The 281,003-nt window shown below is 38.7% G+C and overlaps 27 protein-coding genes, 5 long non-coding RNA genes, 2 other non-coding genes and 2 pseudogenes across 59 annotated transcripts; 18 read left to right on the forward strand and 18 right to left on the reverse strand.

Annotated features, from left to right (window-relative positions):
- Positions 1-5,286: 5,286 nt before the first annotated feature.
- Positions 5,287-6,310, forward strand: LOC112196127. The gene is made up of 2 exons (XR_002934997.2): positions 5,287-5,367; positions 5,505-6,310. It is a non-coding gene; the product is annotated as an uncharacterized LOC112196127 (long non-coding RNA).
- Positions 6,311-26,663: 20,353 nt separating this feature from the next.
- LOC112199774 (WAT1-related protein At3g28050) lies at positions 26,664-28,843 on the forward strand. Its single transcript, XM_040518835.1, has 8 exons — positions 26,664-26,731; positions 26,885-26,956; positions 27,056-27,169; positions 27,537-27,765; positions 27,867-27,898; positions 27,997-28,027; positions 28,145-28,299; positions 28,407-28,843. Exons 1-8 carry the CDS (start codon positions 26,664-26,666, stop codon positions 28,609-28,611), a joined length of 906 nt encoding a protein of 301 aa, XP_040374769.1. The 3' UTR covers positions 28,612-28,843.
- An 8,893-nt stretch (positions 28,844-37,736) lies between these two features.
- Positions 37,737-38,111, forward strand: LOC112199775. Its single transcript, XM_024340744.1, has one exon. It carries the CDS (start codon positions 37,737-37,739, stop codon positions 38,109-38,111), a length of 375 nt encoding a protein of 124 aa, XP_024196512.1.
- Positions 38,112-38,217: 106 nt separating this feature from the next.
- Positions 38,218-41,419, forward strand: LOC112195887 (WAT1-related protein At3g28050). Of its 6 annotated transcripts, none has more exons than XM_024336116.2 (8): positions 38,218-38,603; positions 38,713-38,778; positions 38,888-39,001; positions 39,416-39,650; positions 39,736-39,894; positions 39,973-40,124; positions 40,264-40,466; positions 41,043-41,419. In XM_024336116.2, exons 1-7 carry the CDS (start codon positions 38,425-38,427, stop codon positions 40,415-40,417), a joined length of 1,059 nt encoding a protein of 352 aa, XP_024191884.1. In that variant the 5' UTR covers positions 38,218-38,424; the 3' UTR covers positions 40,418-40,466; positions 41,043-41,419. The 6 variants fall into 6 exon arrangements, with proteins under 6 accessions (XP_024191884.1, XP_024191886.1, XP_024191885.1 ...); XM_024336118.2 differs by having other exon boundaries at positions 40,264-40,444; XM_024336117.2 differs by having other exon boundaries at positions 40,264-40,439.
- Positions 41,420-41,599: 180 nt separating this feature from the next.
- LOC112198486 (WAT1-related protein At1g70260) lies at positions 41,600-44,206 on the forward strand. Of its 3 annotated transcripts, none has more exons than XM_040519216.1 (7): positions 41,601-42,273; positions 42,352-42,426; positions 42,688-42,804; positions 42,892-43,174; positions 43,284-43,448; positions 43,538-43,689; positions 43,863-44,206. In XM_040519216.1, exons 1-7 carry the CDS (start codon positions 42,062-42,064, stop codon positions 44,026-44,028), a joined length of 1,170 nt encoding a protein of 389 aa, XP_040375150.1. In that variant the 5' UTR covers positions 41,601-42,061; the 3' UTR covers positions 44,029-44,206. The 3 variants fall into 3 exon arrangements, with proteins under 3 accessions (XP_040375151.1, XP_040375150.1, XP_024195380.1); XM_024339612.2 differs by having other exon boundaries at positions 41,604-42,273; positions 42,907-43,174; XM_040519217.1 differs by lacking the exon at positions 43,284-43,448 and having other exon boundaries at positions 41,600-42,273.
- A 1,507-nt stretch (positions 44,207-45,713) lies between these two features.
- On the reverse strand, positions 45,714-46,533 carry LOC112196506 (MLP-like protein 423). The gene is made up of 2 exons (XM_024336864.1): positions 46,251-46,533; positions 45,714-46,139 (listed from the first exon to the last, which is right to left on the reverse strand). Exons 1-2 carry the CDS (start codon positions 46,438-46,440, stop codon positions 45,859-45,861), a joined length of 471 nt encoding a protein of 156 aa, XP_024192632.1. The 5' UTR covers positions 46,441-46,533; the 3' UTR covers positions 45,714-45,858.
- Positions 46,534-50,991: 4,458 nt separating this feature from the next.
- Positions 50,992-53,593, forward strand: LOC112197810 (probable serine/threonine-protein kinase PBL28). The gene is made up of 7 exons (XM_024338676.2): positions 50,992-51,455; positions 51,552-51,742; positions 51,824-52,022; positions 52,099-52,256; positions 52,351-52,455; positions 52,818-52,940; positions 53,019-53,593. The coding sequence occupies exons 1-7, from the start codon at positions 51,386-51,388 to the stop codon at positions 53,223-53,225; spliced, it is 1,053 nt and encodes a 350-aa protein (XP_024194444.1). The 5' UTR covers positions 50,992-51,385; the 3' UTR covers positions 53,226-53,593.
- On the reverse strand, positions 52,678-56,078 carry LOC112197811. 4 transcript variants are annotated; one of them, XR_005810024.1, is made up of 4 exons: positions 55,248-56,078; positions 54,384-54,688; positions 54,059-54,195; positions 52,678-53,186 (listed from the first exon to the last, which is right to left on the reverse strand). XR_005810024.1 is itself a non-coding variant. In XM_040518377.1 (3 exons), the coding sequence occupies exons 1-2, from the start codon at positions 55,997-55,999 to the stop codon at positions 54,415-54,417; spliced, it is 1,026 nt and encodes a 341-aa protein (XP_040374311.1). In that variant the 5' UTR covers positions 56,000-56,078; the 3' UTR covers positions 53,871-54,195; positions 54,384-54,414. The 4 variants fall into 4 exon arrangements, 1 of the variants encoding a protein (XP_040374311.1); XR_005810023.1 differs by having other exon boundaries at positions 52,678-53,267; XR_005810022.1 differs by having other exon boundaries at positions 52,678-53,346.
- A 960-nt stretch (positions 56,079-57,038) lies between these two features.
- On the reverse strand, positions 57,039-59,296 carry LOC112199834 (protein ALTERED XYLOGLUCAN 4). Its single transcript, XM_024340798.2, has 2 exons — positions 58,731-59,296; positions 57,039-58,595 (listed from the first exon to the last, which is right to left on the reverse strand). The coding sequence occupies exons 1-2, from the start codon at positions 58,981-58,983 to the stop codon at positions 57,496-57,498; spliced, it is 1,353 nt and encodes a 450-aa protein (XP_024196566.1). The 5' UTR covers positions 58,984-59,296; the 3' UTR covers positions 57,039-57,495.
- Positions 59,297-70,709: 11,413 nt separating this feature from the next.
- On the forward strand, positions 70,710-72,456 carry LOC112199829 (protein LSM12 homolog). The gene is made up of 5 exons (XM_024340790.2): positions 70,710-70,937; positions 71,049-71,208; positions 71,342-71,422; positions 71,839-71,962; positions 72,086-72,456. The coding sequence occupies exons 1-5, from the start codon at positions 70,799-70,801 to the stop codon at positions 72,131-72,133; spliced, it is 552 nt and encodes a 183-aa protein (XP_024196558.1). The 5' UTR covers positions 70,710-70,798; the 3' UTR covers positions 72,134-72,456.
- Positions 72,457-74,761: 2,305 nt separating this feature from the next.
- On the forward strand, positions 74,762-79,347 carry LOC112199828 (nucleobase-ascorbate transporter 6). Its single transcript, XM_024340788.2, has 15 exons — positions 74,762-75,173; positions 75,379-75,522; positions 75,806-75,903; positions 75,998-76,174; positions 76,267-76,367; positions 76,661-76,736; positions 76,854-76,913; positions 77,050-77,234; positions 77,504-77,600; positions 77,727-77,813; positions 78,120-78,178; positions 78,284-78,375; positions 78,457-78,534; positions 78,626-78,786; positions 78,873-79,347. Exons 2-15 carry the CDS (start codon positions 75,411-75,413, stop codon positions 79,089-79,091), a joined length of 1,602 nt encoding a protein of 533 aa, XP_024196556.1. The 5' UTR covers positions 74,762-75,173; positions 75,379-75,410; the 3' UTR covers positions 79,092-79,347.
- A 54-nt stretch (positions 79,348-79,401) lies between these two features.
- On the reverse strand, positions 79,402-93,024 carry LOC112199777 (annotated as a pseudogene).
- A 305-nt stretch (positions 93,025-93,329) lies between these two features.
- LOC112196258 lies at positions 93,330-94,414 on the forward strand. The gene is made up of 3 exons (XM_024336575.2): positions 93,330-93,696; positions 93,780-93,925; positions 94,049-94,414. Exons 1-3 carry the CDS (start codon positions 93,387-93,389, stop codon positions 94,163-94,165), a joined length of 573 nt encoding a protein of 190 aa, XP_024192343.1. The 5' UTR covers positions 93,330-93,386; the 3' UTR covers positions 94,166-94,414.
- An 8-nt stretch (positions 94,415-94,422) lies between these two features.
- Positions 94,423-96,551, reverse strand: LOC112199778 (protein PLASTID REDOX INSENSITIVE 2, chloroplastic). Of its 2 annotated transcripts, XM_024340745.2 has the most exons (3): positions 96,261-96,551; positions 96,067-96,165; positions 94,423-94,718 (listed from the first exon to the last, which is right to left on the reverse strand). In XM_024340745.2, the coding sequence occupies exons 1-3, from the start codon at positions 96,471-96,473 to the stop codon at positions 94,524-94,526; spliced, it is 507 nt and encodes a 168-aa protein (XP_024196513.1). In that variant the 5' UTR covers positions 96,474-96,551; the 3' UTR covers positions 94,423-94,523. The 2 variants fall into 2 exon arrangements, 1 of the variants encoding a protein (XP_024196513.1); XR_005809080.1 differs by lacking the exons at positions 96,067-96,165; positions 96,261-96,551 and adding an exon at positions 94,873-95,856.
- Positions 96,552-96,947: 396 nt separating this feature from the next.
- Positions 96,948-97,426, forward strand: LOC112199779 (annotated as a pseudogene).
- Positions 97,427-105,241: 7,815 nt separating this feature from the next.
- On the forward strand, positions 105,242-117,486 carry LOC112199780. The gene is made up of 7 exons (XM_040518836.1): positions 105,242-105,430; positions 106,221-106,300; positions 115,584-115,753; positions 116,125-116,192; positions 116,589-116,683; positions 117,317-117,339; positions 117,464-117,486. The coding sequence occupies exons 1-7, from the start codon at positions 105,242-105,244 to the stop codon at positions 117,484-117,486; spliced, it is 648 nt and encodes a 215-aa protein (XP_040374770.1).
- A 3,278-nt stretch (positions 117,487-120,764) lies between these two features.
- LOC112201206 lies at positions 120,765-120,871 on the reverse strand. The gene has a single exon (XR_002936662.1). It is a non-coding gene; the product is annotated as a small nucleolar RNA R71 (small nucleolar RNA).
- Positions 120,872-132,588: 11,717 nt separating this feature from the next.
- LOC112200497 lies at positions 132,589-134,947 on the forward strand. Its single transcript, XR_002936337.2, has 4 exons — positions 132,589-132,919; positions 133,317-133,382; positions 134,138-134,287; positions 134,458-134,947. It is a non-coding gene; the product is annotated as an uncharacterized LOC112200497 (long non-coding RNA).
- A 7,455-nt stretch (positions 134,948-142,402) lies between these two features.
- On the reverse strand, positions 142,403-145,601 carry LOC112200392 (cyclin-D1-1). Its single transcript, XM_024341423.2, has 6 exons — positions 145,143-145,601; positions 144,865-144,951; positions 144,286-144,384; positions 143,973-144,174; positions 143,724-143,854; positions 142,403-143,641 (listed from the first exon to the last, which is right to left on the reverse strand). Exons 1-6 carry the CDS (start codon positions 145,386-145,388, stop codon positions 143,369-143,371), a joined length of 1,038 nt encoding a protein of 345 aa, XP_024197191.1. The 5' UTR covers positions 145,389-145,601; the 3' UTR covers positions 142,403-143,368.
- A 5,919-nt stretch (positions 145,602-151,520) lies between these two features.
- TRNAV-AAC lies at positions 151,521-151,594 on the reverse strand. Its single transcript has one exon. It is a non-coding gene; the product is annotated as a tRNA-Val (tRNA).
- Positions 151,595-151,646: 52 nt separating this feature from the next.
- LOC112197686 lies at positions 151,647-154,140 on the forward strand. Its single transcript, XM_024338452.2, has 4 exons — positions 151,647-152,246; positions 152,320-152,530; positions 152,930-153,745; positions 153,839-154,140. The coding sequence occupies exons 1-4, from the start codon at positions 151,712-151,714 to the stop codon at positions 153,924-153,926; spliced, it is 1,650 nt and encodes a 549-aa protein (XP_024194220.1). The 5' UTR covers positions 151,647-151,711; the 3' UTR covers positions 153,927-154,140.
- Positions 154,141-154,247: 107 nt separating this feature from the next.
- Positions 154,248-159,086, forward strand: LOC112197687. Its single transcript, XM_024338453.2, has 10 exons — positions 154,248-154,709; positions 154,815-154,973; positions 155,315-155,398; positions 155,569-155,661; positions 155,738-155,881; positions 156,208-156,315; positions 156,409-156,457; positions 157,285-157,491; positions 157,597-157,764; positions 158,637-159,086. The coding sequence occupies exons 1-10, from the start codon at positions 154,395-154,397 to the stop codon at positions 158,858-158,860; spliced, it is 1,551 nt and encodes a 516-aa protein (XP_024194221.1). The 5' UTR covers positions 154,248-154,394; the 3' UTR covers positions 158,861-159,086.
- Positions 159,087-159,625: 539 nt separating this feature from the next.
- On the reverse strand, positions 159,626-161,079 carry LOC112200208 (protein PLASTID REDOX INSENSITIVE 2, chloroplastic). The gene is made up of 3 exons (XM_024341229.2): positions 160,828-161,079; positions 160,651-160,746; positions 159,626-160,059 (listed from the first exon to the last, which is right to left on the reverse strand). Exons 1-3 carry the CDS (start codon positions 161,053-161,055, stop codon positions 159,868-159,870), a joined length of 516 nt encoding a protein of 171 aa, XP_024196997.1. The 5' UTR covers positions 161,056-161,079; the 3' UTR covers positions 159,626-159,867.
- Positions 161,080-161,289: 210 nt separating this feature from the next.
- Positions 161,290-166,775, reverse strand: LOC112199835 (DNA polymerase lambda). The gene is made up of 13 exons (XM_024340799.2): positions 165,295-166,775; positions 165,071-165,208; positions 164,651-164,960; positions 164,423-164,553; positions 163,934-163,996; positions 163,482-163,661; positions 163,308-163,361; positions 162,921-163,009; positions 162,586-162,676; positions 162,188-162,268; positions 161,837-161,904; positions 161,679-161,763; positions 161,290-161,589 (listed from the first exon to the last, which is right to left on the reverse strand). Exons 1-13 carry the CDS (start codon positions 165,403-165,405, stop codon positions 161,491-161,493), a joined length of 1,500 nt encoding a protein of 499 aa, XP_024196567.1. The 5' UTR covers positions 165,406-166,775; the 3' UTR covers positions 161,290-161,490.
- Positions 166,776-173,119: 6,344 nt separating this feature from the next.
- LOC112200406 (DNA polymerase lambda) lies at positions 173,120-177,668 on the reverse strand. Of its 3 annotated transcripts, none has more exons than XM_024341440.2 (13): positions 177,167-177,663; positions 176,946-177,083; positions 176,413-176,725; positions 176,188-176,318; positions 175,819-175,881; positions 175,355-175,534; positions 175,186-175,239; positions 174,790-174,878; positions 174,396-174,486; positions 173,966-174,046; positions 173,685-173,752; positions 173,524-173,608; positions 173,120-173,437 (listed from the first exon to the last, which is right to left on the reverse strand). In XM_024341440.2, exons 1-13 carry the CDS (start codon positions 177,389-177,391, stop codon positions 173,339-173,341), a joined length of 1,617 nt encoding a protein of 538 aa, XP_024197208.1. In that variant the 5' UTR covers positions 177,392-177,663; the 3' UTR covers positions 173,120-173,338. The 3 variants fall into 3 exon arrangements, 2 of the variants coding, with proteins under 2 accessions (XP_024197208.1, XP_040375049.1); XR_005810335.1 differs by having other exon boundaries at positions 173,384-173,437; positions 173,685-173,781; positions 177,167-177,668; XM_040519115.1 differs by lacking the exon at positions 173,120-173,437 and having other exon boundaries at positions 173,583-173,781; positions 177,167-177,667.
- Positions 177,665-178,417, forward strand: LOC112199156 (17.8 kDa class I heat shock protein). Its single transcript, XM_024340214.2, has one exon. The coding sequence runs from the start codon at positions 177,739-177,741 to the stop codon at positions 178,213-178,215; it is 477 nt and encodes a 158-aa protein (XP_024195982.1). The 5' UTR covers positions 177,665-177,738; the 3' UTR covers positions 178,216-178,417.
- A 4,929-nt stretch (positions 178,418-183,346) lies between these two features.
- Positions 183,347-186,898, forward strand: LOC112197421 (DEAD-box ATP-dependent RNA helicase 22). Of its 2 annotated transcripts, none has more exons than XM_024338078.2 (9): positions 183,347-183,698; positions 184,049-184,339; positions 184,436-184,555; positions 184,676-185,115; positions 185,319-185,646; positions 185,924-186,076; positions 186,264-186,315; positions 186,536-186,615; positions 186,707-186,898. In XM_024338078.2, exons 1-8 carry the CDS (start codon positions 183,414-183,416, stop codon positions 186,589-186,591), a joined length of 1,725 nt encoding a protein of 574 aa, XP_024193846.1. In that variant the 5' UTR covers positions 183,347-183,413; the 3' UTR covers positions 186,592-186,615; positions 186,707-186,898. The 2 variants fall into 2 exon arrangements, with proteins under 2 accessions (XP_024193846.1, XP_024193845.1); XM_024338077.2 differs by having other exon boundaries at positions 186,536-186,600.
- A 155-nt stretch (positions 186,899-187,053) lies between these two features.
- LOC112197423 (UDP-glycosyltransferase 74B1) lies at positions 187,054-188,952 on the reverse strand. The gene is made up of 2 exons (XM_024338079.2): positions 188,216-188,952; positions 187,054-188,059 (listed from the first exon to the last, which is right to left on the reverse strand). Exons 1-2 carry the CDS (start codon positions 188,858-188,860, stop codon positions 187,307-187,309), a joined length of 1,398 nt encoding a protein of 465 aa, XP_024193847.1. The 5' UTR covers positions 188,861-188,952; the 3' UTR covers positions 187,054-187,306.
- Positions 188,953-189,951: 999 nt separating this feature from the next.
- On the forward strand, positions 189,952-193,820 carry LOC112198061. 9 transcript variants are annotated; one of them, XR_002935842.2, is made up of 7 exons: positions 189,952-189,966; positions 190,077-190,460; positions 190,679-190,835; positions 191,040-191,076; positions 191,980-192,304; positions 192,428-192,662; positions 193,001-193,820. It is a non-coding gene; the product is annotated as an uncharacterized LOC112198061 (long non-coding RNA). The 9 variants fall into 9 exon arrangements; XR_005809878.1 differs by lacking the exon at positions 189,952-189,966 and having other exon boundaries at positions 190,086-190,624; positions 190,712-190,835; XR_005809876.1 differs by lacking the exon at positions 189,952-189,966 and having other exon boundaries at positions 190,086-190,501.
- A 1,023-nt stretch (positions 193,821-194,843) lies between these two features.
- On the reverse strand, positions 194,844-195,218 carry LOC112199781. The gene has a single exon (XM_024340747.1). The coding sequence runs from the start codon at positions 195,216-195,218 to the stop codon at positions 194,844-194,846; it is 375 nt and encodes a 124-aa protein (XP_024196515.1).
- Positions 195,219-198,404: 3,186 nt separating this feature from the next.
- On the forward strand, positions 198,405-200,874 carry LOC112198759. Its single transcript, XR_002936025.2, has 4 exons — positions 198,405-198,722; positions 198,814-198,904; positions 199,850-199,917; positions 200,241-200,874. It is a non-coding gene; the product is annotated as an uncharacterized LOC112198759 (long non-coding RNA).
- Positions 200,875-202,818: 1,944 nt separating this feature from the next.
- LOC112195743 lies at positions 202,819-205,948 on the reverse strand. 3 transcript variants are annotated; one of them, XR_002934754.2, is made up of 5 exons: positions 205,783-205,946; positions 204,719-205,021; positions 204,277-204,512; positions 203,304-203,575; positions 202,819-203,059 (listed from the first exon to the last, which is right to left on the reverse strand). It is a non-coding gene; the product is annotated as an uncharacterized LOC112195743 (long non-coding RNA). The 3 variants fall into 3 exon arrangements; XR_002934753.2 differs by having other exon boundaries at positions 203,304-204,512; positions 205,783-205,948; XR_005810551.1 differs by lacking the exon at positions 202,819-203,059 and having other exon boundaries at positions 203,134-204,512; positions 205,783-205,939.
- Positions 205,949-207,455: 1,507 nt separating this feature from the next.
- LOC112199520 (UDP-glycosyltransferase 74B1) lies at positions 207,456-209,504 on the reverse strand. Its single transcript, XM_024340527.2, has 2 exons — positions 208,695-209,504; positions 207,456-208,309 (listed from the first exon to the last, which is right to left on the reverse strand). The coding sequence occupies exons 1-2, from the start codon at positions 209,337-209,339 to the stop codon at positions 207,545-207,547; spliced, it is 1,410 nt and encodes a 469-aa protein (XP_024196295.1). The 5' UTR covers positions 209,340-209,504; the 3' UTR covers positions 207,456-207,544.
- A 44,899-nt stretch (positions 209,505-254,403) lies between these two features.
- Positions 254,404-256,567, reverse strand: LOC112198353 (snakin-2). The gene is made up of 3 exons (XM_024339459.2): positions 255,124-256,567; positions 254,994-255,036; positions 254,404-254,883 (listed from the first exon to the last, which is right to left on the reverse strand). The coding sequence occupies exons 1-3, from the start codon at positions 255,214-255,216 to the stop codon at positions 254,699-254,701; spliced, it is 321 nt and encodes a 106-aa protein (XP_024195227.1). The 5' UTR covers positions 255,217-256,567; the 3' UTR covers positions 254,404-254,698.
- A 154-nt stretch (positions 256,568-256,721) lies between these two features.
- LOC112198352 (NLR family CARD domain-containing protein 3) lies at positions 256,722-261,641 on the reverse strand. 2 transcript variants are annotated; one of them, XM_024339457.2, is made up of 18 exons: positions 261,459-261,641; positions 261,117-261,378; positions 260,705-260,920; positions 260,272-260,330; positions 259,957-260,094; positions 259,792-259,866; positions 259,588-259,671; positions 259,428-259,489; positions 259,183-259,252; positions 258,910-258,985; positions 258,700-258,830; positions 258,227-258,286; positions 258,043-258,117; positions 257,848-257,952; positions 257,642-257,737; positions 257,468-257,548; positions 257,285-257,386; positions 256,722-257,193 (listed from the first exon to the last, which is right to left on the reverse strand). In XM_024339457.2, exons 1-18 carry the CDS (start codon positions 261,498-261,500, stop codon positions 257,125-257,127), a joined length of 1,803 nt encoding a protein of 600 aa, XP_024195225.1. In that variant the 5' UTR covers positions 261,501-261,641; the 3' UTR covers positions 256,722-257,124. The 2 variants fall into 2 exon arrangements, with proteins under 2 accessions (XP_024195225.1, XP_024195226.1); XM_024339458.1 differs by lacking the exon at positions 261,459-261,641 and having other exon boundaries at positions 260,705-260,927; positions 261,117-261,258.
- A 13,364-nt stretch (positions 261,642-275,005) lies between these two features.
- On the reverse strand, positions 275,006-277,369 carry LOC112197644 (IAA-amino acid hydrolase ILR1-like 1). The gene is made up of 4 exons (XM_024338396.2): positions 276,965-277,369; positions 276,102-276,542; positions 275,883-276,011; positions 275,006-275,791 (listed from the first exon to the last, which is right to left on the reverse strand). Exons 1-4 carry the CDS (start codon positions 277,331-277,333, stop codon positions 275,405-275,407), a joined length of 1,326 nt encoding a protein of 441 aa, XP_024194164.1. The 5' UTR covers positions 277,334-277,369; the 3' UTR covers positions 275,006-275,404.
- Positions 277,370-281,003: the final 3,634 nt, after the last annotated feature.

Raw genomic sequence — 281,003 nt, forward strand, 5'->3', positions numbered from 1 at the left:
ATAATTAGAACAAAACTTTTTGTTTTTTCGTCAATTGTTGGAATTTGTGGTAAATTACGGCGATTAAAAATAATTACTAATTCGACGTTGGACATTACACAATATATTACTTTCATTACGCAAGGGAGAACTTTATTACACAAATGAGGACGGGTAAAGCTATGGACATTAACATTTCTCATACATGTTCTATTTTATATAATATTTACCACTCTGAGGACTCATGTAACCACTTTGAGGACACATGTGGTAATTAGAAAAAAAAATCCTCATTAAAGTAAATAAGGTCTTCGTTAGAGTAAAATAGGTTCTCATTTGAGTAATTAAGTCCTAAAAGTGGTAATTGGAATAGGTTCTCATTAGAGTAAAGTAGATTCTCATTTGAGTAAATAAGTCCTAAAGTAGGTTCTCATTTGACTACATTTAAAACAAATATTATTTATTTTTACACTAATTGTTGTGGTTGTCATAAAATGCATGTAAAAAGAATTATATTTGGTTAAGGAAACTACTAATGATATAATTAATTGGTAAGAAAGACTACTTAACTAATACTAATTTTACAAACTTAGGTTAGAAGGTTTTGTTTTTAATAAGGAAAAAACATAATTTTCAATTGTATAATTGTCCATTAATAACAAGCATTAATCAAACATTAATTCACTAATAATAAAATTAATTAGTAATATAGACTATTTAACTAATAGTAATTCGGTGAACTTAGGATAGAATTAAGGTTCTTTTAAATTTTTTTGAAAAAGGAAAAATCATAATTGTCAATTGTCAATTGATAATCAAATATTAATTGGCTTTATTGTTTTCACTATCTTTATTGTTTTCAATTCAATTAGTAGTTTGTGTTAACATTTTTGCTTATTGGAAATGAGTAGCATAATTAGAAAGGCTAAGGGCTAAATAAGTTACTAATTTGTTAAATATTTTGAACCATTTGATATATTACTAATCCAATGGTCCAAAATATTTAACAAAATGAGGGTATGACAAACACTAAGGTACCCAAGAATTCTCCCTTGGACATGTACCGTTATTAAATACTACATTTTTCTGATACTTTGTTTTAGGGTCATTTTACGTTGTTTTACTCCAAAGTTTAGTGTAGTTTACATTTCATGATCTAGTGAACGTATCCATCTATCTCTAGGTATTTTCCTTTCTGGATTTTGGACCAAGCTATAGCCAACTCCAAGATATATGTCTTTATGTATATGTGAGAGAAAGAGCGTGGGGTTATAAATGGGTTCTATCTGTTATTGTAGTTTTTGGGATCTTTGTAATGCATGAATTCATGATCGGTTTGAGTAAAATATTCGGTTTTTGGAGACTGTGTCTGGTGATGGTGAGGTAAGCAAAAGGACTGTGTTTTGGGGCAACAATTCAATGAGCTTTGGATTTTATTGGTGCCAGTGATCATGGTTCTTCTGCAGATCTATATGTTCTGTATATGGTTCTTTCTTGTTTTTAAATAACAAAACAATAGAATTTATTATATTGGTATGGAAGAAAAGCGATAGATAGAGTAGTATTGGTCAAGATTGTTCAAGATGTTGAACAAAGTCCCTTGAACAAATTAAATGCCCCATCCTTTTCTCTTTAACAAGTGGAATCTCTGCCTCTTCCCATCCTTCCCAATTCAATATATATGGTGGCATGGAGAACAAATAAAGATAATATAAGAATTGATTCAGAAATATACAATGTGGGGGAAAGTTTTAGTGTACTTGTGGGTATCTCATACCACATTTACAAAAGTGACAACAAATTTGTTGTCAGAGTGGTAATGTTGAGTCCTATTTTGTGTAATCTTATTTCTAATAATGGTAATTACACCTCTTACGACATTGTTACAAGTTTTTGAACAAATTCGTTATCAATGTTGTAATTTTTGTTGTAATATTACTTTTAATAATAGTAATTACACCTCTTACGACATTGTTACAAGCTTTTGAACAAATTCGTTGTCAATGTTATAATTTTTGTTTAACTATATGTAAATAGTGTAAATGAATATGGTAACTTTTGTTCTCAATATTGTAATTTTGGTTCAAATAATTGTAATTTTTTGTTCAAATAGACAAATAGTTGTAAATAAGTGTATGAGATACCCATAAGTACTATAGCTTGTCTCACAATGTGGGTATTTATGAATATATACAAGTAATGTGCCTTTGTTGATATGTATAGTAATGATCAGACAATAAGAGACAGTATCTAGTAATGCATACTCTAAAGCAGGCATATAATCATCTCTCTCCCTGATTCCCATCTCCACCACTCATTTCCTCCCCCATTATTTGATGAGAGAAAGCTAGGTTCAATGTAATTTGATATAATTGGTTGGAATGTTTAAAATGGTATTATATAGAGATAGAGATTACCACATATGAGCATTGGTTATTGGGGTGGATTGCCATTTTGGTCCTAAGGAAACAGGAACAATAACTAGGTGGTGCTCAGTTATTTGGTTGTTCGAAAGGGTGTGTTATTAGGCACAATGTGATGTCCAAAAATCTAAATTTCAGTGTTTCTTGGAGTGATGAAATGTTTTATCCACTAACAAAATGATTTGTTTTCGAAGCTGATAAATATGAAAAATGAAATCCACCGTTTCCCAACATGCATCTTTCTTTTTTATAATGCTTTTGGTTAATGATCATGTGAGAGTTTCTTTTTGTTTTCTCCACAACCAATATATGAAAGATCAACCCTAGCTAGTTTTCTCATCTAAAGCTAATGAAATTTAGGAAGGGATGGTTAGAGAATAAACATTCAAGCCTTTATTAACTAGGGGAGGACCATAGAAACAGATTGGAAAAAGTCCAAAGAGGGGAGAACTGGAGTTGGTCAAATGCAATCAAGTTCATACACTGTGAAATTTTTTCCCTGAGATGAGAAAACTCCAAGGCATCACGTGAAGGCTCACAAATTTGGCCAAGAAAAGCTCGTGTGTACTCATCCATAACAAAAAGGAAAAAAGCAAAGAGATTAAAGAAAGATATCCCTTTTTCTGGGTACCTTTGGTAACCTTTTCATTGCTGTAAAAATGAGTCCCATTGCCTTTCCAAAGACTCAAATATATTCTTGATTTCTTCTTTCCTACCCAACTTTTACATATCATCAATGTCGCAGAAAAGCCACCCACGTATATAGTAAAGTAGTCGCAATTCAAACCTGCTACGAAAAAATGGAAGATACCCTTTCGTTCTTAGCCGTCCATCACATGAGCAAAAATTTCACAAAATTGAAAAAGAGTATATATCAAAATTCATGAAAGTTCTTCATTATATATACACACACCATACACTTCGGAGCATGTGATATATATTATGAAAATTTTAACTTTTAAACTTTTTAAACTCAATGAAAAATTTAATTCTATGATTTACAAAATCTAAAACAGCACATGTTATGAATTGATGTACCGGACAACCCTTGTGAGAATCATCCACAATACTTGCAACTTTGATAAGTAAAAAGTCAGAGAAAGACACCTATCGTTTTGGTTCATAGTACTTCGAAAGGAAGAAATTTTTTTTTTCCATTCTCAGGCTCTAGATCTGAAGCTTCGTAGTCAATGTAGTGGATGACCCATATAAGGATCATCCAATTCACCAGCACCAAACCCTTATTTGTGACTACAGATGTTCAACACATCTTAAATCTTTTGAGAGCTTGTAAAGATTTTTGCTTCACCATCATCAGCAACAGTACCCCTTTCACTATCATCACCCATCAACATCGTAAATAAAGTGAAATTGGACAACCAAGACCCAACTAGTATATACTGGTCCACTTGTAAAGCTGTACTCAATCATTTCCTTGAAAGGATTTGAGTGTTTGTTAGGTTTAATTAATCAATTGATTGGGTTTGGAACCACAAACCAAAACTTAGATTTGGCGTACGCTTTCTGTTGGGGAGTTAATGAAAGCTCAAACCCTAGTTTGATTTGTTCAATCGGTCATTCTTGCTACAGCTAGCAGTTATATTGAAGCATTTCGTCGAACACATACTTTACTACAATGAATCTTTTTTGCACTCGTTTTACTTCCTTGATAGATCTTGTATGCGTTTGTTGAAACTTCTTTAAATATTTAACAAACATCTTTCTCACATACATAAATATTCTAACAAACTTTGGTGAGAGATGATCGAGTTGCCTTATATAGGGGAAGCATACATGAGAATGTTCTATATAGATATGTACACTTTAGCATAGAATTAGGTTGACAATTAGATTGTGTTAATGATTAGGTGTAGTCTATTAATTAGGGGGGACTGGTTAAGTTTTATATATAAACCAATTAAGGGAAGTGAGATATCTATTTGCATGGGTGGCCATGATTGCATCCATTTGAGTGGGGTTAAAGGGATGATGTTTGCTTCTTTGGCTAACAGAGAACCGAAAAGGACTAACAATCATAGAGAGATGGAAGGCATCTTTAAATTTGAAGCTCTCTAGTTGAAGACAACGTGACTGAGATTTTTGTGGGGTTGGTGGGTAAGGTATATACAAGCAGCAGCTGATCAGTGAGATAGGGACGTCGTGATCAGATCGCACAGAAAGTGCTCCTCCTCATCCCTTTTCTTATTCGCACATCAAGATTTTACCAATTGAGATTACATACATGTAAAAAGAAACAACAGAAACTAAAGCTGCTCTAGATCGAGTATGGAATCTTTTTATTAACAGTTGGTATTATTGAAGTGAATTTAAGGCTCCGTCTCTCTTTACAGTTGGCATTACATACATGAAGGCATGGCCATACTGTAACTGAGATGCTCCTTGTTCTCTACTTTCTAAGCATGAACAAGAATATGAGGATATGACCTTGCGGTGTTTATTGGTTCGACATACTGACCCTAAAACAACACTAGCAATCCAATCCAACCCAATTCCATGCCATGCCATGACTAGTTCAAAGTTCGGAATTTGGATTGGACTCGGTGAACGGTTATAAGTCTCAATCAAACAGGTTCAATGTTCGAATTTCCTTCCCCCCGAAGTCGTGAGATGGAGAAAATTGAAAGGTGAAAAAACTGTGTATCGTCAAAAAGGGAAATGAATCTAACTAATTAAACTTAAAAAACGTGATACATGTTTAAAAAAATTGTGGTAGGTGCAGTGCCTGGGAAGGATATGCTTATCCTATAAGGCCGATAGGCTTGTGGGCCAAGAACCAAAGGAAAGAAGAAAATATATATATATATATATATATATATATATATATATATATATATATATATATATACACACACACATATATATCTGATGATCTGATCCCTCATCCTTTCAAGTCCCAACAGTCCTCATTCTAGATTGTCTAGGTTTATGGCCCTCTTGTGGTTAGGTAAACAGTCAATTTGCAATTTTGAAATCGAGCACTTACAGTAGGCACTGTCCAATTAATATTTCAAAAATATTACAGGGTCAATGATCATTTTATTTAACTGCTGGAGAAGTCTCATAAGTTCCTTTGAATTGCAGAAGTACCATGATCAGAGATTCAGAGACAATAGCATCGTTGAAGTTGTGAAATTAATGGAAATCCAGTGAAATGCCACTATCAAAGTCTCAAAGGCAGAGAGAGAGAGAGAGAAGCTAGGACCCTCATATTGTACAGTACCGCAGCAGCTGCGATATGTGATTTTCCTTTGGAAGCTTTTGTTTCTTTATCTGCATCATTAGTAATCAGTCAGTGAAGGAAAGAGAGGAGGGAAACGTACTTGGTACTCGCTGCCAATGGGTTGCACTGACTTGTCCTTCTCCGTCCCCTCTGCTAGTTACTATTGCTTGCGGGTGCTAAATCAACGAGTCCTTTATTAGCCAGCGCGTAGCCGGTATTCGTTCACGAGAAGGAATGTCGACCAAGAACAACCGTATAGAATTAGTGTTGACTTGATATACATTTTTTTGACTCATTTCAATCTTGAGTATTGTTGTCTAACATGATATAAAAGTCTTAATTACGCGTCACAAGTTGCGTGATGTATTTGAATTTGCTCACAAAGAATTTTGTTAAATAAGACAATAGCCTAATGCATTGGTATCGTTTTCATGCATGTTTGTCATGCATGTTTGTCTACAAATGAATACCTACTGTAATGTTCTTGTCTGGCTGTTTTCTTTTTCCATTTTCCGGGTAGACAATTACATTGTCAAGGATTGCGGATTTTTGGTATCAAGCTAATGTCAATAAAAGCTGCATCAAGCACCAGAACCTAGCTAATTGCTGCAAAGGGTTTTATTACCAAACCTACCGTAGTAATTAAAGGTTGTCAACTTTCTACTTAGTACTTACTGATAAGAACTTTAGAATTGTAATAACCTCCAGCTCTTTAAATTGCAATCAGAATCTGAGAGGAGGACTAAGCAGAAGTACTCTGAATGATGTCCCAAGCTCAAAGTTCTAGCTAGCTGGTTAATGATCATTCAGTTTCGATCAAGTATATACGTACAGGACCACCTTCAAACAGAATTAATATTTTATAACTAGTGTTTTATGACTGTAGTTAGTACGTTCCTGAATTCTTGTGAGTGACTTGCTTGAAATTAGCTAGCTCGATCAACAAAGACAGGACTCCAATGCATATTCACATTTATACTATGGTAACTTAGCCACATGCTGATCTCGGTTCAAACTTCAATGCATTCACAAAAGGACCGCATGAGTGCATATAACTAGTTGCATTCAAAGAGTACTATTCATATATATGGATGCTAGCTAGTTGTCTTTCACTGCAGCTGCAGACATGCATATATAGCCAGAACAGTAATGCTCTCAATCTTTTACTGCGTCCAGACTGCAGAGACATTGCTAGAACAGTAATGCTCCTATTTTGGGTTTGCCAATGCAAAATGGATTTATTTCTGAACAGTAATTAGCGTGGATTTATTAGTTATTAGTTATTACTACTATTCCTTTAAAAATTAAAAATTGGAATTTAAAGAGTGAGCATTTTCGTTAAATGTGTTGATGATAGGCAGTTTTCATTTTGGGTTTAGGGTTTAGGGAAAAGCCCAATAAATAAATGAAATATGATCATGCTGTTATTGTTATAGTAGTGGATCTCTTGGGTTGCATTGGACCAGAACTCAGACAATGAGATGTAATACTACTTCGTTGTACGGTTCCATGTAAGCCCAATGCATGCATTATATTCTTCAAAAAAGCAAAAACCAGATGCATTCAATTCTACCACACCAGCACGTACCCACTAGCTAGCTGGCTTGGCTCTTCAATAATTAGTTTGCTCCATATAAAGTTCGATCTTACAAATATCTAAATGCCTATCATATAGAGTTGGGATGTCTCTAACAATGAAAAAAAACTTTGAGAAAGAGCCAAATGTTGATAAAATAAGGAAAACGTGAGGATACATATGTTTAGAGTAGTAGGAATTTAGTTTAATACTTTAATTGGGACGCCGAGGGAGATCAAGGGAGATGTGATATCTTGAATGAAATTCTAAGAGTAGTAGAAACTGCTTTCATGGATTTTCTGCTTGTATGAGAGAGAGAGAGATGAGGATGGAGAGATTACTGCCATTTGTTGGAATGGTGATGGCGATCATGGTGTATGCATTTTCCGCCATGTCGAAAGGCTCAACAAATACACCATGATCGTCTACGCCAACGCTCCCTCCACCCTCCTAGCTTCTTCTTCCTTCTGCCTTTGTCGTCCACAGGTTCTTCTTTCTGTTCGATATCTAGACCCTCCCCCATGCATATCCTTTACTTAATTAGCATTTGTTCCTCTTGTAGTCTTGTTCATTAATCAGTACTTATACTTAATTTTTTCTGGCGATAATCAAATTGCAGACCATCAGATCGAGCGACCTCCACTGACATTCTCTATACTCTGCAGATTGTTCTTGCTTGGCCTCTTTGGGTTGTTAGCCTAGCTCATAAGTACAGCTTAATTAATTGCAAAGTATTCTTAATTATTTCATGTTAATTTAAAGGTGTATATATAGATATATACTGTTAATTTGATCGATTTCATTATTTAATTTCTTCCAAGAACAATGCAGATGTTCGGCCCAGATTTTGGCTTATATTGGTGTAGACTATAGCTCTGCTGTTAGCGTGAGTCATGGCATAACATTTGGGATGTAATATATTGTAATTGTATCGTAGTTAGTACTTAACTTTTCTATGTATGGTAGAGAATAGAGACGTAAGTCAATTATATTCTTGTAGATCTCTTTATATACATCCATTGTGAGATGAATCAAATATCAGATAATTCATTCTCTCAATTTTGTTATCTTTGACTTGGTATCAGAGCAAAGATCTGAAAAGGACTTTATCTCTTTGTTCTTTCTTAATTTTTCTCTTAATTAGAGGAAAATAGTTTTCAAACCCCATTTGTTAGGGTATTATCTCCAACCGACGTCAGCCTTCATCTTTCTAAGATCGGCTTTGTCGTCTGTCCCTTTCAAGGTTGACTTCATCTTTCCAGATCAGCTTCACTTTTCAAGATCGGCTTCATCTTCCCAGGTAGCCTTCATCTTTCTAGATCGGATTCTTCAATGCCCGATGTCGTTGCAAAGCACCCAGACCGGAAGGAAAAAAAAAATTGTTGTATGTTTCTATTATTATTATTGGAGTTTTCTGTCTCTTTTCTGCTGCATACTCTGTGATTTTGCTATATATTGGTGTGATGGGTGGTGATGCAAGTGAAGAACAGAGTTCCAGGATCAATGAGGTCCAAAAGGTTAAGGTTTCTGTTCAAAGTTCAGATGGTGGTTCTTTTGGGGGTACGAAACTCAATGAGACCAATTTTCGAACGTGGAAGAAGATAATGTCTGTCCACCTTCGTGGCATACACAAGATGGGGCATGTGACTGGAACAACCAAAACACCTAGTGAGAAGGATGTGGATGCCTATACTAAGTGGGAGGATGATGATGGATCTGTGATAGCAATCTTATTCAAAGCCATGACTGAAGATGTGCTACAATTGGTGGAATAGTGTGAGACTGATGAAGCAATATGGAAGACATTGGGGGATCTATATACAAATGAGTCTGATTTTATACAGGTTCATGAATTGATGTGCAAAGCTGCCAGTATGCAACAAAATGGGCAACCAGTAGCTGTGTATTTCTCCAAGCTAAAGAATATATGGGCTGAAATTGATCAGAAGCGTCCTTGCAAGATCAAGAATCAGGAAGATCTTGTGTTGTAGCAGAAGGAAAAGGAACTTGAAAGGGTTCATGTGTTCTTGAGAGGGCTTGGTGAGAAGCATAGCAGTGCCAAGAGAGAATTGCTCAAAATGACAGACCCTCCTAGTCTAAACACAGCTTTTACATACATCCGCAAGGATGAGTCTCAGCAGGAAAGTATCAAACATGCACAGGTTGAAGTGTCTAGTCTAGCCATTCATGCTAAGTCACCGGCACCTTTCCTTCAGCAACAGAGTTCAATCCCACTTCATCAACAAGGTTTCACCAACCGTCCTCGTCCTCAATGCTCTTATTGTAACGACCTTGCATAATATTAGGGATGTAATATATTGTAATTGTATCGTAATTAGTACTTATTTTTTCTATGTATGGTAGAGAATAGAGACGTAAGTCAATTGTATTCATGTAAATCTCTTTATATACCTCCACTATGAGATGAATCAAATATCAGATAATTCATTCTCTCAATCTTGTTATTTTGACTTCTGCCACACTTGGCACTGCCATGCTTAACCTCATCCCTGCATTCACTTTCTTACTTGCCATTATTTTCAGGTTAGTTTAGACAGATTTTAATTATAATTAAGGATGCATGGCTGATCCATTTGAATAATTTTTGGATTAATTGACGGTAAAAATATCCTGACTATTGATAGCTATGGCCAGTATTGATATATACCACACGTATATTTCTAATAATTCGATCCATTGTTAACCACATAAAATAACTAGTTTTGGCGAATATATTTCCTTTATATTATCCCTTATACCACAAACATTGATAGTACGAATGTGGGACAAAGAGCTAAGCTAGCTTTCATCTTCAAATTCAAGCTCTGGGAAAAGGACAAGTGAAACACGTTTTAGCATTATGCATGCCCCGATGCCCCATTGTCGACCACTCTGAAAATGGGTCATCTTTTATCATTTCAGGGGAAAAAAAAAGGGGGAATTTGATTCTACACCTAAATTCACATACCCCTTTTAGAATAAACCCATCCATAAGAGTGTTTTAATATACACCCAAATCAATTAATTAGGTTTATTCAAAATAAAAAAACCTATTAAATAGGGTAAATATTAAAACCCAATGTTGTTAAGAATTACTGAATATGCCATTATCAAATTCCCCATTCACCTATTAAATAGGATTAATAGTCAAAATCATCTAGCAAATATTATGGAGTTTGATTGACATTATTGTTGGTATTACCTTCACTTTAGGTTTTTATCAGTACTTAATTTTAGGTGTTTACATTAATGTCATTATTATCATATAATAATGAATTTTTGGTATGTTTCTTCCTATATATAGAAGCTAGTGAATTCATTCGTCATTTTTTTTTGGGTGGAGACCTTTCACAAAGTTGCATATGATTTCAAAGGATGATTTCAAACGACCTATTCATGAGGTTTATTTCATCATTTTCTTATGGGTTAGAGACTTTCTTTCAAATAGGTACATATATCATATTCGTAATTCAAATTACATATTCATCAGATTTATTTAGTATAGTATCTTTGTTAATCTTTTGATTTTGTGTAAAGCTTGAATTGGATGAATTTTTAGTAATTAGAAATTTCAATTTATGAATTTGGTACAGAACTTAGTTTTATTCCTTCAAAATAGAATCGTTGTTCCTAATTATCTGATACTTAGATTGCTTTAATATGTAATACATATAATTTAGATGTTTGTTTTTGTTGTTTTAAATTATTTGTGTGACTCTATATCATAGGTTGTTTATTCCATAACCTATAGTATTGACAATTAATATACCTATAACTTAGATAATATATTTTGGATATATGTATTTAAATCCTAATAGAGTTTTACCTTTGAAATAGATCTATGAAGGTAATTTGCAATTGTATAAGGAATCACAACATGCAGGGCACTAGTAGTTGGGAGATTTATGAAGACTACATTGCAAAGTGCTAGTCGAGATGACAGATGAAGTGTTATAATGTTCTTTATATTAGGTTCGAAAATGTAAAGTTTATATTTCAATGTAAATTTAAAATTGTTTATTTCAATACTGGATGAACATCATTTACGGTTGAACTCCTTGTCCCTATTTCAATAAATTTTTAGGTTTATTCCTTCAAAAAGAGTGTGTATTTAAATTACCTTGATATTAGAAATAAACTTCTTAATATTGTAAAGTTCATTTTCAATTGTAAAACAATGAATGATAATAATGAGTTTGCTAAATTATAGTGCAAAAACTCTTGCACATTCAAAATTATTCAATGTGCCAAAATTAAGGGATAATTATATATTAAGCAAACTCTACAGTTACACATAACTATTATGTGATCCTTGACCACCCCATAGAATCAGGCACCTATGTGGAGAAAAATGTAGGGGCGGGAAAAAAAAATCTTGAAGCAATCAATCTACATCAAGTACATTTTACATGGGCTAATTACATTAACTCGACCATTTTAGAAAATTAATGAATATGGAATGATTGTATAACTACACCTATTAGAACGGATAAGCAAAATAACATACCTTAATGAGAGGATGTTTAATCATGTCGAGAAAGAGAAATATTTATGTAATAGGATTATAACAGAATCTGATAATACACAACAGAAAATATATAGATCACATCGGAAAGGTAGAAATATAGGATAATTAAGGCAATTAATCGTTTTAAATAAGAGAAAAATCAAGGATTAAATTGATTGTATTAAATTCTAAATATTTAAATTTAAAAAATAGTCAACAGCTATATTTGAGGAATATTTTATTTAGGGTTTTTGTCCATTTACCCCATTTATAGGGATTTTTTTCCCACTAACCCCATTAAGTTTTTTTAATTCCCTCTTACCCAATACACTCTAAGGGAGTCTTCCCTAATACCCTATTAAGATTTTTTTTTTTTGTTTTTAAATTTTTTTAATACCATTTTACCCCTCACCCCTTTGTTACTTATAGAGAGAGAGAAAATGGATGAGAGAGAAACCATAGGAGACTTCGCCGGAGCCCGTTACCGGTCGCCGGAATCCGGTCACCGGAATTTGTTGGAAATCTCACCGGAAAGGTTTTTTTTGCCCCCAATAGACATCTATTGCCCCCCAATAGACCTCTATTGCCTCCTATTGCCCCCCAATAGACGTTTATTGCCCCCTAATAGATGTCTATTGCTCCCCAATAGACGTTTATTGCCCCCCAATAGAACTTTTGGTAGCCGGAATAGGAACTAATCTTTCTAAAATTAGACAGATAAAACTTTGATTAAAGAAAAAAACGAAGAAATTATATCAATTTTAAAACGTCTATTGCTTCCCGATAGACGTCTATTGCCCCCAATACAACTTTTTTTTTTCTTTTTTTCTTTTTTTCCTTTTCGGATTTTTACCCACAGATTACAAAAAAGAAAAAGAAAAAAGAAATTGATGTAATCTATCGGACCTTTAATAAACATTTCTTTTTTTTTTCTCGGATTTCCTTCTCGGTTAATGTAAAAGCCATTGACCACACCCAAGAGAAGCTACAAACACCACTTTAATTTGTCTTTGATTCTCATTAGTGGTGATTTCAGTTGGGTTTGGTTTAAGTAGAGGATACCAGAATAGCTTTTGTTAGGTTGATCTCTCTGTTCAAATTCTTTCTATAGAAAGATCAATCCCAACCTCAGTGTTAACAAAGCCATGACTCAAAAGCTATCGACCACACCCAAAAGCTATGGGTTTAAAGTTTCTTACCAGACCAGGCCCAACCCGATTTCAGTTCACCTCGACGATCAGCAGCTCATCTGCACGCCAACGTCGTTCGACCAGAAACCTGGTGCAGCACCGACCTCAGCGACTTCGGCTACGGCGCGGAAGCTCGTCTCCGAAGCCTCGACTACGGCGCGGCGAAGTGAGACAGCGCGAAGGAATCAGAATCTGGTTTGGAAAAGCTATCCGGCGCGGAAGCTCGTCTCCGGCGCCACCAACAACGACGCCGGCCCCAACTCCATGGTCCTCACCTTCGCCAACCCTTTCTGGATCAAAATCGCCGTCCTCGCAAAACGGTCCATGAAAAATGCGAGACGAGTGCAGGAGCTCTTCGGAATTCGGCTCGGCGCCATCAAGGTCACCGAGTTCATCCTCACCACCATGTTCTGGAACTCCTAAGGTTGTCCAAGAACGCCTCGGGTTGGAGTAGAGCGTGAAGAAGAGAGCGCATAGGCCTGAATTCTACTCCGGCGAGGTGGAGATCGGAGGGGAAGAGAGAGAGAGAGAGAGAAAGAAACAGAGAGAGTCGTGCTGTTGGGGGAGAGAGAGATGAGTGGCATAAAATGTAGTTTGTTAATTAGGTTAAGGCTAAAATTGACATTTTATTTTAAATTGGGTTAGTGAGAATAAAATTTTGTTGCTGGGGTAAGTGGGATAATTTTATCGTATTGTAGGGCATTTGGTCAAGGACCCTTTTATTTATTCAATCAGAAGGGCAAAAAAGTCAAACTAAAAAAAGTGAAAAATGTTAATTATAGATTTAAAACCTATAAGGAATGTTCAATTATGTGAATTGGGTGTAGATTAAAAGAAAATATAGGGATGAGTTTTTCTTAATAGGAGCTTTGTTTTTTGGGTTTTTATCTAATTTTCTCAAAAAAAAAAAAAGGGTTAACTAGGAGGAAAGATTTTTCATATATGTCCCATTTTCAATCATAGTTTTAGAAATTAATCGGTGTTTTGATTAATTACATAGGATGGAAAATGTGTACTGGAAGAGGTCAAGTAGCCAATTAAGCCAAAGTTCTGGGAACCATTGTATCAAGCACAGGAGCTTTTGTTGTTACACTCTACAAAGGTCCATCAATCTTACTAGTTCCTAGTTCAGCCACTCAATTCCTCTTCTCACTTCAACATTCAAACTGGCTTGTGGGAGGACTTTTTCTTGTAGCTGACGCTTTTTTCACTTCTCTATGGTACATTCTCTAGGTTATTAGACCTCTTATTCAATTGATTTCCAGAGCTCAATCCAAAAGGAATGAAACAAGTGATATGTCTAAAAAATGCACAACTTAAACCTTGCACTTAAATATCATCGTTGGTAATATAGTGATCAAGTAAGGGTCATTCCCCGCTGAAGATTGTTCCTAAACTGCTAATCAAATGTCACAAACTACTCTAACCTATGCTACTGAACAGTTAACGAAAATATATTAATTAACTAACCTAGACTTGATGGAATTTTCTGAAAATTTTACAGGACACTAAATATACATTGAATAACACGTACACAAAATTTCAGAACAATCGGAGTTGATTTGTTATACGAAATAATTCACAAAACACTGAACACAGAAAGTTAACAAAAGCTGAAACAGGTTTTAGAACTTTAAAACTAGGAAAATTCTATAGTACATACCAGTATCTCATACACACATTTACAAATGTGACAACAAATTTGTTGTCAGAGTGGTAATGTCAAGTCCTGTTTTGTGTAATCTTAGTTCTAATAATGGTAATTACACCTCCTACGACATTGTTATAAGCTTTTGAACAAATTCGTTGTCAATGTTGTAATTTTTGTTTAACTATATGTAAATAGTGTAAATGAATATGGTAACTTTTATTCTCAATGTTGTAATTTTGATTCAAATACTTGTAATTTTTTGTTCAAATAGATATAAAATGAGTGTATGAGATACTGATATGTACCATAGCTTGTCTCTTAAAACTATTGATAGAAACAAAGCTATAAGGACTCATTCTCCACCACCAAACACACTCAATCATATCAAAGCTCAGTTATGGAATCCTACTTCTCAATTAATTTTACCCAAAGTTAACTCACAAGCTCGAATTAACCCATTACCCTTTCTTAGTTCCTCATTAAGTGAATACAAGCTCACCTAGCCACTTAATCTTTTTCAGATTATGCAACCTAGACACAAACTTGCTAAGTTTAATATATCAAAATCATTAAGCAAGAAAAGGGTTAGGATAAATCTAAGGTCACAAGTACATTGGTAGTCTTGCTAAACCTAGGGTTCGAGTCACATGTAGTTCAAGAAAACATTTTGCTACTCAATTGGAAATTCAATACAAATCTAGTGTTACTCCTAGCATTAGAACCCTAACCTATGCATTAATTTAGTTGTGCACCTAAACAAACAAGCAAAGATTCATCTTGTAGACACGGTGAAACAAACACTTAATTGATAATATAGAAAGCTAAAAACTGAAATTGTCATCAATATGAATTGAACATGTTTGGGGCTTTGAAATTGCCTCTAGCTACAAAAGTATTTAGCTAGTTATAGTCATGAATTCGCTGAAAGCATACATCAAGGAATTGAAAAGAAAAATAGAGATGAAAGGAGGTGAGATCACGACTAGATGATGGCAGAAGATGTCATTCTTTTCTTTTTCTTGTGCGGCAGAGCCTGCGTCTAAAGTAGATGTCCCTTCTTTATTGCTTCGTTTAGGAGATTTCGCACTTCTTTTCCTTTTAGGATTCAAATAGATTCTCCTCTAAGATTCCTAATAATTTTCATCCATTAAAAAGATGTCATATATCTCTAATAAACAGAGATATGCAGTTAATACTCGTTGTTGGGCTTCTAAAAGAGGCCCCAAATCATGGATTTCTATTAAAGTATCAGATTCTTGGATTGCCTGACCTTACTGTACAAAATCGGCCATAAATTCTTGTAGAAAAATGATATGAACGAACCGTTAAAAGTTCTGGAAACTAGACATCCAACGGTTTCCAACCATATAAAGCTCACTGCTGGTTCATTCTGAGATGCTCTCAGTTTCATGTTGAAGTTGACTGATCTACACAGGCAGATTTACTAATTTAGCTTCCTTTCTTCTACTTTGCTCCACAACACCTATAAAACATAAAAATAAATTAAATGACTCAAATAGATGGAAAACTAGCTAAGAAAACATGAAGAAATCAATACAAAATCATGTACATTTATAAGCTTATCAACAAGCATGCATGAGCAACCTATTAATTACGTCACAAGTAATTTTTCTCATTCCTAATTAATTTAGGAAACGTACGGTTGCAGGTGTTAGGTCCATAATTACCTACTAATTATTCCCCTAATCTTGCACTTTTGCTTAGCCTTTGTGTTTATTTATATCTATTTATTATGTTTTCCTTATCATGCTAGGAAATGATGTAGAAGCTTGGAAATGCACTAAAAAGTCAGTCTTAGGACATTTTCCTACTCCGGCTAGGAGAAACCGAGCTAGGCAAAGAAGGAGGAGCGGAAGATTGGCCAAATGAACTCCGAATGAGTTGAAACTTTTCAGATCCATTCTAGACATCCTAAAGATCATTTGTTATGAATAGTGTAAGAGCTAGTTCAGAGTGGAAGGCCTTCAAAAGATCGGTGCAAATTTCTGACTAAAAGACGAAAACCACAAACCGGAGCTGTAATGATTCCGGCATCATTTACGGCCACACCACTGTGAATTAAGCTCTAAAATTTTACCAGGATGATCTACACTCATGGAAGAACATTTTTTATGAAGAAACCGAAGGCCAGTTCCGAAGTCTCCATGGAGATTCAATTGAAGGAAGAAAGGAGAAGAAAGTGCGCAAAAGGACAAAAAAATGGGTCAATGGAGGTCAATGCCGAATTTCCAACCATTTCTAGCCAAGGACATGTGTGGAGGGCATGGAATAGCTGTTGACTAGGGTTAGAGAGTTTAGGCAGGAAGACTTTAGGTGTAGGTTATTTTGAAATCCAAAATTTGAAGGATGACAAGTGGTCCTCATCTTACATCTTACACCTTTGTCTCCCAATGACCCTTCTATCCTTACTTTATCTCCTCCACCAAAATATCTATGGGTGCTTACAAATTACGTCTCTATTCATGTAGAGTTAAGGATTAGATCCACATTTTCTGCTTACAAATTTGTTCTTTACATCTAGCCCTTCATTTCCTTTGATCTCCACCCTCCATTCATCACTCTTGGCCTATAAAAACACCTTCCCCTCATGGTGGACGTTTTTGATGTTCTTCTCTCACTTTCTCACACATCTCTTCACACATTTCTCTTAGTTTCATAGCTTTAGTTCATAGTTTCTTAGTTTTGTGTAGAGATAGGTGTATAGCTTCTTGGGTTCTTGGTTTTTCCTTACCAAAACCGAAGTATCTATACACTTTTGATCAATCACAACTCTAGTTTCACATATTCGAGTCTTGCTCATCATACTTCTAAGAGACTTTGTGGAGTTGCATGGTGTTTTTGGATCCTTTCTCTTATTAGAAACCAAAAATATCATGCTAGGAAACATTTCTCACCTTATTTTGCATCTTGGAGGGTAGAAAGTGTTCTTAGAGGTACGGTTTGGTTCTTTTTGGAACCAAACCCGTGGATATTCCTTCCTTTATCTACTATTTCTCTCTTAACTTGATGCTTTACAAGTTTATGGCTTTAATTTATGAAACTATGAGTCATGAGTAGAATAATTTGGGGCTAGGGTTTAGCCCTAGCCGAATTTGTGTACAAACTATGTAGTTAAATTTAATATGGATCATGCCATGAATTTTTACTTTGCTAGTTTAATTGTTCATCATTTATGCTTCTTAGATTCGTCACCTAAGGTTGGTAAATGTTGATAATTTCATGGAAGTAGGCTAGGCTTGACAAACTTAGTAAACTAAAGCATGTTGCAAATGTAGAAATGGTAATCTTGTGATAATCAAATAAGGTTGCTTGGGTCCTTACAATTGAGCTTATCATGTGGATGTGGCTTAGGTGTCCGATAATCAAGGGATCTTAGCTTGCATCTACATAGGTCTACTTGTGTCTGATAATCAAGGAATGGGTAGAAACTAAAAGGATTAATGTAGGAGAGTTATGTCTGATAATCAAGGGGTACCTTCGATACATTCTCTAGTATAATTGTTTCTTGGTTACTCGATAATCAAGAGAACCGAGGGGGATTCCATCTTGGCTTGAGCATTTAGATTTCGTTACTTAGAATTTGCACAAAGGAGGTTAGGTGTGATGCCTTACAACCCCTTTTATCTCATTTGATCAAATCTCTTACACTTTGTTAGGTTATTTTGCTTTATTTGCACTTTAATTTTAATATAGTTAAAATTAACTCAAAAGCCGATTCACTACTATCCATTGTTAATATCACTTTTGGTAGTTAGGCTTCCAAAAGGCCAAAACTATTGAACTTGTAAAAAGGTAGACTTTGCATGTGTTTTCTAGGTTTATTTTCACGGTGATCTAGCTAGGGTGGAGTTTCCCCCAATCCCTTGAGTACGATACTCTACACTTTTCCTTACTAAAACTTGACCTTCTACACTTGGAAGTAAGGAACGTCATACACAAATTTGCACACACTTTCACACTCAATGATGTCTCCAACAGTAGGCATCAATCCTTGAGAAGTACCCAGTAGTTTTGTTTATTGTGTTTTTCCAATGCTTATTCACCACCATTCAGTCTGCGGTGTTTACTTTAATTGCTATCAAAGATGCAAATGCTTGGGCGCTAAGACAGGACATGGGGCTCATTGCTATTTTATACACCGTAATGCTTTTAATGAAGTTCTAGTTAAGATTAGTGTTTTCATATATAGTTCATGATCAAATATATATGTAGTGTACTAATTATTAGTTGTGTATATATCAAACTATTTAAATTAGACTTTGTATAGGGAATTGTAGCAACAGTTCTTCGTTACAGTTTAGTGACATGGTGGGTGTGGAAGGCTGGAGCTGTTTATTGCTCTATGTTCAAACCGCTTGCGATAATTTTTGGTGTCATCATGTGTTTCATCTTTTGGGAGATTCAGTCTACCTCGGGAGGTACATATTTCTTTGGACTAAATACTCGTTACTCCTCATACTTTTATATGAAAAACAGTTTAGTCTAAAATTTTAAAATTAAACAGTTTAGTCCTTATTCTTTCTAATTCTCACACAACAGGTCCTAATATGACTATTATACCCCTCACTTTTTATTTTTTTATTTTTCTCTCTTTTTATTTTATTTTTTCTGCCCTTCTATCTCTCTCTCTCTCTCTCTCATATATATATATATATATATATCTCTCTCTCTCTCTCTCTATATATATATATATATATATATGAGAGAGAGAGAGAGAGATAAAAAGTGAGGGGTATAATAGTCATTTTAGGACCTGTTGTGTGAGAATTAGAAAGAATAAGGACTAAACTGTTTAATTTAAAAAATTTGGACTCAACTGTTTTTCATGCAAAAGTATGAGGAGTAACGAGTATTTAATCCTATTTCTTTAAAATTAATTTGTAACTTGTTTACATACTCAAATCTTAGCCTCTCGACGCTTATTTATTCATACTATATATCACTATATCAGAGTCATTCGTCGATGTATATGCATGTAGTTTCAACTATAGACACATGTGAATGCTCACACTCGATCATATTTTATGAATGATAATTTTAGAACTCGATGGTTTTCATGCAGTTTGGTTGGTGCAGTTATAATTGTTACTGGGTTTTACGCTATGATGTGGGGAAAGGCCAGAGAATTAGAGAAGCTAGATGATGAAGATCCCTCTAGTGTTGATCATAACAAGCTCCCTCTACTACAAAACAAGTAGCTAGATCAATCATCCACAGATGGATAGAAATAGTTGTTGGATCATAATTCATATATATATTTGTGCCCTAAAATATGGAAATTACTTACTCTAAAGTCCAATTTAATATTGACTAATCTAATTCCATGTTTTGTAGAAAATCTTGACAAGAGAAGAAAAACGTGAAATTCCTGCAAATTTTCTGTGCACCACCACTCACTGTGGTGCCATATATTTTCCGGCCATATTCATGGAGGAGCAAGGAGGATAAGTACCATAACATCTATTTCATTATATCCATTCACACCATCATTTCATTTTAACCAAATTTCAAACCTTTTGATTTCAATTCAACCAAACACTCCCTATTACCCAAAAGTCCACCATCATCATCACTTCAATATCTATCATGTTTTAGACTTAATCACCATCCATCACTCATCATTTCCTACTCTAACCTACACCATCACTCACATACTCTTTTCCCTTGTTTTTGGGATCTATTACCACTCTCATACTCCACCTCTTTGCTTAATTCAAAAACCTAGCTACTATCTTTACTTCTCAACATCATTTTCACATCCCTCTCCATCTATTTAAGCACCCATTCTTCACAAGAAAGAGGCATCACCCACACCACCCCATTAAATCTTCTTTCTCTCTCAATCTCCTCCACATGCATAACCTCCATCTCCACCTCCCAAAATCCAAACCCATAATATCTATACTCGTCAACCTCCATCAACACCACCATTACTCCATCACTACCACTCAAAGTTGGCCAAAGGAGCATCATATCTTCATCACCATTCCATTCATCATCACCATCAATAAGTTTATCATCCATCCATTCACCATCAAGGAGGATTCAAGGAGCATTGAAGGAGGAAAACGAAGGAGAAGCTACCCATTGATTTGTCAAGCTTCAACTAGTTAATTTTTTCCAACTCTTTAATTTACCTTGATGAACTTTATAGATTTGATGCTAATTTGTATGATTACAAGTGAGTAGTTACTTTGTTGGGGCTAGGATTAAAAGCCCTAGCCAAACTTGTATGAATTGATGTTTTAATTGACATTTGATGTTATTTGTGATTTTCATCTTCATATGCTAATTCAAGAAGTGAATGCATTCATTCAAACTTAACTACTTTGAATGTGTTGTGTTTGTCATCTCATGAAAAAATGTTTAGGGAGTAGTTAACCTTGAGCATTGATAGCATGATAGCATCTTCTATGTGCATGTGAAGGTTGTGAGTTAAAATCACCTAGATCTAGGATTGGTTTGCTTGCATGATTATCTAAACTCAAAGCTTTATGCATCTAGGAACAATGAATTAATTGAGATTTAACCGGTAATAAGATTTGTTCTTAGGTAATTAATTCTAGACTTATCTGGTTGGAATTGATGACATTAAAGGAGTTTAAGCCTTTGTAGTCTTATCCGGATGCAAAGAGGGTAATTGGGAAATTAGAATAGTATAACTTGTATTTGAACTTCAATACTCGCAAGGGAGGTTAGTGGTAGACAATCCAACCCCTAACTTCATCCATTATATTACTTGTTTAATTTAGAGTAGTTTAGGTTACATTTGAGAATTTATTTTAATTTGATTCACCACTCTATCCAACAAACAATCTTACTACCACCACAATGTACATACTCACCATGAGCCTAGATTTCCTTGTGAATTTAGCTTTGTGATTGTACATTTGCACATTCTAGCTCTCCTTAGGTTAACACTCTAGCTAGTGAAAGGAATCAAATCCTCGTGGATTCGACAACTTTTCTTAAATCCCTATACTATTACTTGTACCCCTTATACTTAAGGGTGGCTATTTGGCTAACAGTAGCTTCTTGATCGATATACTTAATGTATGTATAAATGTACATATTCATGGGTTGATTTTTGTGACCAATTGACCATATAAATATGGAATGGAGGTTCAAATTCAGTGAGCGTATCAACTTCCCCATCCTTTTCTTCCGTCATCCAGTCACAAACGGACCGGTGATTTCAAGAGTTTCTGAGAACCTTAATTTTGACTATTAACTCTTATATATAGTTTGATAGGTAAAACCACGCGTGATTGATAAATCAATGACAAGAGACAGTTGAGTACTATTCCAGAAAGGAAAGACATTTAACGAATCTGGCCGTTTGAAGCTTGCCTCGTATTTCAAATGTACAGTTGAATATGGACCCAGTCTAACATGTAAACTTAGCCCTATGCCCGTTATTTAAATTTAAATTTAAAAGATGCATAGAGAGGGACATCAAGCCAGAACCCTAAGTTACATTGAAACATGGCAGAAATATCATCTTTAGTCATCAAACTATCTTTTGTTCGACACTGTGGTCATTCAACTTCTAAAAATTTCATTTTGGTCATTCAACTATGTCACCATATATCACTTTGGTCATTCGACTATGTCACCATATATCACTTTGGTCTTTCCGTCTTTTTTCTCTGTGGCAATTAATTGAACCTCACGCGCCTAATGAGTAGGGATGTATTCGTCAATCCATTTCAAAAAGAGAGTCTGAGAGTTCGAGCTCTCTCTATATTAGAGTTCAAGACAAACTCTATTTTGCACAATTAATTTGTTTCATTGTGGAAACACTTTCAAAACTTGAATCAAATATAAGAGATACATGTTCCTAATCCTCTACTACATGTGATTCTATCATTGAACATTAATGTCCAGAACCTTGGAGCTGCTCATAGCTTTAGGATTAGTGATATACAATCCCCATTTTTAACCTCAACCTTAATCTTCTCAAACTGAACTTTCTCCGGCTAAGCAATTCTACTGCTATAGCTTCCATAACTCTTAGCCGACCACTCTTCACCTTCTTCTTCCTCGACTCCTGTACCATCGTTCTTCGTAGCGATCTTCTCACCTTGACAACTAGCATTTTCTCCTCCACCCAAACCTTGACATCCTCTTTAGTCATTCGGGGCATGTCAAACCTCTCCTAAAGTGTCCTTCCCCTATTGTACCTGCTATTGTTGTTGGTGGTGCTAGACAGCTGGGTGGCTCTCTGCAAGTGGTTGAGATTGTCTCTTGCTTCGTTTGCCATGGTCTTCAAGTTGAAACTCCCAACATTAATTGGAGTTAACGGAGAAATCACATTTAAACGGAAAAAATAGATGGAGAGACCAAAGTGATTTACGGGGACATAATTTAATGACCAAAGTGAAGTTTTTAGAAATTGAGTGATCAGAGTGTCGAACGAAAGATAGTTTGATGACTAAAGTGATATATCTGCCTTGAAACATTACAAAGATTCTCATAAATCGATAAAACATATTCTGAATAATAACATGTGTCTCATCTAACCAAACATCGTCAACATAACAAAACGGACCACTCTTGGTCCTATATATATCATATCATTGTACGACCGTGTCTACAATTGATAATTCAATAGGTCAATAATTTCGCCGGAATGAAAAAGCGTGAAAGGATTGAAAGCAATAGGTCAGACATATATGTAGCTTGAAGGAAAAATCATAATGAGATGAAATCTTGAAAATAGCAGGTGTGGTTGGTTAGCGGTTCCTGTTTAACTCTCTCTCTCTCTCTCTCTCTGTGAGATAGAGATCGAGCTTAAGAGGATCGAGCATGGAGAAATTACTGGCATTTGGTGGAATGGTTATGGCCATTCTGGCTCAAGCTGGGAATATGATAGTAAACAAGGCAGCCATGTCTAAAGTGATAGCTTTATAGATAAACTTGAAGAAAATTGAAAAAGAAGGAAAAGAGAGAATGGGAAGGGAGAAGAAAACAAAGCTATATTACCAAAAGTGAATATGTCGAATACAAAAAAATGTGTCTATAGCTACAGTATTCTTTGTATTTATACCTATTTGGCTAATTACACTTTTAACCCTTAACACCCCCCCCCCCCCCCCCCCAATTCTTCAAGCTGATGGGAGGGAAGCTAACATCAGGTTGCTGCAGAATTAAATGACTTCAAGGCTATACAGGAACCTTGAGTTAGACTCTTGGCATTGAACTCAGCTAGAGGACAAAGTATTAGCTGGCCAAAATTCTTGTTGAGATTGATAGGATGATGCTGGCATAGTTTGAGTTGAGAAGGAAGTAACCACAGCTTGAGGTGTTGGTTGATAGGCATATTTATGCTTACAAAGACATTCAGCTGCACTATGACCTGTCTTGGAACAAAAACGACAATGCATATAAGATCTAGAAGCAAAAACTTGCCTAGGGGCAGATCTTTGAGGACAAGTTTTAGCAAAATGACCAAACTGTGAGCATATTTGACAGATATCACCAGGAAAGTAAACATTCTGAGAGTTGCTATTATATCCAGCTTTAGTAACTTTATCATTGAGATAGGATGGCTGCTGCATATAGTTATTGGTTCCAAATGCATTTAATAAACGCTTTCCATTGATTACTTCGTTTATCAATTCTTTGGCTGCCTCAATTTGCTCTTTACCTCCATTTATATATACTGATCTCTCAGTTGACTTATCACCAGGAGGAAGGTGCAATGGTACAATCCGAATACGAGATCCTGACTTGGTTCGCATATTCTTAATAGTCTCAAACCCCTTTCCAATTATCAAAGCAACCATATTGTTTGAAATTTTCATTACAAACTGTTCATCTCCAGGTTGCATTGAGTTAAATCCCTGAGACAAACTGCTTCCATTGTTGGCACCAAAGTTACCATGTAGACCTCCATTTTGAGTCACAAATCCAGATGGGGGAACAAATGATCCATTAAAATTATGAGCAGGATATTGAGGGTACTCAAGATTGTGGACCGCAAGACTGGTTGGAAATGTTGACTGATATGCATTTGTAGCAGGTACGATAGGAGGTTTCACAAATCCAAAGTACGTTGGTTGACATAGTGGTTGGTGGTGAAGCATATCCAACTTGACTTGTGCTAACAGGAGACATATTATATGCACTGTAGTGTGTAGGCATATTATATGTGTTTGTGCTAGCAGGAGTAGAGCAATTAAAATGCATAGCTACACTAGCAGGATTAAAGTCACCAAGATGTTGAGAAAAACCAGTAGGCAAATATGGTGAGGTGTGAACAAAATTTCCATCAGGAGGATGAACCATGAAATCAGATGCATTGGGAGGGGATGTCATCATGTAGCCATTACTTGACATATGGGGTAACCCAAATTTTCCATTTTTCATCATGGCATTAGTGGCATATGCAGTATTCAAACTATTCATAGTAGAAACAGATGTAGTGACATAGTTGGTATTGTTAGGCATAATAATATGTTGAGGCACACAAGCAATTTGAGTATTAAGAAGTGTACCAGGAGATTTGTTCACATGATTAACAACAGATGTAGTCACGGGAGCAGAAGCAAGGGAGCTTGATTCTCGAACAATGTCAGACTCAAAATCCAATAATAGTGTGTGAAGCTGGCTTAGAGTGATCGGTGTCTTACTAGCTCTTATGACAATCTTTATGGTTAAGAAATCAATAGGCAATCCATTCAAGATTAGAGTAACTGTATCTTCATCAGAAATATAAACTCCAGCTAATGAAAGTTTGTCTCGAATAGTTTTAAACCGCTCCATATACTTGTCAATGCTATCATTACCTTTCTGAATTTTCTGCATAGAGTTCTGAAGGTCGAAAGCTTTGAACTTTGAAAGTTTAGCATATCTCTCCTCAGGCAAAACCCAAACTTCTTTTGAGGTTTTACTCCCAATAATGAATGAAAGAGCATATGATGACAAAGTAGCAGCTAGTAAAGTAATCAAGGCAGAGTCAGTCTTCCTCCAATCCTTATACTCTTATGTAAACTCAGGGGTAGTACCAGCCTCTGTGCTTTTGTATTTTGGAGGACAAGGAACAGACCCATCAATATATCCCATTAGATCACACCCTACCAACATTGACTCTAGCATGAATCTCCAAGTGACATAGTTAGTATCATCTAACTGCATAGTGATGAGATTGCAGAAGTTGGAAAGGAGACAATCATCCAATCGACTAGTATTCATGATATGAGAGCAAGAAAACCAAACAGAGAAATCTGGATATACCCAATTTCCAAGCCTTCAACTTCTTCACAAGAAAACCAATAAAACTGAGTTGCTTCAATTATCCCCAAAATCTCAAGAGTTCAGACGCTCTTTTAAATTTTCACACTACTAATCAAACTCCTCAAATTTCTGAAGATCAGAGTACACAAGAGTAAGTAGAGATTGAAAGTGAACCAAAAGACTGTATGCTAAGATGAGTAGCTTCAAGTAAACACAAAATCGAACACAGGTAATAAAATGATGGCTTGAATAGTATCTGAATGTATGTAATATCAATTATCTTTCACACAGAGAAGAGAGCAACAAATCTGAGTCTTGAATTTCCTCAATCGAAAAAGCTAGGGTTTCAATTCTTCACTTTCAACTTTCCGGATCAAATAACTGGAAATAACTTGCTTCAATCACTAAAAGTATGCTTTTGTACTAGAATTCTTCAACAAATCATTGATATATTTCACCAAATCTTGACAAAATCAAATTGCAGAACTATGAAATTGAGCTTATCTCAAGAACGATCACACAAAATCTACGGACACCGAAAAAGTAAGCTTTGCTTGAGTGGCTAGAGCTCCGACGAAGATTCCGGTTCTCCGATGATGAAACCCAGTCCCGATCAGAACCTGGCTCTTGATACCATGATAGCTTTAATAGATAAACTTGAAGAAAATTGAAAAAGAATGAAAAGAGAGAATAGGAAGGGAGAAGAAAACAGAGCTATATTACCAAAAGTGAATATGTCGAATACAAAAAAATGTGTCTATAGCTACAGTATTCTTTGTATTTATACCTATTTGGCTAATTACACTTTTAACCCATAAAGGGGTCAACAAATACACCATGGTCGTGTACGCCAACGCTCTCTGTACCCTCCTCCTTCTCCCTGATGCCTTGTTCATCTTCCACAGGTTCCTTTCTTTCTTATCATTTCGGTTATTCGATCATATATTCATATTAATGATCTTGTTAATTATTTAAGTACAAATTAACTACTGTCAGGTATTTTAATTTGCTGTTGATTACTTACTTTGTTTTTGGGGGGCGCGAATGATAATTTGCAGATCATTACCAGACCACCCTCCTCCACTTACATTCTCCATACTCTGCAGATTCTTCTTGCTTGCCTTTCTTGCGTATGTAACTCATTATACAGTCAGTACTATTTTGAAGGGTCTGGAATTAATTTTTATTTAGTTGATTAATTACTACTAAGTTTCCTTGTTTATATGCAGATGTTCAGGGCAGATATTTGGATATATTGGTATAGACTACAGCTCTCCCACGCTTGGTACCGCCATGCTTAACCTCATTCCTGCATTCACTTTCATACTTGCTCTTATTTTCAGGTCAGTATACTATATATTTGATCAAAGACTCTGATGTATATGGTGATGCATATATGGTATACATAATACAAATTTTAATTGACTATGTACATCTATACTACTATTATTAGTACTATAATTATAAACAATTAAGGAACTCAACTTTGTTTAAGTTGATATTTCGTTTCTACCGAATCACGTATTAGTTGGTGAGGACTATTGGGACAAAGAGCTTTCATGTGCCATTATTGTTGAAATTTCATATATTGGTCAGCTGTCAATTAGTGCGGTTAATTAATTTAAAACAACTAATATTAAGAACTGCATGACGACGTTAATTGTTGGAAATTAACGTGGTCTAAACCTCTAAATATTTATTATTGATTAGGATGGAAAATGTGTACTGGAGAAGGTTAAATAGTCGAGCCAAAGTTTTGGGGACCATCGTTTCAATTACAGGAGCATTTGTGGTCACATTCTACAAAGGTCCACCGATCATATTGCTAAGTGCACCTGATGAATTTCATTTCTCACCACCACAACATTCAAATTGGATTCTTGGAGGCCTTTTTTTGGCAGCTGATTCTTTCACCAGTTCCCTATGGTACATTCTGCAGGTTAACTATGATTGTGTATATATATATGCCATGTTAATCAATTACCGCTTCCAATTAAGTACTAGTTAATTAGTCCCTTAATAATTTCAAAACATTTGCAGGCATCGATCCTTCAGAAGTACCCGGCAGTTGTGTTCGTAGTCTTTTTCCAATGATTCTTCGCAACCACTCAGTCTGCGGTGTTTACTTTGGTCGCAGTTAAAGATGCAAATGCTTGGGAGTTGAGACCAGATATGGGCCTGATTGCTATCTTATATATACAGTGTAATAGTGCTTCGTCCTTCTTAAAGTTTCTATACAATTCATCGAGTGTGTGTGTGTGTACACTTGTATGTCAAAATTAATAAATTCGCTTTTTTTTTCTTTCTTTTTTCTATAGGGAATTGTTTCAACTGTTATCCGATACATTTTGATGATCAGCTGGTGCGTGTGGAAGGCTGGAGCTTTTTATTGCTCTATGTTCAAGCCTCTTGGGATCATTTTTGGCGTGATCATGGGTGTCATCTTTTTGGGAGATCCATTCTATTTTGGAAGGTAATGCTGCAGTGTATATTTGTATAATCGTATAGTTTTTTAAATGGTAAAAACTACTTATTAGGCAAGATTTCAATACATGTTAATTAGAACAACTTCGCATGCAGTTTGGTTGGTGCAGTTATAATTGTCACTGGATTTTATGGAGTGATGTGGGGAAAAGCCGAAGAAGAGAAGCTGGTGGAAAATGGTGGCCGGAAAAGTGAATCATTAGGCCAAAATAAGGTTCCTCTGCTACTATTGAGGAAAGGAATACCATATGATTTGGAGTCTTCGTTATTGGGATCTTCTGTATCATCACAAGTTAATTAAGAGATTTGTATTACTATAGTTAGTCCTATAATTATGGATAGAATTAGCATTCTTGTATAAAACGTTGTAAACCATTTTGAATGAAATGTAGATATCACATATTATTCACACTATCAAATCTCTTTATGGTATCAGAGCAATCGCTCTTGAGAACCTAGAAATCTACACAAACAAAATACCTCATGGCTGGTGACGAAGAATAGCAGGTCATTAAACACAAGAAAGACCAGAGTTCTTCCAAGACCTCAGAACCATGGAAGAATTCCAATCATCCACTTTTCCTCCATCACTCTGATCAACCAGGCGCCGTCCTAGTTTCACAACCACTGATCGAAGACAACTACACAACGTGGGTGCAATCAATGAGCATGGCACTCACCATCAAGAACAAAAAGGGCTTTATAGATGGAACTCTTATAAGGCCAACTCACAATCCTTCTGAGCCTTCAGCCAATCTTGTTGGTAACATTCCTAACTATGAGGAGCTCTCAGGAAAAGCATTTGCCCTCTCAAAAGATAATAAAAATGTAACATGGATCCTAGATAATGGGGCAAGTGACCACATAGTTTGTAATTTGGCTTTCCTCACATCTTTTCAACCTGTGCACAATCGTACAGTGAAGTTGCCTGATGGTACCACATTACATGTTTCTCACATTGGGACAGTGTCATTTTCTTCACACTTTGTCCTTTACAATGTTCTATGTGTCCCATTGTTTTACCTAAATCTCATCTCCATCAGCAAACTTGCATTTGATTCCTTTTATATCACCATATTTCTTAAACAAGTTTGTTTCATACAGGACCTTCAATCGGGGAGGATGATTGGGACAGGAACTAAAAGTGAGGGACTCTACTGTCTCAATCTGCCAAGGAACGTGCAATGTGGTTGGCACCAAAACACATGACCTATGGCATCAAAGGCTCGGACATCCATCTAGCAAAGTGTCTTTATTGTTTCCCTTTTTGCAAAATAAATCTTGCAATGCAAGTCATTGTTCCATTTGCTCTTTAGCTAAACAAACTAGAAGACCTTTTCCATTGAGTGTTTCTTCTAGTAATTCTTGTTTTGATTTGATTCATGTGGACATATGGGGTGCTACCACGTCCCATCTCTTTATGGGGCACAATATTTCTTAACCATAGTTGATGATCACTCTAGAAGCACTTGGGTTTATCTCATGCATCACAAGTTAGAAACACGAGCCCTACTCATTCACTTTGTCAACTTAGTTGAGAATCAATTTGGCAAAAGAGTAAAAATTGTTAGGAGTGACAATGGTCCAGAATTTAAATGCACACAATTTTACTCTTCCAAGGGTATTTTACATCAGACCAGTTGCATCAACACGCCCCAACAGAATGGCGTCGCTGAGCGCAAACATAGGCACTGTTGAACGTTACTCGTGCACTTCTCTTTCAATCAAACGTGCCTAAACCATATTGGAGGGATGCCATACTCACTGCTGCCTATCTAATAAATAGGACACCGACACCACTTTTGCAAGGTAAAACACCTTTTGAAACATTATTTCACAAATCACCAAACTACTCTCATTTGCGTGTTTTTGGTTGCCGTTGCTTTGTGTCTACTCATCCACTCCGGCCTAGCAAATTTGATCCACACTCTACTGAGTGTATCTTCCTTGGTTACCCTCATGGTCAAAAGGGATATAAAGTCCATAGCCTGAAAGATAAAAAAATGTTAGTCTCACGAGATGTCATCTTCTTTGAAACCGAGTTTCCTTATCAATCCAAACTCTCCACATCTTCACCTCCTGTCAGTTCTCCAACACCTCCTTAACTCTTCCCTTCTTTATCTATCTCACCTCACATTGATGACGATCAAATCTTCTCAAATCCCTCAGAATCAAATCTTGATTCTAATTCCACAACTTCCGCATATATCAATCCCACAAATCACTCGAAATCAAATCTTGATTCTAATCCCACAACTTCCGCTGATATCAATCCCACAAATCACTCAGAATCAAATCTTGATTCTAATCCCACAACTTCCACTTATATCAATCCCGCAAATCACTTGGATTTAAATATTCCACCATCTCCTTCTCCAAATACGTCACCACCAGACTTATATATCCATATCCCAAGATGCAATACCTCATGCTTCATTGCTACAACCACGAAGATCATCAAGGCCAACCAGAACTCCGACCACATTGCAAGGCTTTCATATTGAGGCAACCCTTCCTTCACGTACTGCACCATCCTCTTCCACGAGCGAGGTTCCTCCTCCAGGTACTCCTCATTCTATTGCTCATGTTTTATCCTATAATAGACTCTCTCCTACACATAAAGCTTTCACTATTAATATTACACTCGAAAAGGAACCTAGATCTTTCTCCCAGGATGTCCTTGAACCACGATGGAGAGAAGCTATGGACAAAGAGATTCAAGCTCTTTAAGAAAACAAGACATGGAGTTTAGTGTCTCCCCCCCCCCCCTAACAAGAAACCAATCGGTTGCAAGTGGGTTTACAAGATCAAACACAACCCAGATGGCACAATAGAGAGGTATAAAGCTCGTTTGGTTGCAAAATGTTATAGTCAAGTTGCAGGGATTGACTACCGCGAGACTTTTGCTTCGGTGGCCAAACTAACAACAGTTCGAGTGTTACTCAGCCTTGCAGTTCTTCACGGTTGGCATCTTCATCAACTAGATGTCAACAATGCTTTCCTTAACGGTGACCTCTATGAAGATGTGTACATGAAGTTACCTCCTGGTTTCAGACGAAAGGGGGAGAATAGAGTTTGCAAGTTACACAAATCATTGTATGGCCTCAAGCAAGCATCGAGGCAATGGTTTTTGAAACTTTCTGGTGCTCTCAAGGCTGCCAGATTCAATCAGTCTTAGTCTGATTACTCACTCTTCGTCCGACACACTCAAGGTAGATTCACAGCCTTGCTAGTCTATGTTGACGATGTTATATTGGCAGGAAACAACTTACAAGACATCATGGAGACAAAGCACTTCCTTGCAAGTCATTTCAAGCTCAAAGATATGGGTCAGTTAAGGTACTTCCTTGGAATAGAGGTGGCAAGGTCCAAGCAAGGCATTATTTTGTGCCAATGAAAGTATACATTAGAGGTCCTTGAAGATGCAAGTTTCCTAGGCGCTAAACCATCTCAGTTCCCCATTGATCAGAACTTGGTGCTAACGCAAGGTGAAGGAGTCGTGTTAAAGGATGCTTCTCAGTATCGCAGATTAGTTGGAAGGCTCATATACCTCACAATCATAAGACCAGACCTTGTATATGTTATACATATCCTAAGTCAATTTATGGATAACCCTAGACAACCTCATCTAGATGTAGCTTACAAGGTGTTGAGATATGTTAAGCAGACACCAAGACAAGGAATACTTTTGCCTTCCACCGGACAATTGGAGATCAAGGCGTATTGTGATGCAGATTGGGCACGTTACAAGGACACCAGAAGATCAACTACTGGCTACTATATTTTCTTAGGCAACGCACCCATCTCATGGAAAACAAAGAAGCAAGGAACAGTGTCTCGTTCTAGTGCAGAAGTGGAGTACAGATCTATGGCAACGACTTGCTGTGAGATTATGTGGCTTCGAAGTTTATTAAGAGATTTGAATGTTAAACATCATGCAGTAAAATTGTTCTGTGATAATCAGGCTGCCATTCATATAGCATCAAATCCCGTCTTCCATGACCGCACAAAACATATTGAGATAGATTGCCATGTTGTTCGGGAAAAAGTACAGAAGGGGCTAGTCAAAACCATGCATATTGGAATAAAGGAACAACTAGCTGACTTGTTCACCAAGCCGCTGGGTTCGAAGCAATTTTCAGCACTATTGAGCAAGTTGGGTGTAATTAACATACACTCCAACTTGAGGGGGAGTATTGAGGAAAGGAATACCATATGATTTGGAGTCTTCGTTATTGAGATCTTCTGTATCATCACAAGTTAATTAAGAGATTTGTATTACTATAGTCAGTCCTATAATTATGGATAGAATTAGCATCCTTGTATAAAACGTTGTAAAATATTCTGAATGAAATGTAGATATCACATATTATTCACACTATCAAATCTCTTTAGCTACAAAACAATGTTGAAGAGAAGCACAACTGCACAAGCATTCAGTGTAGATAGCTACTTATATCTATCTAGTAAACTTGTAGATAACAATGGCTACTTATCTATACTATTATTAAGACACTATGCCAAAAAGTTAATCATACGACAGAAAATACAGAAGCCTAATTTTCTGTCGTCTCAGTTTTTCAGACGACATAAAAATGTAACTCTGTTGTCTGAATACGCACTGAAACACACTTTTTTCATTTTGAATAGAAGGGTGGCATTCAGACAACATAATAACGTTGTTAGCTCAAGATAGAAATATACCTATAATTTTCATTCATCTGAAGCCAAGAAGGTAGTCATATTCGAAATGCCGTCAAATATATTAGAAGTAGTTCTAACAGATTGGATTGCTTCAAGGTGTGTGTTGAAAAGGAGACGCTTCAAGGCCACATAGATTCTCAAAAAATTCCAGCTTTGGATGTTCCAACGCGATGGAATTCCACGTTTTTGATGCTTGACATAGCTTTAGAGGTGAAGCCAGCTTTTGATCGGATGAGTGATGAGGAAGAAAATAAGTACAAAGACTATTTTGATGAAGATGAAGAGGTTGAGGAGGAAGAAGAGACTGAAATACAAGTTCAAAGGAAATCAGTTCAACCAAGAAAAAGAGTTGGGCCACCAGTAAAAGTAGATTGGGATAAAGTTGAAATCTTTGTGAAGTTCTTGAGGGTTTTTATGATGTGACAATGAGAATCAGTGCAACCAGACACCCCACTGCTCATAAAGCTTTTCATGACATTGTAGCAATCGAATCGGAGATTGATGCACTCTTTGTGCCTCCAGAGATGAGTGATGGAAGTGAAACTGAAGAGCTAATGATGGAGATGGCAATGAAGATGAGAGCAAAATTTAGGAAGTATTTTGGAACGATTGAAGATATGAATTAGTTGCTGTTATTTGCCCTTGTGTTGGATCCTAGGTTTAAGTTGAAAAACATTAGTCACATATGTTTAACTCATCTCCAGTTTGATGTTGCCGAAGCAAAGGCAAAGGCCAATGAAGTGAAGGAGCTGTTGGTATCCTTAACTGATCTTTATAGATCATCAAGCAATGCCTCTTCAAAGTCTAGAAGTTCTAGGAGTAGCACTACAACAAGCTGCGTCGTTTCTAACAGCACAAAAGCAACAACCACATCTTCCAAGTCCAAGTCCAAGGAGAAAATGTTCGGGAAAATGGCTGAGATGTTAGAAGGTTGGCAAAGAGCCCTAGCTGAATCAGACGAAGTCATTGTTAAGAGTGAAGTTGACAGGTATCTACTTGATCCTATGGAGAATCCCAAAGATGATGAATGGCAGCTGCTTGATTGGTGGAAGATAAACGGCTGCAAATATCCAAACCTTGCTCTTGTTGCAAGGGATGTACTTGCAATCCAAATGAGTACTGTTGCATCTGAGTCCTCATTCAGTACCAGTGGGAGAGTCATTGACCCTTTTAGGAGTTCTTTAACTCCTACAACTGTGGAAGCATTGATTTGTTTGCAAAATTGGATCAAAAAACGAGATCAATCCGACATTGAATATTATCCAAGCCTAGAAGAGCTTAAGTTTTATGAAAAAATGGAAAGAGGTATGCTTGCTGTTGATTGTTGTTTTTTTTTTTTACATGGTCTTTGACTTTCATATATTGTACATGTTGTTTCATTTGTTGCAAATGTAGCAAAGGGAAAACAAGTAGCTGTCGAAAGTGAAGATGAGCCAACAACAAGAGCTGGAACCTCCAGGTTTGCAAAAGTCTCCAAAAAAAGTGCTGCTGCCATCAAGAAAATCTAAAGGTATATCAAAAATTCAAAATGTGTGCCTTACTGCCTTTTTTTGTTTTTAGTCCTACTAAGTTTCATTGGACTCAAGTATAACTTGTATTGTTGTAATACATTGTGTCATTATCTTCCTCCACTGAATTGTCAATTGTGTATTTGTGATTTTGTGTAGGGAAAAAAATGAAAGTAGAAGAAGAGGCTGAAGAGCAGCTGCATAGCATTCAACATGGAATTGTTGATTTGTTTCTTGGCTTCTTCATTTGTTTTTAATTTGTTTTCTTTGTTGAGACAATGAGAGTTTCTGAGTTGGAGAATTGCTTATTTCAGTTATTTGCTTATTGAGTGAACTTGGTGTCTCGGTGAACTTGGTGGCTAATTGAGTATTTGAGTTAATAAATTATTGTGTTGTAACTGTTGTTGATTGTTTTATACTTTCATTATGTTTTTTTAGAGAAAATTTCAGCCCACGTCCTCAAACTATGCTGCCAAGACCAATTTGATACCCGAACTCTCAAAAGTATCAATGTGATACCCAAAGACCTATATTGGCATCAACGTGATACTTCCGTAAAAAAAATCCAACTGTTCCGTCTGTTTGCTGACGTGGCAAACAAGTCAAAAAAAAGAAGAGAAAAGACCAAAATGACCTTGATGTTAAATCTCATCACCAATTTTTTTTTTTTTAATTCTTCTTTTGGGGTCTGCTTCTTCTTCGAGCTCGGTGGTTAGATGCCGAGAAATTGAAGAGGATGGGTTGGGTTGGCGTTGACGGCGGCGGCAGAGGTGGAGGGTGACAGGAGAAGTGGAGTTCGGCAGGGATCGGGAGTTGGGGTTGGCGGCGAGGTTGAGGCGGGACTTGAGGGAGGGGTCGCGGTCGATAAAGGCGGTTGACTTGATGAAAGAGCTTGCATCACCAATCCCGGTGAAAAGAGATCGATGCTCAGTAGGTGCCTCATGGGATTTCACTTCCAACCCCAGTAATTTCGCTAGCGTTTACTGCAATTCCGACAAGGTTATTTGCTCCTCTTGCATTTACACCAATCCCCAGATGAGGAGCTTGCTGACTCCGAATCAGTGCGAGGCGTCGATGACGTTGGTCTGGATTTGGAGGTTGAGGGCAATGAAGTCAGCCGAGTGGTGTTGGTGGCGCGGATGCGAGGATTAAGAATTGGGGCGGCGAGGATTACGAATTGGGGCTTTTCGGTGGCGAAGAAGGACTCAACGTCGTTTTAGCGCATGAGGTCAAGGTCGAGGTCGGTGTGGGTGCGGAGGACGAGGTTGGTGAAACCTAAGGACTGGAGCTTGCGGACGATCGTGAAGCCGACCAGTTTGTAACATTTCTTTTGGACTCAAGATTGATTCATGAATCATTTTGCAATTTCTTCCAAAATGTTCTCTTTCACTTAATTGCTACTCAGCCCTTTTCATTTCGTTTGGTTGTTGTTCCTATCATGTAATGTCGTCATTAATCCATAGGAGTGCGAGGGAGATGGATTTGTAGCAGGAATTGGAGAGGATATCGGCGGCGTTAGTGATGGTTTGGGTGATGGAGAAGGAGAGGAGAGAGAGGAGGAGGAGAGAGAGAAGAAGAAGAAGAGTCAGGTTGAAGAAGAAGAAGAAGCCATTTTTCTTTCATATCTTGGGAGAGAGTCACCATCATCGTCGAACTGGTCTTGGGCAAGAAAATCCCTGAAGAAGAAGAAGAAAAAGAAATGAAAAGAAAAAAAAAATGAATTTAAAAAAAAAAAAAGAGGGTAAAAAGTCCATTTTGCCCTTTTTTTGGCCCACATGCTTGCCACGTCAGCAAATAGACGGAGCCGTTGGAGATTTTTAACGGAAGTATCACATTGATATCAAAATATGTTTTTGGGTATCACATTGATACTTTTGAGAGTTCGGGTATCAAATTGGCCTTGGCAGCATAGTTTGGGGACGGTACCTGAATTTTTCTTGTTTTTTTAATACCTTCCTGGTTTGCTGCACGTGGATTGAGATTTGAGAATAAGTAGGCCCTAAGAATGAGAAATGAAGAGCAGCTTTTATACTTTTATTTGCAAGCTGCAACATTGCAGAAATGCATAATGGAAATGCATAAACGTTTTATAAATTTATAGTCTTTCATCTTTATTTGTTGCTAGTAGCCTAGTATTGCAGATTTGCAGATTTGCAGGTTGCAATTCTCAAGTCTCAACTTCTCATTGTGTTCTCAACTTCTTACTTCTCATTGCAGATTTGCAGTATTTATAGTTTTATACTTTTATACTTGTGTAGTTGTGTTGTATACTTGTATATCCTTGATGTTTACTTGTTTACTCTTGGATTTTTGAACTTTTGATGCCAAGCATGTTTTAAACAGCTTTAAAGTTTAAACAGCAGCAAGCTAAAATGCAGGACAGTTTCAAGCAGCATCAAGCAGTAGGACAGTTTTGGTGCCAAAATGCAGTACTTCTGCTAACTCTGTCATGAACCGAAAGCCCGGAGGAACCGGCCCGGATATTCTCGATCCAGGTTTAGGTCGATCCCGATGTTCTACATGTCGAAGCCCAGCCCGAACTTCCTCTCCCGGTCCCGGTCCCTTTAAAAACAGTGTCGGTCTGGGACCGTGCCCAGCCCTAGTTTCTCCAAAGTAAAACAACAAAACAAACAAACAGTAAAGTAAAATGAGAAGTTTTACTATGCGATGCGCGCATAGTATACACACAGAAAACGTGCATGTTAAAAGTAGCATTTCTCTCGTGGATACCATAACCATGAGGAATTCCTGAGTCATTTGTTTAGAGATTGTCCCAAAGTATGTCATATTTGGAATAGGATCATCTGTTTTCACAGTATGCAAAGGGCCATGGTGTTGGATTGGGGTGCTTGGCTTGCTGCTAATACCCATTGCTCCAAGAGATGCTATGGTGATAACCAATGGTGTATTGTCTTCTTCTTTACATGTTGGTATATTTGGAAGTGGAGGAATAAAGGGGTGTTTGAGGAAAACTTCCAATGGCCACTGCTTCCGTTGAAGATTATCACTAACGCTGTTACTGAATGGTCTTTAGCCCAAGCCAAACCACCTGATTCAAATGTGAGGTCTGTTATTGATTTAAAATGGTCAAAACCTGATGTAGGATGGGTAAAACTCAATGTTGATGGAGCTAAATCCAATTCTGGTAACATTGGTGCTTGGGGGTGTGCTTAGAGATCAGAATGGAACCTAGATAAAAGGTTTTTCTTCATACATGGGATATGGCAAAGTCATTGAGGCTGAGGCTTGGGGGATGCTTCTTGGTTTGCAGATGGCTTATCAATTGAATATCCCTAAAATTATAGTTGAATGCGATTCAGAATTTATTGTTCAGTTGTTGAACAATGGTGTTGATAACCTTCATCCTCTTAAGACTGTTATCGATAGCTGCTTACAAATGAAAGCTGGATTTGAAGAATGCACATATCGAGAAGTTAACATGGTTGCAGATGTGCTATCTAAGTGTAGTTTGGACACTGACATAGGCACTATCTACAAGGAGCAACATCCTCCTCAAGTTATCAATGTCTTCCTTGATGATTTGAGTGAAGTTCCTAGATCTAGGAAAGTTTGTAATGCCTTAAGTTAGTGTTCTAGTTTTTGGGTCTTTTTAGGCCCCCATCTTACCAAAAAATAAAAAATAGCGAATAAATTGCATAAGTTAAGGTTAATGGTGTGATTTCTGAAACAAACTCCGGCGGCTGTGTCCAATGATATGTATGCAATAATAAAATGATATAAAAAAAAACATAAACAACTAGTAGATACATGGAATTGGGTCGTCGACTCCCGAGAACAGTGTGTTAATCTCCAGCTACGTTCGAACCAAGTCCACTTGTTGTCTCAAAAACCGAAACTCTGCAGCTCTGGAATTTCAAAGGATCGGAAGACAGAAACAGATTATGGCGAAGATTGCAGCACTACCAATAGTGGGGATGGTCTTAGCTGAGTGTGCCCAAGCTGGGTTAATGATAGTAAGCAAAGCAGCCATGTCTACTGGTATGAACAACCTCATCTTTGTCGGCTACTCCAACGCTCTTGCCGCTTTTGTTCTTCTCCCAACTTCTCTATTCTTTCACAGGTAACTTGAACCTCACTCTTTCTGAAATACCCAGAAATTAAACATAATTGATGGCAGCAAGTGTCACCAAGTTGATTCCTTTCTTTGTTTTTGTGCTCTTAATTGGCAGATCAACAGACCGGCCTCCGATCACTTTCTCTATTCTCTGTTGGTTCTTCTTGCTTGGTCTACTTGGGTTAGTTGATATTTTCGTTTGTGATGAAATCCCATGCATGTTGGACATTCAATCAAAGATTGCAGCTTTGGGGTTGGTGGTGGGTTTGATTTGAAATGTGTTTTTACAGGTGTATAGCTCAGTTGATTGGGTATGCTGGGATTAATTACAGCTCTCCTACTCTTGGCACGGCTATGCTCAACCTTATTCCAGCTTTCACTTTTGTACTTGCAGTTATATTCAGGTTTTGCCCTCCTCTTATGTCTTTGGTGTAAAATGTTGTAGCTTGTTTTTCTATTCTATTAGGAGAATTGAGCATACATTGGAAGAAACCTTCATGGAGATTGAGAATCAAGGTTATTTTCTTGTTTTGGAATGTGATCATCACAGTTGTTTTATCTTGTTAATGTGTTTTAGATTAGTTTTTATGGATGAGTTGGTTTCATTGTGTTGTATGCATGAAATTTCAGACATTGTAGTATGCTCTTAAGAGAATTGTTTAGAATAACTAGTGTAAATACGAAATAGTTTAGTTATCTCGTTATATTGTAGTATGCTGATGAGCTTTCTTTCATTCCAGATAAGAGTTCTTCAATGCATTTTTGAGTCACTTTCACAGTGCCACCCAATTCTAAATAATTCAATTGGGTGATTTCAGAATGGAAAAAATTGATGGGAGAAGCTGCAGTACCCTAGCTAAAACCTTGGGAACAATAGTTTCAATATCAGGGGCTTTCATTGTGACTCTTTACAGGGGACCCCCACTTCTGATGACAGCCTCAGTTGATTTATTGTCTCACAATCAACTTTTCTTGCCACAGTCGAATTGGGTCATTGGAGGAATGCTCCTTGGGTTTCATTGTGTGGTGGCTGCAGCATTTCTTATCATACAGGTGAAATCTGTAAAATTTGATACCCTCACGAAACTGTGGAAGTTGGAGAATTATGATTATTTACTATGCGTTTTCTGTATTTCAGGCTTCAGTATTAAAAAAATACCCAGCAGAGCTCATTATAGTCTTTTACTATTGCTTCTTTGTGGCTATTCAATCTGTAGTGGTGTTGTGGTTTGTGGAAAGAGACTTAAGTGCTTGGGCCTTAAACCCTAAGTTAAGGTTGTTTGCGGTTCTATACTCAGTAAGTAGATAAACTAAATTGACGACGGTATGATACTCACTTTGAAACTTACTCAAACTTTCAGTGATACTATTTCAGGGAGTTTTTGGCTCAGCGTTCCAGGTTGGTGTATCTACATGGTGTCTTAACAGGACAGGGCCAGTTTTTGTATCTATGTTCAAGCCTTTAGGGATTGTAGTTGCAGTTGCCATTGGTGTTATCTTCTTGGGGGATACTTTCTACCTTGGAAGGTAGAGTTCATATCTTTTTTGTGTTTTGGCTTTACTACCATGTCTAAATGTTTGTGGTTGAGAGGCATTAAATTTGTTTATGTTGAAAAATTAAAAAGGTTATTTCAGCATCATACTTTGCACTTTCTGAATGCTCCAGTTTGATAGGAGCAATTGTAATTGTCACTGGATTTTACTCTGTGATATGGGGCAAAGCCAATGAGGAGAAGATGGATGATGATGCACGGGCAAGGAGTTTGGCATCAAAGAAACAACGGATTCCATTACTGCAAAACATTATTGAAGAAATCTAGAAGTTTTAACAGCATATACTTTGTAAGGTCTCTCCTGCCAAACAAATGGGTACCCTCCCTCTGTCGTTTTTTGTCTTGGTTCTTTTGAAATGCCACCCTTTCCACCATTCTGAAAGATTGGTATAGGTTGTGGGAATTATTTTGTTCAGGCCCATTGATGAGAATAAGAAATGGCAGTAATGCAGGGAACTTGGGCCTAACCATTTGTTATAGTCTAACTCAGGCCAATCATTTGGCACCAAAAGTTCCTTTTTCTTCTCTTATTCTCAGATTGTTGGTGTTACTGAGAATAATTGCAAGTTTAATGGTATGGTGCATCATCATGAGAAGCACGGTGTGCCCAATACCATACTAACAAAGTATATATGATTTCTTTGTATAATTTAGATAAGTCTATGGGGGGAATTCTCATCTTAAAGGTCAATGTAAGCTGTCGCCTTAAACAATTTGTCGCCTCATTTCATGAGGAGACAGCTTTATTGCCTTGCCATTAATCAACCTTTTGAACGACAAGGGTCTACTATGATTTGTAGGCAATTTGAGAATGAACTGGTAGTTATATTTTAATTGTCAATGATCTGGTAGTTCTATCTTAATTTGAATTTTCTTCTGTATTATCCAGCAGTCGAGTCATGCATAGGCGTAATATGGATATTTATGAACATGGGGAGCATTATCAAGATCAAAGATATCAGCATGAGTTTCCACTTTCCAGGGTCAAACATCAAAGCTGTCTTGAGAGCAACAGTTATGTGGAAAGCAGCTCTGGTTTGGAAGTGAAACCTACTCTTGCTCTTCAGGTTCAGAATCTAGATGCATGATCTCCTTCTTCATAGTTGTAATCATAAGTGAATTAATACTTTATAGTAAACTAGTAAGGCTTAAGAGTAGGGAAGGATTGCAAGTTCTTGAAGAACATATTTTTCCTCTGTATAATTGTGACGTGTATATGTTGACTTGTGCTGTTGAATCAATTGAAATATGTCCCTATATTGCTTTTGAGCTTGAGATTGTCATAAAACCAACATCAGGAGAGGTCAATTATGCAATGGACCTGCACATTCAATCAGACTCTTGTTCTGGAATTTGGAAATACGTTAAAATTTCTCCCAGGATTATGACTCGGCCCACTGAGTATGAAATAAAAAGTAATTAGGGTAGAATTAGTGTTTTTTTGGCAGCAACTTTGGGAATTCGCCTCGCAGTTACAAATGACTCGACTGGACTAGCCTATTTATATGAAGTCACTAACTGTCAACGAAATTCTACATCAAATTATCATTACCAGCACTAAGAATCGAACTGACCAAAGTCCAAAACTGAGATTAACCTCATCCAAGAATTTAGGAAACTAACAAGCAGCAGAAACCTTTGTGACTTTGTCCTATCCCACGTCTCTCTGGTCTCCCTATCATTTTCATTTTGCAAAGAAATAATAATGCAAAGCACTAATATCCGAGTAGCAACTTCTCAGCTTCACCACTCCATGAAGGGTTACCGCCCCTCCCATCCCTTCCATATATATCTTACGAGTCTACAACACCCCGCAAGCCTCTTCTTTCTTACAGTTCTATATTTAAGCTTGCCAGGTGGTTAATACGTTTATATATTGATGTAGACTTATAAGACAAAACAACTGAGGAAATGATGATGGGGATCATTATGAGAAGTGTTAAGCTTGTAGAAATGTTGCCGTTTTCGGTGATGGTGGTTATGGAAGGTTGTACAATTTTGTTAACAATCTGGGCTAAAACCTCCATGACAGAATATGACATGAGCCCTTTTGTGTTTGTTGTCTATACTCATGTTCTATCCTCGATCATCCTCCTCCTATATTCTTTCGTCTTTCACTGCAAGTATAGGCTCTGATCTCTCCTCTTTCTGCTCTCAGCTTTTCGTTTAGTTGTAACATCTTAGTTTGTATAACTTTGCAGAAATACAAGTGCTACACAACAACCACTCTTCTCCTTCGGTCTCTTTGTTCGATGCTTCCTCTTGGGTTTAACAGGGTTTGTACTTTCTTTCTCTTCCTCTAACACACATATTTGCTCAGATACAGTATACAAAACTCCACTGCTGAATCCATGGATTCTCTAGTTGACCAAACCCAAGTTTAGAATATTCAGGTATGCAGGTGGCCTTAGTATTCTATGAGTTGAAGGGCAAGGTTGTAAATGACCAACACATTAATCAATAAGTCATTTGTTACCAAATGTCATTTAATTCTATATAGTTTGGTGATTCATACTTGTTTGTGTTTTGTTTTGTAGGATAGCTGTATCTCAAAACCTTGCATTTCTTGGCTTAAGTTACAGTTCTCCAATTCTAGTGTGTGCCATGGGCCTAATGCTACCTACTTTTTCCTTCTTGCTCTCTATCATCCTCAGGTTAGTTATTTCATTTCTGTCCTCAACTACTCCAATCTCTCATCTTTTTGATGACTTCATTTTCATCTATACTATTATAACCTATAGAACTGTAATTTTAAGGAGGACAAAGACAGATTGGAGAAGCTCAAGCTTCCAAGCCAAAGTAGTTGGCACTATAATATCAATCATGGGGGCAATAGTAGTTGAACTCTACAAGGGTCCATACATAAGACCATCTTCAGTTTTGTCCTCGTCTTCATACTCGGTCTTATTTCAGAAAGCAGGACAATATTTGGTCTTCTCCTCACCAGCAACAGAACATTGGGTTCTTGGTGGAATTTTATTGGCAGGAGCCTCTATATCTGTCTCAGTATGGAACATCATTCAGGTAATTCAATTCAATCTCTCCCAAACAACATTCCATTTTAAATCTTCCATTAATTCATTGACTATATATTGAAGTACCTGTTCTGCTGCTTTTTATATGGTTTAATCAGATAGGAACTATGAAACTATATCCGGAAGTGGAAGTAATGGAAGTGGTATCATATTATAGCTTGCTTGGGACTATCCAATGTGTTATATTCTCTTTATTCATAGAAAGAAGCCTAAGTGTTTGGAAATTAAAGCTCAACATGGATCTCCTTCTCATTGTTTTAACAGTAGGTAACTAAGCAGGCCCATTGGCCACATTGTTTAACATAACAATACCGGTTAGAACATACTAAAGTTATATGTATGTATGCTGTAGGCATGTTTTGGGGGTCTAGTTCGAAGCCGGGTTCACAACTGGTGCATAAACATGAAGGGGACACATTATGTGCCAATGTTCAAACCATTTGGCATTGTTTTCGCCACCATTTTCGGTGTCAGCTTATCGGCTAATAATCTTCATTATGGAAGGTAATTTTTTGTGTTTTGATCTTTCGTCATAAAACAAAGCAAGACAGAGATCGAAATCTCTTTACTTTTCCAGCTATTTACTCGATAGATACATGATTAGGAAGGCGAATCAGTATCGTTCAAATGCTTTTATAGACATCAATTTTTGTACTGAATAAAGAGTATGGCTGCAGTGTGTTAGGAGCAGTGGTGACCGGAGTAGGGTACTTTACTATAATGTGGGGGCAGATCAAAGAAGATGAAGATGAACAATGTGTTAATCATAATGATCAGAGCCATCTGGAATCTGCAAATTCTGAAGCCAAGGTCCCTCTCTTGGAAGAAGAAATCGGTGTATAGATTAATCTCAATTAGACTAGATGAAAGCTCAATTGAAGGCTGCTATGTATGAAAATTTTCACTGGCAAGGCTCATTATTCACATCTCTTATCACAAGTTACAGATATTGAACAACAACGGAGGATCAATTCTCCAATTACAGAATATTTATCCAGACAGTGAATCAATTCGTATCGTATATATTGCAGTTGCATTTTTTTTTTTTTGGCAATATATTGCAGTTGCATTTGCAGAAGAACTTGGACATCAACTCATCAAAGCTTTTTGATGATTTACAAGGAAAGATGGATATTTTTCTGTGAATATGGCTGTATAGTTTGTAATTGTATATAGTTTGGGTGTATTGAGAGAAAATTTCATTTATGGAAGATTGCATAAGGTGTCTAAAAACATGTACTCTACACTGGGGGTAACTTGAAGTTCTCTGTTTTTACACTCTTACCAAATGGTATAAAGTAAATTGTCATGGTTTCAATGAATAAATTGTGGTACATAAATATGAATATGACATATCAAAGAAGAACTGAGAGCTTCAGATTGGTTGGTAAGGGAAAGAAGACAGTCTTAATTATACTCTCATAATATGGAGAAGCTAGATGCAGATTGTGGAGCCAGGAAGGCACAGAGTATGCATATTTACTCAGAGCAGTGAAGATGGTAGTGGTGTTTTTAGTTTTTACTGAAAATCATAATGGGCCAATCAATGATCAGCTCCAGTACTTGGCCCACGCTGGATATCATCTTAAATAGTTTTACCAGCTAGAGGTCCCACGACAATAGCCCAACACCTTAAAACATGCGTGGAGAAAGATGGGAAAACAAAATCCTTAAAAAATTCATAATTCGTTAAGTCAATGCTATTTTTTGTTTTAACAAAAGAAGAAAAAGCCTTTTTTTTTTTTAGTAATTCAATGTTGTGAAAAATAATTGAACTCGATATCTCAAGTGAAAAGTATTTATGATTCAATAGTACGTCATTAAAAAAAAAAGATTATAAAATAAGTAAAAAAAAGAAGAAGAAGAAGAAATGGTAGAACTAATGATATAGATTTGAATTTCTTTGTATTTATCAATATTTGTTCTTATATATAGTTTACAATAAATGTGATCTGGGTCGGTAGGTATGAGCCGGATAACAAATTAATTATTTTGATATATGAGATGACTCGTGGAAAGTCCATATTCGTTTTCTGTGTGCTATATTGTCAATATTGGTAGCTCTTAGTATTGATCGAATTTGAATTTGAGATCTCCAAGTGTGTGACAATTAAGTAGGTCTTAATCACAATGTTGGAGATGTGATCCAAATCTTAACCCTCCAAGTTAATTATGAAAATAAAACATCGGCATATTATGTTGTTTTGATGGGAATCAAAAATTCATTTTCACTCACGAAATATGTGTTGTTTTGATGAGATTCAAAAATTCATGATGGATACCTACTTAATTAGTCATTATTTGATATCATATCTAGGTTTGACACTGAATGAATATATACTTTTAGTATTTGAATATCAGTTATTGATACATTAGAATGATTAGATCGGAGAGAAGGTGATCATAACTCTAGGATTTTGCTCCTCGTTGCTTTTTGTATTTGAGAGACTTTTGTCCTTATAGATCAAGTATCCTTACCTTAGATGCTTTGATTATAAAATTAATATAAATATAACCTTAATGCATGGTGACACACATAAGAGTTCAGCTCATCACTTTATTTATTTTGGCCAAATTTATATAACTCATAATTAGGAAAAGTGCCCCAAACTTCAAAGCTTAATTTGGCCATGCATTACAAATGCCCACTAATATTGAAGCAATTATAAGTGATCAATGAGCGAGGACATAGGCATCGAGCTCTTGAAAGTTCTTGATAGCAAAGTCCTTGATGATGCTTGGCTCTGGAACCTGCTCGTGAGCTTTCTCATACTCGCACGACCACTTCACCAAGCTCCCCCCTCCTTCAGCTCCCTTGGAAATCACGGTCAGGATGCACTTGAAGCTCTGGTAGTACTTGAGCAGATCACCGTCGATCACCCGGTAGGCTACCGCCTTATTAGCTTCATCAACCATTTCGATCGTCTCCTTCGACACCTTCACAATCGGAGAACCTGCACATGCATTATCGATCACACATTCGAGTATGTAGAACATGTATAACGGCTACGAGATGTCAGAGTATTCGACAAGATCGACAACATTTCGATCGTGATATACTTTACCTTCAGAGTATGTTATCAGGCGAACGGATCCAACAGCCTTGCCATCGCCTTCGAGGACATCGATGCTCTTGTAGTCATGAGGGAAAGCCTTGGGAAAGACTTCGGTCGAGTCCCTGAGGCTTACCCAGAACTTCTCCGCCGGAGATTTCACCTCGACTTCCACATGAAGCTTTCCAACGTCTGAAGCCATTGTCAAGAATCGAAGGAAAGGAAATACAGTAATGGATAGATGAGTAGAGGGAGAGAGAGAGAGTTGCCTGCTGAGATAGTATTAAGGTAGGGTCATGTATATATAGTACTTAGTAGGGAGGACTTAAATGGAGTAGGAGTGAGTTCAACTACCACTTTAAGAGCCTCCGTAAGAAATTCACCGCCAGAATTAATACCATCACCGCATCACATGCATGTACGATCCACCGCCTGCAATGGGAGTTGATCGATACGACGGGCCCAATCACTTAATTTGTACAGCGAGTGCTACGTGCTTTTGTCTATAGATACGCACATTTCTTTTTCCCAATATTGCTATATATATATATAGATTCATTGGTATTTTAAGTTTTTCAATGATTTTTTGAAGGAAAGAGGTCAAACTTGTATTCAGAATTAGCAAGCACTATAAAAATAATTCACTTTTAATACATAAACATCAAACGGTTGATTTGTGGTAATGTAATCGAAAAATATCTTCATAAATGGTGTATGAAATTTAGGCGATTCTATATTTTGGTATACCAACTTTCATAACTATTAGAATGGTGTATCAAGTTTGCTCAAATATTTCATTTTGGTGTACGCCGTTAAATTTTCAGTTATCTTTGCCAAAAAAAAAATTATGTTATCTTTCCTTTAGCTTTGTCAGTTTTTTTTTTTTTTGTAAAGATAATGGAAAATTTAACGGCGTATACCAAAATGAAAGATTTGAGCAAACTTGATACACCATTCTGATAGTTATGAAAGTTGGTACACCAAAGTGTAGAATCGCCTAAAATTCATACATCATTCGTGATGTTTTCCCTATATATATATATATATATATATATATATATATATATATATATATATATATATATACAGATCCGATCCAGAGCGGAGCTCCGCTTTGAAATTAAAGTGTGAAGTTCGAGTTTTCGGTCACTTTTCGGTCGCATATCCACATCTCGACCGTTCAGTTTTTAGGTACTAGTGTATAGATCATCTCTGCAAATTTTCAACCAAATTGATGATCGTTAAGGTATCTAACTCGCTTAAACCAATGGACGGACTGAATCTGTCAACCTGAACTGTACTAGCTTTAAGGCAGTTATCAATGCCTTAACGATCATCATTTTGGCTGAAAATTTGCAGAGACGATCTATACACTAGTACCTAAAAACTGAACGGTCGAGATGTGGATATGCGACCGAAAAGTGACCCAAAACTCGAACTTCACACGTTAATTTTCAAAGCGGAGCTCCGCTCTGGATAGGATCTGTATATATATATATATATATATATATATATATATATATATATATATATATATATATATAGAGGGCTTCCACTAAGGGATCCCTTTTTTTGGTCTTTTATAGGGATATGCATTATACCAACTTTAGATCATATTTTCACATCTTACCCGTTCAGTTTTTAGGTCCTAATGTATAGATCACTTCTGCTAATTTTCAGTCAAATTGGTGATCATTAAGGTATCCAAAACTGCAATTTACACGAACGGACCGAATCTGTCGAACCGGAACCATTCGTGTTTATAATGGTAAATTGCAGTTTTGGTTACCTTAACGATCATCAAATTTGCTGAAAATTTGCAGAAGTGATCTATACATTAGGACCTAAAAACTGAACGGTTAAGATGTAAAAATATGATCTAAAAATTAGTATAATACCTATCCCTATAAAAGACCAAAAATAGGGATCCCTCACTAGAAGGGCCCTATATATATATGGATTCATAGGTATTTTAAGTTTTTCAATCATTTTTTGAAGGAAAGAGGTCAAACTTGTATTCAGAATTAGCAAGCACTATAAAAATAATTCACCTCTAATACATAAACATCAAACGGTTGATTTGTGGTAATGTAATCGAAAAATAGCTCTCCCAAACCATTGATTAAAAAGTCTTCATGAAGTTCTTATTTTAGTGGTCTTCATTTTACTTATACGAGCGTATATAAAACCAGGATAAATTGAGATAGAAGAGATATCATGAAATTAATTGTCCTAAAAGTAATTTTATTAACCAACATGTAACAATATATACACAACCTAAGATATTGTTTTGCTATTTTACTTATTTATTTATATTTAAATCTTTGAAGTGTCCTCTTTGTCAATATGATGATGATAGGATTTCATACCACCTAAAAACCTTTTCCATTAAAAGAAATTAGATTTCAACTAATTAAGTTGGAAGTAGGGGAAATGAAGCAGGAAGTAGACGTTTGAAGTGTGAGGCACCAGAAATAGTTGCTCCATAATGCACAACCACTATGAACCGGCATACACTGATATGATCTTCTCTCCATTAATTAAACAGTCCTTTCAAAAAAAAAAAAACTAAATACAGTCAATGGAGAAGAGAACTCCTAATCAAATGTGAGCTTAATTAAAATTACTAGATGTGTTCAATTGTCTTTGCTAATAGTAGGTATACTCAACTTAATTTCCGCCGGGACAGTTTCCTTCATGTTCAAAAGCATCCGTACCCTAGAGTCAGAGCCATACTCTCTCGAGACTTTCTTCTCTTCGGTGAGCGGCGGTGACAAAACTTCTCACTTGCTTCTCTATTCACATGGCGGCAGCGACAAACCTCTTCGTCTGCCTCTATCTTCATGTAGAGGAGGCAATTGTGCTGATTTTGGTGGGATTGGGTCTAGAATCTTGATTGATTAGATCTGGTTTGGTGGTCCTACTGATAGTGATGATGGATTTGCTCTTGATTCGTCGATCGATGGTGGTGATAGCGACTGGCGCGGTGGCCAGATTGTTGCTATTGGAGGTGGTGATGCCTGGAGGAGTTCCAATGATGGTAGTGTGGTCTTCGATGGCGGAGGTGATATGTCTCAAGCTGACCTCTACCCTAGATGGTCTTTTGGTTCGAAGGTGATTGTGGTGACTGCCAGTGGTTTTGAACGTAATGCTAGCTTTCAGCCTTCATCTGGAGGCGGTGACTGCGTCTGGTTGGGATCTGTTCTCCTTAGAGATGAGGGCAGCGATCTGTTGATGGTGAAGGATGGTGATTTGGCTCGATCTGTTGATGGTTTTCATTGACGATGTTGGCGGTTGGGGTGGGAATCGGCTTGGTCGTGGTGGCCTAGCAGTGGCTCTGTGGCAGAGTTTTGCTGCGGCAAGGCTAGTTAGGGGTAGTGGTGGGGCGCCCTTCGCAATTGCCATGTAGGCTAATGCTTACTGGTGGGCCTACTGGGCTTGTGTAATTTTGGAGGGCATCTTCAATTCCTAGTTTTTAGTTTTTTTACCAGGTCGCAAATATCATATTATCTGAGGATTCATTTTACTATTTGTTTCGGAGGATCTTAATCTTTGTTTGGAATAAAGATGCGTTAATTTCTTAAAAGGTGGATGTACTGGGGGTGTCCTAGGTCTTATTCTTGTTCTAGAATAGGTGTTTAGGGTTTCCTAAGGAACGATTCTTTCTGTCGACTCTATAGGGGCGTTTCGTTTTTGTACTGCTTGCTGAATATATATAATGGGTTGACCTCTTTTCATCGAAAAATTTTTTTTCCGCTGGGACAAGTGCTATTTATTAATGATTTTTTATGTTTTCTTGCTAACGATGTTTATGTTCACACTTATACAAGAGAGGGTAATATTGTCAGCGCGAGCGAGATTAAACACATCGAAAACAGGTCCTGTGCTTTTCTAACTCAATGAGAAGCAATCTTGAAGAACTTTATTCCCAACAAAAAATAATTATTCAAAATCATGATTACCACATAAAATAATGAACTATAGGCGGTTCTTCAGGCCAAAATTGCATGCTTTTATTTTTACTCTAAAATTTTTCCACTTTCAAATCATGATTTCCAAGTACTTCTAGATGTGACGCAACTCAAAAATTTTGATCAGATATATTTATGATTTTCCGAAGTCAAAAAACCGAACAAATCATAAAAACAGAAACGAATAAAATTGAATCTAAACTTTTGAAGTCAGTCACTCTTCAACCAGCTTCTAAAATCACCGAAATAATAATTAATTCACTTAATTGTGCATAATCAATCCCTTGATATTGTAACAACGAGTGGTGCCCTCCTTTTCACACACCAGTATGAATTGCACTTTAATTAGTCTGAATAATGTTGTTTGTTATTTGCACACAGCAGTTTTGTGATTCTGGAGAGCCCCTTTAGAATCCAAACGATATGTGATGCCTTTTGGAAACTTCAAATTCAAAATGATAGGATGTAACTTCAAAATGAAAGATTGGAATAATATCAAGTTAGGGTCCCATATTTATTATTGACCATCTCATTGCATTGTCCATTTCAGTTCGTGGAATGGCAATAAACAAAAATTATTAACCAAAAAAAATAAAATTGTTACATAAACAACAAATGAAAGCACCATCTCAACGGCTATCCCTTCATTTTTTCTTGAGCAATTCTGAAAATGTAAACGAGAAGTGAGAAGAGAGATGTAGCAGCAGCAGCTTCTCTTTCGTTATCAAGCAACTTCCCCCGTCCAAAATGTTAAGCAAGCAGCACCAACTTTTCCTTTTTCTCTTCTCTTTCTTTTTCTTCAAGCACAACCTCTTTCTCTCTGAGAACCTCTACTGTTACTGTATTAGGTTGTTGAAGAAGATGATTTGTTGAGGACTCTCTCCTAACAATCCAAGCTTCATTTGCTCTATACGTACTCCATTTCGCAATTCCCCTTACCTTCCACTCTTGCAAATCTCAGTTTCAGCTCGATATACTCTTTTTCTTTTTAGGTATTTTTGGTTTGAGCATCACCTTTCATGAAAGTAGTCGACCTTGCACACTAATCTGTGAGAAGTATCACAGCACCAACCTTCTCCATCAAGTTATGTCTGCTTCACAAACCATAATCAGTCATTTCAAATTCTAAAACAGAGAGATATTAGATCAAATTTAAGGGATTAAGAACCGTACGTAATGCCTTTTGGTTTAGTCTCAGCATGGAACAAGCGCAGAAGGTCCAAATCCTATGACCACACAGACCCTTGTATGTTCTTCCATTCTGTCTTCTTCTCTTTCTCTGCAAATTTTTTTTTCAGGGTCCTCATCAACTTTGAATGATGATTTACCTACTCACTTTCAGGGACTTATAAGCCAGTGGAGTTCTGGCAACTAAATGATCAAACACCTCAACAAACGAAAAGGCACCATCATGGCTCTTCAGTGTTTACACTCAAAGAAATGGACGAGGCAACATCTTCATTCAGTGACAAGAACTTTCTTGGGAAAGGAGGATTTGGCCGCGTATATAGAGGAACTTTGCGCTCAGGAGAGGTATGTTAATATCTATAATAGAACGGTAAAAATACGATCCAGTTTCCCAGCACATACTGATGTCTGTTTGGAAATTTGTAGGTTGTAGCAATTAAAAAGATGGAGCTGCCTCCCTTTAAAGCAGCTGACGGAGAACGAGAATTTCGGGTAGAAGTAGACATCTTGAGCAGACTTGATCACCCAAATTTGGTTTCTTTGATAGGCTATTGTGCTGATGGCAAGCACCGGTTTTTAGTATATGAATACCTGCAGAAAGGGAACCTGCAAGATCACTTAAATGGTAATTCTCAGCTCAAATATACAGACTTCTAATCTAATCAGTTTTCTAACCATCAGACTAATCTATTGTCTTATAGGAATTAATGAGAAACACAAAATGGGTTGGCCTCAAAGGCTCAGAGTGGCACTTGGAGCAGCAAGGGGCTTAGCATATCTACATTCGAGTTCAACTCCTATTGTTCACAGAGATTTCAAATCCACCAACATTCTTTTAGATGCCAACTTTGAAGCAAAAGTATATAAACTGAAACTTTGCTTGAGGTCGCCTTTTGATTTGTTTTAAATTTGGACAAAGGGATATAGCTGAAATGTTGATAACTGTTCTGCAGATATCCGATTTTGGGCTTGCCAAGTTGATGCCAGAGGGAAAGGAAATGTATGTGACTGCTAGAGTACTTGGCACATTCGGCTATTTTGATCCGGAGTATACATCGGTACGTAAAATCAATACCAATTATTTTTGTTGTTGTTGCCTTGTTGGTAATGCTTCGCCATCAGATACAGTTGCACTTGAGCTCATAGATTTAAGTAATCCAATTAAACATTATAAGTATGACTAAATCCCATTTCAAAACAAAAAGTACGACCAAGTTTTACTAACTTTATAATGTAATTTTCCTATATCTTGTGAGAGTCGTGAAGCAACGCATGATAAATTATAAAATGAAATATTTGTATAACATGATAAAATCATCCTAACTCAAACAACACATGATAAAATGAAATATTTGTGTAACATTTTCATCTCTCTTAAAGAACTTTACACTTATATGACAAGAGGTGCATTTGGCAATAGACAGGAAAACTCACTTTACAGAGTGATGTTTATGCATTTGGAGTGGTTCTTCTTGAACTTCTGACTGGACGTCAAGCCCTGGACCTAAACCAAGGACCAAATGATCAAAATCTTGTACTACAGGTAGGATAAATTTCCCATTCTTGCTTGTACTAGTTAAGCGACACTCGCAATGAGATATGACCATAATTCATATCTCAGGTAAAGCACATATTAAATGATCGGAAGAAGCTGCGTAAGGTCATAGATCCTGAGCTGGGTCGAAGTTCGTACACCATGGAATCTATAGTCATGTTTGCAAACCTGGCATCACGATGTGTGCGTCCTGACAGCAGTGAAAGACCCTCCATGGCTGAATGTGTAAAAGAACTGCAGTTGATTATCATTACAAATGCAAAAGGCTTGTGAGTGGCCGCCTAAAGTACACACGTACTAATTGCAGGGTGGAGACTGTACAGACATAATGAAGATCCTTTACTTCATCTAATAAAAGAGTTCTTGAATCTTCAAAACTTGTGGACCTATGATCCTAAAAACAAGACTCCAGAAGAGCATTTGATAAGGATTCAGAAGAACTATAATGCAGTGAATTATCAGACAGTAAATAAGATCACACTGAACTTGGTTTTCTTGTACACAATCAAGAGATCTAGTAAGTAAACAAATAATAGATGATGTAAGATGTGGAAAATCACTTTCTTGTATCATTCTCTTATTGTTTTTGTAACCTTTCCTTTTATAAGTTATACACTGCTAAAAAAGAGAATAATATATTAGTGCTCTATATACAGATTCTCTTGTTGAGTTTATAAAGCCAAATAGGTGATTATATGACTACTTCAAGAAAAAAAGCATATCACTATTACAGTGATCCCAGGACACTAATTGAAGAAACTTCAAGCCTCTAGCACCAAAGCTAGAAAACAGAAGGGAAGGAGATGGGAATTCATTGAGGAAACAATATTGAGAACTCTAGGAAGAGTACAATTATTCAACATTCAAATATATCTTTTTGACCATTTACAGATCTAACAAGTTAAAGGACAGAGTTGATTAAATGATACCCAATTCCAATTATAGTTTGTATTAGAATAGAAGCTCAGGAGTCAGGACAACAATTTTTGATATTAAAATATATACAATATCTGAAACATATGTATCAGAATAGGACTGGAATAGCCAAAGCATCAGGACTACAGACCATGTACATACATAAAACGGAAAATGCCTGATAAGATTACCTGCAACAAAACAAGTCTCTACCATACGTGTACACAAAGCAAGCGCAACTTGCTGGAACATAGGGTCAAGCAGCCTCTAGCCAAACTTCAATCAGCTCGATAATCTTCACCCCCTCAAAGGTCTGTGACCAACTATCCTGGACAAAATAACCAATAAATGGAGTGAGGAACATGCAACCGAACGAGATTTCAATGCATAGCTATTTATGAGTACATCTTATATAAAATCCTCAAGAAACACAACTGATAGATCAAGAGAAGAGAGAGGGAGGGGGAGAAGTATATGAGGTAATCGAATGAGTAATGTAGTACAAACTGCATTTACCTAAAAACGACACATTACGTATTTCACATATTCAATAGTGATTTTCATCCTCTTCAGAACACAAAGTTTCTGATTCTGAAAAGCTGGTCAAGACTGGAAGTTTCTTGTACATTAAGTGTTTCCGCCTCTGCAATGTCAGTAGTATCAAAATGCTATCTGTCTTTACAATGTTGTAACCTGCTTTTGTATACATGTTGAATGGAGCTGCATCGATCATTCTGCAATGCAAGTACGCCTCTCTTGAAGAACTCATCTGAGAAATCAATTCCTCACTTGCCTTCAAAAGATGCCAGCCAATGCCCCTCCTGAAATTCACAATATCAGAAACCTCCAATCCAGTCTCGGTCATGAATTGTGAACATAAGCTTTTATGATTCTAGAGCTATACTGAGAAGTTCTTCTGATGATCCTAGTTCATAAAATGATAGAATTATGATAAACGAAGGCATTCAATTTAGGTCCAGCCACCCTCAGCCCTGGCTTAAATTTGGTTGAATGTTTTAGCTAGTGACTATGGGTGAGAGCTCAAACTAGCCAAATGAAGACTCTATAAACGAGACTGAGTTTAAGCCTCCTCAACTCAACTTGTACTTAACTATAAAATGCTCTTCAGCTTACGATTTAGATTGCAAATTACTGAACAACACAGAATCATAACTAGTCTTGTCATACGATTCCAATGCTTAATACCATCATACCAATCAAATCAAACAGATTAAGAAACCACACAAGCATCCAAGTTTTTCCAATTACACCATGCCTACTATATCTATAATCCTATCATACAATCATATATATCAAGACAAACAGTTACACATTGCCAATCACACAATGCAATTCGAGTAAGAAAAACCGAAACCGAACCTCCGAAGCGACTTCTTCACAGCCATGTTGCTTATATACGGCGAATTCTTGGGCGGAGTTGGCGTAGGAGTAGAAGCATTGGCACCCTTCTTGTCAAAGCAAACCTCCACAGTCCCCGCCAAAACCCCATCTTCATCTTCTCCTCCAAAGCCTCCATCTTTCTCCTCAAAGCTCTCACCTTTATCCTCAAAGCTCTCACCTTTACCCCCAAAGCTCTCATCTTTAGCCTCATCCTTGTTGCTTCTGTAAAACCCAATAAGCGTGGCGGTGTGGGGCATCAACTCCCTTCGTTCCATCAAGTACTGCTTGACCAAGAAGCCCAAGAGAGCCACATAACCAGAAGGCAGAAGCATCGACTCGGCAAACGACTCGGCCAAAAGCCCAACAGTGATGTCCATCTCCTCCGACCTCATGACCCGAACCCACATCGACCCGGACTCCAGTTCCTGATAGTACCTGAAATTCTCGAGCGACTTGAGCTTCTCGAGGTCTTCATTGCTGAGAAACCGGCCGGTTCTGAGTGGGGCTTCGAGAAATGAAGAGCTGGGTACTGATGGTGGGCTTGGAGAAGTAGCTGTAGAAGAATGAGAAGAAGAAGAAGAAGAAGATTTGAGAGTGTAACGATTGGAGTTATGGAAGATTCTAAAAGAGTGTTTGGGGATTAGAAGTGAGGTTGAGGGAGTGAAGTGGGGATTGGAAGAGAGATGGCGGTGTGGATCCAAAGAGAAAGAGAGTGAAGCTGCTGCAGCCATAGGAGTCTAACAACGTGATTACTCTGGTTGTGGAGTAGTAGAGAACTAGATGAGAACAACTTGCATCACAATTTGCTTCTTCTTTTTTTTGGTCAATTCCTCGATATTTTATTGACACTTGTCCTCATTTCCATCCTTCGGTAATTAGTTAGGGTGTGGTACTTTTTCCTTCGTCAATTCTGATCATGTTTGGAACGAGCTCTCTTATCGTCTCTTAGTAACTTTCTTTGTAAGATATAACTAGGATTCGCTCATTGGTGGGTGGAATGTCCATTTGGTTTAGGGATTGTATGTATCTTACAACGCAAACCAAATTGGTCAAAAGTAAGAGTCGAGATAACTTGTGAAAAATTCGTACCAATCAACAATTTAAATCGAATTAGTTGAAAGTGAGAATGAAAATGAGTTGCGTTATAATTCTATGAATCTATACTTTCTCTTCACTCTATCAATGCCCCAAATTAAGTCATGCTATATTTTGTTATAATTCTATGAATCTATACTTTCTCTTCACTCTATCAATGCCCCAAATTAAGTCATGCTATATTTTGTAAAATTGGGGTGAAGGATCATATTTGGTATCTTGTGCAAGAGAAGATTAAGAGTACGTGACTTTAAAATTGAACATAACAGTACACGTGAGCTAATTTTAATAATTATTTTCTCTAATCACAACAACAATCGTTCTTGAGTTGCAATCACAACTTTCTACTCATAAAGAGAAGACTTACGTCATTAGACTAAATGACATCAGCTATTTGAAAAATTGCCAAGGTTAAATATTTAAAAATAGAAACACCATCTGCAACGCTGACCAAAATCACAGTTACCAGAAGAAATGAACCCTCTACTAGTTTGTACTAGATGAATTACACACTAGTCTTCTTGACTATGGAAACAGGTTCATTACATACTAAACTTCGCTTGTACTCCATTGTTTGGAGCAAGTTTCACAGCATGCATGAAAATCTCTGAATGGAAAACACTCCATTTTTTCAGTTTCCATCTCCTTTGAGCTCTACTCTCAAAAAGGAAAATATTCAAAGTGTGAAGAATATAAGTTGAAGAAAAAGATATAACGATACAAATTCACATTCACACAAATCCCTCAAGGGAAACAGTTGATTTTGAAGGCCAGAAATTTGTAAAAACGTGGCAAGCTATGCATTCTGAAACAAAACACAGAAACTGCCAATTATCAACAAGTTGAATTCATTTGTACACTTCCCATAGACCAACATCCATGGAAACTACCCTCCAAGTATAATGATTACAAAGGCACCCTTAATTTAAATCTCCCCCAAAATTTCTGCACCAAATTCTCAATCTTCTTGTTTCCTTCAGTTACAGCAGAGCCCAAACAAAACCAGCCAATTCAATTTTGCCTACCTCATCTTTTGGCTTTGTCCGGATCAACCACCACCACCCAAATTTAGAGCAACATTAAAAAGAAGCCACCAATCTGGTCCTCTAATAACTCACATACCTCGCAATAATCAACCCCGATTCCATTTCTTCATGATCTCCAGCAATATCTCATTCCATGTGTCAATAGCCCCAGGCAAACACCAATGTACACAATCATTTTGCACCCTCTCTTTCACCCCATTAAAAAATGGAAATGGGTTCATATAAGGCCCAGGGTGCCCATCTGGCCTCATCAATGACAAATAGCTCACATCCAATTCTTCAACCTTAAACCCTGAAAACCCTTTACCATTCACCTTAGCAGCTTCCACTTCTTCCACCTCAACTTGCCTCATCTCAGCATCCATTCCTTCAAGATTTTTCTCTCCCTTGTTGTAAGGCTTGGTCTTGGGACAAGCCCCAGCCTTGTCCCACTCACCTTCAAAATGAGCTGGTGAAAATGTAGTCACAATTACATTGATCCCATTCTCACTAGTCTCTCTCCTTTCAGTTATGGTCTTTAGGGTAGTCCTTACGGCCTTTCTCAAAACATCATAGAAGCCAATCTCAGTGTGATTCAGACCAGGACAGAAATGACACCCAAGAGCTGAACCACCCTCAAAATACACAGCAGGATGCAAAAACCAATGCCCAACTGATAACACAACCATGTCCATCTTACCCATATCAGCTGCCCACCTCTCATCAACTTGATCCAAATACAATTCATTGTGATCAGGCCCTGATTTTGATTTCTCAACACCTTTAACAAGAAAGGGTGACCAATACACTGACACATTGACATTGTGAGAAGCAAAGTTCCACCTCCTAAACTTGTTGTCCTCACCATCAGTGTAAACAAGTTTGGGAGGAGAGGCAGTGGCTAGCATGCAAAGAAGGGACTCCAATTGGTTCCTGGCCATGGAGTCACCGACAAAAGCTATGTGCTTGTTTCTAAGGAGGTGGAGAAAAGTGTTGGGTTCAAACCTTGGTAAAGGGCACTGCTTGGGTTTCCATTTCCAGTAGAGATAACCCAAATCTGATCTCCCATGGGTGATGCAATTCTGGCCTTCCTTAATTATCCCACAGGTTGTGCCATTGTACAAAGGACCCATTTTGTCAGGGACCCAGTTCCCATCTGTGTAGTCACATTGAGTCTCTTTAGCTTCTGGTTTCTTCTCTTCTTCTTCTGCACAAAACAACAACATGCAAAGGCAAAGGCAAAACCTTGTTAGCTATATATAAGCATAAGAAATCACTAAAATTGCCAAAACCAAAACAAACCCAGTTGAGTAATTGACCAAAACAAAGCAAAATGCTTTACCATGTGAAGAGGAAGAAGAAGATGGAGTGGTTATGGAAATGGGGGTGGTGGAGTGAGGGAGGTGATGAACTGTGGAGGGTTGAGGGAGGTGATGGTGAACTGTGGAGGATTGGGGGAGAGTGGGGGAGTAAAGGTAGAGGCGGATTACAGCAATGGGAAGTATGACATAGATGAAATAAGGTAAGATTTTCTTGATGAAGGAGTGAGTGTAAGATGGAGAGTGAGATTGGTGGTCTTTGAATGGACTAACCATTTTCTATTCAAAGCTTAGTTGTGTTTGTTTTCTGGTATGGCCAGTTGAGAATGATGAATGAAAGGCTGAGAGGAGAAACAGGTGTTCTGTTGAGTTGGGGTTAAAGCTTGAAGAAGAGCAGAAGCGAGAGAGATGTAGAGACAGGAGGGGAAGAGCAGGTGTGATTCAGTCAAAACAACCCAAAAATCTCTCTGGTTGTCCAGCAACCAAGTCCATGTTTCGATATACCATTGGCATTTGGTGTGGTGATTGTTGTTGTCTTCACGCCTCTTGCAACATGTGGTACTACAACTAGCTACTACTGCTTCTCCTCCTTTTTTTTTTTTTAATTTACTATTTTTTCTTCAATTATTTTTTCTTTTTTGAGTGGCCTTTTCAAGGTGGAGTATGATTATTTGCTGCTTTTCCTTTTGTCCTCTTTGACATGGGTGTAGGCGTGTAGCCACCTAACAATAACTCATCTTAGATCAAACAGAAAGATGAAGTTATTAGCTACATATTGTATTAGCCTATTAGGATACAGTTGTCTTTGCACCGCCCTAACAGGTAGTCTCAGTTCCCTTGGTTATATCTTGCCAGGAGTCTTGTGTGCACCATGTTCCACCTGCATCGAGGTAAAAAATCAGATTTTTTACACCCAAATGCCCCATTTTGCCCCTCATCTTGTACTAATTCTCGTAACGTTAATCTCGTAACAAATTATACATGACCAACACACAGAATTTCATTTGTAAAAAGAGTGTCATACACACCGTTATACTTAAAAAAAATTTCTGCCATCGCGATATGCATCGAAAACTAGACTTGGTTGCAAATCACAGTCTACCAAAATTGTAGCTTTGTTTTATCCTTCAAACCCATAATGCAACAAAATAGCAAGTGTTGATGTCCCAAGCCCCAAGGACCAAGGTGGTGACTAGTTCTATACCAAGACAGCTTTCATTAAATTTGTTCCATACCTAGTCATACCTGTATTTTATTCTTCTAGATACCATGTACCATACTTACACAATGAAGAGAGGTTTTGTCTTCTTTTTTTTTTTTTTTTTTTCCCTTCTTGACTTTACAATAATGTTAAGGTAGCTATTTGTCATCTCTGCCTGTCCACCACACTTAATAGTGTGTACGTGTTACACCATGACTACTACCCTTGCTACGGTCTCTCACTCTGTCTCAATGGAGCTGCAATTATATGTGATATTGACACAAGTCATTTCCCCCACACCCCAAAAAAAAAAGACACGAGTTCATAATTCATATGAAAGCGTATTCGATCTACCGACGGTCGATGTTTATTAGCGGGTCAATCACCATTAAAATAGGTGATTTCGGTGATGTAGCATTTATTTTTATATATTTTAACTTTCAGCACCGGAGCTTGATATGAACAAAGAATGAGAAATTTACTTTAAAAGATTTGTTACTGTACCTTTCGAGATAAAATAATTTACCTTATTCATATTTGAATTAAGCTCTAGTTATAAAAATTACAAACAAGATAGAAACGAAATTAACGTCACCGGAATCACCCATTTTGGTGGTGGCTGATCTGTTAGTAAACGGTCGCTAATTTTCAAAAATTTGAAGGTTTTTAAGCAGTGCATATTGTTTTTGTTATAAACTTTCATAGTTAGATTGTGAAGGTTATATACTATCGAGTATTATATATATCCTAGTCATTAATTTGTCACGTCTTGGAGCGAAAAAAAAGAAAGAGTAAACTTAGATCTCTTTGTTCACATAACCCATTGAAAGGAAAATTGCTTTTGATAAAGGTCAAAAAAGTCACTCATTGCCATCATGTGAAGCGGAACAAAAGGCTAGAGATGGATGATGCATCACAAGAAATATACATATCTTTCAAGGCATTATGGGCATTACCTTTCATATGTTCCTTGAAGAACATCACGCACCATACGAAAGAAGGACACAGAAGAAATAAAGGCATCAAAACCTTCTGTTTTCTTTCGTGTTTTGTTAATTAATTCGATATATTTGACTAATTTCAGGGACTTGGTGATAGTAGTGGAGGGCATGCATGCATGTAGTTGTTAATTAGATTAAAACATCATCTTAAGCACGTACTACTATTCTCTCACCTTCAAATTCTTCATCATATAAAATTTAATGATACTTAAGACCCATGAATCCGTCATATGAAGTTGCTTTTGTTTTTGGCCTTTTGACAGGTGGGTGCTACGGAGCTTTCAACTGGTTACAACATAACATGCAAGTAATTACGTAATATATTTCATCGCTATTCAGTTCCTTTTTATTTCACAGTGAATTAAATCAATAATGCTGCAAAAATAGTACTAGAGCAATAATTCACTAGCCTTCACACATGCATGTATCATTATCACACTTATATTAGATTATTACCTTCATAAGACTACAATAAAACATGTTATTGGGTTCCAGATCGAGTACTACGTACTACTCATCATTAACAATGGAGTCTGAGTCCTGAAAACCAAAAAACAATAATGGAGAATCCCAGAAAACAACAAATAATTGTTTCTCTGATTTTCGAAACTACAGTAACATGGGATTCAGATTTAAGATCCGATCTAGGCATTCAATAATGAAGGTTCTTAGTCTCATATGAAGATCGAGCTGGGTTTAGTCAAACAGCATCTGATTAAGTATGGCGTAAAATATGCAGAATAAAATTAATTACTCGTACACGCATGCACCGACACATGGTACGAAGAAATTAAAAACTATAAGTAATATAGTTTAATAAATTTGCATGATCGATAAGTTCATGCATGATAAACATGATGATGAGGAGGAAGCTAGAAATGGAGAAGAGGATGGTGCCGAGATGGTCCAGATGGAAGTGGTGGCCAGCTCCCCGATAGTGTTCTAGAATGAGATGGGTAGTCGTGTCCCGACTGGTAGAGCCACGATCAGTGTAGCCGGTCACCGGGTCGGGTCCACGTTCGGAACAAAAGAAATGAGAATAGTGATCGGCACCGGTGCCACCGCCTAATATTACTGACACGTACGGTGGCCAGTGGTGGTCACACACTGACGGTAACAGGATCGAATGGAACGTGACAGAGATGGAAAATGATGTTTTGTTTCTTAGTGATTAATTGTTTGATAAACCGGTGGAACGATGATCATACGATTGGAGACAGGAATTAATGACCAGAGAACCAAAGACAACTGGCATATTGTAAGAACTAAGACGTAAAAGAGACTGTGTGTAGGACTCTAGGGCCAAAAAAAACAAAGGACTTTAGGGCTTGGATCCCAACTGTTGCTATGAGGTTTGCGCTAAGAGCAAGTTTACCCGTTAGGTCACCGGATCACCTACTATTCACTACTTTTTAGTATGTATTTTCATTTTCTGGGTCACGAAATACACTGTGCTCGTGACTCAGGGCACGAAATACACTGTGCTCGTGACCCAGATGATGAAATTAACACTAAAAAGCAGTGAATAGTGGGTGACCTGGTGACCCAACGGGTGAACTTGCTCTAAGGATCTGCGATATTTCTGTTTTATCTCCCGATATCTCTATATTATAGGGACTGATATATTATGGGACGGGAAAAATCTTATATTTTTTTCACCGTTTTTGTGAAATTTTTCCGATATCATTAAATATTCTTGATATATGATATATCCCTTAAATTTGTAAAATATGAGATGGAAAAAAAAAAAACTCAATTATTTACAGATAAACATACATTATGGAATATAGAGGTTATGTGGGGTGTAAAATTTTAACAACGGTTTCTAGTTAGAGCACATATTTCTTAATTGTCCTTTTGTTGTGTCACTATGGACTTGCATGATGGGAAGATTTGAATTGGGTGGTCTTCCTGGTACATTATTGGAGCTGTTGTTTAAGGGCCATAGAGTTGGTCGCAGCCCTCAACTAAATGAGTTATGGATAGCTTGTTTTTGCTCAACCCTGTGGTTCATTTGGCGAACAAGAAATAGGTGCAAGTTTGAAGGTATTGTGCCTAATGCTATGCATGCTTGTAGGATGATCTCAGGTTATGTAAATACTTCCGACCGCATAGCCACTGACTGCATGTTCAACTCTATGCAAGATCTTTGTGTAGTTAAGCGATTTGGGGTTCCTTGTAAACCTTGTCGTGCACCCCGTATCATAGAGGTAAATTGGTATCCTCCTTTAATTGGTTGGGTTAAAATTAAAGGCAAAATATTAGTTACTACCTTGTGGTTTATGTCCAAAATCAATTCAATCCTTTAACTTCTAATTTCATCAAAAACACCCATGTACTTTTAATTTTGATCTAATAGGTCCAATCTGTTAGTCTTCCGTTAATTGAGTCATTTAACTTGTTGACGTGACTCATATATGATCTATGTTTTATGATGTGGTGTTGAGGTGACATACATAGTCAGTTTAGGAGTGGATCCCACTATTAGAAATTTATGAAATAAAAGGTTTTTCAACAAATAATCAAACTATAACTGGAACCCAAAACAGAAGATTAACGAATTGCACCTATTAGATCAAAATTGAAAGTTCAAGGGTGTTTTTGATGAAATTAGAAGTCCAAGGACTGAATTGATTTTAGACATAAACCACAAGGCAGTAACCAGTATTTAGCCCTAAAATTAATGCAGATGGAGCATAGAAAATGAACTCACCGAGTGCGGGTTATGGTGGAGTTTTTCGAGACTATAATGGTGATGTTCTTGGTGCTTTCTCCTCCAGTTTAGATATCCCAAGCTCAGTTGCAGCTGAAGTAATGGTGGTAATTAATCAAAGCTATTGAGTTGGCTTGGGTTTGGGAATGGAAGCATGTTTGGCTAGAAGTTGATTCATCTCTTGTTCTCACATTCCTTCGCTCTCCTCACATGGTGCCTTGGCAACTTCGAGTGGAGTGGGGTAATTGTCTTCATTGGATTTCTCATATGCACTTTCGTTCTTCACACATTTATAGAGAGGGTAATCAAGTTGCTGATGCTTTAGCTAATTTTGGTGATTCTTTGTCTGATATAATTTGGTGGGATTCGATTCCTCAATTTGCAATTTCTTTTTGTGCCCGAGACCGTTTAGTGGTTTAGGTATTCGTAATTTTCGTTTTAGCTAGTTTGTAGTGCTTTAGTTGTTCTTGAAGAGTCATGTCTCTTCAATCTTTCGATGGGTACGGTTGTTGTCTTCCCCTTCCACCTTCTTGATGTACTCGTTTTTCTTTTCTTTCAATAATTTTCCCTCGCACTGTCAAGGTTTGCTAAAAAAAAAAAAAAGAGGCAAATTAACCTGTTTGGAAAAAATTACCTAGAAGTGAAACCTCTGAAGGCATAAATGGGTGAAGAGAAATCTCATCAAAGCGAATTTGGGTGAGAAAAAATCTTCTTAAGGCGAATCTAGTTAAGAATTAATTCCATAAATGCAAATCTATATGAGGAGAGATCTCCTCAAGGCGAATATGGGTGAGGAGAAATCTCCTCAAAGCGAATCTGGGTGAGAATTATTCTCTTCGAGGGAAATCCGAGTGAGGAGTATAATCCAGGTGAGGAGAATTAATTCTCTCAAGACAAATATAGGTGAAGAGAGAATTCATGATGGAGCAATTTCAACAAAAGAAAACAAACTTGATAGAGCCATGTTTCAAAAATAACTCATTTTAATTTAAAAACTTGGTGGAACCACCTAAAATCTCTTTTTGGATATATATGAAGTTGACATTCATATCTGTATATATGTAAAGAGGGGTGAAATTTGCACACCCCATTTTACAAATCACACACCCTTTCATTTTTTTAATAATATATCATCCCACAACCTTTGGCACTTCCTAAAATACCCTTGTCAGATTCTCTCTCTCTCTCTCCCTCAACATATTCTCTCTCCCCCACTATTCCACCCCTCCTCCCCCAATTCCTCAGCCCCAATCCTCCTAAAATACCCTCCTCATCTGTCTCCGCCTCTGCCTCAAAAGCAAATCCGGCTTCCAATCCAAACCCAAATACGATCACAATTTTTAACAAAGATACATACACATTCAACACAACTATAAAGCAAAAACAGTGAAATTATTCTTCTTTACTTCTTCTTCCTCAGTGAAATTATTCAACACAACTATAACCCAAGACTGTTCTGTTATGCCGTCTAGAAGAGAGTGAGAACAAATGGTCTCATTTTTGTGATGATGTTAAATCTGTCGGAGTCCATCCTAATAAATCCAGATTTACAGATCTCTCTCTCTCTCTCTCTCTCTCTCTCTCTCTCTCTCTCTCTCTCTCTCTCTCTCTCTCTCTCTCTCTCTCTCTCTCCTGCGCGCGCGCGCGCTACAAAAACCTTCCTCTGATACTAACTCGCTCGGCTCAGGCAACACATGTCCGACGCGAAATCACTGTCATTGATTCCAGAGTAGTTCGGACTCGGATCTTCAAATCCAAACGGCGAGGCCGCGGTGGCCAAGGGAACCGGCGAGACTCCGCCACATCGAGTTAGGGATCCAATGAGATCAGATCGCTCTGGATCGGCGAGTTGCTAAGTGGATGGACAAGAACTACATCCTCAACTGCTTCGGTACCACCGGAAAGGTAATTACATAGATAATTATGTATGGGCTAATTACTGTTTAGTACCCTGTGGTTTTAGTCCAACATCAATTCAGTCCCTCGACTTTCAATTTCATCAAAAACACCCCTGTAATATCATTTTCTCATCCAATAGGTCCCTCCGTCGGGATTCCGTCAATTTCAGCCGTTAACTGCTGACGTGGCAGTCCAACTCAGCAAAAGTGGGACCCACATGAAAGTCAAATACCGAAAATGACCATAGCCAACAAGATATGGAAAAATCTAAAATAAACCCCAAATTTTGGGGTTAGGGAGATTCGAACCCAGACCCCCTTGCATGCAAAGCAAAAGTCCAAACCACCATGCCACTTGCACGACTTTAATACATGTCAAACAACATAATATATATATCTGTATACCCAACAAGATATGGAAATATCCAAAATAAGCCTCAAATTTTGGGGTTAGGGAGATTCGAACCTAGACCACCATGCATGCAAAGCCAAGGCCCAACCACCATGCCACTTGCACAACATTGTTATATGACAAACAACATAATATATATATCTGTATATGTCAACAAAATCTGGGATTTATTTTATATATTACTAGCCTTCCTGCACGCGCGATGCGCGTGCGTATTATCCTTCCTCTCTTTGATCCATATCTCTCCGTGCTTGTTCCTATAAAAATCTCATAAAATATATAAATTTTTCCTGTAGTGAGGCCCGGTTTCATTTTTTTAAATAATTTTTTGTGGAAGATAACAAAAAAACCCTATCGCAAAAAAGTAAAAGGTAAAACAATATCCTTTAGTTTGAATTGTGTAGATCTTTGCATTTTTTTGTGAGTAAGAGTCCTTATTTTTTTCTGACCTTATTCCCTAAATAGGGAAATTTTTTATTTGCTAATACAATTTCAGTAAACCCACTCAATTTCACTGTGTCAACCAAGTTAAATCCCTCATTAGGTTTGGTGCAAAAACTCTCTTCTAAAAGTAACATTTAAAAGCTCCATATTGTTGCCACTGCATATAGTGTGCAATCATGGATTGGAATTCAAGTACATTTTTCAAATTCATGCTTTCTTGCAATGAATGAAACATAAGTCATTCAGAACAACATGACACTATCCCTATCTGTCATTGAATCTGGTAGGTTCCTCTAAACTGTCATAAAACATAACATCACATCTTCATGAACTCTATTTGAAGATCGAAGATAATTAACCTGTGCTGCGTCTATGCCTCCTTAAATGACTGTGCAGTTATGCATTTTCCAAGCAATATTTATGTGTAATTCTCCCAGAGAACCTAGGTGAAAAGAACAATATAAAGTAAGTTAAGAGAACGACAAAGCTATAAGCAGTTATTCATTTATTTTTTTCGAATTTGTTTCTCACTTGTGTGAGCCACCAAGAAATCCTGTGTAGAGAGAAAGAAATCAAATTTATTTCTGGTTGAATTCACGTACAGAACTGATGAGCTTGAACCTGTGTAAAAGGAAAACATGAAGTTAGTAAGTGGTAGAACATCAGTGTGTATTCTGGTTGGATTCACTTTCTGTTTGTGTGTACAGAACCATAGAAATAACTTTTCCTTTTTCCTTCACCTCTGTGATTGTTTCTTTGCGACCAAACTAATGTTATTGATGTTGTTGACCTCTGTGATTGTTTTCCTCCAACTCTATGGTTGGTTTCGTGTACCTACCCCTGCTTTCCTGCACCTATATTGAAAACAAAATAAAGGGAAACAAACTGAACCATCAGAAAAAATAGTGTTTGACCTGTGTAAAGACGCAAAGAAATAAGTTAACAGTCAAATAACTTCACACAATCAAAGAAAGAACAACAATTAATGTTAATCTTCAACAGAATAATGCTAAATAAGGAGTACAGGAAGAGCAACCGAAGAGCAACTTGCAGATATATATATAATATACATAAGGACCTGTTGACAAATGAATACACACTATTAATGTCTAGCACTATTATTACCAAGAGAGGAAGGACCTGTTGACAAATGTACATAAGGACCTATGTATCTGGAAGATATAATCAGTACTTTCAGACCCATCTCTCTTTGGGGTTATGGTACCTATACTTCTGTGTATTAAAATTCTTCTTTTGATTATATTTAGTTTTGGTTTGTGTAGAAAGAGAACTCATAGAGGTAGAACTCAAAGCAGATCGATAAGGACCTGTTGATCCATATTCAAGGTATGCTTTTGTTTTGGGGTTTGTGGATCTGTATATATGTTTGTGTGTGTGTTTTTTTTTTCCTTTTCTTTTCTTTTTCTGATGCTTTAATAATCATGAGTTACTTGCAGCATGTATATATGAATGGCAGATTGGACACTAGATATAAAATTATGATCAACAAGCAAAACTGAAAGCAAATCGATAAGGACCTGTTGGTCTATATTCAAGGTATGCTTTTGATCTTTTTGGGGTTTGCAGATCCATATATGTTTGTGTTTCTCTCTTTCTCTGATGCTTCAGCATTCACTTCACTTGCAACATGTATATATGAATGGCAAGCAAAACTGATAGCTGAAGCATAGGGACCTGTTGATCTATACTCGAGGTCTCTCAATTGTTTAATTGTGCCCCATGTCATTTTCAGAATCCTGATATTATTAAGATCCCTTGCTCAATTTTTGTTGCGTGTTGATTTTTCAATTTTTGTCGTGTTGTTGAAGTCAGATATAAGGAGATTGAGAGAATGAATTGTCTGATATTATATTCATCTCACAGTGGAGGTATATAAAGAAGATTACAAGAGTACAATAGGTAAGTATTAACTACGAAATAATTACAAGATATTCTATTCCTAACGTTACGCTATGACTCACGCTAACACTCTCCCTCAAGTTGGCGCATACACATCAACCATGCCCAACTTGCTTAGTGAGTCATAAAACACCTTTCTGGAAACTCCTTTGGTAAGCATATCTGCAAGTTGCTCTTCGGTTGACATAATATATAATATAATATATATATATATATATATATATATATATATATTATGTTATATGACAATATATATTATGTTATATATTGACATATATATATTATATTATATATTATGTCAATATATATATTATAATAATATATATATATATATATACATGTTGACATAATATATAAAATAAATCCCAGATTTTGTTGACATATACAGATATATATATTATGTTGTTTGTCATATAACAATGTTGTGCAAGTGGCATGGTGGTTGGGCCTTGGCTTTGCATGCATGGTGGTCTAGGTTCAAATCTCCCTAACCCCAAAATTTGGGGCTTATTTTGGATATTTCCATATCTTGTTGGGTATACAGATATATATATTATGTTGTTTGACATGTATTAATGTCGTGCAAGTGGCATGGTGGTTGGGACTTTTGCTTTGCATGCAAGGGGGTCTGGGTTCGAATCTCCCCAACCCCAAAATTTGGGGTTTATTTTAGATTTTTCCATATCTTGTTGGCTAGGGTCATTTTCGGTATTTGACTTTCATGTGGGTCCCACTTTTGCTGAGTTGGACTGCCACGTCAGCAGTTAACGGCTGAAATTGACGGAATCCCGACGGAGGGACCTATTGGATGAGAAAATGATATTACAGGGGTGTTTTTGATGAAATTGAAAGTCGAGGGACTGAATTGATGTTGGACTAAAACCACAGGGTACTAAACAGTAATTAGCCCATTATGTATTTAGTTTGATTTTGCAGCTTTGAATTGTGGATTTGGGGTTTACTTTGAATTGTGAATCGTCGAGGCTTACTTGGAGAGGGAGGCGGCGGAGGACTTGGAGGAGGCGGATATGGCTTGGTCGAGGAGCTGGGTGCTAAGGACGAAGTGGTGCTTGGATTGGATGCCAGATTTGCTTTTGAGGCGGAGGTGGAGGGTATTTTAGGAGGAGGAGGATTGGGGCTGAGGAATTGGGGGAGGAGGAGGAGGTGGAATAGGGGGGAGAGAGAGAGAGAGAATCTGTTGAGGGTATTTTAGGAAGTGCGAAAGGTTGTGGGATGAAATATTATTAAAAAAATGAAAGGGTGTGTGGTTTGCAAAATAGGGTGTGCAAATTTCACCCCCCATATGTAAATTCAATAAATTGACTGTTTTAAAAGACATATATTTCCAAAATATCCTCGACATATCCCCGATATCTCATTTTTTCAAAGTTCCAATAGATATGTAAAAACTTATATTTTAATCCTTGATTGGAGCCAATTTGTTACGTAGTATGGTGATAATTGAAGAAGCTACCTGTGAGGCACATTTTACATTTCACTATATCACTATATTATTTTGTATTAATGGTGTGATTATAATACTAGAAAATTTGAATAAAACAAAATATATTTATAAGATTTGACATGTCACACATGTTTCTTATAGCACATTCAAAGTGTCCAACTATGTTAAGGCATTTATTTCTTAAAATTATCATGCGCCGCAATCTCATCATTTATGTCCTATATCCAAATCCAATGGAGTTAACCGTGGCTATAGTTAGCAAGGCTAACGATGCCAATGCCTATCCTAATACAAGCGAGGCTAATGATGTCCATGCAAGTGAGATTAAGCACAATCAAAATATGTCGTATGCTTTTTCATTCCCGTGGAAATCAAGATAGGAGCTTTTTCTAAGATAATAAAAAATTCTCCAAAACCATGATTTTTCACCCAAAATTTTCTAACAATATGTTTTTCATCAGTAAATCAATATTTTAAAAGAATTATAGAACTAATGAAACTAAATTTCTTTTACTGACTTTCCCAAACTGAAAAATTGAGAAAATCCTTAAATAAAATCTTGTCACAATTTGTGCAATCCGTCACTTGAAACAGCTCATAAAAATCATGTTTTATCGATTGTGACACATGAGAATTTCAATATAAAAAAAAGGTGCTTTCAAAATTTGACATATTTTAACATGCCACAAGTGTCTTAGATAACACTTTCCAAAGTGTCGACTGTCGAGACATATCAGAAATTTCAGAACCCTCTTCTTAATCCTAATTGCCTTCGATGCTCTTCCTTTTAAATCAGTTTGCTGTAGTAATTTTCTTATCAAAAACAAAAACAATCCAATCAACAAGAGAGAGTATTGAGGACTTACATTTTGGGGTATGGGCTTCAAAAGTAGCCCAATAGGAACATGAAAGCAAAGGTGACTAAAACTGAGGGTCACTTAGCCCATAATCAACAAAAAAAAAAAGAAAAAAAAAAGACTAGGGCTGTGTGTGTTGGTAAAGACCAGAAGCTCCAATTAGGGAAGAAGAAGAAGAAGATGGCCATGGATGGCAGCAATGCAGCAGCAGCGGAGGAATTGGCCGTGGGTTGCTTCGTCTCCATCAAGACCACCTTGGGCGACGACTTCCAGGGCCAGGTCATCACCTTCGACCGCCCCTCCAACATCCTCATCCTTCATATCCTTCCCTAATTTTTTTGCTTTTCAATTTTGATTTCATTCTCTGCTAACCCTAGAAATGTAAAAATGCGATCTTGGGTCGATTTTTCTCCTTAACTTTTGGGATTACAAGAGGGTTTGAAAGGAGGGCCTAAGCGGAACATCAGGCTACTCAAGGCCAACTATATCAAGGAGTTGAGCTATATGGGTCAAGCTGAAGACCCACTTGACATTAAGAACTGTTACCTTGATCTTAATAGTCTCAGAGCCCGAGAGGAATCAGCTATCAGGTAGTTTACTTGCTACCCAATTTGGAGTTTTGTTGAGTACTTGTTAATCCAAGTGTTTAGAGGATGTTAAGTCATGAAGTACCCAGTTGTGAATTTAGTTGAATAATGTAGTGTTTGGTTTGTTTAATTGCAGACAAGCAGAGGCAGAGTGTGAGAGGATCGGAGTTGGTGTCACCAGCCAGGCTCAGAACATTTTCGATGCCTTGTCTAAGACGTGAGTGCTTTGCTCTTTCTTCTTAAGTTAGTTTGGAGCTAAACATATGATGTAATGCTCATTGCTGGTGTTAAATAAGCTGCATTTTTGGATTCATGGTCATTCAATTTAGTAATGCTCTGATACTTGTTTTCGTGCAAAATGCAAGCAATTGTTTGTGGAGGGCAGATTTGGTTGAACTTTGTAATGAGGTGTTGCTCAAATGTTTGTTTCTAAAGTAGCTCAAGGGTTAAAGTTTATGGGGTTTTAGGCTGTTTGTAGAACTATTGAGTCACTGATGGATGCAAAATCAAAAGTTTCTAACTTTCAAGACATAAATCATAATAAAGTTAGCTCTAGATTGTGACTTGTGAAATTTGTAATTCGTAAGTTTGTGAAGTTATGTTGTCTGGACTGATTTACATGGTGGTGATCAGGCTTCCAGTACGGTGGGACAAGACTGTCATAGTTGTGATGAATGAGGTTCGTGTGAGCAGTCCATATCTTCCCGAGTCTGTCAGCGGAGGAACTCCTGCTGCCAATGATCGGGTGAAGAAAGTGGTAAGATACTTAATAGGATGATAGTATTCGTTTTGAGCTGATTTAGTACCAGGAAACTTCGAAACACAAGCACACAAAGCCAATGTTATGTTCTGCTAAACATATTTGATTTTTTTTTACCAGCTTGAGTTGGAGAGGAGGAGGTTGCAAACTCGTGGTGGTGGTCAGTGAGGGTAATGGTTTCACATCTGCATCTGATTGCCTCATAGGAAAAGACTTTTCCCTCGAGGGATAAGTCATTGTGGGAATGTTTGTATACTCGGCCTTCTCTGAGGGGTGCATTATCTTTTTTTTTTTTAAGACATTTGAAGGCCTGAATCAAAGAATCAATCTAACAGAAGCATATCACTTGATCTGTAGCTATTCTGCTATTCTTGCTAGTGCAGTTCATTTGATATTTGTTGTGTTCTATTAAGTGTTTAGAGATTGAATTTGACACCATCATGGTCATACCCGTTGAATATTTGGAATAGTGCTATTTTGTTGTGCATTTACCTGTTGAATATTTGGAATAGTGCTACCACATTTAGAGTTATCTTGTGTAAAAAATAGGATAAACTGTAGGGTGCCGAATACACACACCAGAATATCCTTTAAACTATGGACTTTCATAATACCAGAATCTGTTTAACTATGGGCTTTCCAGTTTCCACATACCAACCTCAGGATTAGGGTCAGATCAAGGTATCAGTTTTGCACTCAAATTTTGATGGGAAAAAAGTAAAGGTAGGTTGAAGTTGCTCAATAGAGAAAGGTATGTCAAGTTTTCTTTGGTTTAGAGGTAGATGAGTTGATTAGTTTTAATTGGATTTATCCATTCTCCCCTCGCTGTGGTTATCTCTGGTGTTGGAAACCTTTGTTCTTATAGAATGGCAAGATGTTGGTGTTATGCTGCCTCAATATTTTTCTGATGAGCACTTATTTCTTTGACCTCATCATCCACTAATTGATGAGTCTTGCTCTACGGAAAAGTGGAACTAGCCATCCTCTTGACTACTGTTCTGTAGAGTTGATGCAAGTTCAGTTGGGTCAGTCAATTACAAATCAGGTTGCTATTTTCCTGAAGAAAATCAAAGAACATTGAAATGCTGGATCTTTTCAATGCATTCTGGCTTTGACCGGAAAAGGCTAGACCATGGCATGAACTTACTGTTAATGCATTGATATTTAGTCTGATTTTGTTGGTGTAGTGAACTGTTCAAGTGTTTAAACCGAACATTAGTACCGGCAGACTTCATGACGTTTAAAAACTGAAGTGCGGATTAATTTTGAGGCTTAAAATTGTGACCATTGCCAATAAATATTGCTTTGAATCAAAAGGAAATAAAAAGAACATAAGCCGGACAATGAAAAAGAGGAAAGAAAATGAAAACATTAACGAGTCTGTGTAATGTGTATGTATGATCTTGAATTAAAATGGCGCCTTCAGCCCAAAGAAGGACCCACGGCAAGTGTTTAGTCCCAATTCCTCGACACACAAGGCCGAAAGAAAAGAGTTGCAGTCAAACAAGAGAAGGAGTAGACTCCTTTTAAGATCATATCCCATCTTATACTACTTTTTTTTTTGGAGAATGCCATCTTACTTTGAATCATGGAACGATAACGAGATATACCATCATTCAAGTTCCATAGTTTTGATGATGAACATGTAATGGAAGATTACTACATGTCAAATCAACATGCCTTTGTTGGAAGTTACCATAATCCTAGGTATTACTAAAATCATTCGTGATGTGATCCAGCACTTATAATAATAATCAACCTACCTTTTTTGGATTTGATGGTGATGATATACTAATCACATTCCTCAGTTGCAAAATGAGTTAGTAAACTATAGTTTCTTGCCTCTTCACATTGTCTCCTTTTCTTTTATAAAGGTGATTACTAAATCAATTTTCATAATGTTTTTGGGTTTAAAGGGAAAAAGAAGGTAAGGTAGGGTGGCTTTTGTGGGGGCAGGGAATAAAAGCTTTTGATGTTTAGTTCATTACTTGAAAGGAAGGTTAGAATAATGGAACGTTCTAGTTCATTAATGAAGTGACACCAACCGATGAAGACAATTCCATTCTTTTCTCCAATGGAAAATAACTCAAAGTTTCACATCAACAAATAATTTCAATTTGGAATTTGAGTTACTAAGTGGAGCATTTTCTTTGGCATCTTGTTCTTAAAACTTGGTCATTTTTCTAGCAGCCCTTCACCCGTCCGACCCACTTGGGTCCCAAAGTTCATATATAAGTCAAATAACTGGTAACAGGTTTAAACTGCAAAAGTGCATGACCGAAAGAGAAGTTTAAATTCGAAACCATCACATGCTTTCGAACATATTAAGAAGTAAAGCGTGATAAAAGTGATTTGACTGCGTTTTGTGTTGAGTTTACGGTATGTCTAATATAATGAGCTAATCTATTATCTTGAAATTCCAGTTAATTACAGCCCACGCTGAGAAATATGGCGTTAGAGCTTTGCTTAGGACCGTTCTAACTGTGACAGGTCAGTACCAAGTGTCATGCAAAAGCTTGAAGGCAAAAAGACCTATAGGTTTTGACAATAGTCGAAAGGAAAAGGGACCGGTCAAAATAACCAGTCTTTCTTAGGACCTCTCAGCCCTGCAACAAGGTATGAAATTTGCCGACTCGGGTCTTTTCTTCTTACCATTTCAACACTGTAGTTTGCTCTCTGCGCAAAAAAGTTTAGATCTTTCACTGTTTTACTTCCTCAAACAGTTTAAAGTTCAAAGCTTTTTCTTTTGTTCACAATAAATAAGACTCTACTTGGTAGTAAAATTGGTAAAGGTGATAGCTTTAGAGAAAACTTCTTGCTTACGCGATTGAAGAAGACCCACATTGCTAAGTTTAAGATATGCATTAGAAAATGATAAAACATAGATATGGAGGAGGAGATTCGTCTTTGGGAGTCGGAGTAGGGTTCTGCTGGTTTCTTTTTTATCGCTTTTAAGAAGGGAAGGCTCAAAATTCTTTCCTTCTTTTGCTTTTCTTCACATCTTCACACTCACTTTATGTTTCTTGGGCTCCAAGTGGGTTTTGGGTTGTAAATCTATTACCTTGTTGGCATTCACATTTTTCATTACAATGCACACAGACCCCTGAGTTTTTTTTTCATTCTTCCTGTGTTTAGCTTGAGCCAACTTTCAGTGGTTTTTCCAAGTTTTGGGCTTTCCTTTGGAACTTGCTACTTTGCTTCATCAAAAGTAAGGATTTGTTTTGTTTTCCCTAGCCTTATAATGTTATAACTCCCTGTCTGTGTTGCTGTTCTAGTAGGATTTGCCATTTAGTTGAGGATTTGAGTCCTGGTTTTAGTGGCATCTTTTAGTTTCTCTTTTGGGTGTTTTGATCAGGAAACTGGATTATTATGCTGAGTTACTAATCATTGAGTGAACTGTGGATGTGTCATAGAGAGCAGGAACAGGAGAAAATAAGATAGGAACATGGCAGGAGGTGGACATGCACCACCGCCGAAACAGGAGGAGTTACAGCCTCATCCAGTAAAAGATCAGCTACCAAACGTTTCCTACTGCATTACCAGTCCTCCTCCTTGGCGTGAGTACATAATTCTCTTTGTTCTTTGTTGACATTTTATCTGTTATAAAGAGAGTGAAATTTGCAGTCTTTTGGTTTGGACTTCGACCTTTGTTACTTGTTCTGTTGATACTCATAATGCGGACACTGATGTTAGTCTCCATTAGTCCCTCGCTGTTTTCTATGAACCCTAGTTAGTTTGGGATCCAGTTGGATATTTGTATTTAATTATGTTTTGTGTAACCAGCTTTTGTTCCTCAATGTGATTGGTTGTATGTAACTGTGAAATTATTTGTCTATGCAGCTGAGGCTATCCTACTTGGTTTCCAACATTACTTGGTGATGCTTGGCACCGCAGTTCTCATTCCCACCTATCTTGTTCCTCAGATGGGAGGAGGAAATGTAAGGCTTCAAAAGAATGGTAGCGATTGATCATTCTCTAGGCTATGCTGGTTATATGACTCCTTTCTGATTATGTTGAGTACTATCTTCTTAGGAGGAGAAAGCAAAAATGATCCAGACTATACTGTTTGTTGCTGGAATCAACACATTGCAGCAGACATTTTTTGGGACTCGTTTACCTGCAGTAATTGGAGCATCTTATACCTATGTCCCAACAACCATTTCTATTATCTTGGCTGGTCGATATAGTGATGTTGTGAATCCCCAGGAGGTTGTTTCAATGGAATCTCACTCATGTTTCTTCAATGACTATTACCTTTTACATCAGCAATCATATCTGACATGTTCTACTATGGTATGCAGAAATTCGAGAAAATAATGCGTGGAACCCAGGGTGCACTCATTGTTGCCTCTATTCTGCAGATTGTTGTTGGTTTCAGTGGCCTTTGGCGCAATGTGTCGAGGTTGGTTAAGAATCTGCCATATGATTGAAGTTCTCAGATTTCTTTTCGGTTGTTTTGTGGTCTTTTAGCTTGTCTATGCTTTTCTTCCCTCTGTCTTCTAATAAATGCATTAGTGAGAACTTGCTTGAAGTTGTGCTTGTTCATTGTCCCAGTAACATTCAACATATATGGATTGGGATTTAAATGGCTTCAAGCTGAAATTTAATTTTGACTTGGAACTTCATTCATTTTTATTGTTTATTACTCTTATTTCTGTGTTGTTGATTAATTTTATTTATCTTATACTTGTGCAGGTTCCAAAGTCCACTTTCTACTGTTCCTTTGGTTGCTTTGTCAGGCTTTGGGCTATATGAGCTTGGTTTTCCTGTGGTATGTGTCTACATGTCCCTTTATGGATGATGTATAGAAGTTTCTGTTCTTTTCCTCACCCTTCTCTTGTTCTGTTTTTTGTGGATGATGATACTAACTTTGGATTTGGGTTTCTAGTTTGCAAAATGTGTGGAGATTGGGCTACCACAACTCATACTTCTACTGATATTTTCACAGGTAATCTCCAATCATTTGATATTTTGTTCCGTCTTCTTTAGTAGGGCACTCATAACAGGATGAAATAATATTAATAGTTGATGACCCCTACTTAAACATTTCCATGGAAGATTATTAATCTAATGAATTTCTCCAGTACATACCTCATCTGATGCGCAGTGAGACGCATGTCTTTGATCGCTTTGCTGTTTTATTTTCGGTGACAATTGTGTGGATTTATGCTCATCTGCTCACTGTGGGTGGAGCTTATAAGAACACACCAGAAGCAACTCAGTTAACCTGTCGAACTGATCGTGCTGGCATCATACATGCTGCTCCATGGTAATTCTTTTATGCCGCTACCTTCTAACATGCACTAACAACACCATTTGAAGTCCCTTTGTTTTTTTTCAGTTTAGTAAAGGAATGTATTCAAGTGGTGTTAATAGTGCATGTTAGTCTCAGTTATTTTCAATTCAACAAAGTATGACAAGACACATAAGTGAGTCAGTTTGGTCTATAGTGCATCTCATTGTTTCACAGCACAAGAGTTTCATATCCCTTCCAATAGGAAGCCCAACTTTGATGATGATTCTTTAATTTGTTTACAGGATAAGAGTTCCATATCCTTTCCAATGGGGAGCTCCCACTTTTGATGCTGGAGAAGCTTTTGCAATGATGACTGCTTCATTTGTTGCTCTTGTAGAGGTTTGCATACTTCCACGACTATTCTTGTGAATTATATATTATCAAATATTTATCAGTCCATGACATTTTCAACTAACCATAGTATCATCAATTTGATTTTGTGACATGAGTTTTATGATTAAACAGTCCACTGGTGTCTTTATCGCTGTGTCAAGGTATGCAAGTGCAACTCCACTCCCACCTGCTATTTTAAGTCGCGGTATTGGTTGGCAGGTAACTACAATTATATGTGTTGTACTACTTTTCCCTATGGACCAATAGTCTACAATCCTGCACAGACAAAAAGGAAGGAAAATAAGAATAACTAGACTTCTGAGCCAAGAGTTTATGCTCAATCCAATAGTTGAGATGGTGCAAATACATGTCATGTGATGTGTTTGGCCTCTGGTGTTTCTGTCATTTGTTTATGCAACAGTAGTATAACTTCTTAGATGATTTCCCAGTTGGTTCCATGAAGTTGTAAATAGATCTTGCTTTCTATTTTATTTTCTTATAATGTTCTTAGTTATCTGATTGTAGGGAGTGGGCATTCTTTTCTCTGGTATATTCGGCACTGGGAATGGATCATCAGTATCTGTGTAAGATTCTTTTGCAGCTCCACAAATATAGTAATAACATTTCAAGTTACCATAGCTGTCTATTTCCCCCAATTGGCATGAATACCTTTCTTGGATTTTTTCCAGTGAAAATGCTGGTTTGTTAGCTTTGACTCGAGTTGGTAGCCGAAGGGTTGTCCAAATTTCAGCCAGCTTCATGATCTTCTTTTCCATACTTGGTAGGTTATTCATAGTTTCATACTGTGAATTCCCTCATTCTTTCTCCTTGTGCAAGTGTTAAACAAAACATGGATTTTCAGGAAAATTTGGAGCTGTCTTTGCCTCGATACCAGCACCCATTGTTGCAGCAATGTATTGCTTCTTCTTCGCTTATGTTGGTATGTCTTGTCAACTGATGAATACTGATGTGCTAATAAAATGAGTGGAAAGTCAACTGATACATTTCACCATAATTATGCATGAGTGCAGGCTCAGCAGGTCTTAGCTTGCTTCAGTTTTGCAATCTAAACAGTTTCAGGACTAAATTTATCATAGGCTTCTCAATTTTCATGGGCCTTTCAATACCACAATATTTCAATGAATATACCCTTGTTAAAGGCTATGGTCCAGTGCACACAGGAGCAAGATGGGTACAATACCTTTCCTATACTATATTCTAACTTTCTGAAAACCTCATGCAAGAGATTAGTGCTTCATTTTGCTTGTGTTTTTGCAGTTCAATGACATGATCAATGTTCCTTTTGCATCGGAGCCATTTGTTGCTGGTTTATTGGCATTTGTCCTGGACACCACACTGCATCGAAAGGACACTGCTACGAGGAAAGACAGGGGCTTGCATTGGTGGGACAGATTCCGATCATACAAGACAGATACAAGAAGTGAGGAGTTTTATTCCTTGCCTTTCAACCTCAACAAGTTTTTCCCTTCAGTGTGATTTTCACACTTGGAGTGCTTGAAGGTGACCGAGTCAAATGCTCCAGCAGTTTCACACTGCTTGTTGCAGTTCTTTTGTTAACTCATGGAAGGCACAATGATGATATTACCAAATGAATCAAACCCTTTTGTTGAGTCCTTTGAATTACGCTATACTTGGTAGTAAACTAGCCAGTACTGTACCAACTTGCAATTTTCATGAGAATGTATTGCGTATGATGAAGACTGGTTTATATATCAATATCAGACTTCCTTAATGTCATGGTGATTCAAAATGAATATAAAAACAACATTACCAGAAGTTACAGAAGTTACAAATTCGAAAAAAGTACAGTCCACTCTTTATGATATGTCTCAAACTGTTGATATATGATGGTAAAAGCAAGCAAAATCCCAGAACCTGTGCCGATGCTCCCATGGAATCCGCAAGAAGAGTCCAAGCACCAATGCAAATTCCTCCAAACGCAGCCGTAGTAGGTACGCAACAATTAAGTTTCTTGTTCAAGTTTGAAACTCTATGTCCAGACATTGCAATGTTTTGTTCCCTAAGCTTCTTTGCTGCATCTCGGGTGGAAGAACCAGAAACCCAAGTTCTTGACAACATTGCACAAGCTGTGAGCATAAACACCACATAAAACACGGCATGGGCCGGATCGGCTGCAATGTGTGTCAAGCTTGTTGGAGCAGTGACATAATAGGAAAGACTACCAACTGGAATTTAATGTACCGGCCATACTCAGACACCTTCTCCACTTGCCCAAGAAGTCCACCACGAAAAACTCGCTGCGCGCACCTCTCGTAAAGAAACCAAGATAAACAAATGTTGGAGTCTTTAGAGCAGGATGGAGAATGATGGGCATGTTAGAGGTGTACAAAAGCTTCATAGGGTAACCCTTCTCTTGTCCGCGAGCACTGTCCTTTGATTTCGCAGGTATTCCATGAAAAGATGAAAAACAGTGAGAATGGAATGTATATATTTCATTGATAGTGAATCAAGTATTTGTACATAGAGATCCTTACAAGTATGGGAAAAGCTGCAATCTAGGATAACTAGCTACTAGTCAGCAATTACAGATGGGAAAGCTAATGTACAGCTATATGCAGATCTCTAGACTTAATAAGGAAGATATGGAAGATTGATTTCTTAACACTCCCCCTCAACTTGGAGAGTGGATATCCTGCACTCACAACTTGCGAAGCATAGGAACAAAGATTTCCTTTCCCAAGGGCTTGGTTAACACATCTGCTAGCTGATGTGCAGAATTAACCAATTTGGTAGAAACAGATCCATCTTGAACCTTGTCTCTAATGTAATGACAATCCATCTCGATGTGCCTAGTTCGCTCATGAAAAACTGGGTTGGCTGCAATGTGTAATGCAGCCTTGTTGTCGCAATAGAGCAAAGCAGATTCATGGTGTGAAAGTCCCAAGTCCTTTAATATAATAGATGACGAAGCCATGTCAATTCACAACAAGCCCCTGTCATAGCAAGGTATTCGGCCTCAGCAGATGAAAGTGAAACTGTTTTCTGTCGATTTGATCTCCAAGATATCAATGAAGGTCCAAGAAAGATACAATAACCCGTAGTAGACCTCCTAGTGAGTGGGCAACCTACCCAATCCGAATCACAGTAAGCTCTCAATTCCTGAAGTCATTGTTTGATGAGAAGAACAGACCTTGACCAGGTGCACCCTTCAAATAGCAAACAACCCGAAGAGCTACTTCCTTATGAAGTTTTCGGGGTTGGTGCATAAACCTACTCAAGACATGTACATGATATGTGATGTCGGGCCTTGAAACAGTCAAATATATTAACCTCCTAACTAATCTTCTATAACGACCCGGATCCTTGAGCAAATCGCTCTTGTCTGACAACTTCAAATCTTTCTTCATAGGAGTATCAACAGGAGCTGCGCCCAACAGCCCTGCATCTTTGATAATCTCTAATGCATACTTACGTTGAGATATAAAAATCCCATTTCTAGAAGAAGAAATTTCAATTCCCAGAAAATATTTTAATTCACCAATATCTTTAAGACCGAAACTGCTATGTAAAAACTTCTTAATCACAGCAATACTAGTGAGATCATTGCCAATAATTAGTATATCATCCACATATATTAAGAGGGCAGTAAAGGACTTGCCTTGTTTCTTAGTGAACAAGGAGTAGTCAGCTCGCGATTGCACGAAACCAGCTGAACGAATAACATCTGAAAATTTAGAGAACCACTACTGGGAAGACTGCTTCAAGCCATACAATGATTTATGTAATCGGCAGACCAAGTGCTCCTCCCCTGTCTTCGAAGCCCTGGCAGCGGAGACATATAAATCTCTTCTTCAAGGTCGCCATAGAGGAAAGCATTGTTAACATCTAATTGGTGGAGCGACCAACCACGAGCAGCAGCCAAGGCAAGCAGGCAACGGACCGAAATGATCTTGGTAGTATGGGAGAAAGTGTCTTGATAATCAACACCCTCCAATTGGGTGAACCCCTTAGCCACTAACCGTGCTTTGTACCTCTCGATGGAACCATCAGACTTGTGTTTAATTTTGTAAACCCATCGGCAGGCAATGAGTGTCTTGCTAGCGGGAAGAGAGGTAAGAGTCCAAGTACCATTAGCCTGCAGTGCTTCTAATTCTGATTGCATCACATCCCGCCATTCTAGAAGAGCAGCAGCCTCTGAATAAGAGTTGGGCTCTGTGACAACACTAATTTAATTGAGCAACAAAAGAGCGATAGGCAGGCTTATATTTGTGATAGGAAACATAATTGGCCAGTGGATATCGTGTACCTTTGGTCGGACCTGGCAGGAAGAAGGAAGGCGATTGGTAGGAGCAAATGTTGGAGCAAACATAGTCATTGATTTTGGCTGGTAGACCGGTCTGGCGGCTTGAGTGATGAAGGGGAAAGGGTTCTGGAGCAGGTTCGGGTTCGGCGGGGAAGAGAGGTGGTAGTGGTGGAGAGGGAAGCGAGCTTGGGGAGGAGTCTGGCGCTGGAGATGGATTTGGAGAATCTGCCGAAATGACAGGAATAGTGGGAGAGGACGGTGTTTGTGGCGGAAGTGGTGCTGGGGTTTTAGGGCGGCGGGAATAAGTGCGAAGAGTGGTGGGGTGAGAAGGAGAAGATTGAGGGGGTGGCGTGGGAGGAGAAGAGGATGCAGTAGGTTGATGTTCGGCAAAACTAAAGTCAAGGAGAGAAGATTTGGATGTATGATGAGTTAGTAATGGAATTGGGCCTGATTTGTGGACCAATGGTGAAGGAATGGAGCTGGGCTGGACAGAAGCATATGGAAAATGTTTTCATGAAATTTGACATCCCGGCTGGTAAAAATCTTTTTGTTTGATAAATCGAATAACTTGAAGGTCTTTTGACTGACAGGATAACCAATGAAGATGGAAGGTATGGCACGATGATCAAATTTGTGAGAAGTGTGAACATTAGTGGCATAGGCTAAGCACCCAAAAACCCGGAGATGAGACAAAGAAGGTCATTTCGAATAAAGTTCAAACGGAGTTTTAAAAAAAAGAATTGGTGAAGGCAACCGATTGATGATGTGGACAGCAGTAAGAACACACTCCCCCCAAAATTGGGTAGGATGATGAGCTTGAAATTTTAAAGCACGAGCCACTCGGAGAATATGACGATGTTTGAGTTCCACAACCCCATTTTATTGAGGCGTCTAAACACAAGAGTGTTGAAAAACAACGCCATTATCTTGGAAAAAAGAACGAAGTGAGATAAATTCGCTACCATTGTTACTTCGAAAAGTTTTAATGCGAGATTCAAATTGAGTGAGAGTGTAGTTAAAGAAGTGTTTTAAACGTGGTTGTGCTTCATCTTTGTGTCGCATCAAAAAGATCCAAGTGAAACATGTAAAGTCATCAACAATAGTGAGGAAATAACAAGCACCAGAAAGAGAAGGGTGTCGATAACGACCCCAAATATCACAATGAATGATCTCAAAAGGTCTTGCAGAAGAAATAGAATTAGTATTGAATGGTAAACGACTCTACTTAGCCAAAGGACATATATGGCAAGCATTATTAGGCTGAATGGAAAAGTTTAAAAAGTTCTTGACAGGGTCCGCCCCGAATTCCACCCTGAAATCCGAAGTGGCCCTGCGGGACCCACTTTTAAAGAAAGTTTACCAAAAATTTCAGCATAACCTCCCTTAAAAATGGACAACCCAAAAACCTATGGAAAACAAATTTCACGTCTAATAATCCAACCACATAGTCTTGGAGCCACCCTGCTCCCATAATTCAACCAACTCAAACTCAAAAATAATAATAGTGTATCAAGTACTTCAAGTCTAAGAAACTCCAAGATTAAAGATACTACAATTCACCAAAGTTAGGTCGTAGACCTCAAATATAATTCCTTACAAGTCTGGGTCACAAATCCCATAGTAATCAGAGCAATTCTAGGAACGTAAATTAACATAGAGTATAGTAGGCTAAACAGGTAACCTACGAAATATGATGACGGAAGCGGATGCAGTCACTATGGCTCACTCCTGAACGCCGAGCAGCAACACTATAAACTGGGCATTTGAAACCGAAGGGCCCAGGGGAAAAGTAATTGAAAACACATTAGCGTGAGTGGACAAAAAAAAAAAGCAATTTTAAACAAAAGGAATTTAATACTTTCCCCATTTATTTATCTATAAACTCCCACTGCATGCAATGTTTAAAGAAAACAAAACAAGAGAAGTTCTGTACAAGAAAAACCGACTAGCCCCGCTAGTCACAAACTAAATGAAAAGATTGGAACTCCGGTACTCAAGAATATAAGACTAGCCCCGCTGGTTAAACTGAAATCGAACTAGCCCCGCTAGTCAAAAATAGTAAAGTGAGTAGGGGAAGACGATAGTCATACGAGTGAGCCTCCCAGGCTTGGGTGATAGTCTCCCAGGCTAAAGTACTCTCATTACTCCCGTAATATACCTTTACGCCACTAAGTGTAGCGATAGGATACTGGGCTTCAGAATTACTGTCACAGAGACAGTAACCAGCGCCACAAAGGCGGAGGGATTCGGTGATCCAATCACCTGGCCACAAAGGCGGAAGATCAAAGCTAGCAATGTTAAGTCACCCAAAGTATGGCAAAAGAAAATCCGAAAACCACAGTAAAATCATAAATACATAAGGCTTCCCCAACTCTCGCAAAAGAATTCCCATGACGTGTCCCACACGCCAAGATAAACTCAAATTCAAAATAAATAAGAGAAAATAAGCATAATCCAATGACGTGACCCCGCACGCCATAAAATCTTCAAATAATCAAATATCCAAAACCATTTCCGAAAATAACCATATGCTCGAGAAAGTAATACGATAAACAATTTATCATCTCACAAATAAATAAATAAATGCATGCATCATTCTTTGAAAATAAAAGTCCACTCACAATATATGGTCAATCCTGACGTCGCTCGGTATTTTCCTCGTACGAAGACTCCTCTCGTCCTATACGAATAGCACTCGTAAAAATATATTTACAGGACGGAAATTAACTTTACGATAATTAGAAATTGAGATTCATAACGTCCCCCTTCAAAATCCAACTCCTTAATTCACATCGAATCCATCCGTAATTCTCCAATAATATTCATTCACTGCTATATAAATTCTAAAGTGAATTCGAAAGAAATTCGGCGATCGAATTCACGTAAATCAACAATTAAGAATTCATGTTCAATTCGTAATTCCTCCAATTTCCACCAAACTTCATGTATAAAATTGTACAATCAATAAAGGATTTATGGAGCCAAAACAATAAATAAAATGCAGCTCTACGCGCCACCCACAGTGGTCGCGCGTGGGGCCCACGCGCCACCGGCAACCACCACCAATGGCCACCAAATTTTGGCAGCACCACCTACTCAACAGACCCAACCTCTTTCTCAACTACAACAAGTTCCAATTTTACCTGGAAGAGCTCCAATTTAGCCGGTGAAAAATTTCCAGAAAAATTCAAGAACCCTAGGATCGGGTTTTGATCGATTCGACCTCCACACTGCAAATCGTGGCTCAAGGATAGGGGCGAAACGATCCTTGGCAAAAACCGCGCCTTCGACAGTGGTTTGGTGGCCGGAAACGGCCAGAATCGCCGGAAATCGACGAAACCTCCATTTGGCTACAGTGAATTTCACAGCTAAATTCTGAGCTCCTCCGGTCGAGCCACCGCAAAACACCACCCCAGGCGTGACAAGGGAGAGAAGGCGAGCCTGCCGGTGTCCGGGTTCAGTCGTGGGTCGGCCGGAAACGGAAGAATTCGAAGGAGAACGAAATCGGGCCGAAGAGGAAGGAGTCGGGGGAGAGGAGAGAGAGTTACTGTGGGTTTCCGAAAATGGAAACCTACAGTGGTAACTTTCCATATATATATTTTTATTACCATGAACAGTAATTTCCACATTTTAAGCTATAACTTTCACATACGAACTCCGATTTAAGTGTACCACATGTCCACGGACTCGGTTTAACGTCCCCTACAACTTATGTGAAGGAAATTTTCTCAAATTGTTAACCCATAAAAAGTCAACTTCTCGCCCCCCCTAAAAGGTAAAACTATAACCGCGAATGGTAAAACATACAGTAATTCTTGTAACACAGTAAAAGGGGTAAATCGGATGTGGGGTGTAACAGTTCTTGGCAATGAAACTTAAACATGAAGGTGATACATGGCCTAAGCGATTACGCCAGAGGCTAGTGGATGAGGTGGTAAGGTTGCAGGCTGGTCGGTTGGTTGAATGTTTGGTCATAGACTTCTCTGTCGCTAGTGCCATCAAATAGTATAGTCCATCACGTTGTTTACCCAAACCAATCGTCCTCTTCGTAACCAGATCTTGCAAAATACAACAATAAGGGAAGAACGTCACTGAACAATTCAGACCTCTTGTCAAACGACTAACTGACATTAAATCAACTTTGAATTTTGGCATAGATAACACATCATGCAGATAATATACAGTATTCAAAGGTAAAGACCCTTTTGCAACAATATTCACTTTGTCTCTGCTAGGCAACACAATAGGCGGTAACGAGCAATTTTTATTCTTATGTAATAACTGAGATGATGAAGTGATATGATTCGTCGCACTGCTATCAATAATCCAATTATGGGAAGCAACTTTAGACAAACCTGGCTTTGTAACAGCATTTGCTTTGGAGCTAGAGCTAAGGATCAACAAAAACTGCTTGAATTGGGCTTCAGATAATGAAATAATTGGGCCCCCTTCATCCTTGTCTAATGCCTCAGATACCTGATTAGCCGAAGGAACACCTCTTGAATTTGAACGAGAGTTCTGTTTTGCCTTAGGATAACCCAGTGGATACCCAATTAATTGATAGCATGTTTGAACCCAATGACCTGCATCTCCACAATAAGAATATTGAGGCCTGCCTATACCTGAACCACGACGCTGATCACCATCAAAACAGCGTCCTTCTTGAGCTCTATTTGGGCAAAAATTTGGGCGATCTAATCTCTCGAATCGTCATCCTCTAGCTGGGTCCGGATTGGGCTTGATGTTCCTCACTGCCATAGCAGCGCTAGAGCTTGAGTCTGTTAAAGGATGAGAGACACTAATGAGCCGCTGCTTCTTTTCTTGAGTGACAACAGCATATGATTAACGGACAGTTGGAAGAGGATTCATAAAGATAATTTGCCTGCGAGTTGCACTTTAAGTCTCATTCAAACCCATTAAGAATTACATCAATTTTTGTTGATCTGCCTGTGATCCATACGCTGCGTCTGAATACGTGGCCAATTCATCCCATAAGCCCTTCAATTTTGTGTGGTAGGTAGAGACAGAGAGTTGTTCTTGTCGTAGGCTAGCAATTTCTCGTTGTATCTCGAAGATGAGAGGTGCATTGCATTGAGAGAATCGCTCACGAAGGTCTTCCCAAACCTCATGAGCAGTAGGATAATAGATAACACTATTTGTGATTTCTGGACTGACAGTATTAACAATCCAGGAGTGAACCATGTCATTACACCGCGACCACATCGTATACCCTTCAAGATCCGCTTCTTTTGAAGGAGCCTTGATTGAACCGTTGACAAATCCGAGCTTGTTCTTGGAGTTTAAGGCCAAAGTCATAGCCCTTTTCCAACCAGAATAATTATCTCCATTCAAGGGTTTGGAGACTAGGACCAATCCCAGATGATCCGAGTGATGAGTGAAATAGGGATTTGAGATATCAAGTTTTGAAGAATCTGATGCGATCTCTGACTTGGAAGGACTAGAACTGGCAACTGACTTGCCGTCATCGATGGCCATGATAGTTGAAGAACTGAGAAGATGCTACACGAGAGATTACAATGTAGCGAAGAGTCAGGATCTTAGTCCTGCTTTGATACCATGAAAAGAGTTTTTCAACGGAATGTACATATTTCATTGATAGTGAATCAAGTATTTGTACAGAGAGATCCTTACGAGTATGGAAAAAGCTACAATCTAGGACAACTAGCTACTAGTCAGGAATTACAGATGGAAAAGCTAATGTACAGCTATATGCAGATCTCTAGACTTAATAAGGAAGATATGGAAGATTGATTTCCTAACATTCCAACATGAAGATCATGCAAGAAAATGGCAATACGTACGGCGATACGAATGACTAACAAAGCAGCAAGTAAGCTTGTCACATTATTTGGTAGGCTCTTTCGATACAAAGCCTCACGAAGAGCTTGGACTTTGTTTGTTCTGGTGATCAGGAGATGGGATAGAGCAACAATAGTACCTTCAAACTCACGTCCTCGGTTCTCGTCCACCATTTGTAGTATTGAAACTAAAAGCCTGCCAGAAAATATTGTCACAAATGTTGGCAGCTGTGAAAAGAGAAATCCTGGATCCTAAACCATAATTCTTCTAAAGAAGCTGATCTAGGCACATGGTATGTAGCTGAGACAAGTTAAATTATAATGAGGAGGGCTTTACCAACTCCGAGTAGAGAGACACTGCCATACACTCCTCCTAGGACGTAAGCCGTGGCTTGACCCTTGTGGCCTAACAAGTTGCATGAAAATTAAACCTATACTTAACAGGAAACTTATCGAATACCAATTAACTTGCCCAATATGGGCTTGCATCTGGAAGAGCTTAAAATTTGAAGGGATTGAGTAAAATAGGCCCAAATCTTTCTGTGAAGGGAATGAAGTCCTACAAGAAGACAAGTTACAATGTGGAGTTGTGGACACTTCAACCACCAGCAATAAGAAACCTAACAGAAGTTTTTATTCTAAGAACAACTTGTAAAATTTTGAAAAAGGACAAGGAGTCCTTAATGGTTGGTTGCGGTCCACCTTTATCTTGGGAGGGTTAGGCAGCAAGTAAGGGACAGGGCGGGACACCAGCATTTGCTGTATTGGCCATACCAACTTCTCTTCTTTAACCTCTTTGATTATTGTAGGTTCTAACTTTTAACAGCAACATTATTGTCACCTTATTACTGAAAACACAAAAGGGTAATAAGTAAAAACAAAGAAGGCCAGCTAAGAAATGAGTGTTCCTATATTTTACTTGAAACTATTTAGAAATAAAGAAACATCACAAAGAATTATTAGGCATAACAGATAAGGAAGAATTCGAAGTTCCTGTTTGGCCAAGGAATCAGCGGGTTATGTTCTTAATGTGTCTCCTAAAACCAAGGCAGCTCCAATCTCTGATGTGATTTAACCAAGAACCAAATGGGCAACAATGTGACCACCACAAAGGGTAGTGTCATTTTCTAATTTCTCAAGGCCATGTTTATAACTTTATATTGGTATCTTTCTGCCTAATCAGTCTCAATAATGCAGCTCTCATAGTCCCATTTGTTCTATCTGGTATGCTGGTGAGTAAGCAAAGGAGGCACTTCAATCATAAATCATAAAAGTTTGAGAAAGTGGTAATCACTTTCTTCATGCATGAATATGCCTCTAAACATCAGATCGAATCACACAACAAAACTGTTTAAATCTAACTAATTGGTGATTAAAGTCTTTGAGAGAGTGACTTAAAACAGAAAAAAGGTGGCGAAATTCATAGTTCTTATTGCTACAGAATCATCACGTACAGTTCAATTTTCTCGAGCTGATCAACGTTGTTGACCCATCATGATTTTAGAAAGTAGTCAAACTGAAAATAGAAATATATGGTAGTGTTAATCATATCCTGATCTGTTTGTAATATATCGAAAGAAAAGCTTAATTCTTTAAGAAAAGAGATTTCATGATTACTGAAGAGTTTATTAGTGCCTCATTAACATTATTGATCCATTTGTAAGAAACAAAATTAAATCCCATTTGATGACCTTTTCCAAGTTCAAATTTAGAATACAGAAAATAAAAAAGTTCTTCCACTAGCTGGAGTGCAATGGAGATCGATGATGCACTATCTATCTAGGTAAGGAGTAATTAGTAAGGACCCTCAGATTCTCTGCACTTGAGATTAGAGAATATAGGGGGATTGATTGTCATCATATCATGCTTTTAATAATGTGTTCTTGAAGAGTCCTAGGAGATCAATGACAAGGAAACACCAAAGTAGTACAAAAAGCAAGACCTCTTCTGAGGTTTTATCTATACATTTTGGCACTTTCCTTTCAACAAGTTGGAACACATTATGCCAATGTACTATAATTATCATTCACCTATATAGTAATTTCATAGAAAAAAGAGAGTGTATAAGTGCAATTTCATACATCATTATCATTATTGTTTAATCATTATTTTTTAATAACTTAGAGTGAAATTGAAAAATATATCCTAACAATGAAAGACTTTGCAAATTATAATTGAGCTGTTCATAAAAGTAATCACAATAACTATAATAAATCATGACTGTATAGACCTTAAAACAAGCAAAGGTATTTTTTACATCCGTGAGCTGAGGCTTGAAGCACACCTGACTATAGTATTGTTGTTCATTATTACTACATATCCATAATTGCATATAGTGCATATTTAGAAAAACCCCTGATTAATTTATTCTAATTAAGATTATTTGCATAGTTGTTCGTGTGATTATAGACATGCATCCTTCAATTTTTTCTAATACCTTATGTATGTATCTGTTTCAGATTTTTTGAATTATAATGGCAAAATATGGGGGTCGAGTTTCACAACCTCAATCCCAACTTTACGATGGCGGTTTCTGCGAAGTTTAGAGTCAATTTTGTGGAGAATGAAAGTTGATTGTGGCAGCTCATCTTATTTTTTTAGGGTTTTACTTCTTAGTTCGTGGTTAGGCTTAATAAGTCCCTCCTCTTTTGAGCGAGGGTTTGGGTGTTTTAGTGTAGTGTTGATGCCATTGTTATAGCGTCATGTTCGTATTGTTGTGTCATCTCTATGGCGTTATTAGTTTATTACCGAGGACTATCCGTTCTATTGTCGATGCTTTCTGGTTGTCAACATGACAGTGAATCGCCCTTACACGTGGTCTGGCTGTTTTGGGACACGGTGTCAGAAAGGGTGAAATGGTTCGTCTTAATGTTGGTGGTGGGGTTGTATCGTTACACTCGAGATTGGTTACTATTCATTGTAGCCCGCGGTTGTGGACGTAAAATTTGATTAGGGGTTGGGCCTTTTGGCTCATGGATGTCATTCATATTGACGGACCCGTAACTATGAATCAGGTTAGGAATGTGTGTCGTGGTGGTCGTTCCAATGCTTTGTAATCTGTTTGGTTATTAGTGGAATTTTCTTCTTCTCAAAAAAAAAAAAAAAAAAAAAGGAAAAATGTAAATGAAGCACTTTTACCATCCATATATATGTTAATATCCCATGAAATATAGAACAGAAATTATCATATTAATTTTATTTTGGTCATCCAGTCACAATCCATAGGCACATTCTTAGACATGCCTTTTGCATGGTCCAAGTAGATCCTCACAGTATCTGTATTTCCATAACCGGCCATAAACAAAAAATTTACCATCATAACACCCTTAGAGGGAGAGGGAGAAGAGATCAAGATTGGTTGGTAGCAAAAGGGCTTGAATTAAGTAGATTTTCAATTAGAATGAATGTTTAATCAAGAGCCAAGGAACAAACATTCAAGACCTAATCTCAAATCTATGCCCCCACAAGCTGCGATCTATGAACATCATGGTGCTTTGAATGCCATCCACTTCTATATAATAAGAGGGTCCAAAACATTATTCAAATGAAAGGCTTAGAATTAAATAGAGATGAGTGTCACACCGATAGCCATGATCATAACAAGTTAAGGCCATTTTGTTTATATAATCTATTATTGGGTGTACACTACTACAATGTACTCCCCCTCAAGGTCATGTTTGAACAAGTAAGATTATTATGATATAGTCCATTCCTCATTTAATATGTGAGCCAAGGATTTCAAACACCTCACATGGCTTACATACACTGACATTTAACCAGGGATGCTTACACATGATCAACCACATTCATATTTATATTGCAAGGGAAATTTTTAGACTCAAATATATGTAGCCTGCATAAGTTAAACCAGATTTACATTAGTCAAAGTTTGTCAGAAAGATTATAATTAACAGTACCTTTGTCTCTATCTCCTAACTTAGCCAGTCATTTGCTCTTAATCCAATGTTAAATATTTAAGAAAGATTATAATAGAAAATTTTATGATCTTCATCCTTCATTTGGTCAGTTTCTTTTCTACAACTTGTGTTACTTGATTTGGGGTTCGAAATCGACTCTGTGATCAGAGTTGTTAATCTTGGAGTTCCGACAATCTAAAATGTCTTTAACTTGTGCTAATTTAATCTACATTTTTGACTCACCTAATGAATAGTTTTTTAAAAAAATGTTAAAATTCAAAATAACACGTACGTAAAAGAGAATATTAGCTTAATATATATAGTGTTCCATGCCTAACAACTTAAACTTTCAAATTTTTAGTTTGTTTAATGCGTAGTTCATAATTTAAGTGCGTTAAAAATAATTAAAAAGATAATGTTTAATGCAATCTTTTTTCTTTTAAGGAAAAAGAAATGGTTATTTGAGATTCAATGATGGGGGAGAGTAGAAAACAATGTAATCATAATTGAACTCCTTGAGCAAGATATCACTTTGATTCTACTCAAGATTGCATTGGACTTTGAACTTTTGAAGCAGCTTGTACGAAAAGTTGCGCTCAGGGTCTAATATTGCACAACAAGATACAGTGGGTGCTTTAAACCCCATAAATGCTGAATGAGGACTACTATTAAAATCATGTCATTAGATTATTAGTCGACATTATTTAAATTTATAAAAAGAATTATATAAATGTATTTGAAATTTTAAAATTTTCACCTATAAATCCATAAAATGATGAAGAACGGCCATCAACCCACAAAACTCATGTTTTTTTATTTTGTTGTATAACATATTCTAAATATCAATTTTATTCTTATATTTAACAGAAAATTAATATAAGTATCAAAGTGTCGAACAAAGCCTAAGTTCAGGTATTAAATTATCCTCTTTTAAAAACTAAGTAAAAACATTCAATTACTCATCCATAAAAAGAATTTACTCTTTACAAACTTCAATACTCTAAAATATTATAGAACAACAACTCGAAAAAAATTGAGCGGAAATTTAGCTCAACCGGAAAGAAGGTGGGGTGTCGATGTCACTTGTCCACATTCCAAACAAAATAATCTTACCACGCGCCCGCTCTCTACTCTCTGCTGCTGCCGCTTTGGGTTAAAAAAACAGAGATATAATATTTTACTGTTTATGTCTAGTTTTTTTTTTGTTGATGGACTGTTTATGTCTAGCTTTGTAGGTTGGAATTAAACTAGTGATTAACGTTAAGACAAGACCTTCGGTTCTTCCTAAGCTCCCCCAAAACTTTGACTCCGTCGACACCGCCGAGCATGTCCTTCCAAACTACTACCGTCTCGCCTCTCTCCACGTGGCACCTATCCCACCGGTTCCGGTGCCCCATTTCCTTCGCCATTGTCACTCTAGTCCACACTCCTTTACTATTAATCTATAAAGTACATAATCATGGTCTTATTTTAATCATGCCGTTTTAGTGCCAAAATTTGGGTTTAAATTAACGCACGTAGCATGAGCTAGTTGGCAATTAAGGACGGACGGCCTGCTTCAGCTTCTCTCTCTCTCTCTCTCTCTCTCTCTCTCACTTAGACTCCCCATGTTTTTCACTTCAGTATATGTCTAGGTCTGGGGTTTGTGGGGTTTGGATAGATAGATATATAAGAGGTATAGAAAGTGACTTGTTTGTCATTCCCACCTCCTTCTTCTTCTTCTTTCTTATCTGCGCCTCTCTTTCTTCATCTTCTTCGGTTTCAGAGCTCCATGGGGAACTGTCAGGCCATTGATGCTGCTGCTCTGGTGATACAGCACCCGAGTGGGAAGATAGAGAGGCTGTACTGGCCTATAAGCGCCAGCGAGGTCATGAGGTTGAACCCTGGTCATTACGTTTCTCTGATTATCCCATTGCCGGCTTCGGCTTCGGATTCGGGTTCTGATCATCATCACCAGGAGGAGGAGATTCAGGAGCAGAAGAGTAGTGCTGGTGGTGCGGTGCGTTTCACAAGGGTGAAGCTTCTTCGACCTAATGAGACTCTTGCTCTTGGTCATGCCTATCGTCTGGTCACTACTCAAGGTATTAAGCTTAGCTAGAAATTGAATATGTCGTGTTCGGTTTGAAGAGTTTCGGGTGTTGATGTTTTGTTTTTGTGGTTGCAGAGGTTATGAAGGTGTTGAGGGCAAAGAAGTATGCGAAGACGAAGAAGCAGCAGGTGGAATCACTAATTGAGAGATCATCAGAGACGGCAGTGCCCGAGAAACAGAGTTCGAGTTGTGAGGCAGAGGACAAGGAAAATATCAACCATGTAAGTCAACAAATTAAGCAACTATCTCTTATTTCATTTTTTTCTGCACCTTGTTTTGAGCAAGCTGCATGTAATTGTTAGATTAATTACATGTCTAATGTTGTAATCATGTCAAAATTTCAGGCTACAAATCATGAAAGGCGCCGACCCAGGACGGCATCAGGGAATGCTGCTGGTGCTGCAATGAGGTCGAAATCTTGGCGGCCCTCGTTGCAGAGCATTTCTGAAGCTGCAAGCTGAAGATCAAAGTGATGCAAAACTCGAATATGGAAAATACAGAGCAGCTGATGAGAGATTACTCCTGGAGTGTGGAATATTAGATTCACCCAAAGTTCATGGATTTGGGTACCAAAGCTTTCTAATCCAATGTCAACCACAGACCATAAACCATTCAACCCATGTTCCAAAGCAATAAGAAAATTTGTATAGAGCAACACACACAAATCACCGAATCTGATATTGTATTAGAAGTGAAGTTTCCGTGATAGACATGAGTGTTCTTCAGTCTTCACCATTTTTGTGAGTTTTATATATATATACAGGAGAATACAACATTACAAAGTCAAATTTAGACTCTCTGGATTCGCAAAATGAAATATCACTTTGACGATTTCGAATTCCAAACATCCCTGTCTTGATCCAAATAGTTTTGAGCCCATAACAGTGTTGCCCTTGCAGCCAAAGGTGCTCCAGGTAGTTCCTTCTCCTTGAGAGCAACTAACATATCAGTGAAGGGATCCACCAACAATGTTCCAGGTCCTCCATACTCCTTGAGCAAGAATTCACTAAATATCTGGTTAAGAACAACAAGAAATATCAGGCAAAGTTGAATAATTCAAACAGTACTGAAATTCTAAACTTAGGCCAAAACATTGCCAGTGTGAGGCTCAATTATGCACAGAAAGTTAGAAGTATTTGATGAAGCTGTCATGGAGAACAGTACTTACGTGTACTCAGGTCAGATATTTGTCTTGGGGATCAATTATTGTACTGTTTTCAAGTCAAGCAAGACTCAGGGCCTCACCGTAGAAAAGAAAGGACACAAATGTTTGCTGATTCACACAAGAGGGGGGTGGCTGGCACTGATCGAAAAAGTTTCATTCTAAGAAGGCCACAATTATTTGTCTCTCTTTTTCAACTTTATAGAATCAATTTTAACCTTATTCACACAATTAAAATAAAACCATGTGAGAAGGTAAGTCCTTCATCCCTTTCTTAGCAAGTTGGTGTTCTTGAATGCTCCAACTTGAGAGTGTTGAACGTGTGCGCATCAATTTCAAGTATCATCAGTATTTACAACCATCTGGTGGTTGTATTCGATCCTAATCTGTGCAGTAACACTTTCTTCTCAAACCTGATCTTTACAAGCTTGGCTATGTTGAGCGAGTCAGAACTCAAATTCTACACAGGAATCAGAATGTATGAATGAAGAATAATCAAAACATGTCCGACTTGAAATGATGCCATGAATCCTAGGACCACAAGTCACACAGTGTAATCAATTCTCAATCACCACCAGAATAATAAATGGGAACCAAACATGATGAACCCACTTGCAGTCGGTGATTATTACGGTACCTCTCGATGCAGAATTTGAATTGTTCTTATAACCATTGCCATGAATCTTGGATATGGCAACAGTAATGCATCGGCCACATCATCTCCCCAAGTTCTCATTAATCCCTAACAAAGTTTGAGCCAGCGGTCAAGCATGGAATGATGGTGGTCTCGCAAGTATGGTATGCCCACATCATCATAGGTTAACAATAGAGTTTTAAAGTGCAAGGTGCCGTCCAGGTTCTTAACCAACGCCTATTAAGCTGTTACTAATAGATGGACCGGTTAGCATTAAATGATCACAACTTCACAGTTTTTGCAACCTTGTAATTCTGATTCTCTGAATTGCTAAAAACACAGAGCTGCCGTTCTATAGACCAATTAGTTAGACTTCTCAACAATTACTTGCAATGTTATCAATTTTTCACACACAGTCTGCCAAACAATCTAGTACATGGCACACAATATTTTTTCCTAGAAAAGCAATCATCTTTGTGATAATATATCAGAAAACGTTAAAAACAAGAGTGGTTTGTTTTACCGAAGTTAACAATTTGAACTTGATTATAGAAAGAGAAGTATACCTCGGCGCATACGTCAATGACACTACTGAAGTCATCCCCAAAAGTCGCCTTGTACTTCAATAGCTTCCTGGAAAGCTCAGCTCTGAACTTGTGGGTCTCCTACAGTACAGAATTCCACGGCACACATGCATGTCAAACTAATGACACAAACAACAACACGCATTCAGACTCGGAAACAGCATGAACATACTTACGGATTCTGCAAATTCCGGAATTGGGTCCGGGTACACGTATTTCTGGGGTGTGCTGGCGGTGGCTCTTAGTGGCTTTGTGGTGGTGTTTCTGACTCTGGCATTAATACAAACAGTTGGCGGGCATGAATGAATGAGAATGGTCGAGGTTGGAGTTGTGGCGGGAGTCGGTAATGGGCTCGAAATGAGAGGCCCACAGGAGCGGTGCAATGCCATTGGTACGGGCAGCAGTGTTATGCTAGCAGCCTAGCAGCAGAGTCGGGTTCAGAAAATGAATTGGGCCGAACTCACTACGTCTGTGAGCACTCTATTGGGCCAGAATCTGAAGGCCATGTGGTGACGTAAGAAATCTTCTTTTCTTGTTTTTGAAGGGGAAAGATTACCCACGGTGAGCAATTTTGCCCTTTCAAAAATGAAAAAAAAAAAAAAAAAACAGAGAGATTGAAAGCCCTTTTTATTAATATGCCATGCATACACGCATCGGTCACCCGGCAGTGTTGTGAATCCCTCTTGCATTAGCTTTTCAATTCCTAACCAGCAGAAAAGGGAAATCCTCAGACCTCGCTGCAGAGTAGGGCGCAGGGGTAAGGCTTATTCTCATCTCAACTTTCTTCTAAAGTTTGGAGTTTGAAAATACGTACTCATCAAATATATCTCTCCCGAACTCTCAAACATATCCTTGAAGAAACCATGTCAACTGAAATTGAGAAGAAGATGATGGCCCTCGAAATTGAAAACAAGAAGATAACCCACAGGACCTTCGATGGAGAGACTTTCGATATTGAAGAGGCGGTAGTGGCCCTTAAATCGCAAACGATCTGGCACATGATAGAGGACCAAAGACTGCGCCGCGATAAAGTGATCCCCTTGGCGAACGTCACCGGCCAGCAAAAGCCTAGCCAAGGTCATCGATCGAGTACGTACTGCAGGCAACTACATAGATGCATGTGGATCAGATCATCAGAACGAACTGTACGATCTGATATTGGCAGCCAAATGTCTCAACGTTGAGGGGCTAGCTGCTGAATTTGACATGCCAGAATGTGGTGGACAGGATCAGAGGAAAGAGGCCTGAAGAAATCCGCAAGAATTTGAACATCAAGAATGACCTCCCTCCTGAGTTAGAAGAGGAGCTTCGTAGGGAGAACCAATGGGCATTTAACATTTGAGGATTGAAGCAAGAAAGCTGTGATTGGAATAATGCTGATCGTTATATAACTACATGCAATTAGTATTCGTTTTGTTGAATTCTGTTCTGTTATGTTCCTTAGCTAGGGCCTAGGGGTTAGTAGAAGAACTATTGAATTTCTTTCACACATGTTTTATAATATGTGAATTATCAGTTTGTTTCTTAGATCTTAATTACCAATATATATTGATTTTATTCTGTTATCTCCCTTGTCTGTCAAGCAAGCCAATCTTCGCCACCATTACATCACATGACTTTATATGAAGTACTATCTGCATGTCATTTAACACCTTGGTTGATCATCTTCATAGAGAATTTGTCCTAATAGAGAAAGGATTGCTACCACAAATTATTTGGAGAGCAGCATTTTATTTGTTCTAGCAAGGACAAAAATCATATTTTCGAACTACTACATTAGATTGCACGTGATGATTCATTAATATATTGTTAATATATAGACGCATATATAAAATGTTATATAACAAGTTTGACTAATATAATTTAGTGCATGTTCAAGTTTTCCGAACGACTGGATCACTGTTCGAGATTGATAAGTATTTGAAAATGACCAACGAGTTCAACTTAGTAACACACAAAACTCAGAGAACAACAGAACTATTCATGTTGGTTACTAATTTACTATACTTCTAAAACATGGGATAGCATGGGCCTCCATTTCTTGTACTATTGCTTTGTTGGGCTTATATATGGACCAAATTTTGAAATACATCTTCACAATGTCATTTACCCAGTTGCTGGAATGAATATTCATACGATTGTGAGGAGAGGGGTATGCTCTGTGTTTTCTTTTTTTGGCCAATAGTAAGTGGTAAAGTGAACAATATTTTGAATGCAAACACAAATCTCCAATACTTAAAAGATCCTAAATGGTTTTGTAGTTTGCTTATGTCCTACAATTACTAGTTTACTATCAAAGGGGATGGGATATTTAATTGGAAAAGGTACGTACCTATCAAAATAATAGAGGGAAGTGTTATTCTAAATATACGAAAGCTAAACTACGCTTTTACTGTACATCTCAGAACAGACAAAATGAATGAATAGTGAATTGGCGGTTTTGCCCTTCATCCTATAGCCTAAACCGTCCTTGCCTCTTTCTTATACAGTCCTGTAGTCATTCCTATCAATAATCAAGAACGATTGAGAGATAGAGAGAGATAAAGAAATCGGGTGTGTTTTGAGAGTTTTTTTTTGTTCTTCTGTGTATCGATCGATCATTAGGGTTGGGAAGAGGTCCGTGCGAAACTGTAACAACCCGAAATTTTAACTATATATTAGATCGTGTGATAATATTTTCTTTACTAGGTTGTGTGTGTGTGTTAGCGTGTGTGTGTTCGAGAAGTCTATTACCTATTACATGTAGACTTGCGAGGAAGCTAGTTTTACTCAATTGGTTTAAACATTTTCGGATGAGACCTTATAAACCCAATCAATGAATCTCTTATTAGTCATTGTTCGTATCCAAGTGTGAGTAAGTATTCTATTTGGGTGATTATGCAAAGTTAGGAATTATAGGTGTTGTTCAACCTGTAGACTAAGCTAGCTAGTAGCTTGAGGTGGCATCACTCAATTTATAGCTCAAGCTCTATTTATCCATCATTAAAACTTCTAGTCTACTGCTATCACATGGATATCCCCAGATTGTAGAAATAAAGCTTATTTTCTTCCTATATGTTTTTATATATAACCTTGGTCATTAAGTTATAAAGGGATAAGAGCTTTCATACCTATCTCTGCAATACTTACTGATGAAGGTTTCTATTAAGAGATAGGATTGTACAAGTATATCTATTGAATGCTTAGTGATTAAGTCATTAAGTGATAGGTATGGACAAACACATCTATACGCAGATTTTATTATAATTGTTTTACTTGATGGCCAAGAACCATACTAGTATAAATAGGAGCTATCTACCTTATTCATAGTCACTGTACAATAGAACTTAACGTGAGAGTGAGGGAGATAGAGATAACGGCCGGAGTAGAATGGAAAGAAAGAAACAAACAGGAAGGAAACTAAAGAGAGAAAGTAAAGGACGTGAGGAATAGGAGATTAGGAGCATGAAAGAAAAGAAGAAAACAAAAGAGAGAGAGAGAGAGAGAGAGAGAGAGAGAGAGAGAGAGAGAGAGAGAGAGAGAGAGAGAGAGAGAGAGAGAGATAGGATAGAGGAGATTAGAGGAAAAGAAAGAAGAAACAGAATTAGGATTGGAAGAGAAAATAGAAGAGAGAAACATGAGACGTGAGAGAGATACCTGAAGTGAAGGAAGGAGGAATTAACAAGAGTAGTTTGATTTATATTCTGAATGGGATTCAAAGGTGAATTCAATCCTATAAGCTATTCCAATTGTTATTCTTGTTATTATGTTTAGCTTAGCTCTTGTCTAAATGGGTTTAAGCTTCTGCACAATTAGTAACCTAAATGATTTTCAAACAGAATGTAAGCTTAGAAACAAATCAAGATGATTAGAGAACTGGTTCCATAAGAATGGGTGTCCTGAGTAATTCTTAGGTTGCTTTTTAGGTTAGATTTCTTGTTTTGTCTTAACAACAAGAGGTTAGAGTGATCAAAGAACCTATATGCATCAGTTTAACAACCTTAGACTGAGCAGTAACCTCAAACATTAGTTTGTAGGCATTGGAGAAAGCTAGAACAAGTTTCTGCATTATAATCATTTAGTTAACTTTGAGCAACCATATCCTTTGATCTAGACTTTCATTTTACAAACCATTTGCATGTGTTGAAAGCTTATAATGTAAGCTTGATATCTGTATAGTTTCATACAATTTCATGTAAGATTCAGTGGTTAATTTTGAGGCTAAAAACAGAGATCTGCAATCTGTTGTTTTTGACCCAGTTTTCTTTTTACTAAAAACTGTACATTTTTGCTGGGTATTTGAAGTTGATGTCTTCATGAAAGTTTCAGTAGACATCTCAAAGATCATTTTAGAATTGAAATCTCATGAAAAAGACTTTTCTAGAGTAAGTTATGATTTTTCGAAGTTGAGGATCTGCATCAGGAAATTCTGCAATTTTCATTATGTTTCTGTTTGTTCCATTTCGTTTCAATAGTTTCCTGTATTCAAACTTGTTTAGATCGACCACCAACTGAACATAGAGATTCTTCTATTTTTAACAAAACTTGTGACGCTATTTACTGAATTCATATGAGATACTTATGTCATTGTGAAATCAGTTTTCCTTCACAATAAATCTGCAAGACATTTTGGTTGGTTAGTTAGCACTTCAAATGTTAGATTTTAGGTACCATTTTCTTAAGACATAAGCTCGATATTGAAGTATGTTCCTAAGGCAGAATCATAGCTTTGTGTTTAGAATAATTTATGTGCTTATGCATAGGAAATGTGAATTGTACTTTGATATTTACTTTTTATGCAGGAACATGTATCTATACAATAGCTTGAAATCCAGGTAGGGGGATCTGGGGAACCTCTACTCAATTGTATTGTATGCATATATGTTGCCTGACATGTTTGTTATGGAATGAATGAATATTTGATGCAATTACATTGCGAAGTATATATTATTAATTGATGCATCATCCATTGAGTACATATGAAGTATAAGGGTGGCGATGGTGATATGTATAATGTTATCGATATAAGAAAGTTAAAATTTATCTTTTGCGTAGTTGAGTCCATAACCTCAGCAGGTACCAGATCTCAGGTATGCCCATTGTTAATGCGCAATTAGTATAGGATTGAAAGGGTAATTCGGGACTGGCGAAAGGGGCATGGACAAGATGACTAGCAAAAGAGGGTTAGGGGGATTGATTTTGGGTGGGGGTTAGTTCATATAGTTGAGTACTCTGAGTCACCTTCGTGGTAAAATACATGGTATGGGACATGTAGGCTCAGTTTATTCTGCTGTGTGAATTATCGGGAATAGAACATGCATTCATGCATACCATATGATGATTGTTTGGTTATCTTTTGTGTGAAGAGAAATAGCTCCCTACTGAGCCACAGGTTGAGCTCACCCCTTAACAGTCTTGCAGGTTATTAAACACAAGAACTATGAAGATTAGTGATCGAAAGCAATTAGAGTTAGTTGGAGTTTTGCTTATGTAAGATCATTATTCCGAAAGTGAGTACTCTTAGTAATCGTGAGTTGGATTTATCCTTATACCGAAATGAGAAGTCAATTCCATTATCAAAGTGTCGATTTTATTTTTCTATTCGTTTATTTTTATTTTTACTCACACCTCGGATTTCTGGAAAATATTAAAAAAAAATTTGACCCGGATTCTGGGCTTGACAGAAACCTAAGCTACACTGTTGCTGTTATGAAAATAGGCTTAAATAGGCATTCTTGTTCCGAGTAGGAGAGCTCATTATGTGTCATGTGCTGTGCACGTGTGCAGTGGGTTAATTAGTCGTTGATCAGGTTAATTTGGGTTAAGTCGTTAATTAGCTGGGTTGTTATTGTAGCCAATGGTAGGTAGCTCATCCTTGGGTTATATAAACCAGAACTCTGTACTCCTTTCATCATCTATCAATATATCAGTATTTCTTCTTGCGTTATTTTCTTCCTTGTGCAATTTCTTTCTTCGTTGGGGTTCATACCCTAACAACTGGTATCAGAGCCCACCTCATAGAGCCGCTGAGCACTGGGAATCCACCACCATACTCGTCAGCACCGATGCGTCCACCTGACCTCAATGAAGTTTGGAGGAAGAGGATCTAAGTCGCAAAAGAACAAGTGCGGAAAGGACAGCTGCGTGGCGCCATGAACTCGAGAAAACCATCGCGTCGTTCCGATCCGAGATAATCAACGAGTTGAGACAATTTCAATTAAAGCGACCAGCTCAGGTGATGGAGCCGGCCCACACAGATCGGGTCGTGACCCCTCCACCACTGGCGCAGTTCCAGCCCGCTTCCTCTGTTAGACGGCGCTCCTCCGCCGATTCACCCAAAATCCATAGCTCGCGACTCCAAATCAACTCTCCACCGCTGGCATAACCCACCACGAAGCCTCCTCCTCTGCTTGACGGCTCCATTTATACTCAGTCGAATAGTTCCCCTGCATCCTTTTGCTCGGTAAGTGGCACTAACACAAGTGTTTCTAATCCGTTCAATTGTCACAAGGATGATTGTGGTGGTATGGGTTTTGTGTTTGGTGTTAATGGTATTGATGAGAAATTAGAGACTGGGAAGAATGTCGAGAATAGGGCTGAGGTGACTAGTGGAGATGGTAGAGAGTTCAATGAGCTTGAGTGTGTCATTGCTAAGCAGGACGAGGGTGGTCTAGTTAAAGATAAGGAGCAGCTTAGCAATGGAATGCCAGAATTTCATGCCCTCCAACTGTTCGATAAAATGCCGAACTCAGAAGGGTTGTGTGATGCAAGAAGGACCGGGTTGTGTAATGCAGGAAGGGCTATTATTGCTCCTATGAGCATTCGAGACAAAGGTGGAGGACTCACTACTCATCGTGAAGTTCTTGATGCTTCTGATGAGATGGCAATATGTTCTGTCAGTGCTAAGCAGAACAACGGTGGTTTCATTGAAGGTAAGAAGCAGGTGCCAAAATTGAGTGTGGAGGCATTGATGGTATCTATGATCCCTGGCGATGTGGGAAAGCCAACTGTGAAATTAGATAAAGTTGTGGTTCGAGATGGGAGCTGTAGATGGGAAAATCCGGTTTATGAAACTGTTAAATTCGACCAGGAGCCAAGAACCGGGAAGATTAAGGAGAGACTTTATAGTTTGGTTCTTTCAACTGGATCTACTAAAGCAAGTGTTCTTGGGGAGGTTTCTGTTGATTTTGCCGAGTATTTTGAGGCTACTAAAGCTTCCTCTGTGTCTCTTTCTCTTAAGAATTCAAGTGCAGTATTGCATGTTTCGATTGAAAAGTTACAAGCAAATTCTGATCAGAGAGAGGTAGAAGGCTGTGAAGATGCCAAAGTTAAATCTCAGGATAATAGCTTGAAAAGACACTTGAGCAATAATGATGCAGATGAAAGCGTTTTAGTTTATGAGACAATCAATAAGACTACTCAAAATGTTGAGTGCAACCACACGGTCTCTATTGGATCAGACATTACATTGTCCAGTTCTGACAACAGCTCCGGACTCGATACTTCTTGAGAGCTTGTATTGCGAAACATTATCTATTGTCACGACTCTTCCAACTATCTGTCATCGCCAAATTAGCCCTCAATACCACACAGACCTAGTGTTTATGGCTCGACAAATAATGAGCAACAACAATCACAGTGGGAGTGGTCTGCAGATTCTGAACATGGAGTAAATAGTGATGGGTTTGATGATAAGCAAAACGATGTCAAGCAACTGGTTTTTGACGAGAAATTGAGCATTTTCCATTCAAGTTCATCCCAAATGCATGGTTTGGAAGCTAACCTTGAAGCAGATGTCAGCAATATCAAGCCAATGATTAAAAGTGTGCATGTTGAAGGACATGAATGTTATGATAAATCCAATAAGTCTTTACAAGTGAACTTTGATGCTAGTGATGCTAGAATAAATCAAACTACCCACTCAATTGGTCCGGATGATAATTATAAAGATGGAAACTGTGATGGGAGTGGAGAGTCTGGAAACCACAGCAGAGAGAGACTCATAGAAGAACATCTTGTGGCAAATACTCTAGTTACTGTTCAATTTGCTGATCCTTATGAAAACTAGATCTGTCCAGCAGCTAACTTACACAAAGATGATGATGCCGGTAATTTTGAGAAGATTTTTGCTATTATACCTGAAGTTAGTATTTTTTCTTGGAATGTCAATTTGATTGCAGCATGTGTCAAGTTTGGTGATACAAAAAGTGGCCATCAATTGTTTGATAACATCTTATGCTCTAATGTGAGTTCATGGAATGTCATACTCTCTGGTTACTTCCAGAATCAAGATCACATGGAGGCAAAAGCACATATTTCATAACATGCAAGATTTAGATGCTTGTTGGAACACCAAGATGGCAGGTTTTTCAATCAATTCTCAAGATAAGGAAGTTTTCACGTACAGGAACATGAGACAACATGAGATGTTTCCCACGCATTTCTCTTATGCTCCTATACTGAGTTGGTGTGTAAAGCTAGCTTCTTCATTTCAAGAGAAGCAGATTACTTCTTCACTCACATCAATAAAAATTTCATCTGCCAAAGTGTTTCTCATGGAAGCTGATGAGAAGAACCATTTACTTATAAGTCGATGGCTCATTTGTTGCTTATTACTCTGTGAGTTCATAAAGAAAGTTCTTACACTTGTTGGCAAGGGAAAACTTAGAGAAATGGCAGCAATAGTCAACTGGTTCTTGTGTGCAATTTCAGAATTTGGCATTTTGGCTACTCTAAATACGTGGTTGAAGGAGCTTGTTAAGGCAGATCAGCAGCTTTAATTTTTCGTAACTTCTGTTATTGTGTTTGTCATGGGAGGAGCATTTACAAGTTTGGAGTTGCTGCAAAATGAATGTCAGATTGATCAAGCAAATGCCAAGGCTATTGTTGCAAGTGCTATTATTCAGTTGCTTTTAAATGAAGCTACTGAATTGATTCTATCAAATGGCATGAGAGCTTGCTATTAGAGTACAAAATTTCTTGATGATCAGGTATCTTCACAAGGTTCTCATATGGGGGTCTATTCGAACTTGTTGCAAGTGAGTACATTTCTTGCTTGATGGGGCCAAGTATTCCAGGAGACATTGGTGTATATGGTTATAGACCCTCAGTTTTGATGAATATGCTTGCGAGTTGGCTATATGTTTCTTTAAGGTATTGTTTTCCTCCAGCTATCCCAATGGCTACTACTTTTCTTCTTTCTGTGGCACTAGTTATGTGTGTGACTGCTCGTGGTGTGATGAAGACTATAGAAAAAGCACACACTAATGAATTTGCTGAGAAAGCTATGTTGCTGCCATATGGAATTTATGATGTGGGAAAAGGATTTATATATGATATACTTTGCTTGCAACTCTTGCTGGACTTGGTAAGAAAAATGTTGCAGACTTGGACATGGGAGAATACAAAATCCGTGCACACTCACATGACTGTTATTAGTTCCCTTTGTTTCTCCATACTGATAATTAAAGTTGATGAAGTTCTGGAGTTCTCAAGCAGGGACAAAGAATTGATCAAGGAAAATTCTACATATGACAGTGTGACTGCAGCAAGGGTTCATCTTGATTAGTTCAAGGCATTGGTTAGAGATGTCCAGATTTTGCCTCAGAGTGTGAAACTTGAGGACAAGTTTCTGTTAAGAGGGCTGCATTGTTATGAAAATAGGCTTAAATAGGCATTCTTGTTCCGAGTAGGAGAGCTCATTATGTGTCATGTGATGTGCACGTGTGCAGTGGGTTAATTAGTCATTGATCAGGTTAATTTGGGTTAAGTCATTAATTAGCTGGGTTGTTATTGTAGCCAATGGTAGGTAGCTCATCCTTGGGTTATATAAACCAGAACTCTGTACTCCTTTCATCATCTATCAATATATCAGTATTTCTTCTTGCGTTATTTTCTTCCTTGTGCAATTTCTTTCTTCGTTGGGGTTCATACCCTAATAGTTGCGAATAGAGAGTCGTCGAACACAGGTATCGATCTTGATTGTGTGACTATTTCAACTGCATCCGTGAAGCTGCCAGATACTAACGTTGGGCTGATAACAAGTACAGAAGGTTTGGTTTACAGAGTTTGTGTGCTAGATTTGATTTAAAATTTGGGGTTTTGAATTATGGATTTGATGTGGGATTTCCGATTTTGATCGTAGACCGCTTGGGTAGGAGAAAGAAGAGGAAAGATTGAAGATTTTGGTCGACTGTCAGAGGACGGTTTGGGTTGAGGAAGGTTTTGATAGAAGAATTAATAGGTATGTGTTTGATTTGGGTTTTCTTCAGTTGTCTCGGATTGTGGTTTGAATGAGTTCTTTGTGTTTGAATTTGTATATTAACATGTAAATGATGGTGATTTGGTGAAAACACCAGATGGAACAATGATGTGAATAAAAGACAATACTAAATATTCAACCAATCCACGTAGAACGAACACAAGTTTTTGCTGACGCAGTGTAAACCTCTCCACTGAGGAAACTTCACTGCGAGACTGTTTACGTAGCCTACACGAAAAATAAATCCACTATGTGTAAAGAGAATACAATAACAAGTAGTGATATTGATCACAATCACTTTACTAGCACACAATGCTAACTTGTTTACAATTGCAGAAACTATTCTACACACATAGCCAATGCTTAGTGTATTCTCTATACTATAGATCTCCCCCTCAGTTGCTTGGATCACACACTCACTGATCTCACTGTTTACAAATATGGCTCATGATATGCATGTAGTGAGAAATCAAACTATATAAATAACTGTTGAAGTTTTGACATGAAAAACAGTATGTGAAGGCTAAGCAACACACAACGAAAACTAATTATTTTAGAGTCAAAAACCTGCTACAGAAAACTGTTTCGAAACCTTTTATAGAGGAGCAAGACTCCCCCTCAATCAAATCTCCTATTGTATCACTGAATAAGATATACATGTAAAGGTTTTAAAACAGTAAATAATTTTCCTTATTTTCGTGCATATCCAATCTTGCAAGATGAAAACACCTTAATGAAGATAAGCATATCAGATCATTTATCCGATATGCAAATCATGTAAAATGATATGTATGAGTCCTACCTTAAATGCAAGATCAGTGAGGCGATCTTCCTTGATTTTTGCTGTAATATCTGATTCTCCAATCGTCTTCTTGTTCCTTTGGATTTCCTAAATTGCAGGAGAAGTATTCTCCTATTATTCTGTAATCTTTGATCTCCCAGTGGTGATAGGAAAGTGTGTGTTGAATGGTATTGGCCCAAATACTTACAATCTCCCCCTTTGGGCATTCCCATTCAACACATGATGTTTTTCTTGCTTGAACCCCTGCATCATAGATCATTACAGATAATAAAGGAGAACAAAGAGTGGCTTCTTGGATCAAGGAATCAGTTTCCATCCTTTTCCGAATCCAAGTAGCCAGAAGTGAATATCACAAAATATGATAAACTAAAAAGCATCCTAGTTAGTTTGTGCTTATGCACTTACACCCCAAAAGCAAAAATAGACATTGTCCAACAGAGTTTAAAAAAGATAGAAAAAACAAAAAGTTCAAAGTAAAAAGAAATCACTTCTCCCCCTTTGAAGGGGAATGCCCTTCGACTTCCTCCATAAGCTTGATGACATGGTCGTGAAATTCCTCGCTATCCATCGAGGTCGAGCTCTCCGCAGGGGCGACTGCTGCCGGAACAGCGGTGGAGGGACCGGGAGCGTCAAACCCGGGAGGGTGGCGCTGCAGGTTCCGGATTTCCTTGGTGAGGTTGGTTACGGCATGATGAGTACGAACCAGAAGAGAGTGCATGTCGTCCATGTCAGTAGTAAGACAGGCAAGCCGCCAGTCAGTCACCAGGATGGAGTCACGAAGGCTATCCAGGGAAACAGGAGGAGGAGGAACAGCAGAGGGGGCACCAGAAGGAGAGGGACGACGAAGAGGGCTCCGGCTGCGTTCACGGTGCATGCCGGGATGAAGGATGCCGGCTCGGGCAGCGGCCTGACGACCCTCATCAGGAGGAGGAAGACGCCGGTGTCCGCCAAGGCGAGTGGTGATCTTTGTGCGAACCATGATGAGTTAACCTGCACACTGAGACAAACAAGAATAACATCCGAGAGACAGAAGAGACTAGATATATAGAGCCGGTAGGGTTTGGGAAAACCAAAAGATACACCGATTGGGATAGCGTCACAAAAAGGAGAGGAGTTATGACAATTGATTTCTCCTAGATACACGCATGCAGGTTTCGTCTCCTTCTTAATTTAGGCGTAACCAATAAGAGAAGTAAGTGCAATTAAGTCAGAATGCAAAGAGACAACTAGAAGCACAAAATCAGCGAACGTATCACACAATCTATTCTTGAGCTAAGTATTAAGGTAATGAATGCAGTGGTCATATCGAATAGAGAGATTAAAGCAGAGTGGAAACACAAGGAGCATGAATCAATTAATGAACATAACATATTTTCATGTAGAGACCATGATGTATTCCATCAACAAATATGATGTGTACTCATGATTAATCATGACCTAGTGTACGCATAGATCAAGCTCATGAGCAGTACATGGGGCGTGAAACATGTTCAGTGAAGGAGAGAAGAAGTGAAGAGGATAAACGGCACACATAGATCAAGCTCAGGAGAACTCCGAGAGGGAGTGGGACACATTGTTCCCAGATACCTATGATTTGAGGCATAGACTTCTTTATGGTGTAAACAAGAACTCATGTAGCAAGACTCGTCTTAGCAACTCCCAGACCAGATGATCTTAGGGTACTGAGCATAGCAAGGATGCTCCAAGAAGAGAGTCTCGAGTGGTTGTTTGAAGTTTCATATTAGACATACACAGTGCACGGACCAACTCGTTTCTTGCAAACCTTGGAAAGTTCACCACAACCAAGATCTGATTACTTTGAGTGATAGGATACAGATAATCATTCTCGTTTCTTACAAATCCTTGAAAGTTCACCACAACAAGGACCTGATTACTTTGAGAGTAGAAAATTAGCCATCTGAGCATATTAAACGTTTTGCCTCTTCAAATATTCTCCCATGAAAATGAACACGAAACTTGCCACCACATAAAGTAATTTTTGAATGACACAGTAATGCGACGTGAGTCAATGACTAATCATGATTACAGAAGCATTAGTCCAGAATAAGGCATGGTCAGAGAATTTACATAGTTGAAAACATATGCAGTTCACGAGTGATGGTGGTCCAAGTGTACTAAGAACATTAATCTCTCAATCAACATTGGACAGACATTCTAGTACCTTACTGCTTAGAACATATTCCAAGGGCATTTCTCAACATTTCAAACCTAGCAGTGTCAAGAGGTTTAGTGAATAGATCAGCAAGTTGACTCTCAGTGGGCATAAAGCTTAATTCAAGAATGTTTTGCTCAACCAAATCCCTAATGAAATGATATCGAAGATCAATGTGTTTTGTTCGAGAATGTTGAACAGGATTCTTTGTGATGTTAATGGCACTTGTATTATCACAGAAGATAGACAACTTACCTTGAGAAATACCATAGTCATGAAGCATTTGTTTCATCCACAGCAGTTGTGTGCAACAGCTCCCAGCAGCAACATATTCAGCTTCTGCAGTGGATAAGGAAATGCAATTTTGTTTCTTGCTATGCCAAGCTACAAGATTGTTGCCAATAAAGAAACAGCCTCCAGAAGTGCTTTTCCTATCCTTTAGGTTGCCTCCCCAGTCAGCATCAGAGTACCCTGCGATCTCCACGTTAGTATCGAATGTATAGAAAATACCACAGGTGACTGTACCTGAAATGTATCGAATGATTCTTTTGACAGCTTCTAAGTGGGATTCTTTGGGATTTGCTTGAAAGCGAGCACATACTCCCACACTGTAGGAAATATCAGGTCGACTGGCAGTAAGATACAGTAAACTTCCAATCATGCTACGAAAGAGTGTCGGATCAACGGATTTCCCTTCCTGGTCTTCATGCAGCTTAGTAGTGGTACTCATGGGATTGCTCACTGTCTTCTTAGATTCGAGACCAAATTTCTTGATCAAATTCTCAGCGTATTTGGTTTGAGATAGAAACAGTCCTGTATTCATCTGTCTTACTTGCAATCTAAGAAAGAAGGTTAGTTCACCACACATACTCATTTCAAGTTCACTTTCCATGACGGATTGAAATTCTTTGACAAGGTATTTGGATGTGGAACCAAAAACAATATCGTCAACATACACTTGAGCAATGATAATATCATTTTTAGTTCGTTTGACAAACAATGTTTTGTCAATGGAGCCTCTGGTATTCCCTTTTTCCACAAGATGTGTAGAAAGCCGTTCATACCAGGCTCTGGGAGCCTGCTTCAGACCATACAGGGCTTTCTTGAGTCGGTAGACATGATCTAAGTTATGTGGATCTTTGAAACCCGGAGGTTGTTCTACATAAACTTCTTCCTGAAGGATCCCATTCAAAAAGGCAGTTTTGACATCCATTTGAAATAAGGTGAACTTGAGATGACATGCTATAGAGAGAAGTAAACGAACTGATTCTAGTCTAGCTACAAGAGCAAAGGTCTCGTCAAAGTCAAGACCTTCAACCTGAGAATATCCCTGAGCAACTAGTCTGGCTTTGTTTCTAATCACATTCCCTTTTTCATCACTTTTGTTTCTGAAAATCCATTTGGTTCCTATGATATTGCAATTTCTAGGTCGAGGTACTAAATACCACACATCATTCCTAGTAAACTGATTTAGCTCATCCTGCATAGCATTAATCCAGTTATCATCCAACAAGGCTTCCTTAATGTTCTTTGGTTCAATAATGGACACAAAACCAAAGTGAGAGATAATATTCATGCTTAGCAGATTTTTGGTAACAAAACATAGGAACACATTCTCTTGACTTACCTCGGAGGGGTTTACCTGTGCTGTAGCTTTTCTCCTGGTGGTTGTTCCATCTGTTAGATTTCCGATGATATCTTGAGTGGAGTGGTCCTTTTGAACTTGCTTGAACCCTCTCCTTGGATTTGGAGCTGGTTCGAAAATGCTTTCAGAGATTTCTTCTCCTTCTTCTGCAGTTGGATGTTCTGTGTTCTGAGGTTGTGTAACAGAATAGGGAGACGGATCAGCAAATGATTCTTCCTGTTTCATACATTGATCATCAATAGAGACATTAATAGATTCCATAATAATTCGAGTTCTTTTATTGTAAACTCGATAAGCTCTACTGTTCGGAGAATATCCCAAGAACACACCATCATCACTTCTAGCATCAAATTTATCGAGGTGTTCTCTATCTCGTAAAATGTAGCAAGGACTTCCAAAAATATGAAAGTACCCCACATTTGGTTTCTTACCTTTCCATAGCTCATATGCTGTTTGTTCAGTACCTGGTCTGAGAAGGACTCTATTCATTGTATAGCACGCAGTGCTGACAGCCTCAGCCCAAAAATTTGTGCTGAGACTTGCAGCATGTAGCATTACTCGAGCCATGTCTAACAATACCCTGTTTTTCCTTTCCACAATACCATTTTGCTGTGGAGTGATTGGAGCTGAGAATTCATGTGACACACCAAGCTCATGAAAATAGTTAGAAAATGCAGAGTTTTTAAATTCAGTACCATTATCTGATCTTACTCTCACTATACTGGTATTAGATGAGTTCTTCTCAACAATCAATTTTTGACTCAAGTGTCTAAAAGACTCAAACGTTTCAGTCTTGTCTTTTAAGAAGCTTACCCAAGTGTATCTTGAGAAATCATCTACAACTACTAGTATATAACTCTTACCTCCAATACTCTCAGATTGAGTAGGTCCCATGAGGTCCATGTGTAACAGCTCCAATACTGTTGAGGTTGTTGTAGAATTTATCACTCTGTGAGGTGCCTTTGTTTGTTTTCCGATTTTACATTCTCCACATATCTTTTCAGTTTTGCCCCTTAAATTTGGCAAGCCTCTGACACATTGCTTGGAAGATAATTTCAGCAAGTCCTGATAGTTAACATGTCCCATCTTCCTGTGCCAAAGTTCAAAGGTCTCCTCTGTAGATTTTACAGACAAACAAGACTGCACGCTAGAAGATTCATTAGCTTGAATATGATAACAGTTATCAGTGGATCTCTTACCTCCCATGATACCTTCTCCTTTCTGATTTAAGACCAAACATCTTTGTTTGTTAAACCACACGTCTTCATAGTCATCAGCCAAGTGACTGACGCTAATCAGGTTTGCAGTTAAGCCTTCAACGAATAAGACATTTTTAAGATTAGGTATACCTGCAGTGTTTACTGTGCCTTGAGCCAGAATATTTGCCTTCCTTCCATCTCCAAACGTGACTGATCCAGTTGTGTTTTCATCCTCAAAGGATGTGAACCAAGATTTGTCTCCAGTCATGTGTCTGGAGCAACCACTGTCAACATACCAGAAATCTCGTCGCTTGTCAGCTAATGCAGTCAAGGCTACCAAACAAGTTGCCTCAATGTGAGAGCCTTGTTGAGCTTTGCTTGCACATGCGAAAAGACATGTATCATTAGTTTCATAAGAACTAAGATAATTGCTTTCATTTTTCTTGGTCCAGATCTTTTTCCTTTTTTCAGTTTGAAAGTCCTTCTTAGAAACAATTTCAGCTAGTCTGTTAATGAGTTCTTTTTGTTCTTTAAGCTCAAACTGTAGGGATTCAATCGTACATTTTTCTTGAGAGAACTGTGAGTTTGAAAGTCTTTCATTACACCTAGGTCTGATATGGCCTATCTTACCACAGTGATGACAAATAGGAACAAAAGTTCTAGAGTGTGCGTACCTGTTTTGACCAGTGGGGAAATCTTGGTCAATTTTTACCTGACAGTTTGGAATTGGCTTGCCTTCCTTCACAATCTTGACATGATCATTAGTGGAGACTTCTTCTTTTTCTCCAGAATGTCTTGATGCTCTTACAAATTTGGTACTTTTGGAATTCTCTCCAATGTATCCTAAACCACAAGTGTCATGGGGAGCTTTTCCAGATCCGAGCAATTTTGACATAGAGTTGGAGCTGACATCAAACTTGGTGAATCTTTCTTGAGTCAATCTCAATTCATCTTGAAGAGACTCATTTTTAGCCGACAATTCCAGGTTTAATGCTTGTTGTCCTTTAACATCCAGTTCTAGTAATTTGATCCTGTTGAGGCACTCATTTTTTTCAATCTTCCATGCCAACAGCTCTTGGTCGTCTAGTAGATCACTCATAGGTTTGCTTTTCTCTAATTTCCATGCAGAGTGCGAAGATTCCAATAGACGCTCCACCTTTGCTTTTTCGGTTCTCAGAGATTCAACTTCTTTTTCCAAATTCAGGTTTCTAAGCAGAGTAACCTTTGAGGCTTTGTAGAGTTGTCTGCAGCGGACATTTGTTTCATCATCAGAGAAGGCCTCGTCACTGTCTGAATCAGGTAGAAGTGATGATACAAGAGCCAGATTTTCAACTTCTTGAGATTCATCATCACTCCAAGTTGAGAGAAGAGACTTGTTGTTGTTGTTTCCATGCTTCCTGTTTCCACAGTCAGTAGAGATATGACCATAGCCACCACATTCATAACATTTCGGCTTTCCTGAGAGGTTTCCCTTGAAGCTTCCTTTTCCACTCCTGCTGTTGTAATCACCGCTACTGCTGCTTCCTCCATAAGAGTTTTTCCTAGGAGCATTTGGATTTCTAGTGGAGTTCTTGCTTTTGAGAAATTTTTTGAATTCCTTCGTTAGTAGAGCGAGATCCATTGTTTCTTCTTCTTCTTCTGCTCCTTTTACGGCTTTGAAGGCAACTCCCTTGTTTTTCTTTTTAGGTTTTAACCTCATCTCATAGGTTTTGAGATTGCCGATGAGCTCATCAAGTGGATATTCATCAATGTCAAAAGAATCCTCTATACTAGTGACTTTTGAGTGAAACTTTTCTGGCAAGGCTCTGAGGATTTTTTTGACAATCTTATCTTCATCGAAAGGTGCTCCCAGACTCCGACACTGACCGGAAATTTTAAGAATTCTACCATGGAAGTCATCAATGGTTTCATCATCTCCCATAGTCATAGTTTCAAATTCAAAGATCAGTGCTTGTAATTTCTGTGCACGTACCTTTTTATTTCCTTCATATGTAGTCTGTAGAAGGTCCCATGCCTGCTTGGCAGTATCACAGTGACTTATCCTTAGTTTTTCCCGTTCAGATAGGGCAGTGAAAATGCTGTTCTTGGCCTTGAAATCTGCTTGCAGATCACGAACTTCTTCCTTAGTCCAGTCCTTCCTTGGTTTGGGATTTGTAGTGGAAGAGCTTTCTCCTTTTGCTTTTACCAAAGGTATAGTCCAGCCATTTTCGACAATATTCCACACATGTTCATCTTGAGCATAGAGATATAATTTCATGTATATCTTCCACTGAGTATATTTTTCACATCCACCATCGAACCATGGAGGACTATTTATAGATCCACCAGCAGCCCTATCACGTGAGTGTTCCATCTTTCCTGGGATCACTAGACAGTTCTAGAACCCGCTCTGATGCCAATTGAAAACACCAGATGGAACAATGATGTGAATAAAAGACAATACTAAATATTCAACCAATCCACGTAGAACGAACACAAGTTTTTGCTGACGCAGTGTAAACCTCTCCACTGAGGAAACTTCACTGCGAGGCTGTTTACGTAGCCTACACGAAAAATAAATCCACTATGTGTAAAGAGAATACAATAACAAGTAGTGATATTGATCACAATCACTTTACTAGCACACAATGCTAACTTGTTTACAATTGCAGAAACTATTCTACACACATAGCCAATGCTTAGTGTATTCTCTATACTATAGATCTCCCCCTCAGTTGCTTGGATCACACACTCACTGATCTCACTGTTTACAAATATGGCTCATGATATGCATGTAGTGAGAAATCAAACTATATAAATAACTGTTGAAGTTTTGACATGAAAAACAGTATGTGAAGGCTAAGCAACACACAACGAAAACTAATTATTTTAGAGTCAAAAAACCTGCTACAGAAAACTGTTTCGAAACCTTTTATAGAGGAGCAAGACTCCCCCTCAATCAAATCTCCTATTGTATCACTGAATAAGATATACATGTAAAGGTTTTAAAACAGTAAATAATTTTCCTTATTTTCGTGCATATCCAATCTTGCAAGATGAAAACACCTTAATGAAGATAAGCATATCAGATCATTTATCCGATATGCAAATCATGTAAAATGATATGTATGAGTCCTACCTTAAACGCAAGATCAGTGAGGCGATCTTCCTTGATTTTCGCTGTAATATCTGATTCTGCAATCGTCTTCTTGTTCCTTTGGATTTCCTAAATTGCAGGAGAAGTATTCTCCTATTATTCTGTAATCTTTGATCTCCCAGTGGTGATAGGAAAGTGTGTGTTGAACGGTATTGGCCCAAATACTTACATTTGGGTTTAAGTTTTGGTTTGGATGGAGATGGGATCAGTTTTAGCCTTTGATAAAGCTGGATAGAGATTGGGTTTTTGTTTCATTTGAGCTAATGCCTTTTTTCCTTTTGGGATTTCGTTGTTTTCACAATACAGAGGAAGACAGAAGGCGAAACAAAGAAGAGAGAGAGAGAGAGGAGAACGGGAAAGAAGGAAAAGAAGAAGAAGTGAGACGCAGAAGTCAGATTAGTTTTTTGTCATTTGCAGTCTCTGTAAAGGTTCAGGGAGGAAAGGACAAATCAATTTACGTTTGTTTTGGAGAAGGTACACACTGATATTTTGATTTATAACATTCATCAGAACAAAACTTCAAATGAAAAGCTTTGTTATTGGGTGAAGTTTTTCAATTTCTGTTGCAAAGTAATAACTTATATATTGGATTTTTAAACTGTTGTTAGTCATTTCATGATATTAATATCTATTTTGCTTTCCAAGCTTAACAATGCCCTTTTTAAATGGTTTTGTTCGGTATTTTTCTCCGTTTCATTTTGATTAGGTTTGTCTACCTATATAAAGTTTTAAATTTACTGCTTTTATAGGTGTGAACTGTGTTGTTTTTCTAATCGAGTTTATGGCATCTGCAACTATGGTAACTGTTGTTGTAAAGTTTTAATTGTTCCTATTTTATTTTACAGATTTTGGGAACAGTGTGCTGTCGGATAGTACGTCAACGATCGTGAAAGGTTGGTGGGATTTCGGTTTGGTACCAACACACTCTAAACTGATTTTCTTGAATTGGTTTTTTTTTCTCCCAGTTTTCTAGCTATTATAATCGGTGTTGTTTCTTTTTGTTTTGTATCCAGAGCTTTGCATTTTTAGTGGTTCGAGTTTATGACTGGAAGATTGGGTTGACAACAAATAGAATAGGTGTGTTATTTGATTGTATTTATTTTTGTTTAATTGATTAGCTGAAAATTGTATTTGTTGTGATTGGGCTCTAGCGTCAGACTTCAAATAGAACAACTCTAGTTGGTGAATTGGTTGCGTATCAGCATTTTTACTTTCTTCCTTTTGAAAAGGAAGCAGAAATATGAACTATCACAGAAAGATTTTTGTATGAATTGTTCATTTAATTAGTACTTTTTAATTCAATTTTCAGACTATCAACTCAACCACGATCGAGAAACAAAGAGATTGGGTGTGTTTCTCGCAGTTCTGGAAAAGAAAAGATAAGAGGAGAAATTTAATCCCAAGGTTTGAGAGCTTTTGTTATCTGGGTTTTGTTCTTCTTTTGTTAAAGTTTAATTTTTTTCTCTGTTTTTTTTTTTTTTGTGAGAAGTTTGTTGGATACTTGAATCACTGTGGTTGATGATTTATATTCATTTGAGTCATTATGTTTGATTGTTTGATATCCGAGTTCTCAAAGTTTATGCATTTGATTGATCATGGGTAGTTTGGCAAATTGCTTCTCTGTACCATTTGGTTCACACAACAGCTCTCTCTCTCTCTCTCTAGCTTCTGGTCTACTGTACCTGTGATTATAAATCCAATTTCGGTCAAGTTAGTGTTTAAAGATTTTCATCGAGTGTTAGAGCTTGGGACAAGATGGTTCAGTTTTCGATTCCTCTTTGTTTTGATAGTCAGTCAAGTAGATAAATTACTCTTTTTCAGGGGGCAAGATTGCATTATACTTGGACATGGTCTATGTAGTAAATATTTCCAGTTTATAGTCAAATTGGATCCTTATTTTCCATGAAAGATCCAAGTGATCTTCATTGTTTATAGGCTTGGGAAGTTGTAGACACTCTGTTGGTTGCTATTTGTCCTAAACCAATTACATTTCTGATTTAATAAATGAACTTAATGTGCTTTTACTGGTGGATATAGGGCTGGTTGGATATCTCTAGGAGGTACGCTTGGGTTCGCTTTGGAAGAGGTGTGTGCCGAGATTGTGATCAAGTTTAGGAGACGGGCTTTGGGAGCAAAAGAGGTATGTGTTTTGTTGCTTTTTTTTTTTTTTTTTACATACACAAGGTTTATGTGACAATTCACGATGATTAACCAAAGAACAAAAAACTAAACTTTCAATCTAAACTATTCTGTTTCTATGACTAACTATTGTTACCAATTCTTGAAATGTTTTACAGGACTGCATACATGGCTCCATGCACTCTAAACAAAAAAGGTCAGTTAAATGCTTGATAGGAGCATAAATGCGACGAATATAGTGTGAAATCCCTTACACTTTTCTTAGCTATTTCCTTTAAAAAGTCAGTTTTAACTTTATTTTCTTTTTAGGTAGTTCGTGAAGTGATTCAAGAGAAATAAGAGCTGAAAGGGAGCAACGAAGCCATGAAACATGAAGTACTGATGCAGAGGACCAAGTTTGATCAACCATTTGGCCAGAAATTACAAGGAAAGTCCACGGAATTCATTGTGCAAAACAGTTGCTGCAAAGCAGAAAACTGCAGTTTCAGAATCAGCTTTCTGGGAACGGTTTTGAGGAGAAATTATTGCATCATTCCAGCTTCACATTTGAAGAAAGGACCAGCGATCCTTGAATACATGATGTTATACTTCAACTACAGCCAAAGAACAGGTCAAAATCATCAACGAGGCAGTAGGAAATCAAAGTCGAAGTATGCTTCCCGATAAGGCAGAAACTGTCAGCTTTTCACGAAGCTTTTTGGGAGATCTTTTCCGGCGATTTTCTTGGAGTTTTTCCAGAAGGTTATCGATCATTCTAGATGATATGATGTCATAGAACACGTGGGAGTCAAGAACCATCCAGAAAATTGTCAAGACGAAGTCGTTCCTTGTCCAAGAAGGAAGCTTCAGAGTAAGAAATCGAAACCTAGTCGAAACAGGACTGTTTGGCAGAAATCTTTTGTGGACGAATTTTGGGGGCATTTTTGGAAGGTTATTGCTGCTGCAAACATGAAGGAGAGTCCTAGAATGATTCCTCAAGATTTTGGGAAGATTACTAAGGCTTGAAAATCATTTAATTATGCACCAAGTAGAGTGATCCTCAAGCAATTAGGAGAGGCTTTCAAAGCAGAATTGGGAAAGGAAACTAGGGCTGTGTATTCTATATATATAGAGTAGTATAACACGTTGAGACAGACCATCCTACAGCGCCTCTTCTGCTCCTAACCCTAGCACACAAAGTCTCAAAAATTCCCAAGTCTTCAAGAAGGAAAAACCGTGCACATCACCATCCATCTCCATCAAACTCCTGCCGTGCCCCATCTTGAAGGATTGCCTGCATCTAAGGCTGCCTAAAAGTGAATTCGTGGCTCTCATACTCTGCTCTTTACGGTTTTTATCCTCTTGTAATCGAATACTCATGTTTTTATTTGTTAAATTTAAGACGATGTGTGGCTAGTTAATTTCTGTTAGGGGCGAGGTTTGAAGCCCCAATTATGTAGAACATATGTTTGATTAAACTTAGTTTCTTGATCTATGGTGTGGGTTGGTTGTTTATCTCTGATTGATTGAAAACTTTTGCATGTGTATGTTTTATGGTCGCGAACATAGGATTTATGCATGTAATTGGAGCTAGGTTTAGAAAATAATTCACCTAATCGTTTTGTTTTCTAATCCACAAGTATGCAAGGCTTTGAACAAAAGTTGATGTTTTAAACAACTAGAAGAGCATGCTAGGTAGGCGTTCCACACTAGACTGCAACTCTATAATCAATCGTTTCCATGAGATCTTAATGCTTCAAATATGTTGACACTATATGTGTTGTTGATAGGATAGCGTTCTATACCTTGATTGCATGTTTGATAGGCTTAGCTATTGTGCGTTCACGTAGACTAAGTAATTAGGGAAACATTAATAAGGGACATGATCTGCTCCGACTTGTTTCTTGGTTGATTTCTGTTCACACCTTAGTAATTGAAACTAGGTTAACTTAACATTGTTCGAAAGTAATTGGTGGTGGATTTCCGAGTCTCTAACGTCTTCTCCATATTGTTTTTCAACTTAAAATTCGAAATTGCTTTCTTTGTTTTCCTTTAATTTTCGTAAAACTTAAAAACCCCCAAAACATTTATTTTTTCCTTTCTTCTTTTATTTCGTTGCTTCCTCTCTCCTTTTCCCTATTCTACGTTTGTTTTCCTTTCTTTTAGTTAGTTTCTTTGTTTTGTGTTCTTTGTTAGTTTAGCTTAGTTTATTTTTCTTTGTGATTAATTGGTTACCCTCAATCCTTGGCATCGAACGATCCTTGCTTACTCTATATTGCTAACGACTACATCTTGCAGGGTTAAGTTGAGCGCTTGTTTTTAGCGTATCAATTTTTGGCGCCGCGTCGCCGGGGATTGAAAAATACTTATTTTTCACAATTTTAATTTTTAGTTTAATTCAAGTTTCGGTTAGAAGTTGTAAATCATACTTGAATAGTTTTGGAATTCTTGTTTTTAACGTTGACTCTATCTCTACGTCCTCTAGGCGCATCTTATTACAACACGATGTCTAGGATTGGTCTGGATACGAGAAGTGTTTTCAAGTGAGCTTTGTCTCCACCAAAATCGTTCCTTACCTACCTGGTCGTGTTGGAAAGGAGTTACCGAACGACGTAGAGAGAAAGTTTTTGTTAACGATTAGAATTCTATTTCTTTTCTAACTTGATTTACGAGTTCTAGTTGAAATAAAATTTGTTTTGTGTTAGTTTTTCATAATTTCGTCCCTTACATTTATTTCCCCTTGTTTTTCGTTTTTTTCTTAGGGTTCTAACGCCATTCTTGTTTGTTCCTCAGGCACTTCAACTCGTTTATGCATACAAGGAAAAATCCAAAAGGCGAGCTTGTTCCTTCTGATCCTGAACTTCTGAAAACAATTCGAAGCAAAAACAAGTTGAAGGAAGCAAGCTCGTCTTCACCAAAAGAAGAAGAAGAAGTGTACGACATCTCATCACTCTTTCAAGAGCAAGTTTCAACGCCAACACCTCCACCAATGGCTCTCACCATTAGGCAACTTTCAACTTCTGTGATTCCACCAGGTGGTGTCCCCACTTGTATAACCTACCCTGATGCAGTTGAAGGAGCAACAGCTGACTTTGAGTTGAAGTCTGGGCTACTTCATCGTCTTCCTACATTCCATGGACACTCTATGGAAGATCCCAATCAGCATTTAATGGAGTTTCAGTTCATTTGCACAAGCATGAAGCCACAAGGAGCTGATGAGCAAATCTTGAAGTTGAAAGCCTTCCCATTTTCGTTGGCTGACAAGGCAAAGCAATGGCTTTATGAGTTGCCAAGTGGACGCATCACATCTTGGGCAGACATGATGAAAGCATTTTTGGAAAAATATTTCCCTACATCTCGGATCATCATGCTTAGGAAGAAGATAAGTGGAATTCAACAAGGGCAAGATGAGTCCTATGCAGAGTATTATGAAAGGTTCAAAACTCTCATCACTCAATGCCCTCAACATGGCATGAAGAATGAGACCTTGCTCACTTGCTTCTATGATGGTCTCACCAACTTGGAAAGAGATATGCTCGATGCAGCTTCAGGAGGATCATTTGTTGACAAGGAACCTGCAGCTGGAATGATCTTAATTGAGAATAGGGCCCTGAATCAACAACAATATGGCGGTTCCAAGTCCACCCATACACGTGAAAAAGTTAATGAGGTAAGTACATTGGTTCAATTGGAAGATAAAATTAACAGGCTTACTTCTATTGTTTCTCAGGGAATGAAGGGACAAGTTATGGTATGTGGAGTGTGCTCAATGCAAGGGCATATGTCTGATCAATGCCCTCAACTCATGGAAGGAGGAAACTTTGAAGGTGTCAACGCCCTAGGGTTCCAACAAGGGTACCAACGTCCAAGGAATGACCCATATTCTAACACCTACAACCCTGGATGGAGGGATCACCCCAATTTTCGTTGGAAGGACAATGAAAACGCCCAACCAGCTTCTCAAGCCTTCAATCAACGTCCTCCAGGCTTCTTCCCAAAGCCACAGGCTCCTCTAAACTCTAATCCTTCGAATTCTTCATCTTCTTCTTCTAATAACTATGATGAGATTATAAAAACTTTAACTGTTTCTACTCAGACTTTGTTGCAGAACCAAAATCAAATGCAAAATCAAACCAACAATTTGATGCAAGGTCAGAATCTCATGCAAAAGAGGATGGACGCAATGGAGAAACAGCTTGGTCACGTGGTTGATTTTATGACAAAAGGCCCTGAAGGTGGTAAGCTGCCAAGTAATACTATTCCAAATCCAAAGGGGGGCTTTGAATCTGCCAATGCCATCACCACTAGAAGTGGAAGGATCATCAATGACGTCCCCAAGGCACAAATGAACACCACAGTGCACATTGATGAAGAACAGGAAACACCAATTTCGAAGAGGAAGGAAAACAATGGCCCAGCGACTTCCAGGATTGAAACTGACTTAGCAATCCCAGACCCTGCTACGTCCAGGATTGAAGGCTCATTGCAATCCCCAACAAAACCAGAAACCAAAGGTAAAATGTCTAACTCTTCAATCCCGGTTAATACTAATGCTTTCCTTTCTCCTATGCCTTTTCCTCGCAGATTTGCTAAGTCCAAACAAGAAGAAAGCGACATGGCTGTTTTGGATACCTTTAAAAAGGTGCAAGTCAACATTCCCCTTCTTGAAGCTATAAAGCAAGTGCCCAAATATGCAAAATTTTTGAAGGAACTTTGTACAACAAGAAGGAGAATTCGAGAAAAGGAGGTTGTGAAGGTGAATGAGAATGTCTCAGCTGTTATTCAAAGGAAACTTCCCCCAAAATGCAAAGATCCTGGAAGCTTCACCATTCCTTGCGTTATTGGTAACACTAGATTTGAGAATGCCATGTTAGATCTAGGTGCATCTATAAATGTTTTGCCTTATTTTGTTTATGCATCTTTAGGTCTAGGTACACTTAAAACTGATAACGTAATTATTCAATTGGCGGATAGATCTAAGGCCTTTCCGAAAGGATTGTTGGAAGATGTGCTTGTGCAGGTTAATCACTTGATCTTTCCCGCGGATTTTTATATCTTGGACATGGAGGAATCCACCATAAACCCAACGCCACTTTTGTTGGGTAGACCTTTCATGCGGACTGCTAGGACAAAAATTGACGTCTATGCTGGCTCTCTAACCATGGAATTTGATGGAGATGTGATAGGATTCAACATCTTTGAGGCTATGAGGTATCCAATTGAATTTGATTCATGTTTTTCTATTGACATACTTGATACTCTTGCACAGAAGGTTTTGGAAGCAATAAGAGAAGATACGTTGATCACAACCATTGAGCAAGGCGTTGGTTACACCCATGATGGCGTCATAATTCCCATGAAGAAACTTCAGGAAACGTTGGACCCTCAAATATTTGAGGACGTTTCTTCCGTTGAAACTCATCTACGTTATGAAGGTAAACCTCCTTCCCCTTTGTCAATTCAGTTATCTACTAATAAACCTCTTCCTTCAGTGATTCAGGCCCCAACACTTGAACTCAAACCATTACCGGATCATTTGAAGTATGTTTATTTGGGAGATGACAAAACATTGCCTGTCATAGTCTCATCCAAGTTGACGCCATCTCAAGAAGAAGAACTTGTTAAAGTGCTAAAGAAACACAAGACTGCAATTGGATGGACATTAGCTGACATCAAGGGAATAAGCCCCACCACTTGTGTGCATCGAATTCTTCTTGAGGAGGGTGCCAAACCAACTAGAGAGGCTCAACGTCGTCTTAACCCTCCAATGATGGAAGTTGTGAAAAAGGAAGTCATCAAATTGCTCGATTGTGGCGTCATATACCCTATTTCAGACAGTAAATGGGTCTCACCAGTCCAAGTTGTGCCAAAGAAATCCGGAATTACGGTCGTGAAGAATGAAGAGAATGAACTTGTGCCCCAAAGAACCGTGACTGGCCATAGAGTCTGCATCGATTATAGGAAGCTTAACGCCACCACCAGGAAAGACCACTTCCCTTTACCCTTCATCGATCAAATGCTTGAAAGGTTAGCTGGTCATTCTTTTTATTGTTTCCTTGATGGTTATTCTGGTTATAATCAAATATGCATAGCTCAAGAGGATCAAGAGAAAACAACTTTCACTTGTCCTTTTGGCACTTTTGCTTACCGTCGAATGCCATTTGGACTTTGCAATGCCCCAGGTACGTTTCAAAGATGCATGCTCAGTATTTTTTCTGATTATATTGAGAAAATAATTGAAGTTTTCATGGATGATTTTAGTGTTTTTGGTGATAGCTTCGAAAATTGCTTAGGAAACCTAGAATTAATCTTGAAACGTTGCATTGAAACTAACCTTGTTTTAAATTGGGAAAAATGTCACTTCATGGTTGCTCAAGGTATTGTTCTAGGGCATATTGTTTCTTCTAGGGGAATAGAAGTAGATAAAGCTAAAGTTGATCTTGTTCGCTACTTACCCTCCCCCACTTCTGTGAGAGAGGTTCGTTCTTTTCTTGGACATGCAGGATTTTACAGACGCTTTATCAAGGACTTCTCCAAAATTGCAAGACCCCTATGTCGACTTTTGCAAAAGGAGGTGACGTTTGAATGGAATGCGGACTGCCAAGTTGCGTTTGAACAATTAAAGGAGCTTTTGACCTCTGCTCCTATCATGCTTCCTCCGGATTGGTCCTTACCATTTGAGCTCATGTGTGATGCTTCTGATTATGCAGTAGGCGCAGTGCTTGGCCAAAGAAAAGAGAAAAAGCCTTATGCCATCTACTACGCCTCTCGGACTTTGAATGATGCTCAATTGAATTATTCGACTACAGAAAAAGAATTATTAGCTGTTGTTTTTGCTTTGGATAAATTTAGATCTTATTTACTTCAAACTAAAGTTGTTATTTATACTGATCATGCAGCTTTGAAGTATTTACTCTCAAAGAAGGAAGCGAAACCGAGGCTAATTCGATGGATTCTTCTTCTACAAGAATTTGATGTCGAAATTAAGGACAAAAAGGGGAGTGAAAATGTTGTTGCAGATCATTTGAGCCGCCTTGTACATGGTGAGGACGCCATACCTCTTATGGAAACTTTTCCGGATGAACAACTCTTCGGAATTGAGGTAAGTGAACCTTGGTATGCAGACATAGTCAATTTCTTAGTCACTAAAAAAATTCCAAACTCGCTGTCAAGCTCTATGCATGCAAAACTTAAAAAGAATGCTAGGCAATATGTTTGGGATGATCCTTATCTTTGGAAATTTTGTGCGGATGGTATAATTCGACGTTGCGTGCCTGAAAGGGAGTTTACTCATATCTTGACATTTTGCCATTCTGAAAATTGTGGGGGTCATTTTGGTTCTAAGAAAACTGCTCTTAAGGTGTTGGAATCTGGTTTTTATTGGCCTAGTTTATTTAAGGATGCTTATGCTTTTTGTATGACATGTGATAGATGCCAAAGAACCGGAAACATAGGACCTAAAAATCAAATGCCTTTAACTAATGTTTTGGTTGTTGAAATTTTTGATGTTTGGGGTATCGATTTTATGGGACCTTTTCCTTCATCTCAAGGTTTTCTTTATATTCTTCTCGCTGTGGATTATGTCTCAAAATGGGTGGAAGCACAAGCCACCCGGACTAATGATTCCAAAGTTGTTGCAGATTTTCTTCGATCTAATATTTTCTCTAGGTTTGGAATGCCTCGAGCAATCATAAGTGATGGAGGATCGCACTTCTGCAATAGATCCATTGAAGCCTTGCTTAGAAAGTATAATGTGACACACAAGGTGTCAACGCCATATCATCCACAAACTAGTGGACAAGCAGAAGTGTCAAATCGTGAAATCAAGAAGATTTTGGAGAAAACAGTTAGCCCAAGTCGCAAGGATTGGAGTCAAAGGCTAGATGATGCCTTGTGGGCGTACCGGACAGCGTATAAGACGCCAATAGGAATGAGTCCCTTTAGGTTGGTGTATGGAAAAGCTTGCCATCTACCCGTGGAATTGGAACATCGAGCTTGGTGGGCTGTGAAGAGCTTTAATATGGATTTAGATGACGCTGGGATTCATAGAAAGCTTCAAGTGAATGAGTTGGAAGAACTACGTAATGATGCGTACGAGAGTTCCCGGATTTATAAAGAGAAAACTAAGGCCTTTCATGACAAGATGATTCGTGGGAAAACATTCATAGCAGGCCAAAAAGTTTTATTGTTTCACTCTCGTCTCAAACTCTTTCCCGGTAAGCTTCGCTCACGATGGGTTGGTCCTTTTGTTGTTACTTACGTTTTTCCCCACGGAGCTGTGCAAATTCGAAGTGAGCAAACAGGCCATGAGTTCAAGGTGAATGGCCATCGATTGAAGCCATACTACGCAGCCTTTAAGGAGAGCAACGTAGAGGAAGAAGACCTTCATGACACACCTCCTCTCATAGATTAAAAGCATTCACTACGTCTGGCTGAAGACTTTAAACCAAGCGCTTCTTGGGAGGCAACCCAAGGGATGTTTTCTTTGCTTTCTTTGTTTTCTATTTAGTTCCTTTTTATGTTTTTCGTTTGTGTGCAGGTCATAGAGTTGTAGAGAGGTGTGAAAAGTGTTCCTTCTGTAAAACAGAGTACTGACCGTACAGTCCGTCTACTTTAGACAACTACCGTTTTTAGCTCAGAAGGGACCAGAAGACGTGCCATATATGAATCGAAAGATATTTGAGTCTAGTTTCTGTAAGTTTTTACAGAACTGGATTCGGAGTTTATATGTGTTCCCAGTTCCAGTTTGAATGCAGCAAGGTCAGCCCAGGAAAACAGAAAACTGCGCAGTTGTGTCACAGAAAAAGAAAAACTGGGCATATTTCCGTGGATGAAATGAGGAGTTCTTTACATGGACTCAAAGCTCTATATGTATACTACCTTCAGACCAAAAATCTCGTCCATTGACCCAGTGATGCTCCCGGAATAAAGGTTTGAGTGGGTAAAGGTCACTTTGCCCGGATTTCTGTTCCAATTTCTGTTTTTTTCTCTCTAACTTTATAGGGCTATAACTTTCAAACCGCTTGGAGTTAGGAAGTGTTCCACATATGCACAGAAAGCTCGCAATGTCCACTTTCACCCCCAAGTGGTATAATCGTCATCTGAAGCTGCATAAAAACATTATGGAACCTGGAACATGGGCTGCCGGCACAAACTTCTGGTTTCCAAAGATGCAACAAGACTTCGCACGGAGCTTACGTTAGGAAGTCAAGACCTTATGGTCTTGAGGTTGGGGTCTTTTGTTGTCATCTCCAAAGGTCGTGAGCATTGGGAGGTCTACAAGGGGGAGCTTTTCTATCAACCTTCTCACCTTTCTTCTTTTTGATTTCCCTTCTTTACACTTCTATTATGCATTGTTTGATTTAGTTTTCCATACATTGAGGGCAATGTATGATTCCAGTGTGGGGGAAGGGAATTTGAGTCTTACTTGAAAAAAAAAAAAAAAAAAAAAAAAAAATTTCGTTAGTTATGTTCTTTCTTTTAGCATTTTTAGTTCTTGTTTTTGTTTTGTTTTTCGAGTCTTAGGTTGCTTTCAACTGTCTAGGATGAACTTAATCTCTGAAATTATGGATAAAAGAGGATCACAATATTGAGATGATGATTAAATAATTCTTTGGTTAATTATGATATATACAAAGCATATGAATGTGTAGTAGATGTGGTTTTTGTTGACCTTGGTACAGAATTATGAGCATGTTGATGATGAGTGTGATTCATAATAACCCTTGTGAGAACTTGAGCCTATTTTCCATTCTTTGTGAGTGTTTATTGAAAAATTATACTCTTATTTTTTTGGCGATGCTTAGTGATCTCATTATCTTTCTCTTTGATTGACTGCTTGCCACAGATTAAGTTTGACGGACTCTAGAGATTACTAGAACTTGCTCTTGTACTAGTTGAAACTTTTATCAATACATGTCCCTGATTCTGGAAAGGATAAAGGCACCTAGGAAATTCCACCATAGCCAAAAATAGCCTGTGTCCATATTTGTGCCCGTCGTGGGACTCCTCTAGTTAACCCCTTTGAGCCTACATTTAAACCTTTTTCTTTCATCACCCTCAAAATCCTAACCTTTGAACCTTAGTATAGTTATATCCCTACCCTTGTTCTAAGGATTTAGTGGAGCTAATTCATGAGACAGATAAGTTTTTGAAGGCACTACAAAAGAGATGATGAGAAAGAATAAGTGTGGGACAAAGACTTGTCCATGAGAAAGAAGAAGAAAAATATATGTATGCCGAAAAAGAAAAAAAAAAGTGAACGGCAATGAAAAGGAAAAGAGTGCAAGTATTTATGGATTTTAGTCCCCCCATTGTGGATAAGGAGTTTGTTTTGAAGTGAAGGCCTAAGTTCGATGAATTCGGTCTTTGTCCTATTTCACAAGTGTTTGAAGGAATGTTAGAATGAAGCAAGGGTCCAACACAATGACATCCGGCTCTTAATAAAGACACACAAGAAGTTCAATGTTGCAAGATGCCTTGGTGACTAAAAGAAGATGTCTCAATACTTCAATGAAAGCTCCGCTAAGTTTTTAGAACACTTTGTGTTTTTCCTTACCCTTTCGTTTCTTTAAACCCCTAAACCTTGACCCCATTACAACCTTGAAGTAAGACCTCTTTGATCCTTAAGATGGGCAACCTTTGATCTGTGGAGATTGGCTACAAGAGTTGAGCATATGGTTTGGTCCGTCCGGCAAGTAGTTGGTATCCTTCATGAGATCGTAAAAGAAAAATATACATATATTTCGACATAGCTTTTCTTTGTTTATATGTGTGAGCTTTTTGTTTGTCGAAAATATTATCATCTCTCACATATATTTGAGTGAAAAAGCTTTTAAGCATTAGCCTTGATCGGAGAGAAGAAAGAGTGGTGAATCCTGTGAGGTTTGAATCATACTTGTTGGATACATGCTAAGCTCCACCCATCACCATTGTCACATCCGTGTCTTACATGCTTATATGTGGAATATATGTTTTAATTAACTCTTGAATTACTTATGATTGATTCTTGGTTGCATGCTAATCTTGATGCTATGAAAGTAAGAGATTACTGAGACAACAATGTTGAAGGCATAGTTTGTTTTGTGTTTTGAGTCCTTGTTTTATTTTCTTTGTTTTGATTTTGCTAAGGGACTAGCAAAAGCTAAGTGTGGGGGAATTTGATAGGAGCATAAATGCGACGAATATAGTGTGAAATCCCTTACACTTTTCTTAGCTATTTCCTTTAAAAAGTCAGTTTTAACTTTATTTTCTTTTTAGGTAGTTCGTGAAGTGATTCAAGAGAAATAAGAGCTGAAAGGGAGCAACGAAGCCATGAAACATGAAGTACTGATGCAGAGGACCAAGTTTGATCAACCATTTGGCCAGAAATTACAAGGAAAGTCCACGGAATTCATTGTGCAAAACAGTTGCTGCAAAGCAGAAAACTGCAGTTTCAGAATCAGCTTTCTGGGAACGGTTTTGAGGAGAAATTATTGCATCATTCCAGCTTCACATTTGAAGAAAGGACCAGCGATCCTTGAATACATGATGTTATACTTCAACTACAGCCAAAGAACAGGTCAAAATCATCAACGAGGCAGTAGGAAATCAAAGTCGAAGTATGCTTCCCGATAAGGCAGAAACTGTCAGCTTTTCACGAAGCTTTTTGGGAGATCTTTTCCGGCGATTTTCTTGGAGTTTTTCCAGAAGGTTATCGATCATTCTAGATGATATGATGTCATAGAACACGTGGGAGTCAAGAACCATCCAGAAACTTGTCAAGACGAAGTCGTTCCTTGTCCAAGAAGGAAGCTTCAGAGTAAGAAATCGAAACCTAGTCGAAACAGGACTGTTTGGCAGAAATCTTTTGTGGACGAATTTTGGGGGCATTTTTGGAAGGTTATTGCTGCTGCAAACATGAAGGAGAGTCCTAGAATGATTCCTCAAGATTTTGGGAAGATTACTAAGGCTTGAAAATCATTTAATTATGCACCAAGTAGAGTGATCCTCAAGCAATTAGGAGAGGCTTTCAAAGCAGAATTGGGAAAGGAAACTAGGGCTGTGTATTCTATATATATAGAGTAGTATAACACGTTGAGACAGACCATCCTACAGCGCCTCTTCTGCTCCTAACCCTAGCACACAAAGTCTCAAAAATTCCCAAGTCTTCAAGAAGGAAAAACCGTGCACATCACCATCCATCTCCATCAAACTCCTGCCGTGCCCCATCTTGAAGGATTGCCTGCATCTAAGGCTGCCTAAAAGTGAATTCGTGGCTCTCATACTCTGCTCTTTACGGTTTTTATCCTCTTGTAATCGAATACTCATGTTTTTATTTGTTAAATTTAAGACGATGTGTGGCTAGTTAATTTCTGTTAGGGGCGAGGTTTGAAGCCCCAATTATGTAGAACATATGTTTGATTAAACTTAGTTTCTTGATCTATGGTGTGGGTTGGTTGTTTATCTCTGATTGATTGAAAACTTTTGCATGTGTATGTTTTATGGTCGCGAACATAGGATTTATGCATGTAATTGGAGCTAGGTTTAGAAAATAATTCACCTAATCGTTTTGTTTTCTAATCCACAAGTATGCAAGGCTTTGAACAAAAGTTGATGTTTTAAACAACTAGAAGAGCATGCTAGGTAGGCGTTCCACACTAGACTGCAACTCTATAATCAATCGTTTCCATGAGATCTTAATGCTTCAAATATGTTGACACTATATGTGTTGTTGATAGGATAGCGTTCTATACCTTGATTGCATGTTTGATAGGCTTAGCTATTGTGCGTTCACGTAGACTAAGTAATTAGGGAAACATTAATAAGGGACATGATCTGCTCCGACTTGTTTCTTGGTTGATTTCTGTTCACACCTTAGTAATTGAAACTAGGTTAACTTAACATTGTTCGAAAGTAATTGGTGGTGGATTTCCGAGTCTCTAACGTCTTCTCCATATTGTTTTTCAACTTAAAATTCGAAATTGCTTTCTTTGTTTTCCTTTAATTTTCGTAAAACTTAAAAACCCCCAAAACATTTATTTTTTTCCTTTCTTCTTTTATTTCGTTGCTTCCTCTCTCCTTTTCCCTATTCTACGTTTGTTTTCCTTTCTTTTAGTTAGTTTCTTTGTTTTGTGTTCTTTGTTAGTTTAGCTTAGTTTATTTTTCTTTGTGATTAATTGGTTACCCTCAATCCTTGGCATCGAACGATCCCTGCTTACTCTATATTGCTAACGACTACATCTTGCAGGGTTAAGTTGAGCGCTTGTTTTTAGCGTATCAATGCTCTTCATCTTTGTTTACACTGTATCCCAACTGCCTCATTATACTTCTTTCATAACTTTTCATTAAATGGTTTTATCACTCTAATCTCTAGCAAATTGCATATAGATATCCATCATACTTGCCAAATAAATTTTGATATAGATCAGTGACATGTAGAAAAAGAGAGGTTGTTCTAATGAAAGTTGGCTACCTCTGCCTTTCGAGACTATGAGTAAATGTAAATTTTCATAAATTCATGGTTTCCATTATAATCCAAATACTTTAACGTTCAAAAAAAAAAAGATGGTGGATACTAATTTTGTATGCAACACTACTGCAAAGGAACTCAAAAAGATTTCTTCCAAACTTCAAGAAAAAAGAGTAACAAGTTAATGGTTGGATCCTGAAGAACCAAAAACAAACCAGCTCAACTAATTGTCTGTTCCTTTCATGAAGGGTGCGCTTTCTGCTCCATTGAATTTGTTTTAATCTTTCTTTTTTTTTTTTTTTTCTCAGTAATTACACTATTGGTTCATCACGGCCTCAACCAACCATTACAAAGTTCATTCAGCATAAACTGGAAGAAAAAGAGGAGGAAAGAAGTGAAAACATAGGACAAAATGATCTTCTTGCACGATGCAGAATAATCCGCTACCTCCAATACAAAAACAACATCACAGGCTACATTCATAGCAACTTTGAATCTAGCTGCCACATTCATTGGAAAGAGTCACCACAACATTCATATCGGTAAGTCTGATTCTATGTTCAGAAAAGAAGAGTGGTATTTTCTTCAGTAAACCTTTTCAATTTTTATTACCTAATTAAAATGATCTAATCTATAATTCAGGTCAGGTTGAAGAGATACTTGGAGATGAGGCATGTTGATGGAAAGCTGGCCTTCAAGAAGCTTATCTGCTTTGCTTGCATTTGTGTAATAAGCTAAGCTAACTGATTCATTTCTTATCAATTACACTTGCTTTCAACATTTCTTTCTAATACAAATACAAACATGAAACAAATATTCGTATCATTTTGAATCAAAACTAGTCAACATGAGTGGCAAATGATTAACTATCAATAACTCTGATTCATGCAAAATTCAATAGCATGTTGTTACTATTTTGCATTTTCATTGTGTTCAAGTGAAACTTCCAATGAATCAGCCTCTGTAATTCCACATCATAGACTGAAACTTTAGTCAACCTATTTTCAGCTCTTTGAATTTGTTTTATTTTTCTCAGATATTGTCAAATTTTATCTATCCATTCATTAATATTGTTGTTAACATTTCTTTTTTCTTTATCTCACTTCACCCATTGAAAATCTAATCCATTGTTTTCTGCGTATTTAGCCCTTGAAAAATGGATATATTCAAGAAATTCAGAAGACCAGATTTTTAAAACTCCTAGAGACACAGATTTCGAAACTTAAAGAAGTTGTGCTCCAAGGTTAGCATAATCATTCACTATACAAATCAATCACCATCGTGCCTCACTTCATAAATTGCAGTCATATCATAGATAGCCCTTCATGAGTAATAAAATTTGTCAAATGTACATTGCAGGGACTGAACCATAATCTGGATCAATTTTCTGTGAGGTTAGTGGAACAACAAGCGCACAAAACCTCAAATTTTCAAGCAACATTTATCAAACACTTCTCATTATTGTGTTATGTTTATAACTTCATTAAACTATACATATCAAGTTTGATTTGAAGTTATTAATTCCAGTGAAAACTTCGTGTAATGTGTTCTAATCATGCAGCTAAAAAATTCAAAAGCTGTACCAACCTCAAAGGCTACGTACACCTTCTGAATTCTTTAATTGCATGATTAAAACAGGTTACACGAATTTCTCCACCGGAATCAATAAATTCAAACCAAACCAATTGTAAATTTCAACAAAACATTTAAACTGCAGTTATTTCAATAACATATAACACTAATTCCTGCAGCAAAGTGCGGGCACTCTTGCTCGTTATAACTATACTAAAATGCAAACAAAGTGAGGACAAACAAAATGAATAGTGACCGGACCTTTTTGCCCTTCTTTGGTTATAGGAATTGCATAGGCCACGTATTGCTTTGCTGAGATACCACTGCTTTTCATTTGTCGCGTGTCTTCGTTTTAGCAGAAACAGATACTCTCATAGAGATAGAAAGGTGTTTGTTTGGGAACTTTGGGTTGTTTGCATGATCTGTGAAGAAAGGGGGAGGCCAGTCGGATTTGTAGTTCTCTGTATTTGCAGTTGTTTCCAGTTTCATTTGTAGTTTGGGTAAGTGGTTTTTGTGATTGCTGTGTTGTTTTTCTGTTTTTGTTTTTGTTGGTGTTCGATCTATGGTTGAAATTATGGTGAGTGTTCAATCTATGCTCTTCAGTTGGTAATTTGGATTTGGTTTGTAAGGTTGAGTTATTCATGGGTTTGATAAATTAAGGGCTTTGTTTGGCTGCAAATTCTCTCTGTGGGTTTTTGGTTCTTTCCGATTTCACTTGCATTGGTTTTTGGTTCTTTCCTTGAGAATTCAGCAATTTCAAATTTAAACCCAAAGTCTTCCAATACAAAAGGAGATTGTAACTCCTGCTTTATTATGTTCAATTCGTGTCAAATCTGAGGTGTGTTTTTGCCCTAGATTATGTTGTTTTGAAGTTTCTCTATTTTCCATTATTTGCAGTGTTTATAAAGGCTTAGCTACTGCAGTGTTTATTAAGGCAAGTCAGTTTGTGTTTCCTTTGTGAAGGTACATACCAAAATTAGATCAAGTTGAACATCTTTATTTTCACAGCATTCATATTACTCATATTTTACAACATCTCTAGCTATCTCATTAATAAAAATTGAACCTATGAATATACTTTCAATTTCTGCTAAAAACACTTCAGTTCTGTACTTCATAATTAATCCAATTTTGTACCCAAAGTGTATCCCCAGTGTTATATGCAAGTATTGTATATATAATGAAAAATATAACATAAGCAACTAACCAAAACTTATACCAGCAGAGTGAAGTGATGATAGCCCAAATATAATCTCCTAAATTATAGCACAACCATGCAAAATAACAGACCCCAATTTAGGCTTCTATGACAATACCTTCCTGGAAAGTAGAAGCCCTGAAACACTCTAGCAAGTCAGCAACATTACCTTGCTGTAAAGTGGAAGCCATTCTTTTTTAACCTATTTTCTGTTACAAAACTGGATCGTGCTGTGATAAATTCCTATCTTAGTTGGTCAAACCAAGTGCAATCATAGAAAACCAATTTTGGTCCCAAAACCAACATAGTGGCAGCATCCATTCATTTTATGACATTGCTGCTAATCCACTTGATAAACAAGTATTAGGATCAAAATTTGATAAGAGAAGGCGATTAATGTTAGAAGGTTCCGTTGATAGCAGTATTCAAGGTCATCACTTTATGTTTTGTGTTCTAATACTATCTTTTGAATTTATCATTCATATCAAATTCTTATTGTGAAATGGTTTGTTGTTTGTAGTGAGAGCATCGCTACTAAAATCAGACAAGAGGAAGGAGTTAATATCATAAGGTGGAGTTGATAATGAGTGCATGAACAATTTACTTGGATGTGAATTGCAAGCTGGGACAAGTAAAATTGACCAAGCCTCATATCAAAAAAGTATTCAAGGTTCAAATTTATCAGATACTTATATGCTTACCACAGTCTACATAGCAACTATATTTTTATATGTTTATCAAAGTATCAATCACATGTTTATATGTTTATCATTTCTATATCGTATATCGTATATATATAGCAGTTATTTGATGCAAGTAAGCATGTGTTTTTTGTGGTAGGGACTGTGCATGATTACAGAGATGTTGGGGACAAGATATATTGTTGTTATTATTGGAGAAATGAATCAAAGAAACAGAGCAGCAAGAATAAACCGCCAATTTTTAAGAAGCCAGCATGGACTGTGACTTGATGTAAATAGCTACTCGTCTTCACATGTTTTAGCCAAGCCTAACCATTTTTGGCACAATGTACATAAACAACTACTTCGCTGGCATCTGTATTTTGGGAAATCTGGCAGAGACACCACATTTGCAATCTGGAGAAGGCACCAGATTTTTGGTTAGCATCTGTATCCTTTAACATCTGCCTATAATGTAGTATATCTATAACATAGAACAATGTGTAATATAGTTTTACTATATGTAATATGTAATATATCTAGAACATAGTTTCGATGTAAAATTCAACCATATCAATAGTATACCCGCAGCACTGCACGGGCCTTCTGCCTAGTTGTGTACTAAATTCTAAAGTTAATGGAAAAGTATGTCCGCTAATTAAACAGTCCTCAACCAATGTGAACTTGTGTTTCCTTAACTTAATTTGCCTTAATAAATTAATATCCAGGAGGAGGAGTCCTTTTGCTTAATTAATAGGGGAAATGATCATTTACCCAATTTTAGCTTAAAAATTGCCCACTTGCTCCACTAACAGTTTTTTAACCTCATTTACCCAAAACACTCTAAGGGATTATTTCCCTAATACCCAATTAATTCTTTTTTTATTCTTTTTAGTTTTTTGGGGACTTTTTTGCCCTCTCCTTCTTTCTCACTTAGAGAGAGAAGTCATCCTCCACCTTGCTGTGCTCCGGCGACCGGTCACCGGAATCCGGCTACCAGACTGGTGACCGGATTCCGGCGTCTGAATTTATTGCTCCCTAATAATACCCAGTAACCATATTATTTCCCCCAGCCCCCAGTAATCATATTATTGCTCCCCAGTAACCATATTATTGCCTCCATTAATCATATTATTGCCCTCTAGTGAATTGCATAAACTCCAAAAATCAAAATGAATACACTATAGTTACAATTGATCAATTTATATGCATATTATTACCCCCCAATACTCATATTATTGCCTCGCAATAGACATGTATAACTACTCAATGAAATTTTTTTTTCATTCTTCTTTCCTTATATCCTTCTACCAAATTTACCAAAAAAAAAAAAAAAAACAGCCCAGAAACTATCTTGATGACATCAGCCCAACACCAAGCCATATTGGAGAAGAAAACGCATTCCGAACCGAATCCGATACAGCAACTATCCAAGCCATATCGGAAGAAGAGGAACCACAGATCGGAGAAGAAGAGGAACCACCGGTGGCTGAAGAAGACGATGCAGCCACGACCCGATCCGAATCTGGTGAAAGAAACGCAGTCAGTCCAACCGAGCAGTCGTTGTCGATGGCGGGTCTGGTCTGAGTCGAATGGCAGATGATTATTGGTTTTCGATGGTGGGTCCGGTCTGGGTCGAATAGCAGAAGATTGGCTACTGCTGGGATGCAATCGACGGGCTCGGGTTGGTGGTTGAACGCCGGAAAGGGAGTCGTAGGCGTCTGGGCGGTCGAGGTCAGCTTGTATAGGTGAGATTGAGGTCGTCTCTGGCGGCGGTGTGCAGGTGGAGTCGTCGCCGATGTTAGGAGATGATCAGGTGGAGTCGTCGTTGAGGCCACTGAGATCGTTGGTCGGGCTGGAGTCATCGTCCTTGTCCCTGTCGACGTCAAGATGGCCTGAGTCAGATGAGCTGATGGAGTCTGGGTCAAATCTGGTGTATGGGTATGGATATGTGTATGGCGGAGAGAGAGAGTTTGATAGGAGGAGGAGAGAGAGAGAGGTGTTTGTAGTTTATTAATTAGATTGGGGGTAAAAATGTCACTTGGGTTTAAACTGGGTAAGTGGGAGTAAAAAACTCTCAGTGGAGTAAGTGGGCAATTTTTAGGTTAAAATTGGGTAAATGGCCATGACCCCTAATTAATAAAGCATATATATATACAAAACAGTTCGACAGTGGACGTCCACAACCCAAAAAAAGTGCAGACATCGCTCCTCCTGCCTCGATCGAACAGCGACGGAGACGTTTTTATTGCCGGACGGAACCAGGCCACGACGTGGAGCAGTTCAGAAGCGGGTGGAGTCATCGACGAAGGGTTCGACGTCGAGCTCGATGGGCTTCCATGGTTTCCGGCGAGCTCGCCGCACACCACTGAGTTTCCGATCGCCTTCGCCTTCGCCGCTTGCTCGAGGCCGTCCGAGATGTCCAGAGGGTGCGTCCGGCACCCGCAGCGCAGCGATCGCCGCATTCCTGACTCCGGAGGAGCGACTTCCGCACTTTTTCTGTGTTGTGGACGTCCGCTCTCGATCCGACCTATATATATATATATATATATATATATATATATATATATATGTATGTCCCTTAATAAGGGAACATTCACTTGCAGGTACAAAACTCTCCCAAATTCACTTTCTCTATTGTGGTTTATTGAAGTGGAATGCACTAGAATCTATTTGCATAGTTTATATATGTGCAAGTGTGTAACCAACCTTCACATGCATTTGCTCTTTCTCCTTTTTTTCTTTTTGGACCTGAGGGGGGCAACTGGCAAGAAGTGCTGCATATAAACCATGCCTCTTCACCCAGTCAATACAGAATTAAAACATGTATAATATGTATTACGTTTTTAACCCAAGATCTACGGGTCTATGTGTAACATCATATCTAATCGACCAGGCCAACCTTTCACAGTCATACGTCTTATATTATATCAAAGCACAAATGTGCAGTTGTATTTTATAAGATTTTTCTTTGTCCTTATTTTCTAAGCATGGGCAGTCTAGCTAAGTGGGAGCTTTTGGCTAATCAAGCTTCATTTTTCAGCATTCTCTGACTGCGTTTGTATTTTCAATTACCTGCAGATCTTGACTTAGTAAAACGAAGTCACTCTCACAAGCTGTTAGCTATCTTCTTTATGTTTTTACCAATCTAACTTGTACTGGTGTTTACCTTCTTTATGAGATGTTTTCAGATATATTAATCTTAATTGGCCGGATAGCATCATACTGTCATAGTATATGAATATAAAACTCAAGGAGATAGTATTCTCAAATATTTTTTAATGGAATTAGAAAATATTATATAGTGTTTGAAAAAAATATCTCAAAAAAGACCGATGAAGTTACTCATTTCATAAGCTAATAGAGATTACGTTGAGCTGCGCTTGTTTACATGTTAGCTGATCTTATGTAGCCAAAAGGCAATAGGGTTGCTTTTTGATAAAATTATGAGAAGACAACAAAGATGTAGCATATGTATATAAGATTGATCAACGATCTAATATATCTGAAGATATAGATGGTGGGCTGTTGAATAATATTGATGATGAAGCAGACGACTCTTTTGTCTCCACTCTTTGGAAAATGGAGGTCCAGCTCCAGGCACTATCACAAAAATAAAGCAAAGCTAAAGAAGATCACGACATACACGCTCCCTCGAGAACCGCCATCTCGACTCCTCATCATCTTCCCTTTGATCTTCGCTCTTTTCATAGCATCCAAAGATATCCAGTAATTTTTGAGTTGTAAAATAAAAGCTAAACACATGCACTAGGGCCATTTACAGGCTGAAGATCGTGTTGAAGAGACAGTACATGAATTTATAGGCATAATCATTGGTTATGATCCAAATTTCTTTTAGAAGAGTTTTGCTTTTTTTTTACAGACGGATTAAATTTTACAGGGGATATGGGGACAATGAGTACTTGAATGACTTAGATGTATAGTGGTGCTGTCTTGCATTCAGCATAAAATCACAACCCATTATATGTATCTGAAATATTGACGGATCAACATCATTCTAGCTTTTGAAGCTTTTGCACATCAAGGGGCCTATGGACTTTTGCTGCAATAAAACCCCACGAGCAATTTTTACAACCAAAAATCAGATTTCAAAAGCTGAATATTAGGGTCCTCTGGCTATTTTATCTTTGTCATTGGCCACTAAAAGTTGGAAAATTCCTTAAGAAAAGGAGCAGGTAAAGGGCTAGATTCTGTTCCCTAGCTATACCCCCAAAACCTAGCTCTTGCTTTTCATCGCTAAGAGAGGAAAAGAAATTTTGGCTTTTGGGTTTTATACTTAGGATTCCATCACTTTAAAATCCATTTTGTGTATGGAAAGGGCAGTGTGTGGCAAGTTTTTATCAGTGGAAACTGGAAAATAAAGGGAGATAACAGCCTTGGGGCCCTTGCAATTCCGTTTTGTCATACATGATTGAGCCTAAATAACTATTAGCCATTGGTAGTTAGATATCCTTGCTCGAGTTATATACTCATCTCAATACTTACATGAATCACCAGAAACTCCACACAATTAACAATAACAAAGATTTTATATATAGTTTACATAGATAAGGACAACCAGAGTTTCCTCTAGGTTGTTGATTAAGACTTGTAATTGGGTACATATAGTTGGAGATGTGTGAGAACCAGTACAGTGGTGTGTATAATTAATGATGGTTTTGATCGGATGATCTAAAGAAAGAAGTACTATAGATATTACTATCAATGTTTAGGTGTATGTATCACATTTACTTATTGAAACTCTTATATATGTAAGACTTAATTTGTTTATTTTCGTGATTATATTTCTCGAACTCTTAACATGCAGTGACAATCTAATACAGGGCAAGATATATATATATATATATATATATATATATATATATATATATACCTAATGAAACCCCATAGAAAGGTAATTTCATTTCATATAGTTTACCTAATTACCTTCTTGGTCTTGGTTTTGATCCTCGTGAACTAGGGTAAAATGTTTCAAATGAGGAAATCAAACTTCTGGGGAGTACTCAAGTAACAGTGCAACGAAGTCTCGTAAGAACTTCACTTCATTAGTTCATTATTATAACAGATCGAGTTAGCATTGAATGTTTCAATATATATGGTGCCTATATAGTAGGTGAATGATAGCTAGCAACGCTTTCATCGTCAAGACGTCAACAATCCAAACTCTCATACTATTTGGCTTCATGATTGGGGATAATAGGTAATGGTGGGAAGAAAGAAACTGCGTACAAAATCCAAATGGGCATAGGTTGCCACCTTCCTATATCTATTCATAAAAAGAAAGAAAACAAAACGATGCACCTTTTTATATCCAATGAGAAGGCGTAACGTCACCATCGTGCCCAAATTTCAGGCTTCTGATATAAACTGCCATCCAAATAATACTCGAGTCTCGAAGGGACCTAGGACCCTTTTCTCATGTGACTCTGGCACTAATAATAACTATCATATAAATATACAATATATACAAGGCTGCTATGGAAAAAGAAACTATGTGATCTTAATAGGATTGAAAAGAGGATCGATTAAATGGTTGATGGTAATGTCATTGCGCTCCACGGCTAAGTTGTCCTATTTTGTGTCCCATTTCTGTTTTAATTAAAGTGAATCAAGCTTTATTTTGTCACATATCATACATATAGAGACCATGGTGGGCTGAGAGGATTAAATTATAATTATCAGTTGTTGATCACCAAACCCTAGCGGACCTGCATTTTGTCTAAATGGGTCATGACCTTAATTTTTAGTGGGGGAAGATGGTGATCGATGTGGTCCAAAAATTCTGAACTTAATCTTCATGGATTGTTCCCACCTAGCTGGGCTAATCAAAGAATTCCATGTCGCATTAAACGATAAACAAGCCGTGATCATAATTTAATTAGATTCATTATGTTTAATTAAGTTAAATAACAAGTGGATTCCGACAGCTTGGGTTATAATTGGAATAAACTCAATTAAAAGACCTCCATAAAAGAAGAAAGTAGTTAACTAGTTAAGTCTTCATCAAGTGAATTAATTAGTTTAGCAAGAGAAAATAACTAGGTAAGTCTTCATAAAGAGAATTAATTAATTACACAATTATGGTTTATTTAAGTTGACATATATTTATCGGTAAATTCAGTTCAATTATTGTTCGAAATATATGAACAAGAAAAATTAAGGGATCAGGATCCTCTCCTTGGCTCTTTCCAGCCTTGTTTAAGATATTTTCTACTTTCCATCTCCTCTTTTCTTCTTCCCTCACCCTTCTTTCTTGGAAACATTTAATTCTACTACTTTCAAGCTTGATTGCAGAAAGTAGCAGAATACGTTTCCCAGAAAGAAGGATGAGGAAAGAAGAAAGAAGGGTGAGGGAAGAAGAAAAGAGGAGATGGACAGTAGAAAAGAAAGAGAAGGCAGAAGGCAGAGGAAGGCAATGGCAGAAAGAAACGGCGTTAGTGTTGTTTGAGCATTTAATAGCCAAGTTATGAGGTGGCGAAGTCCTGACCTTCAGAGTTTCAATGAACGGCATAGATTAAAAGTCAAGGAAGTTGAGGAGAGAACTCAGTCAAGGAGACGATCCCGATCCAAAATTAAGTTGTATTGTAAGGACGATGAGATTGAATCTATTTATGATGTATACAATTAATATTCAGATTTGTAATTAATATATGCACATGCATGATGCATCCATATTTTAAAACAAAGACCTCGGGACTTTGGTTACTAAATACGGGAGAAGATTTAGAGTACCGACGTGCACTTACACCAACATGAATAGATGATTAGATTGCATTAAATAAATCTTTTGTTTTTTAAAAATAAGGTTGGTAATAAATATCAAGGGTTAAGATTATTTTATAAATGTTGGATTACTTGCACCGTCGGTGCATAGAATAAGATGATGCACCGTCGGTGCAAATGAGCCAACACTTATAAGATGATCTCAACCCTTGATATTTATAATTAATATTTTTATTAATAATCTAATAGTATATTTAATATAATCTAACCATCCATTTATGCTGGTGCGCTGAATCCTCTCCCACCATTGATCCATGACAATTGCTTTATACTAAATGGTAACCTTCCAAGAGAAATTAGTGAAAAGTGCACTTTACAAAAAATATTGTCACTATGTTGTTTTGTTCACGGTTGTCTATTTGAGCATCACATAATTCAAATGCGTGAACCAAAAAAAAAAAGTGATAGAGAAAGGAATATCATATGAATATATGTTGCAAACACTTGCCACCTGTTGAATTAGTGATAAGATATTGCATGACATATACATGCACATAAATATAAATAAAGTTTAATTGCATGGTGACCTTTTACAAAACTCGAGACTATAAAGCTAGCTAGGGCAATAAGTGATAAGATTATATTACTACATGCAAAAAAAAAAAAGATGCACCCAATGTCGGGGATCTCTGACTAAATGACAGTCTCAATTGGCGTTTTTCTATTTGTAGCTTTGATGCTGTAAGTACTTGATCAAAAGCAACTTTCCGAGGCCCTGGCTTTTTCCCATCATATCTCAGTACTGTACCAGCTCGTTTATAACTCGTAAGTTGCGAATAAACAAACCCAGAACTCATTTTATGAGCTTTTAAGTTTAAACCTAACCAGTCCAGACCTTAGCGTGATTCTCATTTTGCTGAATTATTGTTGTCTGATATCTGGAGGTGATGTTAAAACTTCGAACAGAACCATGGGTTGGGTTGGTCGATCACGAGAGGCGTTTAGTAGGAGGAGTCATATCCACCGAATCACTTAGAGTCTGATTATGGGACCAGACAGTTCTCAATGGTTCTTGTTCACAGTAATAAAACAAAGCACCAAGTTACAAATTTTGAATTGTCAATCATGTGCTAATGCACAGAGTGAAAGAGATAGCTAGCTACATATATACATATGAATTTTTTGAAACGAATCTTTGTAATAATTATATAATTTTTGCGAATGGGAAGAACATTCGATGAAATTCCGAAACGAAGGAGGGGACGACTCTCCGATCCATGTTACATCTAAGGTAGAAATTAAAGCAAAACGAGTAAGGTTATGCGCAGCATAGTTAACTTCATAGGAGTCGTGATTCAAGATGAGTGTCTGAAACCAATCTATTATAATTATTCTTATTGATAATGAATCAAATACAACACGCTTGAAAGGCCCCAAAGACCCCGGGTATCAGACTAATCAAGAGGTTTCTCCTCTTAATTAAAGAAAAAAAGAGTATAACAAATAAAAAAATGAAAGAGAATTAAAAAAAAAAAGTGTGGACACGTGTGGCCATGCACCACGCATGCGAACACCAGGTTCAGTATGGTTTGGGCTCCACCTCATGGCCCATAACAAAGGATAAAAAAAAAAAAAAAAAACAGGCAATTTCCCGCCAAAAAATGCACACATAATACACGGATTGTGTGCCACGAACCAGAAGCACACAGACCACTCAAAAGCTCTCTGAATCAAATGGATCGATGATACCGCCATTGAAGATTCTCTCTCCGTTCAAAAGTCGCCGAATGAAGCGCCCTGTTGTAAGTCTTCATGAGAGCGATCTCAAACTTCAAAGTTGAAGAAAACCCTAATAGCTTGCGGCCAACCCTAGCTTTCTTTCTTTTCGTTTTCATGTCCCACAAGAGCTAAATCCTTTCACTTCAATAATCAATGGCCTTTGAAATATTCAATCCCACCACTTCTTTCACACTTTATGACTCTCCACCACAGAAGAGAACCCATCTCTCACTCTTTTTTTTCTTCACCAAAAATATTTATAAATCAAAACAAGGGCAAATCCCCCTCCCTTGGGAATCTGCAAAGCCATTTTTTAATCAATGGCAATTGCCCACCTAAACAAAAAAGTAATCATAAAACTATAAACTCACCAAACTCCCATACGTACATACATTATATATAGGCGTATATATATAATCTACAGAGAAGCTCGCTCCATTCGATCAAGTCAATTCAATCCCAAAAACCCTCCAAAAAAATATCGAGGTTTTCCTGGACCACCATTTTCTTTTCTTTTCTCCTTTATTAGTTTACTTTCATATCTCCCCTTACTCGGAGCTTCCTTTGTCATCATCTACCCACAAGCAGTTATTTAATTTCCGCTTCTTATACGACAATGATAATGGTGATGACGAGGAGGATGATGATAATGAGAAGGACGAGGATGAGTCAGTAGTAGTAGGAGTAGTAGGAGTACTTGACCTCATTCTGGCCCGAACTGTAACTCGAAGCTGTGGTAACACTATAGTAGGCGACTTATTTTTCCGATTATTCTGCATCACCAGTTCTTGCATTAATCTGTAGCAGCCGATTATCTTCTCCTGCAAATTTAAAGTATTGCATATCTAGTCAGAGTTCTAAAATTCTTAGTTTCATCAAGTTTGTGAGATTTTCTGCGCTTACTTTGCTTAGTCCATCACACCATGATTCAGCATGCTCCGGATTTTCAAGGGACAGATTCGGGATTTCATTGGCCGCAGAAAGTATTGCGGCTGCAGCAATGCATGATGGCCAGTATTCAAGAAAGCTAGCCTCTGTAGTTGACCATTAACAAACCAGATTAAAGCGATAGTTATTTAGTCCGGTATTTGTACGTACACATCATTATGTAGATAAATGTGTCTGCATGTATATATATACGTACATAAGTACCTTGGATATTCGCTAAAATGATTTCCGTGGCCCGTTGAATAAGAAAGTCAACGAAGGTTCCAGTTGAATCGAGCTTGAACGCAAAGAAAGCGATGAAGCAGAATGGTGTTACAGATCGTAGCCTCCAGTCCAAAACACTCAGCACTAGAAGCTCCATTCTTCGGATTGTTCTGGGTTCGAAAATTAACTTCGCACCTTCAACCTATATAACATATGGTTCATCACAAAACGCACTATGCATCTAATTACTAGCGTAACCTCTGCAAACAAATTACCAAAGTTCTGATAAATAACAAGATATAGATTCACACACCTGCAGATCCAACAACGAGGGAACCAGAGGTTCCTCCATCTTGGCAGCTAAAGACAAGCATGCAACACTTAAAAGTTGCATTGGCCACCCATTTGCTTGCTGAAACATTAAACAAATTAAGCACATATCATTAGTAAAACTACTTCTAGTATAATCATGATACATATTGGAACTTAAGAATCAAGATGATCCATATGGTTCATTAATTTAATTATACGATCAGCACTGGGTAACAATGCACGTGAAATGCACGTGCATGGCTAGACAGAAAAAAACACATTTTATAAAGGCTCGTAATAATTAGTAATATCATCGTACTTTTAATTTGATTCTATACTCGAGCACAATTAATTAACAAAATGATTATTGTGTTGGGGATTGAAAGCCCAGGAGCTTTATAGTAAAACAGGACGTATATCCCATCACCTACAGTATTGATTAGTACAGTTACCCACTTTCAGGTACCATACATTGAATACAATCTAACTTTTTGGCCAAAATTTCCCATACGTTTGAAAAGTCCAAAAACATATATAATGACGGATTGAAAATTAACCGTTGACGGAGAGATCAATTTACCGGCAACCGGCGGGAATATAAGAACCGATCCAAGTAGTTGACGGAGAGATACGCCGTTAGTGGATGAAATCCGTAGTAGGTTTGGACCTGTACACAAGTATCAATCATAATGAACTGTATCAGATCTGTGATTCAGTTACTACTGATCAGGTGAACACAACTGTCTGCGAGCAATGAAAAAGATTCGGAATGGCAATAACGTAATAACAGTGGATTTTGGTTGGTTATGACTTAAGAAAAATCTTGAGAAAAGAAGCGGATGGTGTGATGATTATTACCTTGAGAATCCATGCAACGGAATCGGTTCTGGCGGAGATATCGAGGGAGTGAGACTGAAATCTAGCCAAGTAGTCAAACCCGGGGACGAACTTGCGTTCGTCTTCGATGAATCCGGCGATGGATTCCTCGCTGCACGCCGGAGATTCTATGTCCGACGAGCATTCCGGCGACTCTCCGGACAGGATTTCGGAGGAGTCCTCTCCGCAGAGTAGGTCGGAGAAGCAGTCTGAGCATGAAAGTGACATGATCGCCGTCGTCGTGTTCTCCGAATCTCCTTCATTCTCTCCCCATCGGAAAACGATCGGAGAAGTCGCCGGAATGCGTGTGTTTATGTCTGGATGTAGCTTGATGTGAGTGAGAAGAGTGATGAGAGAGTGTGGTTGAGTTAGGAAAAGATGAGTAGAGTTTGAGAGATTTTGATTTGGCGACTCTATCAGCTTCGTTGGATATAAATATGAGGTCCTGTATTTCTTTTTAATTTATTAAATTTTTGTTGGAGGTGAATATTTTCGAGACTGGAAAAAGGATAAAATTATAGAGGTTTCAGTTTTGCCGGGAAAACAACATGTTTTCCCGTACTTGCTTGGAAATATTTTGGTTGGAAATATTACGTAAAGGGGCGTGACGGCTTCTGGAGTTTAATCACGTCACTCCCGCGTGATTGCTACTGACAGCGTGCTGCCACGTGACTGGGAGGGATTGGTACTGATTTTTTTTTTTTCCCGGAAAATGATGATTAATATGGAGGTTCTTATTAATTCTGCTATGCCATAATTTCATCATTGATAAACGCTGATAAACTTCATAAAACATCATTTTTAAGATCTACTCCAACTGATGGACCGCAAAAATTTTCACTTTTTTTATTATTATAATTTTCTCAAATTTTTAAGTTTGAAAAATCTTAAAAGAAAAAAATCGAGTCAGAATTTTTGAATATAAATTGCTAAAAAATCACGATTTAAGATAAATAACTTTTTGTGAGAGAATATAAGCACGCAAATTTGGTTGAAAAATTGTGTTTTTGGTAAAAATTCATGGTCATCAACATTTTTTTTTTGTTTTTAACTTTTTGTTTGGAGAAAGTTTTAGAATTAATTTTCAGTTTCTCATTAAAGTAAAAAAGCGAAAATAAAATACTTGTACGTATATACTTCTGCACGAATCTTTACTAATTAAGTAATTATTCACTATCAGCTGTTCAGATCGCTATCATCTCTGTTGCATTAAGTTTTGTAGCTCCAAGCTTTGTCTGATTAAGAGAACCATAATGGAAAGAGTGATAATAATGGAACGTGCATCCCATCCGATAAAGTTTTGTACATTATCAAACCGCCCAAATGTACTTGGTAACTTTTGGAGTAACATCAAGCATGGGTGCGCTATTAGCATATATATTGAAATGGTAACCTTTTGGGGATTTTGTTTTGTTCTCAGTTTTTGTTTTTAAATGAAAGAGTTGAAAAGTAACCATCTCTCTATGTCTCCATTGACATGATTTTAGCTTCGAAGTTTTGAACGATCTTAAAAGTTGCACATATCAGAATGGGCATAATTAAACTAGGTAGCTATTCTCTGAATGACATGATATATGATGTGTATAACTTATTTCAAACAAGTAGTGGTAAAATATTAATTTCTTTTTCATGATTAATTTTTCAACAACAAATCCAAACCTATGCATGCTAGTGCTAAGTGGTTACTCTAGCAAGTTAATAAGATGATTGAATCTCAAAGCAAAGTACTCATCTACATCGACAATTTCTTATCTATTTGTATACTGTGTGGTTAAATTAATAGTTTAAACTATAGTTCATGTCTTTAGTTTAAATCAACAATTTAATAGCGTGTATAATGTGTGTCAGGATTGTTTAACAAGAGAAACATATATTAGTCATATTATTCACATTGTGTAGATAAGGGCTAAATACTGGTTACTACCCGGTGGTTTAGGTCCAAAATCAATTCAGTCCCTAAACTTCTAATTTTATCAAAAACATCCTTGCAGTTTCAATTTTGATCTAATAGGTTCAATCTATTAGTCTTCCGATAATTGAGTCATTTAACTTATTGACGTGGCTCATATATGGCCTATATTTTATGATGTGGTGTTGAGGTGGCATGCATAGTCAATTTAGGAGTGTGTCTCACTATTAGAAATCTATCAAATAAAATTTTTTTTCATCAAATAATCCAACTATAAGTTGAATACATAGCAAAATATTAACGAATTTGACCTATTAGATCAAAATTGAAAGTACGGGGGTGTTTTTGATGAAATTAGAAGTTCAGGGACTGAATTAATTTTGGATCTAAACCATAAGGTAGTAACCACTATTTAGCCCTTTACTTAACGTAATTGCAAGACTTTGACCATAAGCTATTAAGGTTGTTGGATCGATATCTATTACTAAGGAAATAGGAACTCGTTGATGAATGCTACATAGATTTATATGTATTCACAGTGGATAAGAGCAACTTCAACAGCTTTCTTATAATTTCTGTATAATAGGGAAGCAAAAGTCAAACTTTTAGCATATTTTTCTTCTCCAACTCCAACAGATTCCCTATTTTACAGCAATCTCTAAAATTTATATATTCTTCCTTAAAATTTAGAGATTGCTGTAAGTATTAGGGAATTTGGTTTTCTCTGTCCTCACTTTCTCTAAAATAGGGATAGTTATAGCCTTATAGGAAATCTGTTAGAGCAAAAGAGGCTAATTTTTTTCTGAAGTAGAGAAAAATTAAAAAATGGAGAAGTTGTTGGAGTTGCTCTAATAAGACTAATCACAAGACATAAACTGCATAAGGTTGTTGGAGTCTTGTACTGTGTAACTCCACAATGAGAAGTTTGACTTCTTCATATCCAACACAGAGTGGTAGCTTGGACATTAATGGATTCATATGACACTTATAGTTGCGTATTGACCAGAACAGAGAACTGGTATGTGCTTCTGTCCTGAATTTTCCACATCAAATAGGGCTTGGGAGGGAGACAATGGCACCTAAAAGTGGGTTTTGATTGGTACATGTTCTGTGGAGGGGATCCATGGTGATGAGGTAGCTATTACTACGCGCTAGGCTGCTTCAATCATGAGAGACTGTGATGATGGCGATGATGAATCTCCATCTACCTATTCTATTTATCTTTCAGGACCTTAAGACCCAAATTTGGAACTCAAAAAGCTTAATAATAGTAAAAGAGCTTGCAATAATAGCAATGTTATGACAAATGAAAATTTGTTTTATGTCTAAACATTGACATCAAACATCTCATAAAGACTTTTGCCTTTAACTCCAGCTAATATTTACTTGTCCTAATTATTTGTGGAGTTTTCTGTGGAATGTTAGGTGGTGAATTTTTGAAGTGTTTTCGGTGCACTCTGCATCAGCATGCCTTCATATATATGAAGGTAGATTTCTACCATTTGTATAAAGGGTTTGATAACTATAAATAGGGTTTGATATATATGCTGATATCTTCTTTTATTTCTCTCCCCTCCCCAAAGATCTCTCCAAGAAATGCTCTTCATTACTTGTATACGTTTAACATATAGAAATATCTGTTGATAATTCTCAAATTTGAGTACTAGTATACCTATCGATATGTTCTCCGCAATAAATGCTCCTTATTACTTATATACATCTGTATATAAAAATATCTGTCAATATATTCTCAAATTTGAGTATTGATACACTTATATAGTAGTTTCACATGAAACTCCTATTTCCCATGGGCCAACAGCACTCAGAAGCCACTAGCCAGCTGCTCCAAAAATTCAAATTATCAGTTCAACACAGCTAGTTTCTTATCCAACCAAAATAATTGAACTCATTCTTTATTCATTCATTTTCAATATATAATTTCAATGTATCCTTCCTTCATTCAAATCTGTCAGAAGACTACTGAGGGTTCTGGGCTTTTATTATGACTTGGCATGACCTTGTCTGTGTCTTATTTAAGAACAGATTCAACTAGCACCATTGCCAAAGATAGATCAAATCTATGGAGATGAGATTTTGAGATGGGAGTTGTTTAATTTTCTCTTGCCCATTTCCCATGTTGGTCAAAGTCATATATACACAGCCTCACAGTTAGCCTAGCTGTCTCTGTTCTCATCTGCCTCCATCTTATTGATCATCAAGTATTTGTTAAAATGTCTAAGTAGGTACACCATTTTCCCTTTCGGTGCATCCAGGGCTCCATTTTCTTTCAACTCCCTTAAATCTTGGTGGTGAAGTTAATAACATCTTTGTTTTGGAGTCTTTATAATTCTGGTAACAGTTCCTGTCTACGGACTTTGCTTTAGGTTCTAGGCTATGAAAAAATTAACTCCTTAGGACCCATGTCTTAAACCTTTTTTTTGAATTTGGATTTTGGTGGTCAATAAGGGAAGGTTGAGACGAATATATCTATGGGCATTTGTAATCCAACGCCATTTGAATCGTAGTTTTGAATATTAGGTCATGCAGTGGGGGGATAAAGCTTTGTTTATAAAGTATAGAAGTGCAACTGGTCATGATTTTGGGGAATGTATCAATCCGTAAATGATTCGACAATGACTCCAAAAATTAACAAAGATCCAGTTGCTCGCTTTCTATCTACCAACTTGAGCGATGAGAGTGAGCGATTTAGTTTTGATTAGTATATATGAGTCCTACACCGAGTAAACATAATCGGTATATTAGTACTGTTGCGCACCTAAGAGATGCTTATATATGAGTCCTACACCGAGTAAACATAATCGGCATATTAGTACTGTTGCGCACCTAAGAGATGCTTATTTTATTTATTTGACGCGCATAGAAATAAAAAAACGCGAATTAACTGAACTCTGAATTGACAAAACATAGAAACATTGACAAGGATAATGAAAACAAGATTTGCATTTTTGTTCTGAAATTGACAAACCGGTTTGTCCCTAGTTACAACTCTTCTCATGTTTCCTGGATGCAATTAAACAATTAAATGCTGTACTTATGAGATGCTTAACATAGCTTGAATATTGGATAAGGAGGGGCAAAACTTGACCCTTCAAAATTTAAAATTGAACAAAAAAACTTAAGAAATTAATTCAAAACAAAAGAACAGAAAATTTGGACTCAAGCTAAAACAACATTTGTAGGCTTATAACTCATGGTAGCTACCTCCAATTCGGGGTATTTAGTATGTAGGAATGTCAGTCATATTAATTCATGTACATGAGCAGGTAGTTATCAGATGTGGAACTGAATATGTCAATCAAGTGATTAAAGAGTGATGGAAAGCAATCACTCACCTAATGCCAACATGTTTGGAATTGGAACCATGCCCTAGAGGCCCAGAATCTCTTGGCTTTGACCCAACTGCCAAGAGTGCTTTCTCCTATAATCCTATTGTTCCTAATTTTTAACATATTTTTTTTTCTTTTATTATCTTTTTTGGGTTCCATTTCATCAGCTTCATGTCTATCTGGCCCTTTTCTATTCACGAGTCAATGCTGATCCTAGCGTTTGTGGTTCTCATAATAGATCCATTTGCAGATAGGTCGATTCGTGTTCTGATATCATATCATCTGTAGGAGAAAACAGGATATGTATCTACCATACCTTGTTCTTTGTAAAAGAGAAAAAAGACTAATAACTGCATCGAAAATGAAGTTTTGCGTATAGAACTCATCAAAAACACAATGTATTATTCAACTTTTTTTTTTTTGAGTGGAAGACGTCAATAGAACCAACACACACCCATGCAGTGTATCCCAACATAGCCAGACTAATCACTGCACCGCAGAGTCGCAGACGCACGAACCATTGAGTGTTTTAACTAACTCAAGTCCCTCAAATCTGCTGGCTACGGGATGGAGCTGGGATTCGAACTCTAGACCTGGGGGTTCCAGACTAGGCAGCTTGACCAACACACCACACCACGTATAGAACTCATCAAAAACACAATGTATTATTCAACTTAATACGTTTGATTTTAGAACTTTAAACTATTATTCTTCTTGTGATTGTTTGATATGAAAAGAGAACTTTCATTGCTATTATGTAGAAGGGTAAAAATAAGGTCTCATTAAGACCGATCCAAGGATAGAGAAAAAAGATACATCACCCCCTTTACAAATATATCAAAGACAATATCAACTAGATAAATCGTTTCGAATAAATTCCATCCACCAAATTATTGATTTCTTTTGTCGAAAACTATTAAGTATTAATTAGGATCCTCCATCAACCAAAATGGTTCCAAATCAACAAAATCGGAAACATCACCTTGGTGCAAGCCCAAGGGACCGAAGGCCATTGACACAACTATTGCTTCAACTGTCAGTGTGGTTGGGGTCCAAAAGGGTGACCAAGCCCATACTAAAAAGCAAGAGCAATGGAAAAAGAAATGGCTTCGCCCGGGTTCGAACCGGAGACCTTCAGTGTGTTAGACTGACGTGATAACCAACTACACCACGAAACCAAGCTGTCATAGTATCCTCAGTCTTTCTATTAGTATCTACAGCCCTACATGGATAATATATTCTCACTCCCAGTCTCTGACCAAAACCCAGTAGCACTGAAAGACTGAGCGGCGAAGATGATAAGCACCGCAAGGCTTCCACCTTCCTCCTCCTCTCTCTTCACCACTCCTTCTCTCTCCTTCTCCTTCAAAACCCAATTACGTTTCGCTTCCACTTCTTCACTGCCCACGGCCATTTTCAAACACAACCGCTTCCTCTCCTCCGTTCACCTCACGCGCCTCCGCTTCCCCGCCGTCCACGCCCAGAAGAGCCGCAAGTTCGGACTGCAGTCCGTGCGGAAGAAGCGGAAAGGCGGCAACAAGCTCTTGGCAATGGACGACGACTCCGATGAAGAGGACGACGATGACGGTGACGTGGACGGCGGAGATGAGGAGCTGGAATTGGACGGTGAGGATGACGAAGGCGAAGGTCTGTTGGTGCCGTTTGGGGAGATGAAGAAGTGGCTGGAGAAGAAGCCGCGTGGGTTCGGCGAAGGCAGAGTCTACGACACTCCGATTGAGGACCAACTGCTCGAAGAAATACAGGTTGAGACTTCCACTAAGCTCCAAAACGACGCCGTAAAGGCCAATCTTAAACCTAAGAAGAACACAGGTGTGTGTTTCGAAACTCGAATTCGGCCTTACATGTATAATTTTCTGGTTTAATTTACTGAATTTTGCTGCAGCTGATGAGGTGGTTGTTCCGGCTGGGTTTCGGGTGAGGGTGACGAACCTGCCGAAGAAGAAGAATGTGCACCGGGATTTGACTGCGGCGTTTAAGCTGGTTCCGGGTTTGCTGAGCATAAACCCAGCTGTGACTGGAAACAAGAAGACCAAGGACCCCATTTGCAAGGGTTTTGCTTTTGTGCATTTCAAGACTGAGAAGGATGCAGCTAGGTATGTTTAGGGTTTATGCTGAGCTGTGTAATGGGATTTAGCTATATGCTTGTTGCGGTTATAATGCTGATAAAATTGGGGTACATTTTGAATTCTTGATAGAAAATAAAAGGTGAATGCACATGATAAGAAGGCCATGAGGGGGAGCTTCAATGTATATTACCTGATAACAATTGATAATGAAAAGATTCGGATAGGTAGGGTTTAGGGTTTAGACCGAAGAGAACTACTGGCAAATTGAACGTGGACAGGTGTGGTATGAAATGCAGATAATAGGACAGGTATTCTAGTGTATCATTCTATTCAGTAGTTGACATTGCATCTCATTGATAGTAGGGGGTGAAAACTTTCTTACTTTGCTATATTCTAGCGTCTGAAATGACATTCCTCTCTTGGCAGGTTTGTGGAAACATTTTCTTCGCAGAGTATTACATTTGGGAAAGTTCAGAAGCAGATAAAATGTGAGGTGGTAACTTCACCGGATTCTGATGTGGAACAATCAAAATCTGCTCCTCGAATAGCTGCTCCGCGACTAAATGCTCTTAAACCCGTAACAGTTAACTATACTGTCCGTGGTCCTAAACCAGCAACAGATCCTGCTACTAAAACCTCAACCAATAAGTCTACTGATTCCCAACTGACTGTTTCTGCATCTGGAGACCAGAAAGTGGATTCTGAATTGGATAATTCTTCCCTGGACACATTGGAGGAGACTGTATCTGATGAATATGATGGCTCTGATGTTGAAATCCTTGAGCCAGAACTGGAAGATTTCATGGAGAATCTTAAAAATTCAGGGGACTCTCTTGATGCTCAACTGACAGCTGCATTTGGAAACCAGAAGATGGATTCTGACTTGGATGATGTTACGCTGGACACATTGGATGAGACTACATCTGATGATGAATATGATGGCCCTGATGTTGAGATCCTTGGACCAGAACCGGAAGATTTCAAGGAGAATCTGCAAACCTCCACTGTGTCAGACCTAAATGGTGGAGACAGCAGTATCATAGAATTAACGACAGAATCTGAGTCTTCTGCAGATTCGTCTTCCTCAAAGCAGTTAATTGCTAAGAGTAAAGAAGAGAAGGTTCCTCGCAAAAAGCAAGCTGTGAAAGGGAAAGAAGAAGGGACTCCTAAGAAGAAGAAGTTAACCGTGAAAGAAAAAGCACCAAAAGTTCCAAAGTTGGTCGTCTCCGGGTCTTCCAAGAGGTAATTTCAGTAATTTGTTGCATTTTGCTGAAGTTCCATAGTTTGTTTGTTAATGACCGTATGACAAACTTCTTGTTGTGTATCATATTGCAGGTTAAAGGTCAAGGAGAAGGCTGTGCTTAGTGATGTGTTCTCAAAATATGGGTTAAACCCAGCTTTGGCTTCAAATGAAGATAGTTAGGCGGTAACAGTCGAGGCCATTGTAATCTTTTTGTGTTCTCAAAATATGGGTTAGATCCTGCTTTTGGCTTCAAAGGAAGATAGTTAGGCTTCAAAGGAAGGTAGTTAGGCAGTAACGAGGCCACTGTAAATCTTTTTGTGAACAGGAAACAATATGGAGAGTAACTGTGAAACGTGACGAGCAAAATGCATGAATGAAAATCGCTATTCTTCCACTCTTTTAGTCCATTTTCTAGTTCATTAGAATAACTTGCCCTTTGCGTATATTTCTGTTCCGTTCTGTTTTTAGGTCTCACAATATAACACGTTAGATTGGTTGTCGTTCGGATGGACCAGTTAAGGCTGGACCACTACTGGGCCGTGGCCCAAATTGTATTCATTCTTGTTTAACCCGCCCACGACCCGACCATAAACCCAATCTCTTCTCTGGTTCTGGTTCCTCTGTTACCGATACCTGGAGACTGGAGTGATGAACTTCTCGTCACACGTTTCGTACACGACGGGTCGTACTTTCGCCACCACCTCTTCTCCTTCTTCTTCGTGGAGAACAAAACCGAACCTTTCCGCTGGAATTAAGTCAAATAAAGTTGACTTTGCGCTGACCAGAGTCCATGTTCAGCTTCGAAGTAATGGCAGCAGCAGCCGCCGCCGCAAAACGACGTCGTGTTGTGCTCGGACGAACGCAATGGAAGTGGAAAAAGAAGCGTTCTATTTAGTCCGGAAAGGAGATATTGTTGGCGTGTATAGGAATTTCGGTGACTGTGAGGCCCAGATTGGTTCTTCGGTGAGTGTCTGCATTTTTTTTTCTTCTTACTGTTTTCGAGTAAATGCGTTAATGTGAGTGCAATTAATTTATTTTTGGTTAATTTGATTTTGGAGTGTGATATAGATATGTGATCCTCCTGTTAGTGTGTACAAAGGTTACTCCTTGCCTAAGGACACTGAAGAACATCTCGTGTCTTTTGGACTTACCAATGCAATTTACACTATCAGAGCTGAAGATTTGAAGCAGGACCATTTCGGCAAGCTTATGCTCTGCCCTTTTCATGTAAGACACTATACTTACTATATTATGTGTGAATTTGGATATGAATTGGCTTTACGGAGGGTTTAATGTAGTCTGCTGAAGTGGGAATTTTGCTTGTATATATTGATTATTCGCACGAGAGGTAGTTATGTTTTTTTAGGTTGGAGAATGCAATGTTATTTGGGAAGTTGAAAGGTTCTGCTCCTTGTTGAGTGTTCAGATCACGTTGGGTTTAATTGTCAAGAAGTATGAAATAGTTTGCGGATTTTTAATAGACTAGAGTCATTCTCCAAGCTTCTCATGCTAGCTGCATTGAGTTTATACTAGTTTGGGAATATGATTTGTTTTCTTTCTCATTTTAGGAGCCAGCAGCTTCAGAATGTGAAGAGTCTGTCACGGATACATCTGTAAACGGTTCCGATGAAGTGCCTGGATCAGAATATGTGGTGAGTTTAGAATCATTGCTATCTCTAAAGCTAAGGACATTTTTGATGTTAATGTTACTGTATTTTGGTAGTTCTGTAGGTTATTGTCATAATGCTTTGCAACTGTGTTGTATATAGCAAACTGAAACAGAAATGGAAGAATGATTTATGTGGCCATGTTATATGCGTAGGGCTTCTGTACCCTCGAGTTTGATGGTGCATCAAAGGGAAATCCTGGACTAGCTGGTGCTGGAGCTGTGCTGCGAGCTGATGATGGAAGTTTGGTATGCATTTTACTTTTGGGGGTTTCTAGAGTTTAAAAAGTTGAAAGAAAACTCTCTTACCAGGTGTTTTCTGTAGATCTGTAAAGTTCATGAAGGACTGGGTATCAAGACCAATAATGTTGCTGAGTACCGAGCTCTGATTTTAGGGTTAAGATGTGCTCTCAAGAAAGGTTTTACCAAGATTCGAGTCCAGGGTGATTCCAAACTTGTTTGTATGCAGGTTAGTTAATATTTATTTTTCTAAGGTTGGTTTATGTTAATTTTAGTTTGTCTTGAGTTCTTGCTTTTCTAGTACTTTTGCTGCTTTAAAATGGTTTTTTTAATTTTATCAAATCCCAGGTCTTCTGCTGCACTTTCTGTCTTTAATGTACCATTCATCGCACCATCTTTAAGTTCTCCTGGATTGATTTTGCACAAGATAAATATGCTCTGATTTTGGGTCTTTTAGCTTCGAGTAACACTGTCTAGATGCTTCGTCAGTTTGAAATTTGCCATTCCCATTTGTTGTTCATTGTATAACTGTTGATGTTGATGTTACTGGAACAGGTTCAAGGTTTATGGAAGGTCAAAAACCAGAATCTGTCTGATTTGTGTGAAGAGGTGAAGGAACTAAAAGAAAAATTTGTCTCCTTTGAGATCAGTCATGTTCTGAGGGTGCGCAAAGTTGAATTTGTTTTCTCTTCTATGATATTTCCTTCCATTGGAATTCCCTATAGCATTCTAACATTTCTGTATTTATCTCCAAAGGACAAAAATTCAGAGGCAGATGCTCAAGCAAACTTGGCAGTTCGTCTTAGTGGTGAGCCTTTCAAATGAGTTTGCATTGCTACAGATTCTGGATTCTTCATGTGCTTATTAAGCTAATTCATCAATGTCCATGGGACTTGTTTGCTATGCAGACGGTGAAGTCCACGAAGTAATTTAAATGCCTAGTCTACTGCTGGTTATGTTTCGGTTAGTCCCAAACTAAAAACTAGCACGACAATCACAAACTTCTTCGACTCTTTGGCCTAAAGTAGGATGCTTCCGCAGGTGGCACGGGGATTAGACCCCGATCAATACACAAGCTTTGCGCTTCCAGCCGAGTGTGACAAACAAGCAGTGCAACTTGTCAGTCTGCTATAATGCAGTGCATGGGAATGATTTCAGATCCTGCAACTTAGTGGAGATGCGGCGGCACTAGGGTCAAATAACTGGTTATACAGACGGAGATTCAGTTCGACAGACATGCAAATACAGTATACAGAAGAATTTGCCTCGGTTGAAATTGAATGATAATACACTACTACACAGGTTGTAAGAAGTTGAGAAGAAATAGTGTGTAAAATAGTACTGAAAGCCATATAGCATATACAATGTGAAATCATTTTTCTTTAAAAAAAAAAAATACAAAAACACCAAAAATTATAGGGAAGACTTGGAAACCACGAAAGGCATGGTTAAAATTGGTCCCAGTTCATTTCCTCTCTGGAATATAAAACCCTTTGAGGAAAATTCTAAACCCCTGGAAAACTCCAGCCCAAAATGACCTGAGCAAAAATCCGGCGAAACCCAAAATGATGGTGGCAAGGCTAATGAGATTGCTCCCCAAAAGAGCTTCAATTCGTTCTTCGTCTTCATCAGTAAAGCGTCTATTTTCTTCAAGGCCGTCTTCCTCCGACGTCGTTTCGAGCACGGCTGCTGACCTTGCCGGCGTCGGCGATGATGATGATGAAGATGGGCCCGTCTACTCTAACCCAGCTTCTTCTGCATCGGAGGCCGTTTTGCTACCCACTCTGCTTCAGCCACGTGTGGTGGTCTTCGATGGGGTCTGCCATCTCTGCCATGGAGGTTAGGCTTCAAAGTTTCCGGTTTTGGTTTCTGGGTGTTGGTTTTGGTGTAATTGCTAATGTGGGTTTAGGGTTTTAGGTCTAAAGTTGTTTGCTTTCTGAGCAGGGGTGAAGTGGGTGATTAAGGCAGACAAGCACAGGAAGATCAAATTCTGCTGCCTACAGTCTGAGACAGCTGAGCCTTATCTGAGATTGTGTGGGCTTGATCGAGAGGATGTTCTTCGTCGATTTTTGTTTGTTGAAGGCCCTGGGCTATATCACCAAGGCTCCACTGGTTAGAATCTGTCACCATTGTTTGATCATGTAACTGCTGTGATTTGGGTGTTACTGCTACTTGGCATTATTGATTTTGGTTCTGGGTTGGTCTCTACTTTGCATTGCTAGGTCATTTAGTGAAGTGATAAAACTAAAATGGGTTTTTGAAAATGCTGGTCTTGGCATCTTTTGATATATTCTGCTTTTGTTCTTTGCAAATCAAATATATTCATTAGGGAAGATTGAAACCATTTTGCTTTGGAAATTAAAGTAGTATCTTTCAGGTGGGAAGCAAAGAATGTTTGGGTTTATTTGTTTGGTGTGGAAAATGTATAGATTTTGAATTAGAGTGATCTGGCTCTGTGTTACACTGCATAGGCTTAGATATCCTGCTCTTCTGTTTTTCCATATGTTTGGTATGTTTTCTGTTTTTAGGATGAGTAACATGTTATCTAGTCTTATTGGGGACCTTGCTATATCACATCTTCTGCAAGTGGGAAAACTTGAATTAAATGTCTCTAGGTAGACTTTGATCGTAAGAAGTGAGAATGCAAAGGTAAACTTCTAACATCCGGATCGTTTCTGAAGGTTAATATTTTCCTTAGGATGGATGTCTTTAAGATTCTAGGGATTTCTAGCACAAATTTAAAGTGGAATTCATTAGGTGTTGATTGAGAAGCATTCTCTGCTGTAATCTATCAATTGTTCAAGCTTTAGACATCTTTTTGTATGACAAAGCAATCGAGATCTGTGCAGACTTCTAAGCATACAAATGCACGAATGTAAACTGTGTCAATATCCAGTGCTTTTCACTGTAGCCTTCCTGTCAATATTTTTCTCTTTTAAGCTTTTGTAATGGAGTCTGATATTTATGCTTTTATGATTCTGCAGCTGCGCTGAAAGTATTGTCATACTTGCCTCTCCCTTACTCTGCTTTAAGCACACTCATGGTAGTCCCAACTCCTTTGAGAGAAATTGTCTATGATTATGTTGCCAAACGACGCTATGACTGGTTTGGCAAGTCTGAAGATTGCTTGGTTTTGAAAGAGAAAGAGTTGCTCGAGCGTTTCATTGATAGGGAAGAGTTGATGGCTCGAGGTCGATCAGATTTCTAAATTAGCTGCAATCAAGCAGTTTTGCTTATGAATTGATGTAAGGAAATGAAAGTACAACATCACTAACGTAGTTTGATTTAAGGGCTCAATCCAGTCACCTAGATCAACGAGCTTGATATAACAAGCACAATATGATCCAATAGTTTTACCATATATGGCAGCTTTGGACTGCATATTCTTGGGTCTGTACAGATTGCTGATATTTAAGGGGTCATCAAAATTCTAATGCAGCAGCTCCTTAATTTGTTTTTCTTTGTACTTCACTGATGAATCCGTGCTCATTCTCAAATTTACATCTTTCCAACCCAATTTCAGTGATTGACAACTAAAACTACATCGTTTCTTCAGATGAAGAGTATGCTGAACTCAAATCTTTTTCTGCTATAGTTTATAGCCTTGTAGGGCTCAACAGCCACTAGCCCTACGAGAATAGGTGTATGCTGCAATATTGCAAAGAGCACTTGCAAATTGCCCTATCGGAACAAAGGGCTCATCAAACCTTCTTTGACGAATGGGATAACTGAATAGTTCCTCATCATCAGAAATATGAGTTTCCTCAAAGAAGGTTTGTTATATATAACTTTGTTATTATCATCTTTACTCGGAAATATTATTCTCTACTCTGGTGAATGCAATTGGTTAAGCAGGTAATGAAGTCTAGGACTTGTCTCGCTATGAGAGGCTTCTTTTCTTACTTTTTGTCCCCCCGGCATCAGTATCATAAACAAGCAGATCGCTTAGACCTCGAAAACAAGAAGCAGAAGATGTTATGCATAAGGTCTAAACTCTAAATAACAGCTTTCGATTAATGCTTGAACCAATAGATGCCTAACAATAGATACTCTCATGATCTTACAACAGACAACATATCTTCACCATAATATTACAACAAAAGCAATAAAATAAAATAAAACTCTCCTCTCCATCAGTTTGACAAGCATAACAGACATCAAAACCGCTTGATCAACTCTATAACCTACGCATAAACTAGCAAACCGGGTTTTGTGTCAGTTGTCATCACCGGTCCATTCCTTCCAGTCCTTATCAACATGTCTCTGTGCCCATTTGATGGCAGCACGCGCAGCTTGCGGTCCTCCAGGTAATCCCTGCTCGTTTAGAGTATCAGCCATATCAATGAAGGGAACTACCAAAAGCGTCCCAGGACCACCATACTCGGTGTGCAAGAAAGTACCAAATATCTGTTGTAACAAACATGATGGGGAAAACAATTTAATGCCAACATATAGATTATAACCCAAAATGAGCATAACAAATTTGAAAGTAGAAGACCTAAATCCAAATCCCCTACACCAAAGAACTAAATATGAAGGTAGAAGCACCTAATGATAGTATTTCAGTGCATAATCACTTCTGAAGATCTATTCCGTAAAGGGACATAAGAAATTCATTGCTCTCCATAGTTTTAACAATGAGAGACTTTAAGCTACTCCGAACGCCAACTAAAACCGACTAAATTGTGTTTGTATGACCACTGAGAACCTTATTTGTGTGAAAGAATTAAGAAAACCCAATAGATATATAATGCCACCAAAGCTATTTCAATGCTCAAGAGCTTTTGTTTTAAGTATCTGCACAATGTAAATCATGTGCTGTACACAATCTATTGACCTAAACAGATAAAAGATTACAGATTTTAAGTGGAAAATTCAAATAGTCCCAACCCATTTCCTCACTCTCACTCACCACTTGGCTAATCTCAACTGCTTAAAATTGAACTAGTACTTGGTAGAGAATGCAGCATACAGTTAATTACAAGGGAATAAAACTACCTCAGTGCAGATCCCTACGACCTCATCGACAGAGTCGTCATACACCTCTTTCTTGGATAGCTTATTCAGGAGATGGGTCCTGAACTTTTCAGTCTCCTGAACCCAAAAACCAGCAATTCAATAAAGATTGATTCTTTTTGAAAAACCAAAACTGGGTGTGTTAGAAAAGAGACTTACAGCATCAGCAAAATCTGGAATTGGGTCCGGAAATCTGTACTCGGCTGCTGCTCTGCATATCTGTCTCTTTGAAGAAAGGTAGATAATACTAAATCTATGTGACAAGCCTGATGAAACCTTAACAGTTGGGAATGAAGGGTAAGAAGAAGGAGAAGCATAGAAGGGAGAGGATTGGTGAAGCTTTGGAGGAGTTGCTGATACAAGGGGAGTTACACCAGTCCAACTCATCTCTGTTCTCTTATCTAAAACCTCCTTTGGGGTTTTGGGATTTTATACCAGCTGATAACCTCAGAGTGTGTTGATATTACAATTTCACCCCTCAAGTCTTTTTCTTTTGGCTCATTTCCATTTGTATTTAGACTACAATCACTCTATATATATATATTACATCATTCATCTAGATTTGGACTTTTTTTGGAAGTGTTGGTTATTTCTTTAGTTAACAGAAGTAAAAATGTTCTCAAACAAAATGGATATAATCTGAGAACAAGAGTAAACTAGAGTATTATACATTGTTACATCCAAAATAATCAGGGAAGACACAGAGTTACATAATTTACAAGCTTCCAATGTCAGTTTGACTCTCTGGTTCACTAACGAGACTGAGTTTGTTAGGCTCGTATCTACAGTCTACACCTTGCTAATATAAGCCATTCACCCATCTCACAGATTTCTCTCTTGTGGTTCAAGCCAAGGAAACCCGAGAAACTCAAAGACCTCCTTTTCTGTGTCAAATTTCAAGCTTGCGCTACCTCTCATGCCCTGCAACAGAATGAGCAACAGAAGCTAACGGTAAATTGGAACAGAGAGATAGTGAAGGGAAAAGGTACCAAAACAAAACAAGTCATTACCCGTTGACCGAGAGAGCCCCGTGTAGCTGGAAATAGCCCATCATCATCAAGTAGGAATCCTTTAGATTCGGCTAGAACTCTCAACCTGCATTTAGATAGTCAGAAACTTGCAGGTAGTAAATTTAACATGATGATTTTAGTCAAGAGAGCAAGCAAACCTCCTATTCAATACATCATTGCCTGTCCAATGTATTAGCGCAAATGCATATATTTCCCGTGGGTAGACCTAACAAAACATAGACATTAAAGCATATCAGGAAACCAATTACATATATATGCACTACATATATGTACTGTATGTGATTCTCCCTACAACAATAACATAAAGTAGGCCATGAAACCGACCCAAAAGGTAATGAAAATCCATAATGCCTTTGGATAAAGGGGATATATACCACACAGCAGCACAATAGTACAAATATGTGAATGCTGTTATGAAACAAAAATTTGAAACAATCCTTCTGCTAACTTTATTCTGATAGTTAAAGATGATAGATATCAAGAAAAACCTTGATATCTATGCGGTGGCGCAGCTCTCGTCCAGGATATGTGCAAAGCCCAAAATATGTGTCGACACCAGAATCAGTACCCTGTTCATGTTATTATATGAAGATGTTAATGTGTTTAATACCATAGCATGAATAACAAAGAACATATTCAGAGAGTAAAATGATGTCATTGACTATACATCTGGAAATCAGATACTCCGATGTTAAAACAACTTTATATGATTACTTTCAGCATCCAATCCTACTTGACACAAACCAAATGCTTCCTAATATTATTTCCCCTCAAGCATTAGGTGCAAACCTGAACTCCATTCATGACACCCCACATATAACACTGACACATGCAAACTGCAAAATTCATGAAAATAAATGCTAAAACAAACAGAACATCATATTACCTCCTCACTGTGTGTACTGAAAACCAGATCCTCCCTTAGAAACTTCATATCCTTTAAATGCTTTACGTATTTTGGTAAAAAGCCTCTATGACTGCGAACAAAATACCAAAGTGAGTCGGCCTTTCAAAACTAAAACCATGAAGTGGTCACTGGTGAATAGAAAGAAGACAACTATAGTAGTGTCAAAAAGTAAGATCTGATACAATGATGAAAGAAAAACATGGACAACAAAAACAATTGCAAGCTATCAACTAAAAATCATTAATAGCTCCATTTATTTGGCCTGTACTTCTTACTGCAAAGAAAAGAAGGCCGAGAAAAGGTAGCTTTCATACCTTTTTCCATCAGGATGTGTAATTATAATGTCCAGATCCCCACAAGAAGCTTTCCCGCGTCTATATGATCCTCCACATACAATGTCCACCTGTAGGCATATCTCATATAAGAATACAAAGCAGCATACTGGAATAAAGTTAATGCTGTAATTTTTCATGACAAATGCTTTTGGAGGATGAATCAATGAATTTGACATTTATCCACATTCTTTCCTATAGCGGTCGTATCTTTTTTTTCTTTTTCTTTTTTGAACAACATAGGACTCGGATCTAAATAAGGAACTAGAGGATTAAGTTCATTTTGGCTCATTTTACTAGTTAATTTCATTACCCCTAATATTCTGCTTTACATCATATATCAGTTATGTCAAGTATTATCATGCTCACCCCAGGCAAAACATCTTCTCCAGCTTTCTGTAGTAGACGTTCCATCTCCTGAGCCTATTCAATAAAAATAAAAGATAAAATAAAAAATTTAAAAAAAAAAACACACCAATTTCTGGTGGGTCAGAATGAAGCTATACTAGAACAAAGAATTAAGTTAGCATAGAAATTCATTACCTCATTGCGTGGAATTCTCTGTTTGATATCATCAAAATATTTTAACCCTAACTTCTGTGAATTTGTTAATGATTCTTCATTCTTCAGATCATCTAATGTGCGGTGTCCTTTCTCATACAATTTTTGTGCAGTAGCTGGACCAACGCCCCAAACTTCCCCAAATAAGCTGATAGTTCGTACCTACAATTAACAAAAGCAGAAATCAGAACTGTCGACCTATGAATACATGAAGCTATATATAGCTAACTCAAGGTGCACTGGCCATTCAACTATAGTGATAAAGTACTGTCTAAAATCTTCTTGCCGACTACACAAAGACAAACATCTTAAACGATTGAGTAAACTCCATCGAAGTATGAACTAAATAAAATGAAAAAATTCGGATTTCAAATCACCACAGGAATACTGAAATTACATAGAAATTATTGGTTAACTGAAAACAATTCCAACACCTTTTCATCTGTTTCAAAATGCTCCAACTTGGATAACTTCCCGGTAGTCACTATTTCCTGAATCTGCAACACCAATCAAAAGATTCTATTATCAAATAGACAAAATAAGGACCACTAAAGAGTTTCCATTAACAAAGAGAATTATGCATTTCTCAGAACAGCAAGCCCAATATGAAGATATAATCTCTACAGTAGACGAAGATATAATCTCTACAGTAGACTGATTTCTGATTACAGCTTAAAGTAACTAAGGAAGTTTCCCACTTTGACTATCCTTTGAGGATGGAAGCATGAACCATATTAAGTTTCAAAATGCCTGATTAATAGTATGAACACTATCATAAGACTCGTGGCTAGTACATTTGGTAACACTCCATATAAAACAGATTAAAACAAAGCTAATACATCCTTTGTATACATTACAACCCCATATCAGAACAGAATCTACCAAACACACAAATCAAAACTAAGGTATGCATGCTCACTTACATGGTCTTGCATTGACTTTCCAATGTTAGGTAAGCCTTTAACTTGGTCCTGACTCTGTATCTTGAACGGCAACCTCTCTATAACAGGTATAGCCTTGTAATAGCTAAAAGATCTCCGGTCATCGCCCAAGGCTTTTAATTTCAACACATGAAACAACCACTGAACATCAGAACTCATAAAACCCAAAATGCAACATATCAACAACCACAAGAACTAACTGGACCTCACCTCTATAAATATTGATAAGCTTTCCAAATATCTGAGTTATGTTGCTGTTCAAATCAGGTGGGCTGTAGGGTGAGGATGACTGCAATGGTGTGACCTGATCCTCATTTAGAGCTTTGGGGGTTTTAGGGCTTGGAGTGTGAGGTGAATTCTCAGGAGAGAGTTTAGTCTTTTTGGGATTTGGGGTTTCATTTTCAGTGGAATTGTAATCACTGGAAGACTTGTCAGCATCCAAATTCACAAGGTACAATTCTTCAGGTACCTTTTCACCTGAGCTCAAGCTATCCTGTAGCCATTGATATAGTACAACTCTCTGCCATAAAAACCCATTAAAGTTTAAAATTTTGAAGCTTACATTCACAACCCATTTCATAACTAACTCAAAGATTTCAGCTTTAAATCAAAATGATTGGTATAACTCACTCCTTTAAACAAACCCAATCGCTCACTGCCCACTTCTTGCAAGAGGGCTTCTGGGTTCATAGCCAATATGTGTGTGACATTTTTGGTTACTCGCAATTCTATAGTGGCTCCCATTTGGACCAGTTTCTGCTTCCAAATCTGAAATCTTAGGCGCCAATAGTTAGATATAATTATATGAATGAGATAAGAACACAAGTGGGTGTGAAAGGTGTTGAGTTTCAGACCTGCAATCGACGGTTCTGGACTCCATTGTGGACTAAAAAGACGACCATGCCGGCGAACATTCCGTCAGGATCGCACGGTGGACTTTGGTTTCTGGTTGCCCTTGGCGCCATTATTTTGGCTTCGGTTTTTGTTTCTGGGTGTTTTTGGTGCTTGTAAATCAAGAGTTCAAGACGAAAGCTTTTTACGGTTTTACTTTTACATGGTCCTTGGAGGACACTTATTTCAATAAACTTCTTGAGGTGTTATGGGATAGATGGCTTCCGGTTATATAAGCTAAAGTTTTTTTTTTTTTTTTTTTTAGTGAATTTGGGTGTCAATCCATTAAGAAGATTTTTATTGGAACCTCCAAATTTACTTATTTGAACTCTATGAGGTTGTCGGAGATCTCATAAGTCGCCGAAAAGGTTTATTGCCTCCCAATAGAGGGGCATAGTCTATTACCCCTCAAATAGAACTTTTGGTTGCCGAACTAAGAATTAATCTTCCTAAAATTAGACAAATAAAACTTTGATTAAAGAAAAAAACGAGGAGATTACATCAATTCAAAACGTCTATTGCCCCCCAATAGACCTCTATTGTCCTCCAATAGAACTTTTTTTTCTTCATTTTTCTTTCTTTCTGGGCCTTCTCCTCCATTTTACCCCCAAAAAAAAAAAATTGATATGGGCACCCAGGTGTCCAACATACCCAGATTTGCCAATCGATCAAACTAATATACATGCACACCTCCATTATTATGATTAAAAAAATGAGATTAATCATGGAATCGTAACTACCACCCTACCAGCGAAGAAGCAAGCAATAAACAGTGGACTCCACGTGATTTAACAAGCATTAAAAAGTTGAATATAATATATATTATATATTTATGGATAATGATCGTCCTAACTTGAGCAATCCGTCGGGGAGACGCCGTCGCTATGAGTGGGAGTGTGGGACTTGTAGTTTTGGTGCTCGCCGGCTTTCCACTGAGCCCTCTGTTTTTCAGAGGAGGGCAAACCAAAGACACCGTCGCTATGAGATTCTCTTTAACGCCGTGATTCACGATGAGAAAAAGCCATGCTTTTCGCAGGCTTCTCCGACAAGCCTCGACTTTCATTGCGGCATCTGGGTTGCCGGAGAGGAAGGACTGTTTGAATTTCTTGATGGAAATGGCCGGAGAGATTGGTGCATGACCCAAAATCATAGTCGTCGACCACCGGGAGATGCTTGCAACCCCTCCGGCCTTGGAACTTGTCGTCTTCGCCGGCTTTAACATCGCCGACCACCAAGAAATACTTTATGCAGTTCTTGGTTGTTCAGATCTAATGGAAATCTAGTTGAAGAATTGAGATTTGGATCGACATCGAAGATCGGGGGGTGAAATGAAGAGAGATTGAGGTATGAGGGAATTAACAATGGCGATGAGAGAGAAGAGAGAGAGAGAGAGAGAGTAGATCAGAGAATGGAGGTTGAGAGAGAGAGGAGAGAGAGAAAGTGAGAGACAGAGAGGGGGGCACATTTAATTAACTAATTAAGTCAAGGGCAAAATTGTCATTTTATTTTAAACTGGGTAAGTGGGAATAAAAATTTGTTGCTGGGATAAGTGAGATAATTTTTTATTCAATCTTGGTGCTTTGGGTCAAGGACCCTATGCAAAATTATCCTAAGATTAAGACCAAAGTAACCAGTAACTTGACACTACTAGGGAAAGGACCGGAATGAAACCAATAGTATTTATTCATGAAACCCTAGGATCCTAGGACATCCAACCATTCATATCAGCTAAAGTTTAAAACACACATCCAACTATTCATATCAGCTAGTCAAAAGTTTTTCCTTAGTCTTTTTATTATAAGGTCCTTATTGAAAACTGTCCCGTCAAGTTATCTAAAATATTTATCTAAAACCATGATTTTAGGATTTTTTTTTGTTGATAAAGTTATGAGATCTAGTTTCCACATTAGAGTAATTATTGTAGTTACTTGTAGTTTATAATTATTTTTGGGGGACTTAAGCTTGGGGGGGGGGGGGGGGGGGGGGGTTGAAATTCATACTCCACATTTTACAATCCACTATTCTTGTTACATTTTTTAGTATTTAACTTCACATTTTTACAATCCACACTACAAAAAGATAAAATTTAATATACTAAAAAATGAAACATAAAATGTGGATTGTAAAATAGGGAGTGTAAATTTCACTCCCTAAAGGTTAAAACTTAGAAGACCAAAGCCCAAATGCTAGCTTTGGCCCTTTACCAGGGGTCAAAATGTAATTTCCTTCATTTACATGGTGAGTTAGGTTTTAGTCTCACTTAGTCTCACTATAAGTGTAGTTTGCTAAGGTTTTCGAGTAAGAAGAATGCTAGTAACTTTTCCCTCCAACCTTCCCTTTCTACATTTCTCATTCATTGAGTGACACTTGAATTCCACTAAGACATCAAACTCATAAGTTATTGTATTAAAAAACAAATCATTTTATTTCCTTGTTTGCCCTTCTATTAAATGTCCAATAATTTTTTTTTTATTCAGATCTTGGTTTTTTAACCTTTTCTTTTCTTAGAATTTTTCTTGATGAGTTATCTTTTTTGGGTTATGCCGGTAAGAATTGTCTAAGCGCATCTTCAATGTATTCCTTGATTTCCTTTCCTTCCTTGACAACCATCTTCTTCCCTGTCTTTTCTGGGTAACTTGTAAATAGGTTATCTCATTTTAGCACGGTTGCAAGTTGCATTATCTCTTGCTAAAATCCACTAAGCTTGGCAATTCAGTGGCGTAGCTAGAGATTTCATCTAGGAGGGTCAAACTATAAACAAGTTACTACATTGAAGAAAAAAAAAAGACTAACACAATTGCTCATGTAATGAAATCTACACATAATTACCCTGGGTAACCTTGATAAATTACATGATGAATGATACTAATTTGTTTGACAATTGGATTGATTTATTGGAGAATATTAATTGTGATTCCCTTTGCATTAATAGGAATTAAAAGAGGAAAGCATTTAATAGTAAAAAAGAGAAAATAAAGAGATAAGATTATGTATTTAATTAGGTCAAAGATGAAGCCGATTAGGCGAAGAAGCATTCTTTTCATTTCTTAAGAGGGTCATTAAAGTATGAAAACATCTATCTATATGAAAAGTTCAACCAATCAACAGTTAGAATGAAAAGTTGAGAAGGGTCACCTGACCCTTCTCGCCCCATACTCCCTACGCCCATGCTTGGCATCTTCCTTTGCCTCTCTGTTTTTGGTCAGGACTGGTTCTGGTAGTTACTCTACTCAAACTTAACATTACAGGTAATAGACAATCAAACAATGAAGAGCTATGCACTTTACATATGGTCTTTTTCATTAGTTTCTTCTCACAAAAAGACCTGAACATGTTCATATGCTTACCGATTTTCGAACATATGGAAACCTGTTCAAATACCGGTGAGCATTTGGACATTTCAGGTCTTTTTGTAAGAAGGTTTTGTGGACACCTATCTGAATTTCGGAGAACGCATCAGCAATAGGGCGGCATTGGGATTTGGGTGGAAGATGCTTTGTTCCAAGACATCTAAGCACTGGTGCAGTTTCCAATCCAGGCGCTTGATTCTTCTCACAAAAAGACCTGAAAATGTCCATATGCTCACCTGTTTTTGGACGGAAACTCGTTCAGCAAGTACACTACTATATAAAGGTAGCGGTGTGAAGAGAAAAGTGGGAGGAAAAAAAAGAGCTACAAAGCAGAGAAATACAAAAGATACAGAGATGAGGGCAGAAAAAAAAACGCTAGAGCAAAAGAAGAAAAGAAATACATAAAGGAGAGAAATAGAGAAGGAAGGTCCAAGTTCCGCTACCAGAGAAAGGAAAAGAAAAGCTACAGGTATACGGCTGCATCTATGGTTATTTTTTTTCATATAAAATTTCTCAGACGAATCTCATGACAAGAAAATAAGTTTGCCATCCTGCGACGCAAGCGTCTTCAATTGGTCCGGAAGAGAATGACCATCTCGTATAGAGTTTACAAATTCTAATAGGCCGTTCACGAACGACCACAACCATTAGAGTTTTTCCAGCCTCTCCAAGACGATGTTTAACGGATGGAAGCAATACGGTTCTTCACGAACAACCTCGTTTTGATGCTCTAAGCTCCCCTGAAATGGTGTTGCTTGCGGCTCTTTGGTGATCTCCAATGCTTAACGCATCGAAACAATACAGTTGTTCACGAACAACCTCTTTTCAATGCTCGAAGCTCCCCTGAAATGGTGTTGCTTGCGGCTCTTAGGTGCTCTCTAATACTTAATGCATCGAAACAATACGGTTGTTCACGAACAGCTTTATTTCAATGCTCAAATCTCCTCTAAAATGGTGTTGCTCAGTGCATTGAGAAATGGTTGTTCATGAACAGCCGCGTTTAATGCTAAAGAGTCCCCTGACATGGTGCCATTGCTACTGCTGTTTGATACCCAGGATAATCTAATAAGGTTGTTCACGAATGACCTCAAAAGTCCATCAATCGTTGCTTTCTGTCTTTACAAATAACAGACAGAGAAAATGAAGCTGAATATTCAAGTCAGAAATTGAAGGCCACAACGGAGCGGTCAAGTTGTACTAATATGATGGGCTGCAAACATTTCCTAATGTGCTGCTGGGAATTAGGAGCAAATAATGTTTTGCAAAGTTGTGGGGTTTCAATTGAACCAACAGGTCAAGCACATGCAAGACGATAAGTTTGGAGCGGCAAATTTTGTCCTAACCAAGCTTGAGCCATGATTGATCTCCATGATTATTCTTGAGAAGCCACCGTTTCAAGTTCTCTTACTCACAGCCTTCACAAAAGGAAAACATAATTCCTAAGCCAAAAGATAATCATACAAGCATTGCTAGCTATTCATATGCACCACACGAACATGGTGCATTCTTTGATAAAAACTCAAGTCAAAGTGTTAGCATTTTGAAGGCTTCTAGGACAAAGATTCAAGACTTCTCAAAGGTTGATATGGGACAGAACAGTTAATGGATTCACAAAAATATATGTCCATTAATTTCCAAGTCCAACGGCATAACTTCGGAAGAGAGTGAAGAGTGTCCAGAATTCACGAAATTCCGAGCCATTGGACCTCCTACAAAAGAAACGGAAGCAAGCCCTGTCTACAGAGATCACTTCAAATCTTGAGCTCTGAATTGAAAACTCGACTTGTCAAAATGACAAGCAATGATTCGATGTAAAGTTTAACTCTTCGCAATGGGTGTCCAAATCACTTGTTTACTTAAGCCCATTTACCTTTGAAGCTCGAGCCCGATTAATTTGTTCGTCGACAAGAGCATAGGCAGCATAAAGCCCATTTTCAAATCTTGGGCCCAATGCAAAGGTTGGTACATCGGGTCCTCAGATCAAATCAACAGACACTCTACAATCTGAATGTTTGCAAAAGAAATACATTTGATTGATTCAAGAAATATATACATCCATCGAACATAAAAGTTGGTACAAAATGAAAAAATACCAATTCATATGGACTACAGTCGGTTTGATCCCACAATGGGCACTTAGACAATCTAGCAACCCACTAGATGAAACCGCAAGTCCAAACAGAATCCCTGACTCCATCATTCAAATTCATCTAATCAGAATCCCTGACTGCACCAGTCAAATTCATCCAAACATAATCCCTAACTCCACCAGTCCAATTCATCCAATCCGAATCCCTGACCTCACCAGTCAAATTCATCCAAACACCAGAAAGGTCAAATCATTCCCAAAATGACCTCAAACACAAATCGAATCTCTGGTTCACTCACACCAAATTCGTCCAAACATTATTCTCATTCCAAAAAGTAATACCCTCCAATGGGTCTTTCAATGAGTGAATTTCTTGAACTACGAGTGACTTGATCCCTCTCTAAGGGTACGTAGGCAACCCATTCAAATATTTAGGTGCAGTCGCAAAAACAAACAAACACACATCCCATTAATTGGTTTCTTCATAAATGGAATCAAAGGGTGTTTCCCTGTAACAAGATATTGTAATTAAGAGACACATTCTGTGTTGAATGGGTCGAACCTGAAATAATAAAAACTCTATTCACTAAATGAATACGAGTGAAATTATGTTTGGTGACATTTTTGCTTACTGTTTTCAATTTTTACTCACACAAACCTACAATTGAATCGGATGAGACGTGTGTACGGGATGAGCTATTTCTTGCTGGATTTGGTTATGATTCCACCAATGAAGATTACAAGATAATACGAGGCACTGAAGCACAACAATTTGGTAATCTATTCGAGGATGTAAAGCTTCAGGTCTTTATACTCAAAACGGGTTCATGGAGGACTATTCCGGATTTCAGTTGTCTCAACTCTCATGACTTCTATCATTTCCCTATTCATGGAACCTTATTAAACGGAACTCTACATTGGGTAACGAATGATTCATATGGCAACGGTAGATTATGGTCTTTTGGCCTTGCAGAGGGGAAATTTCAGATTATGGCGGTATTCTCGGGTCCTACTATTCGCGGCCTCTGCTGCTCAGTGTCTTCCATCATGAGTCATGACCGATGGAAATTCTTTGTACACCAGGAAACTGGTATATGGATGATGGAGGAATATGAGGGAGGAGCATGTTGGACCGAAGTCATAGACACCTCCCCAGAGGTTTTAAATCGACATTTTGACTCTGATCCCTACTTGGCTGTAGGCATTTCAGAGAACGGTGATGTTCTTCTGTGTAACAACAAAGGCTTTGGATTATTTAATCCGCGGAGAAAAAAGACATCTAGGAATGTCGCTTGGACTTGTGATTATATTTGGTGGTATGCTGCTTATGCAGAAACATTAGTTTCACCAACGACCATCATTGAGCCATGTAACACTAATAATATTCTTAATTAGTCTTTTCCTTGAGGCTAGGTTCTTTCCCTTCTAATGGAGTTTCTTTGAATCTAGGTATGGAGAAGTATTCCAGATCAAAAAAAGAAAGGTATCGAGAAGGATGGCAAAGTATAAAGGTGCAAAGAAAAAGAGGCTGTGTCCTTAAAAACTACCTGTTCGGAGTAGGAAGTTTATTTGCCCCTCTGTTCTGCTTCACTTTATTACTCTACTTCGGAGATTTTCGTGGTTTTCGAATCTTGACTTCTGAGTGTTTCAAATCTTAAACATTTATAGAAATTAAATGTTCATTTTGGTTTATCCTGGCATTCTGCATTGGTAAATCAGTAATGGGTTACAGACTTATAAGTTATAACTGGGGTATGTACGTTCATCATTTTTGTGTTATTTTTAAGCTTCTGTTTTTCTTGCATGTTGGATCAAACTGTATTGGCTGTCTAGTTGATCTAAGAATGGCGGAAAATGCATGCATAATGGGTATAATTGTTTCATTATAAGCTCTAGCTTCTTGTAATTGATGCATTACCGGAGTTGCATATTGATCCGTAAACTAAAATTTGAATCGAGTGGTATATGAAGCCAGCACCTTTGGCTTTTCCATCCTTTTTGATTGAGGGCGACTGCGGTTATAACTCAACCCTCCATAGGTGACAAGCTCGTGAACAAGACTGGATATCGAGTTGATGAAACCATAGAGAGACTTTTACGGTTGTGATGATAACAAGTGTAAATGCAGGGTTTTTGTATAAGGTTTCAAGTTCATATATATCCAGTGTTTACATGTCTATTTATATATAGACTCGAGTCAGTTCTAAATCCATATCACCCGGCCCTTCCAGACCAACTCACCTGAAAATTTATGGTTCATCAAGTATAAATAGATAGTGTGGTAAGAGATATGGTTGAGGGTTCTTCATTTGCTGTGGATTTTCTTTTATTCTGCTTAAGCTTCTGCTGTGTCTTATTATCAGCAGTGAAATCATATTAACTGTGAAATGAGCCTCAAAAACAGTACATCTTATTTCCACAAAAATTTTTGGAAGACATATGTTACACCAGTTGCAAGCTTTCTTTATCAACTCTCTTATCTCCCTCTCTAGGTTAGATCATTTCAGTATCAAGACCAAGTTCCTTAGCTAACATATTTACAGCTTGCTCATAAAACCATTAGGCCTCTCACAGATTTCTCTCGTGTGGTTCAAGCCAAGGAAACCCGAGAAAGTCAAAGACCTCCTTTTCTGTGTCAAATTTCAAGCTTGCGCCAGCTTTTGCCCCCTGCAACAGAAAGAACCTAACATTAAGTGAACCCTGAAACAGAGACAAGTCTAGAGAAAATGTCCCAAAAACCAACAAGTTGTTACCCGTTTTCCGCCAGATCCATGAGTGGCCGGAAACAGCCCTGTATCGTCAAGCCGGAATCCTTTAGATTCAGCTAGTAACCTCAACCTGCATTTAGACTATCAGAAACCTAGCAGGTTTTATAGTCAATTTCTCACCACAGAACTTGGTAAAGCAGATGAACCTCCTATTCAGCACATCATTCCCTGTCCAAGCTATTAGTCCAAATGCATATATGTCCCGCGGGTAGACCTAAAAAAAAGGAAAACAAAGCATAGAAACTATCAAGACAATTACTTAAAGCACATCATCAAACCAACTTGAGAAAAATGCATGACAACTAGCATAATGCTCTTGGAAGAAGGGATACACAAAGTAAAATTTTATAACTATATGAGTCCCTAACAATTCTGGTATGGAATGAAAATTTTCAAAATAAAGAAAATGATAAGAGATATGAAAAACCTTGAAATCTATGCGGTGCCGCAGCTCTCGTCCAGGATATGTACAAAGCCCATAATATGTGTCGACACCAGAATCAGTACCCTGTTCACATGATTGTGTAAAGAAGGTAATGCAAAAAGAATGTATATCATGAGAACTGTACAATACAATAGCAATGAATAGATAAAGAACGTAAAGACATATTATGAGAATAACCAAATATTTCATTTGCTGTTCTTTCAGAAGTCAAATGAGCAAGGTAAAAAAAAAAATACATTCATATAGATACTTTTGCAGCCTTCTGATTCCACACAAATCAAATGCTACTTAAAACTATCACCCCTGTGACCAGTAGGATTAATCTCAGTTCAACCTCTGACACCACTCATACACTGGCAGATGTAAAATTTAAAAAATTATGAAAAGAAAAGGTTAGAATAAACTGTGTTACCTCCTCGCTGTGTGTAACGAAAACCAAATCCTCCCTTAGGAACTTCATATCCTTTAGATGCTTTACATACTTCAGTAAAAAACCTTTATGCCTGAAACACAGACCAAAGCAAGTCAAGTCTAGCTTTCAAAACTAAAACCAGGAACTCGTCTGTCCAAAGTTAAGAGATCGAAATGGTATCACACTTGAGATTCAATACAATGAAAAGGAAAAAATGGCTAAGAACTGCAAGACGTGAAGTTACAGCCATATCAAGTTGGACACTTAGAAGATTAGAAGAGTACACCAATGTTATTCCTCAGTCTACGGCTCTACGCCAAGATACGTGCATTAATGCATATAATCTGAAATTCTTACTGCAAAGTAAAAGGACAAGTACCAATAGCTTGCATACCTGTTCCCATCTGGATGAGTAATTACAATGTCCAGATCCCCACAAGAAGATTTCCCGCGTCTATATGACCCTCCACATACAACAACCACCTGCAGGCAGATATGGCACTCGTGAGAATAGCAAGCCACTTAAGGGAATGGAAATCAATGTAGTTGTCCAAGAGACCGAGACTAATTTTTATAAGGAACTGGTCAATGAATGTTTTTCTGATTCACATTTTTCTATACAAGTCGTTCTCAAGGAGTCATTAAAGAATAATTTCATTTTGGCCCAATTAAATCCAGTATACAGCAGCTGTTGCCCATGTTAGTATGAACCATGAGTCAAGATTATTCCCCCCTAATACAGGTCATTTTCCTGCCTGATAGATCATGTATTTAACATTATTGTGCTCACCCCAGGCAAAACATCCTCTGCCGCTTTTTGTAGAAGAAGTTCCATCTCTTGAGCCTGTTCAGTTAAGATATGAAGCACCAATTTCTTGTAAGAAAATTCAGATTACAGAAGAATTCTGAGAACATTTAAAAACAAAAAGAATAAGTAAATTAAAAAAATACGAGTTGACCTCATGCCGTGGGATCCTCTGTTTGATATCCTCATAATATCTTAACCCCAACTTCTGTGAATGTGTCAACGAATCTTCATTCTTCAAATCATCTAATGTGTGATGTCCTTTCTCAAATAATTTTAGTGCAGTAGCTGGACCTACACCCCATATTTCCTCGAATAAGCTGATTGTTTTTACCTGCAATTAATTAACAGAAAGTAGAAAGCAGAACTATCACAATATAAAGAAATGAGGTTAAGACTCATAGTTAGCTCAGATATTGAGTTCTGCCATTCAAACTGTGGTGCTATAAACAACATTTAAAATCTACTTGTGAAATGTACATATATAACACGCATTTAGATTAGGGCCAGGCTCGAAGTAAATAGTGAACATAACAGAAAGAAGAACTCAAATTTCAACTTAGCAGTAGAATATTTAAATCACAGAAGTGACAGAACTACTGAAAACTGTTCCATTACCTTTTCATCTGTTTCAAAGTGCTCCAACTTGGATAGCTTTCCGGTAGTCACTATCTCTTGAATCTGAAATCAAGGATGAAAAACTTCAGTTATTTTGAGGATTCACCAGTCCATGGACAGGAACATGTACTCTCCCATGATATGAACTAAAATTTAACCTCTCTCAGTAGACTACTGATATCTGATTGCAGTTAAAGTAACTGATCACAATCTCTCACCCTGATTCCCATAACAGAAATATTTTCTTTTTCTCTTTTTGAAAGAAACTCTCATAATTCATATGCAACATTTAATTTAGACAACTTATACACAAACAACTCATAGAATGAAATCTGTATTGAAAGAAACTGAGGCATGTATGTCACTTACATGATCTTGCATTGACTTTCCAATGCCCGGGAGGCCCTTAACTTGTTCTGCACTTTGAATCTTGAAAGGCAACTTCTCAATAACTGTTATAGCCTTGTAGTAGCTAAAAGATCTTCGGTCATCGCCCAATGCTTTATTTATCCAAACCAAATAACCACCAAACATCACAATCTATAAAACAAGAACTGCAAAGTAAACCAACAGAGATACCGGTTAACTCCTCACCTCTATATATGTTGATAAGCTTCCCAAATATCTGGGTTATGTCTTTGTTTAAATCAGGTGGGTTGTAGGGCGTGGATGACTGCAATGCTGTGACCTGATCCTTATTTGGGGCTTTAGGGGTTTTGGGGCTGGGAGTATGAGGCAACTCATCAGGAGATGAGGATCTTCGCCTTTTCAGTTTTGGGGTTTCTTCATCACTGGAAATGTAATCACTAGAAGACTTATCTGACTCCAATTTCAGATGGTACAAATCTTCTGGTACTCTCTTCCCTGAGCTCAAGCTGTCCTCTAGCCACTGATAGAGTACAACTCTCTACAAAACACCATAAAGTTTGGGACTTTAAAGGTATATGTATAACACTACAATTTTAGACAAAATTAGATAAAATAGCACTACAATAAAGAATCAACAACTTGAACCCTCTAAATCACAGCTAAACAAACCCAAGAGTGATATACACTCCAATTTATGATCAAGTCAAATATGTTCATATAAAGGCATAAAGCAACTAAGCCAGTGAACAGTAACTCACTCCTTTAAAGAGACCCCGTTGATCACTGCCCACTTTTTGCAAAAGGGCTTCTGGGTTCATAGCAAATATGTGTGTGACCCTTTTGGATAGATGGTCTTCTATAGTAGCTCCCATTTGAACCAGTTTTTGCTTCCAAACCTAAAATATAAGGCACTAATATATAACTAGACAATGACTACGATAACAGAACAAGGGTGAAAAAGCTAGGAGTACTGTCGAACCTGTAAGCGACGGTTCTGAACTCCGTCTTCGACTAAGAAGACGACCATTCCGGCGAAGATTCCGTGAGGATCGGACGGTGGAGGACTTTCATCTCTGGTTGCCTTTTTTGGCGCCATTACTTGGTTTCGGTTGTGCAACAAAGGCGAAGTCATTTTTACTGTTTTACTTCTGATCAGCAATCCTGATCGGTGGAGGACGCGTGTCTTAGGAACACACCAGAGCATATGACACTTGGCAGCAATTCCACACTGCAATTGTTCACCAACATTTCACTTTTTATTTTTTATTTTTTATTTTTTTTAGAAACCCGCATTCCGAAGCCTATCACAATTGAACTATTGGACCACAAGTTAAGCTTTCTATTGACTTTTCGAGAACCATCTCTCTGGAACCTCCTTTGGCCAGACAATACCAGACACTTCAGGAAGAGACGAAGAATCCGTAATTAGCTCATTACGAAACTGCCGTCATCTTCTTCCTATATATAACTCTTCTCCTCACTCCCAAAAACCAAGAATCAAAGTTTCATAGCAAACACAAGTAGTACTACTCACAACTTACGTGCAAAGCAATGTCTCTCATTCCGGGAAGCTTTTTCGGCAACGGTCGACGGAGTAACATCTTCGACCCGTTCTCGCTGGACATCTGGGACCCGTTCCAGGACTTCCCCTTGATCAACTCCCGCTGGGCTCCAAGCTCAGAGACGGCGGCGGTGGCGAACACGCGCATCGACTGGAAGGAGACGCCGGAGGCGCACGTGTTCAAGGCTGACCTGCCGGGGCTGAAGAAGGAGGAGGTGAAGGTGGAGGTGGAGGAAGGGAGGGTGCTGCAGATCAGCGGCGAGAGGAAAGTGGAGAAGGAGGACAAGAGCGACAAGTGGCACAGGCTGGAGAGGAGCAGCGGCAAGTTCTTGAGGAGGTTCAGGCTGCCGGAGAATGCCAAGGTGGAGCAGGTGAATGCGGCAATGGAGAATGGGGTGCTTACTGTCACTGTGCCAAAGGTGGAGGTCAAGAAGCCTGATGTGAAGGCCATTCAGATTTCTGATTAGACTACTGGCTTTTTCAGAATGTGGCCGGTAATGCCCTAATGGTAATGGAATAAAGCTTGAGGTGTGTGTGTGGTGTCTCCAAGAGGTTGTGTAATGGAGTTTGCTTATGTATAATGTAATGCTTTGTTGGGTTTGGTAGTTTGGATTTTTCAATGTATAATGTATCTTGATGGTAATAATACAAAGAGAAAATTTCAGCACACGTTCTCAAACTATGCTGCCAAGGTTAATTTGATACTTGAATTTTCAAAAGTATCAATGTGATATCTAAAGACTTAAATTGGCATCAACGTGATACTTTCGTCTAAAATTTCTGACGGCGCCGTCTGTTTATTGACGTGGCAAGCACGTGGCAAAAAAAAAAGGATAAAATTGACTTTTTACCCTTTTTTGATAATTTTTTTTTTTCTTTTCATTTCTTCTTCTTCTTCGTCTGAGATTTTCTTCTAACCCAAGACCAGTCCGACGACGATGGTGACTTTCTCCCAAGAAATTTTTTTAAAAAAGGCTTCTTCTTCAACCTCACTCTTCTTCTTCTTCTCTCTCCTCTCCTTCTCCTCCGCCCAAACCATCACTAACGCTACCGAGATCCTCTCCAATTCTTGCTACAAATCCATCTCCCTCGCACTCCTGTGGATTAACCACGATGTTACATGATAGGAACAACAACCAAAAGAAATGAAAAGGGTTGAGTCCAAATCAAGAGTTTAAAAATCATAATCTTGATCATCTTCACCCTTCTCCAGTTCATCATCTTCACCGGACCCCTACTCAATCCCGAAGCTTTGTCTTCATTCCTATGATCAAATTCAACCATCTTTACTCCACCATCTTCAACCATGTTGTCAACTCTAACATCTTCAACCATCTGATTTTAAATAGAGAAACTAACTAAACAAATCACAAATTAACATGCCCAAAATTGCAGAGAGAGAGAGAGAGAGACATTGTACCAAGACCCAAATTAGTAGGCTACGCCTGCAATTTGAGGAAAAATCGAACAGCCGAAGAAAAGAAACAGATTCAAGAGAAGGCACCGGTTCGCTGCACACCAAATTCAGGCGAACCCAGCTCCACCAACCGCCTTCTCCCATCGCTTTCCCTGTTTGATCACTCAAGTCCCTCCCGTTCGGCGCCAAGATCGCTACTTGGCTCGACGGCTTCTCTCTCACGGTACCTTCCGGCTGACCGCCTCGTCTCTCTCAACAACTCAGCGGCCCCAATTTACGCCGACAGGTTGTTGATCATCTGGGCACCAGCAAGTTCTTCGACCGGTATCGGGTTCGATTGGGAGCTTCAGCCCCAAGCTGCTTGGCGCCACGAAACCCTAAGAAGAAGAAGAAGAAGAAGAAAATCCCAGAAGAAGAAGAAGGGAGAAAAAGAAATGAAAACGAAGAAGAAGGAAGAAAAAGAAATGAAAAGAAAAGAAAAAAAAAGAATTAAAAAAAAGGGTAAATTGGTCATTTCACTTTTTTGGGACCCACGTGCTTGCCACGTCAACAAACAAACGCTATCGTCAGAAATTTTGGACGGAAGTATCACATTGATGCCAATTTAGGTCTTTGGGTATCACATTGATACTTTTGAAAGTTTGGGTATCAAATTGGCCTTGGCAGCATAGTTTGGGGACGGTAGCTGAATTTTTCTCTAATATAAAATTCAGTTTTTAACAAAAAAAAAAAATGATTAAATTCAGTTTACTCTCCTGAACTTTAGGCCTAAAATCAGATTGGTCCCTTTTTCTGAAAATCGATTACGATTGTCCCTATACTCTCAAATAACATCACCCGAGTCCAAAATTTGAATTTGGCTCGAAACATGACGTCAGCTGCTGAGTTGGAGCCGACATGGGAGCCTACAATGAGGGCAAAATGGACATTTCAAGTTTTTCTAATTTTTTTTTTCTCTCTCTCCCCGATCTATACTCTCACTCTCTATCTCTCTGTATCTCTGTCCCTCCCTCCCTCCAATGTCGAGTTCCACCCACAAAGCCTCACAAACCCACCTACAGACTTATGCTCCAGCATCAAAATCTGAGGAGCCCATCCCCTTATCACAACCCCTCTGACTCTCCCTCATTCTCTTCTCAAAACCCACAAGCCAATTTTTCTCATCTTCAAGATCCTCATTCTTAGATGCAAACACTTTCCCAATAATCTAGACAAAAGCCAGCTTAGAATTCTCAAACCCATGAGCGATTTCAATCAGTTGTTTATAAGACAATCGAGCCAAGCTTCCAAAACATGGCGCAACTAATTCCAGTCCTATTACCAATAACAGATTCATCATCTCATCCAAATTTTCTCCCATCTTCAATTAACCATCAAGGCTACGACAATCTGATGAAATCAATAACCAGGGAGAATTCAATTTCAACCAAATCGATCCAAACTCAGTTGCTTTGCTTCCAATTATCACCATAAGAGTAAAACTTTGATTCAAAGGTTGGGAATATACCTTCGAGAACCGACTGCAACCAACTCAGTTTCCTAGAATTCCTTGTCGAGACTGGGTTGATGATGAACTAGTGATTCGAAGCCCATAACCAACATGCTTTTGACTGGGTTTATGTGTCTCAGAAAACCAGAACCTCGCCGGAGAATTTGAGCCGTCCGATTCGAGAGAGCAGAGATTGAAAAATCTGAACCGTGAACAATGGTACCAGCGCTGACGACGATGACCTCGATCTCTGAACCCCAACGCAGGTAATGGAACTCACCGATTCAAGTATCGACGAACTCCGGGACTCCGGAACTGAGCAGAGGATGCGGTTCGGACTCGGCATCGATCTCAATGAGAGGATCCCTGGCCCGGTTCGCCGGGTGGAGATTCTGATTTTGACTGATAAGGAGTCAGAGGGTTCAAACATAGGTGGAGGGAGGAGTGGGTGGAACTCGACATTGGAGGGAGGGAGGGAGGGAGATACAGAGAGATAGAGAGTGAGAGAGCAAATCGGGGAGAGAGAGAAAAAAAAAAATTTAAAAGAGAGAGAAAAAAATTAGAAAAACTTGAAATGTCTATTTGGCTCTCATTGTGGGCCCCCATGTCGGCTCCAACTCAGCAGCTGACGTCATGTTTCAAGCCAAATTCAAATTTTGGACTCGGGTGATGTCATTTGAGTGTATAGAGACTATCGTAATCGATTTTCAGAAAGAGGGACCAATCTGATTTTAGGCCTAAAGTTCAGGGGAGTAAACTGAATTTAATAAAAAAAAAACTATTTCTTTTGTTTCGAGCAGAAGAACTAAAACGATTGATTGTTGCCTACTGGAGCAGCTTTTCTAGCATGTGCAAGAAAGAAAAATATGTTGATGATAAAATAAACGCTACAAGGCAAAAGCAAAACCACGAGAAACATCCCCTCTCAGCTAATTAAAATGAAATGCTAGCCACACAGATAGGGGTAGGCTGTAGAATTAAATTTTAGGATTTTGAAAATTATAGGCTAAAGAAGCTAAATGATCAACTATAAACTTCGCTTCTCTATAAATATGTCTGAAAATAATATCTTAAAACTTAGTAGTCAACTCATTAATGTCTTGAACCAAGGTCCTCAACGGCCATGAAATAGCCGCATTTCCATGTATGCAATCAATAAGCATGTGCAAGAAAATCAATAAGCATGTGCAAGAAAAATTGGTAATGAAGTTAAAAAAAAAACTCCTTATACAAGCGAAAATATGGTCCCAAAAAAAAATAAAACTAATAATTGTGTTAAATGGATAATAGTTTGGTTCTAATTTACAAATCTTTCGCACCATAAATATGAACATTCTCATAACAATTCATACATGCATTTACATAGTCATGTGCTTCATTAAGTTCATTGTATTTGTAGATGATACACATCTTCCCTTACTTACTTGGCCACTAATTTAGGGTACAAGTACATAGAAATGTATTGTATGTGCCGTTTTGGCTTTATGATCTAATGAAATATCTCTCTCTCATCAAAAATTCATACGTGCATTTAGAGTTTGTGAAGTGTTATAGTTAAGTATTTAAACAATATTCAATGATTAAAGTGTTTTATTAAAAAATAAATCAGTTTGAAATATCAATTGGTCACAAGAGGTATGAACGAGAGTGTTACTAAGGCAGAAAGCGGGGATCTATGATAGGGTTTCGTAAAGCATAGTAGAGTTCCGTCAATTCTTGCCGGTTTCGATAGTCCTCTGGCTTAGATACGTTGCCCTGCATCGTTGCTGGTAGAAGTTTTGAGTTTGCTTTGGTAGACCTGCGTTGTCTGGGTAAGTTTGACTTGTCGACGTCGTACGACTGCGATGGATTAGGTATGAGGAGAGACTTCTTTGTTGATTTTTTGAGAAGATCTGGGTGGTTTTGTCGACGGCGAGTAATGTCGCCGATTCGTAAGATGAAGTCTTGATCTGGTGCTGGTGGAGGTTGCACTACTGATTGGTATTGGGTTGCAACAGAACACGTAGAGATGATAGGTTGGAACGGTCAACCGTCGGAGGAGGCGGTGACTCGTTGGTCGGAGATGCAGGATGGCATTCATGTTTGTCAAGATTTGGCTCAGGCTTGGGCTCAGGTTGGGAGCAGTTCGGCCTATTTCTTGGGCCTTCAAGTTTTTTTTAAAAAATGTTTTTTAGGTATTAAGCCTATGTGAGGTTGAAGAACTTCTACGAGTCTTCAAAGACGTTTTCATTTTCTTGTTTGCACTGCAATTGCGCTCCTTGCATGTGAGGGCTAGTTGAATGATTTTCGAATGCGAGGTTTTTTTTTCTTGTATAAGTTGCTTAATGCGAGCGTCCCTGTCCCTTAGACCTTCAAAGATTTGCAAATTACTTAGATATGTTTTACCGAATTTTCTTGCTGGAATTTTTATTTAAGTGTTTGTAGAATTTGACCTTTTAACTGTTGATCTAATGATATGATAATATCAGCTTATATTCAAAGAAAATAAAAAATGGAATAAACGAGCACGTTTACCATTCGCCAAACCAACGACCCAAAAATGTCCTAAAGACCTTAACTTACCATCATTTCCTGGTCACAGTCCAAAAACTTACAATCTTTCATCCTCTGAATCCAACGGATATGCATGCGTCAGTCAAAAGTACCAGCCACAGTGCCTGTAACCCTATCATAAACTCACTCCCTCCCTCCCCAAAACCCAATCCCCCAACATCAGGGTTTTAGCCATAAACCCTCAACAACTCCCAAAAGGCCAAAAGATGCTTCATCGCTCTGCCACAACTATGTTCCTATCATCTTCCCCACCTAAACTCCTATCCCAACTCAGACACTCATACTCTGTTCTTTCCAACCCCTCATCCCCAGTTCGCATCAGCTTGATTTGGCTCAACCAGCCCCGCCGTTTCGCAACCGCCGCCGCTGCCGCCAAAGGAGGAGATACGTTTTTCGCTGAAGAAAATGTTTCGTGGACTTCACTTGGTTTATCCGATAAGGTTTCTCAAGCTCTCTTCAATGCAGGCCTCGGCCAACCCTCTCTTGTTCAGGTACCCACCTACTCTTTTGTTCTCAGTTTTCAATCTTTACAATATAGAAATGAACATTTGAGGTTTCTGATATGTTGGTTCAATTGGGTCTTCATGGAAACTAAAGCATATATGTGAAATGACTCAAAGTTTTGAACTTTACATTCAAACAATAATGTTAACAATAGCAAACATGTGAACTATAACTCAAAGTTTTGAACTTTACATTTACACAATGATGTAAACAATTGTGGATATGTGATATATGCCTCGAAGTTTTGGACTTTATATATATACTATAATTTAAGCAAAAGTAAATATGTGAAATCACTTTCGAACTATGAATTGAGGCAGTGAGTTTTGTTTTATAGGCGGCTTGCATACCATCTATACTTTCAGGGAAGGATGTGATTGTTGCAGCTGAAACTGGTAGTGGTAAAACGCACAGTTTTCTTGTTCCTCTAATCAATAAGCTATGCAATGAGCAAGAAGAGTATGGGAATGCTGCTGATTCTGATCAAGGAGTGTCCCCGGTCCGTAAGATTTCTCTGGTGCTTTGTCCAAATGTAACACTTTGTGATCAAGTGGTTCGAATGGCCAATGGTCTTTGTGGCGAAAATGGTGAACCGCTTCTCAGAGCTACATCACTTTGTGGGCGACAGGTATTGATGCTCTTAATTATTATGTTATGTATATAGAGTTGTGTGTCTCTGTATTGTTATAGGGATGTGTTCTTATCTTTCTAACTTTGATTGCAGGGATGGCCAGTTAATGATCCTGATATTGTTGTTTCAACACCTGCGGCTCTGCTGAATAATATCGATCCAAACAAATACAAATCCCGTCGCATGGAATTTACACGGAGTGTAAAATATGTGGTAACTTTCTGTTCCATTCATTGTGTATCAGTATATTTTCTGCTTCGGAATCACATATCTAAAGTTACATGCATAAAAAAGAAAAATCACATGATATAATGTCTAATTCGGCATTTACAGGTGTTTGATGAAGCAGATATGCTTCTCAATGGTGGTTACCAAAATAAGGTTATTCGTCTCATAAACTTTTTCCGGTTTGACGAAAAGCTGTTGTCCCGCTCAAATGGATCTGCATCTGAGTTGCCAATGGACTTGGAATCTGAAACTTCATTGCATTTTAGTTCGGAAGATGAAGAAAATATAGAGACTGAAGCTGTCTCAGAAGATGAGGAAAACTTTGAAGATGATGTTGATGATTTACCTAACGAGGCTGGGACTGGGAAGGTCAAATATAGAGACTGGAGAAGAGTGAGAAAAACTTATACACGCAGTAAACAGTACATTTTTGTTGCAGCCACTCTTCCAGCAAATGGGAAAAGAACTGCCGGGGCAGTGTTGAAAAAGATGTTTCCAGATGCAATTTGGGTTAATGGAAACTACCTCCATTGTCACAATCCCAGGTGCTGCACCATTTTTCAGCTGCCAGTTATTGTTTAATACTTTTCCTTGCCCTCCTTCCTCATCAACTGATATGTTAGGATAGTTTATATCATTGCTTCGGTTTTGCTTTGAGTCAGTTTTGTGGTATTAGATGTTTTAACTTTGATCTGTTTGGTTATGTGTTTGTGAGAGTTGATAATTTGTCTCTTCTGTTCTATTTCAGATTGAAGCAAAGGTGGATTGAAACGACATTCGATACTCAGGTGGATGAACTTATAAAGGCTGTGAATCATGGATTTAAATCCAGATCAGTGGAATTTGATTCTGGTCAATGCCGCACAATGGTATTTGCAAATACTGTTGATGCTGTGGAATCAGTGGCAAAAATATTGATGAGTGCTGGGATTGAATGCTACCTTTACCATAAAGACTGCTCTTTGGAAGACCGTGCAAAGACATTGGTTGATTTCCAAGAGAAAGGTGGAATTCTTGTTTGCACTGATGCTGCTGCACGTGGTATTGACATTCCAAATGTATCACATGTTATTCAGGTGGGCCTTATTTTGTTGAATAATTGCTTTCTATTTTCATGTGTTTAGAAATGAAGACCACAGATGATCAAAGGCTTCATTTTGCGACTATAGATAAAGCTCCCGATGATTGATCTTTTATTTTTTCTTCTTCTTTCATTATGTGGTCTCTGACATTCTTTTCTCCCGCATACTTTCTGACAATCTTTTTGAAGCCTTGATCTAATTATTCAGCACATTTTTCAGTGGGATTTATAGAGTCTATAGGAACTAACTCTTGGCGTTGCTTACTTTACAGGCAGACTTTGCTACTTCTGCTGTAGATTTTATACACAGGGTTGGTCGCACAGCTAGAGCTGGTCAGTATGGACTTGTAACTAGTATGTATAATGAATCCAACCGGGATCTGGTTGCTGCGGTTCGTCGATCAGGGGAACTTGATATGCCTGTGGTAAGTTAGAAAACTTACTATTTGGATGAAGATGTGTTGGTTGTGATTCAACAGTTTTGCTGCCTTCTAGTTTTTAAATTAAGTTAATGGATAGCATATGTTTATGTTCGTGTTTATAGTGTTCTGGTTGACAATGGAATTTTAGTTGCAGCTTGATAATGACTAGTTTGCTTTCTTGTTACTGCAGGAGACGGCATTTAGCAGGAAAAGAAGCTTTCGAAATAAGATTAAGAAAAGAGGTAAAGTTAAAATCTTGTCTAAAACTCAAAAATAGAAACTCAAGATGAAAATCAAACGCTCTGAAATTTACATGGGTAATTTAACTCACATGTCAAGATCTGGTGTTAAATAAAACTTGCATTTAAGTTTTCGTTGACTGTCATTTTCAGTGATTATATTATGGTTAACGATAGATGCTGCTAACATTGGGGCCTGATTGTTTTATTTTTATACTTGTAGCGGCTTTGCAAAGAATCACGGACTCATCAGCTGCTGAAAAGAGGGCTCTAGCGTAGACTGGCTTGGTTAGTAGACTAAAGGTTGCATCCTGTTTAATTTTGTTTAACTGCAGATTGGTTATGAAGTTATAACATGTGACATAGTGACTGATACAATTATATATGTTTACAGATCTGAAGAAAAGAACAGGCATAATTTAGATGTGGAAGAGGATGTTCTAGCATAAAAAGCTTGTGTGAGAAAATTTATGTATAAAGAGGCATGCACTGATTATAAAGCGAATCAACTGTTTTACATCGATTTAGAGTTTATAACTTGATGTATCATTTTGACTCAAATCAATAGAACATGTTCATTTTTTAAGAAGAACCCTCAGCACATAATAACCCTATTATTATCAGTTCTTTCCATTAAAGAAATTAACATCCTTAAAGCCATTGGTGAGTTAAATAAGGTCATAGCAATTGGAACCGAGGGTCTGAAGAAGCAAGGTAAGATTCCGGACCAAAAGAAAGAGAGAAAGAAGCAAGGTAAGAATACAATCAACTGAAGACGAATGACAATAAAGAGATAGGCACCAACTAAACACACAAGGCAGCCTAAAAAAACAATTGTTCATATCACTAGTAACACTTTCGTGTGAATGAAATTATTTGATTTATAAAAAAAACACACAAGGCAGCAAACAAATGGTAAAACGACCTATGCTTTAATGGCTAGCATTTGTGAGTGAGATAATTGCTAGGCATATCAAGCAATAACATGTTCTGACTATTCCTTGCCGTTCAGGAAAGCCTTGGCATTAGCAGGCACCAGAAGCTCTACAAATTCATTAATACCCTTGTCAGAGCTTCCCCTTTCACTAATTTCCTTCTTGGCCAATTCCCTCCATTTACTCGAATTCTTCTTGATCTCTTTGCTTCTCTCTCCCTCAATAACTTCCTTCAAACACCCAACAAACTCTTCTTTCCTCACAATTCCCCCCTCATCTTCCTTGGCTCTGACTCCAATCTCCCAAATCTCCTCCACAAACTTTGCATTGGTCATCTGATCAGCCCACTTTGGCACTGCAACCATTGGAACCCCAAGGCTGAGCCCTTCAAGAATCGAATTCCAACCACAATGAGTCACAAAGTACCCAATTGCATCATGTGCCAAAGCTTCCAGCTGGTTACACCAAGTCACTAGTAGACCCTTTTCCTTTACTGAATCAATGATTTCATTCGGCAATTTACTCAGTTCAGATGCTCTTACCACCCACAGAAAGTGCACCCCACTTTCTTTCAAGCCCAACGCAAACTCTTCCATCTGTTCTGCTGTCAGGGACACCATGCTTCCAAAGGAGACATACACCACTGATTTAGGTGCCTTTGCTTCTAGCCAATTGATGCACTCTTCACCAAGAGGCTTCCATAGGCTTGCTCCATATCCTCTATCTCCTTTAATCTGACCATCCAAATAAGCTGAAGGGATCATAGGGCCTATCAACTTCGCTGGCCATAGCTTTGCTACTCCTTTGGCAGCCTTCAAAATTGAACAAATCGAAACCAGAATTAGTACTAGCAACAATTATCATATGCAATGTTAATACTTAATAGTATAGATGAGAAGAGTAATGTTCTTGTGAGAAATATCAGGCATTTAATGGACATATAAGTATTAAAATAAAAATATTCATACCTCGCTTTCTAGTGCTTGGAAAGTATTTCCAAAGATCCAATCAGCCTTGTCCAAGTTTGAATACTGATTCAGTTGCATCCTCAAGTAAGCTGGGTTACTATCCGGCTTCTTAAGCATGCCAGGCAGATCAGCAATGTCGAGTGGAGGCAAGCCAGGAATCACCAAGGGCATGTCTTCGAGCTTAAACGGCAGAGAAATTAGACCATGGTGAATGTGAAGAAGAATGCTACACACACTAGCCGAATTGGTGAAAAAAGACGCTCCAAATATGCCATGTTCCTTGGCCACATCAAGCGCCCAAGGCAGAAATGAATCATACACAACACAATTCACCGGGAACTCAGAGTCTTCGAACTTCTTCAGGACTTGAGATAGGGTTCTCGAGCCGTTGGCCTTGAACGACTGAAGAAATGTCTCCTCATCCGCGGCTTGAGCAAACCCAGACTCGTCGAACCCATCGGAGATGGGTTCAACCCCAACGTTAGGGACACAAATGGAGCTGACAGTGTAGCTGGTGGTGGCTAGAGTGGCCTTCACGCCTTTAGAGGCCAGGCGCTTTGCGAACTGGAGGAGAGGGTTGATGTGGCCTTGGCTGGGATAAGGAAGCACCACAACATGACCTCTGTACTGTTTGGGATTCTCCATTTTCGTTTTGGTTGATCAATTTGTGTTTGGTTTAAGCTTCTAACTTGGCCACGTACCTTTTTATAGGCTGGGAAATGTACAACTGCGTGAGACAGTTGAACTGTGCATGTGAGAGGCCGACCTCGGTCGATTTACGCAGAGAGGAAGAGAGTTTTAGAAAGATCGCTAATCTGTATGACGTAGCACAGATTGACGTAAGCATGACGTAGTACAGGTTGACGTAAGCTTTTACGTACCAGATGACACAATATAAGATGAAACTTGTGATCACAAACCTCGGACCAAAAGAAAATATCGCAAACCAAATTGATATCGCATAAAAAGGATTGACGTAAGCCTTTACAACTTTACAGGATGACGTAGTACAGATTGACGTAAGCCTTTACAACTTTACATAAAAAGCCAAAAAAAAGACAAAAAGGAAAAAAGCAATAAAAGAAAGCCGATATAAGAAAGAAAAAATTAAATGAAATTCTAATTTATTATGGATTACATTATTACCCTCATATATTTCCTATATTATGGATTACATTATAATGACCTTTTTCTAATTTTTTTTTTTTTTTTTTTTTGATGTAAAGGGTTTGGAACCCTTCTAATTTTTCTAAATGCTCACCCTTATCTGAGTTTTTCATTGTCGTTGTGAGATATTTCTAAATTCGTTATTTCGATATTCATATGTTATATTTTTAAATATCATAAAGTTTTCTAAAATTAAGTAAATCAACCTTCCTATATTTTTGTACATCAAAACCAGAACCTTATTTTGTGAACATATTTTACGTGGTAGTCTGGTAGATGCAAATTCAAATACAACCTTTGGTTTGAATCTCATGGCCATATATTCTCACAGATTCTAATATAAGTGTTTATTTTTATTTTTTATATGGAATTCTAATATAAGTGTTGTCGTGTTGACGCGGAGAGAAATGAAGGAAAGAGTGAAGTTGCCTTCCTGAAGATCTTCATGATTTTGATTGGAGAGCAGTCAAACTGCTAGCTAACTAGCGAGCTTTATTCTTCTTTTTACAGCGGGCGGAGGGAGACAGGGTCCTAATTAAAGAGTTCTATTTGGCCGAGAACTATTTCTTTGTAATTACGAAGAGGTAGTTCTCTCTTCTAAAGATGCAACCCCCTTATGAACAGTAACGCCCTTATGAACAGTAACACCCCTTATGAATAGTGTGCTGACGGTTTTGCCCTTCTGTGTATTAAGGAATTGCACAGCCCAGCTGTACGATTTATGTGCCGCTGTGTTTTCGTCTTCCGCGTGTCTTCTGCTCTTCTCTCCACCGAACGACCGCTTGGGGGAGAGACAGGAGATCAGACAGTGCTGCAAAGAAAGTTCAAGATAGAGAGAATCCTGCCTGTCTCAAGTAAATCTCGATTGCCCCGGAGTGTTGTGCTGTCTCTTTCTGGCCATCTGCCGTGTTGTTCTGTTGCCACGAAGAGAGAGGGTTCGATCAGTAGTTTGCATAAAAAGAGAGGTACAGTATCGATTTGATCCAAGAGACATAAAAAGAGAGAGGGCCAGGAATTTGCATGACCGGCGGTTTCAGCTGTTTTGGCGCAGAGATTTTGGTTGTCGTTTGCTGACGAGGTTGGGTTTTCATCAGGCATCAAAGATAATTAGTTTTGGGGGTGAATTCAGATTTTCTTTTGTCTTCATTGACTCAGAATAGTTTCAATTTATCTGATTTCTATTTATTATGGTTGTCTTGCACTTGTTTACTATTTGGTTGGAGCGCAAGAATTCTTTAGCTGGTAATTGTTTTCTTTGTCAATAATGTTTGTGTTGATTTGTTGGTTTGATTGCAGTCTGAAGTAATTCCCTCTGATGTTAAAAAGTAGGATTGTTCGAGGTTCAATCTTCTCAGGAGTATTTGGTTGGAAACAAACAAAGAAAGGAAGTAGGATCAATATTCGGGAACCTCTCCTTCTGGAAAAACAGGTCCAATGCTGGCTGGAATTTAAGGTCAAAGCTTAAACAATTAAATTAAAGTGATTTTAGTGATCAGTCAGTCCATTCTCTACTTGATCAAAGTCTTGGTTTTGCAAATTTTTTATTTCTGTTTTTTTTTTTTTCAGGAACTTTTTTTTAGTTGATGTTTATTATTGCATGATTCTTTGTTGAAATGAAAGTGATATTGCTGATAACTTTTGTTGAAATATAATGCAGGTCCACCTGACCCGATCCCAGCATCAAGTAGATCTTGGTAAGATTTTTTTTAATTTTCTACCTACAGGACTTCTCAATGTGCATGCATCCCTAAATTACAGTGTTAACCTATCTCAAGTTTCTGGAATGTTTACTTATCATTTAAGTCATCAACTGTGAAAAAGGCTAGCACTAGGAGCTACCAAAGATATCTCCAGCAATAAAGCCTTATTATTGTTACAAGTATATGCTATGCCTTTTGTTATTTATAATTACTGATCACTACACAAAAATTTTGAAAACAAATCATCAATGGACCTATGGAGAAACGTATGGGATTATGTTTAGATCTTCAAGGACCATCCAATTTAATGGTTTAGTTGTCTGAGGTAATGTCCTTTTGAATTTCATTGATCTGAATGCACAATTCAATTGGGATTGCAATGAATTTGTGTTCTTTGTTTCCATGTTCAAATCAGATGTATTATAGATTTAGAGTGATAGGACCTGCATTTTGGTATTCAAAATCTAAACTGATGCTTTATGAGGTTTAGCTTGGGTATTAGTTTGTTTATTATGTTGGGGATGTTATAGTTTAGGGATTCAGTATGTAATAGTATGGAATAAACTGAGCAATGGGATAAACTGATATAAACTCTGCTTGAGCCCATAATATTATCAGCCTCTTGCTTTTGGAGTTTTGATAATAACTTTCTTCTGTATCAACTAATAAGATGGTAAAGACCAACAAAATAAGTCCATCTATGCTTTCTGTTTGTTTAATTGTGTTTACTTGTATGTAATGTTTTATTTAGGTACCAGCAATTCTTTAGCTTTCATGGCAAAGTTGATCTCTTTTTCTTTTGTGTACAAGATTGCTTTCATATTGTACTTGGTCTGACTATTCTTGCTGTTAGCCACTTTTGTTATTCTTTTCATGTTTTTGTTTTCGAGTATGCAGCTCTGAAGCTCAAAAGATCAACTCATTAGTATTTAGATTATAAAGAATGAGATCTTGAAGCCAAATACATGGATGCAGAATGCTAAAAACAACAGCAAAAAATTGATGGATCAATCTGCTATTGGGTTGTCTCCTTGGAAAAGGGCATTGTGTGCTTCTTAGACAAGCAGAACTAAAAATTACATTGGTGGATCTGCATGCGAATGAGGTTTGCTTCTTACTAAATGCATAGAGCAAACAAGTTGAAGGAAATCTGTCTTTTGTGACAGACTTCTGTTATGCAAAGCAAAGCCAGGGAAATGTGGAGATTTGTTGCATCATGAAAGTACGACTATTGGTGATGCTTTGGATTTGATGCAGAAAACTGTTGCTCTGTGCCTTTTCTTTTCTGGGTATTGCTTGATTCTCTGGATTCATGCCTATTTGTGGTTGCATGTTGATTTTGCAGGTGAGGCTTACTCTTGAGGAAAGGAGAGGAGACAATTTGTGGGTTCCGCCGATACACAGCAAAAGAGGAGACGAGAGGAGGGACAAGGGGATGGGAAGAGCATGAATCTGGTATTTGATTGTTAATGCATCAGGTGAAAGTCATTCAGTTTGTAATTGTCTCTTTGATTGGATGGGATGTGCTTATCTTTAGTGGATACAAGTTTTTCACCGGAGACAAAGGCAAGAAGGAAGAGGTATTTTCATGTTTTTTTAAACCTTTAGCATTATGTTCAGTTTTTTTTTTTTTGGGAAACTATCTTCCAATAATTGATGCAAAACATTGGTGATATATTGGTTCTATTTGTAACCTGCAATATAGTTGATGCGTAATCCACGATTCCCTTCTGTTTTCTACACTGCTAACCATTGACTATAATGTAGTTATATCACTTCAACAATCGTCCTGAGATTCAGATTTTCTTACCTTTCAAATATTCCTACCCTTTAGTTTTGCTTCATGTCAGTATCATATCTACTTGGTTTCTGCAATTACTTCCCCACATCCCTAAATTTGATCCATGTCTTAATGCAGCTTCAGAGTCACTCTTCTCATTGAAGATGAGACTGATCAAGCACATGCAGTCTTAACGGGTAAAGAAGCAGAAGAAATCTGTGGAATCTCATGCGAGAACTTGATTATCAAGAAAAACTGCAAAAAACCAAAGAATCATACCACAAGAAATTCTTCAATTAGAAGGAGAGATCAAACTGCTGAAATTGAAGACTGGAACAAAAAGAGATTTCCTTATAAAGGGGGTGGGTATACAAAGATGTTCACAAGTTCACACCAACTCAAGATATCGAACCAACAACTTCCATGCCAAATCCTCTTAGATTTGGGAAGAAGAGGGGAAGGAATTATTCAAAGCAAAACCAAGCAAGAACCCAAAAAGGCAAGTCTTAAAATCATCGCGACAGATTTTCTTTCCACTTATTTTCTGCATTTTATCTACTCTGTCCATTCAGTTTAGGCATCCCTGAATTAATGACACAATCTTTTATACAAAACCTTCATGTGCTTTGTATATTTCAGTGACAACTTTGAACCATCAGATCAGAGCAGCAAAAATACATCGGCTCAATCTGACAAAGAAGACTTGACCTAGCCACTTCTGCTTTGCAATCCAATGCTTTCTGCCTTTTTGTGATGAGCACCAATATCTATAGTTTTTTGTAGTGCTAATGGTCCTTGAAAAACAATGTCATGCTGTGACATATAAGCACCGGTTGTCAGGACCATTCTCTATGTTTTTTGTAATGCTAATGGTCCCTGAAAAACAATCAACCAAGACAGCAGATCTTCTGTACATCAACTAATCAATGTACATAAAAGCTTTTTGGCTGTTCTTCTTTGTTTTCTTTTTTTTTGCAACAATCCACCAGACCCGTAGCATCACGCGAGCCTTTTTACCTAGTTTGATTCTATTGTTCACAAGGGCATGCACACGTGCATCGAATATAGTCCTAAGTCCTAACCTTAATGTGGATCCTAAAAATCCTTTTTCTCAACTTCAGTCTTAAGCAAGTAGGAAAGATCAATGCAGAAAACAGAAAAATGAAGAACCAATCTGTGATTTGAACGGAAAATCAAGATCAATTGATAGCTATGGAAGAAACAAGTTCCAACTGGTAAATACTCGTTAGAATTTGTGGCTTTGATACCACTTTTATAATTCGGTGCAGAAGCTTTGGAAGTAGTGAGCTAGGACAATTTGTCTAGGACAAAGTATTTAGGAGATAGAATTTGGTGAGATGTTGTTAGGACAACTACGTTAGGAGGATACGATTTGGATAAGAAGCAATTGACACAGAGGAGGGAATGATAGCAATACTTTGAATTTTTCAATTGTATTGCTTAACTTGCTTTTTGTTCTTACATTTGTTGATCTTGATTACATTACATATTTATAGACCTTAATGAATCATTCTATACCATGCATGCTAGACTTGTTAGATATTCTAGACCTTAATTACACTTCCATGATTAATCTAGAGCCTTACCACAATTACTTGATAATTCTAGAGACTTTACACTACCATGATCATTCTAGATTATATTCTAGATTACTCTAGCAATTCTTAGACTTTTTATAATCGAAGTGGGAACAAGACAAACTCAACCCGAAATTTTATTGAATAAAAATAAAAAAGTACAAGAGGGTCGGTGGAAAAGGCCAAAACTACTTCTCTTGACTGCTCTAGACTTCTCTAGATTGATGTAAATTATCTTAGATGTTTCAATGTGCATTAACTTTCAACAATACTGAAGTGTTCATGGATTTCATAACCAGCATAAACCGTCTAGCTACTAACAAATCACATATAATGATTCAATACTCAGAACATAAACATGGTAAACAAGAGATTTCTTATTATTAACTTGGCCGGGAACTATTTTCTTCATCGTCATCAAGAATGAGTTTAAGTACTTCATTGTTCTTAAGAGCATTGACAATAGCCCATACCTTGGTACGGTTCTTAAAACCCTTCTTCTCAACCTCATTATTTACATTGACGTGAATCCCTCGTCCCTGTCCCTGGTCAAGACCTTCCACATTGAGTTGCATAGCGAGCACCACTTCAACAACTGCTGCTGCCTTTGCTTTGCAAGAGCGGCCACACTCGAGTGAGCCCTTAACAGAATGTTCAATTGTAGATGCTGTTACAACAATTCGGCCAATATTTCTGTCAACAACGTTTGCTGTGATGTACTTGAATGATATGAACAACCGCAGTGCATACCGCTTCATAAGCCACGATACAATCTTCTTGTATGCCGATTTAGCAAACCAATGCCTTAAGCCACTCAACCATACCTCCAAGTTGTTGATCGGAATTTGATATGCAGTCTGATGATGATGAACTTCCTATACCAGAGGGAGAAGACGAAAGCACAGCCATACGGGGAGGTTCTTAAGCCAGCGAGGCCGAGATCTGATCAAATACCTAGTGCTTGTAAAGGTTTTCATTACATATGTCTTCAAGAGACCGAGAAAGCACAGTGTCAGTGAAGCTTTCTGAACCTTCCATCATGATCAACATGCACTTGCTTCTCTTAACCTGCATGTGTTGGAAAGGAAAAATCTCACATTGAAAAAGTGATAAATTTATAACTTGGTGGATCCCACCCCCAATTGTACCGAGGCCTTTTGTGATTAAAACCCAACACCTATCAGGTGGTTAAGCTGGGACAATATCGGTACAATGGTGGGCCATGGGCCACACTTGTTGCTGTTTAACATGGTATCAGAGCGGGTCCTTCTACAATTGCGTCTCCACGTAGGCACGTATCATGAGCCCAAATTGGGGTTCCTTGTATTGCCATCGAAATTACCAAGTATCCAATGTGGGCCTTGGATACACTCCGATATGAGACTTGTGTCCCAATTTCCAATGTGGAAATTAGATTAATTAATTTCACGTGCAAACCGAGAGTTAGGTTGCACGTGAGAGGGCGTGTTGGAGAGAAAATATCCCACATTAGAAAAGTGACAAATAAAATATAACTTATAAGTGGGTGGATTCCACCAAATTGTACCGAAGCCTTTTGTAATTAAAACTCAACACCTATCAGGTGGTTAAGTTGAGACAGTATCGGTATAATGGTGGGCCACGGGCCACACTTATCGCTATTTAACAGCATGTAATCAATTAGATCAAACAGAACAGCTTTTTCTTTGTCAAATCGAAAGACGATCGACGATCTACCACTGCATGCATTGCATTAATATACAAGAATGAGGAAAGCCATGTACAAGATAAATTAGCAACCATTTAATTTGGTAAAGATTTTCAGCTACTTTCGAGAGAAGTATCCCTTTGACCAGTTTACCTCTTTTTTAAACTTGTACACTAGACTAATCAATAAAACCAGTGAAGAAAATTGAAGGAGATGTTCTTCCCAGAGTTGAACAATGGGAAAGTGAGTTACTTAGCTGTGGAGAAATGGAAAAGGTCAAAAGGAAAAGGCTGTGCGGTGGGATGACGTCAAATCGTGGAGTACCTCAAGCGTCAGACGCAAGACGTCATCAACGCATCTCTGCTTTATGCTTTCCGGGCACCAATATACAGTAGTATTTGCACTACAAGCCCAATTTCAAAGAAACCAATAGTAAAACGTCCAAAATCGATGGGCTACAACCACAGGCCTCAAGCTAGTGCACGCCTGTATTGTTTGGGTTGAGTCAGGTTTATACCCAATCCGAACCATGTTCTCTCTATTGGGCCGTCTTTTTTACCAATCGACTAATATTTGTTGTTAATGTCGCATTATATGATTGGTGAGATCGACGTTTCACATGCATGCAACGACACACATCGGCCGAAGACGTTTTCCTTTGTGAGTTGTGTGACAACATAGTTGATCGAGGAGGTCTTCAATTAGGTACATATATTATTATTTACTAAACTTTGACTTTTTTTCTTTTCTAAATTTCATCGAGTAATCTTGCAATCTAATGTGGTGGGAAAAAGAATGGTTTGGTCACTTGGTGAAATAGTCTGACAAATATAACAAATTAGCAATACCATATGCGGACTATTTTGTATGGTAATTTCAATCATGTACGTACACAAATTCTCTTAAGATGCATTATTATCACATTATCCTTGTACATATACTTAAGTTTCATCGATATACATAATACATGTCTCATACCTAAGGTGTTGAGAATCTCAGCTCCACTATCTCGTGTGATCGTAAAATTTAGTTTTTCTTATTGTAGATAAGTAGATAACACACTTGGTGTGTATATATATGGGTGGGTTCTGAAGTGGACGTTTGCAACCCAGAAAAAGTGCAGACGTCGCTCCTCCAGCCTCGATCGGGCAACGACGACGGCATTTCTGTTGCCAGACGGAACCAGGGCACGACGTGGAGTAGTTCAAAAGCGGCTGGACTCGTCGACGAAGGGTTTGAAGTCGAGCTTGATGGGCTTCCATGGTTTCCAGCGAGCTCGCCGCACACCGCTGAGTTTCCGATCACCTTCACCTTCGCCGCTTGATTAAGGCCGTCAGGGATGTCTAGAGGGTGCGTCCGGCACCCGCAGCGCAGCGATCGCCGTCTTCCCAACGCTGGAGGAGGGACGTTCGCACTTTTTCTGGGTTGCGGACGTCCGCTCTTAAACGGCTACATGTGTGTGTGTGTGTGTGTGTATATATATATTTTATCTAAAGCAGAGCTCTGCTTTGAAATTAACTTGTGAAGTTTGAGTTTTGGGTCATTTTTCGGTCGCATATCCACATCTCGACCGTTCAGTTTTTAAGTACTAGTGTATAGATCATCATTGCAAATTTTCAGCCAAATTGATGATCGTTAAGGTATCTAATTCGTTTAAACCAATGGACATACTGAATCTGTCAACCTGAACCGTACTAGCTTTAAGGCAGTTATCAATGCCTTAACGATCATCATTTTGGCTGAAAATTTGCAGAGATGATTTATACACTAATACCTAAAAACTGAACGGTCGAGATGTAGATATGGAACCGAAAAGTGACCAAAAACTCGAACTTCACACATTAATTTCAAAGCGGAGCTTTGCTTTAGATAAGATTTGTGTGTGTGTGTGTGTGTGTATATATATAACAATTACTCATTTTAACTTGACTTTTTTGCCAATATAACTATTCAAATAGCATAACAATATCTTTTATTCGTAATTTTGAAATTTGTTTAAAAATTATTAAATTTTCAACTGAATCCTGAATCACTTTATTTATTATCGAAGCTCAGATTTATAAGTCTATGGAAAGCACTCTTTTAGGAATAAAAAAAAGTGGCAATGAACGTGAAAATTGACCTAATATTTAACACTTACTTTTCCAAAAAATTTAATGAAAATTTTGGCGCATTTAGTTTTCTAAATTTTCACACGCCTTATAATTCTCGAAAAGGTACTTGTGCGGGGTAAATTGGTAGTTCTATAATTTCAAAGGTGTTTACATTTCGCCAAATGTTAGTTGTCACTCCTCCCTCAGTCCCTCTCATCCCTCAAACTCATTTGTAGGGTTTCGCCCAACACCACCATCGACGACGGTAGCAGCGATCGTCTCCTTCTCATGGACGAGAGCCACATCACCGCTAATCGCAGACCCTTCGCCTCGTCGCGTTTCGATTCCAGAAGACGGAGATTTGCGTCTCGGATCTCCAATACGGCGTGCCGTTTCAGGTTCCAGATACCACTCCGGTCTTCGATTCGATCGATATGACGGATGCCGATTGGGAGTTCATTTCTGAGGAGCACAACGATGTGGTAAACTTCTCTCTTTGGCTTGGCTTCTGAGTTAGGGTTCTGATTTTTGGAATCAATTGGTGTTTAATTTAATTTCGATTAATGGTTGCAGGTTAAGGTTTCGTATAACGGCCTTACGGGAGCTAGATGCCCATAACTGGGGAGTTGTCACAACAAAACATCGAAGATCGTTGTTGATTTCGGTATGTGTTCAATGCTTCAGACCTTCATGCATTCAATCTAATAAGCAATGATGAGTGTGCGGTGGTGTGTTTTATCCTTATATTTACGGTCACCGATTGCTTTTGGCTTTTGAAAATTTGTGAATGTGTTTGTTGATGATCATTGATTCTGATGTTTAATATTTCCATTTGGTTATTTTCTCAGACTGAAATTATAGAGCGGAAATTCATAATAGAAATTTGGTTGATGCCATTGGGTTATTTTCTCGATCAGACTGAATTTATAGTGGAAATTCTTAGTAGAAATTTGGTAGATGCAGTTGCCTTGCTTGAGTAAGTAGGTTGGTCTTATTTGCTGTATATGAGTTTGTTTGTTCATGTTCATCGTTTGTGATATTTAATGTATACTACTCAAATATGTGCTTAGATGTAAATAATACTCTCTTGTTGCAAATAGATAGAACTGTTACCTTGCGTGAGTAGGTACATGAGTTCCATAGTTTTTTCTTTTTATCAGTTTGTTATTTTGACAGCAATGGTATTACCATGTCTTTGAAGAGATAAGAAATGTGGATAATTTGATTTCATATAGCTAAGAGACATAGATGAGTTAGAATGTTGTTTTATCTATGTACCTGTTGTATGTGGGCCGTCGGGTTGTTTTCTACTTTGGTCATGATGTTCGAGCCTTCAGATTTACAATCAAATTGCTGGAGGTAGCACAAGATGGGCTGTTAGCTGCCTAGATTTATTCTTTTTGGTTGTCTACTTTTTCAGTTTCTTCAGCTCCATCTTTTTTTTTAAATTTTATATCTCTTTCTTCAAAATCATGTCAGTTTATTTGTTTATGTACTTATGTTAAGTAACGGGGGAGTGAGGGGTTCCGGCAAAATAATATTGCTTACTTGTACTTTGCTTTACTGATATAGATGTTCATTCTGACTCACAAAACATTGGTTTCGGTAGATTTGAACTGATGGATCCTTCCTGCAAGTTGGCTGAAAGCATGATCAGTATGTTTTGATAAGAAACAGGTAAGAGAAAGTTATATGTATATTATTTGCCAGAGTTTTTCATATAAGCATTGCATTATTCCCTTCACTGTATTTATGAAGAAAGATTTGTTTCTGTTTTGTCAAACAATGTGATGGTCGTTATTTGGGTATCAGTCTGGCCCTATATGGTGATCTCACTTTAGTTCCTTTTACTTTCTTATGTCTGACCTTGCAACTGCCCATAACTATGATTGGGCTCGGGTTCAAAACATTTAAAGACTCATTTTATTTTGTGAACTTTTTTGATATCCTTCATATGTGTATATATCATTTTTCAATTTTTTTCATCTTCTGTTTGCTAGGTGATCTGGAATTTGATAAGTACTTGAAGTAGAGCAAAACATAGCGTTACATAGTTTACCCAAGGCTCATTTAAGGCTTAATAAAGGTAATAATTAAACATAAGTTACAGAGACTTTTACTGCTTTTGGCATTGGTTTGGGTTAGCATTTCTTATTTTCTATTATTTATATACCAATACTTGGGCGCATTAAAGAAATATCAAGGACATGAACTTTGATTTGTGGATATGTTTTTCAAGTATAATGTTTTAATGAGTTCATTCCCTTGTCTGTAATTTCCGTTTCGGCTGTTAAACTGTTAGTAATGCATTTATGTTCAATTCCACGAAGTTTCTTTTCCCTATTGATACTGTTTTATTTTAGAGTGAAAAAGATAGTATTTGCTTGTCTTGTCTTGTCTTGGTATTGTGCCTCTACTGTCTTGTTTGTTCCTTTTTACATTTAGCTTCTGTTCAAGTACAATCACATCTGTTACGGTATTCCATTTCCATTATTGCTGTATCGTCTCTGTTTCTGAAATGGCGTGGCCAATTGGTATTGCTGGACTCTGGGATGCAATTTTAACTATTTTGTATTACAATTATAGTCCAAATTACTTGCCCATTTTATTTATTTATTTATTATCTTGTCAACTTTTCTATCCAAAAACTTGCAATCTCTGTAATGTCGGAAGATACATTTTTGATAGTCAATTTTTATTTTATTTTTTAGCATAGCATTTGAGAAAATGATTGAAAGTGGTTATAATCAATTTCAACCTTCGTAAGTGGGAGGTTGTGAGTTCGACTCACGAAAGATTAGTTGTAGTATTTGAGTTATTTACCTAATCAAAAAAAAAAAAAAAACTGATCTCACCTCTTATTAGTCTATTGAGAATAAAATTGGTCTACAAAGCAACTCTTGAAATTAGGTGAATTTTTGCTCAAAAAAAATTTCAGATTGTTCCAATAAAAAATTGGCGGCTTGAAATCAAAGAGGGAGCCCAATACAATTAAAAGCATAGAAAATGGCCCAGAAGGCTATCTAAATGTCTGATTTGAGTGAAAATTGCAAAAGGCCAACTGACATTTGAAGAGGCCCAGCTATTGTAAAAAGAGGCCTCATCACTGTAGGCCCGTCTCTTTTTTGAACTGCCCAAAAAAGGCCCAATTTATGTTGAAGCAGAGAAAATTGTAAGCCCAAATCAATGAAAAGGTGCATTTAATGACCTTAATTAAGGTGGCGGCTTGTTTAATGCTTCATGTCACGAAGGCCCAATTCATTTTTGACGTGGCCCAATAAATGGCCCAATATTTAATGATTGATCTGACCATGTGGCGGCTAATGATTGACCCGGTGTCGGCGCATTTAAGAAAATGATTGAAGTGGTGGCGAATTTAATGCTTCATGTCATGAAGGCCCCACTTTTTTTTCATCCGGCCCAATTCATGTTGTAGAGGCCCAATGCTAGGCCATTCATGTTGCGGAGCATTTAATAATTGACCCGACTCGGCCCAATTCATGTTGAACAAGCCCAATAAAAGCCCAATTCACGTTGTGGCAGCGCATTTAATGAGACCCGACCAGGTGGCGGCCAATGATTAGACCCGAGCACATTTAATGACAATGATTGAGGTGGCGGCGCATTAATGCTTCATGTCATAACGGCCCAACAAATGGCCCATCTCATGTTTCATGCGGCCCAATAAACGACCCAATTCATATTGAAGAGGCCCAATAAATGCCCGATTCACGTTTTGGCGGCGCATTGAATGATTGACCCGACCAGGTGGCAGCTAATGATTAGACCTGATCATGTGTCGGAGCATTTAATAACAATGATTGAGTGGCGGCGCATTTAATGCATCATGTCATAAAGGCTTTACATAAGGCCCATCTTGTGTTTCATAAGGCCCAATGGAAGGCAGATTCATATTGAAGAGGCCCAATAAAGGCCCAATACACGTTTTTGCGGCGCATTTAATGATTATTTTGACCATATGTCCGCGCAATTAATGCTTCATGTCATCAAGGCCCAACAGAAGGCGTATCGCATGTTTTATGCGGCCCAATGGAAGGCCTACGTCACTTTTTGGCGGCGCTTTTAATTACAATGATTGAGGTGGCGGCGCATTTAATGCTTTATGCCCTGAAGGCCCAACTCATGTTTGTTACAGCCTAATTCACGCTGACGAGGCCCTAACAAGGCCCAATTAACATTATGACGGCCAATTTGTATTACCCATTTTAATGCTTTATGAGTTCATGTCATGAAGTCCTATCTGTAGGGCCCAATGGTTGGCCCATTTCACGTTCAAGCGGCCCAATGGCTGGCCCAATTCATGCTACAGTGTCACATACAGTGCTTGACCCGACAAAAGGTGGCCTTTTTGTCTGAACGAGAAGATTCTAGCATATTTATCGTTTTATACCGACTTGATTCTGGCAAATTTAATGCTCATGAAATGAATAGGCCCAATAGATGTTAAAGAATCCCAAATAGGCAAATAGAGCCAACCCAAACTGCTCTTTTTCCGTTGGACCCTTTTCTTTTTTTTTTGGTTTCGTTTCACTCTTTTTGTTTTTGAAACGCTCACTCTTTTTGTTATGATTTGGCAGATTTGCTGGTATACAATCACATATCTAAAAACAGCTGATAAATGTTAAAAAAAAAAAAAAAAAAATCCCAAAACACCATTTACCAGTAGTGTGCAGCACTCAATACAAGTCTTAAGGTCCCATTGATTTGCCATTTTCCTCACCATCTTGAAGGTCCCCTCTACTGTTTTTCACCCTTCGTCCTCACTCATCATCATCAACATCTAACTAGCCTAGTTGATCTGCAGCATTTACAAATTTGAACCGCCAAGTACAGTTCACATGTTCCTTTTAGTTTTTACCCAAGAATTGACTAAATTTCAACTATCAATAACTTTTAATGGCAAGCGCATTAGGCCATATAACAGATATATAATCCAATCAGTAACAGAGACATCGAAGAAACAATAACTATAAAGTTTCCCAGAAATAAAAGTATACAGACAAAAGTAAAGATGCAATCCAAACTATAAGAATAGACAATACCTGATATCTTACCACTGTCCCAATGCAAAAAAAATCTGCATGGTGTGGCTTGGATGACACTTCAGAATATTGATGTGTAGCAGTAAACCAATGTACCACTGTGGCTGGTCGACTGAGCCACAGTCAAAGATCCAACAGGCTTTTTTTATCATAATTAACTGGATGTCGTGGTCATAGCATAGGAGGAATAATATAGAACTTTAGCTCAACAAGTGCATTTTTCAAACGACAAAGTAGAAAGCCCCACAGCTGGACAGCAAAGTAATGGTATCCTAGGTAAAAGATCAACGTGTAAAGGGTAGTCAGGCAGTCTCAACCATGTAACATCCAGCCATATCCAGAAATGAATAGGCAGAGAAAGTAGAGAACAGAAAACACTGCAGTCTATAGGAAAATAGCCAGTCTTGGATATCAAACTGTGTTGATGGAAAGTTGATGCAGAACAGATAAGGCAGATCCAATTGATTGATCATAAACTAACAAGAATAAGGTCAGTTTATTTGTTTATCTATACTAAAATGGGTTAGTCAAGAATCCTTTGTCAGGAATTTCCTTTTGAAAGGTTTAATTTCTACGTATAGGCCTTATGCATGCAAGGAACAGAAGAACACACAAAAGCCTTGGGATATTAGTCTTGGGACCAACCAAGTGAAGAAGATGCATCAAACAACCAACTTGATCAATAAAGAAAATCCATTTATCCTACCTGGTTTCTATTCATTCAAAGTGAGTGGTACGGTCAAAAGAGATCACAATCTACCAAGTTAAACAGGAAGAAAAGTATGTTGCCACAGAATAAAACAAAAATAAAACAGGTAGAAGTAAATGTAAATTTCAACTCCTTTTGGTCTCTATCTCTCTATGAAAAGAGCATATTCTTCGCATATTGTAGTTAGGGGTGCAACACGTCCCTATGCCCAATCTCAAATTTTCACGTATTTAAGTATAAAGTGTAGAATGATTCAACAGTCACCTTAAAAATTTACCAAACAGTCTTCCCTGTTTCTTTGGTTGTAAGTTTTCCTCTCTCTTTCAGACCTCACCCATTACCTGTCACCTCTCCATCTTCAGTTTCTGACCTCACACCATGTCTTGGCATGGGGTGCCCCACTGATATATTTTCTGGCTCTACCAGAGATGGCAAATCTGAGATTCCTCAAGAGTGTATAGTTTATGCCTCAAATCTGCGTTCCTAAGGCACTTCTCTCCCTGGGGAAGAAGTCAGATATGATTCAATCACAAAGATGACTACACTGAACAGCTTTAATAAGGAGAATTTTAGTGTTGAAAAGTCATATTAAAAAACAATATTAGTACACAAAAATAGTTACCGAGGCAGACAAAAAGGCAACATCAAATGGAAGTATACATACCTAAAGTAAAGATGCAATCCAAACAATAAGAACGGACAATACCTGAAATCTTGCCATGGTCCCAATGCAAACAAATCCTGCCACTTGTTTAAGCAGATATCCAATATTGCTGTTTAGCAGTAGACCTCGGGGACTTCACAAGTATACAAACCACTGTATCACTGTGGCAGGTCAACTGGGCCACATTCCAAAAATTCAACGGGCTTTCTGATTTCAGGATAGCATAAGTAACTGGATGTCATGTTCATAGCATAAGAGAGATAGTATAGGACTTCAGCTCAACAAGTGCATATTTCAAATGAGAAAGTAGAAACCCCGACAGCTGGACAGCAAAGTAATGGTATCCTGGGAAAAATATCAAAATGTAAAAGGTAGTCAGGCAATCCCAACCATGTAACACAACACATTTATAATTATTTTCATTAACCAGCCATATACAGAAAGGAATAGGGTGAGAGAGGAGAAAGTAGAAAACACTATAGTCTATAGGAAAAACAGCGAGTCCTGGATATCAAACAGCGTTGATGGAAAGTTGGGGGCGGAACAGAAGACAAGTTTGATCCAATTGATTAATCATAAACTAAAAGATGTTTCAAAAGGAAATTATTGACAAAGGATTCTTGACTATAGTTAGAAACAAAGTTACACAATGGACGTGTTGTTTAAGGAATAGGCCTTATCCATACAACGACGAAGAACACAAAAGCTTGGGAAAATTAGTTTTTGGACCAATCATGCATCATATAAGCCAACTTGATCAACAAAAATCCCATTTATCCAACCTGGTTCATTCAAAGCGAGTGATATAACCAAAATTTTTGATATTTCCAGTATAATGCTTAATAATATCTTAGCAAATGCAGCACTAATCAATAAATATATTCCAGAGATCACATTATCTACCGACTTAAACATGTAGAAAAGTAAATGTGAATTTCCATTCCTTTTGGTCTCTCTCTACACAATAAGAATATTCTTTCTAAACCACTAAAAAAAGTAGATAGAGCATTAGCGCAATCAGAGTGATTTCTTTGCTGTTGAAAGCAAAATATTGAAGGAGACGACGAATACTTCGATTCCTAACTGAGATGTAATGAAATTTTTACCTGCTCATCTTCGAGTCGACCGCCGGCTCCGAGTACCGAGACGATCGCCGGCGCCGTCAGATCTAGCACCACCGATTCGAGGAATTTTTTTTTTTTTGGTCCGATTCGAGGAAATTTGCCCTAGCCCTATTCTCTCATCTCAGAAATTTCTAATTTGCTTTATGAGAGTCCGCGACTATTGCTTTTGCACATACGGTCGGTGTGATCTTTTCGGCAGTTGGATTGGGCCTTCACTCCAGTTGTGGTGGGCCTACGACACCCACTTTCTTTATATAAAGCTAGGGGGCCTGCGGTTCGAACAACTTCAAATATTTTTCAATATTTCTTCTTTTATATTTAGAAGGGGGGGGAGGTGGTGTTTATGCATAAAGGTAATGTTTAAAAAAATTACTAGAATAGGCTAATTGGTACATTTGAAAAAATAAAATGACATTAATTCGGTATATATCACTCAATTTGACATTAACTGAAAAACCAATATTTTTTTTTTTTTTTTTTTTTTGAGAATAGAAACTGGAAATATGAGAACCCACCTTCAAATAGACAAATATTACCCATAAATATAAAGAGCGAATAGAGACAAGAAGAAGCTCAAACAAGCTAAACAAAGAGCAATTTGGCTAAATAAGAAATAGTCAAAATACTTGTGTATAAGTATATTATTATTTGCTAAATTTTTTCTCTCTAAATTTCATCAAGAGTAATTTCTAAAACATGATGGGACGGGAAAAAAAAAGTAGATTAATGAAGTAGACTAATAGAGATAACAAATTAGCAACACCATGTGCCCACTTTTGAATTCAAACCAATTTGTGGGTAGTATACCTAATTCATTTCAAATTGAAAAGGTGCGTGGCATTGGATGACGTCGCGTATGACGTGGTCGACCCTTCTCTACTTTATGTTTTTGATGCTCTAATATAGTATTTGTATTAGTAGCCCAGTCGCAAATAAACCAAAAGTAAAAAGTTCAAAACCGACGTGCCTGATAACCACGAGCTTCAAGACTAGCTAGAATCGTACATGCCTGGATTATTAGTAGATATGCCCGATTCTAGTTAACATTTGGTATGATCATATCAACCCAGTAGCATTAAGCTCAACTGCACTCAATTTCCGTTTTTGCTAATGGCATAAGTCTCTTTCGACCACAACTAGTTTTGTTTTCCCAGAATGATCATTTTTTATTGAATTGTTGGTTTTTGGGACTAGGAGACAGGAAAGTTCAGGACTCATATCTTGAATAAGCTCTCTAAGAAAGATGTCTGTGAAGACTCTACTGAAGAGTTTGTAGAATCTGCACGGAGGTAGTTAATTCCCTCGTACCAATTTTATGTTGCATTATGTATCAAGTACTAGTTCATTTTTACTGGAATCCATTTTTATGCAATTGAGGTTAGCTACGTGGTGAGGGTTAGTTGAGAAATAAAGGACTGGTTATCGCGATAACAAAATGCACGACAATAATGCGACCGAAACTAAACATACAACAAGCACAAACCCACCTCTTTATACTTTAACTTCTCGACTCACCTATGCTAGGACTAATTGCTCAATGGGTATGTTGTGTTTCTTTTATTTTCATCTGCTTCGATGTTTCATTAAAATTAACAAAAAAATGAAAGAAAATTGAAAAAAAGTGAATAAGAGAAAACAAAGTGGGCAAAACCAAATAAAAAAAACAGCAATCTTTATTAATATCAGATAATGCTTAAATCAAAGATTTAACTTCACTAGGAATCGTCTGAATAGGAATATGTATTCAATAATCCTTCTCATTCAGAAATGTCTTGACCTCTCCTGTCTGATTAGCACATAAATGCGCTACAAATTCACTAATACACTTGTCTGAGCTTCCCCCCTCACTGATTTCCTTCTTAGCTAACTCCCTCCATTTACTCGAACTCTTCTTAATCTTTCTGCTTCTCTCTCCCTCCATCACTTCCTTCAGACACCCAACAAATTCTTCTTTCCTCACAATTCCCCCATCATCTTCCTTGGCTCTGACTCCAACCTCCCAAATCTCCTCCACAAACTTAGCATTGGTCATTTGATCAGCCCACTTTGGCACTGCAACCATTGGAACCCCAAGGCTGAGCCCTTCGAGAATCGAATTCCAACCACAATGAGTCACAAAGCACCCAATTGCATCATGTGCCAAAGCTTCCAGCTGGTTACACCAAGTCACTAGTAGACCCTTTTCCTTTACTGAGTCAATGATTTCATTCGGCAATTTACTCAGTTCAGATGCTCTTACCACCCACAGAAAGTGTACCCCACTTTCTTTCAAGCCCAACACAAACTCTTCCATCTGCTCTGCTGTCAGGGACACCATGCTTCCAAAGGAGACATACACCACTGATTTAGGTGCCTTTGCTTCTAGCCATTTGATGCATTCTTCACCAAGAGACTTCCATAGGCTTGCTCCATATCCTCTATCCCCTTTGATCTGACCATCCAAATAAGCTGAAGGGACCATGGGGCCAATCAACTTTGCTGGCCACAGCTTTGCTACTACTTTGGCAGCCTTTAATTATGAAACACATGTACAAGATCAAAACCACAATTAGTACTAGCAAAACATGTGTACGATATATATATAGATAGACATAACATCATTAATATGTTTCACAAACCTACATTATAAATAATTCACCAAAAAAAAAAAAACCTACGTTATAAATAGTTGCCCCCAACTGATTTTTTTTAACACTAAATTGCTACTTAATTAAGTCGATCTGTTGTTGCTTTTGAATATTATTCTACCACGAGTGATGGTAAAAACTGTGTCACAAGATGTCGACTCGATCGAAGAGATTCATCAGGCTCTTAAATTAGCTATATATACAACATTTCCGATGACAATAATCATGCAAATTAACTATTAAATTAAAATATCGATCCATATATACCTCGCCTTCTAGTGCTTGGAAAGTATTTGCAAAGATCCAGTCAGCCTCGTCCAAGTTAGAATACTGGTTCAATTTCATCTTCAAGTAAGCTGGGTGACTATTTGGCTTCTGAAGCATACTTGGCAGGTCAAGAAGGTTCAGTGGAGGCAGGCCAGGAATCAACACGGGCATGTCTTCAGGCTTAAACGGCAGAGAAAGTAGTCCATGATGAATTTGACACACAATGCTACACACAGTAGCCGAATTGGTGAAAAAAGTGGCTCCATATATGCCATGTTCCTTGGCCACATCAAGAGCCCAAGGCAGAAAAGAATCATACACAACACAATTCACCGGGAACTCGGAGTCTTCGAACTTCTTCAGGACTTGGGATAGGGTTCTCGAGCCATTGGCCTTGAACGACTGAAGAAATGTTTCCTCATCGGCCGCTTGAGCAAAACCAGACTCGTCGAAACCATCGGAGATGGACTCGACTCCGATGTTGTGGACGCTAATGGAGCTGACAGTGTAGCTGGTTGTGGCTAGTGTGGCCTTGACGCCTTTAGAAGCTAGGCGCTTTGCAAATTGGAGGAGAGGGTTGATGTGGCCCTGGCTAGGATAAGGAAGCACCGCAACATGACCTCTGTATTCTCTATTGCTCTCCATTTTTCTTTGGTCTTGAATTTGTGTTTCGTCTGAGGTTCTAACACCGCCACCTTTATGTAGCCGCAGAAATGTACAAATACTATCAACTTGTGAGAGAGTTGGGTGAGTGTGAATGAAAAGAAGAGAGTTTTAGAAAGAGATCTGATACGCAGGATGATGCCCTATGTATGTCGACGTAAACTTTTCCATTTTTGTGGAAAATCATATCTGAATTCTCAGAAACTTAGCGGCGGATTTAGAAAGTTTTATCCATGTAGTCAATTGAGATTTTAAAAACACGTTTATTTTGGGATATTAGTGGAGTTTTAGAAAATATCATGCTAATAAACTTTTGCTAATTATGTTGGATCATGTCAAGTTTTATAAAATATCATGCTAATAAACTTCTGCTAATTAGGATAGATTTGATATGTTACTAGTTTTAGAAAATCTCATGCTAATAAAATTTTGCTAGTTATGTTGTTAGTTTTATAAAATATCATGCTAATAAACTTATGCTAATTAGATTAGATTTGATATGTTACTAGTTTTAGAAAATATCATGCTAATAAAATTTTGCTAGTTATGTTAGATTTGACGTGTTAGGGTTTTAGAAAATATCATGCTAACAAACTATTGCTAATTATGTAGATTTGTATTAATAAGAGCATCTTTAACAGACTCTCTATTGTGGCTCCTTAGCTATTTTGGAGAGTATGTTTAGCTTTTTATCTATTTTAGCAGCTGCACCAGACTCTTAAGTGGCTTTCTATTATAACTTTTAGCTATCTCGCTTCTAAATATAGATAGTGAGATGAGACTCTCTATAATTTAAAACATTCATTTTAAGTTATTTTATGTAATTTATAAATACATTTAAACTATTTAATATTCATTTAAAAAATAATATAAATTCAAAACTAGCTAAAATAGAGAGCATTGATGCAGATGTAATTCTAAAGTGGCTAGCTAAAATGACTTTTTAGCTACTTTAGCTACAATTTGACTAAAAAATGTCTAGTATTGCTAAAGATGCTCTAAGCTAACTATCTTTTAGACTAACTTTTAGGTCACATATTGGCATCTCCACCATTCAGTTTTTAGGTCCCTATGAGTAGATTACTTTTGCAAATTTTCAGCCAATTGATGATCGTTTGGGTATTCATAATTGTGATTTACTAATTATGAATACGAACGGTTCAGGTTAGACAGATTTGGTTCGTCCATTGATTTGATTTAGTTCTATACCCCAATGATCATCAGTTTGGTTAAAAATTTGCATAAGTGATCTCTTCATAGGTACCTAAAAACTGAATGGTGGAGATGCCGATATATGACCTAAAAGTTGGTCTAAAAGATGGTTAACTTCTTAATACGAAGCTAACTGGTTAGCTCTTAGAGAGCTCTCAATCATTTGAAATGCACACCCTTCTAAGACTAGGAGATAAATTCTTGCATATTCCCATATTCTCGTCCCTTGTGCAGTCTCTTTCTGACATTTTCATCATTACCATTAGATTTTTTGCATCATAATCAAACGGTCGAAATACATGAAGTTACCATACAACATGATTCTAGCTAAATAGCAATATATATATATATATATATATATATATATATATATATACATATTTAAAATTAAATAGACGATTAGGAGATATTAATTCATTTGCGACAGCTGATTTAGGGTGATTGACACTCACTCACAATCTCGAAAGAAAGGAGGTCGTCGCAACCGGGAACCCACCGCCCGTCCCTCTATTTTATTTTATTAATAAAAGCAAAGAAAGCACAAGAACATAGAGGAGGACAATAATCAAAACATCTCTGAGAACAAAATGAAGTAAAGTACTCAAAGTAAGCACTAAGCTAAAATAGTTACAAACTGATAAATAGAAGAACAGCATGCAGTAACCATGCATATATATGTAACCATGCAGCAACCATATATATATATATATATATGGAATACACATATAGTGCCTCATGTGGGTGGACATATTTCACGTGATTGTTGGAGTCAGATTGATGATTCAAGAGTTTGAGATGGTCTCATGGAAGCATGTAAAGAAGAGAGGTACGTAATCGAGTTGGGCATCGTTTGGCAAGAGCGTCATATATAAGTCATGATACAGTCGATGTATTGCCAGGAGGTTGGCCCTCCTTGGCTAGTAAATGTGGGTGCATATGGTTCTGTATGTTTTGGAAGTTCAATGATATTCAATTAGATCCAAAAAAACGTTTCTCGTGCCATCTGCCCATCATCTTCATGATTTTGATTGGAAAGCGTCGTAAAACAGATTTGTCTCTCTTATTTTTACACCCTGTGTGGGGAGACTGGTGAGGGTCCGAAAAGATCGATCGAGCTGTTTCGAGAGACGATCATGAACAATTGACCAGAAGAGCCATAGCGATCACATGTGTGATTAATAAAGCCAATTAAACTGGCCCCGATCATCAGAAACACCAGTGAGAAGTACTTGTACGTATTTATCCCAGTGAGTACCTATCCCTAATTGACGTATTAGATCTGAACTTTTGAAGTGCTGGGAAGTGGGAAAACTATTCTCTGAAAGGAAGAGCAGATATATGGCGGCAATGCTGGTGACTCTTTGGCATTAGTGTGACAGAAGCTGGAGCCCAATATTACACTATGCACATGCAACGATGCAACTCAACGCAATCATACAAATGAATATTGAAAACACACCAAAATGATCTTTCGACGCCAACTTGAGGGCCGATGGTGACCATATACATGATTATTTTTTTCAAGGAAAGATATAGATCACTAGAATTGAAAGGAAAGGATTGGCGGAAAATAACCGAACCATATTAATTATCTCTGCATAAAGCAAGCATTTCTAAAGCTCTGTCTTTCTGGCAAAAAGAAAAGGAGATGTGCTTTCTAACCTTTTCTTAGCTTCGGTTATGATTGTGAAATGTGTTTCATGTGTTTGAGTATAGTATTAGTCAGTTCTTTTACAATTTGTATCGGTGTATGCATCTCTGGTCTAGTTTCTGTGTACTTTAAGCACAAGGTTGTTTCCAGTGGGCTGCCGGATCAACTTTTTTTTTTTTTAAGGAAAGAAAGAGACTTTTGCATGTTGCTCTGTATATGATATGTGAGCCAAAAATTATACATACAACTCATATGAATGGAAAGCCCACAAGATTGATGAAAAATCTGTTTTTCAATGCACTGAGCATAATTTCAACTAGGATTGCTCAATAATATATTGAGGAGGTGAATATTACAACTAGGTTTGATGATTTGTCTATTGTAATTAGGATTCTCATTGTACACACCGTGTATCATTATAAATACCTTGGTCACATATTATATCCCTCAAAACGTTGTCATCATCAAAACCCATGGCTACCAATATCGATGATCTCAGCGACATGCTATTAGTTGAAATTCTATGTCGACTGTCATGCGATAAATTTGTTCTCCAAAGCCAGTGTATGTCCAAGCGGTGGCGCACTCTCATCTTTGATTCTTATTTCATTGGCCACTTCTTACGTATCCAGAGTCATAAGCAAACCCCCGAAACTCATAGTGTTGTAGATATCAAAGGGAACGATTTGGTTTTGTGTAGTGAAAAAAGAATCACATGTGCTGGCGCGCGACATGCAACGATTTGGTTATGTGTACTCATTACTAGAGAAAACCCATTTAGGGACGAAATCAGTTTGTTTCTAAAAGCTGAGAATTCGTCCCAAAAAAAGATTTGAGACAAAATCATTTTGTGGCTAAAGTCGTCTCCTAAAGCTCGTCCCTAATTATTAAAGGCAACGGTTGATAAATTCCGTCTCCTAATGCATTTGGAGAAGAAATTAAAATTATCTCTTATTCAACAAAATTTCATCCCCCATTCTCATTCAAGTTGGTGGGAAAATTAACTATAAATGGCGCCAATCAGATGAATAGGGGACGAAACTCATTCCGTCTCTTTCTATTTTCAAATTTTAAATTATTTTCAAATTTAATGACACCTATCAGACGAATAGGAGACAATTAAAACAGGCAAATATTGAATTTGACACAGATTCAGATACACATGAGCAAAGACAAACCCCGATTCCTTTATTATAGACAACAAACGTTCAAATACTAATAGGACAGCGACATAGTTTAAGATAAGACCGTCTACAGCACAACACAGCAGCAACTGAATACAATGTTTATCTGAAATACATATCCAACTCGAGTACAATATTGCACTTGTAAAACTTGAGGTGTCACAATCATTTATTCTTGGCAATGAAGAGGGCCCCCTTCTGCTCTCTAGAGTTAGTCCTAGCCAGCTTTTACCTTCCATCCACCATGTCATTGTAGTCCTCCTGAACATATTTTGATTGCAAAGAATCAGAATTTCATGCATAGAACTGTAATAACATATCAAATGCCCAGAAAAAAACAAGGAAGAAACTCACCTTAGAAAAGTCCTCAATGAACGCATCCTTGTCCTTCTCAATGGCATTTAATTCCTGCTGCAGAACTCTTATGAACTACATGTGCCACAAAACAATTTGGTATAAGTTCAGCAAGCTCAAAATCATGTATATAAACAGAAACAAAGAAATATCAGAAAACAAAGAAATATCAGAACTAGCATATTATCTCCAGTACTATATATATTCATTCATAACTTCATACAATACGGTTCCAGTATCACAGACTACAATCTAATGCACGCACCAGCAGCATTGAAACCCAAAAAGTTCAGTGACTTAAACGAATGTGTCTGGCCACATACAACTTGTAGTATCGTAAAACACTCATTATATTCACCTACAGCATTCTTACCTATGTCATCTCCAAGATATCTGCAATCACATCCAAGAAATTGGAGATAATCTGGGATACCAGATACTCTAACCTGCAAAATACAGAAAGGCCACAAATAGGAAGCCAAGTTCAGCTTTTTCTCATGTCAAATGGCAACAGCTATTATAATTGAATTCATTTTGAAATCTAAATGACACAGCAAAAATAACTTGTATAGTCATACCAAACTGCAGTGTAAGCTTGTCAAACAAGTATATTTATTTTGTAATAGTAATAATCAGAGTTTTACATTATTATTACCTTATTAAAGAAAGACAACACGCAGAGTCTGTTAATCCTGCATGAAGCAAAGTAGCAAACATGTATAATACTATTAATACACCAGAGAAAAGAATCTAGCTGAGAAAAAAAAAATTAAATGCCAAGAGACCAATATCCAGAACAGTGATGCACAATCTAACCATGAAACTCCCTCGATAAGATTTGTTTTCTTCTCCAATTGACCACATGTAACAATCAACAAATTAGTGAGCACCCTTTCACGTCCATCATCAAATCAGTGAGCACCATTGATACTTCATGTGATACTTCATGACTACAGAATGCTTTGACTACATGATCAAGGCAAGTGAAATTAACAAAACCATTGGAAAAAGAATTGAAAAAAGAAAGCAATGACCATCAAATAACCTGCATCTTGTTTGTCTCCATAACTGCAACCACAAGTTCTGCTTTTCTACTCTCTTGGTCCCAAAAGCTGTCAAAGAAAAGACACAAGTGTTCTAATAACTGGACTCATATAATCATGTGAAAACAATACACTAAACAAAGAAACAAAAAATAGCATAAGAAAAATATACACAAAGTTTACAATGAGGTACTGAACACAAAAAGTGTGCTATAATTAGAAAAGCAATGCATCAGAAAATGTAAGATTGCTTTATTTCCAGTGCAAGTAAGAGAAAAGGTCCATAAACTTACTTGCTCTAAACTTTATAGACCTTGTGTGACCATTTTTGCCCTGATAGATCTCTGTTTTCTTGATCTAATCCTTGTAGAATCAAACAACTGGTCCCAATACTCCCAAGTTCCATGTCTCAAAGTGAGGACCATTTTCTGTGACAACATCAACCAGCATTAGTTCAGTGACATACCCTTAGCATCTAGAGAGTTGCTAACATTTATAGTAATTAATGGTCTGATATTAGGCACTACAATTACCTTCTATTACACGACTTCCTTTGGACTTAGCTCACTATGTAGATACTACTTTTATGATACAATGAGAAGCGAAATGCATGATACATGAAGCTGTACAACTAATAGAAAATATACCAGATTCATTACTCTTGTCCCCTTTGTGTATATACTGCTTTGGTCAAAGACTTCACTGCATCATTTGTTCCTCCAAGTAACCAACATAATAGAACAAAGTATAAGTCTGGACAATTAAATAACATGATTTAACTGAGTTCATATTTCAAAAAGTAACATATAAAATAAAAGATTAATTATACACATACATAATGAATTGTACCGGAAATGGCTGGCAATGAAATGAATTGTACTTTCGAGCTTGCCTATGACTAATGGTATTCCATGTTGCCTTATATTTTCCAATCTTTTCTAATAAAATATGAGCATATCCACAAGTAAAGAAAATTTGGGATCATTGACTTATCATTGTCAAATACAATCCTGAGTAGAAACTTAATTTGATACTGAGAACATTGAAGAACTCAAGGTACCATCCTAAACAATTTACCAGTTGCAGACAAGCACCAAAAACTATATTAATCTGAAATTAAGTTTGTGGAAATTTCATCCACAATACTAACCAAGTTAACTTGCACATGAGGCGTTCAATATGGTTGATTTAAAAATGATGGAAATATATATCCTATACCTTGAGAAACTCTTGTGGTACCCCAGCCAACTCAGTCTCAGTGAAGACAAGGAAAGAAAAATCCTCACGTAGATTTTGGATATAGCGCAAGCTTAGCTCATCAATTTGGACTCTCACACGCTACATCTCCTCTCTCTTGGTTAAAGTAAGATTCAATCCATTATGTTCAAAGTCTCTCATTTGTCACTGATTGGGGAAAGAATCAACATCCAACATTTACTATTCTACACACCAAAAATAAGACAAAAACATTCTTGCTCCTTACCAAGACTTGAGTATAGAGCTTTGCTTCAGCACTCACCCACTCTCCTATCATAGCGAAAGCTTTGACAACATGGTACACATCCTCACGCAATAGGCATAGTGAGATAGAAAAGAACTTGCCTGGTGGGGGTGGGATCCTGCAGAAGGAGAAGGACCTTAAAGCAGTGAGGCGGGCATCATATCTCGTAACTCGAGGAGCCAGCGGAGAGAGAGATGAGAACATGACTCACTATCACTTTCACTTGTGAAATACATGATAAACAACCAGAAATTCAACCAAAACATTTAGTGCAATTGAAGCAAACCCAGATAGAAATAGAGTACCCAGCAAGAGATAGATGCACAATAATCAAAGACACCGAATTTTATTCGGAAATCTCAAAAACCCCAAATCAGAGAAAATCCCTAGATTGAAGGAAAGTCTAAGCCTTTATTGAGAGAACCGGTGTTTCACCTAAAGACGGTAGCCAAAACTCGAATCATGAATAACCTGACTCTCACCTCGAATCGGGCTCTGACACACCAGCTTCTTCTGAAATTTCTTGTTGAGCTCGGAGACAACAAACACCAGCTTTTGACATTCGATAACCCCGCATCCCAATTCGACCATAACCCAGCAAAAACAAATCAAATTTCAAATTAAAACCCTAAATCGGCTAATTCACTAAATCGAAGGGCTTACCAGCATAGAGAACGAATATGAATTGAGACCCATGAAATGAGCAGCACGATATAAGGTTTGGATGGTTTGGCTATATGGTTTGAAAAAAAAAAAAAAATTCAGATGGAGAATGAGGCTCTCTGTGTTGGTCGAAGAGAGATGGGGGATGAGATTCTTCTGGGTTTTCTTTGTAATTTTACTTTCTAATTTTACTTGTTTATCCTTTTTCACGTACGTAGTTCTCCTAGTATCTATATAAGGGATATTTACGTAAAAAACTATGCTTTGGTTAACAAACTCTATTATTTTAATGGATAAAATAATTAAAATAAAAGAACCATAAACTCTTTTCATATAGAAAATGATCTAGATTCCGGATTTTCAAAAAAGTTCTCTTAAGTTCTTAGTAACAGTCAGCAATGCAAGTCTTCTAATCGCGCCTCTAACCTTACTACGACATCAATAAACAAAAATTAGCAGTACCAAAACTAAAAAAAGATTGAAATTCTGCAACATTGAAAACCCTAATGCTATATTTAGAGTACTAAATGAGAAGAAGAGAAACTAAGAGATGCGAGATATGTGAGAGGGGTTACATGATAGAGACACTGTTGTTGGGAGGCATTGGTGTTAGGATGTTCGTATGGGCAAGTCGCAAAGCAGTGATCATCAAATAGTTCGAAGAACTGAGACTAGGGGAGAAGAAAAATAAATGGAGAGGCTATTTATATGTGAGATCGAAAATACATCATTTCAATCTCAATCAATCACTATACACTGTTTATTTTTGCCAAACCCCTGCGGCTAAAAAGTTTAAAAAAGAAAAATACCGCCAACAAAATTAGAGAAGAAATTTTTCGCTCGTAATTCTTTTTGTCTAAAATTTGAAATTTGGCGCAACTAACTACTTAAATTTTACCAATTATTTGCAAAGTCTAAAACGTTTAGGAGACTAAATTAAATTTCGTCCCTAATTAAATTTTGGGACAGATTGTTTTTGTCTCTAATTGAAACTTATTTGTCTCTAAATAGTGTCGAATTAAGAGTTTTGAAAACAAAATTTTTAGGGACGAAATAATTTTTTTTGTCTCTAATCATGTGTTTGGGGGACGAAAAATTGGTTCATCTCGAAAAAATTTGTCTCCAAATGGGTTTTCTCTAGTAGTGACTGAAAAGCAAAACGACCGTGATTACTACACCTGCAATCCGCGCACCATGCAGCTGGTTATCTTCCTCCAACCCCTCGATGCCATCAACTACAACCTTTGGGATTCATCTGTGAGCCTTACTATTACGAAGCCAGTACTGCCGGCCTTAATATTAATGCCGAGTATAGGTGCAAGGTTGTGAGAATATATACTTGGTCCTAAAACGCGGAACAAGTGTTTGAAATTTAATATTCAGGTCTTCTCTACTGAGATCGGTGAATGGAGAGAGATAGTTGTACCATGTCCGCAAGGCTTCAAGTTTTTCGACATCAGGTGTTGGGCTAGCTTTGGTAACAATGGAATTCTATATTGGGTTGCTCAAGGTAGTTTGCTCGCATTGCGTACGCCGCTCGTGATCAACAACAAGATCAATGGTACTAGTACTAATGGTGGTGATATTGTTGATGATGATGACCAGTATCAATTTCACGTAATAGAAATTCACTTGCCTCCGAACCACTCCTTCTATAATCCCGCAACTGGTGTTAGAAATTCGACCTAGAATTCCTCTTGTGAAAGCAGACAAGTGCAAAACAATATAGATAAACGATCGAGAAAACAAACTAGAACACACGAACTTGTTAACGAGGTTCAGCAAAGAACTTTGCCTACGTCCCCGAGCTATTTGGGTTTCACTATAGAAGAAGAGGAATACACAAACAAGAATACACGAATCTCTCACGAGAAGTTCTCACCAACTCTCAAGACCTCACTTGCTCTCTCTGTTTAATGCTTCAAAGACTTAATCTACTACTACAACCTATGCCTCTTGTTGAGTCACAAATTACTTATGCAATTATGTCCCATAATTATGAAAATTGATTTGTCTTCCATGCTATTTTACCATTTTTAATCCATTTCCTTTTATTTGTAGGAAACCTTGCATTGAGAATGAAATGACTATTTGAGGCTTGAAATGCGGAGATTTGAAGCTAGGGGAATAAGACACGAAGATTGGAAGCAAATTGCAAATCGACTTTTCCGGCGATTTTTCCGGCAAATTTTTCCGGCGAGCCACCACTCATGGAGGGTCCTTTCTCCAGCAAAGGAGGACCATGGTTGTGAGAATCTCCTATCACTTGAAATTCAAATATCTCCCTACACCTTGTCATTTTGTCACCTTGCTAATTTGAGACCATTTGGGGGACAATGGTGTAAGAGCATCTCTTGCACACTTTGAGACCAAAGAGGACATACATAGCTGATCAAAGAGAGGGCAAAGACTAATTCTTCAGCATTCTTGACTCTATTCAATCATCTTCATCCTATCCAAGATCCATTTTCCCTCTAGAGAAGACACCACCATTTCCACCACTACAACCTCCATTTCCTCCACCACTCAACACCACAACTCACCTTAGAGATTCCAAATTTCACTATTCTTACCAATATCACGAGCTTGGAGCAAGGAGAAGGAGGTGACTACCACCACATCATGTTCTTGGAGACCCATCTCCACCACCTCTTCCGGCATCATCAATAGTCACCCTTTACTTCCTATCTCTTTATGTATTTGATGTTTAATAGAATGTTGAAGCTTGTGTATCTAGCTATGTGTGAGTAGTGAACTAGTTGGGGCCAGGGTTGAAAGCCCTAGCCAAACTTGCTTGTATTAATGCTTCTGTTTATAAATTGATGCAAATTCATGTTGTCATTCTCACATGATAAGTCAATAGTTGAATGTATTACTTAGACCTAATCAATTTGAGTTATGTGTTTACCATGACATGAAGTTTTTCCTAGAGATTGATTACCTTTAGGCAAAAAGGGAGCATGAAAGCACACCATGTGTGCATGTGAGGGTAGTGAGCTAAAATCACCTAGAGATAGGATTGGTTTGCTTGCTTGGTTACCTAAACTCTAAGCTTTATACATTTAGGGGCAAAGGATTGAGACCTATCCGGTAATTGAATTTGTCTCTAGGTAGTTAGCTCTAGACTTATCCGGTTAGAGTTGATAAAATAAAAGGGGTTTAAGCCTTAGTAGTCCTATCCGGATGCTAAGACGGTAGTTGGACAATTAGCTTTGCATCATTCATATTCAATTGCTTTAATGCTTGCAAGGGAGGCAAAAGGTGAAAACCGATGCCCTAACTCCCATCCATTTGATAACAACTTGTTTAGTTTAGCTTAGTTTATATTACTTGCTTTCATTGTTTCAATTTGAATATAAACCAATCTCAAAATCAAAATCAAATCTCTACACACCATCTTGCACATACTCACCATGAACTTTGGTTCACTTGTGAGCCTTTGTTTGTGATTGTACATTTGCATATTCTTCTAGTTTTTCCTTAGGTTTTCCCTAGCTAGGAAAAGATTTACCAATCCTCTTGGATTTGACATCCTTACTTAATCCCCTATTCTATAACTTGTACCTCTTGCACTTGAGGGTGGCTTCAATGCTAACACCCCTATTTAGAGATATCTAACTAGACCCTATAAGACATTGGAAACCTATTCTCAATAGACATAGAAACCATTACCAAGTAGGATTATGTAAGCAGGTAGGAAACAATCAAAACTCCTTTTTGATCAAGGATTAACAAATCCTTATCCTATGTGGAATGGGATCCACACACCTACACCCAACAATCTTCCAATTGGAGCCAATTACGCCAGTAGCTAACATTCTTCAATACTCTTCAAATATAGCAACACAAGACCCATCATCACAGCCAACATCTCCATCAAACTTGGAGACCAACTGAATCCAAGCACAGCTTCAGTTTACTTATTGGCACAGACTTAGTCAACATATCAGTAGGATTCTCACTTCCTTGAATCTTCAATAATTGCAGCTCTTTGTTCTCCACGAGCTCTCGTATGTAGTGATACTTCATAGGAATGTGTTTAGTCCTTGAATGAAAAGCAGGGTTCTTTGCCAAGTGAATTGCACTTTGACTGTCACTGTGCAACGCACAATTCTCTTGCTTTTTACCCAATTCCTCCAACAGCTTCTTTAGCCACACCATCTCCTTACCAGCCTCTGAGACTGCTACATACTTGGACAGGGCCACTTGCCCTTGCAAATTTGAGACCCAAGATACTGCAGCACCACCCACAATATAGACATGACTAGTAGTACTCCGACATGTATCATGATCTCCTGCCAAGTCTGCATCAACATACCCTTGTAGTTCAGCACTACCTCTCTTGAAACAAAGAGACATATCAGTAGTACCCCGAAGATACCTTATGATCCACTTCACAGCCTCCCAATATTGCTTTCCTGGATTACTCGTGTACCTACTCACAACTCCAACTGCATGAGCAATATCGGGTCTAGTACACACCATAGCATACATTAAGCATCCAACTGTTGATGCATAAGGTACATTCTTCATATATTCTTTCTCTTTTTAGCTCTTGGTTGATTGTTCCTTGGACAATTTAAAGTGAGCCGCCAACGGTGTTCCTACAACTTTCCATTCATCCATATTGAATCGCCTAAGCACCTTCTCAACACACTCCGCTTGTGAAAGCTTCAGAGTACCAACCACTTTATCACAGATAATCTTTATACCTAAGATTTTCTTCGCCTCACCCAAATCCTTTATCGCGAACTGGTTTGACATCTCTCTCTTCAACTTCTTAATCTCATTGAAGTCTTCCCAGCTATCAACATATCATCCACATACAGTAAAAGAATGATATTCCATTTGCCAAACCTCTTGAAGTAACAATAGTGATCCGATTGACATCTTGTGTAGCCACTCCCACACATGAAAGCATCAAACTTCTTGTACCACTGTCTTGGGGCTTGTTTCAAGCCATTCAAGCTCTTTTGTAGTTTGCATACCAAGTCCTCCTTACCAGGTACTATAAAACCTTGTGGTTGCTTCATGTATATGACCTCCTTCAAATCACCATGAAGAAAAGCAGTCTTGACGTCTAGCTGCTCCAAATACAGACCTTCAGCTTCCACTAAACCAAGCACCACCAGGATTGTGGAATGTTTCACAACCGGCGAAAAGATCTCATCAAAATCAATTCCCTTCCTTTGCTGAAAACCTTTCACAACCAACCTTGCCTTGTAACGTTTGCTCCCATCAACTGCTTGCTTAATCTTGTAAATCCACTTGTTATGCAATGCTTTCTTGCCTGTTGGTAACTTAGCTAACTCCCAAGTATTGTTGGACATGAGAGAGTCCATCTCATCTTGCATGGCACCCTTCCACTTAGCAGAATCTTCCTGTTGCATTGCCTTATCATAACTCACGGGTTCACCACAATCAGTCAACAACAAATAGTTAGCACAAGGTGAGTATCTATTAGCTGGTATTCCTTTAGTACTTCTTGACGATATCTTGGCACAAAAGGAGGTGTCACTGGCTCATCACTAGGAACTTGTTCTTCAGGTTGTGCGACCTTAGGAGTTTCTTTTATTGTCATTCCTCCCCATGATTTCCCTTAGACACATCTTTATTGGACAATTCTTCCAATCTTACAAACTGTCGATCTTTTCTTACATGACTTTTAGGCTCTGCTGCTTTCTTGTTGGTAACTTAGCTAACTCCCAAGTATTGTTGGACATGAGAGAGTCCATCTCATCTTGCATGGTACCCTTCCACTTAGCAGAATCTTCATGTTGCATTGCCTTATCATAACTCACTGGTTCACCACAATCAGTCAACAATAAATAGTTAGCACAAGGTGAGTATCTATTAGCTGGTATTCCTTTAGTACTTCTTGACGATACTCTTGGTACAAAAGGAGGTGTCACTGGCTCATCACTAGGAACTTGTTCTTCAGGTTGTGCGACCTCAGGAGCTTCTTGTTGTTGTCATTCCTCCCCATGATTTCCCTTAGACACATCTTTATTGGACAATTCTTCCAATCTTACAAACTGCCGATCTTTTCTTACAGGACTTTTAGGCTCTGCTGCTTGCCTATTCTTGTACATCACCTCTTCATTAAAGATGACATTCCTGCTCCTTACCACTTTCTTATTTTGCATATCCCAAAACCTATAACCAAGCTCATCACTGCCATAGCCTATGAATATGCACTTTGAGACTTAGGATCCAACTTGCTTCTTGCACTGGACTCAATGTGAACATATGCCACGCAACCAAACACTTTTAAATGCGATAGACCTATCTCTTTTCCACTCCATGTTTCCTCAGGTAGGAGATGATTCAATAGTACTGATGGTCCGCGGTTAATTAAGTAAGCAGCAGTATTAACCGCATCAGCCTAAAACATGTTTGGCAATCCTGCGTGTATCCTCATACTCCTTGCGCGCTCATTCAGAGTCCTATTCATGCGTTCAGCCACTCCATTTTGCTGTGGAGTTCCGGGAATTGTCTTATCCATCCTAATCCCATTCTCTGCATAATACTCTTTGAAATCATTACTACAGTATTCACCTCAATTATCTGACCTCAGACATTTGATCTTCGACCCGGTCTCATTCTCTACGATCGCCTTCCACTTCTTGAAAGTATCAAATACTTCCCATTTATTTTTCAACAAATAAACCCATACTTTCCTTGTGGAGTCATCAATATAAGTCACATAGTATTTTGAGCCACCTAACGAAAGCTCCGGTACAGGTCCCCACACGTCAGTATGATCCAACTCTAGTTTTGTATCTTTTGGCGCCTTGCCACCTTTTGAGAAACTAACAACCTTTTGCTTCCCAAATATGTAGTCTTCACAAAGCCCAATCTTCACTGAGTCTACACCATGTAGTTTACCCTTCGATTGAAGTACGCCCATACCTTTCTCGCTGATGTGCTCAAGTCTACGATACCATAAGTATGCATCTTCATTTTTCTCAACGATCGCAGTGCCTTCATTGTTCTCAACAATAGCAATAATATTCAAGGTCATATAGAGTGTCCCTGTCTTGATTCCACTAGCTAACACCATAGCTCCTTTACACACATTCCATGTACCTTTCTCAGAGGTAGTGTGACATCCTTCATCATCCAACTGACCCACAGAGATCAAATTCCTCTTCAACCGTGGTATGTGTCTAACATTGGTCAAAGTCCATGTTCCACCATTTGTCAGCTAAATCTTCACATCACCCATTCCCACAATCTCCAAGGCTCTACCATCAGCAAGAAACACTTTGCCAAAATTACCACGTCGGTAATTCATCATGAGCTCTTATTGTGAAGTTGAGTGAAAAGACACTCCAGAGTCTACAATCCATGACTCCAATGGTGCTTCAGTAATGCTTAGTACAAGTGAATCCGAATCAAACTCAATTGTGTTTGCCATCTTTATTGTATCATTCCACTGGTTACAGTCTCTCTTGACATGTCTAGACTTTCCACAATGCCAACACCCATCGGACCACCTTCCTGACTTGGACACCCTTCGGCCTTTTCCCGGTGCCTTAGACTTGGACCTTCCACGATTGTTGTTTGAGTTCTTGTTGAACATTCTACCTCTATTTTCTATAGAGAGCGCAGAACTTGAAGGATCTTCAAGGTTATTCTATCTTCGCGTCTCCTCATTTAGAAGAATGTCATGCACATCATTAAACTTCTGCTTCTTCGTAGTCTCAGCTCCACTACAAATCAAGTTCACAGTCACATCTTAATCCGAAGGCATGGAAGTCAACAACACCAAAGCTTTGATGTGTTCGTTGGATTTAACATCCATTGACGCTAGTTGCTCGATAATATCACCAACTATCCCAACTTGCTGGCAAACATATATACCCTTACCAATCTTCAGAGTAAACAGTAGTCTCATCAAGTACAACTGTTGAACGACATTTGGCTTCTCATACATGTTAGACAAACTATCCATCATCCCCTTCAACGTAGTCTCCTTGATAACAAATCGCTGTATGTCATTCGAAAGCGATAGTCGAACAGCTCCAAGGGCCATCCTATTGACAAATTCTTCCTCCTTCATATCTTTTGGGAGCTTGCCCTCTAAATTCCTAGCAAGCTTCTTCATATTCAGGTAGTCCTCGATCTGTGACCTCCATAGGCTAAAGTCGTTACCGTCAAACTTATCGACCCTTTTCTCAACGTCTTCTATGCTCATTGTTTCCACTATAGAGCCTAAACTCTGATACCACTCTGTTAGGAATTTGACCTAGAATTCCTCTTGCGAAAGCAGACAAGTGCAAAACAATATAGATAAACAATCGTGAAAACAAACCAGAACACATGAACTTGTTAACGAGGTTCAGCAAATGTACATACCTCCACTATTATAGAGGATTTACTACATCACCAAGCATAAGTAACACCCTCTTTGTGGGCCCACAAGACATGGTGGGGCCTAACCACGACATGCGTACCATAACCCAACATATAACCTACCCCGTGGTAGTCGGAAGCGGCCAAGACGTCGCCGGAAAGCAATCTTCCCGGCCTTGCCAAGTACCTTCACAAACATGCTTTCTAAGACTAGAATAGTGGTTTTGCATCCTACATCTAAGAAAATGTAAAGGAGAGGGATTCCCTTACCTATAAAAGGGACCATCCTCCCACTTAAACATCATCCTATTACATCTCTTGTAATCCCTTTGGGACGCATGACCCAAACACACTAGTTAAACTTTCAAGTGGACGTAGTCTCCCGCTAAGGCGGGAGACGAACCACTATACTTCTTGTGTCTCGCTCTCTCTCTCTCTCTCTCTCTCTTTAACGTTAATTAGATCCCTCAGTCACGAACATTAACATTAGCGCCGTCCTTGGGAAGCCAACACAAAGGCTTCGTCACATACCACGAACTTTGGCTCGTTAACGTCAAGTCAACACTTGGTCAACTTCAAATCAAGGCTGGTCAACTCGGGTCAACGCCTATTAGGACTGGTCAAATTCGGTCAACGCCGATCAAGGTTGGTCAATGATAACTCAAAAATGGTCAACGCTGCACCACCAATTTTTTTTTTTTTTGCCTAATCCCATCCTTGGCGGCAACTCACTTAGCGGTAACAATAAGTTTTTGTTTGCTTCTCTACACAAGAAGGTCGCTCCACTGGCTTAAATATTTTCTCATGAGAAGCTTGCTCTGACAAAACACCAAGTGCTAGCTCCAACTCCAAAAAAAAAAAAAAAAAAAAACTATGTGCCTATTTACTCTGGACACCCAGTACCGCCAAGCCTCAATCCATCCTCCTTGTTGCATAGCCAAGGCGGGTAACTACCGGCCACCAAGCTGCAGCACCAAGCATCAACCGTTATGCAGCAACACAGCCAAAGTCTTTGGCACTTTGCTAGACCGCTGGCCATGCTCCGCTGGGCATACACCGCTAGCCGTCGACATCAACAAGATCCGCTCCGCTAGCCGCCAACAGCTAGGATCCATAGCTTGCCAAAGCTCCACCACAGCTGGGCAGCCTCCGCTAGGCACTCTCCGCTGAGCACTAAGTCCCCGCTGGCAAGTACCAACACACCAACGGCCTCTGCTCGCAAGTACCACCCACTAGACAGTACACCGCTAACCATCCTCTGCTAGAGGTGCTAGATGGCATATTCACCAACCAGGGCCGGTCCTGACATTTTGAAGGCCTGAGGCAAATAATTAAAATGTGGCCTCACATAAAAAAACCATATAATCGAACAAATTTTTATATATATATAAATTAAACCCCTACATTAATAGTAATGCAAAAAAAGAAAAAAAGGTGTTCAATTCCAAAATAATTTTTCTCTTAGAAGGTGAAAAAATAAAAAAGAACAGAATATAATATATTCTTTACAGAAGAAACCAATGAAAAACAAAGGGCAAATACATTAGTATTCAATTTCAAAATATTGTTTCTATAGAAGCTAGAAAAAGAAGGAACAAAAAAAGTTTAATGGCAAAGAAACTAATTAAGAAAAAGAAAAAGACAGAAAAGTGCAATTGAACTAATTAAGAAAAAAAAAAAGACAAAAAAGAGGACACTATGCTTCGAACCTTGGTGCTGCCAGCAACAGCAAGTCTATGTTGCCGCTGCAGTAACGTGGCCATATTGTAGAGTGTATGCAAAAGACAATTATAATTATACAATGAATATATGTAAAAAAAAAAAAAAAAACTTGGCGGAGGCCCGCAGGAGAGTGGTGGCCTGAGGCGGCTGCCTCAGGCAGCAGCCCTCAGGGCCGGCTCTGTCACCAACAACAGAGGTTCATCAACGCCATCGCTGGCCAACGCTCCCCTTGCCACCAACCGCTATGCAGCAACATCGTCAAACTCTTTGATGCACAACCAAGCTTCACACTCGTCAAGCGACAACCGCTAGGCTTCACCCGCCAAGCGACAACAGCTAGGGTGCACCGCCAAGCCCCAGTGGCAATGTCAAGAGAGCTATCAAATTAACCAAGCACCCAACCTCTCGGTGTCGGCACCTGCTGGATTAAAAACAAAAAAACAAAAAAAAATGTAGAAGAAAGAAGACGATTTGCTTTGGACACCCAACAGCTACGTTGGAACTAGCCAGCATCCACCTCTCTTCTCCTGGCACAAAGCGAGTTCTAAAGATGCCCCAGTCAATCAATTTTGCTCCTGGCAGCAAACTTCTACGAGTAAAAGTTAAGTCTTCACACTCTTGCATTTCATCACTCATCAGATATGCCCATATATGTTTGGTGATTCCTCCGCAGCTACTGCATATAATCCGACCCTATATACATCAATTTGTCTTCGAATGTCGCATATATATAGATTTGAGTCTTTACCGCTGAAGCATACTTGCATAAATATCTCTGTTTTTCTTACGAAGCGAAACGTATGGCTGCTACTTGTTTATCAGCTGAAAATGCTTCCATATGTTCATATTATAATTTAACCATTCACCACGTGAGAGCTGCACTGCTCACCGCGTATGGGTCTTCAAGTATTACTACTATGCATATATATCTTCTTTCTAATATGTAGACTTATCATATAGAGGTGTCCATATGTTATCAATGTTAAACTAGACCACCACCACGTGGTCCACACAAGTTTAATTGTTTATGCCCAATCTTCACCTTGTACAGTTCACTCGCATACATCTTCATATTGTAATCTTGGTTAAGGCAAATTAAATATAAAGCTTACACACATTACATGCTCACCCTTGATTAATGGCTTTATTTCAAAAGCCTATAGATGTATATGTTTATGTTATGCTTGAATTTCATTGTCGTACACATACTCGGGCTCTATATCTCACTGCGTGTGAATGCACATTTTGCCATTCAAGATGGCAATGAATTTTGCTCCAAGCTCAATTTGGTCATTCTAGACCAATATTTATATCGTAAACTAGTGAAATTATGCATCATTCTATGTATAGCCTCCAATACTTGCACACCTTGTTTCACTAGAAATGCTCTCTAAGGTATCATCACCTACTTGAAATTTATATTCAAAGCGTGTAGTCAAACATGTCATTTTGTCATTAGCTACTACAATACTATACTGCTCATACATTCTGCTCAACTTGAAACATATATTACTTTATTCATTTTATCAAAGTATATATGTAAGATATTAGTGTTGATTTTACATACTCATGTACTAATCACCTATTTTGTTTCAAGGAAACATAATCACTGATTACCTCTCCAATTAACGAAATCATCATTTCTCTACAAAGATGATTCGTCGGAGCAATGGAGCGTCATGCTTGGACAACTCCAACATGATTTGGGTACTTATATTAATTCCAACTCCAGCTCATTCAAATCGGCATAAGATAAGTAATTATATCTTCCTTTGTTTACGCTCTTTCAATTTGAGCTAGTGCCATGCCAATGCCATGCTTTTACTACTTTAAGCATGCCCACAATATATCATACTTGATATGCATTTACATGTCTTCAATCCTTAGGCATGTTTACAACAATCCAAAAATGTTATTAGCAAACTTTACTACAAGTACTTGCTATACACATGCCATGCTTAAATCAATTTAATGTGACACTCACTTAAGCAAACTATGCCATATCTAGAATCTTGTGACATTTATGACTTAATTAAACATGCTCGGAAAATGACTTGCTTGGGTTACGACTTGCTTGGGTATCGAGCATGGCCACTACTTGCTTGGGCCACACCCCTCATGCTCGCACAGCGCCTACCAGCTCAACTACTCCTAACTTGCTCGAACACAACCTAACTCGCTCAAACATATCCAACATGCTTTAGTTAAGCTCTAGGTTCACAATGCTTCATAGCTTTCATCGAAAGCTACTCCCAAAATTTTATTTGGACACGCATGACAATTGCCGCTATCTATAATGCATGTCACATGGCCATAAGATTCATATATTATTACTCGCTATACTTATTTGTCATTGTTCATACAATTACAAACTTTACATATACTCTATATGTAAACATATGGTCTAGCCCCCGAGCACTATACTTTGTCAAACTTTCTCCACGGGAAAGAGACCCAAATGAGTCTAGACTCCATGAGTCTATGGTCTACGACCAACTGCCAAGCGGTAAGGCAACGCCTCATAATGACAATGACCGTTATGCGACATTGCAGTCAAGTTTTTCTCCTCCGAGAAAGAGTAAAGGAACCGGTTAACGCAGCCCACGGCAGCCATTGATCCTATAGTTAACCCTTAACGCTTGAGTATCAAAGATTAGGTTCGCTACCTAACACCCATTGCTTATACACAGCTCCCCTCATCAAACAATTTTTCGACCATATGGAGGTCTATAGCCAGGAGTGGGGGATTCCTCGGAGGGCCTAGCAGGGGCCCACCCGAAAAGGCATAAAGCGTCGCTCTAACACATTCTAGATGGATGACACACTTGCACTAATTATGCTCGTTATACGGCACAAAGCTACGCTTTGGTATCAACCCCGCAAGAAAACCTTCCTTGACTGGGGACTTCGGGGACTTGTACATACAACCCAGCATAATTAGCAACGGTTACGTTTACGCCTCAGGGCATCACATTCGAGCTTCCCGCTCATGAGCTTTCACTCTCACGCCTTCGCGGCAACCCTGTGCTTTCACGCTCACGCCTTCGTGGCATCCTCGAGCTTTCACACTCATGCCTTTGAAGCAACCCCGAGATTTCACGCTCACGCCTTCGCGACATGCCCGTGCTTTCACGCTTACGCCTTCGCGGCAACCCTGAGCTTTCACTCTCACTCCTTCGCGACATCCCCAGGCTTTCATTCTCACGCCTTCGCGGCATTCCTGAGCTTTCACGCTCACGCCTTCGCGGCATCCCCGAGCTTTCACACTCACGCCTTCGCGGCAACCCCGAGCTTTCACTCTCATGCCTTCGCGGCATTCTCGAGCTTCACGCTCAAGCCTCCCCGACACCCTAGAGCTTTCACGCTCTTGCCTTCCAGGCAATCCCAAGCTGCACACTCATGTCTCCTCAACATACTATTTGTTAATGGAACATTGAATTCTTCTACCATTTATCGTTTGCAACAAATCGAATTCTTTTCGTGTTCCATTAATACGAGCAAAAACCAAACAAACACAAGCGTTCGTGTTAATGTTTAAAGTTCAGCGGTAGCTAAACCTTTGCTAACGCTGGTCCGATGGGCGGACCGTTCCCTATGATATCTTCAGAGCTTCCGCTACCTGTCAAGTGAAATACAGAGGGCGTCAGAGGGAGACCACGCTGGCCGGTCTTCTCTTCTCCGATGCCTAAGTTAGTCAATGTATTTATGTTGACAAAGTAACAGTAGGTAAGTATTAAATGCGTAATTAAAAAGGAGAGAAGAGAGAACCTTTTATAGGTGAGGAAGGAGCTGATCTTCTCCATGTTTTCGATGTGGCACTGATATGCTTCAATCCCCAGCTTCTGGAGCTTCTGATGCTGTTTTGGCGTAGCGTGTCAGCCGTGATCTGGGGGCAAGCCGGGGCTCAGGCGGTAGCCTGCTTGGCTGTGTTCCCGTAGGTCACTCATTTGGCAGGAGTCAGTACCGCTGGAGGTAGCATGAGCGTGGCTCATTATAGCTAATCATGCTTGCAAATGCCTATGTAAGTACAAGTCCTCAGTCAAGGAGGGCAATCTTGGTTGGGGAGTTGCTTAGCGGTTCGAAGCGTTGCTTCCGCCAGTCTTGCAAAAGCATAATTAGCGTCAGTGCATTGTCAACCATAGACTTACTGAGCAAACGATTTATACCCTTTCGGGTGGGCCCCTGCTAGGCCCCCTGGGGAGTCCCCCACTCTCCGGCTAAGATAGACCTCCGTTTGGCTGGTGTATTGTTTGTTGAGGGGAGTTGCGCTGAGCAGAGAGTGTTGGGTAGCCAACCCAATCTTTGATACCCAAGTGGCGGGGGTCAACATGCCTGATCAAGGCAGTCGAAGACTGTGTTGACACGTCCCCTTCCTGTCCCGGAGGACCATGTTTTGACTACAACGCCGCGTTGCGGTTGTTGTGAAAGTGAGGGAATTGCCTCGGGAATCGCCGTTGGCAGGAGTCTCTCCGCTGACCATAAGTGGCCGGCACTGTTGCGAGGACCTGCCTAGCGGCAGCCTGGTGAATGGCGTTGCGGTCAGCAGTGACGGTCTTACTTCCAAGGTGCCGAGGGAGAGGTCTCGCTAGAGGCCTTGCACTTAGCTGAGACCATCTTGCTTGCAAGATGGAATAAGAGAAGTTCCGCTAGCGGTGTTGCGCCTGGCGAACACTCCGTCGATTTGTAGTCTTCTTCGTCAGTGGTTACTTTGGGTAGACACTTCGTTTGACAATGCCCGACAAGTGGCCGTCACAGATTGGGTTAGCATGTGCGATAACGTCTTTTCAGCACGCCCGTCTCCTAGCCATTAATGTGAGTAATTCGGAGAGTAAGTGCGTTTGTGAGGCACGTGTACGGTTGTGGTGTGATGTCGTTTTTCATTGAACGGCCTAGATTAGTTTGATGTTGACATAAAAGAGAGGCAAACCTGGAGGTTTGACACTTCGTACTTTTTACCTAGTATCGTCGTCTTCAAGCTTCGCCCTGACTTCCGAGTAGAAGATTGCTACGATTCTTTGAAGTTATCGATTTTTTGAAGCACGAAGATCTCCTGCAGTGAAGAGAAGTGCCCTCGATCGCATCAAAGCCTTCACCTTTGAGGTTGGTACTCTGAATCTCACCCTGTTCTATTAGATTTCTGTGTGTTTGCTTCTGTCGGTTTCTGGGTTTTCGATTTGGGGTGTTATCTGTTCTTCCCCGGTGTGTGCTGAGGGTGCAAAGTGAGTTTTGGGGGTAGGTTTTGGTGTTTGATAGAGAGTTGGGGTCTAGGGATTTGCTAGATGGTCGAATCTGGGTTGAGTATATGAGTGCGTTTTGTTCTTGTTTTGGCATTTTCTGGGTAATTGTTCTTGATGCTCTTGGATGCAACTGATAAAGGGATAGCTTAGATCTTGTGCGAACTGACTGGTTTGGGTTTTAGGGTTGTGGGATGGCTAGTGTCGTAGATATCTCGAGCGGTGAGGATTCCGAGTCTGACGAGTCGCTCAACATGGCAGATAGGGTATTTATTGACTCGTTGCGTCTGTCTGCTCCTGCAAGAACCTCACCGTCCGAACCACTAGACATTGTGCCTCTACAGACCATACCCTGGGAGGATGCCATGGGTCGTGCTGGTCATCCTGAGAGTTTTAGGGCAAGAGAGGAAGTTGCCGCTAGCAAAAGGCGGGAGGAGCGGCTAGCCAGGGGCGGCCCTGAAGGTGTGCAGGTAGTGCCGCCGCACAAGGCCTCCGAAAATTGGAGGCCTCCGACTTTGAGTTTCGAGTATATATAGGTATAAATGAATATAATTAATTTAGTTCCCCATCCATGCATATAATCTTGTGTAGTGCAGTTGGTAGGCTGGCCAAGGCGCGCGGGGTTTTTATATCCTTGTCACGGGTTCGAATCCCAGACTTCCATTTTTAATCTTCTTTTCACTTCCTTTTTTTTTTTTTTAAACGTGTCCCTGATTTTTTTTCTTTTCTCTTTTTCTTTTTTAATCTTCCTTTTTTCTTTTTCTTCCTTTTTCTTTCACTCTCCGTGTCCCTGATTTTCTTTTTCTTCTCTCTTTTTCTTTGTCTTTTTTTACATCTCACATTCCTTTAGTGTTCAGGATTTTCTTTTTCCTTTTGCTAGTACATTTTTTTTTGGTAAGTCAGTAAATTAGATTTTTTTATTTATTAACCTTATAAAAGAGACATGTGCAAAGAAATAAAACTAAATCCAACACAAATTCGAAGCTATGCCTTACAAGTGCTTATTGGGTGGTGCAGCAAACAAGTGCTTACGGAGGAGAGGGATACATATGAAGTTTGTTATCGTCATGAATGAATTAGGAGTTATAGTCTCGTTTAACATTATTTGAAACTTTCTTAGTTATTTTGATTAGTTGTTTGAGAATAATTTTTATATTATTGAATGATCATGCATAACATTTTTTTTATTGTACCCATTCTTTTTTTCTTATTTTTTCAAATCATTATACAATGAACATAAGGCCTCTGTCAAATTTTCGCACTAGGTCTCTTAATTTTCAGGACCGGCCCTGTGGCTAGCCAGCAATAGCGCCGCTAGCGGTTCCCCTGGCGTGGTGAGAGAGGCTGGCGGGGAGGAGGTTGAATCAGTCTGGGCTCTGCCCGACGGCACCGCAGTTGATGAGGCGGGAAGGCCGATGCCGGGGGCTGCCGTCAACCGCGTGAAGCGGGTCTTTCGTCTCCCCGGCGTGGTGAAATTGCGGCCGCCGAATGCCAATGATAGGGCCTCCATTTTGCCAGCGGGACATGCCGCCGTTCACAAGGCCATCTTCCGCCAGGGTGTGACCTTCCCATTACTTCCTAATCTTCAAATCTTGGTATGCGAGTTTGGTCTCGCCTTTGGGCAGATCTGCCCCAACATGTGGCGGTTGCTATTGGCGTTGAACTCGTTGTGGGGCCTATCGGGGTGTGAAGGGGCGACTGTGGCGGAGGTACTTCATTTCTACGAGCTTACTTATGTGCGGCGGCAAGGGTGCGGCGGGCAGGTGAACCTCTCCCGCTCCCAGGGGGCACCCAAGCTGATAGAGAATCTAAAATATTCGATGTCTCCCTGGCGGGCAACCTATTGCGTGGCGGTCTCGGGGTGGGAGTATGACTCTAATGCAAATGAAGGGGCGCCGACGTGTAGGATTAAGTCAGAGTTCCAGCCAATCCGAGGTTGTTAATAGTCATTGGTGATTGAAGTTTAGCGGATATCGTCTGTATGATGTGCCTGTATATTATGTTGTGTGTTGTTTTTTTTTTTTTTTGGTAACCCTTGCTTCATTTCTTGTGTAGCGGGTCTTCGCTATAATTTGACGCCTGAGGAACAGTGTCGCCTGGCGAGGATAAAAGGCTGCGGGCAGAATTGTAACCTGCTCGACCTCCGTTTGCTCACCGGGTGGGAATTGTTGGTTGATCTGAAACTGACACGCGCCGTTGATAAGCAACTTCCGCAGACCTATTCCCTGTCCACCTTTTTTTTTTTTTTTGACTTGCACGATGGTTGCAGAATCACCGCCGGGAAACAAGGACAGTCGCGAGGCGTTTGAGAAGGCCATGGATCGTGCAGAGATCAACAATTTCCTGGAGACTATGTACGCCGCTGGGCTGGAGGCCCAACAAACCACCGTTGATCCTAGTACACTAGCGGTGAGTCCATCCGATGTGCCAGTGGTGTTGCTAATGTCACACCACTCTCACCTTGGCGATGATGGTTTGCCCGTGGTTTAGCCGAGAACTGGCGCTGATCAGGGGGTAGCTGGCGGGATCAGAGTCCCTACTGCGCTTGTGCAGCCGAAAGAGAGGATGCCCGCCATCAGACGTAGGTCCCAGCGGGAGAGGGTGGTGTCCTCAAAAGAGGAGGTAACTATCGCGGGGCTGGAACCGCAGACAGGATCGCTCCCTGTTGCCGCTGGTGCCACTCGGGTAGTATTGGAAAGGAAACGGCGGCAGAATGATATTGACGAGGAGGATGATGCCGCCGACGCAGAGACCATCGGGGCCCGTCAGCAGAAGAAAACGAGGCAGGCTCCGCCCAAGGTGACCGTGGCGGCCAGTGGGGAGGTGCAGACGAGTGATCTAGACTCGTTTGCCGCGTATGCCGAGTTTCTGACCGACCCTGAGCGGGAGTTTCTCTTCTATCTATGCGAGCGACTTGGGTTCGGCGGGCTAGAGGGGATTGTGCGTTCTACTACCATTGACCAGTCGCCCTACAGTTCGGCCTTCGGGCACCTATCAATTGGGTTGCACGAGATGTTCCTGGCGGCGTCGAGCCAATCCAGCGCTGAGTGGCAGTTAAGGGGGGAGATGAATGCTCTCCAGAGGGAGCTGGGGGAGGCCAAGGACAATCTGGAGGAGGTGCAACAGCGGTTGGCCAAGACCGAGTGTGATGAGACGGATGCTCGCGGCAAGCTGAATGTCGCTGTTGCGCAGGACATTGAGCGGAACAACCGTGTTGTTCAGCTGGAGCAAGACATGGCTCTGTTGCGGGATCAGCTGGCGGCGAAGGTCAAGAGGATCGAGATCCTGCAGCAGGACTCTGCCGCTAAGTCCGCGGAAGTGGCGCAGCTGGAGGGTGAGGTTGCCCAGCGGGAAACGGAGAGGAGCCGGATGGAGGCCGCCGCCGTGGAGGCTTTCAAGAAGTCGGCGGAGTACAAGAAGGCAATGATGGAGGCTGCGAAGGCCGGGGCCGTCGCCATCCTAGACCTTCTGAAGCAGAAGGGTGCCATTGACTGGGTGAAGGCGTCTTAATCAGCTGGGCCGTCGGGTCAGCGGGAGCCCGCAGACAATGTGGTCCCTGCTAGAGTTGAGGGTGTCCGCTCAGGTAGCGGAGAAAGTGGCGAGCGTCCGGCAGACGATTTCCAACGGACTCCACCTCCTACCCAATTTGAAGTCTCTCGTGCTGGTTTCATGGCTGCCCATACCCGAGCGGATGACACCGTATTAACGCCAAGCCCGACCGCCCATGGATCTGATCAGTCAAGCCGTCTGGCTGGGCAACCACCACTACCGGTTGGGCATCACGTTGCCGCTGTTCCCGAGAGCTGAGACTGCCTGATAGCTTTTGTAGTGCCGCTGAGGCCTTGCTTGCCCTTTCCCCCTCCTGTTTTTTGTTTGTGTCGTTAAGGCTTGTTGTACGCTTGACAATGTTTTTGGGCGGGGAGTCCTGACCCTCAATATATGCAGTTTATATATATATATATATATATATATATTTTTTTTTTTTTGAACTTTCTAAGTGTTGGATTCTGTGTTGTTTGCATGTTGCCATACCGCCAGAGTGTTGACTTGTGCTTCTATTAATCAATAAAACATTAAAGGAATTAAAATGGTTCCCAAGTACACGATGTAGCGGACGTAGTCCGCCGAATATTGTTGGCGTTGCCAGTTAATTCTTGTGCTTGGACTAGGCAACAATGGTTTGAATAATTCCTCGTTTCATTGATAGCTGTCAGATTAGCGTTTTACAAAAGCGAGGTTGTACCCGTTGGGTAGCTTCCCTTAGCTAAATATTGAACAAAAATTTAGCTAAGTCAAGATGCTCTTGGGTAGCGGTATGACTATTTGTAGTAATACCGAAGGTGTTCGGTATTCCAAGGGTGGTCATTGTGACGCCATCCTTGTCCATTAAGTAGAAGGTGTCGGGGCTAGCGACTTCCACAATTTTGTATGGACCTTCCCAAGTTGGGCGGAGTGCCGTTGGTGGTGGAATGACTTCCTTCATTACCCAGTCCCCCAGTTGGAGGTTTCGGGCTTTGACCCTGGCGTTGTATAAACGCGATACCCGTTGCTTATTTTGCAAATTATGCAGATGGGCCTTGTGTCGTTTCTCCTCTAGGAGGTCCCTGTCGAGATTGACGCCTTCGCCGTTGGTCTCGGGGCAGTAGCCTTCGACCCTAACGGTAGGTTGAGTTATCTCAATAGGTAGGACGGCCTCAGTTCCAAACATCATACAAAATGGCGTTTCACCAGTGCCGGAAGTTGGGGTAGTCCTGATGGCCCACAGAACTTCCGGAAGCTTCTCCGCCCACAAACCCTTGGCATCGTCGAGCTTCTTTTTTAGCAGCTTCTTGATTATCTTGTTTGCTGCTTCGACTTGGCCGTTGGTTTGGGGGTGAGCGGAAAATGCAAAACTCATCTTGGTGCCAGGTTAGCGGTGAAAGGGATGAGTTCCCTATTGTTGAACTATGTGTCGTTGTCTGTGATGATTGTGTGGGGACATCGTAGCTGCAATAAATGTTCTTCCAGAGGAAGTGAGTTACCTTGGCGGTAGTTATTGCCGTCAGCGGCTCCTCCTCTATTCACTTGCTGTTGTAGTCAATGGCGACAATGATGTACTTGAACTGGCCTCTGGCGGTTTGGAATTTTCCCATCAAGTCCAGGCCCCATGTGGAGTGAATCCATGGACCAATGATGATCGACAGTGGTTCCACCGGGGCATGTGGGAGATCAACATATTGTTGACACTTGTGGCAAGATCTTGATACCCTCCCAGCGTCGTCGCTGAGCGTAGGCCAGAAGTAGCCTTGTCGCATTGTGCGATTGGCCAAGGATCTGGCGCCCGAGTGGTTTCCACATTCCCCATCGTGTATCATTTCCAGAACGACCTTTCCCTCCTTTAGGGTTAGACACTGGAGGTTGGGGTGGGTGAACCCCTGGCGGTAAAGCTTGCCATTCTAGATGTTGTAGCGGGTTGCTCTTCGCTTGAGCTGTCGTGCTTCGACCTTGTCCTCTGGCAATGTCCCATTGCGCTTGTATTCGATGATCTCGTCCATCCAACTGGGATTGACCTCAATGTTGAAGATCTCCGCTAGGGTTTTTGTGATGCTTGGCTTGTCAAGACATTCCACCCTTGTGTCCGCTGGACTTTGGTGTGGCTGAGCGGTTGCTAGTCTCACTAGTGAATCAGCCTTGGCATTCTTTTCCCTGGGGATCTGCGTGATGGTGTGGAATTTGAATTTTTTAATGAGCGTCTTGACGTAACCCAAGTATGCCCCAACTGTTGGTCCTTGGCCTGGAAACTGTCGTTGACGACTAACTGGGAGTCGCTGAATATGTTGACACTGTCAGCCCCTGAGTCGATGGCGAGGAGTAGGCTGGCGATGAGCGCTTCGTACTCTGCCATGTTGTTTGAGGCTTTGAAGTTTAATTTTAATGCGTATTCCACGTTCAGTCCCCCTAGCCCTGTCAAGATGACTTCGGCGCCACTGGCCTTGGCGCAAGCCGAGCCATCCACGTGTAGGTTCCAGTATGACTGCTGGGGAGCTGGTTCTTCAGCGGTTACCATTTCCGTGCTGGGTTCAACCTGTCACTCGGTGAGCTCAGCAATGAAGTCTGCCACCGCCTGGCCTTTCATGTCGGTTCTTGGTTTGTAATCAGTGTCAAACTTGCTGAGCTCGATGGCCCGTATGCTGAGGCACCCTTAGTGTTCAGGGTTCTGCATTACCTGCCTCAGCGGTTGATTTGTTAAGACATGAATTGTGTGGGCCTGAAAGTACTGGCGGAGGCGTCTAGCGGCGACGATGAGTACGAGAGCGAGCTGCTCCAGGGGGGATATCTTGTTTCAGCCCCGTTCATGCCTCTTCCGGCGTAGGATACGGGGAGCTCATCCTGGCCGTCCCTCCGGACAATGGCGCAGCTTACCGCTGACTGTGATACCGCTAAGTATATATATAATGTCTCCCCCTGCATAGGGATAGAGAGGAGCGGAAGTGCTGCCAAGTACTCTTTCAAGCTTTGGAACGCTGCCTCACAGTCTGGGTTCCAGTCGATGACCTTCTTGTGGGTTGTCTTCAGGACTTTGAAAAATGGGAGACATCTGTCAGTGAGTCTGGAGATGAACCGAGAAAGGGCGGTTAGTTTTCCCTGAACGTGTTTCTTCCACTCTGGAGTCTTTATGTTAAGGATGGCTTGTATTTTGTCAGGGTTGGCCTCTATGCCCCTTTCACTGACTATGTAACCTAGAAATGTATTGGCGGTGACGCCGAAGAAGCATTTTTCTGGGTTAAGGCGCATACCGTAGGCCAAAAGAATGGCGAATATAATTCTGAGGTTTGCCACATGTCCGCTGGCCTTTATGCTCTTTACCAACATATCGTCCACATAGATCTCGATGATTTTGCCCAGATGTTCAGTGAACATAGCATTCATTAGCTGCTGGTAAGTTGCACCAGCGTTCTTCAAACTGAAAGGCATGATATTGTAGCAGTATAGGCCCTTGTCGGTGGTGAAGGAGGTGCATTCCTGGTCACCAAGGTGCATCTTGATCTGATTGTAGCCGGAGAAGGCATCCATCATGCTGAGTAGCTCGTGCCCAGCGGTTGCATTGACCAGTTGGTCTATGCGAGGTAGCGGGAAGCTGTCCTTGGGGCATGCCTTGTTGAGGCCCTTGAAGTCGACACACATTCGCCACTTTCCGCTGGGTTTTTTGACCATGACCAGGTTGGAAATCCGCTTAGGGTAATTTACTTGGAGGATGAATCCAATGTCCTGGAGCTTGGCAACCTCCTGCCCTATTGCACGGTATCTCTCCTCATCAAATGCCCTTCGCCACTGCTTGACAGGGTAGGCGGATGGCTTGATACTCAATTTGTGTGTGATGATCTCGGGGGAGATGCCTGGCATGTCAGCATAGGACCATGCAAAGATGGCGGCGTTGTCACGTAGAAATTGGGTGAGCTTAGCCGCTACCTCTGGGTCTAGCTCAGTGCCGATGCGGACTGTCCGCTCAGGGTGCTCGTCAGAGATGCTGATCACCCTTAAGGATGTTTCTGGCTTGACAGGCTCTTTTTTGACATATTTCTTCTCATCATCCCTGGGGTCCTCAAATATATTTGGTGCCGCTGCTTGATTTCCCACTGTTAGGATTTCATGGCGGTGCTCTGATCGTGCCACGGTTGTGGAATAGCACTCTCGTGCTAGTTGTTGACTTCCCTTCACACAGCCTGTTCCATTGGGAGTAGGGAACTTCATAAGGAGCATGTACCCGGCGATGATGCACTTGAGTTTGTTAAGTGCCGGTCGACCAATGATGGCATTATATGAACTGAAGCAGTCCATAATGATGAACTCTGTATGGATTTTGGTCATACGTGGACTGGCGCCGATGACTAGTCACATGTAGTCAGAACCCAATGGCTGTGTGACGTCACCAGAGAAGCTAAGCAATGGCTCATGATCCTGCAGTAGTTTTCTATTTCGCTTAAGTTTGTCGTAGCACCTGTTAAAGATGACATTTACAGCGGACCCACTGTCGACAAGGATCCTTACCATTGACCATTTATCGAGTACGGCGTCGATCAAGAATGGATCGTAGTGGGGCAGATGTACTCCGCGCTCCTCCTCCTCTAAGAAGGTAATGGGCTCCCAACCAGATTTTGGGAGTTTAGCAGACCTCTCATAGCGGATATTGCACACCTCCTTGGGGTGGTTAGCACGTGCATAGCGCTTTTTTGCTATGTGAGACATGTTGGTGATTGGAGCACCACCGTCAATGGTGTTGATGCGGCCCAAGGGCTCAATGTTGGCGATCACGGGTGGTGGTTGGTGCACCTTGAATTGTTTCATCTTACCGTCTCGGTATAAGGTCTCAATGGCTGTTTTGAGGGCGTTGCAGTTGTTGGTGTTGTAGCCATTGTCCTCATGATATTTGCACCACTTGCCAGTGTTTCTAGGCTTTCCTACCCTTGGGTACTTTCATGGGGGTGGTGGCGAAATCTGGTCCTTGCACTGGTCATATATTTCCCCATATGAGGCCGTGAGGACTGTAAATACTGCGTACCGCTGGGAAGACTCAGTCTGTTTATTACGGTTGTCCCCATGAGATGAGCGGTTGCCCTTATTGTAGTGTTGGTCCTTCTGCCGCTTACTCTGGTAGTTGCCCTGTCGCCACACTCTCTTCTTATCAGTTGGCGGCGCAGCAGAGGTTTTGCTAGCGGTTTCTTGATAGCTGGCGGAGGGTTGGGTGGACTTTACAGGTGTTGGTGGTGGTGGGGGGGGGAGGGGTGTTTTTCCATATGTGATGAATTCTGCCTGTGCATGGATGACAGCCTCGCTCATGACATGGTCGTAAGCGGCGTTTGGATGATTGTAATTGAGGTGATAGAGAAATGGCCCCTTGAGGAGTCCCTGCTTGAAAGCTGCCAGCGCCATTGTCTTATCAAGATCGCGGCACTGGGACGTTACCGCTCGCCACCTGGTAACAAATGCCTTCAACGTTTCCTCCGCCCCCTGCTTGAGGCTGAATAGCTAAGTTGTACTGTGGTGTCCGGCCGCCAACAGGATGAACCGAGAGAGGAAAGCATTTGATAGTGCATGGAATGAGTTAATGGACCCTAGCGGACACTCAAAAAACCAACTCATTGCCTCACTATCCAGCGTTTCGCTGAACAAGTGGCAGAGGGTGGCGTCATCGAACCCCTTGTTATTGGTGACTTTTTTGAAGGTGTCCATATGGACAAAGGGGTCAGTCATGCCGCTGTAATGTGACATCTTTGGTGTCTTTGCGTGCGCCGGGCGGATGGCATGCAGGATCCTGGTGGTGAATGGTCCTGGTTTGGACGCAAAGAGTGGATTTGGTATTGGCGCTGGGGCACCTACCTCGGCTCGGATAAGCCTTTGCTCTAGTTGTTGCATCCGCTCTAGTATTAGGGCGGTTATGTTTCTATCGAGTCCGGCCTGGATGTTCCCCTGAACCAGCTCTCGCCTGTTAACAGGTATATTACCCTCGGTTCTAGCCCTGATTGTCGAGCAGCTGGTGTGCGGTTGTGACTCCGCTTCCTGCTCCAACATTAGTCGGGGTGGAGGAGATGACCCCATTCCCCGTAGCTCTGGTGGGTTCAGCGGTACCTGCAACTGTATGATTGGTCCGGGTGCCAATCCACCAGTGTTGGGTTGACTACGTCTGGTGCTCCGCGATTGCTCCCTTTGGGCTGGGTTGGCGTTTTCTTCCAGTGCCTTCTTAAGCTCGTCAAATCTTGCCATCAGCGTGGCCACCTGCGTTTGGGCCTCGGCCTTTTCTCTGTGCTCCTGCTCGCATTCTCTATTTGCTTTGTGAAGGTTCGCTAGTGCCAGCTCATACATAGCGGCGAGGTCTTGCACCGGTGGGCGACTGCCGCTCGGCCGAGCCTCTGCCGTAGTTTGGGTTGGCGGGATCTGGGGAGTAGCCTGGGGTTCCCCGCTGTGGTTGACCGGCGTGTTGAATAGTGCACGGTTAACGTTAATCGCTGGATTGACGTTGATCGTGGGGTTGGTGGGATGGGGGTTGACGGATTGATCCGCCTGCTCCTTAGCGTTTCCCCCGCTACCGTTAATCATGGTGGATGTGGTGGGATGGCATTTTGTTCAAGGATTCCCACAGACGGTGCCAATGTTAATGTTTAAAGTTCAGCGGTAGCTAAACCTTTGCCAACGCTGGTCCGATGGGCGGACCGTTGCCTATGATATCTTCAGAGCTTCTGCTACTTGTCAAGTGAAATACAAAGGGCCTTAGAGGGAGACCGCGTTGGCCGGTCTTCTCTTCTCCGATGCCTAAGTTAGTCAATGTATTTATGTTGACAAAGTAACAGTAGGTAGGTATTAAATGCGTAATTAATGAGGAGAGAAGAGAGAACCTTTTATAGGTGAGGAAGGAGCTGATCTTCTTCATGTTTTCGATGTGGGACTAATATGCTTCAGTCCCCAGCTTCTGGAGCTTCTGATGCTATTTTGGTGCGGCGCGTGGCAGCGCGTCAGCAGTGATCTGGGGGCAAGCCGGGGCTCAGGCGGTAGCCTGTTTGGCTATGTTTCCGTAGGTCACTCCTTTGGCGGGAGTCGGTACCGCTGGAGGTAGCATGAGCGTGGCTCATTATAGTTAATTATGCTTGCAAATGCCTATGTAAGTACAGTTCGCGTATTCATCGTTCACGGATTACAAACACTTGCCTTCACGGCACTACTCATGCAACTTACACCGAGAGTAACCTCGTCAACTCTACCTCGATTCGTTCTCTTGCGAGCACCACGTGCATCATATGCAATTCATATGCTTATTTGTGATATGTTCACAAAACCATACGTGTTCTCGAGTTTATACGTCATAATCGATCGTACTTGGCGCCATTCACATGTATATATCAACATGTATCATGCACCTCATACATTCGTATATGCCAATGCATATCTGTAATACCTTGCAAATTTGTGACACAAACTATATAATTAGTTAAGATGATATTTTTGAGATTAATTTTATTATCTCGGAGATTATTAAGGGTGCCTAGGACAAAATTTTCTGAAATTTTCATGAGTGATAATGTCCAATTTGAGGACTGGGTAAGTTGGTATTAAAGTTCCTATCGAGACGCGTCTATGGAAATTTACGTGAAATTTTTCGGATACTCAAGCTATTTATTATTAAAATTTATTTGAAATAAAGGGTATTTAAGTTGTTGAATATGGATCGTTGTCTATCACCGCTTAATCTTGACCATTGAAATTAAGTATATATAAGTTTAGCCAGCTGAGGAAGGGGGGCGAAGCTTCTTCTCACTTCATGAACACACGACACGCACAGTCTCATCTCTCTCCACTCACCGACGCCACCCAAAAAAACCAATACTCCTAATCTCTCTTTCCCTCTCGTGAATGAGGAACCATCATCACCGTCACCTCTGATTATTATCATGGGTTGAGGAAGGGGCATCAAAATCTTTTCCTCTGCTCTCAAGTTTGATGTATGCTAATAGAGCTTTGGAAATCAATAGATCCCTCTATAACAACGACTCTCTCTTCGCCCAGTCTTCTTAATAGAGCTATGACGTTACTCGATGGCTGTAATAGAAGTTGTTTATTTTGGTTTATGCGTATGCGACGGTAAAGGTTAGTTTTTGTTTAAATTGGTAGTTGTAAAGGATTGATTGTGGTTAGCGTGATTCCAATTCACTCTAAATACAGATTATTTTTCTATTAATCCGGGTCGGGGTGTTACAATATCCGTGCAACTCACATACATTGGCGCCCAATACAACAAGCATTCTACATATGCGCGCTTTTGTCTTTGTTGTGCAGGTTAACGAGTCCCTTCTTGCTTACGGAGTTCGGAGACTTGTAGGGGCTAGGCGCCTCTCGGACATCACTTATGCTTGATGACAGCATGTTTATAACTCCCCAACCAAGAAGTCACTCTTACTTGGGGACTTGTACATACCTCCACTATTATGGAGGATTTACTACATCACAAAGCATAAGTAACACCTTCTTTGTGAGCCCACAAGCCATGATGGGGCCCAACTATGACATGCTTACCGTAGCCTGACATACAACCTACCCCGTGGTAGTCGGAAGCGGTCAAGACGTCGCCTGGAAGCAACCTTCTCGGCCTTGCCAAGTTACCTTCACAAACATGCTTTCTAAGACTAGAATAGTGGTTTTGCATCTCACATCTAAGAAAATGTAAAGGAGAAGGGTTCCCTTACCTATAAAAGAGACCCCTCCTCCCACTTAAACAGCATCCCATTACATCTCTTGTAATCCCTTTGGGACGCAAGACCCAAACACACTAGTTAAACTTTCAAGTGGATGTAGTCTCCCGCTAAGGCGGGAGACGAACCACTATACTTCTTGTGTGTGTATGTGTGTGTGTGTGTGTGTGTGTCTCTCTCTCTCTCTCTCTCTCTCTCTCTCTCTCTCTCTTTAACGTTAATTAGACCCCTCGGTCACCAATATTAACAGCAAAGAACTTTGCCTACGTCCCCGGGCTGCTTGGGTTTCACTATAGAATAAGAAGAATACATGAACAAGAATACAAGAATCTCTCACAAGAAGTTCTCACCAACTCTCAAGACCTCACTTGCTCTCTCTGTTTAATGCTTCAAAGACTTAATCTACTATTACAACCTATGCCCCTATTTATAGATATCTACCTAGACCCTATAAGACATTGGAAACCTATTCCCAATAGACATAGAAACCATTACCAAGTAGGATTATATAAGCAGGTAGGAAACAATCAAAACTCTCTTTTTTTATCAAGGATTAAAAAATCCTTATCCTATGTGGAATCGGATCCACACACCCAACAGCTAGCACCTATTCTGGTCAACTTCATTATTGCAGGACTGTAACTTGGATGAGGAACCCACTTTTCTATGTGTTTGGGAGTTGAAAGAAGAAGAGCTAGATCAAATGGTGGTGGACGGAACTCAAATCTTGGGTTCCGAACACATGAAAAGTTATTCACTGGACCGAAAAATGTTTCCGGAGGATTCGATAGCCTGTTCTGTACTACATAGCCTATGACTTAAATGATTTGGATGTTGTTTATGCAAGTGTAGGTAAAGACACAGTCAAGTGCAACATACGAACAGGTAGCTGGTCGAAGATGCCTAAAACGTCTTTTGTTGGTTCTGGTTACCAATTAGTGCTATCACGGTGGCCTACACCAGTTCCCAGACTTCCACAGAGCTCAGTATGATGAATTATTTTCCTAATAGACTTGCAGTAGTTTTTTTTTTTTTTTTGCTGCTACTATAGGTTAGCTAGCTAGCTCTCGTCTTCCATTTTGGCTTTGAAACTGCTTAGATTTTCTCATAATTTATTTATTTCCTATGATTCCTCACTTTCCCTGGCCTAATAGTTTGAAACAATTTGCACCTAATATTTATTTATCTCCGTTTTTGGGATGTGGAACAAGACACATACACAGAGTCAATTTGTGGAACTTCTTTTCTAAAAGAAAGAAAATTAATATGGCAGTAAGAGGCTTTTGCATTATTGCTCTGTACATGACACAAGCTTGAGCCCAATATTGCTAAGACGACTTTTATCATATGAATGATACTGTCGAGTATAGGTGCAAGGTTGTGATAATTCCTCCTCCGGTAAGGAAACCTTGTTTCAAATTCAATATTCAGGTCTTCTCTAGTGAGACATGTGAATGGAGAGAGTCGGTGTTAGGGTTCTAACCGTAAGAGAAATGGAAAACAAAGGAAATAGAAAAGCAAAAGGAAAATTTAATTCAATTCTCAGATTGGTTTTTTACAATGCAGCTGGACTCCAGCTATATAGTGAGCATAGACGACATCGTTTTACATAATTGGACCTAGAATGGACTTTCACAGCCAAAAGAGCTATTCTGGGCCTCGACATACACTTGGGCTTGGTTGATCACAGAATTGGGTCCTAACAACACCACCCCTCTTCAATTGAAACTTGACCTCAAGTTTAAGAAATATACTGCTACCCCAACACAAAGCCAAGATCACAACCTAGAATTTTTGAATCTCATAACCATCCTGCATTGTTTCGTTGCAAATCACTGCAATCCACATGTGTATACTCCTTGTACGATTGACACCCTTTACCTCTCCTCCCTAGAATGTGTTACCAATTGTTGCTTCCACTCCAAATACAATCACATCTTGTATTGGTAGTACCCTATCTTCTTTGAAACTAATGCGGCTAAAATAGCCTCACAATTTAATCCTGCAAAATATAGTTGTTAGTATAGGATAAGCAGGGATCGTTTAGTCTGGGGATTGTATGGTACAACTACACAAAAAGGTCAATTAACAAATAAAAGAATAAAATGGGGGTTTTGAAATTTGGTTCCTAATCTACTTAAAGTAAAAACAAAACAAATAAACCTATCTACAATGATTGACTTCTTCACACTCAAATAAGAATTTTCAAACCATATCAACATGCAACGAGTTATTTCAATCTATACAACCTAAAATCGTGCCAACACTAAATATCAGAAATGAATTCGAAGTACAAGTCTGAAGAGATCAAGTACCACTTTAATTCTTCTTTTTAATCTCCTAAGTTAGGAAAAGTCCATAACTTAGAATATTTCATATAAAACATCACGTTAATACTGAAGAGCATCCGTCAACATTAAATATGAATCATTAAGTGCAATTAGAATTCTGAATTCAAACATGTATGCATCCATAAGAAGTTACAAACGCACGAAACATGTAGCATATAATCTCGACCATTGTACATAGCCTTTAACACTTCAATTTCTGCCCTAAAACGATTAGGTGAGTTAGAACACAAATTTGGCTTTATTAACCTGCAGATTAACATCATTGTTCAACCAAAATCATATGCTTAAATATATAAAATATGGCACGAAATTAGATTGTAGAGATATCATAAACAACTCAAGAACATAAAGAAATGAATATGAAAATTACTAACATAAACTCGTTCTTAACAAAAATCCAACTCCAATAACAAAGTTCATAATCAAAATCTGAAATTCAATACTAAAGAGTACGAAAACAGAAATAAAGGCCATGTATTACACTTTTTGATCTTCAAGGAAGCTTGGAGAACGTCAAGAGAACACAGGGCTAGGCCTTCAAGAACACGAACAGCCTTGGAGAAGTCCTAAAGCTCTTCACGACAAGAGGTTTTTTTCTGAATTTTGGAGAGGGTTTTGGAGAGAAGAGAGCTAGGCTAATGAACTGAATTTTGTGTGAAGAAGTGATGATTTTGGAGTCAAGAATTGTTGCTATTTATAGTGGAATCCTCCTCTCTTGTGATGCAATCATGACTAATCATCTAGAGGTGATTTCTCCTCCAAATTTCCTTGATTTTCTCATGACAGAGTCTTGAATTTTCTTATCTCTTTTCCCCTTAATGACTCATGCTATATTCCTTGAATAGTGACCAGATACATCAATTATTCCTCTCCTTTGAATTGCACTAATTTCTTCTTGCAAGATTTGTGCTCACAACAACTCCCATAATCAAGAAAAATAAGAAATTAATTAGTGTCATAATCAATAGGAAATATGATAATTAAGATAAGGATTAAATTATGTTTAGTCCATGTACTATGACCATTTTTTTCGTTTCAGTCCCTGACATTCTCAGTTAATCTGAAAAGTCCCTAACGTCACAATTTCCATTTAATCGGTACACTCCGTTAGCATTCCGTCAATTTGGGCCGTCAACTTGCTGACGTGGCACTCGAAGTCACTCCAACTCAGCAGTTTGCATGCCACGTAAGCTGTAAATTATCCAATATACCCCCTGCATTTTCCCTCATTCTTTTTTTTTTTTTTTTTGCTTTTCTTCACATCAAAATCCACCGCCACTACCACCGTAACCACCACCACCAAGCTTACCATCCAAATACTTCCTCGGATTAGTCATTTAATGATCCTCCAACTTCTTTGACATTCAAGGACTCGCTGAGAGCAGTTTCAAGGTCACCACCACCAAAACCACCTTCTCACCACCACCATCACTTGTTGCTGCACCTCCTCCTACTCAAGCTGTCACAACACCCAATCTCACCACCTACCCTCCACCACACCATCCCCAGACCCACTTCTCCAAGCCATTGCCTCTCAACTCCTCATTTCTAATGCCCCAGCATTGTAGTTAACCTCAAAACCATAATCCAAGCTCCCAATTCATCAACATTAGGTTCTTCCCCTAAATCGCTGCTCTTATTATACACATTCCAATACGGTTAAAATCCCATAAACATGTAATCCTCCAATATCATAAGCCCCCAGTTGCAACAAAACTACAACGAATCTGAAATTATCACAGATGATCAAGGGAGCTAAATTCACCTACCCAATAAGCCAATTAACAATACATAACTTAAAAATCAAACAAGGCACAAGGAAATCATATATGAATTGAGGAACCCAGAAGAGAAAGATGAGACCTTTTCAACAAGGAGAGTGAAACAGGCGGTGGCAATAACGCGAGGAGGAGGAGAAGGAGTGTGATCCTTTCCGGGTCCTCTGCCGCCCAACCCGAAGACCTAGAGCACAAATCATATCCCTCACCGCCGTCCAAGACACCCCTCAATTCGAATTAGAAGACGCGCTCAATTCAGATTAGGCCGAGCCTAACGCCGTCTAGCCCAGCAGCTCATTCCATTTCCAGTCCGGGACTCCAAGAAGCCGCCACTCCTCGCCGGGTCACTCGCCTCGACCTGGCACTGGCACCGATTTTCACTAGCTATCTCTCTCTCATTTTCAATTGCAAAGCCTCAAGTGTTAGGATAAGGCTGAGCAGGGAGAAGGAAATGGCAAGAGGCGGGAGCAGGAAGGACAAGTCGGTGGTGCTGAACAGCACAAATGTGTTTGCGACGCAGGGGAGCTTCAAGAAGAAGTAGAAGAAGTTTGATAAGTTTATTGGGCCCCGGTGCCGCTCACGGTTAAGTCATGGTCGATGTCAATGATGACCTATTTTAGGGCCTTCCTTGTTCGCCGATCAGAAACGAGTAACGAAGGAGGGGGAAGGTTTTTTATTTTTGTTTTTGGGTAGTTAGATTTTGTTGAGATTTTGAAGTTTTTGGGATTGAATTGAAGGTAAGGACGAAGAAGAAGATGAATAGGCAGCTCGGTGGTGGTTTTAGGGTGGTTGGGTGTGAAGAAGAAGAAGGAGGTAAGAAAAAAATTAAAAGGAGAGGCTAGGGTTATTCTCGACATTTTAACATCCAGCATACTTACGTGGCGCTGAGTTGGCGTCTAGTTATCTGCCACGTCAGCCAATTAACGGAATATTTGGACGGAATGGACTTATTAGAGGAAAATTGAGAGGTTATGGAGTTTTTGGATTAAATTGAAATGTCAGGGACTGAAACGATTTTGGAGGCAAAGTACAAGGACTAAACATAATTTAATCCTTAAGATGATTAGGATAAATATTGAATATAACACTCCCCTTTTATCTCCAGGAAATAAGAAGAATTTATGTGAATAAAACTCCTTGAATTCCTCCTTATTTTTGTGTTTCATCTTATCCTTCATGTTTCCTTGATTTCATCATTCAAGAGTTCTCAATGGGATGGACTCTCTTTAAAACAAGAAAATCAGAAATAAGAAAGTTCAAATGAAGAAAGTTCCCTAAAACAAAATAGGAAATATTTCCTAAAATGAAATAGGAAAGTTTCTAAAATGACTTATCCTTTATTTATACTCATTTTTGCTCTTTTTCGCCTCTTTTCTCCATTTCAGTCCTTGAAGTACCTAAAGGCTAAAAACAGAACTATGTTATAGTTCGTAATTTTAAGAGAATAACTTAGCCAAATGAGGGAAAATACATATTAAAAACGTCACACTTTGTACTCCTATCAGAAACTTGAAAGAGCTCTAAACCACATAATGACAGCACATCGTTCTTTTTAAAAACCCCTTGTCTCTTGAAATTCAGCTAGAAGACACATCAAACCAAGTAGTTTTGAATATAATTGGACATGAAAAATGAGCTTTGAACAAGTGATAAACCAATAAACATGTAGATGAAAATGAACCCTTGCTCCAGTCAAACACTCGTATGTAGAATTTGCCTTGATCAATTCTTTGTCCCTGCTTGAGAATTCCAGAGCATCATCAATTGTAATTATCACCATGTAGAAACAAGGAAAACTAATGACAATCATTTGAGTCTGCAAAGATTCTGTATTCTCCCATGTCCAAGTCCGCAACATTTTTCTTATCAAGTCCAGCAAGAATTGCAAGCAAAGTATATCGCTTGTAAATTCTCCACCCACCATAGAAATTTCATATTGCAGCGATATTATTAAATATAGCTTCTTCTCATCTAATCCCAAAACAATGTCAAGTTGCTTCTTCTTAGCTCTCTCACCAAATTCATCATGTTGTGCTTTTTCTATAGTCCTCATCACACCAGGAGCAGTAACACACATATGTAATGCCACATAAAGAAGAGTAGCAACAATTGAGATAGCTGAGATAGCTGAAGAAGAACAATACCTCAAAGGATTTGATGTAGACTTAATATGAGGAAAATGTCTAGCAAGTTCATCAGCAAATAAATCACCTGAGTTTCTGATCTCATATTTAGAAAGTTGCATAGTCTTACAAACTCCAACGATCACTTTGGTATGGGTAGTGATGTAAAGCCTTGCAATTGTCATAACCATGACAATTTTCGTTGTAATTTCTGCCACCCATTTTTCATCAAAGGCCTTCTTCACATGCACCCTAACAATATTCACATTAGCCTTCTCAGCAGTAATATCATAGCCAATAACCATATAGCCGTTTTCCTTCTCAAACACCAATTCCATGTGTGGAGTTGATTTATCAGTTTTCACAAAAACCAGATAAAAAATTCCATTACCATCATCCAATAAAATGCCCAAGTCTTTCAAAAAAATGGCTTAATTCCTTTGTGCACCACTTCAATATCATTCATAAGAAGCTTCACATGTCGAGGATGAGCCAACATAAGCAAATTCCCAGACCCTTTTATCTCCCACTTAAACTTTACTGTAGTATTATAATTCTCAATTCTGAAAACAGAGAGAGATCCATTCGTCACCAAGCTCTTTCTCCCAGGAGAAATTACAGACTGAGCAAAACATATTATTGATTCCCGTTGGTTTCTATTCAATGAGTCCCCCACAAACACGAGCCTCTTGTTTCTAAGTTTCTCTAGCAACAATCTTGCATTGAACTTTGGAAGATTACAATCTCTGGGCTGCCATCTCCAATGTTGATACATAGAGTTTCTTCTTCCATTCATCATACAAGTCACTTGGGCTGTCAAGAACTCACATTCGTCTTCTTTATACAAAGGATGAGTCACAGGTTCGAAAATCCAATCCCCATTAAACAAGTCACAAACTTCAGGAGGCAATTCAATCTCTTCCATATCATCTTCTTCATTCATGTTCTGGTAAAGAACAACTATGCAACCATCATTTTTACTCACCAAGAAACTATTAAATTCAATGCCACTAGAGATAAGCCCATGATCATGGTGGAAATCTAAGCATCCATTTCCAAAACTAATCACTGAAATTTTGGTAAACCATAATTTATTTTTCTCAACATATCCATAACTCCATAATTCAATCAAAGTCATTATTTGTGAAAAGGTAAATTTCAAGCTATTACCAGATGACATTGTCCCTGCAAAGTACTCCATAAAAGGTTCATCTGTTAAGAGAGTACTACCTTTATCACGAACCTTCTTATCAAATCCAGAGAAGCATAGTTGCAATACGTGGTTGCTAATATTCTTTGAACCCTCAATGTAATGCTTAAGCCTTACACACAATGCATTAAGAACATTCACCACAGAACATTTACCAATATCCTTTCCATACCTACAACACTTAGGTAAGGCATAGTTGATTTGCACTGATGTAATCGGCTGAAAATTGGGGTTAACAAAATTAGCATGCATTTGAGGAATAACATAAAGGACAAGTGGTGGTACTTGATTCTCCAATTTGTTACCATCTAATACAACGGCAATTGTTGCTATTTTCAGAAGAGCTGCCAATGCAACAGAATCAAATAACCCTTTGGCACCCCCTTGTTCATTAGTATTCACTTCTTTATCTGAGCCTGACACAATTTGCCTATCAACTTTTTGAGAATCATCACCATAGCTCAGATAACGGTCACCATAACTCACTGCACCTGAGTAAGAACCAATACCCGATTTTCGTTCCAACTCTTCCAAGAATTGTTTAGCAGCTACATAGTTCCCAAATATCATGCTGTCATTTTCCCTTTCATCGTCCTTAATTTCATCATCATCTTCACTATCTTCAATTTCAAGTTCTTTTTCCTCTCTCTCCTGTAAATCGACTTCATCAGCACCAGCAACATCAATTTTCTACTCCAAATTCCCCGACTCAGCAACAGACACTTTGTCATACTTGGATTGTAATTCAACATCACGGCTAAGTTGATCAAATCCATTCTCCAAGCTCACACCTATTGGAACCTCAATGCCTTTAATTTCATATTCACCCATCGTGCTCAAACAGCCATTAGCTTGCACTTGAACGGAGCCTGTCGTCATAATCGGAGAAGCACCCGGTGAGCGAAACGAGTTGATCTCCGGGCCCATCTCAGCCAACCCAGATCCCGACTTCTGAGCTCCCAATTCCCGATTGAGCTGCTGAGGCTGATAAGACTGAGGAGATCCGTGAGGAAGAGAATGAGGGTAGTAATGGTGAGCATAATAAGGAGTAGGCAGTGGCGGAGGAAAAGAGCCCAGCGGGGGAGGTAGGTGGTTGGCGTGAGGTGGCCGACCCCAATGTTGCGGAGGCGACGAGGACTGTAATGAATGGTACTGGTACTAATTCAAGTACCACGCGCCTTGCTGTTGGTAGTGGCAGGGATCCGAAATGGCCGGTGCTGGTGGTGGCGGCGATAACGGCCTCATGTACTGCTGTTGTTGTGGTCTGTAAAAATCCATGGTCTCGAATTGCAGCACTGAAGAGATAGGTTGAGTCATTGACGGAGATATGATCGATAATGGAGAAGTTGACTGAGAATCGATTTGAAGCACCGAAGGCTCAATCACCTGAGCAGTTGGCCCCAATCTCAGTTGTCTCAACTCGTTTAATATCTCAGACTGGAATAAAGTCTGTTCCGTTGCCATTGACACCATGCATCGCTCTCTGAAGTTCACGAAATCCCGCCGTTGTCTCGTCTATCTCAATTTGGAGCTTCATTCTCAAATTACTTAGGTCAGGTGGACGCGGCGATGTTGATGAATATTGTGGTGGATCTCCACTCTCCTCGGCCCCATGATTTGGAGCTCTAATACCAGTTGTTAGGTTCCTAACCCTAAGAGAAATGGAAAACAAAGGAAATAGAAAAGCAAAAGGAAAATTCAATTCAATTCTCAGATTGGTTTTTTACAATGCAGCTGGACTTCAGCTATATAGTGAGCATAGACGACATCGTTTTACATAATTGGACCTAATATGGGCTTTCACAGCCAAAAGAGCTATTCTGGGCCTCGATATACGTACACTTAGGCTTGGTTGATCACATAATTGGGTCCTAACAGTCGGTTGTATCATATCCACGAGGCCTTCGATATGAGGGCATCAGTTATTCCAGCTTTTTGTTAGCAACGGGATGCTATATTGGTCTACTGAAGGTTGTTTGCTTGGTTGGATCCGTTCAAGATCAACAACAAGAACAGTACCAGTACTAATGGTGATCAACTGATCATCACCATCACTTTCATTTAATTGAACTTTGAGGACTGATTGCTTAGGTGTTTATCGAGGATGAGTCCGGCTGTACAAGTATGGACATGGCTTGGGCGTTGGTGTGGCTCCGGTATCCATGATCTTGTTGTTTGGGATTTGAAAGAAGAAGAACAATGTCAAATGGCAGTCAGTGGAACTGGAAAAATTTGGGTTTGGAATGCATGAGAGGTTATTCGCTCGACTTAAAAATGAGTCTGTGGGAAACACTTTCAGTGCATTTCATAAAAATGTGTCATTTATATACATAAAGACGATGACACTGTGATCAAGTATAATAAAATCATTTGCCCTGTGATCAAGTTCACTTCAGTTGGATTAGGCTTGCAGAAGCAGCAGAACCCTCTGTTTTCATTTTTATGCTGGTGAAGTTAGCTTAATTGTCTTCTGTTTGTGGCTTATTGTTCACCTCAACTTCAAGTCGTTGAGATGGTCGATACCACATATACAACAAACAACTTGCAAAATCTAATTAACAAGTAGTTCATTAACCCGAATAGCACGGTATTTTGAGGAAACTAAAAATCCACATATGAGAAGCGAAACAAGAATACAAAACAACAACATTCGACTTAAAAGTTTAAATTACTTTGTGATTCCCATGTTGATTTCTCCTCTCTTTCCCGGATATTTTGAAACACGGAGAGCCAGTGGTTTTAAGGGCACTTGAGGCGGTTGCCATGAGTGGTCATATCAGTATAGCATGATCCACAGACCTCTCTATTGCCCGCGGTGCCCGGAGGAACACACTTGCACCTTACACAGCAAGTTCCACATGCCCTGTTGCACCTATTTGGCCTCGAGTGCAAGCTGCAACGAGCCTTACATAGCCCTTCACAGTCTGCAAAAAAAAAAAAAAAATCAAACATAAAACTAGAGTCATTTCATCTAACACCTTGGCGTGATTTTGCTCTCTATAAGACTATAATAAAAAGTTCAAAAGGAACGTACTCAGATATGGTAACAGTCTTCTGTTAGGTCCTTTCACCACCGCCTGAAAAATTAACAAATAGTTGATAAGCTAACTCAACTTCGAAACGGAGCAAAACCAAAAGAAGAAAGAATGTAGTGGTGATTGAACCTTGGTTTCATGGTCTTCCACCTTGGCATCAGCTGAAACCTGTGCTATGCAGAAGACCAAAACCGCCACGACAAGAAGCAAACGTGACGCCATTTAGTAGTGGCAGCACTACTACTCTCTGCTGGTCAAAACTCAAAAAGTGTGTCTGCAACAGGGGTTGTGGGTAGCTTGAAGCCTTGAACCACAATGAGTACTTCTCTCTGGTTTATATAGCTGTTTTACTTTAGTAGAGTTACTATATTGCCCCATCATGAATGCAGTAATTGCTCACAGCGGGTATAAATTTCCGAGCTGCATTGTGGGGTAACGGCCATGCCATAACCATGAGCACCAACATGGGACAAAGGATTACTAATGAAGACCTATGTATTTGTTGCTTTCTGGATTTGATGACGACATATTGGTCACTCAGCAAGCAGAGTCGAATATGTAAATACAAGGTCAATTTGGTTACGACAGCTATTACGGGTCTTAGTGAATTGGTTGAGGTTGAGAGAGAAGCTGTGGAGTGAAATGAATACTGAGAATGTAGCAGAGGCCAGCTCTACAACAGTTGGAGGGAGATATGCCCATATAGAAGAGGAATGGATGAGTGAGAAACGTCATCCTCGTATTTTTCTGTCCTCGTTAAAGGTGAAGTAGGCACGAGCAAGCATTATCTTGAGCTGGAAGCCTCTGACTTCATCAATCCTAAATAGACGACAATCGGATTCGTCTATAGTTCATTAATGTATCACTACATTAATTTTGGTAATGATTCTAAAACCTCTAAAATTCAAATCTACAACCGCATAGAGTAAGATTGAGATTCATTAATGTATTGATACATTATGGTACGTTTATTTACTTGGAATGGAAATAATCATGAATCAGAGATAACTGGAATGGGAGAAGAAATGAATCGGTATTGATTCCGGAGGAGTTGATTCCTAAACCCATCTCCCCCCTTCGTAATCAAATTCCTGAGTATTCAGGAATCAATTCCTGATAAGGAGGTGTGACCTACACTCATTCCAATTCTTTCTTGTGTTAGTAAACGCAAGAATACTTTTACCTGGAATCATTCCAATTCCTTTATGTGTTAGTAAACGCAGGAATAAATTTACCCCATAATCATTCCCTCTCATTCCAAGTAAGTAAACATAATTCGGTAGTAATTCCAAACCTCCAAGACTGTGAGTCTATAACCGCACGGAATATGTCCTGTCTATGCAGGGTAGCTGTCCATAACAATTGGTGCAACTAATAAGCTCGCTCTGCAACTTTCAGTTGCAATTTCAAGGTGTCTAAATCCTGGTACAAGAAGTGCGAGTCATGTGACCCATGGCTCAATCCTAGAGCACGAAAATTGAAACGATATTTGTCTATACTGCCTACACTACTTGTATTAAGGCAACGCAACCTCACCAGAAATTGATTAGTGCGAGACACATATACATACATTAGAGTGAGTCAATGGCTACCCATAATATAATATACGCTGCGGCCAGCCACGACATCAATGTTGTTTCTAAAGAAAAGCCACGAATCAAGCACTTCACTCCAAATCTTTAGGTAATATCTGCATGGATTTTCTCTAGTAGCAGATACACCGAAACTGATGTGAAACTATAATTTGTATTAGAAACCAAAGGCATGTATATAGTGCCAAAAATGGTATCCGCAATCTCGCATAATGTTCGTAAACTTCATAAGAATGTGACACTAAATCCTTACAAAACTTCCTCTGAGATTGTAAACTTATTTGAATTCTAGTGAAAGTCCACCCCCACCACCATCATACAGAAAATAGAAAACTCCTCGGAATGATACCTATTACTGGCGACACTAACTATGATCTCTGGATGTCAAAATTTCCAAATGTTCCTCACTTGCGGAACTCGATAAGAACTCAAAAAGTTTGGAGTTCTTAAAGATGGCTTCCTGGGAAAAGAATGAACCAAAAGAACGGTATTGTTTCGAGCTTACGATCCACATTTCTAGTCTAACAAGTAAAGCCTTCTAGAAAAATATGTTGATTTCCTTTTCACTCATCTCATACACATGGTCTCTTGCATCTGTCAAAGCACTCTGCATGATGCAAAAGTTCATCAAGACACGAGCAAAAATTAGATAGAAACCAAAAATGTATACCCGTAAAACCTCCTAGAAGAGGATGTACCTGCCCAAATTTGGTGAGGAAGTTACTTGAAAGGTTCAGAGATGAGACTGTCACATCTTCATTAGCCTTTAGGGCTTGAGAAATTGCAAACGCCCCGTCATCCTGAATACAATACCATTATCAAATGGGGCAAGATACAACTAACATGTGAAAAAGAAATCAGAGTACAGAGTCGATGCATACCCTAATTTCATTGAACCCTAAATCTAATGAAGTTAAAGCTTCATTAACCACTTTTAAACTGCGAGCCAGGCAGGATGCACCCTGTACATTTCAAGTTTAAAAAAAAAAGTACAGAAGATATGAGTAATCAAATAGCTTATATATAAAGACAGTTATTATCTACAGAAAACTAACTTCATTGCGTAGTCCATTTGCCCGTAAGTCCAGAACACGTATAGTAGTATTATATTTCAACATATCTGCAATGAACTCGGCACCCTTTGCTCCAATCTGCAGTAGATTTCATAATACATTGTTATAAGATCCTTTCAAGTTTCAAATATATACCGAAAAACCCAGATCCAAAAACAGATAAGCATGCGTTCAAAACTAAAAATTACCTGGCACCAGCCAAGCTTAAGGGTTTCTATGTTTCCATTAAACTTGAGAACTTCAGATAAAGCCTTCACTCCATCTGGTCCAATGGGATTATAACCAACTTCCAACTGAGAGAGTAACAGAGATGGGAGAGAATTGTATGTTGTTAGATTCATATATAAAAATAAAAAGAACAGGTAAAACGAAGAAAGACTTACAAATGTAATAACAGAATTATCTTTCAACGCTTCAGCTAATGCAGTCACTCCCTCGGCATGGATGTTATTTCCCCCCTGTAAGAATGACCCCCAAACTTTCATAAATAGTATATTAAGGAACTCTTTGAAAAATAAATAATTTAAAGCAGCTGCATAAGGTAATGCACAAGCACGCTTTTCTCACCAAGTCTATGGTTGTTATTGTCCGGTTTTGCTTCAAAGCATCTGCAATGTGTCCAGCTCCCTACAAATTAACCAAATTCACACCAGTGAAGAATGGAAATTTTTTATGTTATAAAACTCTGGGGTTTCAGGATTGAGGCATTTGAATTACATGGTGTGTCTCATCTCACAATGACCTAAGATAGAAAGTGCAGATATTAAAATTTAGGCTATCAATTGTCTCTATTCCATTTAAGGTTGTCATAGGCCAGCAAAATTTAAACAGTTATAGCAGGAGCAGAAGTTTAATACAAGACAATAACCTATAATGAAGAAACACACTTAAATGGTTGTGTTGATCCCTCATATAATCTATTCCAAATTCTAAATACTCCATATCCACTGACTAACAATGAACAGTGAACACAATAATATATGACTATATGAGCTAATATAAGTACATAACAGAAGTAGTTAACAACTTGAAAATTCTACCTCATCCCCTATGTCATTCATGTAAAGGTTCAACCATAGCAAGCTCTTTGTCTTTTTGATATATCCACCAACATGAAAAGCACCTTTTGCACTAATTGAGTTGTTGCCAATGTCTAAAAGAGTCAGTTTACCTAAGAAAATTCTCATATCAGATAAATTGCAGAGAAAGTTTGTTAACCAAAAGTGGCAATTGACAGGCAAAGTGCAGACCTTTATGTAAGGCTAAACCTGACATCAAAGCATTGACTCCTTCATCTCCAATAGAATTTCCGTGTAAATGAAGTTCCTGCATGTATACCATAGCTATTAATCTGAAACATCTTACAATGGGAAACATTCTGTTTCTGTTGCAACTTCATTTTTTAAAAGCACCAACATATTTACAGGTACAGCATAAAATATCGTTGCCAAAGTAACTGGGCAATTAATAGAGTGATTTGTCCAACGTGAAACAAGCAGAGTGGAAGAGAATGAGACAGGTACCCTTAAAGACTTGTTCCCCTCAAGTCCTTTAGCTAAAGCATTGGCGCCCAAGGCTCCACCATAGTTGCCACTTTAACATAGATAGAACATACAGAAAATTTCAGAAAGAACAAAAGTTAAGTGCTGCGAGTATAAAATTCTTAACTTAGAATGTTAAATAAAGGCATAGCCAGATATACCACAACAACTGGTGAATATAAACCAGATAAATATGAGTAAGACAAAAAGGAGGAGATTTCACCAACTTTAAATGCAAGTTCCGTATTGTATTGTTCTCAAGAAGGGCCCCAGCAAGACTTGTAAATCCCTACCTCCATTTCCAAATAAAAAAATCATAACAAGAATCAGTTACTCAACTGTGGTTAATTTCATTTAAGGCTACAATCTCTAGACGCAATTCCTTACAGAGTAGTCAATCATATTGTTGTTAAGCTCAAGAACACGCAAGCTAGAATTTGTCTTCAACAATTCTGCAATAGCCTTTGCACCCTGAACAATAAAGCAAGCAACAAGTTAAGCATATTTTGATGGAAAGTCTCTCCTCTTACAGCTGAAAACTCATGAATCTTGTCATCAGGGCACTAATTTTCATGCAAGAAGTAAGCTAACCTCATCCCCTACGTCAGTACTGTTTAGCTGCAGCTTTTGAATGCCATTATTGTTCACCAATATATCACAGAGGCACTGTGAACAAAAGAATATCACAAAACATTTAGCTCTGAGTTGATAATATCAAGCAATAAAAAATCTATCCAGGGAGGAGTTTGGACAGACCTTTACTCCATCATCTCCAATAGCATTCCCAGAGAGATTAAGAGTCTTCAACATGATGTTACATTGAAGAACACCATCAAAGGCTTTTATTCCAGTAGCAGTTATTCCGTTTGCAGCAAAACTTACTTCTTCAGCAGTCTGACATATAATATAAGCACAAACCGTAAATATACTACAAAATCATAAAGGGAATTGGACTGCATGCATTGCATCTGTTACGGTCCAAACGTACACTAATTCACAAATCAATGAGATCAACAAAATTATATACAATAGGACTACAGAGCGGAACTAGTTGAGTAAAAAAACTAAAACCTGATTGTAACCCAGACTCTCAGAAAGGAAAAATAATCCTTCATCTCCAAAGTTACGCCCTGCCAGACAAAATAATTAAGGGTCAAAATAAAGTGTCGCCAAAATACCAATTAGTATTTATAGTTGTTTTGGGAGATGAAACATTAAATTTGTATTCGAGCTGGCCATCCAAGAGAAAGAAAGAAAGGGAAAAAAAAAATTACAATCAGGTGACAATATTAAAAAGAATGAGGGACGAGAGAGAAATTGCATAATAAAAACATATGAGAAACGTCAATAAAGTTGGTATCAATAAGAAATTCATATGAATAAGTAATCTTATGCATCACATCTTATCACCTAAGTGGCATAGCACTGTAGAACACCAACATTCAGCCAGTATTTTCTTAAAAGCCTGAAAATGTAGATAAGCATGATAGTGAAGCATATCTACCTGACAAATCCACACTACTGAATGACCTAAGTTCCTTGGCAAAATCATTGAGCTTCAGCTTGGACTCTCTCTCAATCTTTGCACCAAGACCTGACAACAAATTCGTGCCAGCCGAAAATGCCCACTTCATTCCTTGTTCAGGCGCTTTGCTCTGTACAGACGAAGTCATCCTCCCCTTCTTCGGAACAAGAAGCTTCTCCACCAGCTTCCACAAAACTGTCAGCTGAAAACACAAATTAGTGCTTACCAATCTAAACAGACAATGCCAAATTTCTTATACACTCACAACAAAATTGCTACATATACAGCACAACTGCTACTCATGCTCAATCTTCAAACCTAACAAATGTAATTTCCATCTCGCAGTTATTAAAGAACAAACATTTCGGAATTCGAGATCAAAAACCAGTACCGAAAGTCACAGCGAAGAAGGAAGCCGCCGGAACTGCGAAAGAAGCGAGCTGCTTGACCGGAGCAGCAACAGAGCTGGCGCTCTGAGACTCCCTATATACTCTCCGGGAGCTCGCCGGCTTTCTCGAACCGCCGCCGTCAGCTTTCACCACCGAGCATCTCCTCCTCAGCGGAACGACCGGCGGTACATAAACGCTGCGCGCCGGAAGGCCAAACAGGTCACTCCTGGAGCCGTCGGAGTCGAATCCCCGCCTCAATTGAAACTGAGAAACCGAATAGCAGGATTCAAATTCCAATTCTTGAAGCAAAAACGGTTAGAGAGAGGGAGATAGAAACAGAGTACCTTGGGATGAGAGCAGAGAGAGATGGCGGAAGTGGAGCCCATTAGAAGAGCATAGGGTTCCGGCAACGAAACGGTAATGTACGGATTAACGGCGATGAAGGTTTGGTGCAGCGGCGGGGTTTCTGGAATTTGCTGGTTGGCGTTATCAAGCAGAACGTCTATCAACTACCTCCAGTCCTCCACTCTGTCCAAAACTCCAGGGAGAGCTGGAAGGATCAATTGGGCCTTGCATTTTTTTGGGCTATTTTGCCTTTGAGGCCCAGAAATATACAGGTCTTTGAATTGGGCCTGTTCCCGTCCCGACTTGTATGGGCACCCGAGAATTTGATTGGCGCACCCAGCGTCGGCCGGCCGCAGAGAGTACAAACACTAATTACAAGTTTTACAACTGAAACTTCGATCATGCTGAGGGGAAATGGGAATAAAAAGTCCTTTTTTGCCATGATACTGTAACTGGCATTGTCCACATGTTGCTGATAACGAACAAGGAACTTCTTGGACCGACCGATTAGGGTATGCACCATATTATATATAACATGAGCCAACCGTGCAGATCATGTAGCTAGCTACAAGTAAAGAGAGAGATTATCTTTGTGTTGTCAAAGGCATCATCGACACTAGACATGGCTTCTCAGATCACATCGGCGATGTTACTTGCGGCGTGTTTCGCCGTCCTGATCATGGTTTGTGCAGCTGTTGGAGAAGGCCAGCGGCCCGTACCTCGAAACATGCAAGGAGTGAGGCCGGTACATGAAATAAAAGCCTTGAAAGGGTTGAAAGTCACAGAAGGCATGAGGCCAATACCAAAAGTCGTGACACTGATGGCGCCGAAGCTCGACATGCCCCCAATGCCTGGTACCACCCCCGCGCTCGGCATGCGGCCAATACATAAAAACATGAAAGTCACAAAAGGCATGAGGCCAATACCAAAAGTCGTGACAGAGAGGGCGGCGCCAAAGCTCGACATGCCCCCAATGCCCGGTATGCCCCCAATGCCTGATATGGCCCCGACGCCGTCCCCCAACTCAAGCAGCTTCACATATCCGTCACTGGTGGTTGGATTCCTTGCTCTCGTCGCTGTCTTCTGTGCCTAGATGGAGAGGAGAGGAGATGAGATTGAGTGTACGTGTTGGCTTCTCATTTTATCTTTGTCACTCGTGTGACCATGTCATAGTATCAATAAAGGGTTTGGTGGGAAACATGCTTATTCATAAATTTTACAAGCAGGGTCCTGCTATAACCAGGGGCGGATCTAGGTATAAGGGTGAGAGGACTCAAGCCTCCTCAGACATTTGGGTTGAAAAAAAAAAAAAAAACTATATATATGATGTATATTTTTTATTTGTATGTATGTTTGTTTGACGAAGCCCCCCCTCCCCCCAGCGAACTCCTGAGTTATCGAAGTCAAACTCCTCTTTGGCTCTCTCATTCTCTTCGTCCATCACACACTCTCTTTCTTTGTCTTCTTCTTCTTCCCAAAAAGGCCTAAATTCTAGACTAAATTTCATCGTTGAACACTTGAACTCTCAGGTTCTTATCTCCCCGCTCCTGCATTCTCACACGTATGCATAATTGTACTAAAAAAAAAAAAAAAATTTAGGCTTCGCCCGAAGAGACACATGAATACTTAGCCCATCCCATTTTCAGATCCTAAATCCACCACTGGCTATGACCAAGTCACCAAACTCGAAACATCCCTTAGGGCTTAGGCTATTGATGAAACAAGTATATCTGTAATTCTGTATACTTATGTATTGTTAATTATTATTGTGCCTTAATCATTTCCTTGAATTCTCTCTTTTCACATTTTCAGTACAAACTCAATGGGCTTAATTATCAGTTAAACATCAGTTAGTTTTCACGCCTTAGTTATTTCAATTAGACACAATTAGCCTCATTTGATCAAACATATATATCACTAGTTTTGAAACCGAATTTTTCAGATTTACCTAGTTGTACAATAAATTGAATTTTATATGTAAAATTGGATGCACGATCCCATCCATTAGAATTTCACTATGCACCTTTACACCACACAATTACTATTATTTGTCAAGGATAGAACTTCCAACTCAAACTATAAGAACAAAACTGCAATTCCAATTTTATTGTTTTATGAGTAGAGATGTTTTAATTTTGTCATTAAAATGTGCCAAATATCTAACTATTAGCATAACTAATAATTCTGTCAAGTCTGTGACTCAAAAGTTTAATAATTAATTTCCTCCTACATTTTAGCTTTTAATAAAAATAAACTTTTTGACAACATACACTTCAGTTTAGAACTATTATACACGTGCGTTGTGCGCATCTATATATTTATACACACAAGCACAAATGAAATGAAAACAACATACCATGAAAGTTGTGTGAATCAAATGGACAATATAAATATGAAGGGAAACTTCTTTGCAACACAAGCACAAATGAAATGAAAACAACATACCATGAAAGTTGTGTGAATCAAATGGACAATATACATATGAAGGGAAACTTCTTTGCTATATCCAAAGGGGTCTGAATTCAAACTGTACTCCTTCATAAATTCTATACAAAGGGTTTGATCAATTACCGGAGTTAAGGTCCAACAGACAAATAGTCTGCAAGTCTCTCTTTGCATACCCTATTACCCTTCTTTCTAGCTTGTAAGTTTTTCACTATCAATGGAATTTATTCTCTCTTCTAATCAAAAACGAAATTTAATTTAATCGCTATCATATTGCTCTCAAATGTCAAAACTAAAATATTCATTACTTTCTTGTTTAGATAACATATTAGGTAATTAGACAAATTTGGATCAATTTAACAAAATCAGACATATCTTTATCTCTTATTAAAACAAAGGATGTATCATTATCTCTTATTCAAACAAATTTGAAGATTGATACATATCTTTTTATTCAAACAAAAGAATAATGATGCATATCTCTCATTCAAATTAACAAATATTTGAACTACGTAAACCAGCACTGTATGTATTGAAACTCTCTCCTATTTCCGCAGTTCCAGGATCTCTTGTTGTGCTCCAGTTCTATTTCTAAGTTTTTATGCGTGTGTGATCTTGATCATTTACATTTTCAGTCTTCTTCTTCTAAGAATCGACAATGGTCATGGAAGAGCGCTGGGAAGTTGTGGGAGACACTTACTGCAATGCTAGGTTCTCGGAGTTACAGAACCTGATCAAAGCAACGACTTGTCATGCACCAAGTTCTTGATGCATATCAAGGCCATCATTAGACGATTCAAGGTGCAGCGACCTAATGCTACCATGGATTTAGATGTTGATATGTTATTAACAGCAAAGAATTGGAGTGTGGAAGAGGACGAAGCCACAATCGAGTTCTATTACGACGAAGATTATGATGTTAATGGTGCTGCCATGAAGTCCATTTCCGACGCACTATGTGGCCTGCAGGTTCCAGTCGAGACTCATTCGTTCTTGATCGACAGAATATTGTTCCAAGCTTCCAACGCCATAAGGAATTGTGAGGAGGATTGTAAGTATGTTGGGCTATTCTCATTCAACACACACAAATTCCCAAAGTCACTAGGAAATCAGAAGTTGCACAAGACCAGGAGAGGACTTCTCCAACATTCTCAGTGGTCCAAGGAAGAATAAAGAAACGTGCAGAACATGAAGAGAAAATCAAGGAGAATCACTTTCACTGATCTTGAGTTAAAGGTGGTATTCATTTCATATCATTTTACACGATTTAAAATTGATATGCATATTGGTTAAATTGATTTGATATACATATCTACATCAAAAGGTTTTTAATATGTATATCAGATAGAGATCGAGTTTGCATACAGTTAGAAAGTATTAATTGTTTATTGAAATCAGTTTTTAAACCTTTCCTTATCTTATTGGATTTGATACAGAGGTTTGATTGAGGGGGAGTCTTGCTCCTCTATAAAAGGTTTTGAAACTGATTCTAAGGTTAGAGTTTTTTGGAGTATTTGTGTAGTATTCTCTTTGGTGCTTAAGTTATCACAAATCGTTTTTGCAAAAACTCTCTTTGCATATTATTCATTCTCCTTGCATACTGTGTTCATTTGCATACCTTAGTCTCAAGATTAGTGGGACGTTGATATCAAGGATGATTGGAAGATAGACTTGTTTAGATATTGTGTTGATTGAAAAAAAAGTTAGATCAGTTGTAAATCAAGTTAGTTGTGTTGCTAGTGAATGTGATTGTTATGAACATCACTACTTGTTTACTGTAAACACATTGATTCATAGTGGATTTATTTTCTCATGTTGGCTATGTCACAAGCCACGCAGTGAAGTTTCCTCAGTGGAGAGGTTTACACTGCGTTAGCAATTGTTGTGTTGGCTTTAAAGTGCATTTCTTATTCATAAAGCAATTTCAGTTGAGCTATATACATACATCACCTTAAACAGTTTGTTCTATCTGGTATTTTCATTTGGCATCAGACCGGGTTCTAAAACTTTCTAGTGATCCCAGGGAAGATGGAACATTCACGTGATAGAGCTGCAGGAGGATCTGTCAACAGTCCTCCATGGTTTGATAGGGGTTGTGAAAAGTACACGCAAAGTACATGCAGTGGAAGATCTACATGAAATCCTACCTCTTTGCACAAGACGAGCATGTATGGAACATTGCTGAAAACGGATGGAAGACACCGGTGGTTTCAAGCAAAAGTGAAGGATCCTCCACAAGCATTCCAAAGCCAAGGAAGGATTGGACAGATGAAGAGGTACGTGATCTTCAAGCGGATTTCAAGGCAAAAAATAGTATCTTCACAGCTCTATCTGAACGAGAAAAACTGAGGATTAGTCACTGTGATACTACCAAGCAGGCATGGGATCTCCTTCAGACAACCTATGAAGGCAACAAAAAGGTACGAGCTCAAACATTGCAAAGTTTGATCTATGAGTTTGAAACCATGACTATGGGGGACGATGAGACAGTAGACGATTTTCATGGTAGAATTCTGAAAATTGTTGGTCAGTGTCGTAGCTTGGGAACACCGTTTGAGGATGACAAACTGGTCAAGAAAATACTAAGAGCCTTGCCTGAAAAGTTTCATTCCAAGGTTACCAGTATTAAGGATTCATTTGACATTGATGTATATCCCTTTGATGAGTTTATTGGGAATCTCAAAACCTATGAGATGAGGTTGAAACCTGAGAAGAAAAATAAGAGTGTTGCTTTCAAGGCAGTGAAAGGAGTAGAACAGGAAAAAGAAACACTAGATCTTGCTCTATTGACAAAGGAATTTAAAATATTCCTCAAAAGCAAGAACTCTTCTAGGAATCCTAATGTCCCCAGGAAAAATTCCTATAACTGCAGTAGTGACTACAATGGCAAGAGTGGGAAATGAGGCTTCAAGGGAACTCATTCAGGGAAAACCAAGTGCTACGAATGTGGTGGCTGCGGTCATATCTCCACTGAATGTGGTAATAGGAAGCAAGGGAATGGCAACAACAAATCTCTTCTTTCAACGTAGAGCGATGATGAATCTCAAAAAGTGGAAAATGTGGCCTTTGTATCGTCACTTCTACCTGACTCTGAGAGTGATGAGGCCTTTTCTGATGATGAAACAAATATCCGCTGCAAACAACTCTACAAGGCCTCGAAGGCAACGTTAATTAAAAACTTGAGTCTGGAGAAGGAAATTGAATTTCTAAGGGCTGAGAAAGAAAAGATGGAGCACATGTTAGAAACGTCACAATTTGTGTGGGAACTGGAAAGAAGCAGACTTATGAATGAGTTGGCAGACTTGCAAGGTGACCAAGGTTCTTCAACTTGGAAGGCTGAAAAGGCTAAGTGCTTAAATAGGATCAAAATGCTTGAGCTAGATGTTAGGGGACAACAAACTTTAAATCTGGATTTGTTGGCTAAAAATGAGTCATTGCAGGATGAGTTAAGATCTACTCAAGAAAAGTTCACAAAATTTGAGGTCAGCTCTGGCGCAATGTCTAAATTACTTAGGTCAGGAAAATTCCCTCATGACACTAGTGGACTGGGATACACTGGAGAGGATTCCAAGGGTACAAAGTTCGTAAGAGCATCAAGACCACTTGTGGATAAGGAAGAAGCTTCCGTTGATGATGACGTCACAATTTTAAAGGAAGATCCGCCAACGTTTACTCGACAGGTAAAAGTTGACCAAGAGACTTCCACTGGTCAAAACAGGTATTTAAACTCTAGAACTTTTATTCCAACTTGTCATCACTGTGGTAAGATAGGCCATATTAGACCTAGGTGTAATGTAAGACTGTTAAATTCATAGGTTTCTCAGGAAAAATGTATTGTTGAATCGTTACAGTATGAACTTAGAGAACAGAAGAAACTCATTAATAATCTAACTGAAATGTTCTCTAAGAAAGACTTCCAAACTGGAAGAGGAAAATCTGTCTGGAACAAGAAAAATGCAAGTAAATGTCTTCTAGCTTTTGCTAATGAAACTGATAATCCATGTCTTTTGACTCGTGCAAGTACAGTTCAGCAAACTACTCATATTGAGGCCACATGCCTGGTAGCTCTAACCGCCCTAGCTGACAAGCGACGAGATTTTTGGTATGTTGACAGTGGTTGCTCTAGACATATGACTGGAGACAAAGCTTGGTTTGTCTCCTTTGAAGAGGAAAACATAACTGGTTCAGTCACTTTTGGAGATGGACAAAAAGCAAGTATTCTAGCTCGAGGCACAGTTAACACTGCACGTATACCTAACCTAAAAAATGTGTTATATGTTGAAGGTTTAACTGCAAATCTAGTTAGTGTCAGCCATTTGGCTGATGACTATGAAGATGTATGGTTTAACAAACAGAGATGTTTGGTGCTGAATCAGAAAGGAGAAGGTATCATGGGAGGTAAGAGATCTTTTGATAACTGTTATCATATTCGAGCTAATGAATCTTTCAGCTTACAGTCATGTATGTCTGTAAGATCCACAAAGGAGACTTTTGAGCTATGGCATAGAAGAATGGGACATATGAACTATCAGGACCTGCTGAAGTTATCTTCCAAGCAATGTGTTAGAGGCTTTCCAAATCTAAATGGCAAAACTGATAAGATATGCGGCGACTGCAAAATTGGAAAGCAAACTAAGGCACCTGACAAGGTGGTGAACTCAGCAACAACCACAAAAATATTGGAACTGTTACACATGGATTTGATGGGACCCGCTCAAATTGAAAGTATTGGAGGTAAGAGCTATATGCTAGTAATTGTGGATGATTTTTCATGATACATATGGATCAATTTCTTAAAAGACAAGACTGGAACCTTTGAGTCTTTTAAGAACCTGAGTAAAAAATTGATAATAGAAAAGAAGTCATTCAATACTAGCATAGTTAGAGTAAGGTCAGATAATGGTACTGAATTTAAAAATGCTGCCTTTGCTAACTATTTCCATAAGCTTGGTGTGTCACATGAGTTCTCAGCTCCAATTACTCCTCAGCAAAATGGCATTGTGGAAAGGAAAAATAGAGTACTACTTGATATGGCTCGAGTTATGCTGCATGATGCTGGTCTAAGTACAAACTTTTGGGCTGAGGCTATCAGTACTGCATGTTATACAATCAATAGAGTCTTTCTAAGACCAGGTACTAATCAAACCGCTTACGAGCTGTGGAAAGGTAAGAAGACAAATGTAGGACACTTTCATGTCTTTGGAAGTCCCTGCTACATTTTACGAGATAGAGAGCATATTGGTAAGTTTGATGCAAGAAGTGATGATGGTATTTTTCTAGGTTATTCTGTGAACAATAGGGCTTATAGAGTCTATAACAAACGAACTCGAGTTGTTATGGAATCCATAAATGTCTCTATTGATGATCAATGTATGAAACAGGAAGAATCATTTGCAGATACTTCATCCACCTCAACCTCGGTCCCACAAATATCAAGAAATGAGGATCAAACTGATGAAGAGGAGATCACTGATAGCATTTTTGAACCAGCTCCAACCACGAGAAGAGGGTTCAAGCAAGTTCAAAAGGATCATTCCAGTCAAGACATCGTTGGCAACATAACTGATGGACTGACTACAAGAAGACAAGCTGCAGCACAGGTAAGTCAGGATGAGGTGAGTCAAGGAAACGCATTACTGTGTTTTATTATTGAAAATCTTTTGAGCATGAATGTCATATTCCATTTTGGTTTCGTGTCCTTAGTTGAACCAAAAAATATTAAAGAAGCTTTAGTAGATGATCACTGGATTAGCGCTATGCAGGAAGAGCTGAATCAATTCACTAGAAATGATGTGTGGTACTTGGTACCTCGACCTAGTAATTGCAATGTCATAGGAACCAAGTGGATTTTCAGAAACAAAAGTGATAAAAAAGGGAATGTGATTAGAAATAAAGCTAGGCTAGTAGCTCAGGGGTACTCTCAGGTTGAAGGTCTTGATTTTGATGAAACTTTTGCTCCTGTTGCTAGATTAGAATCTGTGAGACTACTCTTGTCTGTAGCATGTCATCTCAGGTTCAAACTGTTTCAAATGGATGTCAAAACTGTCTTCCTGAACGGGGTTCTGCAGGAAGAGGTTTATGTGGAACAACCTCCAGGTTTCAAAGATCCATATAACTTGAACCATGTCTACCGACTCAAGAAAGTCTTATATGGTCTAAAGCAGGCTCCTCAAGCCTGGTATGAGAGGCTTTATACTCATCTTGTGGGAAAAGGTTATACTAGAGAGTCAATTGATAAAACTTTATTTGTAAAACAAGTAAAAATGATATTATCATTGCCCAAGTGTATGTTGATGACATTGTTTTTGGTTCTACATCTAAATATCTTGTCAAGGAATTCCAATCTGTCAAGGAAAGTGAATTTGAAATGAGCATGTGTGGTGAACTAACCTTTTTTCCTGGGTTGCAAGTAAAACAACTTGATACAGGTCTATTTCTTTCCCAAACCAAGTATGCTGAGAACCTCGTTAAGAAATTTGGCCTTGACTCGAAGAAAGTAGTGAACAATCCCACGAGCACCACTGCAAAGTTGAGTGACGATCATGATGGAAAAATAGTTGATCCCACACTCTATAGAAGCATGATTGGCATTTTACTGTATCTCACTACAAGTAGACCCGATATCTCCTATAGTGTGGGAGTGTGTGCTCGTTTCCAAGCTAATCCCAAGGAATCACACCTGGATGCTGTCAAAAGGATCATCCGATACATTTAAGGTACAGTCAGTTGTGGTATCTTCTATACCTTTGATACTAATATGGAAGTTGCAGGGTACTCGGATGCTGACTGGGGAGGAAATTTGAAGGATAGAAAAAGCACTTCTGGCAACTGTTTCTTTGTCGGAAACAACCCACAACAAGAAAAAAAATTGTATTTCTTTGTCTACTGCTGAGGCTGAATATGTTGCTGCTGGCAGCTGTTGTACTCAAATGCTTTGGATGAAGCAAATGCTCAAGGATTATGGGTTTTCTCAAGGTAAGTTGTCCATCTTCTGTGACAACACAAGTGCTATAAATATCACCAAGAATCCTCTTTAACACTCTAGAACTAAGCACATTGATCTCAGATATCACTTCACTAGAGATTTAGTTGAACAAAAACTTCTTAAGTTGAGCTTTGTCCCCACAGATAGTCAACTTGCTGATCTATTCACCAAGCCACTTGACACAGCTGGGTTTGAGTTTTTGAGGAATGCAATTGGAATATGTTCAAAGTATTGAGGCATCCTACTGGCTGTCCAACCCTTCGTGAGAAAATTATGAACTTAGTGCACTTTGACCACTGTCCTTAGGGGATTGAACATGTTTTCTGTTTTGTATCATTTATGACCATGCCTTATTCTAGACATTGCGTGTGTACTTTCGCTTAGCACCTTAATCAGTGCGACTTTCTTTGCACAAACTGTACATGGTGGCATGTTACATGTTTCTTGTTTAGAGGTTATAGGTGAAGCATCGATTTGACTCAAATGCTCAAATGTTTCATGTCCCTCTTCTCAAAGTAATCAAGTCCTAGTTATGGTGAACTTTCTAGGATTTATAAGAAACGAGAATGGATAATTGTTGACCTCCTCTCAAAGTAATCAGGTCCTGGTTGTGTTGAACTTTCCAGGGTTTGTTGGAAACGAGTTAGTTAGGTAATCTATGAACTCAAATGGTGAAAATACAGGCAGCAACTCGAGACCCTCTCTATCGAGCATCCTTGTTATGTTTAGTACCCTAAGATCGTCTGGTCTGGGAGTTATTGAGAGGTGTCTTGCTACATGAGTTCTTGCTTTTCCATATGACAGAATAAAATTTTATGAATGAGTTACACTCTCACTACGGGAACAATGTTTCCTACCTCTATTAAGAGATCTCCTGAGCAACAATACCAGTCTTCAGATCCCTTTCTTCATCTATTCTCTCGTTCTCTAAACATGTTTTCAAGCTCCATTTACAGGTTATGCTCACATTGAACACAGGTCTTCTGATTAAGGTCTACCCATGAGTGGCACTTCTCTTTGTTAATAGAATACATCATGGTTGATTCTCTGAGATATGTTCCTTCCCCTTCCTGATATGTGCCCTCTGTGCTATAACTATGCAATATTTTCTCATTCAATGTTGTGACAAAATGTTCAAGGTCTCCAGGCTGTGCTACAAAAGATATTGTGTGATAAATTGCAGGTCCTGGTGTCTTTATTCACTAGGTCTCTCTCCTTGTTTGATACTTGTGTACATCTAATTTCCTTATGGATTAAGCATACATTTAGGGGGAGAATTCTTTTTGCATGCTTGTTTCTTGGGCTCTTAACTTGTCATAAATTCTCTCCTTCTTGGAGAAGCCATGTTGAACGGACTTGTCCCTTAAATTTCTCTAACCCTACCGGCTCCCTATATCACGCCTGTATTCTCTCACTCGGATTTCACTAGGGTTTGTCTAAGTGTGCAGGCTTCAAACCACTTCTTCTTCTCATCATGATTCGCACAAAGCTCACTACCCGTATTGGCGGCAACCAACGCCAACCTCCTCTAGAAGAAGAATAAGAAGAAGGCCGCTGCTTGTGCCGGTATTACTCATCCAGGGGACCCTCCTCCCTCTAGGGAACGTAGCCGGAGCCCTCCTCCTCTTCCTCGTCGGTCTCCTTGGCTGCATGCAGGGGAATCCTCTATCCCTCCACCACCTCGTGCTTCTCAGCCTGTGGTCACTCTGGAGAGCATTGCAGCATCTCTCAATGATATGCGCTCTCATCTTCGTGATGGCATCATAGTGACTGATTGGAAGGTTACCTACACGATCGATTATATCGCTGACATGAATTTCTCATTGATCTGCTGCCCCACTACCCTGAATAACCTTGCTATGGAGGTCCAGAACATGCAAAGCCATCCTCCAGGGTTTCCTCGAAGGGAGCCGGTACCAAGCCCTGTGTCTTCAGCCCCTGCTGGCGGTGATCTCGGACCTTCTACCATGACTGCAAGAGAGATGGATGCTCAGTGTGATAGTGATGACACCAATGATTGGCTTGCTGAGGAGACCTATGACCGGATCACCAAGCTCCAGGAGGACAAGTGAAGGGCCTTCCCATTCAAAGGGGGAGAGATAGTTTTTAATTTTTCTTTATTTTATTTTGTTCTGCGTTTTATCTTTCTTTGGACAATCTGTTTATTTTTGGTGTGTAAGTGCATAAAACTGCTTTGGATGCTTATTTTGTTTTTTTTTTTTTTAATTTTACTTGGATCTGGAAAAGGATGGAAACTGATTCCTCAATCCAAGTAGCACCGCTAGGTTCATCACTTTGTTATTAAACCTGCGTTTGGCTGTTTCATGATTATCTATTGAAGAATGTTATGTAGGTTCAAATAAAGAAAGATTGTGTGTTGAATGAGAATGCTCAAAGGGGGAGATTGTAAGTATGTTGGGCTATTCTCATTCAACACACACGAATTCCCAAAGTCACTAGGAAATAAAAAGTTGCACAAGACCAGGAGAGGATTTCTCCAACATTCTTGGTGGTCTAAGGAAGAATAAAGAAACGTGCAGAACATGAAGAGAAAATCAAGGAGAATCACTCTCACTGATCTTGAGTTAAAGGTGGTATTCATTTCATATCATTTTACACGATTTAAAATTGATATGCATATTGGTTAAATTGATTTGATATACATATCTGCATCAAAAGGTTTTTAATATTTATATCAGATAGAGATTGAGTTTGCATACAGTTAGAAAGTATTAATTGTTTATTGAAATCAGTTTTTAAACATTTCCTTATCTTATTGGATTTGATACAGAGGTTTGATTGAGGGGGAGTCTTGCTCCTCTATAAAAGGTTTTGAAACTGATTCTAATGTTAGAGTTTTTTGGAGTATTTGTGTAGTATTTCTCTTTGGTGCTTAAGTTATCACAAATCGTTTTTGCAAAAACTCTCTTTGCATATTATTCATTCTCCTTGCATACTGTGTTCATTTGCATACCTTAGTCTCAAGATCAGTGGGACGTTGATATCAAGGATGATTGGAAGATAGACTTGTTTAGATATTGTGTTGATTGAAAAGAAAGTTAGATCAGTTGTAAATCAAGTTAGCTGTGTTGCTAGTGAATGTGATTGTTATGAACATCACTACTTGTTTATTGTAAACACATTAATTCATAGTGGATTTATTTTCTCCTGTTGGCTATGTCACAAGCCACGCATTGAAGTTTCCTCAGTGGAGAGATTTACACTGCTATAGCAATTGCTGTGTTGGCTTTGAAGTGCATTTCTTATTCATAAAGCAATTTCAGTTGAGCTATATACATACATCACCTTAAACAGTTTGTTCTACCTGGTATACAGTTTGTTCTACCTGGTATTTTCAAGGATCGCAAAGTTTTGCATATGGCAGTGGAAGTCGATCTTTATGTTACTGAGAAGATATAGATTATTTAAGTACCCAATACTCATGTTTATGTCGTTACACTTGAGACTAATTTTGGCTTAGTTGTACTTTTATCTTCTTCTTCTTCTTCTTCTTCTTCAATAAGTTGTACTTTTATCTTATAAGCACACAATTGGTATTTGGTACAGGCGTACAGCATGTTTTTAAAAGGTATTTGAATTTACAGAAAGTTAGAATCTCGAACGGATTTGTTTAATAAATATTCTTATTTTATAAGATTTAGAAAATCCTAAAAGAAAAGATAGATCAAGATTTTTGAATCTTGTTGGTTGGAACACCTTTTAAAAATCATGCTATACCAATGATGAGATTATGAAATGGATAAAAATTACAAAAGAAGATATTTGACATAATTTGGCACGTGTAGAGGTGTCATGGCATACCGAAACGTGTCAAACATTGTCACGCTATTTTTTATTGAAATTTTATCATGCCACAAGTTCACCATTCGTAGAAGATGATTTCCAAAAAGTGCTCTATTTGATAGAATAGTGAAATATGTAACAGATTTTTTTATGAATTTTTTTCTTTTTTTCAACTTTAGAAAATCGTAAAGAAGAATTTGGTTTAAGATTTTTGAGTTTCGTAAGTTTTGAGAGGGGTACTTAAAAATCATGAATTGAGGATGGAAAAAATTTGGCCAGAATATAAGAACATACAATTTTACAAAAAATAAATAAAATAAAAAAACCGGTGTGACACCACCAAGAAGTACTATTTATAAACTCCACGAAGAGCTTTTGATTAACCTGGGATTGATACATAGTTCTGGAGGGTTTGATCATCAAGCCAATTAATTGCATGTAGTTCCTGATCATATTATTCATGTCAAACTGTCAAGCTTCACAACACATCTCTGTAATTGCTTAAATGCTTCAATTAACTCACAAGTCATAAGATTGTGTCTTCTAGGACAGGGGATGGCATAGAGAAGCTAGCTTCACTTTCCCAGTGGTGGACGAAGGAACTCTTACAATTTGCCAGTCCAAGAAGAACTGCCTCATTAAGCTCAAATGAGCAACTACATTAATCAATAACCAATGAAATAATTGGGGTAATTAAGAACATCCATAAACTCACAAATGGAGTTGCAACTTCTCAGCCGAATCCGATAGGAACGAATAGGCAAACTTAGCATGTAATGCAGCCCCAATTGGAAAGATATCTTCATCAATGAAATAGTAAGGACTGTGTGGGGGATGTGTCGCTCCTTTCTTCTCATTTCTTGTGCCTAGGAAGAACATTGATCCAGGTACCTTTTCTAAGAAGAAAGCAAAATCCTCACTCCCCATGAAGGTAGGAGCTAACTCAGTGTTTTCATTTCCAACAAGTTCACTTGATAATCCTCGAACTTGTTCATAAATTCTCTCATCATTTATGGTAGGGGGAAGGTTTGGATTTCCTTCCCCTAAAAATTCAATCTCAGCAGAGCACCTATGTACAGCTGCCTGCCCTTTTACAACCTGAGACAGTTGGAAAATATATATGTATTAAAACCTCAATGTATGTTTTTATTTTTCGAGTGTAAAACTGTAAATTCAGTTGATTTGTTACCTCTTCTATTCTTTGGCTGAGTGCACTGAAGCTTTTCTTGCTAAAAGCTCTATAAGTACCAGCTATTGTAGCTGAGTCTGGGATGACGTTAAATGCAGACCCTGCTTGGATCATAGCTACAGAAACCACCTGCAAAGTTCAATGCTTCAGTTAGTTCTAGTTTTCACTACAGAATTACATGCAGACCAAAGAACAGAAATAAGTTGAATAAAAATTTACCCCGGAATCTAGAGGGTCTATTTCTCTAGAAACAATGCTTTGCAAGCTAACTACTGATGCCGATGCTGCCAAAATTGGATCAATGGACTGTTGGGGAAGGGCTGCATGACCCCCTTTCCCAATAATCTTTGCTTTGAAGCTCCCACACCCAGCTAGAAATTCTCCGGGCCTCGATGCAAAAACTCCACTAGGATATCTATGCACAATGTGAATCCCAAGTATGGCCTCTACATTGTCAAGCACCCCTTCTTTGATCATGTCCTTTGCGCCTTCCCCACGTTCCTCAGCCGGCTGGAATATGAGAACAACAGTTCCCTGCAATTCATCTTCGACTTGTTTGAGTACCTTTGCAGCACCAAGAAGCATTGCAACATGTGCATCATGCCCACAGGCATGGAATTTCCCGTCCACTTTGCTCTTGTGCTCCCATTCCACCAATTCCTACATATTCATATGAAGATTATCAGTATAATTGAGTACACTTTAAGAAAACCAAATTCAAGATCCCATTTCTGGCTCTGAGTCCCTCTCTTTTCCAACATATAGTACCAAACTACAGTAATTGATAAAGAGTCAAAAGGGTATCTCTGTTGTCTGTACCACCTCAAAAGTTCCTCAGGAAACTGTTCAAGATTGTAACAAGCAGATGCCTTACTCTAATTGAGCACATTTCATCAACAAAAGGTATAACAGGGAAAAGGTCCTCTGAATCTAGTTTTAGTCCTTCACCATAATTACTTGACACAAAAATTTCATACCCTACAATCCTACATATTGATATGATCAATCTGACCAAACCCAGTAGTACAATTTACCTTTATTGAAACTAGAATGGTAATATAATTAATAGAGAATCTAATCACCTGCATAGGCAGAGCATCCATATCAGCTCTTAGAGCAACAAAAGGAGGAGAGCCAGAGCCAATAGTGGCCACTACACCGGTCTGCGCCACAGGCCATCTATACGAAACACCTAATCTGTCAAGCTCGCGACGAATGACTGCACTTGTTTTGATTTCTTCATATGCAAGTTCTGGGTTTTCATGGATTTCTCTCCTCACATCCTTCATCCAATTTGCTGTGCTGGGTTCCTTTGCCAGCCTCACTATCTCATCCTTCAGTGAGTGATTCTCGTAAGTGGTGGATATATCAAGAGCAGGTGCTTGGAGGTTGAGAGAAAAGCACAAGGGTGTGGCAATGGAGATTAGGAACCAAAGTTGCAGAAGGTCCATATTGCCAAATGGTAGATGCAATAAAAAACACAAGTAGGTAGTTTATATATACAAGACAGTGAATATATAACGTATATAATTATTAATTATATATCAATGTGTGAAAGACTTTTCTGTTTGAACTTTGAACTTTGAACAAAGAAGAAAAGTATCTCACTGCAACCAAAATGTCGTCTGCTGCACTGGGTAGGATTAAAACACATGGCGAAAAATAAAGGGATTTTGTCCATTTATCCTATTTCTAGAGATTTTTTTCTCACTTACCCCATTAAGTTTTTTTAATTATCTCTTACCCAAAACACTCTAAGATGGTCCTCCCTAATACCCCATTAAGTTTTTTTTTTTTTTTCATTTTTTTTTAATACCATTTTACCCTCACCTTTTTGTTACTTAAAGAGAGAGAGAGAAAAAAAATGGAAGAGAGAGAAACCATAGGAGAATTTGCCAGAGCCGGTCACCGGTCGCCGGATTCTTGTCACCGGCTGCGGGAATCCGGCCAACTACCGGCTCTGCCACCCACCGGACTTTTCTAAAAATGTCTATTGCCCCCGAAAGACGTCTATTGGCCCTCTATTGGGGGGGGGGGGGAATAAACTATACGTCTATTGCCCCTCAATAGACATCTATTGCCCTCCAATAGACTTTTCGATTATCGAAATGAAAACTAATTTTTTTAAAATTACACAAATAAAACTTTGATTAAAGAAAAAAAAATTACATCAATTCAAAACGTCTATTACCCCCTAGTAGACGTGTATTGCCTCCCAATAGACGTCTTCTATTGCCCCTGATAAAACTTTTTTTTTCTTCTTCTTTTTTCTTTCCTTTTGAACCTTCTGGCCCCTATTTTACCAAAAAAGTAAAAAGGAAAAAAAAAAAAAACAAGGGGGTTGCAGCTCAATCATAAAAAAACAAGTCAAGGTATGCACTATATGGAGGATGAGTAGGCTCCAATCTTCAAAGGTTATCTAATACTAGTTGTTGCAAGTCCATACAATAGATAATTAAAGAAAAAGAAAAAGAAAAGGAGAGAAACAAAAAAAAAAAAAAAATCAAACCAACCGGCTACCCTAGCGACTCTGATTGCGGCTGGAGAGTGAGGCGAGTGAGGCCAGCAACTCACCAACTCCAGAAACTCCCGCTTCTCCTTGCCTCTTTAGTGGTGGCGCTCATCTGCTTCATAACCTGGCCGATCTCGGCCTCGACGGGGCTACCGGAGATTGAGGCGAGAAGCTGAACGACGTCGTCTGAGATTTTACTGGAGCTGGAAATGGCGTTCAATGAGGAGGCAGAGATCCTGTGGAGAGACCACTTCGCCGGAACACCAAGGCCACGGCTTCTCTGACGGCCTCGTTGCTCGCATCCCCAACATCAACCTCATCGTCGACGACTGGGCTCCATTCTGAAGCTCGAAGGCCCCCGGTAGGTCTTTTCTGCTGCATCGACGCCGGCGTGGACAAGGACAGGAGAGAGAGAGAGGAGATAGAGTGGCATTAGTTGTAAATCTTTAATTGGATTGAGGGCAAAATGATAATTTTCTGTGAAATTGTGTATGTGGGAATAAAAAACTGTTGTTGGGGTAAGTGGGAAAAGTTTGGCTCATTTTATGGCTTTTGGTCAAGGACTCAAAAATAAAACTATGGTATATAATCTTGATCTTCATATCGTGCGGTCTAGAGCATCTCATCGTAGAATTCATTCAATAAACCAAGTCAGTCAGGGGGGCAGGTGTACGACATATGTGGGAAAGTATCACCATAATTGTAGTTGAATTAGGAGATTACAGAGGATTCCTAGATTGTAGTGGTAGAAGTCTTGCACTCTTGCATGTTAAAACATCTTTTGTATAAACATCCTTTGTCGTATCGATGAAAAATCATCTTCAACTAATATTTTCTTCTTGTAGATTAAGTAAGCAATATACTTTTATGATTCATTATCAATTTCTCAAATGACATCAAAATATATGTGACGTAGAGAGAAATGAGAACTTCTATCATGTTTCGGAGCACGTGATATTATGAATTTTATAATTAAATTTATTTTTCTAATTGAGTCTAACGATTGTAGAACTTACATCGTATAATTCAAGAAGTCACATTTTAGAGTGTAATAAGCATAAAAGAAATCGGATGCATCGTATTTGAGTAGGGAGTAGTATTGACTAAGAAATGGAAAGAGCAACGTGTTGGAATTGACCAATTGGGGTTAGTGGACATTCAGATGACCAAAGATTCAAAGAGACGTGTATATATGGAACGGTGACTGAAAGTTCAAAATGGCAAGGGGAGCTGTTTACCAGGAGCAGGAAGGAACTAAATGGCCCCCTTCTTTTACGGCAAGACAAGGTCACACTCCTTTTTCTTCTGCTTATTTTAAAGTCATTAAAAACGTGCATAACTAGTGGAAATAGACACACTTGAATGGTCGTTTCATTTTCTTTCCGTGCATAAGTCTTCTTTTTTCATTTTGCATGTGAAAAAAATGATTCATGTGGCAACAATAAAATATCTGTTGCCAGAGTCCTGTCATCTCAATCCATCATGGAATGTTCGTAGGGAGAGAATTTCAAACACTATATGGTGGCATCGAGGAAAGCCGGAAGAAAAGGACTGAGAAAAAAAGGCAGAAAATTTCAGAACATAATAAAAAATACAATTAATATATCCTGAAGACTGTTCCTTTACTAAAATAAAATAATTTGAAACAGTTAACAAATTGTATCCTTGGAGGGAGGTGTTTTTCGAATCTTGATACAAACTATGATATCATGTCACAAGTTAGAGGAATATTGAATTAAAAATAAGGACTGAAAAGCTTTGATGATTTGAATGAATAAAGGGGATAATGACCATTTACATAATTTTGGGGTTAATTAACCCCACTTGCCTAGTACCATTTGGTCTTCGTAAGTGGGATGTTGTGAGTTCGACTCACGAAATGTTATTTACCTGATTCAAAAAAAAAAAACCCCCACTTATCCAAACACTCTAAGAGATTGCCCACTTACACAATATTATATATATATATATATATATATATATATATTACCCTAATACTCAATTAAGTTATTTTTTATTCTTTTTTGTTTATTTTAAGGAAAATTTTGCCCTATCTTCCTTTGTCACTTAGAGAGAGCCTTTGCCGGACTCTGGTAGGCTGTCGCGGTATTCAGGTGATCGGCCGCTGGACTCTGGTGATTGGACCGGTGACCCGAATCCGGCGTCCAACTTTATTGCCCCCAATAATCTTATTATTACCCCACAATAATCTTTTTATTGGCCCCCAATAATGTTATTATCGTCTTCCAATAATCCTTTTTTTTCCCTCCAATAATCTTATTATTATCAATAATAGTTTTTTCACCCCCCAATAATCGTTTTTTCGCTCCCCAATAGTCTTAGTATTGCCCAACCAAATCATAATAAACAAAACAATCACCACTAGCAACATCCCATATTGAAATCGGCCAATTTTTTGGAGAAACAAACCACCGCAACAACATGGACGACGTTGGAGGCCTCCAACGCATTTTACTAGAGAAAGAAGAGAAGCTTGAACGACGACGTTAGAGAACAGCGACGGTGTTGTAAAAGAGAAAGAAGAAGACCTGATTTGTTGGTGAACGAGAACGGCGACGGTGTTGTGAACAAGAAAGAAGAAGACCCGA

The sequence above is a fragment of the Rosa chinensis genome, chromosome 4, assembly GCF_002994745.2.
Source record: "Rosa chinensis cultivar Old Blush chromosome 4, RchiOBHm-V2, whole genome shotgun sequence".
In the NCBI taxonomy this organism is placed as follows: Eukaryota; Viridiplantae; Streptophyta; class Magnoliopsida; order Rosales; family Rosaceae; genus Rosa; species Rosa chinensis.

Bases quoted from the DNA above. Each gene is read 5' to 3' on its own strand.
- LOC112199774 (XM_040518835.1), top strand. From the start codon at position 26,664: ATGGTCGTGTACGCCAACGCTCTCTGTACCCTCCTCCTTCTCCCTGAT. The intron at 26,732-26,884 runs GTTCCTTTCTTT...GATAATTTGCAG, and splicing joins GCCTTGTTCATCTTCCACAG to ATCATTACCAGACCACCCTC. The intron at 27,766-27,866 runs GTTAACTATGAT...AAACATTTGCAG, and splicing joins CCCTATGGTACATTCTGCAG to GCATCGATCCTTCAGAAGTA.
- LOC112199775 (XM_024340744.1), top strand. From the start codon at position 37,737: ATGGGATATGGCAAAGTCATTGAGGCTGAGGCTTGGGGGATGCTTCTT.
- LOC112195887 (XM_024336116.2), top strand. From the start codon at position 38,425: ATGGCGAAGATTGCAGCACTACCAATAGTGGGGATGGTCTTAGCTGAG. The intron at 38,779-38,887 runs GTTAGTTGATAT...GTGTTTTTACAG, and splicing joins TTCTTGCTTGGTCTACTTGG to GTGTATAGCTCAGTTGATTG. The intron at 39,002-39,415 runs GTTTTGCCCTCC...GGGTGATTTCAG, and splicing joins GTACTTGCAGTTATATTCAG to AATGGAAAAAATTGATGGGA.
- LOC112198486 (XM_040519216.1), top strand. From the start codon at position 42,062: ATGATGATGGGGATCATTATGAGAAGTGTTAAGCTTGTAGAAATGTTG. The intron at 42,805-42,891 runs GTTAGTTATTTC...TATAACCTATAG, and splicing joins TTGCTCTCTATCATCCTCAG to AACTGTAATTTTAAGGAGGA. The intron at 43,175-43,283 runs GTAATTCAATTC...TGGTTTAATCAG, and splicing joins CAGTATGGAACATCATTCAG to ATAGGAACTATGAAACTATA.
- LOC112196506 (XM_024336864.1), bottom strand. From the start codon at position 46,440: ATGGCTTCAGACGTTGGAAAGCTTCATGTGGAAGTCGAGGTGAAATCT. The intron at 46,140-46,250 runs GTAAAGTATATC...ATGCATGTGCAG, and splicing joins CCTGATAACATACTCTGAAG to GTTCTCCGATTGTGAAGGTG.
- LOC112197810 (XM_024338676.2), top strand. From the start codon at position 51,386: ATGCCTTTTGGTTTAGTCTCAGCATGGAACAAGCGCAGAAGGTCCAAA. The intron at 52,023-52,098 runs GTAATTCTCAGC...ATTGTCTTATAG, and splicing joins CCTGCAAGATCACTTAAATG to GAATTAATGAGAAACACAAA. The intron at 52,941-53,018 runs GTAGGATAAATT...TTCATATCTCAG, and splicing joins ATCAAAATCTTGTACTACAG to GTAAAGCACATATTAAATGA.
- LOC112197811 (XM_040518377.1), bottom strand. From the start codon at position 55,999: ATGGCTGCAGCAGCTTCACTCTCTTTCTCTTTGGATCCACACCGCCAT. The intron at 54,689-55,247 runs GTTCGGTTTCGG...TGTGAATTTCAG, and splicing joins GTGAAGAAGTCGCTTCGGAG to GAGGGGCATTGGCTGGCATC.
- LOC112199834 (XM_024340798.2), bottom strand. From the start codon at position 58,983: ATGGTTAGTCCATTCAAAGACCACCAATCTCACTCTCCATCTTACACT. The intron at 58,596-58,730 runs GTAAAGCATTTT...TGTTTTGTGCAG, and splicing joins TTCTTCTTCCTCTTCACATG to AAGAAGAAGAGAAGAAACCA.
- LOC112199829 (XM_024340790.2), top strand. From the start codon at position 70,799: ATGGCCATGGATGGCAGCAATGCAGCAGCAGCGGAGGAATTGGCCGTG. The intron at 70,938-71,048 runs ATATCCTTCCCT...TTTTGGGATTAC, and splicing joins CTCCAACATCCTCATCCTTC to AAGAGGGTTTGAAAGGAGGG. The intron at 71,963-72,085 runs GTAAGATACTTA...TTTTTTTACCAG, and splicing joins ATGATCGGGTGAAGAAAGTG to CTTGAGTTGGAGAGGAGGAG.
- LOC112199828 (XM_024340788.2), top strand. From the start codon at position 75,411: ATGGCAGGAGGTGGACATGCACCACCGCCGAAACAGGAGGAGTTACAG. The intron at 77,235-77,503 runs GTAATTCTTTTA...ATTTGTTTACAG, and splicing joins ATCATACATGCTGCTCCATG to GATAAGAGTTCCATATCCTT. The intron at 77,601-77,726 runs GTTTGCATACTT...ATGATTAAACAG, and splicing joins CATTTGTTGCTCTTGTAGAG to TCCACTGGTGTCTTTATCGC.
- LOC112196258 (XM_024336575.2), top strand. From the start codon at position 93,387: ATGGGGAACTGTCAGGCCATTGATGCTGCTGCTCTGGTGATACAGCAC. The intron at 93,697-93,779 runs GTATTAAGCTTA...TTGTGGTTGCAG, and splicing joins TCGTCTGGTCACTACTCAAG to AGGTTATGAAGGTGTTGAGG. The intron at 93,926-94,048 runs GTAAGTCAACAA...TCAAAATTTCAG, and splicing joins ACAAGGAAAATATCAACCAT to GCTACAAATCATGAAAGGCG.
- LOC112199778 (XM_024340745.2), bottom strand. From the start codon at position 96,473: ATGGCATTGCACCGCTCCTGTGGGCCTCTCATTTCGAGCCCATTACCG. The intron at 96,166-96,260 runs GTAAGTATGTTC...TCTGTACTGTAG, and splicing joins TTCCGGAATTTGCAGAATCC to GAGACCCACAAGTTCAGAGC. The intron at 94,719-96,066 runs GTATACTTCTCT...GTTCTTAACCAG, and splicing joins TCATTGACGTATGCGCCGAG to ATATTTAGTGAATTCTTGCT.
- LOC112199780 (XM_040518836.1), top strand. From the start codon at position 105,242: ATGGCTACTACTTTTCTTCTTTCTGTGGCACTAGTTATGTGTGTGACT. The intron at 105,431-106,220 runs GTAAGAAAAATG...CCGCTTGGGTAG, and splicing joins TGCAACTCTTGCTGGACTTG to GAGAAAGAAGAGGAAAGATT. The intron at 106,301-115,583 runs TAATAGGTATGT...TTTTCACAATAC, and splicing joins GAAGGTTTTGATAGAAGAAT to AGAGGAAGACAGAAGGCGAA.
- LOC112200392 (XM_024341423.2), bottom strand. From the start codon at position 145,388: ATGTCACTTTCATGCTCAGACTGCTTCTCCGACCTACTCTGCGGAGAG. The intron at 144,385-144,864 runs GTAAATTGATCT...TTAATGTTTCAG, and splicing joins TATATTCCCGCCGGTTGCCG to CAAGCAAATGGGTGGCCAAT. The intron at 143,855-143,972 runs GTACTTATGTAC...GGTCAACTACAG, and splicing joins CATTTTAGCGAATATCCAAG to AGGCTAGCTTTCTTGAATAC.
- LOC112197686 (XM_024338452.2), top strand. From the start codon at position 151,712: ATGATAAGCACCGCAAGGCTTCCACCTTCCTCCTCCTCTCTCTTCACC. The intron at 152,247-152,319 runs GTGTGTGTTTCG...ATTTTGCTGCAG, and splicing joins TAAACCTAAGAAGAACACAG to CTGATGAGGTGGTTGTTCCG. The intron at 152,531-152,929 runs GTATGTTTAGGG...CTCTCTTGGCAG, and splicing joins ACTGAGAAGGATGCAGCTAG to GTTTGTGGAAACATTTTCTT.
- LOC112197687 (XM_024338453.2), top strand. From the start codon at position 154,395: ATGAACTTCTCGTCACACGTTTCGTACACGACGGGTCGTACTTTCGCC. The intron at 157,492-157,596 runs GTTAGGCTTCAA...CTTTCTGAGCAG, and splicing joins CTGCCATCTCTGCCATGGAG to GGGTGAAGTGGGTGATTAAG. The intron at 157,765-158,636 runs GTTAGAATCTGT...ATGATTCTGCAG, and splicing joins ATATCACCAAGGCTCCACTG to CTGCGCTGAAAGTATTGTCA.
- LOC112200208 (XM_024341229.2), bottom strand. From the start codon at position 161,055: ATGAGTTGGACTGGTGTAACTCCCCTTGTATCAGCAACTCCTCCAAAG. The intron at 160,747-160,827 runs GTAAGTCTCTTT...TTTTGGGTTCAG, and splicing joins TTCCAGATTTTGCTGATGCT to GAGACTGAAAAGTTCAGGAC. The intron at 160,060-160,650 runs GTAGTTTTATTC...TTGTTACAACAG, and splicing joins TCGTAGGGATCTGCACTGAG to ATATTTGGTACTTTCTTGCA.
- LOC112199835 (XM_024340799.2), bottom strand. From the start codon at position 165,405: ATGGCGCCAAGGGCAACCAGAAACCAAAGTCCACCGTGCGATCCTGAC. The intron at 162,677-162,920 runs GTATGAAAGCTA...TTTTGTTCGCAG, and splicing joins ACACATCCTGATGGAAAAAG to TCATAGAGGCTTTTTACCAA. The intron at 161,590-161,678 runs GTAATGACTTGT...ATTCTGTTGCAG, and splicing joins GGGGCTCTCTCGGTCAACGG to GGCATGAGAGGTAGCGCAAG.
- LOC112200406 (XM_024341440.2), bottom strand. From the start codon at position 177,391: ATGCTCTGGTGTGTTCCTAAGACACGCGTCCTCCACCGATCAGGATTG. The intron at 175,882-176,187 runs GTAAGTGACATA...CCTTGATTTCAG, and splicing joins GAAAGTCAATGCAAGATCAT to ATTCAAGAGATAGTGACTAC. The intron at 173,609-173,684 runs GTTCATCTGCTT...GTCTAAATGCAG, and splicing joins AATGATGTGCTGAATAGGAG to GTTGAGGTTACTAGCTGAAT.
- LOC112199156 (XM_024340214.2), top strand. From the start codon at position 177,739: ATGTCTCTCATTCCGGGAAGCTTTTTCGGCAACGGTCGACGGAGTAAC.
- LOC112197421 (XM_024338078.2), top strand. From the start codon at position 183,414: ATGCTTCATCGCTCTGCCACAACTATGTTCCTATCATCTTCCCCACCT. The intron at 184,556-184,675 runs GTAACTTTCTGT...CGGCATTTACAG, and splicing joins CACGGAGTGTAAAATATGTG to GTGTTTGATGAAGCAGATAT. The intron at 185,116-185,318 runs GTGCTGCACCAT...GTTCTATTTCAG, and splicing joins CTCCATTGTCACAATCCCAG to ATTGAAGCAAAGGTGGATTG.
- LOC112197423 (XM_024338079.2), bottom strand. From the start codon at position 188,860: ATGGAGAATCCCAAACAGTACAGAGGTCATGTTGTGGTGCTTCCTTAT. The intron at 188,060-188,215 runs GTATGAATATTT...TCAATTTTGAAG, and splicing joins TCCAAGCACTAGAAAGCGAG to GCTGCCAAAGGAGTAGCAAA.
- LOC112199781 (XM_024340747.1), bottom strand. From the start codon at position 195,218: ATGAAGCGGTATGCACTGCGGTTGTTCATATCATTCAAGTACATCACA.
- LOC112199520 (XM_024340527.2), bottom strand. From the start codon at position 209,339: ATGGAGAGCAATAGAGAATACAGAGGTCATGTTGCGGTGCTTCCTTAT. The intron at 208,310-208,694 runs GTATATATGGAT...TCATAATTAAAG, and splicing joins TCCAAGCACTAGAAGGCGAG to GCTGCCAAAGTAGTAGCAAA.
- LOC112198353 (XM_024339459.2), bottom strand. From the start codon at position 255,216: ATGGCGTCACGTTTGCTTCTTGTCGTGGCGGTTTTGGTCTTCTGCATA. The intron at 255,037-255,123 runs GTTCAATCACCA...TTAATTTTTCAG, and splicing joins TGGAAGACCATGAAACCAAG to GCGGTGGTGAAAGGACCTAA. The intron at 254,884-254,993 runs GTACGTTCCTTT...TTTTTTTTGCAG, and splicing joins AAGACTGTTACCATATCTGA to ACTGTGAAGGGCTATGTAAG.
- LOC112198352 (XM_024339457.2), bottom strand. From the start codon at position 261,500: ATGGGCTCCACTTCCGCCATCTCTCTCTGCTCTCATCCCAAG. The intron at 259,867-259,956 runs GTCTGTCCAAAC...TTTTGTTCACAG, and splicing joins TTGGAGATGATGGAGTAAAG to TGCCTCTGTGATATATTGGT. The intron at 258,287-258,699 runs GTAGAATTTTCA...GTTAATTTGTAG, and splicing joins TGAATGACATAGGGGATGAG to GGAGCTGGACACATTGCAGA.
- LOC112197644 (XM_024338396.2), bottom strand. From the start codon at position 277,333: ATGGACCTTCTGCAACTTTGGTTCCTAATCTCCATTGCCACACCCTTG. The intron at 276,543-276,964 runs GTGATTAGATTC...ATGAATATGTAG, and splicing joins TGGATGCTCTGCCTATGCAG to GAATTGGTGGAATGGGAGCA. The intron at 275,792-275,882 runs GTAACAAATCAA...CAACTGTCTCAG, and splicing joins TCAGCCAAAGAATAGAAGAG to GTTGTAAAAGGGCAGGCAGC.